General features: G+C 37.6%; 16 protein-coding genes, 3 long non-coding RNA genes and 2 pseudogenes across 41 annotated transcripts; 16 read left to right on the top strand and 5 right to left on the bottom strand.

Annotated features, from left to right (window-relative positions):
* Nucleotides 1-5,840: 5,840 nt before the first annotated feature.
* On the bottom strand, nucleotides 5,841-86,261 carry DIP2 (disco-interacting protein 2). Of its 5 annotated transcripts, XM_025303385.1 has the most exons (17): nucleotides 63,192-66,088; nucleotides 59,144-60,096; nucleotides 51,083-51,154; nucleotides 41,242-41,478; nucleotides 38,104-38,256; nucleotides 28,675-28,869; nucleotides 24,916-25,417; nucleotides 22,074-22,410; nucleotides 21,059-21,872; nucleotides 20,033-20,463; nucleotides 19,660-19,891; nucleotides 17,875-18,005; nucleotides 17,360-17,746; nucleotides 14,572-14,907; nucleotides 13,174-13,470; nucleotides 11,930-12,486; nucleotides 5,841-10,658 (listed from the first exon to the last, which is right to left on the bottom strand). In XM_025303385.1, exons 1-17 carry the CDS (start codon nucleotides 64,037-64,039, stop codon nucleotides 10,406-10,408), a joined length of 6,735 nt encoding a protein of 2,244 aa, XP_025159170.1. In that variant the 5' UTR covers nucleotides 64,040-66,088; the 3' UTR covers nucleotides 5,841-10,405. The 5 variants fall into 5 exon arrangements, with proteins under 5 accessions (XP_025159170.1, XP_025159171.1, XP_019699361.1 ...); XM_025303386.1 differs by lacking the exon at nucleotides 41,242-41,478 and having other exon boundaries at nucleotides 17,875-17,987; nucleotides 63,192-66,087; XM_019843802.2 differs by lacking the exon at nucleotides 41,242-41,478 and having other exon boundaries at nucleotides 63,192-66,086.
* Nucleotides 86,262-88,452: 2,191 nt separating this feature from the next.
* LOC105188508 (uncharacterized) lies at nucleotides 88,453-94,275 on the top strand. Of its 8 annotated transcripts, XR_003113632.1 has the most exons (8): nucleotides 88,453-88,662; nucleotides 88,796-88,983; nucleotides 90,250-90,802; nucleotides 91,465-91,551; nucleotides 91,663-91,793; nucleotides 92,003-92,206; nucleotides 92,289-92,462; nucleotides 94,044-94,275. XR_003113632.1 is itself a non-coding variant. In XM_011150022.2 (3 exons), exon 2 carries the CDS (start codon nucleotides 89,076-89,078, stop codon nucleotides 90,789-90,791), a length of 1,716 nt encoding a protein of 571 aa, XP_011148324.1. In that variant the 5' UTR covers nucleotides 88,453-88,662; nucleotides 88,796-89,075; the 3' UTR covers nucleotides 90,792-90,802; nucleotides 91,363-91,386. The 8 variants fall into 8 exon arrangements, 2 of the variants coding, with proteins under 2 accessions (XP_011148324.1, XP_011148323.1); XR_003113633.1 differs by lacking the exon at nucleotides 88,796-88,983; XR_003113629.1 differs by lacking the exon at nucleotides 94,044-94,275 and having other exon boundaries at nucleotides 88,796-90,802; nucleotides 92,289-92,321.
* A 2,560-nt stretch (nucleotides 94,276-96,835) lies between these two features.
* Nucleotides 96,836-98,341, top strand: LOC112589540 (uncharacterized). Its single transcript, XM_025303318.1, has 4 exons — nucleotides 96,836-96,934; nucleotides 97,079-97,191; nucleotides 97,364-98,054; nucleotides 98,153-98,341. Exons 1-4 carry the CDS (start codon nucleotides 96,836-96,838, stop codon nucleotides 98,339-98,341), a joined length of 1,092 nt encoding a protein of 363 aa, XP_025159103.1.
* A 6,756-nt stretch (nucleotides 98,342-105,097) lies between these two features.
* On the bottom strand, nucleotides 105,098-113,873 carry LOC112589548 (uncharacterized). Its single transcript, XR_003113624.1, has 2 exons — nucleotides 109,936-113,873; nucleotides 105,098-109,225 (listed from the first exon to the last, which is right to left on the bottom strand). It is a non-coding gene; the product is annotated as an uncharacterized LOC112589548 (long non-coding RNA).
* A 179-nt stretch (nucleotides 113,874-114,052) lies between these two features.
* Nucleotides 114,053-119,041, top strand: LOC112589541 (putative nuclease HARBI1; annotated as a pseudogene).
* A 41-nt stretch (nucleotides 119,042-119,082) lies between these two features.
* On the top strand, nucleotides 119,083-119,285 carry LOC112589556 (uncharacterized). The gene is made up of 2 exons (XR_003113634.1): nucleotides 119,083-119,171; nucleotides 119,246-119,285. It is a non-coding gene; the product is annotated as an uncharacterized LOC112589556 (long non-coding RNA).
* Nucleotides 119,286-119,312: 27 nt separating this feature from the next.
* LOC112589542 (uncharacterized) lies at nucleotides 119,313-120,558 on the top strand (the record flags this gene model as incomplete). Its single annotated transcript, XM_025303319.1, has 3 exons — nucleotides 119,313-119,468; nucleotides 119,978-120,163; nucleotides 120,280-120,558. Coding segments are annotated over 3 exons (561 nt in total), but the record flags the coding sequence as incomplete, so codon positions are not given.
* Nucleotides 120,559-120,937: 379 nt separating this feature from the next.
* Nucleotides 120,938-127,936, top strand: LOC105184581 (piggyBac transposable element-derived protein 4). Its single transcript, XM_025303320.1, has 3 exons — nucleotides 120,938-121,250; nucleotides 121,592-121,765; nucleotides 127,368-127,936. The coding sequence occupies exons 1-3, from the start codon at nucleotides 120,938-120,940 to the stop codon at nucleotides 127,934-127,936; spliced, it is 1,056 nt and encodes a 351-aa protein (XP_025159105.1).
* A 5,400-nt stretch (nucleotides 127,937-133,336) lies between these two features.
* LOC105185701 (uncharacterized) lies at nucleotides 133,337-135,955 on the top strand. 3 transcript variants are annotated; one of them, XR_003113640.1, is made up of 6 exons: nucleotides 133,337-133,788; nucleotides 133,903-134,129; nucleotides 134,220-134,414; nucleotides 134,522-134,665; nucleotides 135,364-135,432; nucleotides 135,534-135,601. XR_003113640.1 is itself a non-coding variant. In XM_025303400.1 (6 exons), the coding sequence occupies exons 1-6, from the start codon at nucleotides 133,631-133,633 to the stop codon at nucleotides 135,893-135,895; spliced, it is 804 nt and encodes a 267-aa protein (XP_025159185.1). In that variant the 5' UTR covers nucleotides 133,337-133,630; the 3' UTR covers nucleotides 135,896-135,955. The 3 variants fall into 3 exon arrangements, 2 of the variants coding, with proteins under 2 accessions (XP_025159185.1, XP_025159186.1); XM_025303400.1 differs by lacking the exon at nucleotides 134,522-134,665 and adding an exon at nucleotides 135,831-135,955 and having other exon boundaries at nucleotides 135,534-135,623; XM_025303401.1 differs by lacking the exon at nucleotides 135,534-135,601 and having other exon boundaries at nucleotides 134,522-135,426.
* Nucleotides 135,948-136,979, top strand: LOC105185700 (uncharacterized). Its single transcript, XM_019842601.1, has 3 exons — nucleotides 135,948-136,146; nucleotides 136,217-136,379; nucleotides 136,453-136,979. Exons 1-3 carry the CDS (start codon nucleotides 136,024-136,026, stop codon nucleotides 136,572-136,574), a joined length of 408 nt encoding a protein of 135 aa, XP_019698160.1. The 5' UTR covers nucleotides 135,948-136,023; the 3' UTR covers nucleotides 136,575-136,979.
* A 15,224-nt stretch (nucleotides 136,980-152,203) lies between these two features.
* LOC112589550 (uncharacterized) lies at nucleotides 152,204-153,639 on the top strand. The gene is made up of 4 exons (XM_025303372.1): nucleotides 152,204-152,343; nucleotides 152,541-152,766; nucleotides 152,866-153,040; nucleotides 153,271-153,639. The coding sequence occupies exons 1-4, from the start codon at nucleotides 152,266-152,268 to the stop codon at nucleotides 153,488-153,490; spliced, it is 699 nt and encodes a 232-aa protein (XP_025159157.1). The 5' UTR covers nucleotides 152,204-152,265; the 3' UTR covers nucleotides 153,491-153,639.
* Nucleotides 153,640-155,165: 1,526 nt separating this feature from the next.
* LOC112589562 (putative nuclease HARBI1) lies at nucleotides 155,166-156,854 on the top strand (annotated as a pseudogene).
* Nucleotides 156,855-157,602: 748 nt separating this feature from the next.
* On the bottom strand, nucleotides 157,603-160,777 carry LOC112589557 (uncharacterized). 3 transcript variants are annotated; one of them, XM_025303384.1, is made up of 6 exons: nucleotides 160,512-160,777; nucleotides 160,149-160,386; nucleotides 159,850-160,071; nucleotides 159,386-159,577; nucleotides 158,789-159,217; nucleotides 157,603-158,697 (listed from the first exon to the last, which is right to left on the bottom strand). In XM_025303384.1, exons 1-4 carry the CDS (start codon nucleotides 160,667-160,669, stop codon nucleotides 159,521-159,523), a joined length of 675 nt encoding a protein of 224 aa, XP_025159169.1. In that variant the 5' UTR covers nucleotides 160,670-160,777; the 3' UTR covers nucleotides 157,603-158,697; nucleotides 158,789-159,217; nucleotides 159,386-159,520. The 3 variants fall into 3 exon arrangements, with proteins under 3 accessions (XP_025159169.1, XP_025159168.1, XP_025159167.1); XM_025303383.1 differs by having other exon boundaries at nucleotides 157,603-159,190; XM_025303382.1 differs by having other exon boundaries at nucleotides 157,603-159,217.
* A 15,086-nt stretch (nucleotides 160,778-175,863) lies between these two features.
* On the bottom strand, nucleotides 175,864-177,601 carry LOC105184003 (protein ANTAGONIST OF LIKE HETEROCHROMATIN PROTEIN 1-like). Its single transcript, XM_025303381.1, has 3 exons — nucleotides 176,791-177,601; nucleotides 176,471-176,721; nucleotides 175,864-176,058 (listed from the first exon to the last, which is right to left on the bottom strand). The coding sequence occupies exons 1-3, from the start codon at nucleotides 176,916-176,918 to the stop codon at nucleotides 175,955-175,957; spliced, it is 483 nt and encodes a 160-aa protein (XP_025159166.1). The 5' UTR covers nucleotides 176,919-177,601; the 3' UTR covers nucleotides 175,864-175,954.
* Nucleotides 177,602-177,774: 173 nt separating this feature from the next.
* Nucleotides 177,775-179,564, top strand: LOC112589543 (uncharacterized). Its single transcript, XM_025303321.1, has 3 exons — nucleotides 177,775-178,921; nucleotides 179,238-179,460; nucleotides 179,551-179,564. Exons 1-3 carry the CDS (start codon nucleotides 178,394-178,396, stop codon nucleotides 179,562-179,564), a joined length of 765 nt encoding a protein of 254 aa, XP_025159106.1. The 5' UTR covers nucleotides 177,775-178,393.
* Nucleotides 179,565-183,896: 4,332 nt separating this feature from the next.
* Nucleotides 183,897-186,154, bottom strand: LOC112589555 (protein ANTAGONIST OF LIKE HETEROCHROMATIN PROTEIN 1-like). Its single transcript, XM_025303380.1, has 3 exons — nucleotides 185,344-186,154; nucleotides 185,024-185,274; nucleotides 183,897-184,611 (listed from the first exon to the last, which is right to left on the bottom strand). Exons 1-3 carry the CDS (start codon nucleotides 185,469-185,471, stop codon nucleotides 184,508-184,510), a joined length of 483 nt encoding a protein of 160 aa, XP_025159165.1. The 5' UTR covers nucleotides 185,472-186,154; the 3' UTR covers nucleotides 183,897-184,507.
* A 173-nt stretch (nucleotides 186,155-186,327) lies between these two features.
* LOC112589564 (uncharacterized) lies at nucleotides 186,328-189,618 on the top strand. Of its 7 annotated transcripts, XR_003113639.1 has the most exons (5): nucleotides 186,328-186,986; nucleotides 187,063-187,149; nucleotides 187,239-187,474; nucleotides 188,512-189,127; nucleotides 189,440-189,618. XR_003113639.1 is itself a non-coding variant. In XM_025303395.1 (3 exons), the coding sequence occupies exons 1-3, from the start codon at nucleotides 186,964-186,966 to the stop codon at nucleotides 188,031-188,033; spliced, it is 678 nt and encodes a 225-aa protein (XP_025159180.1). In that variant the 5' UTR covers nucleotides 186,328-186,963; the 3' UTR covers nucleotides 188,034-188,052. The 7 variants fall into 7 exon arrangements, 3 of the variants coding, with proteins under 3 accessions (XP_025159180.1, XP_025159179.1, XP_025159178.1); XR_003113637.1 differs by having other exon boundaries at nucleotides 186,328-187,474; nucleotides 188,512-188,677; nucleotides 188,973-189,127; XR_003113638.1 differs by having other exon boundaries at nucleotides 186,328-187,149.
* Nucleotides 189,619-212,180: 22,562 nt separating this feature from the next.
* On the top strand, nucleotides 212,181-212,612 carry LOC112589544 (rho-related protein racO-like). The gene has a single exon (XM_025303322.1). The coding sequence runs from the start codon at nucleotides 212,181-212,183 to the stop codon at nucleotides 212,610-212,612; it is 432 nt and encodes a 143-aa protein (XP_025159107.1).
* Nucleotides 212,613-221,476: 8,864 nt separating this feature from the next.
* On the top strand, nucleotides 221,477-224,126 carry LOC112589567 (uncharacterized). 2 transcript variants are annotated; one of them, XM_025303403.1, is made up of 4 exons: nucleotides 221,477-221,630; nucleotides 221,702-222,623; nucleotides 222,940-223,162; nucleotides 223,283-224,126. In XM_025303403.1, exons 2-4 carry the CDS (start codon nucleotides 222,096-222,098, stop codon nucleotides 223,432-223,434), a joined length of 903 nt encoding a protein of 300 aa, XP_025159188.1. In that variant the 5' UTR covers nucleotides 221,477-221,630; nucleotides 221,702-222,095; the 3' UTR covers nucleotides 223,435-224,126. The 2 variants fall into 2 exon arrangements, with proteins under 2 accessions (XP_025159188.1, XP_025159187.1); XM_025303402.1 differs by having other exon boundaries at nucleotides 221,477-222,623.
* Nucleotides 224,127-229,730: 5,604 nt separating this feature from the next.
* LOC112589545 (uncharacterized) lies at nucleotides 229,731-231,347 on the top strand. The gene is made up of 2 exons (XM_025303323.1): nucleotides 229,731-229,737; nucleotides 229,897-231,347. The coding sequence occupies exons 1-2, from the start codon at nucleotides 229,731-229,733 to the stop codon at nucleotides 230,421-230,423; spliced, it is 534 nt and encodes a 177-aa protein (XP_025159108.1). The 3' UTR covers nucleotides 230,424-231,347.
* Nucleotides 231,348-236,457: 5,110 nt separating this feature from the next.
* On the top strand, nucleotides 236,458-237,532 carry LOC112589558 (uncharacterized). Its single transcript, XR_003113635.1, has 3 exons — nucleotides 236,458-236,825; nucleotides 237,004-237,175; nucleotides 237,398-237,532. It is a non-coding gene; the product is annotated as an uncharacterized LOC112589558 (long non-coding RNA).
* The last annotated feature ends 5,182 nt before the right edge of the window (nucleotides 237,533-242,714 follow it).

Genomic DNA, 242,714 nt, shown 5'->3' on the forward strand with positions numbered 1-242,714 from the left:
AAAAAAAAAAAAAAAAAAACATTTTCTTGAAACCATAACTTATTTTAGTGAGAACGACTGTATCGTTCTGTTTAAGGCAAAGAATGTAGATCCAAGTAAATGTATTATCAAAATACCCACCGAATAGACATTTCTTACCTTTCAGATATATGTTTCAGTGTGCGAAATTTTCTCACCTTCGCGCAAGGTACGCGAAGATGCGGACTTCTCTTTTCACCTTTTAATCTTTACTCGATCGGTTCTATCTTATCTTACGAATTTTTGCCGCTCCCGCGCGAGATACGCGGCGCGGAGACTCGGATTTCCTCTGTGCTTCCTCTTCTGCCTCGTCGTTTCCAGACAACTCCCGGCACCGGAACGAGCAGGAGAGATCACGCATGAATCGCCGAGTGCAGGACCAAGGCTGTAAAACGCCGTTGTAAAATCGGGAATGGTACGAACGCACGACGCGAGTATTAATATGTCCGTTTAATGCGATACATGAGGCATGACGATACTATCAGCTTGGTAAAGACAGTGACCGTTATATTATTCCGTGGTATAATAATAATAATAATAATAATAATAATAATAATAATATATAATATGTATATATATATAATATATATATAGTTCAACGTACAAACTATATACCTTAATAAACTCTAACGCGGGGGTTGGGGGGGAGGGCGTGTTATACTATATTATATTATATATTATTATATTATATATACACAGCCTTAGACCAGGTGCTGGCCTAGGTACGCCGAGCGACGGGGCGGCCGGCGTGAGTAGACACGTTCTAAGATCTAGGAGAGCCTGGCGAGATATCGATGACGGATCCCGTCCTACGTAGCTGCGGATCCTCCCCTCGATTACAACTGCGCGATGCATGTCCTCACGTGTATTCCACACTCCTATTAACTAGTTATCAACATTTATACACGGTACAGCCAAGTTTCTCGCACGCACGCACGCACGCACACACACGCACGCACGCACGTGCACACACATGCTTCGACCCGCTGGTAGAGGACTGTGCAAGGACCCCTAATCGAGGACACGCGAGCTTCTTCGGGGATCCTCGAGGTGGCAATTCGCGATGCTCGCTATGACGTTGAAGAAGCTTGAGGAGAGGCTGACGTGCGCGCGCGGCATCAACTGCCTGCAACGCAAACGACTTGCTCCTGAGCGGATTAAACTGGCAAAGTATATGAAATGAAATGAAAACAACGTTCCTGCCGGGAGCCCGGCGCGTTGTGCTGCCTTGATACTTCCGCGAAAACGAGAGAGAAGCGCGCTGTCTCGCTTCGTCTGCTTTCTTCCTCGCGGTGGACACACGTCGCCCGTAAAAGCGCAATTTCGAGGACTGGCAGAATTTGGCTGATATCGAAAATACCGAGACGATATCCCGAGATGGTTTTCCCGAATTATTTATAATAGTACGCGCAGGTAATTATTAATTGGGACTGAGAGTTATCACCTATACAGCACCAAAGTTGCAGCAACATTGCTGCAATATTACAATGCTGCAGCAATATTGCTGCAACTTTTGTGCCGTATGGGCAAGTCGTAGCACATTTTCCGTCGTATTTCTCGTTAAAATTGGAATTGATATAATTTTGAAGAAAAAAAAAAAAACTCATTTCAGCGACAAGGCATCGGTCATTACAACTGGTCTGTATTTAACCGGCAGCTTGTCCATTTCGGATGTCAAAAGTTTTACAATACGTTGCGGATAAGCGCGCAAAATGCGAGCGAAATTATGCAACAACTTGATAGATTTGAAACTTCGGTTCTTCGAAGCGTTGTATTAATAATAATGTTAATAATATTATAATTATTATGTACCCAAATAATTACAGATTACAGATATTATATATTAATAACAAAATATTGGTCATTGTTACATTCAATAATTGTAATATTGCTTATAATGTAACGAAATATGTTCGAGCAACGAAATTTTCAAAATGCCAACATTCGAACGTCTAAATATTTGGAACTCCGAGAAAACTCAATCGTACAACTGGACAGACGCAAAATTACTTCTGCCAAGAGCGCTTTGATATTTCGAATCTCTGAGCGAACCCTGAAGATTCCAAGTTGAGTTACTCGAAAGGAAAGTCTCTACAGGATTCTCAAGAAACAATATTTTGTATTCTACTATACAATCATTAGGAATGTCAGAAATAACCATTGGGTGAGAAAAATAAAACTCGACCCATCTCATACAGCGTAAAAGTTGCAGCAACATTGCAATATTGCAGCAACGTTGCAGCAATGTTTCTGTAATTTTTATGTTGTATAGAATAAAGCCGAAATTAATTGTTAGTCTAGATTTTTGTTAGCGCACGACTAATTCACTTTAGCTCTATAGATCGAGTTTTCTGGCACCCGATGACTATCTTTCATGTTCCTAACCTAACTTACAATAAAAAAAAAAAAAAAAAAAAAGAATTTCTTGAAAATTCTGTGGGTGCAGAAAAAACAAATCTCCTCCTTTCAACCCCATACGGCATACAAAGTTGAAAAAACGTTGTTGCGACGTTGGAACAATGTAGCAATATTGTTGCAACTTCTGTGCTGTATGGGACGTGATACGTCGAATATGTCAAATAATACAACCTCCAATATTTTATCTAGCCATTTTGGCATAGTCCTGTTGCGTTCCGAGTGACTATTCACGCACTCGACCGTACAAGGAGACAATATCTTGGCAAGATTGTACCTCGGCGAATCGTCTCGGTATTCGAATCGCGGTATCGTCTCTTTGCAGAATCATCATAAATCGCCCCATATTGAAACTTCGATATATCCTTTTCCCGGGACGATGCATGTCCACCCCCTTCTCCCTTCTCTCCCCTCTCTCTCTCTCTCTCTCTGCAGCTCCGCGCGAGAGGATACGAGGATCCCCGACCTGTTCAAGCCCATCGGGATATACTGGTGATGCTCGTTCAACGAGAGATAAGAACATAGCGATTACATATAAAACCAACTAAAATTGTTATTGCGGTACTGTATAGAGTGGCACGTAACATTTTAATATAAAACTCCCCTCTCGTGATGCATAGTGATCGCGTATAGTGATTAATTGCAGTCGATTACTGTATACAATCGTAGTATAATGATTCGCCGCTTACATCGCTTTACATATACTTAACGATCTCCCCCTCTCTCTCTCTCTCTCTCTCTTTCTCCAGGCCAAGTTCAATCAACATCGTCTCCATCTTCCTGCCTTCCTTCCTTCTCTCTTATGCGAGTAACTTTACATTCTCTTTTGCGCAAGCGAACGCGCTTTCGAGCGGGACTAACAATAACTCGCGCAAGTCGTACGACGCTATTGATCCACCGACGCCCGCTTTCTCCGAGACAAAATCAAATATCGTTCGAGTCATTCTTCAACTGCGACACACCACCTCCTCGAGATCCAAGTCAGATCATCGCTCGCTCATCGAGTACGAATCGACGCGTCTCGGGCACCGATGGACCGCACGCAACACGCACGTGCCTCGATAAAAGTCCTTCATTCGGAGGATAACCCGAGGAGGCACCGCGAGGACTCACGAGGACCTGGCGGCTTTAACTCAAAATTCCACTTAACCTTCATCCAGATAGAAGAGCCTCAAAGAGGCTCTTTTATTAAAAATCAAATGCAATTAATGCGATATACACAGGATGTATAAAAAGTACTGGGATGGCGGAATATCTCGAAAAGTAAGCACTTTAGAAAAAAGTGTCTCAGACAAAAGTTTTATGGCTTCAAGAGGGGCATAAAACAATTATATCATTTTGTTTACAGATGGCGCCATTTTTGAGATATTCACCGATCATTACTTTTATTAAATGGAAATCCCAATTTTTTATTGCATCATCCTTTTCTACCAATTAATTCGGACAACTTTTGTCTGAAACATTTTTTTATTCGCCAGATTTTTTTTTGAGATATTTAAGGAAAACTTGGTAACTCTTTCAATATTTAACTTACGACATCTCGCTAACTATTTGTTGGGAGAAAAAGTGATACTAGATTTTTTTACTCTATTTAGTCTCAAAAATATATTGTGCACGATAGTGCTCTAATTTTTGTTAATTTATCAGATCTTTGGAAATCTCAAAATTATCAAATTAATAAAAGTCGAGGCGCTATTGTAACGATATATTCTTGAGAGCAAATAGAGTAAAAAAGTCTAGTACCACTTTTTCTTTCGACAAATAGCGAGATACCGTAAGCTAAAAAAGTTATCAAGTTACCTTAAATATCTTTACCTTAAATATCTCAAAAAATATTTGGCAAATAAAAAAATATTTCAGACAAAGGTTATTCAAATTAATTGGTAAAAAAAAGTGATAAGAGATTCGGATTTCCATTTAAGAAATGCGAGATGATATCTCGAATGTGGCGCCACCTGCAATAAAATGATATAGTTGTTTTATGTCTCGCTTGAAACCATACAACTTTTGTCTGAAATTTTTTCTTTTAAATGCTTAGTTTTCGAGATATTTCGCCTTTTTATACACCCTGTATAATAAGTAGCCTATCATATATAGCGTAACGATTTTTTAGATACTTCCGACGATTTAAAAAAAAAGGTTGCAATATAAATTTTCAACTGGTTCACATGTGGGCTACAACTCGCAATAAAAAGAAATTTGAAAAAAAAATTTGTTCCTAAGGAAGTAAAGAAGAAGTATCTTGAATTTTTTAAACGGCACCGTGCACTTTTTTGCACAAGTCGAATTCAACGCACTATCGCACTAAATGTGATACACTGTGTAAAAAAAATGCATAATACCATTAAACAAATTCCAGACGATCTTGATTTTCTTATAAAAAAAATATTTTCTTATCTTCTGCTATTGCAAGTTGTAGCCTACACGAAGCGGTCGGGAATTCATTTTACGATCTTCTCCTTGAACCGTCGGAAGTGTCTAAAGAATCTCGAACATTCCAGTATATTAACGTTGCTGTTTTACTAAATAAATAAATTATTATAATAAAATTAAAGGAAGCAAAATGTTTGAGAGCTATTAATTTTCTTGTCCGTTTTTCGTTGTATAAAATCATTCTCTATCCTGATAAAGCTCAAGTTCCTCTCGCTCTGAGTCTCCGTCGGTAGCCTAGTCAGCTGCCTCCCCTCTTCGTTCGTCCACGATTTATAGTTTTCAAGTACGTACTTGCAAAGTTCTTATAAAATATTTATTATCATAGAATCCATTACGCGCGCGCGACGGGGTTGGTGGCTCGGGATCGCTGTGACCGCATACGATTTCGTGGGATCGAGGGCCTCGAGGGGTCAAAGTGTCCTTGGACACCTTCGGACGATCCGCCTAATGACCTGTCGCCACAATCGACAATTACAACAACCGCCTGTCGTGCGTCGACGTAAAATCATCATCGTGTCATTGCACATTCCTGCTTTCCTCGGGGGAGGTTTGTGCTCTCTTCTCCTTTCACGCACGGGGAAGGATACGAGGGGACGCTTGCTGCGAGAGCTCGCCCCGAAATTCAGAACCACCGGGGGGACCGCGGAAGCGCCGGGGGACCGTCGTGTTCAATAAGAAGAAAAGAAAAGGAGCGGAATGAGAGAACGAAGTTTACGGTCTGCTTTCCTCCCGCAACATTTCGCTCAACTTCGACAACGCCCTGCCGTCGCTCAACGGCCAACTGCACCAACTTGTGTGCACCGATAGACTATGTGCTGCCAGTTGTCAATCTTAAGAGACTCGTCAAACAATTCGTCACTGACGAGGGGCATGCGTTATTATGTGCACCGAAAGCCCGTGGTTGCAGCGAAGAGAGAAAAAGAGAGAGAGAGAGAGAGAGAGAGAGAGAGAGAGAGAGAGAGGGAGAGAGAGAGAGAGAGAGAGGGAGAGAGAGAGAGGGGAGAGAAAGAGAGAGAGAGCGAAAGATGAGATCAGATGTAATTAAATAATTAATTGTGTGACAATAAATAACCGTGTGAATAACTTACATCATCCCTTCCCTGCGTTTACATTACAAACCTAACAGTGATACTCAGCTAGACGAGCAGTCGCGATTTCTCAAAGAGAAATGAGACGAACAGACAGACAGATAGACAGACAGACATAAAGAGAGACACGGCGCGGTCAAGTGTGATGGCACTCGACGAACTGGGATTATCGGTGCAACCAAGCCTGCGCGAACTCATCTCCGGCTACTCCTATCCACAACACGCGGGAAGTGCGGTGAAGTGAAGGTGAACAAGTGACATGGCACGATAGCTTAATAAGAAAACGCGGCCAAGAAGAAGAAGACCGAGAACAAGAGAAGGAGAAGAAGGAGGAGGTAGAGAAAGAGACAGAGGGACACGTAAACGAACGACCTCGCAAGAGGGAAAGTGGTCGGACGGGTCGTGAAGCTTGGGGTTGCAGCGCGTGGGAGGAAAGACGCCGGGAGCTTCGCCTCCTTTTCTCGCCGTTACGTATTTACAAATCTGTCAAGGCTCCGGTTACGATAATTCGTCGTCACACGCCGCGTGCGATTGCGAATCACACCAGGCGCCACGCGTGTATTGCACTGACCAAGTCGTCGTCGTCGCCGCGTCGAAGCCGCCGAAGTTCGTTCAGCGATCTTTCTCGCCCAGGCGGGGAAGTCCTCCGCGCTCTCCGCCTCCTCCCTCCTCGGTCACTCGCCTCTCTACTTTTGCTATTCGCATGCCCGCTGTAAGGAAAGAAAGCAGCCGACGAACTTCTGCGCTCCGCTATGGAGTCGCGATGATGACTCCGACGGTTTCGTTCTCTTTCCGTCTCGCTTCCTTTTGCTCTTCAATCCGCGGCGACGAGCCGGCTTCGGATTATTCTCTCTCTCTCTCTCTCTCTCTCTCTCTCTCTCTCTCTCTCTCTCTCTCTCTCGCACGCAAGCTAAACAACGCGGAATGTCATGAGGCAGACGCTCGCGGTAATCTACGGGAACATCGTCGAAGAGCGCACTCTTCGCGGTAATCACGCGACAAAGACGCCGGCCAACTCGTCCTGGCTCGCTGCCAATCGCTCGGCGCATGACGGATACACGTGTGGTCATTACAATCGCAGAGTCTCGCAGTGTAGTCGCAACGATACGCCATATACGCCGTATGTGGTCGTTACATTAAAATAAGAATATAAAATTAAAGATCTATCAACAATTGTACACATCCGTAGAAAAGGTCCGTGAGTAAAAAAAGGTCTCCTCTGGGGGGAATCTAACGCAATCGATCGACTTTCGGGCGTTTCGTTCTTTACGGCAGAGTCGACGAGTCTTCCTCGAGGAGGACCCTTCGTTCACACTAAAGTCGGACTGAAGTTTCGTCGAAAAAATTTTCTCGCTCCCATCGTGGACGCATTCGACGCACGGAGCATCTCCCGTTAAACTCGAATCGGTTCCCCTTCACCCCCCCCTCTCTCTCTCTCTCTCTCTCTCTCTCACTAAAAAGCCGCTTCAATTAATCTAACCTCGACGTCTCTAAACGTAGGCCAACGAAGGACGCTGATTTTTGACTCGCCGATAAACGCTCGGAGGAAAGGTCGACAGCCCTAAAGTCGATATCGCGTGATATACATTCTACCATTCCTATCCGCAAACTCGTGCTAGTCCCGTAATTGTACGTGATTTGTGCGGACGAGGTTGTGAGATAATTGAATGCCGGAGATCAAATCAAATCTTCCGAGTGGCGGTTAAGGCTTCTTCGCGCCGCGGCTCTCGATTGATCGCGTCAGAAGCGGGGAGATGCGACGCTTTTGCGGAACATGACGGCCAGCTGATGTGTCGCAAGCAGATCGAGCAGATTTCTGCGCACCAGTCCGGACACTTTCCTTTCGCTCTAACGGTCGAGGTGAGTAGAACCTCTTCACGATCTGCTTCTTCAACTCATCTCTCCTCGTGATCCTCTGCAGAAAGTTTCGCATTTAATCTCCCGTTAGACTCCAGTCGTGTCTCTTCTCGTCATGTCTGTCTCGTCCATTCGACCGTTATTCATTGATTGTTGCAGCGGAAAAGTGTTCAGACTACTTCGCAGGTCCGCCCAGTCGACAGCAGGTGTCATTTCATAAATATGTCTTCTCATCTCATCTGAAATATCTGACCCGCTTTAGCACGAGAAGAAGCGCATCAATCAGGTCTAAGATGCATCATCGAGGGTTAATTAGTCTATATAATATTTATGCAAATAAGCGCGTAAGTAAATCACTGGACTGTCTGAGGATCAGTCGCGACAGCACGCGATGAAGAAAAAAGAGAAGAAACTCACTTCATCATACTCTTGCGAGAGTTTTCGGGGCGCGTTTTCCCGCTTCCGACGTCGTGAGTCAACATGGCCGCGGCGACTTGGTGAGAATCGTAGAAATGTGCTTACGAGGGACCCGTCGTGAATCTGCGCGAGTCGTAGCCGCCATCGCAGGCGACGAAACTTTTCGTTGTTGCCGTCGATGAACTCCGCGCGCTGGAGATTACACTCGCCGACACGTGCGCGATGTATAAGGAGACTTCAGCTCAAAATGTGCGCAAAGCCGCAGGAGATACTCGTGTGCGTGTCGCAGCCTGACGCGATCCGGAACCGCCCGCAACTGGCCGTGCAAGACTCGAGACTAACGCGAAACTACGCCACCTTGTTTCTCTTCCTTCTTACGCGCGCAAATCAGTTCAACTCTCCGCACGCTTCGTCGCTTCGAGAACATCGCGCCGACGTCACGTGCGAACAGGATCTCTCTCTCTCTCTCTCTCTCTCTCTCTCTCTCTCTCTCTCTCTCTCTCTCTCTCTCTCTCTCTCCCCCTCTCTCTCCTTCTTCCTCACCCATCGTGATCCCACGGCTCGAGAGGAAACGGTCATATGTACAAAACGTAGAGCGCTCGTCCTTCAATCCTCTGAGCCGCAGGATAACGCGGCTGGTCGCGGTCCAGCCAAGCACTCTGTCGCGCGTCTTGCTTTCTCTCCGGAGAGAGTACTCTTCTACGCTGGGCTTCAACACGACTTCAGTATCCTTCCTTGAGTGAAAGGACTCGTTTCTGAAAAGTCCCCAGGTGTCCTTATTGGACAGCCGCTACTGCGTTGGGAAAAGGGCTCAACGAGAGAACTCGAACTCTGGCGATTTTCCACGAACAAGTTCTCTCATTGGACCATCAGAGTTGCGTTCTGAAACAAAAGGAGACTCCCAAACCGGATTTGAAACTCAGCGTACAGTCGCGGGCAGGAAGATAGTTCGCTGCACTTGACGAGTCTTGGGCGAGAAATCCTGCCATTGAACAAGATTGACGCGCCCTGAGACTCGCGTAGAAAACTTTCTTCTGCCTTTCTGTCCTCGGATATACACCGAGTTTCAAAACGGTCTGAAGAGCCTCTCGCTTCGAGATGCAACCGACGGTCCGACGAGAGAACCTGTTTCCCAGCGATTCCCAGAGGCGAAGTCCTCTCATTGGACACTCACTGCGCGCCGAAGGATCCAAAGCCGGGAGAAGGTTAGCCGTTTCGAAGCCAGTGTAGAGAGAAAATAGCCAACCTGTGCTAGCAGAAACCAAACGCTCGAGTGTGACTGTCGCGGAGAATGGCCGGTTGGTCGGTCGAGTTTTCCTTCGCCGCGCAAAAATGCAAAAGGATCAAATGCCGGGGTCTACGGTGCTCTACAGGCGCTTGGTCGATGCGTCGCAGAGTCGGACAGCCAGCCGCGAGCAAGCCGCGAAATTTCATCATCGACCTATCATCGACCTTGTGATTCGTCATCGGCTTTCTTATACGCCGACCGTTCTACCTCGTTTATGCGTCATACACGTACGTAATGTGATACTAATTCACGAATGTGATTTTTCCAAAAGAAGAGGCTTCGCTGGCAGTTGGGGGCTTCTCAGGCGCATGAGTGTATCGGGTTTGCTCATGCGTGAGCTCTCGCTAGCGGCAACACTCGCTGCGCCCTCTGTCGGAGCGCGTGAACATCCCTCGATACACACAGTAGAACTCCATCTCGTTCGGGATATACGTTCGTTCTCGACGTACTATCGTTGCTCTCCCGTCGCTTCGAATGATTCGCTCTAATAACGAGTCTCGCGTCCAGATAATTAGCTAATCAGCGTGTCTCTGTGCGAGGCTGGACGCGGCCGTAGAATGAAACAAGCCTGCGCGGCACCGCGGAGCCGTTCGGCAAATCCAGAAGCTGGATTCTGTTGTGGGAAAGGTAAGCGAAAAAGAACCCCGCGATGAGCGCAAGCGAGGTGAAACGAAAGGGTCCAATGAGACGTACGCGAGAGTCAAGGGAAACGAGGGACGAGGGAATGTTCCTATCGAGCTCTCTCCGAAGTCGCTCGTCCCATCATACTCGCTGCGATATCGTCCTCGCGAATGGAGTTCCACTGCAGCCTCAGCACGTCGTGCAAGGACTGTCGACGGGGAGTAGGAGGGCGGAGGGCGGAGGGAATGGCCTTGTCGCGCGCACCATTTCACATATTATACGCCACGTAGATCGGGTCGAGCTGGTCCGCCAGGAAGCCGTCGCGCAGATGCATTCGCTGCTTCTCGCCGCGCGAATTGATGGGTACCACACCGGGGTCCACTACCACCACCACGCCTACCACAAGATGATGCTCCTCGAGCACGGCGCTCGTCACCAGAGCCACCAAGTCGAGGGCCTCGCTCTCGCTGCCATCCAGTTCTACCACTACCACTAGGAGGTTGGTCCATGTGAATACAGCGCTGAAAGTACAACCAAATGTTCCGTCACTGAGACAACGAGATTTCAGTTCAACGAGAGAAATCATCGCATCTATCTAACTCTGAGGTACAAATCGCTTGAGAGTAAGAGGGAAAGAAGCCTTGAAGAAGCATGAGTCAAGTCGCTTTAAACAAATCTTGAAATTTCGGCGTTTTATTTTGGAAATTTTTGAGTCCTTCTAATAGAGAGATGTCAGATAGATGTAAATAGCGTATCGAGAGTTTGATTTAAAAAATTAGCTTTAGCAGGAAAGAATCAATAGATTTTGTTACGAAGCATTAGAAAATTGATGTCAAGTTGTTTTTATCTGAAGATTAAATTCATCAGCCGCATAAGATTATGATTGATCGACAGCAATATATTCTTCATTTATCATTAAGAGCAAGCAGATTAATTAAAAAAAGGAAACAATGTACAAAAATTGCAAAGATACACAAATTGCACATGTAAAGGGAAATATAACTGATTTAGTAGTTTTTATCAAGACGATTATTTGATTTTTCGAGAAAATTATTTCATAACTTTCTTTTCAAAATTATAACTAAATAAAGTCCAAAGCGTTCTATCGACATACGACATACATAACATAATGTAAACGACATACATAGGTTCATCAAAATTGTTTTATTTTTAATAATATGTCAGAGATGAGAGATAACACGCTGAAAATTTCTGCACGCGTGTCATTTCCAAATAAAACGACATCTACATGAAAGAATACTTTAGGTTATACTTGCAAAATGTTCCAAACACTATGCTTCTCTCTTGATGATCAATCAAGCAATGCGCATACGCAATCATGCGCTGATCATTGACTTTGGAATCTTTTACATGTTCTAGCATGTTCTAGCGACCTGAAGAATTATTTCATACAAGAGTTCCACGGCAAATGAATTCAGAAATTTTTAATATATGCCAAGCCTGAAGGGTTAATGAAATGAATTCGTCAGTGAGATGTCATTGAATGAAAAAATTCAACCAAATTTGAATTTAACTCTTAGAATCTTATCATCAAAGAAAATCACGTTAATGCTATCATGAATGAAATTTCACCCCAGTATATATTCTTTTTATTTTAAAAATCAAAAAAGTCAAACAAACGCGATTAAATGTTTTATTATCATTGAATATTAGATGAAAAGTAGGAAAGTTATTATTTGCAGCGGATAATTCAACATTCGACAAGACGATCAAAAGAAAATTCGCAGGGGGTGCAAATTTTACCCATGGTAGCCTTTAAGGATTAACTTACCACTCCGCGATTTTCTTGTGACACCGCATGACGCTGTTCTCGATGTCTATCGGATGGTAGCGCATACCCCGCAGCAATATGGCCTCATCGAGGGCGCCGACAACGAATACGGCGTCGTGCAGCTCCGGGTCGTTCGGCACGAGGTCCGCCTCGGCCGCGGACGTAGTGTCACCGGGTACGTCGCTGATGACCGATTGCTGAACGCTCTCGGTTCTCCTGAGGAAGCCGAGATAGCCGGTTCTCGCGTAGACCTCGTTCGTATTGCCGGTAACCAACCGTGCATTAAAGTGATCGGCGTAGTCGCTCTCGTCGCCGTAGATCGTGAAGTAGCCACTGGCGTTGTGCGACGACTGTACCCAGATCTCGCCCAGGTGTGAATCGCCGCACTGACCCTTGGTCTCGGGGTTCGCGATGATCACTTTCACGCCAGGTAGCAGTTTACCCGACTCCATCAGGCACAGGGAGTGCGGGCTGCCGCGCTCCACCAGAGACACCCGGTCGTTGCGTAACGCACGGAGATCCACGTACACCGTTGAAGGCTCCGGACTCGATGCACCCTGTCGAGAAATTCAAATTAGAGAATTTTTTACTTCTAATTCTGATTCTAATTCTCGAATGAGAAATTTCGAATTAGTTGTGCCGTGCGGTATGTTTCGACGTTTGAACTCGAGGCTCCGTCATTCTTCGAACTCTGTTCAAAGATTCGGGCTATCGATGCAGAACCAATTTCTCTCGATAGAACTAATCGCGAGGAGTACAAAAAATTCCGTGCAATTAATATCACTCGAGTGCTCGAATATTTATATATTTTCGACTTTCAAATAAAATGTCTCGCAGCTTGAGAAATTTAAAGCTTCGAAGATCTCAAAAAATATAAATCTACATATTTAACATTAGTTATCCTATAAATAATTTTGCACATTTCGAATTTTAAGTTAAGAAAGGTATAAAATTAATCCAGGATACATTTATATTTACCACCAGAATTGATCGCGCTTAAGCTTTACCATTTAGCGCTACCATTTTACCATAAATTTCTCAATTTTTGTAACTTCCAGCCTCGCTTCACTTCCATTTCTATAAAATTACACTTTAATAAATCTCTGTGATTTCGAAATTCTGTCAATTACTGTCACATGCATAAATGCTTGCGGCTAGTATCGGTCGCGATTCTATCTGACATAATTGAAAATAGAGATTCGTATACGAGATGTAACGACGAGCGCTCCAATTAACGTTATTACCTGTAAGCAAATGGCAGTGTTTACTCTGCAACCGAACGAGGTGGAGACGGCGCGTGGGCTCAGACCGAGGGCTGAGAACAGTTTGCTGAAGCTAGTCGTCAATGCTATCCGCGGCCTTTCCTCGGCGACGACGACGCACGTTCTTACGCAAGCCAGACTGACGCCTCGCGCTTTGAGCGTATGCACCGACGAGCCGAGCCCCTTCGTGCACAACTCCATTACACCGTACGAGCAAAACGTGTCTCGTACTCTGGACTGGCTCACCGCGGACAGCCAGAGCGCGGGATTGGCCTCCACCTGATATCAATAACGACAAAATAATAGTAAAACAGTTGCTTTAACAAGCCGACCACGTACATACACACGGGAAGAATTTTATAAGAAAAATTGTTAGAAGATTTCGCGACCAAGGAAGATTTCGACATTCTGCCTTAATTTATTGTCCACCTGTTTCATACGTGCTGTTTATATCTTAACACCTGAAAAAATTACTATCGAACTAAATATATATATTCAATATCAAGTATTAAACTGTAAAAAAATTTAATATACTCCTTCGCAACTCTACTGACAGTTTACTTCAACTAATTGTTAAAAAACACGATGAAACTGACAAAGAATCTGCATGAAAGAAGCTACCGTCACAGAAACAAAGTCACTCGAATCGACCGAAATATCCTCTTGCAAAGATTAAGAATCCACCAAAAGTTTAAATTAAACGTTCACTCTTGCGATTCCGATTGGCAATTTCGCGTCGACTGAATTTTCACTCGGCCTAGTGAGATTCTCTACGTCAAGAAATTTAAGACACACAATAATTTCCTATTGATAAAAACTCACCATTGGAAAAAAATTATTTTTTATTCCTACATTTCTATTAAAAGATGATAACTTAATGATTTTGAAATTTCACAAGACACTATTGTAACAGCATATTCTTGAGACTAAATAGAATAAAAAAAGTTTCTAGTATCACTTTTTCTCCCGATAAATAGTTGCCGAGATATCGTAAGCCAAAAGTCATCAAGTTTTCCTTAAATATCTCAAAAAATATCAGGCAAATAAAAAAATGTTTCAGACAAAAGTTGTCCAGATTAATTGATAGAAAAAGATGATGTGATAGAAAATTGGGGGCTTCCATTGAAGAAAAGTGACGATTAGTGAATATCTCGAAAGAGGCGCCATCTGCAAACGAAATGATATCGCTATTTTATGTTTCCTTTCAAAACAAACAACTTTTATCTAAAACATTTTTTCATCCGACTACTTTCTGCGATGTTAATCGTGGAGTACCATTAAAATAGAACATCTTGTATGAAAGAAGACACTATTTTCTTCTTGTGAAAGTAAGGATAAAGGTTCCTTTGTATTGAACAAAGGTTGCGAGGAATTTTTTACCTCGGAGGGTGGTATCAGTATGGAATGATGTCCGCTGTATATGCTGCTGAGACACCACAAGGCGAAGCCGAGCCCTGAATACGGATCCAGACAGAGAGCGATGTGTCTGGAGGGATAAAGTTCACACGCCAGCTTCATGGCGCGGCACAGCGAGGTGACAGCCGCGTGGGACATCTTGATGCCGGCAAGCATGCCCGTCGTAGAGACGCTGAAGTCCAAGTAGGCCAACATCTCCGCGGTGGGCGCTCGATACATTACCGGCAGCTTCTTCTTTGGCATGTCGTCCATATCCAGGATCATCGGCCAACTCTTTACGTCGACCACGTTATTCGCTTCCTGCACACACAGGGGAAAAGAACAATGACGTCAGTCGATGAACGACGTGCGCATTAACCAAGGTGAATGTTCCAATTAGCACACAGCGTCCCAATTTATAACGATTACACTCGTTTTATAAATCCTTCATAAATCTTAGGTCCATCTTCCTCCTAAACATGCATTCTTCCTCTAAAAATCTTACATATTATCAGTTTGTACATCAGTTTGGAATACAATTAAAAGCCATTAAATGCTGGAATGTTGCGATTACAAAATGGTTTGAACAGTTGCTCGCCGACATCTTAGAAGTTGATGGTCGACATTAGGGGCTTTGTTCTGGACGTACAGCGAGTGTGACTGATACACTTCAAAATCAGAAAGGTAAATATTCAGCGGTAGCTGTATGTATACCAGAATATGGATTCTGATATCTATTTGCTAGATTGTAGTTATGTCCCTTAACTTCTTTACCAAAGCCAAGTTGTCAGCGAAAAAATCAAAACTAAACTGTCATACTACCAAATGACTACTTCAACTATCTCTGAGAAAATATTTCAAGTAAATTATTGGGTGTACAAATTAGTTCGGTCCGTTTTCAAAAGATGGCTCCGGCTGTTATGAATGGTTCATAGTGACTGCCGATTTTGGCGGTTTCAGAGAGGTTAGACATCTGCCAATAATATTCAGTTTATGTCGCTTTGAGTTTCATACAAAAACCTTGCTTTTTACAGTGTTGAAAATGTCGAATTTTGTGTTAACCAAGCATCATTTGCGGGAGGTTTTAATTTTCTGCTTTAATTGAAAGAAAAGTGCAGCTGAAGCCCATCGAATGCTTGGAAGGCCCATCGAATGCTTTGGTAGGACTGATATCATGTAGGTGGTTTCGACGTTTCAGGGATGGAGATTTCAATGTCGAAGACAAGCCTCGCTCTGGACAGCCAAAAAGATTCGAGGACAAAGAATTAGAGGCATTACTCGAAGAAATTCAGAGTCAAACGTAAGAGGAGCTTGCAGAATCATTGGGAGTGACTCAACAAGCCGTTTCCGTATGATTGAGACATGGGAATTATTCAAAAACAAGGAAATTAGGTGCCTTATGAACTGAAACCGAGACACGTTGAAAGGCATTCTTCATGACAACGCTCGGCCTCATGTCGCAAAAGTCGTAAAAAAATATTTGGGAACGCTCAAATGGGATGTTTTACCGCACCCGCCGTATTCTTCGGACATTGCTCCTTCTGATTACTGGTTGTTCCGAAGGATGCAGCACGATTTGGCAGATCACCGGTTCACTTCTTTCGCAGATATCGAAAACTGGCTCCAAACTTGGATCGCCTCAAAAGACGAGTCATTTTTTCGAGATGGAATTCGAAAATTGCCTGAGAAATGGGAGAAAGTAGTAGCCAGCGATGGAAAATACTTTAATTGATCTGTTCATTCGTTTTGTTTTGAAATAAATACATCTTTTAACACAAAAAACGGACCGAACTAATTTGCACTCCCAATGAAATCTTTCTATAAATTATAAAAAGATATGAAAATTGGGTAAAACTTTAGAATAGGGCCTTTTCCGAATTTTGATATATTTTTGCTACTTGCTGGACAAAAATCTTTATTGTGACTACGACAATGATAATCAATGGGGGAAGCCCGAAAAAAACGTTACCGACCTAGTTTTTTCGGATCTTATAAAACTCTGAAGGAAAAATGCATCCAATTTAAACTATTGAGTAAAAGTATAAAAAACTCAATGAACTTTAATAAACCAAAGACATAAACTATTCTCCACTATAATTTTGACTTTATAATATAAATTTGTGCTTTTGATTAAAGCAGAGCATGATTGTGAATAATGCTCTGCTTTATTTTGCTTGTAATTTATGATACATCCTACCTTGCGTAGGGATCTTGCTAATCTTTTATCTATTTTCATCAGTATCCATTTTTAGTATATCGTAGACTCATCTGTTTAGTAAGGCAAAAGATTCGAGTAACAACTGCGAACGGTATTTAATCAATATAAAATCGATATTTAAAATTTTAAATATATGGAATAAAGTTTTTTCCTATAAAGATTTTAGTCCCCTCCCCCTTAATATATATGTAAAACTTTGTATACATGTTTTTTTACAGCTAGTTTTGTAAATTACTGAAAAAGAAAACGTAGTTTTTGGTATAATAGTACTTCTGAATATTTACCAAAAAAATTGTTCAAGAAATAAGTGGGTAACCCATTTTTCGGGCTCCCTCAATTGATTATCACTGTCGGAGTCACAACAAAGATTTTTACCATGAGAGTAGCAAATAAATATCAAAATTCGGAAAAGGCCTTATTCTAAAGTTTTATCGAAAATTGAAATATTCCAGTTTTTTCCGGCAAAACCAGCTTTATATACTTAGTTTAACACGTGTGCTGCCATTCGGAACATTCACCTTAGCTGAGTGATAAATCAATCGTCCTCGATTATACCTTCGTTTTCAACAGCTTCAAGATGTTCTGATTGGTCAGCACGAGAACGGACTTGCTGACGTCCACGATCATGCGAACGGTCGGCAAAGTCGTCTGCAGATTTTGCGGATGAGGCGGCCTGATGGTCACTGGCACAGCGCCGACATATAAACAGCCGTAAAATGCGCATATCAGATCGGTGCCGGGTGGGAAGATGAGAGCCACATGGTCCCCTGTATTGACTCTCCCACGATCGAGGAGCAGATTGCCGATCCTCTCGGCCTTCTTGTGCAATTGCGAGCAGGACAACGAGGTGGCCACGGCCCCTTTCGCGTTCAACGACGTAAATATCACATGGTCCGAGGTGCTGACGGCGCGCCACCGTAGGATTTCAGAGATAAACTGGTACTAAAACACAGTTGAACGATGAAGCGCTACGACGAGATCCTGCTTCCTTCTTTTAACACGAGTCAACGTGGACGGAGAGAAAAGGTGACTTTTCATAAAACGACAAGTCTTGTCGGACTGTCACGAACCTTTTTGGCATTGTCGCTGTCCTCGTCCAGGACACCCATGTCTCGTCCCTGCGCCGAGGCCAGTCTGTTACCCTGGACGATGTTCCCCACCATAACACTCGCCGGGCCAACGTCTGCAACAGAATCCCCCGCTACACGCCCCCGCACCACTCCGTTAGTAAACCAACACAAACACTCAACCCAATAATGAGTAGCTCACACACTCTCCCCTGACTGAGGCCGGAAAATCAAAGCTAGAGCAATCTGGTTCGCCAGACGGAGCCGACAATACAAGCGTTCCATCAACGGCGCTTTCTTACACACATGTTTGGAAAGCGTGGGCTCGTCGTGATCATATCGAGGTCCGAGGTTCCGGGAATCCTTAGACAGATACGTCAGTACGGTCTACGATTTTCTGGCGCCCTGGATTTCAAGAATCCCAAGCCACGACACGTGGATCTTTTCGGATTGTGCGAGTCATCGGGAGTCCGTGACACTCTCCTCGCCGCCCTCAAATCCTTGAATTCACGGGCCTTTCGCGCTGACGCGAATCTTTGGATCCACGGATGCTTGAATTCCCGAACGATAACTGGACTTGCGAATTATACAATACCGCTACAGTCCACAGATCCCAGAGTGGCTGCACGTTGCGTCAAAACGCTAACGTAAGGCAGACAAGAGAAATCATAGAGAAAAGCATCGAGCTCTGCGACAAGCTACGAAGCTGCGTGTCTTACCCGGCAAAACGAGAACGGCTAAAAGTGAAAAGCAGAACCTCTTGCTGATTGCTAAAATCAACGATGTTTGCGTAAAGTACTACGGGATGCTCGGGACTCAGCCAAAAGAAAGAGGGACAACCAAACGGTGTAACATGCTAAGCGTAATTAAACGTGGGAGGGACTTGTTAATACAATCCCGAGCATGCGGTAACGTTGTGTCTCATCCTCACGAATCAGACGAATCCTATTTTTCAGTCTCAACACCTCTCGAGAAATTGTGACACGACGTTACAGCTTTGCTCCATTTCTGGTGTCTCAAAAGTAAAATTTACTCAAAGTACCTGATTGACGTGAAGAGATGTGTATATTCGCGATACCTCGCGAATGCTTCATCGAAATAACGAATTATTATTATAAGGAAACGCATACGATGCGCACAGTCTAAATCCTACCGTTACGAATTTTAAACTTTTCTTTTTTTTGAGACACGCCGGATGGGTAAACATAACGCTAGACAAGTCTGAAGCCTATCAACAATTTCGTACAGATGCATGGACATTCAAGTTCCTTGGTGCTAATAAGGATTCTAAAGAGAGCGTAATTTGTGATTACCAGCGCTTTTTCCGCTACTCCTTCCCCTATCTCTTTCATTCTCACTCGCTTTCACTCCCTCACTCATTCTTTTCCTCCGTTTCTTCACTACTACTACCACTGCCTCTTCCGACAGTTCGTACGCAGCACAATCCAGAAAATTTGTTCATTCTTCCCAAATTGTATTCACTGCAATCACCCCGATCGTTCAAATATATCAGCTAATTATACTATTAATTAAATACATGATCAGCTAATTACCATATAGTTATTCCACATATAAGTTGAATACAATGTTGGTGCCAAACGTTAGGAGAAATCTTATGGATTGCTGCATATTTTTAATCACTAATTATATCGCTTATATTAAAGATTCTCTACCGCATATACTTGCTGGCGTTTGCACGATTCTCGTTACTTAGGTTTGCGTCGATACCTGTCAGTCATCCCAATAGATATCGACGCGATACCCATCAGTGAACTTTGCTTCAGTTACCTGAATGCACTTCGCGCGGTTTCGGTAGGTTGGTGACGCAAGTGTGCGGACAGAGCAGCACGTTAGCCGGGTGCAGGGCGCCTTCGAGGAAGCGACGTTTTGTCTCCGACAGATGAATACCGCCCAGCGGCGTCTTGGGCAGGTAGTTAGGTGGTACCAGGGCGAGACAGTATATTCCTACCGCGTGAATCGAGTCGACCGCTTGCAGCACTCGGGACATCCACTGGAAGCTCTGCGCGAACAGAGAACTTTTCTCAGGATATACGTCGAACGATTTGTCACAGTCGCACATTCATACCAAGGAAGTACTGGAAGAAAAATTGCGACCCTCTCTCTGTGAGACAAGACGACAATATTTAATTCCAAAACGTACCTCTTCCTCGCTACAATCCGGTCGTTGCTCGGCGACGACGCATATCCTCTCGTCTCTGAGAACCCTCACACTAAAAACGGCGATTCTGCCGCGGTAGATGAACTTCATCGGCTCGACCGCCAGCACAGTGGCGATGATGTCGTCAGCGTTGTGTTTCCTACCAGTCACCGTCATCAGACCGTCGCGCGAACCGCAGACGAAGACGAGTCCTCCGGGACCGAGGAAGCCCAGCAAGCCAGAGCGCGTGTACTCCACGTCGCCGAGGGGTGTACTGTCGGCCTGCAATGGCGATACTTTAAAGGTGTTGTTGGTGAGCCCTTGCAGGCCCCAATATTGGCTGCCGGTCGCCGCACTGTGCACGCAAATTTCCCCGACTTCGTCCGTCTTGCAGATGAACGGCTGGCCCTCCATCTTGATGACAACTACTATACCTGCAAAAAGTATAAGAACAGATCGTTTCATTAATCGGCTTATGGTTAGACCCGAGTCTGACTCGAGGTAAGATTTACTACTTTCAGGTCCGCCATTTTTGATCCACCATTTTGAATTTTGCAACAACCTCAAGTTTGAAATCAGAACGTTCGAAAACTATTATAAAACATGAAAGTAAATATTCTCCTCCACAGAAAAAATTTAACCATTTTGATGCTAATTTCTGTCAATAAATAAAACCGCAAGAAGGTTAAAGATATTAGAAATTACGAGATCATTAAGAAAACTGAGGATGGGGAAGGTAGTTTGAAAACTAACGCGTCAGTTACAGGTACTTATCGTAAAAGGTAACTTGTTACTCGCTATTGAGTCGAAAAAAATAACTCGTTACCGTCGTCGTTGCTCAAGAACTAACGAATCGTTGCGATGCACATATTTTATACGTACGAAATAAAATAATAACATAAATAAAAGTAACGACGATATTTATCACCGTTGTTCTAAGAGAAAAAAGCTTGTAATTTGTGCAACGACATGACAAGTAACGCGTTTCTTCCCAACCGCGAAAGAAACCACTCGACTCGCAGGACTCACTTCCAGGCATGACTTGTCCGCAATCTTGCAGCGTCAACGACGTCAAGGAGTTCTCCTGATCCACTCGGACGACTCCGTAACTCAAGCCCGACATGGAGAGGACTCCGCGACCGGTGGCGTTCACTCCTGCGCGTCCGGGCCTTCTCACCGAAACCGTCAGAGCCTCGCTGGAAGAGGCGCAAGGGCAGACGGCGTCCGGCCTGAGCCCCTTGGACTGAAATACCGAAAGAAACTGATCGCAGGACGAAAGGGACCAAGGGTTCGCGCCGTCCGCGACGAGCAGCAGCCTCAGCGACGACAGAGACACGTCCTTGTGGTCCTTGGTGGCCAGCAGACCCCAATGGAGGTCCCGCGACTTGACAACAGCCACGCTGGCGCGATGCTTGGTGATCATCTGCATCCAGCTGGCGGGATTGACTTTCATCAAGGCATAAGGGATGAAGATCACATGCATTCCGTTGAGGACGCTGGTCAAGGTGCTGTGCCAAAGGCCAACCTCTCGCTTAAAGTCCAACACGCAGACGGCGTTCTCGCCCTCGGTGTAGCCGCAGGCTTGTGTGAGTGCGCGGCAATGGGACATCATCGCCGCCCTCGTAATGGTCACACCCATCACAGAGCCGTCTTTGTCGGTGGTGTACTCGATGTACGCGGGCGTGTCGTCGGTGAGACGCGGTGGTGGCAGCCAGTCCTTGGGCGTTTTGCCTAGATGTTCGGTGACGAACCAATGCAGCTTCGGCCAGCCCTTGAAGGCTACCACCTCGCCGGCCGCGGTCTTCGGTAGACCCTTGAGACACGCCTCGCTGGTTAACGCCACCTGGAGAACATTGTAAGATGTTATCGCACGCCAAGGTCGCGGCGAGCCTCGCCGTCGCCGCGTTAGTTAGATGCGCGCAAGTGAACGCTTTCATGTAAATCGCCATGCAAATATGGAGACTGCACGGCTAATTGAGCATGCGAGCACAGGAGAAGGAATGCTATCGGACGGATAAGGCGCCCCGCCCGGTGCTCCGCTTACCTGGATTCCGCAGCTTCCCAGGAGGAAACCGATCTGCTGGGAGCCCGCGTCGCGACGGGTCAGAGGTACCTCGATGGGCACCGGCACGATACCGGCCTGCAAGCAGCCGTAAAAGGCGCACATGAAGCTGATCGGGTCGTTATTCGGGTAAACGAGGGCGATTCTGTCGCCGGGTTTCAGGCAGCAATCCCCACCGCGACTTAGAGCCTTGTTCAGAAGAGTATAGGCGATCTTATGGGAGCGGCTGAGCAGCTTCCCGTACGTGAGCGTTACGCAAAGCTTGCCGTTAGGGTCGAGAACGGTCGCCACTGGTGCCTTGTACGTCGCCGAGCCGTACCTGGAAGTAAAAAGCGAATTCTCTGCATGAGCCGCGAAGAGACTCCACGTAACCACCGAGATCCGCCGATCAGTCAGTTTAGGCGAGAAGGTTGTCCCAATTTTCGCCAAGAAAATCATTATGGCGTTTTGGGTCATTCGCTTGGACTCGCCATGATTCTCGCCGGTTCACATGTCAGCTAAAACGTCCAGTAGTAAATAAATTATGAGTTGTACGATTTGCGCTGATAAAGCAAGCAGGGTGAAACGTTCATAGCCACCTGGGTACTCTGTCGCTTCTCGACAATCTAGTGTGGATCAAATAGCAAGATGTATGAGTTGAAGAAATAAATGAATTAACCTTTACAATCTGGAGGCTTTTCTGGGTTTTGGCGACTTTTATTAGAATTTTGAACTAGTATGAATTTTTTCGTAGATATTAAAGGCTAGATTGGTAAAAAATATGCGACCTCCACAGCACTACCATATAGTCAGCTTGTCAGATTGCGAGGGTTGACAAATAATTAATAAAATCCCATAAATCTTAGTATTCGGTAACGTTTATCTCTGCTTCATTTTTATGCAAATCTTACAATATACTGAAGTGGCAAACCCTTCCAAAGACGTTACTTCATCCAAGACGTATCCGAAATTCAAGTCGAGCCAGACCGCAAAAGAAGTATCACATTCAATGATACTTCAGTTTGCATCATACGTCACAGTACCAGAATGAGCTGATATAAAGCTAAATGCACCTGAAGAAATCGCGATGAAGTTACCCGACGAGCTTTCCCCTTACCACCACAATTAGACCTTCTCCTCGTAGAACGCTTCTCACGGATATTCAAATGTCGATATATTGCAAACCCAAATGTATCATTTTTATACGCTGAAGCATGTGATTTGGCTGAAATCTCCCTTTACACATTTATTACCGTTTTAAATTACGTCATTTAACATATTTAAAATCCTCGATTATTTCGGCCGATTTACGATGTCAAAGTGAGAAAGTGTATGCAAAATTAAAAATTCTTGCAAAGTACATTTAAATAAGAAAAGAATATGTTCAGGATATGACACTAAATATATATTTTTATCTTGGTTTTTGGCAATAATAATCACCAATTTTGATAATTTCTGAATATTGATCGAAGAATCATTCATCGTGATGTTGGTACATTGTTACCACTAATTTTTACCATTAATTACGAGCGAAATTAAGAAAAAAACGTTCTTTTCCTCTTTGACATCATGGGTGGATGGCAGAAATTTTGAACAATCTTTACAATAGTATGTGTGTGTCTAGAGTCACTTATTCGTAAAACATGATTTAACAAATAAAATTAGTTTTCTGAAAATGACAGCAGCTGCATTTCAGCTGTATATCTACTATGACTTTTTTACTTTTTTTTCATATAAGAGTTTTTGCTGATAAAGTTCAGATATATAATCTATATGACCTATATGATCAAGAACCTTAACCTTTAAGTGGGTGCGCTAGAGCAAAATCACACAAGTAAGCGCATGATAAGTAGGCAGTTTGATAATTAAAATTTATTGCTTTAACCAAAAATATATAAAACAAATAAATTCTCTTTAAGTTAACAGAAGGGAACAGTAGAAATTTTCCTATACATACTGAGAAAATTACCTGCATGCTACTTATAATATTATACAGTGTGTCCTATTTTAAAGTTTTCACTACACATCTCTTTAGGAAAGCATTTAAGAAAAAAATGTTTATGACAAAAGTTGTTTGGTTTAAAAAGGGACATAAGACGGCGATATCAGTTTGTTTACAGACAGCACCACTTTCGAGATATTTCACTGATCATTACTTTTCTTGAATGAAAATCCCGATTTTTTATTACATAATCTTTTTCTACCAATTAATTTGAATAATTTTTGTCTGAAACATCTCTTAATTCGCCTAATATTTTTTGAGATATTTAAGGAAAACGTGGTAACTTTTTCAATATTTAGCTTACGACGTCTCGGTAATTATTGGTTACTAAGTTTTCCTTAAATATCTCAAAAAATATTAGGCAAGTAAAAAAATGTTTCAGATAAAAGTTGTCCAAATTAAGTAGTAGAAAAAGATGATATAATAAAAAATAGGAGTTTTCATTAAAAAAATTCAAGATAATTTAGCCTTGATGACGCTGTTCAAGATCACATTAATATCGCTATACGACGCGTTATATAAAACTCTACAACTTCTTTATTTAATATTCTTTTTCTGTCTTACATATTTTCAAAGTTATTCAGGTGACCTGTTTAAATGCCTCACCTTATATGCTACTTAAAGTCAACCTGCTCTGACCCCCTGCGCCTACTTAAGGTTTAAATGTGTTGAATTCTAATCTAATATATACACACGTACTAAATGATGTAATGGAAAACAGCGAGAGGAGAAACCTCGAGCCACAGTAACACACTCAGGATGCACATTCGGGGACTTTTGGGTCCACGATGCTGTCCACAGCATGATCTCCTCGACGTCCAAGCAATGACGACGACAACTCACCTCTGGATGGCAGCCTCGAGGGATCTCGGCAAGCCCGACGGCACCGACAAGGACTCGCCCACCGCCGACGTCATGGAGCCTCCCTCGGGCTTCGGGGCGTTGGGGTCCTTCGGATTAGCAGCGATCTCCAGCTCGATGTCGTCGTCCTCGTAGAACTCCGGCAGGGGCCGGCGCTTTGGCCGCTTGAGCGTGTTGAGCAGCTGCTGGATCTTGGCGGAGACCTTCCAACGGCCGGTGGTGCCGGTGTTGTTTTGGTCCTCGACCACGTGATAACGATTCACCCGGTCGGCGCCGGGCCGCCGCGTCGCCGACTGCTGCTGCACCGTCACCGGGGTGCTGCTCGTGTGGGTGACGTCCGGTGGCTGGATGTTGCAGTAGGCGTGCGGCGTGTACTCGGCGATGTCCGTGATGTCGGCTCCGGGCGGCCTCCTTGCCGGCGGCCTCGGCGGCGGCGGGGTGTCTCGGGCGGAACCGGTGCTGCTGGTGTCCGAGAGGCCGGTACCTGTCGAGGAGAACCAACGACCTTGAGCATCGCGCCGCATTATCGATGATGTTGGCTCACCCACTCCGACGGCTCTCGAGCGCGCGAAGGTGCGTGACTGGTTGCTTCACTTCACGTGCCAGTGCGCGCTGCGCGGCCCGGCGCGGCTGAGCACGCGTTTTTCGTTAAGCACAGAAAGGAAAAATTCATGCATATTGATTGTATCGGCGCGAGCCGTCCGGCGGAAATGGTCAAGGACAGGCGACGATTACGCCGGCATTTGCGGAGTCATACGGCGCGCGGCGCGCTTGAATTCTACGCAACGAGGCTTCTCTCTCTCGTTACGTGCGTCTTTCTTTCTTCCCTCCGTCCTCGCCCGCTTTCCACGTACGCAGGAGAGAACAGATGGCACGCATTAACGCACGCGACTTTAACCACCGCGTACATTGTGCTCCCGACTCGTCCACAACGTTGTGCTCAATTATACAAACCGCTCTGAAACCCGCGGACATTGCTTGGACTTGTATGAATGGTCGTCATCGCGTGAAAGTGAGACACTCGGGTCTTAATTGGAAGATGGATCTGAGTTTCTCAGCTGACGCATGTAGCAGCACCTCGCGATTTAACCGAAACAACTCACATTTCGCTCTCGGTTCGAGTCTCGGTATTTTATTCGAGACGTTTCAAAAGTTATGACTATCGACTTGAGTTTGTCTTGACTTTGGATGGATCGCTTTGTTCGCTACGAAGCATCTGATAAACTTGAGGCGATCTTCAATACAAGACCTGATGATGAACACCTTTAGTCGTTTTTTGAAATCTGTCTCAAGCACTCACACTTGAATTTAGAACCAGACGCAGGTCTTTTGCTTGAATCACCAATTTGAGTCATTTTATGACTCAATTGAAAAACTCAGACCTAATTTTTAATTCAGATCTCGTGAGGCTAGCTTCAAGTGGGACAATCGCATTTATATTTAACCCGGCGTCACTGTGGTGGTAAAATGTCACCATAGACATAGGAATATAGGGACAGAGCATAAGCCCATAAGATAGGCGAGGGGAGTTGTGCTGAAATGCGGGGGGATGACTGTGCCTAAGTTTCATTGGCTACAATAGTGCGCATGTTCAGAGCGTGTGATGCAATGACTTGGCTGTCACTGGCAAATAGTAAATGTAACAAAATGATAAGAACTATTTACACTGACAGTATTTTGCAGAGGTTATGCATGTGTCTTTTTTTTCATAATTTCACTCACACACAACTTCATACACATCTATGTATGTATCAAATACTTACACATGGCACAACCACCAATTAGATTTAGGCACAGTTTACCTCGTCGCACCGTTCCGCAATGGTTATCCCCCCGCAACTCTATGCTCTGTCCCTATCTATGTCTATGAATGTCACACGCACGTTGAGGTGGATCATGGAATGAAGGTGAACCCGAATATCTTTTCGTCCACCCTCGCGGTTTTTGTTTGAAAGCTTTTATGGAATAGTTACCTACTTAACATAGGTAACCTGATAGAATATTTAACGAGTTTAAGAAAACATCTCGAGGGTCATCATGACCCTCCCAGCCTGAATGTGACGCCTGAATGTGACGCCGGGTTAAAATTAGAAGTGAGTTTTCCAGTTGAATTGAGAAACCACTTGAATCATTATTACCGATACATGATGTCATCTTGTGCATGTATGATTCAACTGAAAAATTCAGATCTCACTCTAACTTCAAGTATTTCAAGCTTCAAGACTATTGATACGAGCCTTAAATCTCCATTAATTACCTTTGAAATTTTTCTCAAGCGAAATACATTCAAATCTGAAATTAGGAGTGAGTTTTTCCATATAGTTGAATTACAATTTTAAATATGATATTCTTTACACGAGGTGTTTAAAAAATTCAAATCGATCTCCATCTTCAAATTTGAGTATTTCACGTGAAGCAAGCTTCAAACACAAAGACTAATAATATCAGCCTTAAATCGGACATCAATAATCGTTATCTTTGAAATTGTTCTCAAGCGAAATACAATCAAATCTAAAATTAGGAGTGAGTTTTTCCACACAGTAGAATTACAATTATACGAGTTATCGACTTTTGGAAGTGTCAAAATCATCAAATTAACAAGTCAGGACGCTATTGTCTAATACTATTTTTTCTTCCGACGAAATAGCGAGATATCAAAAGTTACGTGTTGAAAAAGTTACCCAGCTTTTCTCAAATATCTAAAAAATATTGGGCAAATAAAAAAATATTATATATGCAAAAGTTGTTAAAGTTAATTGGTAAAAAAAAGAAAATATAATAAAAAATTAAAGTTTCCATTTGAAAAAAATTAAGTTGACTTTCATTTGACCTTAAATACACGTTTCAAGGTCAAACCAAGGGAACTATTGTACATCCCTCTTTAAACCATACAACTTTTATTTGAAATATTTTTTTGTAAAATTGCACATTTCCGACATATTTGCCTGCTAAGATCAAAAAGACTCACCCTGTAGATATATTCTTTACATGAGTTAAAAATTCAAATCAATCTCCATCTTCAAGTTCGAGTATCTAACGTAAACCAAGCTCCAAACACAAAAACTATTAATATGAGCCTTAAACTTATAATCGCTACTTTTGAGACTTGTCTCGAGTAAAATATATTCGAATCTGAAATTAGACGTAAATTTTTCAATCGAGTCACATTTAGATGTATAATCACCCCTTGTATGATTTCACTAAAATATTCGGATCAATCTCCGAACTTAAATCCCATGTGAATAATCGTCACTCTTTTGAAACTTTTCTCACGCAAGATGCATTTGAATCTACAAGTAGAATTTCTTTCGATTAGAATTTACGAATGCTTCAACTGAATCACGATTACAGATCAACCTCCAGAAATTGAAATCCCGCATAGATAGTCGTTACTTTTGAAACTTGTCTCGCACGAGATACATTTGAATCTAGAACCAATAAATCTTCCAGTCGAATCACAATTCCAGACACAATGTTATCCCTCTAAGATTTGACTTTGAAATTCAGATCGACCTGCAAACTGAAATCCGAGTGTCTGACTGGAATATTCCTCAGGAACAAGCTTCAGGACTGTTTAGCAATACGGGCCGTTCAGCAACGTCAGGACGAGAACCCGGCGAAAAATCCACGATATCACACAGCGCGCACATAACCCGGCCGACTCTGTCGTTTCTCTCCGCTCATCCTCGACATCCCAAAGGACCCGTCGCAAGAACGCGGACGATCGCGCAAACGATATACCGGTAGGTCCACCCGCGCCAGGACTCTCCTCGGTGACGACGCTGTCCTCGTCGCTGCTGGACTCGCCGCTATCGCGTCTTTCCCGATCGGGACTCCTGGCCATCACGGAGGTCCTCTTGGACGGCATCGGCAAGGATGGCTTCGGCCGCCCCTGCATCGCCGCCAGCGCCTGCTGCACCGCCTCCTGGCGCACCTCTAAGCACCGAGAATCGATTACACCAGGCGGACGGACGCGAGAGCGGATGACGCGCGCGCGGAGGGACACTTGGTCCTCCTCGCTTCCGCGTCGTCATCCGTTCATCATCCTCGCCATCGTCCTCTTCTGAGGAGCACGCTATTTTTACGCGCGCGCGCGCGCGCTCATCATGCACACTGCGCGCGTCGTGCACTTACGTCGTCATCGTCGCCGTAGTCGCCACCGATGGTCTAAGGTAACGCGCGACGGCTTTCATAATTGAGTATGTACACTTCGGGAAGGATCACAAGTCGCTCAGCGGACGCGGACTCGGGAAAGGTCGGACAGTCGAATCGGGGTCTCGATTCGACAGGCAGGCACATACTGGCAGCAGCCCCCGATGAGATCGCGACGGCACAAGCGAGCAAAGTCACGCTGTAGCTTTTTCTCTTCAGCTGCACATCGACGATGGATGGTTGGCCAAGGGAGGGGGGAGGAGACTCTCGCATGCCGAGTGAAACATTTGTTTCAAGATACTTACGCATTAGTTACAACCCTTTAAGCCATACATTTTTTATCTCTCGGTGGAACTTCTTGAGATGCGGTATCTAAGTACGTCACTGATTACGAATCTGAAGTCGGAATTTTTTAATTCAATATGGCGGTTCAAAAATTTTGATTTCTTCGTGGAATCTGTTCATATTTGGAATATAAGTTTTTAGAGATGTGGTATCTAAGTACGCCACTGATTACGAATCTAAAGTCGGAATTTTTTAATTCAATATGGTGGTTCGATATGGCAGTTCAAAAATCTTGATTTTTCGATAGAATCTTTTCATATTTGGAGTATAAATTTTTAAATTGTAAAGATTTAATTGAATTTGATTGAATTTTTAAATTTGCCAAAAAAATCAAAATGAAGATGAAAAAATCAAAATGAAGATAATACTAGTATTTCAATAATTTGTTATAAAAATAATTATTATAAAAAATAGAATCTACGAAAAATTTTAGAAAATGTATAAAATATTAATTAAGTGTCCTTAATATTGCGATGTGTCAAAAAAATTCCTCATAGTTTGTTCACGAATTAATTTTTCTGGGGAAAAAAAAATAATAAAAAAGAATGCCTTTTTTCATTTTCATTTGTTCCTAGCAAGTTAACAATTAAACATTTAGCTACAAGCTATTTACTATTAATTCTTTATGTTTCTCTGAGAATGTATAGCAGTAATAATAGTAATAATAGTAATAGTAATATAGCAGTTGAATATGACTGCTTAAAGGTTAGTTAAAATCACTAAAAATGAAGGAAATTTATGTGGATAATGTACGTATGTCCTACTATAGCTCAAAGGATTAAGAAACCATGTAACAGCAGTAAGACGGTAAAACGCGAACAGCGATCGACCAACCGCAGTCGATTATGCTCCTAATGGCCCAAGAGTATGATCGACTGCGATTAGTCGACTTTCTTAATGCTCGTGTTTTACCGCCGACCTTTTTCCACGTGCTCGCGGCCTAGCGGCACAAATGCGCGCTGCAAGAAGCGTCCTACAAGTGTCCCGTGTCACGTCCGGCGACGATTATAGCGGCTTCGAGAGCGAATGGTCGAGAATTGCGATCGATAAACAGCAATTGGAATTTCACGCGCGACAGCCGTCTCATTGAATTTTCTCCACTTCCGGAGCGTCGAGAGCGAGTATTTTTGCGCGAAATTCGACGATGAATCCGACGAATAAGGCAAGACTGAATTAATAAGGATAAATAAAGGATAAAGTTAATCTTTCAACTCTTAATACACCAAAGGGATCCTATGAGAACTGCAGAAGATAATTTTCTAATGCATCGTTGTAAATGTAACATTACAATTTGCCGTTAACAATGCTCGAGTCACTAAAGTACATGTTAAACAACCCGAAGAAACATAATCTGAGTCAGCTACAACACCAAACGATAACTCCCAACTGAACTGAATAAAACGATGGGACCCTGTGGAGACCCAATCGTGATAAACAACGTTGACTGAAGACCCTTGGTGAGGGTTGATGCTTGAAATGCATGTCGGATACTGTGAATGTTTCTCTGCTAAAGCATTGAGGAACTTTCTAACGGATGATTGACGGAACCCTGCTAGTTGCCGCCTAGACAAACAGCGAGAATCCAGCCTGAAACACCCAGGAGCCAGCACTGTGCCAATTTTCGACACGGATTTTATCAAATATATCAAGGTGTATAAGGATTTATCGGTTAGGTTATATTCGGTGAAACCGTTTTAATATAGAGAATCATCTTTAATGGTCTTAAGACATTATAGAAATCACCGTACTGTGCAGCCCTCAACAGATTTTAGGCCGTCATTTATTGTTTATTTAGAAGCTATTAACAATAAAGTTTCACAAATGGAGCATACTTCTCCGACACACTATACGTTAAAAAATGATAAAGAACCCACGTATATGCGCGGGGAGTGAAACGGAGCTTCCCTGCAGCCCTCGGCAACTAACCTAACCTAACACATTGTATGCATCCTTTTGTACATGGCGTCTCAATGCAAAATTTTAATGGGGCTTTTTCAACAGCGCTTAGCCGTGTACAAAGATGGATAAGTTAGCTTAGGTGTACTGTCTGCCATTTTTAATGTACAATGTATCGAGAAAGTACGCTCCATTTACGAAATTCTTTTTGTTAATATTTTTTCAATAAAAGTTACTTGATAAGCGGTGGCTGAGACCTGTTGAAAGCTACTCGGTACGGTGATTTCTATAATGTATCCTAAAATCAAGATCACTGCAGGTGGGTCCCTTAAACGGCAGATATTCATCTTATATTTATACTTATCAATTATACTTAGTTACATTTATTGCTCGTATTATTTTTAATCGCTATACGCCTTAATATTTGACGAAATCCGCGCCGGAAATTGCCGGGTTCACGCCGTTCCAGTATCATAGGAGCGAATACACCTGACTCGGTGAAAACACGTCTACGCTAGTTTAACCTTTTAACGCCCGACTTTTTTATAAGTGTTTTAAGAATAAAATTTGAATTTTTTTGAACTGAGACTATAAGTAGTGATAACCAAAAAAATATCAGAATTTTATATTGGTTTTTTTATCGTTCGTTCTTTTTTTTATTGGCAAATATGACTTTGATTCTAAAAGCATATACGAAATGAGCATATACAGAGAAAAATGAAGGGTAATCTACACGACATAACTCTGATAGTTAACTTGACATTTCTGAGCTGAAACTTTACTATATTTGTGAGTGAAGTTTATCATTCAGAGCGTCAAGCTTACTATTTCAGAAGAATATCTTATAGATCACCATTTAGATAGTCAATCGTCGCTTCATTTTTCGCCGCATAAAAAACTGTACGTCACTAGATTTCACGAAAATAGGTTGATTTCTTGATTTTCGTGTCCACCATATTGGATTCGCCATTTTGAATTTATGTATTCTTTTAATTTCACATTTTGCATCTGAGCAAGCTTCCAAATGTATAAAATTATAACAGATACCAATCTATTCATTTATAGTGCACTTCTAGATGTCAGTAACAATGCTAACTATGCCTACTTGGAAAGTAGCTAGAACATCTAGCTTTGACAAAGCATGTTATCATTAAAATTGAGCTAAAAACAGACTAAACCGAATCTACATACAATCTATATACCATTTTTTAGAAGAAGAATTCACCTTTACAGTGATGGAGAGAAAACGAAAATATCTCCTTTTTTGATTAAGTTATGGATTCTTAAATGCGTTTCTGGTAACTGTAGTTACCAGTAGGCGTTAAAGGGTTAAGTCAGAGTCCATTTCCTAAGCTTGACACTCATTCCCGTGATTCCGAGGGACATTTCCCTACAAGAGAGCCTCCAACGGCATTACGCAACGTAAAGCTGCGAGAGAACGATCCTGCGACACTCATGGGCGCGCTTTTTACGTCGCGACTTCGACTCGCAATTAAGGTCGAGCCTCGCACGCGCGCGTTCGCCGCCTGTGATACCGCGACGATAGGTGCATCCAATGCGCCGCGCGTAAACTGCAATATAATGCAGCTAACGTTCGGTCCTCGGAGTCGCCGTGCATTTCCGGGTGAGGCATAGCCGCGCGTATCGTTATTACGACATCATGCAACACCGGCGCACGCGGTTTGTTACCCGCTGCAGTGGCGCGCATACAGGGTGTCCCAATCGAACGTGTACGCTGTATTAGGAGCGTGATTTGGTTCTGAAGGTTTTGCAAGAGATGGCACTAGTGTCAGTTTTGTCGAAGACTCCCCACAGTCACAGTTATTGTTTCTTAATGCTTTAATATTAATCCATGATATTTAGTCACTTATTAATAATAGGCGCAGGTAAAAATACCACGTATAAAACGTGTCAATGACATCTTGAAAAAGGAGCTTCCTAAACAGCATTTTCGATACGCGTTGAATTTGTTTTTTAATCAAAAGAAAACAGCGGCTGAAAGTCATAGAATTCTGATAGAAACTCATGGTGATGTTGCTCCATCAATTGAGACGAGTGAATATTGGTTTAGACGATTCAAAAGTAGTGATTTCAATGTTAACGACAAAGATCGCTCGGGACAACGAAAAAAGCTCGAAAATGCAGATTTGCAAGCATTATTGGACGAAAATCCAGCACAATCCACTTCAGAACTTGCCAGGGCAGTAAATGTTGATCGTACAACAGTTACTAAACGTTTACATGACATGCGAAAGATTCACAAAGAAAAAAAATGGGTTCCACATCAATTATCGGAAAATGCCATTGCGAACCGGTTGAACATTTGCATTTCGCTTATGGCCAGACAAAAAATGGAAAGTTTTTGTATCGAATTGTTACTGGGGGGTGAAAAATGGATCTATTTCGGTAACACCAAATGAAAAAAATCATGGGTTAATCCAGGTCAACCAGCAACATTCACTTCGAGGCGCGATATTCATGGTTCAAAGGTGTTGCTATGTATCTGGTGAGATCAAGAAGGTATTACGTACCATGAATTGTTAAATTTGAATGAAGGTGTCATCGCTGATCGTTATAGACAACAATTATACAAATTGAAGCGAGTATTGGACCAAAAACGATCACCAGTTGCGAGTAAACGACGCAAAGTGATCCTTCTTCACGGCAATGCTCGACCTCATGTTGCATTATCAGCGAAGCAAATGCTATTAAAGCTGGAATGAGAAGTCTTACCGCACCCCGCGTATTCTCCATTCGATTATCACTTGCTGCGGTCGATGCAACATGCTCTAGAGCAAAGATTCCCAAGGGGTGCGAAGAAACATTCTTGGGGGTGCAAGGAAAAGTGATTATAATTAATAATGATTAAGATGAATTCTGAAATATCTGGCATTTTTACCATTAAATTAAAAAAAATGTTATTAAAATTATATATTTTTTTTGTACCTGTACGTTTATATTCATTATGTATCACTATACGAAGCTTGATACCATGGATAATAATTTTTTATAATATTAAAATGATAGTTAATTTCTGTAAAACAATACTATGTGATAATAAATTATTATAAATTAACTTTTTACCCTAAAACCCTAACAACTAATTTTTACCATAAAACATGTGAATAATTTTTTTTTTAGGGGGTACGAAGGTTCATTAATAAATTTTTAGAGGTGCGAAATATAATTAAGTTTTATCATCGCGGAATCCAAATCTCTTGCCAGAAAAATGGGAAGAAGTTGTAGGAAGCGAAGGAAAATATTGTGATCAAGGTATTCGTTCATTATCTCGTTTAAGTAAATCAATTTTTGAATTGATTGAAAAAAAAAAAAAACCTCACAACTAAATCGCACTCCTAATACAATTACAGCACACTTCGTTCGGTCGTTGGCAGTAAGTGTGACCGCGAGAAAATCTCACATACGGATATCATCAGCGTGTGATAGTCAACGTGCGACGAGAAATCGGGGAAGACTCGTTGAGACAAATATCACTATTGTTAATAGAACGAAGGGGAGGGGGCTTGTCATTATTTATCGGTTTTCAGTCTACCTACGTTTGTTTTGGAAATTCGTTTACTCGAGGGGAGAACCTCCTACGTGTTTCCTTTTGAGACGCCCTGTACGCTGCAGTCACAAGCGTCTATCAACGCGGACGCTCTCAGACCGACTTATCTCCTCTACGAGGTACTGCCCGTCGACATCGGCCGGTAACGGTGCACCAGGTGGAAGATTGCCTGCACTTTGCGTTAAGATAAATGAACTTCTGCCGATTGGCGCTTCCGAACCAGGCGGGTTTTTCTTCTCTCGGTCATGCGAGACGACATTTCACTCAGACGAGAGACGGGATATGATGAGGCGGGAGGGGGAGAACAAGGCGAGAAGCGCGAAGCTCTAATGAGGCCTGTTTCAAGGCTCAAACCAGCCCAAAGACAGCCCAAGACGAGAAAACTGGACAGATCCGCAATAAGGAACACCGTTCAACACACATCTTGCGGGAGTGGATATTTATCGTCTCTTGCCTGATCTCTGAAAATTACCTCGATAGTCGCCCGTCCCGTCTTTCGACTAAAGCCTCCCAAGCTTTCTGATATCTGACTATCCGGATATCCGAGATTGGTTCCGACTGGAAAACTCAAGATCGCGCTATTCATGTCCAAATTTCGAGAATTTGTATCCGCAAGAGGAAATCCCGATTCAAGTTTGCGGATCCGGATCAAATAAAAAGATTAAATGAACAGAAAACGAATCAATCTTTAACAACAAATTTATCCAAAATAATTATTATCCAAATAGATAAATTAAAGTTAAATTATAACTAAAAAATATTGAATTATAATTAAGGAACAATTAAATAAGGATCCATAAAAATAGGCATTATCGGAGTCTCGTTAAATTTCTATTTTTACAAAAAATATTTACTTGTTGTTGATTATTAAATTTTCGAGAGAGGTGTAGATTGTTGCGAACGCGTCTGTTTGGTCGATTTCAAATTGAGATCCAGATTCGATTTCGATGTTTCAACCGTTACTCGGATAAGCCGAATTTGAAGCGTTATTTATCCGCCATTCGAATAACTAGATATCCGGATAATGTCAGATCCGAACGAATACCGAAACTCCATTGTTTGACCGGTTCTGCTGCGAACTTAGATCCAGATGCGATGTTTCAGCTATTCAACTCGGATAAGCCGAATTTCATATTTATCCGCTATTCAAACAATCAAATGTCTTTCGACTTGTCTTTCCACGCGATCTCCGCGATTCTAATTTTTCTGTATCAGATGATTACAGAAACTATCAGAGCCAACAACAGGGTGAACTTTCGGAAACCACTCACGTCCTGAATTTAGATGAACATGCTTCAAACGGTCTCAAATGGATGCCCTTAAATTAATTCTCACCGACCAAAGTTTGATGCCCAAAAGGTTTAAGTAACGTTATCTATCGCTGATAATATACTATTTTTCCAGATAAGTCAACGCACTGATCATATCCCTGTTTGCTTAGAACGTTAGTCACCTAATTTTTCGTGTAAATATCTTAAATTAAAAGATGGAGCAACTACATCGCAGTGGGTTAGGTTAGGTTAGATTAGGTTTGGTTAGAATAAAGATTTATCTATTAGCATATAAATCACAGTGCATACATAAATCTGGAAAATACATAATACTATTAGCGATATATAACGTTATTTGAATATTCCTAGCTTCAAAAAAGAAAGATCGCGATAGATAGAGGCGTTTTTCTGCCCTCACTGTATTTTCAAGAAATAGTTTTTTTTTTATTGTACAGTCATCGGAAACGTCAGAAACAACCATTATGTGAGAAAAAGACCCAATCCATGAAACCAAAATTAATTATTAGTCTATAGGTATATCACTATGGTATTTAACCTCTTTTCATGACTTATTAGTGGACTGGTAAAATATTTTCGGCCATTATATTACACTTCTCTGCTATCATATATTAACGTCATTTTAAACTAGTATAGATAAGATATTGCCCATTATTTGTCCTACTGGACAGGTGAATATGAGGAAAAAGAAGAATAGTCGAATTCTGAGCAATCATCATCAAAAGATGCTTAATAATCACGATCGTGATGTTCAATATATAAAAAAGAAAAACCCAAGAAAGAAACAAAATAAAAAAATAAAAGGAAAAGAAATTAAGACTTTATAATAATCACAATTTTGACGCAATGTGGAGGCTTAAGTCTGCAGACGACTATATAGTTATCATTTATTATTTATCTATTTATCAGTATTTACAGTCTATTTATTATTGATATCTACATATCAAGAATAATAAAAAATTAAATTTTCCACCATGAATTATATTCACTTTCACTTTGTGGGAGATACATGTCGTAATCTGAAATGACGTTAATATAATGGCAGAGATAGAAGTAGAAGCAGAAATATTTTATTAGTCCACTTATTAGTTATGAAAAAAACTTACGTACCATAATGATATACCTAACTAATAATTATTATTAGACTAATAATTATTTGTTGCTTTATGGATCAATTTTCATCTAATGATTATTTTTGATACTCTCAATCATCATACAATAAAAAAGTAATTGCTTTTTGAAAATCCTATGAGAGCTGAAAAACTCCCTTATATCTGAGCCCTTTCCTTTATAGCAGGGGTTCCCAACTGAGGGTGCGAAAAAGCATTCTTGGGGGTGGGAGGAAAAATGACTGTAATTAATAATGAGTAAGATAAATTCTGGAATAATCCGGCATTTTTACCATAAAATTAAACAAAATGTTATTAAAATTATATTATATATAAAAATATATTTTATATTATTAAAAATTGAATATTTTTTTTGGTTTTTAATTCCTTACCTTAAAACCCTAACAGCTAACTTTTACCATAAAACAAATAATTTTTTTGTAGGGGGTGCAAAAGTTTATTAATAAATTTTTAGGGGTGCAAAATACAAAAAAGATTGGGAAACCCTGCTTTGTAGCAATTATTAGGCCTGTGGGTGACTTTCGGCAGTTCATCCTCGGCAATTTTCGATACTTTTGCCAAAAGTCAAAAGTAAGGAACGGAAGAGTTGAAGTCTACTCGCGATCGATTTGCTCGGTGGAATATTGAGAAAAAGAAAGAGAGATAGAGAGATAGAGAGAGAGAGAGAGAGAGAGAGAGAGTGAGTGAGAGAGAAAGAGTGTGACCCCTGGACGGGTGTGCCAGTCGCAGCAGGACAACTAGGATAGTACCTCAGCTATGCCCCAGCAACCCTCTGAACGTGTATACTCACCGGAATGGTATCGGCTCTCATTGCGCGTAAGTCTGCGATTGCCGCGTCTCGCGGCCGCCGCCGCCGCCGCAGCCGAGTTCGAGTTCCCGGTGTTCCCTGTGGAGCCGCCAGATCCCGGGGGACTGGCGATCCCGCCAGGCACTAGCCGGCCGCCTGCATGCAACACAACAACAACAACGGCACATAGACAAAGATGGGACGTGGCTGCTACGAGGGACAAGTAGCAAGGCGCGACGGGGGCGCGCGTTTCGCTTTTCGCGGCGGCGCGCATCCGGATAAACGACGGAGCGGCTTGATTGAAGCTGGCATTCGGGATTAGCGATGAGCGCGTTCCCAGTCCCTCTCTGACCGTCATCGATTATCGCAAACGCGATCCTCAGAGAGCTAAGGTCTTCCGAACGCGGCGGAAAGAGAGACGGCCACGCGAGAGCTGCGTTATGTTAATGATACCGAGAAGAGCCTCGCCGGAGGACCCAAGGACCCTCGAGGATCTCTGGCGAGCGTCGAGCACCCTCGCGAATCCTAGAGCGTATTACCGGGCTTCCATGCGATTAGTTGTGCCCTTGCACGCCCAACTCCCCGAAAGAGAGAGAAAGAAAGAGTGAGAGAGAGAGAGGAGGGGGAAGAGAGAGTGAAACAGAGATCCTTGAGTCGTTTCGGCTTGGCTCGCATGTCGCGCTCGCGTATTATTTATCCGGATGCGAGGTAATCGCCTAATTGCGACTACTGACGACTGGTCATTCCACCATCGGATGCTGCGTCGAATACGTGTGCGACTCGTATCGATCGTCCGTGGCTCGGCGCAAGAAGCACAGAGGAGGAGGAGGAGGACCGTGGCGGCGCGGTGTCGCGATTCATTCGGAACGGTCGCGGCGATTTCGGGATTTCGGCCGCACGTGTCGTCCTCATCGTCGTCGTCGTGTGAACTTGTCAGTCCATTTATAGTCCAACGTGTGCAGTGTGTCGAGCGACGACCGAGAGGCGATATCCTACCCCGAAAAGGATCTGCCAGCTCGCAGGTAGAATTTAGCACAGAAACGCGAAAGAAAAAATAAAAGTAGCAGAGGGACTGCCCGTTCAAGAGTCCACGGGAATGAGGCGCGTGGAGAACAAATAAGGAGTAAATCAGAATAAAAGAATCCTTCCGGGACTCCTTGTGCAGGAGCTATTAGTCCAGCGTCGCGCGCGCGAAAAGAAAAGAAATTAGAAAAATCCCTCCCCAGGCTCTTCCCAACCGAAGGACCAGCTGAAAGAGTCAAACCCGATCCGTGGCCCGTGGTTAGGGTCGCCAGATTTGCAAGTTGGCAAGGGAAGGGCGGCCGGAAATTTCGATGAGTGAAAAAAGAAAAAATCATCGGGTGGAATGTCAAATTTCCGAGTTTCAATCTTCAACCGCATATATTACACATTTCATGTATATATTACTGACAAAAGTAAGAGCGCGCCGAACACCCAACAGAACAGCGACAAAAATGTCACTAGCTAGTGACTATGATAAGTCACTATGACGAGCAAAAAAAAATTTCCTTCGAGGGAGGTAGTGGAGAAGGACAAACAGTGTCCCCGACAACGACGTGAACATTTGGGTTAAAGAGAAAGACAATCCTTCTCAAGGTAGGTCATCTTTAGCAACCCTAACCGTGGTCCATCAGGAGGCCTTATCAAAAGGACCCATGAGATCGCGGTTCCACGGCACGGAGGTCCCTTATTCGCGGGAACGAGAATCCCTATTGACGACGGTGGGCCACGTGAAAGATGGAGGTGTTGCGTAGCACGCTCGCGGATGCACGACGTAGTCGGCTGAGTAGCGAGAATGCCGATGGATGGCACAGGCAGGGCAGGCAGAGGCAGGTAGAGGCAGGCAGGCCAGGCAGAGGCAGGTAGATAGGTAGGTAGGTAGGTAGATAGGTAGGTAGGTAGGTAGATAGGTAGGTAGGTAGGTAGGTAGGTAGGTAGGTAGGTAGGTAGGTAGGTAGGTAGGTAGGTAGGTAGGTAGGTAGGTAGGTAGGTAGGTAGGTAGGTAGGTAGGTAAGTAGGTAGGTAGGTAGGTAGGTAGGTTGGTAGATAGGTAGGTAGGTAGGTAGGTAGGTAGGTAGGTAGGTAGGTAGGTAGGTAGGTAGGTAGGTAGGTAGGTAGGTAGGTAGGTAGGTAGGTAGGTAGGCAGGTAGGCAGGTAGGCAAGCCGGCCGGCCGGCTGGCTGGCTGGCAGCAATCTTGAGTCACCCGAAGGTGGAACAACCGGTCTCTCGGCTACCGCCTTGCTATGTCAAATTACAAAGGTATCTAAAGGTGCAAAAGCGTCTCGAGGCAACACACGCGAGACAGGGGCATAAAGCAGGCACACAGGCTACACGAAGAGAAAGAGAGAGAGAGAGAGAGAGAGTGATACAAGCGTACGTACGGACGGATGGAATTCATTCGCGAGGACTCCAGGCCGCTCTCGAACGAGTTTCCACGCTGTGTGTGTGTGTGTGTGTGTCGTGTGTGCAGAGAACGTGAAAAATAGAAAGAAAGAGTGGGAGAATAAAATCATTCCGGGATCCACATCTATCTCTCTACAAATGTGTGAACGTGGTTATGCAAATCGAAAAAAAAGGAGGGGGACAGGGGACCCGGACAATAAAATCGACATCTCGGCGGACCGATCAGACTGGAGTCGCCTCTCGGAGGCCTCTGCAAAGAGGATCTCTGCCTGCCAGAAGTACATACGGCCGATAACGGGCCGCGGAGAGAAAATCCCTAGGCTTATCTTACGCACCGCGAGAAGCGTTGCGATAATAACGCGTGTGAGCGCGCTAATACGCTGTGAGATAATAGCGTAAGATAACATCAGCGCGACGAGATGATGCCCCGTCGTATCGGCTCGACGAGAAGTGATCCTGTCTACCCCGGCAGGTCTATCGCGGGCGATACGTAAGTATCCTATTCTTCTCCGTCGCGTCGGAAAAGACGTTAACGTCCGGAACCAAAGCAAATTCAAAAAGCACACAGGGAGACAGAAAGAGAGAGAGGGAGTAAAAGAGAGAGAGAGAGAGAGAGAGAGAAACACACACACGCACACACACGCGCAAATCAATAATCGCCGCGTCGCGTCCGCGAGTCCGAGTCGCGTTCGCCGACGTGTAGTGCGTGGCGCTACCTGAGTGATAGCGCTTCTCGTTGTGCGTGACGCGCCGTTGCGTGCGCCGTGCACGTGGCTGCGGTCGGCCGCCGCCACCACCACTACCGTCGCCACAGTCTCCTCCTCCTCCGCCTCCTCCTCCTCCTCCTCCTCCTCCGCCGCCGCCGCCGCCAACGCCAACGCCAACGCCGCCACCTCCCCCGCTTCCGTAACCCGTTCTCTCCAGCCCTCCACCACCACCAGCATTTGCAGCCCCTACGATCCACACAGGCGCGTATGCACAGAGCTGGTGCGTCGTTTCGTTTCTCAGACACTCGCTCGCTCCCGTGTACTTTTCGCCATTACGTCATATCCGTCCCGCCGCACCGGGGACTGAGCGGATAGACTAATCGGGGCATCGGGCAATCGTTTTCCTTGATAAAATAGTCGGAAAACGGGAAACAAACGCGTGGACGCGGTATCGCGGCAATGGTGATACGGCGTGAATGTAAAACCCGTATCAGACTACGGATTGGGATTAAGTATTGGATTGAAATTTAACTAATCAGGGCTAAGTTTACTATATTTGAGATTATTTTCTTTTTTCTAATTGGTTAAATTTCAATTTAATCTCAATCCCAATCCATAGTCTGACCCGGACTTAAGGGTCCTCACACATGGAATGACATAGATGCATATGCATAACATAAGAGCTTATGGACCAATGAATATCTAGATAGCATCTAAATGCTATTGTGTAAATCAATATGGCGACTGTATGCTCGATGCTCATTAGTTCATAAGCTCTTATGTTATGCATATGCGTCTATGTCATTCCATATGTGGAGCCCTTAAGTTTTCGACGAGTGTTCATGGTGGACACATAGACGCACAATCATGGATAATCACGCGACACGCAAGAATGCCGGGTCGGCCGACAATGACTTGTGGCGCCGCTTCTACCGGTCAATTAAAGCTTAATCTGAGTTTAAGGTCGATATTCATAAACGAGTCTTGTAACATCATATTCATAACCGAGTTCATCCTGTAACATCAGATAGTATTAGATTTTCCCTCAGATCGTCTGAATGTTAAAGTGCTATGCAGCCAATGAATCGGACTTTAGGATGAACTAACAAGGAACATACGCGAAGTGTGTGTTTCCGATTTCGACGAAACTTAACATATTTGTAGAGTAGCTAAAAATAAGATACCCATATTTTTTTTATCGATAATGGCTCAAGTTTAAGGGATGAAACCGCTCCTCAATGTTTCATCCCCTTTATACTATCTCGATAATTATTGCAGATAGAAAAAAACTTTTTAAATAAAAATCATACGGCATAAAAAACTGTACAATTTTTGTTTAAAAAGTTTTTCCTATCTGCAATAATTATCGAGACATCATGAAGGACATAAAACTTTGAGGGGCAATTTCACCCCTTAAACCTAAGCAATTGCCGATAAAAAAATATATGAGTCTCTTGTTTTTGGTTACTCTATAAATATACCAAGTTTCGTCGAAATCGGAGACACACATTTCGCGGATGTTCCTTGTAAGATGATCTTAGGTCTGTTCTTTTTTAGGGCCGGTTTTTCGATAATACGTAGTTTAAACTTAAATCAAAGTTTAAACTCTGTTCAAAAGCATTAGACTGTTTTTCAATGGATAGATCAGAATAAAACATAGTTTAAAGTATAGTTTAACTAAACTGTGAATGATGACCGTTTAAACGTCATTTAATGGATTGATAAACGTCGTTACACACACAATACAGTGTCTCTATTATTGTATTTAAAATCAAATTGTCAAATATTTTTAAAAGTATAAAATATTTATTACGATGTTTGATGAAGAATATTACGAAGAGAGTAGTGAAAATAAGGATATTTTAGGATATATAAAACATATCAATATGAGAAAAAATCGTGTTGTAAAGCGAAAACCAAATCATTTTGAAATTTGGGATGAAAAAGAATTTCTTCAAAAATTTCGCTTATCCAAAGCTTCATATGTTAATAGAAAAAATTCAAGATGCTGCTCAATCACCAACTGAAAGGTATTAATATGTCATATAAATTAAATGACATATATAGAATATTTTTCTATTATATTAGTTTTAACTAATTAACTAGTTGCAAAATATGGTGTTTACTAATAATGAATATTATACGAATATAGTATAAAATTTATTTATATTGTATTTTTTTATTTTTTCCAAAAATCAGGCTCTTTCAGTGTGTACGAAATGATATTATTAACATCAAGATTTTATGCTAGTGGTTTTTTTTTACAAGCGTAAGTGATTTTGTTGGTTTACAAAAGTACAGCAAGTAAAGTAATTAATAAAGTTTCAAGGGTAATTGCTCAACTTAGACCTGCATATGCAAAATTTCCGAATACAGAAGAAAATAGTCAAAGACTTCATGAAAAGTTATGCAATATTGCAAGATTTCCATGTTGTGTGGGTACCCTCATATTAGAATTAAACATCCACGTGTCTAAAAGTGACCCGCACAGCGATGACTTTTTGTTGTCAACTTAAAAATGACAAAGGTTTATCTAAACTGTCTTCAGCATATACTTGAAAAACATACAAGATGTAAAACTAGTTTATGGATCAAATAATCAAAGAAGGATCAGATAATCTTTAGTCATAATCTTTAGTTTAAGCCACGATTGAAAAACCGGCCCTTAGCTGAACTGATTCAATAAGTTGGAGTGAGAAAAAATATAGTTGTCTCGCTCAAACTTATTGCAGTAGTTAGCCGCAGCAGTGCGGCTAAAAAGAACAGACCACTTATGTCGAAGACCGAACTATGAATGCCTATCAAGGAGAGACGAGAGGTATTCACAGCTGTTCTCTCATATTCAAGATTATCTCAAGTTCAGATGCTGTACGGGTCGTTTGATTGGTCGTAGCCAATTACGAAACATTAGAAGATAAGCTTAACTCTTAAGAGCTACCATCGAAAATCAACTCGAGCTAACTCTTCTTACTATATTTATAACAAAGTATATGCGAGAATTGACCTGTTTTATTATAATGTTATTACTATTGATAATATGAATAAATATCTATAAAATTAGCGTTGTCAGTGTGGTTACGTTTTTTAATAAGATCAAAAATTCGTATGGGAGTGAAATTTCACCCATGACAATGTTTAAGGGTTAAAACGGCCTAAAATATACACAGATGAATGCACTCAAATAAATATTTTTTTAAGACATCAAACACAGAATTTTTATTTTTATATCAACTCGATAAAATGAGAAATGAAAATTCCAGTGTAAAATAAAACCCAGAAAAATGATTAAAAAACGTTCCTACATAGAGAGTCGTGTGTTTATAAATATTATAATTTTACAACTGGATATATTGTATTCGAGTATTTTTTGTTTCAAATATTTCACGAATTAGTATATTCGCGAATTTATTAAAAATTCACCTTAAGATTTATTCAAAGAGATACATTCTGAATTTTATCAAGTTTCGATCAACAAAATGTTGCATGAAAACAAAAATTCGGCCTCCTACGCCTAGAGTATAATTTTTACAATATTCTCATACAAGGAGAATAAATTCTTTTCAGTGCATGATAATAAATTTCCTCAAAATATACGACGGATATGTTTGAAGACTGTTATAAAAAATATAGTATTTGTCGAGGATGACCGCCGCTTGGGAGGGGAAAAGTACTGAGCAATCGCTTCCCTCGGCGATAGAAGGACATTTTTCTCCAAGACCCGACTACGAATATCCGGAGATATCTGTAAGGATTCAGCAAATACATCTTTGTCGAGATAAAGTTCAAACTCAGATTAAAAGCTTTACTCGACGATAGTAGAAACGAGCATCGATGGGAAAAATGGGATAAAACGTCCAGTAACTGTTACTCCGCCAGTTTCCGACTCCATCGCGTGGGTTGTGTCGAATATCAAGGTGCACGGAGATGAAAAAACAGATAAACAATAAGTAAGAATAAATCCTCAGTCGAACACGCGACGAAATCCGCGCAAGAGTGCCGCACACTGGTTCTCCGGGAGATACGTTGTTTCAAAAGTCTCTACAAATCTCAAATCTCAATGAATCTTCAACTATTTTTTTTTAAACGTTCATCGGTGAATTTGTAACAAATTACACAAGCTCGATTTTCGATTAGACATTCGAGAAATTATTTGTCTAATTAACCCTTTAACTGCTGAGATATTAAATGACCAATATGACCCTCTTTGCTGAGTTATTTTTACAATTATAAAATATTTTATAATGATATAAGATCATGCAAAAATGTACACATATACCGGCTCTCTTTTCTTTTTCTTTGTGCCAATGTAGTATTTGAAAATACATGACAATGCCTAGTGCCATTGTAGCAAGGCCGCCATTTTTTTCCACACTCGAGTTATCTCGACCGTAACAGTTAAAGGGTTAAAAGTAAAAATTTCAATCGAACGATGAACAACCATGATACTGACTATTTCGGGAGATTTTCCACAGTTGAACAGACTGTCGCAGAGAAAAATGCTTTTCCAAATGAAAAATCAAAATGGCGGACTAAGATAGCGGACACAAAATATCAAAATTAGATACATTTGCAAAAAAATACGTATACGGGGATTTTTGGGGTCGCTGAGAACGAATATGCACTTAGGAGAAACAATTATACATAACAATTATATTTTTCAATAAATTGTCGAAATTGTACAGTTTTGTTATTTGACGATATATCTGTTTAAATTATAAGCTGATTGAGGATAAAATAGTATACTGCAGAAAACTGTAAAAAGAGAACGATTTACCAATACGGTAAGTGAAATTGATGGACCGATAAACATTAATGTCCATGCTTAAACGAATGCTATAAATGCTATGAATCTCGTAAGTGTAAAGAGAATATGGGTTAAAACATGAGAAAAGGATACACAAATATTATTTTTCAAATTTTTTTAAACAATGATTGTTCAGACAAATTATTTGAAAAAGTTTGTTTTCAAATCCTGGTCTGCCATTTTGATTTTTCACGTTGGAAAAGCATTTTTCTGCGACAGTCTGTCCAACTATGGAAGGTCTCTCGAAACAGTCAGTATCATGGAAGGTTCATTCATCATTTGGTTGAAATTTTTATTTTTGATTAGACAAACAATTTCTCGAATGTCTAGTTGAAAATCGAGCTCGTGTAATTTGTTACAAATTCGCTGATGAACGTTAAAAGAAAAAAATTGTTGAAGATTCATTGAGATTTGTAGAGACTTTTGAAACAACGTATCTCCCGGGGGGGACCAGTGTGCGCCGGCTACGGGACGTATCGTCCTATATATGCAGAATGCAAGTGCATTTCGCCTCGGTCGAATTGCCGGATTAATGTTAAGGAATTTGCCGTTACGCGGCCCGAGCGTGCCACGGCTAGAAAACTGTCGCTGGTGCCTTCGACTAGCGTTCACGACAATGGCAGATGCACGTAGCATATAACGAGCGGATAACGCGGAAGCGCTTCTTCCGCGTGCAGGTACAGTTAAACTGCGAGCCGATTGCAGCGGTTCTGCCGATCGCAGCTGCGGGCGCAAAGGCGAGGCGCGTCCGTGCAAAACAACTAACTAACGGGGTGGGCATCGTGCAAACGTACGATAGAGCACGGCCGGTGCCGATGCGCGATTATTCACCGGCTAATTCGAACGGCGATCGCTCTCGCCTCTCGACGTCGAGCGTTCCCGAATTACGGTAAATGCCGCCGCGCGCTCTCGCCCGATGCTCGCTCGCGCGGGCTTCGCGTTCGCATGCGGCCCGTTTGACGTCTCGCACGCTCGAAATCTGCCGGAGTGTGAAATTTCGCTCGGAAAGTGACCACCGAGTCTCGCTCGAGTCCGAGCGCCTTTTTCGGCTCGCGCGCGGCGCGTTCTTTTCACGCTGAATCACCGAGTGAGCGTTTTCAAGCGGAATTGCAGAGCGAATCTGCAGGACGTGTACAGTCGCCTGCGCGAAAGTTGCCACGCTTTTCTTAACTCCTTGTGCGTGGCGTAGTGGTGACTGTAGCTACTACCTTTTTCTCTTTCATTTTTACGACCATTTAATGAAAAAATAACTATGATCTCAAATTTTTCCTGATATATTAATACTTTACACGTTTCCCGTGGCTTTTATATCTGATTGTCCGTTTTTAATTACTTATAAATAAAGTTCGAAGAAAGCGATTCAAAGGAAAATTTATTTTTTCGAAAACGTTCAAAGTTTAAAGGCTGAAAATTTTACTGAATATTCTTCACATGTCAAAATATAATATGCATTTGTTCCAGAATTTTTTTATAAAAAAGAAATTAACATTTTTTATAGACGAATTTTTTATAAAAAAGTAAAAATTTTGTATAAACAAATAAAGTTAAGAGAAAACGATTTAACAAAATTCAAGTTCTTGGGAAGTATTTCTACTAGAGAGACTAGAAGCCGAAAGTTTTACTGAATATTCATATGTCAAAATATAACATACATAGTTTCCAGAATTTTCCATACACTGATAAAGTAGAGAAAGCGGTTTAAAAAATGTAATTTCTTGGGAAATATATGAGATTAAAGGCCGGAAGTTTTACTGAATATTCTTTACATGTCAAATATAATATAAATTTTTGCAGAATTTTTTTATAAACAAATAAAAATTCTTTAAAGAACTTTTTATAAACGAAGTTAAGAAAAAACGATTTAAAAAGATTTAATTTCTTGAGAAGTATTTGAAATTAAAAGCCGAAAGTTTTACTGAATATCCTTCACACGTCAAAATATATATATTTTTTCCAGAATTTTTCGCACGCCGAATTTTTTCATAAACAAATTACTTGAATGAATTTTGTTAATCCGAATTTTGTTAATCCTAATTGACTAACTGGGGAAACTTTCATAATGTACATCTGATTTACAGTCATTGAGACTTATAGTAATTTACCCTTATACGACGGCCATATTGAATCTGCCATTTTAAATCTTTGAAATCCGACTTGAGACTTATTAATTACAATTACAATAAGCGAGTCAAAAAATACAGAAATGTAAGATTTCACAGATTCACCTGTCAAATAAAAAAAATATGCCACACACAAAAAGTTAATACTTTACTGAAATTTCCACTTATAGATCAGTTCTTGTATGTTTGATCCTCACAGAAATTCGCGCCCTCGTAAACCTACGGCGTACATAAACTCGTGAAAACGAGCGTCGTTCGCGATGTTTACGCGAGCAACCACATTCCACCGTCAGCCGGTACACGTTCAACCGAATATCTCGAGTCGACTACAACGAATTCGCTCTAATGAACGAAACGCTCTTCGCGATTTCGAGTGGCGATATTTTCGTCACTGTCACACTCGAAGCGAGGACATCGCATTCGCTCGTCCCGGACGAGATTCCACTCCGAGGACTTTCAAGCGTTCTTTTTTTTTTGTTTTTTACCTGCACGCGTTATTATCCCGGCGACGTCGTTACATGACGAGGCCAGGATTCTAGCCGGAGGACTCGAGCCGCGGAAGTACATTCGGGCATCCGCGAAATCGCAAAGAACGGCCAGCCGAGCGTGCGTGAGGGGATTGAATCGATACGCTAACGGAGGCGAGATGCGTCCCAGGAATGCATTCTCGCGCGGACGCGCGCGCGCGCGCCGGCAAATGACGCGTGGAAATGTCCGGCCGGCGGTTCCGTCACCGGTAATTTGCAGCGATAAGACGGAGTCGCGTTCGCGGCGGCGACAGTTGCGGTAACGGTTAGCGACTCGGAAACGACTCGCATTACACTTTGCGCCCGCGATAAGCGATGCGGAAATCCAGCGCGATCGAGTGAGGCGCGTTCGCGGTCCGTCTCGTGGAAGAGGTTTCGCAACGACATTCGCGGAACGACCGATCGAGCCCGTTCGCGGAAGCGGCGGATCTCGCGAAAATCGGGGGAATCACTGGGAATCGGATCACCATCGCAGGATCACCATCCTGAGATCGCGATTTTCCCCGCGACACGACGAGAAGGGGGAAATGAAAGCGACGCGTGGCCCGACGCGTGCGAGGCGAAGGATCGCGCGCTTCGTCCTTCCTCCTGTGCGAGTTGCGTCCACCATTGTGCGCACAATGAGGCGCGGATATCCCTTGAGAATCGGGACACGCGATTGATACTGCGGGCCCGCCGCGTCCCCGCCGTGGCGCAACAATGCGCACGCCGGGACGGCGATGAAGGATAAGACCGGCGGCGCGCGAGCGTGCGCGAGCTGGAAACTGCAGGAACTGGCTTTTTCGCTCGGGAACACTTCGCCGGGACATTTCGCGTTTCATCGATCGCGCTCGGCTCTGCGCGCGAGATAGGAAAGTGCGATGCAAATACGTATACGGAGGGAAAGGCTCGCTTGAATTCGCGCGTGTCTCAGCAGAGAAGCCGCGGTTCTCGCGCGACAAATTCGCTTCTGGGAGCCGGCAGATCCTGTCCCTGCAAACGCCGACGGAAACGCCCCGGGCAAAAAATTGTTTTATTAGGGCCATCCTCATGAAGTATAAGGCCCCGGTAAGGCTGAAGGTAGGATGCCCTAAAAAGGGATGCCTCATTATTACAGCATCAGGCCCCGAGATGGGATACCTTAGATTTTACAATATAAAGCTCTGATAAGGAAAACTTGTAAGGGCCTTAGAAAGGTCTGTTAGGGATGCCTTAGATTTTACAAAATAAAGCTTTAACATGGAAAACGATCTTTTAAAGATGCTTTAGATATACAAAATCAAGTTTTAGAAAGCTATAGAAAATTAATAAGATCTGAAGCGTGTAATAAAATTGTCATAGTTTAGTATTCTTTTAATAAATATTTGGCTCTATTTAGTTCTTTAAAAAATTTGTTAATTATACCGCAATTAAAAACAAATTTTATTAGTTTTATTAATTGCCATATTCATTAGTCTCTTTCAAGGATTTTCCTAGCATTGTCTTCGTTTTGAAATGTAGCAAATTTTAACAAAACAATAGCAGGATTTTTATGCGTAAAGAATGCTGTATTTCATTGTAAAGTATGCTATATTTTTAAAATAAAAAATTCTTATCGTATACTAACAAGGTTATAAAGAAATAAAGAAATTACAGTTTAAATTCCTTGGAATGAAAAGAACGAATATTTTACTCAAGCAATAATAAAAATATTTCCTTGTAAGACCCTATTAATATTGCCTTATAAAACCTACAAAGTTATAAAGAAATAAAGAAATTACAGTCTAAAATTCTTGGAATGATAAGAACGAATGTTTTTACTCAAGCAATGATAAAAATATTCCCTTATAAGGCCCTATTGATATTGCCTTATAAGGCCTGTATTTATAATATTGCCTTATAAGGACCCATTAAACCATTTGTCACATATTTTGTAAGGCCCTTGTCTTTCTATCCCTACTAGAGCCCAATTAATGTTGGGAAAAAATAATCAGGCCCTTATAAGAGTCCTATTAATTTTTCTACTCGGGGCACGCTGCCGCTCTCGAAGTTGCGCTGGCCTCGCAGGAACCGCAGGTTCCCCAATCCGAGCAAATTTTTCGCCCCGCGTAGGCAATTTGCAGTCTCGGGACGGAGATGAAACGCGCGTTTTCGCGGACGGAGTTCCCCTTTTGCCGCTCGGATTTCGTCGATCTCGTCTGGAGATTGCGCAAAAAAAAAAGAAAAAAGACGAAACCGTGCGGGGCACGCGGTAGATCGAGAACGCGGGCACGCGAGCCGCGGTGGAAAACGCGCGCAGAAATGTGGCAATATTTTCGCAGCAGGCTGACTTCTCTCTCGCGCATGCGCGCACGCTTCGTGCCGCGCATAATGCGGCTGACGCGCGCGCGATGATATCTCTACGGGTATCTTAATGAATTCTGGAAAAGCGAGAGACTCACCTAACTGCTTCGAGGCGTACTGCTGCAGTAGACGCGTCCGTTTCTTCTCATAACCCTTCTGTGTGATATCCCCTGCAACAGCGAGAGACTAATTAATGGCCAGTCTGCGAGGCGCGATTTGCGTTCACGCTCGATCGAGCGGCTTCTACGCGCCGGGCGGGAATTCGAACGAAATTCCTCGTTGCGGGTTAATCTTCGCGAATTACCGAATCTTCGTGATGGCAAACTTCCCGTCGCAAACTCGCACAGAAAGAATGACAATGGCCGAGGCTCCGATAAAAATGCGCGCAGAGACGTTTTATTACAGTCTTACGACGCAAGTTTTATTATGCTCGTCAACGTTGACTTCAACGAAGGAGTATCGTTAAAGAATCTGCTTTAATTGGTATCCGAAAGTTTATACCCGCGTTTGTATCTTGAAGTGGGCGATAAAGTAAGTAGTAAGCATTTTTTCATCCTTAGAGCTGTTAGAGTCGCAACGTAACATTAGAGGCCGCAGGTGAGGGGGAGGAGACAAGGAAGTGGAAAGCGGAATTGATGGAATGATGGATTCGATCGGGATTTTTGCCTCGGGTCGGATGATAGACCGCTGGATAAAGGGGCAACGATCGAACGGGCGTTTTCCAGGATTGAATTTTAGATCGATGCACGCTCCGCTGCCGGCCGGCCGGCCGGCCGGCGGCCGCGCCGCGCTGCGCTGACACAGCTCGTTCATGTGCCCCGGCGCGATGTAAAACTGGTTGGTTAGCGTACTCGCCTCCCGTCACGCCTCGTAACTCGAGAAAACGCCGAAGAATCAATCTAACGGCCGAGACACGATTTTTCCGCCTTCGCCAGACAAAACCGGGCCAGCGCGATTACGTTAATCGAGAGACATACGCGGGATTTTTAAAAGTAGGTTCACGACTTTAAGGGCAGGTGGCACTCGCAAAACGGAGGAAAAAGTTCCAATAAACGTGGCTCGAAAAATCAATATTGTCGTAGTGACGAGCGATTGTTTGTTTTAACCCTTCGAGGTGCGTATTTTTCAGAAAATCCGAATCACATGAAAATTTATATACGGGGGTTTCTAGGGTCTGATGAGGAATCCGTTATCAGATTTTCGAAATTCAAGATAGCGGGTTCAAGATGACGGCGACAAGTATGAAAAATCGCGATAATCTGGAATCCGCTATCTTGGAAAATGAATTTTAGAATGTGGACCTCAGATTCGTAATCAGCGACTTCAAAAACTAACCAGAGTACAATTTTAACTAATTTAATAAAAATTCTATGATCCGCCATCTTGAACCCACTATCTTGAAAAATTAATTATGGAATTTGGATCTCAGATTCGTAATCAGCGACCCAAAAAACCCCCCAAATCTTGATTTTGAGCAAAAAATTCACTCATAATTCGTAGAAAATGATTTTTTCTGTAAAAATGTGTATTTTTCACACGTTTGTTTATTTATAATAAATGGAAAATTTATGCAAAACACTTTTCAACCTTTCATGTATGTTCCCATATCATATAAGAAGCTAAAAATTCGACAAGAATCCCTCAAATATGAAATATTTCATGAAAATGTGAGAATAAATAGGTGGTAAGTATACTTACCACTATGCCTCAAAGGGATAATCAAAGCAAATGACCCACTCGCCTCTGGCTTCTGCGTTTGCAAAGTTTCCGCAAAATTTTCTACATGTCTTCCTATAATTTTTCTACATATCTTCACATCTTCCTCACAGAACTGCAGTCTTTCCAAAATTTCCGGCTTTGTTCGAACTATTTGACAGGCATTTTGTATCCTCTGATGTGATTCATCTGTGTCACTTATCGATGAAGAATGCGCCATGCTTTTAGGGAATCCCCGTAAAAAAAATCCATGGGATTTAAATCAGCAGAGCGAGGGGGTCATGAGACTGATCCACCCTGTCCAATCTTTCACCGAAGGATCTATTTAAATGTTAGACGAATTACATCAGAGAGTACAAAATGCCTATCAAATAGTTAGAACAAAGTCAGGAATTTTGACCAGAAGCGAGTAAGTCATTTGTTTGAATTAAAATAAATAATTATATGTAACTCTGACAATATTAATTTTTCGACCCGTGTTTATTAAGTTATTAGGACTTTTTTCCTCCGTTTTATGAATGCCCTCTGCCTTTCCTGAATGAAAGTCCTGAATCCTTTTTAAACACTTTTTGTATATACAGAGCGTCCGGGACTTTTTAGAAGCGAAAAATTATGAAGATTAATCAGATCAAACTGAGAAGAAAAGTACTATTTTGCAAAAATCGCAATAGTTATTAAGTTACTAATGATTGAAAATCAATGAAAATGATGATGATGACCATATTTAGAGGCTCTTTTAATTGATAACTTGAAAATTTGTGTACTTATTTGCAAAATGGTAAAGGACTTTCTTGTCAGGATGACTTAACCTACAATTATATGACGGCTACTGTGTCTAGCGACAAGTTCAAAATTCAGGGTTCAAAATTCAATATACTCATATCTATCACTAGACATACCCGTCATATAAAGCTATGTGAAGTTAGCACCTGACTTTATCAAGAATATTTTTACATATATGCATCTGATTAAGCCCCGTTTGTACCCGTTTGTACCACTTTTTGTTTTGTTTGTACCTCAAAGGGGTGATAATTATAAGGGTTTGAAAAATCATCAGCACCCGACTTTGAAATACAGTAATCTCTCCAATGCCATTCGATTAAGCATCGTTTGTACCCGTTTGTACCGCTTTCCGTTTCGTTTGTACTCCTACGAGGATGGAAATATGGAATTTTCAAACTTCATATAAGACGAAACTTTGTAGTTTTTAAAGATATTTAAAATCCGAAAGCGGGTGCTGCTTCACAATCGTTTGTACCGCTTTCTGTTTCGTTTGTACCTGTAAACCGGGGTGGAAATATGGAATTTTAAAAACTCATATAAGAGGAAACTTGATGAATTTTCAAAATTCATATTTCCACTCCCGTAGGGGTACAAACGAAATAGAAAGCGGTATAAACGGGTACAAACGATTGCGAAGCAATATCCGCTTTCGGATTTTAAATATTTTAAAAAACGTCCAAGTTTCCTCTTATATGAGTTTTCAAAATTCCATATTTCCACCCCCGTACGGGTACAAACGAAACGGAAAGCGGTACAAACGGGTACAAACAATTGCGAAGCAGCACCCGCTTTCGGATTGCGAATATCTTTAAAAATGGCAAAATGTACCCCTTACACGAATTTTCAAAATTCCATATTTCTACCCCCGTAGGGGTACAAACGAAATGGAAAACGGTACAAACGATGCTTAATCGAATGGCATTGGAGAGATACTGTATTTCAAAGTGGGGTGCTGATGATTTTTCAAACCCTTATAATTATCATCCCTTTGAAGTATAAACAAAACAAAAGATGGTACAAACAGGTACAAACGGAACTTAATCGAATGCATATATGTAAAAATATTTTTGATAAAGTCGGGTGCTAACTTCACATAGCTATCATATAATTGTGGATTCGTTCTTGTGGGTTATTTTGAACAAAAACCTCCTTTATCATTTTGCAAGTAAGTCATTTTGCACGCAAATTTTCAAGTTATCAATTAAAAGAACCTGAACGTGGTCATTTTCTATCATTAATAACTTAATAACTGTTGCGATTTTTGCAAAATGATACTTGATTTTTCTTCTCGGTTTGATCTGATTAATCTTCACAATTTTTCGTTCCCAAAAGATCCCGGACACCCTGTATATATTCTCGAGCAATCGACATTGACGTGGAAACCATATTGATCTACGCGCTCACGATCCGGTTTATCGCGAAAAAGACGGTGACGTGGCGTAGCATGCAGCGTGCGAAGAAACAAGTCCATTAAACAAAAAATTTTAATCGAACGAGAATGGAACAATAAAAAATCAAATATGAGTTCACTTTCGGGCCTGTTCGAACGATTTCAAGAGTTTGAAAGGGACGCTGAAAAAGCGGAAGGTCACGCTAAATCGCAAATTGCGACATATGGCTCGAGTGAGAAACAATTTCCACGCACGTTGTGGATCATCGTGAGAAACAGCGTACAAAGAAATAAAAAACATTTTTTTTCTTTTTTAATTAAAACGAAGTAAAATAGAAAATCAAACATGGAATTCGCTTTCGAATATGGAACGTTTCCCTTCAGATTATTAACAGTGAAAGTTTAAAAAGAATTTAATCCTTTCACTGCTGAATTAACTTCCCTTGAGAAAATTATTAAAATGTTTGGTAGTCCTACGTTTTTTGGGTCGTTGATTACGATTCTAAAGCCAGATTTGGAAAATTCAAAATGGCGGACTCAATATGGTGATCATGATGTACAAAATTAATAAAAATTCCAATTATTATTAAATAATAACCAGGTCGTAATAAGAACATATAATTCTAGACGATGGAACTCGATCGAGCTGAAAAAAACTTATGTGGAAAAATGTTCAATACTGCATATTTATGCTTACTAGAGATTAAACATTCATTTTTGAGTAAAATAATATTGATAGTATGGATAAGAGACGGAGATACAGAATGAAAAAACTAGGAAAATAGAGCTAAAAAGTGCAAGAAAATCAAATTTCAGCCCTTTTTGTAGAAGTATTTGTTTATAAAAAATATCTAACTTGCAAAAAAATACTGAAAAAAATATATGTTTTTGTACATCAGAAAAATATTTAGTGAAAATTTCAGACCTCTACATTCAATAATCTTCGAGGAATCGATTTTTCCCTAAAAAAGCATTTTTTCAACTTTGATTATTGTAAATAATCACAAATGAATAATTGGGTACAAAAACCTATTGGAGTATGTTGAACAACTATTCAGTTATCTAGAAAACTCAAATCCCCGATTAGTTCTTCAAACTATGTAATTTACAACGCAAAATTGAATCAAGAAAATATATTTCCCACCAACAATGAAAGGGTTAAAAGGATTTCCGCTCGCCTTGTAGAGGCCTCATCAAGGTTTCCCAAAAGAAACGACGTATGAAGAAATAGAAACTCAATTCAAAAAGATAAAAAATGAAGATCAAACATAGAATTAGCTTTCAAGTTATGGAAAACGCGCCTTTCCGTGTGATTTCGAGGACTTAAAGGAAACTTAAAGAAACTTCCGCGCGGAAGGTCTTCCCAGAAAATTAAGAACGTATGGAGAAACAGAAATTCGATTAAAACATTTCTTCAAGTTAAAACTTGAGATAAGGAAAAATCGAGCATAAATTTCGCTTTCAAGCATAAAACGTGCCTCTTCGGGCGATTTCGAAAGCTTTAAGAGAACAGTGGAAAACTGAAAAGTGACGTTCCGTACTTGAAATTTGTTTTATCTTATTTCACGTCTTGATGAAACGAAATGTTTTAAACCGAGTTCTCGTTCCTCCGTATGCCGTTTCTCTCGAGAGGGCTCGACAACCCACAGGGTGGAAACGATGCCTTACTCGAGCTGGGAATCGCAATTTGCGGTTCAACGCGACTCTCCAGTTTTTCTCTTTCGAGCTCCTGAAACCGCTCTAATAGATGCGTTCCATGCTCGAGAGTGAACTCCATGTTCGATTTTCGATCGTTTCGTTTGCCACTTCTTTCTTAACGCCATATTTTTTTGAAGTCACATACCGATATACTCTTCACTTAAATTGCACATGCGTACACAGATATCGCACTCCATTGTGTAACTCCAAAGTTACAAACTTCTTTTCCGTTCTTTTCCCTCAGAATGAAATCTTTGAAAAACACAAATTAATTGTTAATTTATATCCATTAAAGCTGTTATACTATTGTACTTCCTGTTATACTATTGCTTGTTATACTATTTGTATGTTACTGATATAATATTAGAAGTGCGATCTAGTTTTGAAAGTTTTGCAAGAGATGGCACTAATGTCAGTTTTGTCAAAGACATTCCGATCACAGCTATTGTTTGTTAATGCTTTAATATTAACCCATGATATTTAATCATTTATTAATAATAGGCGCAATGAAAATTTTGTGTTAATACCATCTTGAAAAAGGGACTTCCTAAACAGCATTTTCGATACGCGTTGCTTTGGTTTTTTAATCAAAAGAAAACAGTGGCTGAAAGTCATAGAATTCTGATAGAAACTTATGATGATGTTGCTCCATCAATTAAGACTAGTGAATATTGGTTTAGACGATTCAAAAGTAGTGATTTCAATGTTAACGACAAAGATCGCTCGGGACAACGAAAAAAGCTTGAAAATGCAGATTTGCAAGCATTATTGGACGAAAATCCAGCGCAATCCACTTCAGAACTTGCCAGAGCATTAAATGTTGATCGTACAACAGTTACTAAACGTTTACATGACATGCGAAGAATTAACAAAGAAAAAAAATGGGTTCCACATCAATTATCGGAAAATGCCATTGCGAACCGGTTGAACATTTGCATTTCGCTTATGGCCAGACAAAAAATGGAAAGTTTTTGTATCGAATTGTTACTGGGGGTAAAAAATGGATCTATTTCGATAACTCCAACCGAAAAAAATCATGGGTTGATCCAAGCCAACCAGCAACATCCACTTCAAGGCGCGATATTCGTGGTTCAAAGGTGTTGCTATGTATCTGGTGAGATCAAGAAGGTGTTATGTACCATGAACTGTTAAATCCGAATAAAGGTATCATCGCTGATCGTTATGAACAACAATTATACAAACTGAAGCGAGCATTGGACCAAAAACGATCACCAATTGTGAGTAAACGACGCAAAGTGATCCTTCTTCACGGCAATGCTCGACCTCATGTTGCATTATCAGCGAAACAAATGCTATTAAAGCTGGAATGGGAAGTCTTACCGTACCCCGCGTATTCTCCAGACATTGCTCAATCCGATTATCACTTGTTCCGGTCGATGCAACATGCTCTAGAGCAGGGTTCCCATCCGGGGGTGCGAAAAAACATTCTCAGGGGTGCGAGGAAAGTGATTGTAATTAATAATGATTAAGATGAATTCTGGAATAATCCGGCATTTTTACCATCAAATTAAAAAAAATATTATTAAAATTATATATCTTTTAAGTATCTATACGTATATATTTATTACGTATCACTATGCGAAGCTTGATACCATAGTTAATAATTTTTTTATAATATTAAAATGATAGTTAATTTCTATAAAATAATACTATGTGATAATAAATTATTATAAATTAACTTTTTACCCTAAAACCCTAACAACTAATTTTTATCATAAAACATACGAATAATTTTTTTTGTAGGGGTGCGAAGGTTCATTAATAAATTTTTGGGGGTTGCGACATACAAGAAGGTTGGGAAACCCTGCTCTGGAGGATACATACTTTGATAACTTGGAAAAAGTGTGAAAATTTGTTGAAAATTGAATCAACTCCAAAGAGGAATCTTTTTATCGTCGCGGAATCATCCATCTCTTGCCAGAAAAACGGAGAGAAATTGTAGAAAGCGAAGGTAAATATTTTGATTAAGATATCCGTTCATTACCTTGTTTAAGGAAATCAGTTTTTGAGAAAAAAAAAACCCTCAAAACTGAATCGCACTGCCAACAAAAAAATAATAATTGTTGAGATTACTCGTTGGCTTCATATCCGCTGGTTAATATCCACCGCTCTCACGTTCCACAATTTCTTTTCACGAACGAAAAAATCGAGTCATAGAGAGTTAATTAGACAGGTCTCTTTTTAAAGGACTTGTTCCCTCGCACACCACCGAGGTGAAGAAGGCAAACAGTGTCTCGAGTCGCGACAGGGCGTCAATATACACGGGAACGCGGGCTTGATTGAGCGAAGAGAACCGGATCGAAAAGGCGATCTCGCGGGAAAATTGCTCGTTGCGCAATTAACACGCCGGCGGGCGTGGACTAATAATGGCCGGGCGGGGAATAGATGGGATACTCGGCGCATAGAATCGTCGGATGCGATCGAATCGGTTATTCGATGGTCATAGAGTGCAATTTGTAAATCCGCAGGAATCGAGCGGTCGCGTCGCAGAGGCCGTCGCGGCCGTTCTTCTTGCTATTCGCCCGGGTAGAGATGATGATTCGCATCTTACTAGGACGTTTCCTCAAGGACGAGCACTTGCGCACGAGGAACACCGGCTGGCCGGACGCTCTTTTCAGCTGCGACTTTCGGCGCAGCGGTCGCCTCCGGATGCCGGACTTCTGCCTCTTCAGGTGCTGACGCTGCTGCTGCTGAGGGAAACTGACGTTCCTCTTGCGCTCGTTGAAACGCTCGACGACATCGTCGTCGTCATCGTCGTCGTCGCTGTCCGTCGACGAGAGGCACCTGTAGCCCGTGTTGGAGCTCTCGCTCTTCGACCTTTCTTTGACAACGTCCTTCGCCAGGAAACTGAGGAACTGGCTGCTGGCGAAATAATTTCCAGAAGCAGCCGCCCCCGCCGTCGTCGTCGCGGTCATTGTCATTGTCGTCGTGGTTACCGTCGTCGTCGTCGTCGTCGTCGTAAGCGACGGCTTCCAGGTGGTCCCGCGCGCCAAGAGGCCGCTGATCCTCAACTCCTCGGAGAACAGCTTGTCCTCGTTGAAGTCGCTGATCTTGGGAGCCGGGCAGGCCGACGACGAGGACGACGTCGCCGAGAAGGAGCCCAGCGATGACGAGACCATCGAGTTGAGAGCGTCGTCGTGGACGCGCTCGTTGAAGTCACCCGACAGCAGCAGCTTCTGGTCGTCGAACTGGTCATCCGACACGTTCGACGACCAGTCGTTGATTCGTTCGAGGATCGGACCCTCGTCGTCGGGGAAGTAGCGGATCTCCCGCCAGACTCGCCGCTGGCGTCTCGAACGCCGCCTCTCCGGCGGGACGAACCACACCGGGCTGCTGGTGCGAGGAGGCTGCTGGCACTTCCTGGAGCGCTGCGACGTTCGCTTGCCGCGGCAGCGACGGGAACCCGAGCGCCTGGACGCGCTCGTGCGCTTGAAGTAGCCCTCGCTGCTCACGCTCGGCGACGGCTTCGGCGTCTTGCGGCGGAATAGGCCGTTTCGCGCCACCCTAGAGCCAAGCGGGGTATCGGTTTCGCTCGAGTGACAGCGATCGAGATCGCGCGATCGGCCGGTGAGAGACCAGTACCCTAGAAGACTCCGAAGCGATTCGATGAGGTCACCGAAATCGCACGCGGCTAAAGGCGGGTGTACACTGAACAACGAAGGCACGAGGTCGAAAACAGCTGGGCAAACAATGAACGCGAAGACGACCGCCCGAACACTCGCTGAACCTTTGTTGTTTATTCGTTCAATGTGTACATCTGCCTTAAGAACAGATTGCGATGCAAGCGATGCGACTTATAGTGATTTCGGTTGCTCGCACAAGCGAGCTGAAGCCATATTGGTAGTCCACTGTGCGATCACCTTAGGTACATCTTCAGCTACTGTACTAATTGTTTCATTAACTGCGAAGCATCTGAGAGAAGATGGACCTATAGACAGGGTGTTTAAAACAAGCGTTCAGGATTTTAAAGGCAGATAGTATTCACAAAATGGAGAAAAACAGTTTTAATAAACGTCGAGTCGAAAAATTAATATTGTTATGAACAATTATTTATTTTAATTAAAGCAGACCTAACGTTGAAATAGGTCCTTCGAATGAAAGATGGATTGGGTCAGTCTCATGGCCCCTTTGCTGTCCTGATTTAAATCCCTTGGACATTTTTATGGCTATTTCTTGAGAATATGACGTATTTTTCACTCATAAAAGACGAATTACATCAGAGAATACAAAATGCCTGTCAAATAGTTGGAACAAAGGGAATTTTCGAGAGACTTTGCAATTCTATGGTACAAAAATATGAAATGTGTATAGAAATAGGAGTAAAAAGATCTTGTGCAAACTCGATAGGCACCCGAAGCGAACAGGTCATTTGCTTTAATTAAAATAAATAATTGTTCATAACTCTAACAATATTAATTTATTGACACGTGACTGTTAGAACTTTTTCCTTTTATTTTGCGAATACCATCATTAAAGTCCTGCATCACTTTTTTTAAACGTTCTATATATAAGCAACCTTGAACATAAGAAAGGACTATAAATATGGCTTTGGTGCAAGTAACCTAACCAAATTCGCTATTAGATTGCAAACATTTGCGAATTCGAACCCACAGATCGAGTTATCTGCAGCGTTTTCTCAGGCTGCGTTTGAACACGGCGAAAGATTAACCCCTTGCGCTGCAATGCAGTTTTCAAAATCTCACACCGGGAAAAATATCTATTGCAATATTTTCAACACAAAAGTGCATCGATGAGAAAAAATGTTATCTATTATCTATCATCGCTATTATAATCTGACGATTATAATTACAGTCGTTTCCGGCACCAACTACATCTTCTGGTTGAGAAATCTTTTTCTGCAGCAAAAGAGGGAGAATAACATTATGCATATTATTATCGCTAGCGTTACAACAACCATTACTACACGAACGGTTCAATTTTCACTACGCGGTTATAATTATAAATATTACTTTTTTTTCAATGTATATAGAGGAGAAGGTGATATTATGGGGTCATTCTCAATATCTCCGTTATTAGCTAGCAAATTCCAGTTATTACTTGTGGAATCATTTGTTTAATAATTCGCCGTTAGCGCAGCAACGCTAATGTATCAATACACGATAGTTAGCACTTCTTACAACGTATTTTTACTCTCGAGCATCTCAAAATATTTTTCAAGGTAAATTTTAGCATTTAAGCAGATGTGTTTCCTCATTATTTTTAAACTTGAGCTTGTTATCACACACGAATATATATGTGTACACACGAATGTACAGTTGAGTATTTTGTTTGTCATTTGACACTTTATTCGGTTGCGCACCTTTCAAGTTGTGCAAAGTTAAATAAAAGAGCATGACATCTTGCTAATGTGGCCCCATAAGAGTGTTGATAAATACGGTCTCTCTTTCGAGGTTTTTATGCCAAAGTAATTATTCGATAAGTCGATTCTAATCTGTAGTACACTGTTGCATTTATGCTTGCATTACATTGCTGTCTTTCTGGCAGATTGTATTTCCTGACCAAGCAAATCAATATCCCCATTAAAAATCCGCAGTTATATTCATTATTATTTCTCTTCCAAGAGTTTAATTGGAATAAATATATAATTTCGTCAACTAAACGCTTTGTGTTATTTTGAACAAAATTAATTTTTTCTATCAGTTTTAGTGGAAGGCCACATTACCACCCCACTTTTTCGCTGGCTCATTATGCTGTGTCGCCACATTTTTATAAATAGCATCCTAAGTAATAAACATTACGTAAATTTGAGTCTAATCGATTAAATAACACTGTGGCAAATGTAATCATTCAATTCTCACTTTAAAATATTGATTACTGACAAAGTTATTGTACAAAACGTGAATGGAGGGCCGTAATAGCATCTTCTCTTCCACTCTTTTATAACGAAGGGCGGGCAGTCATAGCAGCCACAATGTTGATATCTCACCTTTTTTACTTGCGATAAAATTCAAATCAAATTTAAAATGCGTAATAGCAAACAAACATTTCTGAAAATCTAGTCGACAATTACGACGGTATTAATTTTATAAAAACCTAATAATCTAAACAATATTTGAACGAGAAGAGACAACTACTACTAGTTACTAATAGTGCAAAAATTCATCAAACATCTGCCAAGTTTACTTGTTTATTTGTTTATCGAATATAATTCGTTGTTTGTTTCAGAGAGAGCTGCCAGATTTGACGAATATTAAAAAATCCGAGCAGATTTTCAACACAAAAAGTCTAAAAATAGTTCATAAAAATAAAACATTTTGTTACAAATATATCAATGGAATACTTATTAACTTGTACATTTTCAACATTAGCTGGGGACAGCTGGATATTGACAATCAAGTCTGGAGGTCTGGCAACCCCAGTCTGTTTCGATCAAAGGAGTCACTCACGCGCGAGACTCGTCGCTTCAACGCAAGGGGTTAAAGGTTCCAAAGAATCCTCGATTACCTCGTCGCTCGGGCAAACCGCAGAAGCGAATACTTCGTGCGAACAAAAAAGACCGGAAAAAGGACTCGACGAGTAAAACAGTTTCACCGACCGATCGCTGAAAGTCGATATAAGTTCGCAAAAGTCCTAATCACCCTGGCCTGAAATCCGCGAGTTTGGCGATTCGAAGGGAGAAGCCGAAGGACGACGAGGTATCCTTGCTGACGGGCTTCTCCGGCGCCGAGACCGTCCTCGCGACGGTCGGCTGCGGTTTCCTCTCCTTCAGGGCGCTGTCCAACGAGTGATGGACCGCGGAATCCGATGCGGCAGGATACGCGACCGATGGCGGGACTGAGGCCGGCGGGACCGGCACCGCGTCCCTCCATATCCTGCCAAGACTGATACTGACGCTGGGCGGTCCTTCCACAGACGACTCCTGCGTCCAGAGAACGTCCTGCCCGTTGCTCTCGTCCCGAGCATGATCCTGCGCGGCGATCCTAAAGGGCTTGGGCCTCTTGGACGTGAGGACAGGCGAGGCGTCGAGCTCGAGGATCTTCAGGTCCTCGGCGATCGAATTCGCGTCGGCGCTGTTGTGCTTGGGCACGACCTTGGCGGTCTTGACGACCTTGGGCCGCTGAAGAGACTCCACGTGATCCTCGTGGAGCTTCTCGAGGGAGGAAGAACTGACCCCTTGGAGCCACTCGTCGTACGTGATGGAGTCACGGCCGAGCGAGTGCTCCTGACTCTTCTTCAGGTCTTGCTCGTTGACCTGCTGCTGCTGCTGCTGGATGACCTTGTCGTTCGCCAACGGTGCGGGCGGGGCAGGATTAGCCGCGGGCGTCTCTTGGTTCTTCTGGAGTCGGTTCCGGCGTTTGCCGCGGTCCAGGTAGCTCTTCCTGATGGAGATTCGCTTGAAGGACTCGCTGCGCTTGAAGGAAGGCTCGTTGCGGTCCTTCTTACGGCCCACGAGCCTCCTCAGGTTCTCGAAGGAGAGGGGCCTCATGGGGCAGCGCGACCAGCCGCGACTCGCGGAAGTACGCGATCGCTACGGATTTATGCTACCTCGAGGTGGCGTCGGCACGGTCGTGCGGCGAGTATCAACGAAGGCTCGTGCCCCGTGGGAGCAGGATCATGAATGCCAAGGAGGGTCCTGTGTGCAAGACTCCAGGAAGGCGGTCCACCGAGCTCGCTAGCTCTAAGTGATCAAGGATCCGCGAAAGACCCGGGCAGTCTGCGAAAGCATGAATTTATGGAAACGAGAGAATCTCTACGAGCGAATTCCTCCTCTCCCTCTCTCTCTCTCTCTCTCTCTCTCTCTCTCTCTCTCTCTCTCTCTCTCTCTCTCTCCCGTTCCACGTCTTTCGCTCTTCGGACCTTTCGGACCTTCCTCTTTCTCTCTCTCTCTCTCTCTCTGTCTCTCTCTCTCTCCCTCTCTCTCTCTCTCTCTCTCTCTTCTCCCCAGCCTCCTTGCCCTTTTGCTCAGCCCGTATCCTCGTCTTCTCCCTCTTCCCGCTCCTCCTCACCCTTTCCTGCTGCTCGTCCCTTCTCCCGCGGCGCGCTCGCTAAGGTGCAACGCCGAGGTCTTCCAGTCGCGGCTGATCAGCGTGGTTTTCCTTTTTCGACGCCGTGCTGCTGCTGCTGCGCCGCCGCCGCCGCTCCTCCTCCCTCCTCTTCATTGTCCACCTCTTCCCTTTTCTCCCGTGCCCTCGGCACGACCGGGACGATCATTCTACGCGGGGAACCACTCGCCGAGACCTGCGCCTGCTGCGTCGAGCGTCTCCGGGGAGCCGACGGAGGAGCGCGCGAGGACGTTCGTTCGTTCGTTCGGGTCTATCCGCAGCAATCGCTCGAGTTCGCGGCTGTCGTCATGATTTCCCTCCCCGGCGGAATTCAAAGAACTCGCTCGCTAGCCGGCCGGAGCTCGCGCGGGGACTGAGATGGCTCTCGCGTATCCTCAGACCGCTATCTCTCAAGACTGACCGCGAGGAGCGACTTCATTATCCCGCGCGTCTCGCATTATTTGTCACCAGCCGCTCCGCGAGCCCCTTTTCTCATCCTCTTCCGCTGCCACGATATCCCGGCGACGAGGATCGTCGGTCCGAGCACGGCTCATCGATCGCGACTTCTCACCGGGGTCTCTCGTCGACGAAAGTCGACCTGGAGAGCAGGCACTTTCTCCGCCCTCAGACCGTTGCGACAGCCGTTTCGCCCTTTGGCTCCGCCCGCCCCTTCCCTCCCCGGCGTCTTCCTCCACGCGGTCCTCCCGACGACGCTGCGGGTGTCGCGAGTTGCGGATTAACGGCCGACTCGTCCCTCCGTGATGAATGAACCATCCATCGGAAAGCGGGATTTCGTCAGTCGACCGCAACGAGCGACAAATCGAGTCTCTCTCTCTCTCTCTCTCTCTCTCTCTCTCTCTCTCTCTCTCTCTCTCTCTCTCTCTCTCTCTCTCTCTCTCTGGGCTCGACGACGTGGTCAGGCTCCTTGTCACTGGTCAAGGAGAAAATCCACCGTTCACGCTCGACGCGCACTCCGAAGAACGCCGCGAGTCGCTCTCTCGACCACGGCGGAACTGCATCCAGCACTCTCGTTGGCAACGGAGCACACTCCGCGGAGTTCGCTCCGCTGATCAGCACCGCTTCGAATCAGCAGCGGCGCATGCGGTGCCCACGTACCGCGCCGCACGTACACAACACGTGCACGCGACCGGCGCGCACGCGCACGCGCACACGCACGCACGCACACTCTCCGAAGCCTCGCCTCGTATTTTCGCCTTCGATCGCAAAGGCAAAGGCCTCTCACTCGTAGCGCGAAACACGCGACACACACGGAGCTCGCAAAGCCGACGGTGGCGACTGCTGGAAACACTCTACCTCCCGGGACACACACACTCGGGAACAGGACTCGCGCCTCGGCAGGATCTCGCGGAGCTTCTCTCCCTCCCGCGTCGCGTCTCGCCGCGCGTTCGAATTCGCGCGGCGCGCCGAGCCGACGAGCCGCGTACTTCAAGTCGCGTCGAATCACTGGCATTTTGCGCGCTCTCCGCGGCTCCGCCGGCTCTCCTCCCGCCGAGAGAGAGAGAGAGAGAGAGAGAGAGAGAGAGAGACAAAGAGAGGAGGAGGAGGAGGTGGAGGAAGACGAGAGAGAGAGAGAGAGAGAGAGGAGCGAGTGTACGGGTGGGAAGCCGGCTCGCGCGTGTAAAAGTCGTCGGACGGAGTAGGTGAGAGGAGATTAAACGCAGGAGCAAGCAAGCAGGAAGAAAAACCAGAGAGGGGGGGGGAGAGAAAGAGAGAGACACGGGAGTGGTGGTGGTGGTATGCCGTCCGTCCACTCTCGCCTGCCTTCTTCTCTCGCAGCATCCCACTCTCCCTCGCTCCGTCTCGCTCGACACCCTTGATCGCACCGGCACGTCGTCTCGCTCGTGCGGCTCCACTCGAGACCTCCGCTAACTCTCGGTGCCTCGCCTCCTTCCCCGAGAGCGAGAGCGAGAGAGCAAGAGAGAGAGAGAGAGAGAGAGAGAGAGAGAGAGAGAGAGAGAGAGAGAGAGAGAGAGAGAGAGAGAGAGGAATTCTTAAGGTGGGATTACGAGATTCGACCCTTCGCGGGATTGTTACAGTCCGCGGTTTTAGAACTGCGCGATACGGCGCGCGCGCGCGCGAGAGAGAGAGAAAGAGCGTCGATATAAATAATTATCTTCGTTTAACCGTGATTCTCCCCGAGTCGCCGCGATCTCCTCCTCGCGGCACTCCGCTTTCGCGGAGGCGCTCCGTGGCTCGGCCGACGCGACGTGAAGAATGCGGAGTAAACGCGCGGCGCCTGTCCGAAGGAAAAGCTTCGACTTATGGGTTGATTGCTCTTCGACCCTCGAGCGCCTCAAGACGCGCGCCGTACCCTCGAGATGCGGGCTCTTACTTTCCGCGAATGAGCCTCGAGACGCCCACGCTCTCGCAATCGTCTCGCCGACGACTTCTCTCGGACGCTTCGACTTCGGAGCGATTACCAGCCGGCGAGTGGGCGGCGCGGAATCGCCGGTGCTTTTCGAACTTTCTCATCAGCCGTCTTCTTCCTCCCCCCCTCCATCCTCCCCCTCTCCCTCTGTGCTGCTCCGACCGAGCGCGAAAACGAGTCCCGTGCGGCCGCGCAACGCTCGTCCGGGTTTTTCATTCCTCGGCGCGAATCGCTGGAGATCGCTGCAACCTACATCTCGACGAAGACGACGCTCGCTGATCGGCTTGATTGAGCGGCGATTACGTCGGCGATTAAACGACCGCGCGGCGCTTCGCCGGCGACGACGGCGGTGACGGTGTCGGCTATTAATTGACGGAAATTTCGCTCGACTGCAAATTGACATCGAGCGGAGCGTGATTCACACAGCGAGCCATCGATTACTTGGATTTCATTGTTTATATTCCGATTAATGGTCGGCCTCGTCGAGCGATTAACCCCGACGGTGGCGCGCCGTCACTTTACGCGCCTGAGGAACTCCGGTCCGCCCCTGTTGGACTATTTATTAATTAATTTATTTATTTACGGGGCGAATCCCTTCTCGAAAATTACAAAGAGAAAGGCAGTATCTATATGTACGCACAAAAATAAAATGCAAGTTTTAAATCGGAGGTAAGTCATAAAAACTTACACTCAACAGTGGTCGAATAGTATCTATATAACAAGATTACGAAATAAAAGAAAAAAGAAAAAGTATAAAAGAAAAGAAAACAGACCAATTTCCTAATTAATATTAGGTGCACAAAGGAATGATCCAAATTTTTCAGTTAAATTCAAGGTTTATTTTAAAAGAAAGTCAAACAAATTTGTCAATCAAAGTATTCGCCGTTGTTTTCTACAACTTTAAGCCATCTTTCTGGCAGCTGATGAATTCCATGTCGGAAAGATGTTGTGTCTTTCGGCACAATAAAGTCCTCAAGCCATTTTCGGATCTCACCCACTGATTTGAAGTGCGTATCGGACAAGGTATGTTGCATCGACCGGATCAAGTGGTAATCAGTATAAACACTGGCGGATTCTAAGGGGGGGTTTTGGGGTTAAAACCCTCCCCTTCCAAATTAAAAGAAATCAGTCTGACTAAATCCGTTTAAAAAATTTAGGTAAAATGATACAGGCCGAATCAAATTCTTATGTCTAGGATTCACTGCATCCAAACTGTCCGATTTCTGATATACTATGTCCACTGTTGTTTACTGAGAGTCTATTAATAATTATAAAAAACCTCAAAACTACAGTATTATTGTATTTACAATTTTATTAACCCCCCTCCCCCCTCTATTATCGACATCAGGATCCGATAGTGAGTAAGAGCGATGTCTAGTGAATACGCCGGGTGCTGCAAGACGTCCCAATCAAGACTCATTATGTCTTTTGTCGTAGAAGTAATGTGTGGCCTAGCGTAATCATGCAACGATTTCATAGGACATTCTCCTTTGCCACTGTACGGGCGTTTTCGTTCTAATTCTTGACTCAAACGGATTAATTAGTGTTGGTAGCGATCCGCAGTAATTGTTTCGTTCGATTTTAATAGCTCATAATAAATCGCGCCCTTCATATCCCACCAAATGCAAAGCAGAATCTCCTTTCCGAAATATTTTGGTTTTGCGACCGACGTTGATGGTTCGCCGGGATTTACCATGACTTTCTGCGTTTCGGATTGTCATATGATCTGTTCTTTTTAGCTATACTGCTGAACTAGTGTAATAAGTTAGAGTGAGATAACTAAATTTTTTCTCATTTTAACTTATTGCACTAGTTTAGCAGTGCAGCTAAAAGGAACAGATCCATAGAAAATCCACTTCTCATCGTCCGTGACAATTTTCCAGAAGAAAAACTTTCTACGCCGCTTACTGAGAAGAGAAAGACACACTAACACTCGTTGATTTTTGTTGGCTTCAGTGAGTTCGTGCGGAACCCATTTTCCTTCTTTCTGATTCTTCTCCATCTCGTGTAGGCGTTTGGAAATAGTTTGTTGCGTTACTCCTAACTGCTTTGCAAGTCTTTTTGTGTTTGTGCTGAATTCTCAGCGATCAGTTGCTCCAAATCATTGTTGCCGCACTTCTGAGGACCTCCGGGACGTTCTTTGTCATTTAGACTAAAATCGCTGCTTTTAAATCATCTAAACCAAAATGCACACACATTGTACGATACAATACTTTCGCCGAGGAAGGAACAAATCGTTTCGTATGCTCTTGCAATATTTTTTCCTTCTTGGAATTCGTCAAGAATATAGTGTCGGATACGCACTTTATCTGTTGCCATTTTTGACTGATATTGAACCAAGTAATTTTTGAGATTATGTTGAACCTCCCGCCATACTAAATGTGATTTTTAATAGCTAATTTCAATATGTCCACACTACATACCCGCAAAAGAGCGGGAAAATTTGATTACTTGAAACTTACCATGGTAATTTCGTAGCCACTTAAAAAAGCTTGGATTATTCATTTGTACACCTAATAATTGAAAGAGAAAAGTATGTCGGACAAATTTCCACCTGCAGAATCGCTCGATTCTAATAACAGGGTAAATTAAACTATCAAAAAATAAAGTTACTAGAAAATTGATTCCAAGTTACTCAACCACGTAGAGTGGCGGTCATCGTTCCTTTCCTTATCGCACTTTTAACGCACAGTTTTATGCATAATCTCGAATGGGGGGGGGGGAATTTACAGCAATAGCGGGGCGCTTGGTGTTACCGTCACGGTTGAATCGCTCGTAATCACACGTGTACGACGGCCGAGTTGGATTACTGATTTTCCGGCTACTTCGATCAACGAAGATCCTGGCAGGTCGATACCCACCGCCGCCGCCAACGACGATGACGGCGACGGCGACGGTGATGGCGATGGCGACGGTGACGGCAACGACGACGATGACTACCGAATGACTCCGGAGGTTCAGAGTCTCACGATACCGCCGTGATCTCCGGGACTCGGCGACGACGACAACAACAACGACGACGGACGCGGGCCATGACACCGTATATAGGTATATATCGTCAAGACGACGCGGAGGAGGGACCACAATAATGGCCGATAAGCGACGAGCCGTGTGGACGCGATGTGTGTGCAGCGCGGCACCATCGAGACTCACTCAAGGCGACTCGAGGACGTTTACCCACGAAACCGGCGGCCTTGATCTTACAAACGATCCGTGAAGGAGCGGCAGCGATCTGCTGCCGCAGCTGCACCTGCATCGCGTGCGACAAAATCACCGCTAATCGACCCTGTCCTCCCTTCCAACCCTCTATCCATCGCGCCCCGGCCGCCCTGCGCGAGGGAACAGACTCGCCTTCCTCGCGTGAAAAGCGTCCTGCGATTCGCACTTAACCCTCCAGGTACTGAGAAGCGCGATCGCGAGACAAGCGAAAAGCGCTCAGTAACGCGATGGCGCTTCTCAAGATCCTTTCATGTCCATCGCAGTCGCGGGGAAGGAAACATCATCTCGAAACATCGTTTATACAAAGTGTTGAGAGTGAAAAGAAGGCTCAGGATTTTGAAGACAGATAATACTCATAAAATGGAGGAAAAAAGTATTAATAGACGTGGATCGAAAAATTAATATTGTCCAAGTTATGAACAATTATTTATTTTAATTCCACCAACAGACTTTTTCGCTGCTGCTACTTTTATATTCTCTAATTTGTCTATGTCAATTATCGGTGGAGAGAATACCATGCCTTAAAGAATTCCTAAAAGAAATTCCTAAAAGAAATCTCTTCGCTCTCGCTCGGAATGTAAACAAACATTTCTTTTCCATTTATACAACGTTTCACCGAGCAATTGTTAGTCACATAACTTCGAGAATAAAACGAACAATTGCATAGAACTATCACAAAGCTTTCACAGTACGGTAAGAATGACATCGCACTTTAATCGAGAAACGGCAGAAATGCGTTTCATGTATAGCCGTGCAGCAGAAGCGAGTAAGTCACTTGCTTTAATTAAAATAAACAATTGTTCGTAATTGCGACAATATTCATTGTTCGACCTATGTTTATCAGGGCTTTCCTCCTCCATTCTGTGAATATTACCAGCTCTTAAAATTCTAAACCCTTTTTTTAAATACCCTGTATAAATAATAATATTATTATTTTTAGAAACAAAAAATTGTGAAAATTAATCAGATCAAACTAAGAAGAAAAGTCATGTACCATTTTGCAAAAATCGCAATAATTATGAAATTATTAATGATTGAAAATGACCACATTTAAAAACTTTTTTAATTAATAACTTGAAAATTTGTGTGACTTATTTGTAAAATGGTAAAGGACTTTTTTGCACAGAATAACCTAACCTTTTAAAATTTTATGACGGCTAGTGATAGATGCGTCTATTGAACTTTGAACCCTGAATCTTGAACCTGTCGCTAGGCACAATAGCCGTCATATAATTGTAGACTAGGTCATTCTGAACAAAAAAGTTCCTTACCATTTTGCAAATAAATACGCAAATTTTCAAGTTATCAACTAAAAAGGGCTCTAGATATAGTCATTTCTAATCATCAATGACTTAATAGCTATTGCGATTTTTGCAAAATGATACTTGACTTTCCTTCTGAGTTTGATCTCATTAATCTTCACAATTTTTCGTTTCTCAGACATCATGTATAATATATACGATATTCTTTAGTAATGCAAAGACTCTTTGGTACACCGAGTGTTTCAGATCATCCGGGTCACCCGATTTTTTCGTTAACGCGACATTTTAGAGAAAAATATTTCAGACAAAAGTTGTAGGGCTTCAAGGGATCTATTTACTGACGCTATAAATTTGATCTTGGGATAATTTTGAAAAGTCCAGTCAAGATCAACATAAAAATCTTAAATGGATACCCCAACTTTTTATTACGTCTTTTTCTAGCAATTAATTTCAACAACTTTTGTCCGAAACATTTTTTTATTTACCTAATATTGTTTGAGATATTTAAGGAAAACTTGATAACTTTTTCAATATTTAACTTACGATATCTCGCTAACTATTTGTCGGAAGAAAAAGTGGTACTAGACTTTTTTGCTTTATTTAGTCTCAAGAGTATGTTTTTATAATAGCGCCCTGACTTTTGTTAACTTGCTAACTTTTGAAAATTTTAATATCATCAAATTAGCCAAATTCAGGACGCTGTTGAAACGATATATTCTTAAGACTAAATAGAGCAAAAAAGTCTAGTATCACTTTTTCTTCTGACAAATAGTTAGCGAGATATCGTGAGTTAAATATTGAAAAAGTTATCAAATTTTCCCCAAAAAATATTAGGTAAATAAAAAAATGTTTCAGACGAAAGTTGTTCAAATTAATTGCTAGAAAAAGATGACCTAATAAAAAACTGGGGTATCCATTTAAGATTTTTATATTGATCTTGACTGGATTTTTCAAGGTTATCCCAAGGTCAAATTCATGTCGTCAGTAAATAGATCCTTTGAAGCCCTACAACTTTTGTCTGAAATATTTTTCTTTAAAATGTCGCGTTAATAAAAAAATCGGGTGACCCGGGTGGTCTGAAACACCCGGTATACGGAGAAAGAAAATTCGTTGAACTAACTTCGTAATGAACGGCCTGTAAACGTATTTTTCATTGTAGAAAGCAAAATTCCTCTGGTTCTTATGAATCAAATTCGGTTCTTTGAACAGAACTTCTGGTTCTTATAAGCTAAATTTGGTTCTAAGAAGCAGAAATTCCGTTTCCTTCAATCAAAACTCACTTGGTTCGTTCATTTAGTTACTGCATTAGTTCAAGCAATCTTTTTTCTCTCTATGTGTCAAGGTACAACAGGAAGTTGGATTCAATGTTAAAAGTAGAAAATAAAGAGCATAAAATAAATAAATAAGTGAATCAATATTTATAATAATATGTAGTACAATATATCTAAAATTGGATATTTGAGGATTTTTAGGGTTGCTCGATTCAATAGTGAATTGAACTCAAAGTTAAAAATTCAAGATGGCGAATGTAAACATGGCCAATTTAGAACTGAAAAAAACATAAGTGTTATAAAACTATAAAATATTGTATTTTGGGGTTACTCTCTTCGATGATGAATTCTGAAAATAAAAATTTAAAAGAACAATCCTCAAATCAATATAGATAACCAAAACGAAGTGTTATCCACACATATATTATATAGCTTTTCATTATAAATTAACATATGTTATATATACTCGTTATTTTTCGGTATTTTGTACTTGTATTTTGTTGTAACTTTATTTAGCTTGTGTGTGTAGCTTTTAGTTAAAAATTAGGTTTATTCCCGTTATTTAATTTTTTCCAGAACAGATGTCCACCGATATGAACCTGGCAAACTTAATAAAAAAAAATTCTCAATACGGTTCAACTGTACTTCGTTTATACCTGTTTGTACAACTTTTTGTTTCATTTGTACTTCAAAGAATAAAAAGATAGGGGGAGGGGGAAAATAGTCAGCAAGCAAGTATAAGATATTAAAAAACGGCCATTTGTACCTCAAAGGAACCGGAAGAAGAAAATATGTCAGAAGGTTACTTTCGTATTTCCGGTCCCTTTAAGGTACAAACGATTTGATAGGAGATACAAATAGGTACAAATGATTCTTTTTCGAATGGCGTTGGCCGTTTGCCTTATGCTTATTTGCTAGCTATTTTGCTCCCTCCCTCTATCTTTTTATCCTTCGAGGTACAAACAAAACAAAAAGTGGTATAAATAGGTACAAAGGAAATGCAATCGAACCGTATTACGAATTTTTTTTTTTTGTGAAATTGCTTGCCAGGTTCATATCGGTCAGATGTCTAGTGTTATTTTGATGAAATAAAATCGATTTTAGTTGCCATATCAGGTCTACTATTTTGAATTTAAAAAATTGTGACTTTATACTCGTAAGCGGTGGCCACAAAAATCCCTAGATAAAAAATTTTGATGACATTGTTTTACTTTTGAAAATGCATTTTTTGTCGGCTTAAACGCCTTTGCAAAGCTCAGCTTAAAAAAGTTGAAAGAAACAAGACGGTTTTCAAAGGATTAAGATCGGCAAAATTGGAGCGAGAAATTTTTGCGGTTGACACCTTAAAAAATACTCGCGAACACCTGCGAAACGCAGGGCGAGTTTTATGAACGTCGGTGTATAACGTCTGTCTAGAAGAGAGATCGTAAGCGATGCTTCTCTTCCCGTGTCGATTTCTCCCTCAGTATCGAAAGCGCGATGCATGTGAGTTTATGTAAAATCAACAATAATCTTCAGGGTTAGGCAACATCGCGACGCAACAACCGTCCGCGAATCTCCGGAAATCGTCGAGATAAACGCACGCGTTGCCTCTAATTGGTACCGCGTAATAACACGGCAATTATGAAATAGTAGGTTAAGATCGCTTTCTATTCTTTTTCTAGGTGAGCCAGTCGCCGGCGCGCGCACGCACGCACGCTCCTGTTTGCGTACATATTGAGAACTAATGACTTAATAACCTATCGCGAAGGTAAATATCTCGCGACAGGAATTCCGCGCGACAAAGACGCCGCGACGACAGACAAATCTCAGGACAATCAAATTCAGAAAATATTTGTTTTTTCTTCTTTAAAAAAATACACGCGTATAACTGGGGATGTAAAAAAATGTAAATATTAAATTAGAATAAAACTGGTAGTATACAGAGAGTATAAAAAGTACCAAGACGGCGAAGTATCTTGAAGATTAAACATTTGAAAAAAATATATATTTCAGACAAAAGTTATATGGTTTCAGGAGGGACATAAAACAAAACTATATCATTTTGTTTATAGATGGCGCCACTTTCGAGATATTCACTGATCATTACTTTTCTTGGAAACCTTGGAAACCCCAATTTTTTATTATATCATTCTTTTCTACTATCCAATAAATTTGAAAAAATGTTATCTGAATTTTTTATTCGCCTAATGTTTTCTGAGACATTTAAGAAAAACTTGGTAATTTTTTCAATATTTAACTTACGATATCTCGCTAACTATTTGTCGGAAGAAAATATAATACCAAACTGTTTTACTCCATTTACTAATTTAATTATTTTGAAATTTTCAAAAGTCGATAAGTTGACAAAAGTTAGGGCATTATTGTACAGCATATTCTTAACCCTTTAACTGCTACGGTCGAGATAACTCGAGTGTGGAAAAAAATGACGGTCTTGCTACGATCGAGTTTACTCGATTTGGACTTTCAATGTGTAATACCCATTTAATTTAGTTTGTAAAAAACATTTGAATTGAGTGGGCATATAGTGCCATCTCTTATCATTATAAAATATTTTATAATTGTAAAAATAACTCAGCGAAGAGGGTCATACTAGTCATTTAATATCTCAGCAGTTAAAGGGTTAAAACCAAAATAGAATAAAAAAGTCTAGTATCACTTTTTCCTCCAACAAATAGCGAGATGTCGTGAGCCAAATATTAAAAAAAATTATTAAATTCTTTCTAAATATCTCAAGAAATATTAGGCATATAAAAACATATTTCAGACAAAAGTTATTAAAATTAATTGGTAGAAAAAGGTGATATAATAAAAAATTGGTATTTCCATTGAAGAAAATAATCAGTGAATATCTCGAAAATGGCGCCATCTGTAAACAAAATGTTTTATATCTCTCTTGAGAAACTATACAACTTTTCTCTGAAACATCTTTTTCTTAAATGCTTAGTTTTCGAGATATTTCGCCGTCCCGGTACTTTTTACACGCCCTATATAACGCAGCTTGTATCTTGAATAGTGGCTTTTAATTTTTTTTCTCAAAATCAAGAAATTCATTAAACAATAAGACGATTAAATGTTCCACGAGCAAATCCTGTGAGACGTATGTTCCCAATTCGCCCGTAAGCATGAAGAACGCGAAACGGAACACTCGACTCGCTGGCAGCCTACTTTTCAGCATCGCAAGATCTAACATAAGTTCTATTTACACTCGCAATAAATCTAGAGGTGCCCTGATTGATTACAGCGGTAGTTCCATCGAGTTAGTAGAAAGTGCCAATTTGCTGTGCTATTTTAGTATTCCAAAAGTTACTTTAACTGTGGAAACCCGCGGTTCAAGGATAGGCAGTCGCTAATAACTTTTAATGCGCATTACGACCTTCAACTACCTTTAGGTAATTCTTTAACCTCGCCGCGCACAGTTTTTTTGTGTGATTATAACTGTTACAATTCACGACTGGCGGTTATTTTCTAGCGTTTCGCTTGTGTATTCCCGCCAGTCAAAACTGTAATTATTATTGAGGAAAATATGGATGCAAAGTCGGTCGACGTTGCCTCGTGAAATTCTCTTCCGTGCTCTTCTATTTGATTATGATTACTATAACTAGTTTACAGCGCTGTTGTTTTCTAACGTTTACCAGTCTACTCCCGCTTATCACAAGCTATAGCTAGGAACTATAAGATTCTATAATTTAAATGACTTTTTTTTCGAAGGTTAAGATGCCGTAGAAAGTTGACTCCGAATTTTCCAAGCGTCACTTTCCCGATCCTTTCAGTGCGGAGCATTTTAGAGCTAAATGGAACGATTTTAGAGCTGAACGCAGAATATTTTCAGCTGCGTTAAATCAATCAAGATGAATGAAATAGAAAAATCGGAAGCAATGAGATAGGTGAAGTCTCATTCATTAACATCGCTACGTCACACGCCCGTCGCGAAGATTGATCGCTGTTGTAAAAATACGAACCGAAGAAATTCAGACAAACGTATGCGACCATACGTCACAACGATGAATATTTGTCGGACATATACAGGGTGCCTCAGATCATCCGTATTTTTTCGTAACCGCGACATTTTAGAGAACAATGTTTCAGACAAAAGTTGTTTGACTTAAAGGGAAACATAAGACAGCGATAGCATTTTATTCACAGATGGCGACACTTTTGAGATAATCACTGATCAATTTTTTTTAAATGGAAATCCCAATTTTTTATTATATCATTTTTTTCTACCAATTGATTTTAACAACTTTTGTCTGAAACATTTTTTTATTTGTCTAATATTTCTTGATATATTTTGATGAAATTTAATAATTTCTTTCAATATTTGGCTTGCGATATCTCGCTATTTGTCGGAAGAAAAAGTAGTATTACACTTTTTTACTCTATTTGACGTCAAGAATATATTGTTACAATAGCGCCTTGACTTTTGTTAATTTGATAATTTTGATATTTCCCGAGATTGATAAGTTAACAAAAGTTAAGGCACTATTGTAGCGATATGTTCTTGAGACTAAATAAAGTAAAGAAGTCTAGATCTCTATTTAAGAAAATTGATGATCAGTAAATATCTTGAAAGTGGCGCCATCTGAAAACAAAATGCTATCGCTGTCTTATGTCTCCCTTCAAACCGAACAATTCTGAAACATTTTTCTCTAAAATGTCGCGTTTACAAAAAGATCGGGTGGTATGGGTGGTCTAGGACATCCTGTATACCGTCTATCACATTCAGGTTAACTAATTCGACAAAATTATCATTATAATCTATCGGGGACATTCTAGCAGCCTTTTACTTTTAACTGAACTAGCGCTACACTAGAAAGAAACTTGTTCTTTCCCCCTTCAACGTTGAGTTAGGTACTTGTTCCGCTCTAAAGGCAGAGTGTACAAGTTAGTTGAGCTGGGAAAAACAGAGGTTCGATCGTGAGCATGAGCTCGCGAGTAGCGAAAATTTCCTGAATAAAAGAGTGCGGCCAGGCAGCCGTAGACGCTTCGCCTGATTTTAGAGCCTTTACAAATGATAACCTTTTTGCACACAATTAAACGATTCACATAGAGTCGATTCGAGATCTTCAGGCTTTCTAATCATTCTCAAGAAGAATAGCTCAGAGACTCCCGATCTCAGCGCAGATGGAGCCTTGTAAACGAAGACAAGTGTCAGTTGGCAGCGGCTAATTCAACTGCGCATGACACGCGCCGCATGTTTATCGTTCGCGGCCAAACACTGACATGCAGAGCTTATCAATGAAATCTTAACTAATCAGTAAATGGCGATAATTGGTCAGACAGACAGCAGCACGTAGCAGGTCCAAGTCACGCTAAGTTTAAACCAGGTCTCTTGTGGCGCCATCTGCTCAAGTTGGGACCCTTTTGGACCATTTTTGGGCTCGAGAACTGTAAGAAGCTCAGAGATCAGAGGGGTACACGTTTCTGAAATCAACTCAACGTGAGCTTCAATAGTATGCAAAAGAAATTGTCACTCCCGAGGGTCCGAAAATCGGATCGAAACGAAACATGGGCGCATTTGTTCGCTTGAAAAGATTCATGAATATCCCCTTTGCAGCGTGAAATCGTGAAAGATAAAAACGTTCTTCTGCTTTGGGGGCATTTAGGAACGCTCACTTTTCATTTCGCACTGAAAAAAAAAAAAAAAAACAAAAATTCACCATCGCCAAAGGTTCGGTCGTGAATTCCCTCCTCTGGTGCGGACTCGTAAAAAGCGAGAACCTCCAACATTGAAGGCACTCGGGAGTGTTCGCTTTTCACGAGCTCACACCAGAGGACTCGAAAGATTCACGATCGCCTCGCGGGTCTGAGATCTATCGCGGGCGCAAATAGAACCCGCGTTAAATCTCGCGACGCTGGAAAGCGAAGGTGCCAACTCCGCGCGACGAGGTGGAGCGCCTACATTTCGTCCCGTGGCTCTATTATGCTCGCCGTCCGAGCCGGCATCCGCGGTGATTAATGCACGTTATCCGTCGGCTATGCTTTCGAAACAAATTAGTCACTTTCTCGCGGTAAGCGTAAAGCCCCAATTATGCGATACTTTTTGTGCTCTCCCGCGGCGGCCGGTAAAAAGTCCGGCCGCGCGATCTGGAATGTGGGCGAGCGCGTTGTCCGCTTGGGAATTGTGCATTGACAAAGGATCGTATGTGTATGAGAGAGAGAGAGAGAGAGAGAGAGAGAGAGAGAGGGAGAGAGGGAGAGAGAGAGAGAGAGAGAGAGAGAGGAAATTCACGTGAATTTTATCTACGAAACAAGACCGACCGCACACCATCGAAAGTGCCAGCTATTGCCCGTCCTCTCTTGCTGCCCCCCCCCCTCCTCGCTCTCTCATCGAGTCGATAGTCGAGGCATACAGCCGCCCTCGCCACGGGACGAAGAACGATGTCTTTAAAGCACGATAACGCTATCAGAGCACGCGAAGAGTGCCGATGAGAATCGTAGCTCGACGAGACGAGATGAGACGAGACGAGGCGAGTTTTAAACGACGACGTGCAACGAGCGTCCATGCGAGACGCAGCCGTCCTCCTCTTTATTAATGCGGATGCACGACTCGCCGCTGACGCAGACTTTTAAGTCTTATTTGCAGCTGGACGACGTAAGCCGCTTACGTTACGGCCGCCACGTGCACTGACCGACCGCGCGTAGTTGACGAAAAGAAGTTGCGCGTTTTCCCCGCGTTCGTTCAATCGGCCGCGGCCGGGACTGACTCGTGACCTCCAGGTGATGACCTTCCTCGTGATTAATTGGCACTCTCGTCCGCGACGCAGGATCCATGCCGGAGGATCCGTCCGTCGCCGGGATGCGCCGTATCGATCACGGCGACGCATGGAGAGCTTTTACGACGATTAGCAGGGCTGACCTCCTGCAAATTCTCAGCGAGCTCATTGACGATTCGCTAACTTAGCCTGCAAGGTCGCCAACATGGCGGTTTGAAAAACAGTTTGTTGTTAACACGGTGACCGTCCATTTACGCGTTGACTTCCACTCATTGTCTCGATGTTCAACTCTGGCCTGAGTCACTAAAGATACGATAAACGCATGCAATCCGCGATAAGTGTTTTTCTTTGGCTCGTTTTCGCTTCTTATTGGTTATGTATGTAACCCTTCAAGTATACTGGGTGTCTGGGATCTCTTGGAAACGAAAAATTGTGAAGATTAATCAGATCGAACTGAGAAGAGTCAAGTATCATTTTGCAGAAATCGCAAGATATTAAGTGGTTAATTATTAAAAATGACCGCATCTAGAAGTTCTTAATAACTTGAAAATCTGTCTACTTACTTGCAAAATGGTAAAAGACTTTTTTGTCGGAATGACCTATAATTATGACGACTATTGTGTCTAATGATAGATATGAGTACATTGAACTTTGAACCCTGAATCTTGAAGCCTATCGCTAGGCACAATATAACTATCATAGCCGATCATAGATTAAGTCATTCTGAACAAAAAAGTTCTTTTCTATTTTGCAAATAAATACAAACAAATAAATTTTCCAGTTATCAATTAAAAGAACTAGGATGTGGTCGTTTTTGTAAGTCATTAATAACTTAATAACTATCGCGATTTTAGCAAAATGGTACTTGATTTTCCTTCTCAGTTCGATCTGATTAATCTTCACAATTTTTCGTTTCCAAAAGATCTCGGACATCCTGTATATAGAGGAAAAAGTAATATTATGGCCTTTCATTCACATTTTGTACAATAATCTTGCCAATAATCAATATTTTAAAGTGAGAACAGACTTGCCACTTGCTTACACTTGCCACAGTTATTTAATCGATTAAACTCAAATTTATGTAATGTTTATTACTTAGAATGTTATTTATAAAAATGTAGCAACACAGCATAATGAGCCAGCGAAAAAATGGGGTGGTAATGTGGCCTCCCACTAAAACTGATAGAAAAAATTGATTTTGTTCAAAATAACATAAAGCGTTTTAGCTGACGAAATTATATATTTATTCAAATTAAACTCTTGGAAGAAAAATAATAATGAATATAACTGCGGATTTTTAATGCGGATATTGACTTGTTCGTTAGAAAATGCAATCTGCCAGAAAGACAACAGTGTAGTGCAAACATAAGTGCAACAGTGGACTACAGATTAGAATCGAATAAATACTTTGGTATAAAAACCTCGAAGAAGAGACAGTATTTATCAGCACTTTTATGGGGCCTCATTAGCGAGATATCATGTTTCATTTAACTGTTTCATTTAACTTTGCACAACTTGAAAGATGTGCAGCCGAATAAAGTGTCAAGTGACAAACAAAATACTCAACTGTACATATATTCGTGTGTGATAACACGCTCAAGTTTAAAAATAATGAGGAAACACGTCTGATTAAATGCTAAAATGTACCTTGAAAAACATTTCGAAGTGCTAGAAAGTAAAATTGCGTTATAAAAAGTGTTAGCTATCGTGTATCGATATATTAGCGTCGCTGCGCTAACGGCGAGCTATTAAACAAATGAATCCATAAGTAATAACTGAAATTCGTTATCTAATAACGGAGATATTGAGAGTGGCCATAATACTTGCAAGGGCCATAAGAACCCTGAGAACTCCAGAAGGTAATTTTTTCGTGCACTATCGTATTATAACCTATGTGAAGCTGGCTTCTCATTATCAAAATTTGAAAAAAATGATGAGAGTTCTAGTTACCCCCCGAAGAGTTCTAGAGTTCTCAATCAGTTTTAGAAATAGTTCTGGCGTTTTAAACAGTCAAAAAGGCAATTGAAAAAAGGGGGAGCCAACTTCACAAAACCTTCCACTTTAGCGAGCTAGAACTCTTTCATTTCCGCTCGAATCGATTCAAGTCATAAGGAAAATCGATAGAACTCTTCGGGGGGCCACCATAACTCTAAAGAAACTGACCGATTTTCGAAAAAAAATTTTTTCCTAATTGGACTTAGAAATTTTTTTAACTATTTCTAAAACCGATTGAGAACTCTAGAACTCTTCGGAAAGCAACTAGAACTCTCATCATTTTTTTCAAATTTTGATAATGAGGGGCCAGCTTCACATAGGTTAATTATAACATCCAAGTCTCTCGTGATTTTTCTATGTGTCCGGCTTGGAATTAATATCACGCAAGCAGACTTGCAAAATTCTTTGCAAGTCTGCTTGCGTGATATTAATAATATAACTCCTTGGGAATATCTCCCAAAAGCGATGGAGTCCTCTAAGGACTCCGGCTTGGTAAACAACGTTAATCGAAGACTCTTGGTATATTAAAAGTTAATTTGTTATTATTTGGTTATGTTCTATGCGCAAATTAATGTTACAACGTCAGTCACCGACACGAACTAGTCGAATCAAATGGCAAGACCCGGTTCGACCTTCATTCGTTGCTGTTTGAATTGCGGAAATTTCGATATAGATGCGCAAATTAATGTTACAACGTCAGTCACCGACACGAACTAGTCGAATCAAATGGCAAGACCCGATTCGACCTTCATTCGTTGCTGTTTGAATTGCGGAAATTTCAATATAGATGTCGCATATTGGCGAAGTGATTTCATCTCTGCGTGAATTAATTCCTTCCAAGAGCCGGCAAGCGCAGCGAGACCTGCGACAGAGGCGGCGTTTTTATAGAGGACTCTTAGAAGGAATCAATTAACGTAGAATCTAATAATGAAGAAGAGGCAGCGAAGTTCTAATATAAATGCGATTGGAATTCAAAACAGTTTGACGGAGAAGGCTGATTCGCCGTGTGCAAGTTTGGACAAATATTCCCGCAGCTAATAATTATTCCAATATTCCAAGGACTAACTCCGTAAGTCTCCATGTTATTAATTATGTTGTTAATTGGACAACTTTCGTTCAAGTTGGAAACGCTCACTTTTCACGAGTTTCCGCTAAGAAAAAAGCTTCGCCGTCGCCTTGAAGGTCGGTCATGAATCTTCTCCTCCGGCGTGAACTTGTGGAAAGCGAAAATGTTCTGCTTTGAAGGCACTTAAGAGAATATTTGCTCAAGAGGAGTTTATTATTAATTTTATTCAATTGATTATTTAATTTCGACTCCCAAGTCGCGCTTTCGCACTCGACTGGACGTAGGAAATGCTCGATCAAATGCGTCAAGATGAGAGAGCGAGAAACGGCCGCGTGTGTCCTCTTTCTGCAATTGGCGTCTCAAATTGCCGTCGCACAATCGAGTGAGCATTCACCGCCCTGCTCCGCCGACATACACAAAATTACGGAATGCCTGCTTATTATCAGGCGGTAAATCACACAGCTAGAAATTACCGGCCGGCAATCCCGCCGGCTGATCGTCGTCGACTGGATCTTAACCGAACTTTGGAGAAAGTCCAGCCCACAAGGAGAAGAAGAAGAGACCTCGCCGAGGCTCTCGGCCGCGTCACACTCGATATCTTCATAGCCGCGACGGAGCGCTGCTATAAAAGCGAGAGGGCTGCGGTTGCCAAATTGGCACTCCGCTGATGACTCGCGACTCGTTCGTTTTCGCAAGGACTGGTCCTCGCTTGCCGGCGACTTTCTGGAATGAGATTCGCGAATGAGCGAGCGAGAGCTGCTCCTGATCGACGCGAGGCGGCGGCTATTTCGACTTCCCGTTACGTCAGCGGATCGACGCGTGCGAAGGACGAAGGAGTAAATTTTCCGAGGTGGCACACCTGCCGGCAGAAGCGGCAGCGGCTGGAGAAACCGGTCGCCTTCTCGTTACAACAGTCCTAACTACGGATGCAAATAAACACATTCCCAAGTGCGTTAGCACAGCGCGCGCGCGCGCGCGCGCACGGCGGAAAAGCCGAAACGGATTCGTTCTGCGTCGTTCTGTGATCTTACACAACCGGCGAAAAGTCCGCGTCACAGCGCGAAGGAGCCGAGCACGACCTTGATCGCGAGCGAAAAGAAATGTCATCGGACGAAGACGAATCGCGCGAGCGAGCGAGTCGAGCACTCGGAGATGCCCGGCAAGTATGAAGTCCCGCGTAAAAATTCCTCCGGAAGCACAAAGGGCCTCTGTCTTCCTCTCAGGCTGAACACCTGCGCTGCGTTGCAAATTTTACAAGAAGCTTTTCTACAACGACATGCTCTTCCCTCCCCTTCCCCCTCGAAGAAGAATCCGCACACGGAACTTTGTTTCTCTTTTCTTCTCTTTGAAAATGAAGTTATACAGGACGTTTAAAGGAAAAGTTTCAGGACATCAAGAGCAGATAGTACTCGCAAAATCGAGGGAAAAAGTCCCAATAAACACGAGTCGAAAAATTAATATTAAATTAAGCTACGAACAATTATTTGTTTCAATCAAAGCAAGTGACTCGCTCGCTTCTGCTGCTTTTGTACTCTCTGATGTAACCTGTCCATGTGATTTACCGCTGAAGAGAGAGAGAGAGAGAGAGAGAGAAAGAGAACCGTGCTTTAAAGGAATCCCTAAAGAAACATCCTTCTATATTCAATAAATGAGAAGAAAAAGAGTTTCTTGCTCTTAAAATATAAATAAATATTTATCTTCTCCCCGTTTGTACAACGCTTCACCGAGCGTTGTTAATCACATAACCTCTTAAACAGAGCGAACGACTGCAGAGAGTTGTCACAAAGTTTTCATGGGCCCGGCAAGAATGATGTCGCATTGCTGCGATAAATTTCATTCGCTTCAATTGAAATAAATAATTACTCGTAACGCCGACGATATCAATGTGTCGACCCTGTTTATTTCAGGACCCCTATCCTCCATCTTGCGCGAGATACTCATACTGTTCGCCCTTAAAGTCCTCAGCCCTCTTTCTCAAACACCCCATATACCTGATGAAAATTAACTCAATTATCCTCGAGGTTAATATCGACTCAACTTCTCTTAAAAAAAAATTCAGCTACGCGCTCGGTTTATCATTATTAATTATTATTATTATTATTAATTTATTCACGGCTACCGGACGTATTTTACATACAAAGGTGAGATGCAACATTGATTTGCGTGAGACAAATTGCGCCGAGAAAAAAATGCAAAATTTGCTCTCCTCTCGCTCAAGCGCGAGTAGCGCAGGCCACTTCAGGAAGCGAGAACAGACCGAAGAGCTAATACGAAATCAATATAAACCCTGATATATCTGAGAATCAGGTGACACGCTCGTTTCACTCCGCAGGCGAGAAGCGCAACCTGCCTCAGCTGAGAAGAACAGAGCCCTTATTCTCGAAAATTTGTGAGAAATATCGTGCGATATTTCATCAATGGAGCAATTTAATTAGCCGAGAATCATGATAACTAGTGACATTCATGAAATATCGTATACATTTTTTTAAAATGCGAGCCCTTTATTCTGGAAAATTTGTAAAAGATATCATATATGATATTTCATCAATCAGACAATTTAACTGGCTGAGAATCGTGATAACTAGTGACATTCATGAAATATCGTATGCGACAATTGTCGAGAATCGGGACCGTCGCGACCCGAAAGCTCTGCGCGACGAGACTCGCCCGTTCGGCGACTCCTCGAGATCGGGCTAGAGATGCGGCGATTTCGAGCTGACGTTTCTCCGATGATCGGACGAACGGAGCCGAGACGACGCGACGTAACCTCATCAAGGGGATAAAACGTCTTGTGTTAACGCGCAACGAGCCGGGAGCGAGGCCGCATCGGTTGCATCGGAACGCGTCCGGCCGGTCTCGACGGTGCCGAAGGGGGTGGGCGGCCATTGCGATTGTTTAGGAATAGATAAGGAGAAATGGCAAACCCATGTCCTTCGTTATCGAGAAGTGCGCTGCGCGCACCGGCAACTCGAATCCGCCGTACTTTCTTGCGACTCTCTCTCTCTCTCTCTCTCTCTCTCTCTCTCTCTCTCTCTCTCTCTCTCTCTTTCTCTCTCTCTCGAGCTTCGCCCTCTCCTCGTGTCGTCTCCTCGCGCTCCCTCGCGTCCTCCTCCTGGTCGCCGCAGAGGGCTAACGATTTTCGCGACTAATGCGCACTTGCTCGCCGCTCGATTTATAAAAAGAACGGCGCCGGTCGCCGTTTGCAGCGACGAGTCGCGAGTCGGAGCATCCCTGAAAAATCGCGCGGCTCTCGCGCTCTCGCGCTCTCCTCGCATGGCGAACGGAGACGGCAACGGCCGCAAGGTGTTATCGATTTTATCAACAAACGAGGGCTTCTAGGGGATTCTGTCTCGGTGTTGCATGGGGTGAGTCAGAAGGAGCGAGACAGAGAGGAGCGGAGCAGAAAGAAAGGCCGAGTGAGAAAGAACGAGAGGGCCGGAGCGGGAGCAAGAGAGAGCGAGAGCGAGAGCGAGAGAGAAAGAAGGAGACAGAGAGAGACGGACGAGGGTTCGCACCGCGAGGGGCGGCGGATGATCGCATCGCTCGCCGATCGGTCAGAGGAAAAGTCACTCACCCTCGGACAGCTCGAGATCCAACTCGGCGAGTTTCTCCCGCACGTCCTCCGGGAGCTTGCCGATGTCGATGTTGTACTCGGCCATCGCTAGGCCATTCGCGCTGCACCGTGATCGCGAGTCCACCAGCCGTGCATACCACGACCCGTCACCACCGCTCGGCCATCTTGCCTGCCACTGAGTACTCAGTCGCGTCGCCCGGCGGCGCCACTATACGCACGCGCGTCCGCGCCCCAAGCGCGAACAGGTGATTCGCAAACGGCGGATATCGATAAGTATCGAGACGGAGAGAATCGAACGTGACGCTCGCGATTGCAAGTCGAGCGAGCTATGGCGGCAACGGCGAAGATACGCTGAAAAGAAACGGAGACATTCGAGTAAACGACGGGGAGAAAAATCTCCGTTTCTGACTTGCGTGCGATCACGCATCGCTGACTTTGGATCGCGGTGTTGATTACTGACGATATCTCATGATGCTCATGAATTTATCGTTGGGAGAAGAGAGATCGTTGGGAGAGAAAGAGAGAGACTCGTATCAAGTCGTTACTTGGAGATTGTCTCTCTTGAGATTATCAATCTTGAACTTAGAGTCACGTCAGCTTTCGGTTGAATCGTGTGATATATGTGACCGTTATATTTGTAACCGCGATTTCATGTGACAACAATATGTAGGAAGTTACAGAAATCATAGAAGATAATTCATTGCTGAATCACACTAATCGCATGAAAGGCCTTTCGACTTATCGCTCAAACGTGCTACATACCCTGGTAGCAAACTGACGTCAAATGACGTACTAATGACGTCTTAATGACGTTAGCTAATGTCATTAAGATGTCATTAGTACGTCATTTGACATCAGTCTGCTACTTGGATAGAGATAAGAGAGCTTTCGATTTACTGTTCAGTCACATCGCATGTCCTGACTTTTTATTAAGAATGATCCCAGACAGCACACGGATGTCCATTGGACGTCCATTATATGTCCATTTTTTTTTACATGAAACGTCCATAAGACGTACGTTTGTCATAACTTCGGACATAGGACGTCCGATGGACGTACATCGGACGTCCTACAGGTCCGATGTCCAATAAGGACATCCTTGTTACGTCCAATTCATGTCCACGGACATAAATCGGACATACGGACATAAATTGGACGTGAAACGTACATCCATTGGATGTCTGGTGCTGTCTGGGATGTCTCTTCTTCAATGGAAAAAAGCTTCGCTTTGGAGTGATGACCGACCGGCTAGACGCGTTGAAGCATGGCTGGTGGGTTACCTGGCGCCATCTAGTGTCGCGAAGCATTCAATAGGACTCAATGACTAGTTTTAAAGGACCTTTTACTCTCAAGTAGCATGTGACCACCGACGAGATATTAATAAAGACCGTCAGTTTTACGGGATTTAAAATATCAGAGAAATCTTTCTGAGCGCTAACGCCCTCTTAGGAATATCATGGCTGGAATATGAAGCTGTGACTCGAAATAAGCGTAAATGATAGCAGATATGGAATAATGGGAAAAAGACATCGGAAAGTATCAAATATCAATATCGACGAGGTAATGTTAAAGACTGTCAGAATTTTCGTAAGTGCTGGCAGTCTTTAACATAAATTTTCCTATTGGCAAAAGAGCTCTGAAAGACCTGGAGGTAATTTAAAAGTCATGACAATACCGATTGTTTCAGCTACACCGAAGATAATGCGAACATTTATATCCTTACTTCGTTCTATGTCTCTATGTTTCTATGTTCTATGTCTCGTAGAATTAAATTTCCAAGCAATAAGTTCGCAGTTAATTTGATGATTTTGAAATTTCCAAAAATCGATAAGTTAACAAAAGTTAGGGTACTATTACTTACAACAATATATTTTTTAGATTAAATAAAGTAAAATGTCTAGTACTACTTTTTCTTCCGACAAATAGTTAGCGAGATGTAAGTTAAATATTGAAAAAGTTATCAAATTTTCCTTAAATATCTCAAACAATATTAGACGAATAAAAAATATTTCAAACAAAAGTTGTTAAAATTAATTAGTAAAAGAAGATGATATAACAAAAAATTGGGGTTTTCATTTAAGAAAAGTAATAATCAATGAATATCTCAAAAGTGGCACTATCTATAAACAAAATGATATAGTTGTTTTATGAAACCATATAACTTTTATCTGAAACGTTTTCTAGCATCTTTCATATTTTTCGAGATTTTTGCTTTTTTAAAATGAGACATCCTATATAAGCGCGCGTGCATGGGTTTAAATATAGCGCGTATCCTTACTCTGCGTCACGTGACTTATTTTAGTTTGAACATATTCGAGTACGGACTATGGTGGCACTGACAAACTTGTCACTCGTTATCCAAGAAGGGAGTCTGTGTCTATATCCAATGACTGTATTCAAAGAACAAAGCGTTCACTAAGGGATTAGTGACTATTGGTCTTTACTGTTAGATTGTAACATTCAGATCAATAACGCAAATTACTCAACCGTTGTGTAACCGTTGTGTTTCCTGAATACAGCCTCTTGTTTTCTGACAAGGATTTGAAACGTGCGGTTGAGCTACTCGGGCGAGATGGTACGTTTGAGGTTATCTTTTCGTAATATTAAGAATAATATTACTTTCCTTGATATCACTCTTCCTTAAGGAAGGATTATGGATTCAAACTTTCAAAAACTCGAAAAAAAATTTTTTTTACATATTTTTATAGTACATCTTAAGAATATGTCGGTGTAGCGATTTTTCGAAATTCGAAATATTAACGAAGATATGAGCGGTTTAACGTCCGACCATTCGACGCTGTCAGATACGGGTCGGAGCAAGTGGAAATTATTTGTTGTCGAAGGAACAGAGCATCCAAATAAGCAGGATCTTCTCCATATACAGTGGCCTTTATATGTATGTACATCTTCAGCAAGATTATAATTTCTAATGGTCATTCAAACTTAGTTCCCTCTTGAATCTTGACTCGAGTAGACGTACTTATTATCATGGAGAAAAAGTACCCAAGAGGAAGTTCTGGTCGTCAAGACAGACATAAGAAAAGAAAATTTCAAGGCAATCAATTTACATTCGAACATGAAACTTCATTTACGAGTACAGCAGCGCAAAAATTGAAAGTGAACAATAACGAAGATATTCAAATAAATCCCAATCACGGATATCGTATTTTAGAATTTTATACAGTATTTTCCGCACTTTCTCAGCTTGTGATTTGTAAGAAATGTAAAGGACAAGTAAATTTTAGTGAATCAGGTACACACGCCCTGGGATTTAAAATCAGAATAAGCTGTACATGTGGAATGCAGTATGTGTCTTCGTGTCCACTTGTCGACAGAGCTTACGAAATTAACCGAAGAATAGTTCTTATTATGAGACTGCTAGGAATCGGTAGAGAAGGATTAAATTTATTTTGTGGCCTTATGGATATGGGCCAGGGCATATATATATCAACGTACTATGCGACTTTAAAAAATATACATACTGCAGCATTAGCTATGTTCAACATTTTTAGTAAAAAAGCTGTAAACGAAGAAAAAGAGCAAAACGTAGAAAATGGAAAACCTGCTGATGAATTAACTGTTTCTGGAAATGGTTCATGGAAAAAACAAGGTTTCAGCTCTTTATTTGGCATATCTACTCTTATAGGAAAATATACTGGCAAAGTAATAGATTTTGTAGTAAAATCAAGCTACTGTCAGGCATGTGCTTTTTGGAAAAATAAGGAAGGTACTGAAGATTACAAGATTTGGGCTGAAAATCACCAAGATATCTGCGATGTTAATAATTTTGATTCTGCTGGTAAAATGAAGGTTGATTCAATGAAAGAAATGTTCCTAAAATCAGAGGAAAAATTCGGAGTTAAATATACTACTTACATCAGTGATGGTGACTCTAAAACTTTTAAAGCACTTTTAGATTTCAATCCTTATGAAGAAAAGCCAATTAAAAAATGTGAGTGCATTGGGCACGTGCAGAAAAGAATGGGCTCGTGCCTTCGAAACAAAAAGAAGGTTGAGAAACTTGGAGGGAAAAGAAGATTAACCAATTCGTTAATAACAGATCTAACAGTAAACTATGGTTTAGCCATCCGAAGAAATTCGCATTCCGTTGAAGAAATGAAGAAGGCAATATGGGCTACATTCTATCATAAATGTTCTACAGATAAAAAACCGCAACATATGTATTGTCCCCCGGGACCGGACAGCTGGTGTGAGTGGCGTCGCGCTGAAGCCGTGAATAATCTTGCCGAATTTCACCACGATCCACCACTTCACAAAGATGTCCAAAGAGCAATAAAGTCTATTTATAAGGACTTATCATCTCTAGACTTGTTAGAACAATGCTTAGGCGGAAATATTCGAAATAATAACGAGAGTTTTAACGCAACGATCTGCCGTCTCGCACCGAAACATCTTCATTCTGGGTCAAAAGTTATTGAATCTTGTGCATATTTGGCTGCGGGAATGTTTAACGAGGGTTACATTACCATTCTAAAAGTTATGGAGACAATGGGAGTAATTATTGGTCAACAATGTAAGTTGTTTGTTGATTACGCGGATAAACAGCGACACACACATACGGAAATCAAGAGTGCTAATACTGCAAAAAAAGCTCGTATGGCCAGTCAAAGCAATATAAAGAAATTACACGATTTTTACGAAGAATCAGAAGGGTTATTTTACGGACCAGGAATAGCAGATTAGCCAAAAACATTGTAAGTATGAAGAAATAGTAACCAAAACTTTAAATGCGTTTTTCTCGAAACTACGTTTTACAAGTCGATTGACATTAAAACTCAAAAACTTATAATCGAATCGGCTTCAGTGCTTTTAGATAATTCAATATAACAGTTATATCTTTGCAGTAAATATATGAAACTAATAAAAGGTTAATAATAAACTATTTTCTTGGTGAAAAAGTGTTAAAAGGTTGAAGAAAAATCGAACTTTTTTTTAATTCAAGTTTTTTTCTTAAGGAAATCGTATATCTTTTTATCCGGATTGAGGTTCACGCTATAGAAGCATTGATATTTAAAAAAAATGCTTTACATTTATGCTTCAGATCACTCAAACAGACACTAGAATGTCAACGGCAAATCGTGACAACACGCGATGCCTCGTGCGAAACAGCACATAATTTAACCAAATCTAAATGAAATACTTTGTAAAAATTTATATTTTTTTATTAAATATGTGTAAAACTCCCCATAAAATTTTAATTTAATCACAGTTTTTTAGTTTCCTGAAAACAATTTCTAAATTTATCTTTTTTTAGAGCGATCTGAACCATAATTCTCCCTTAATATACATTCAATTATAATATATATAATATATATATATAACACATGTGTTATATAACAGTTATATTGTTGAGTAGGAAATTACAACTAACATGCACGTTACATGTAATATTGTGTTTGCTGGGTTGATTATATGATTCTCTAACAAAGGTATTATTTGTCAGGTAAATAGAATAATATATTTAGCTTTAATGTATTTTGCAATATTTTGTATTAAACTTGTATTGTAATTCGTATAAATAGTATATTATAACTAATTTATATTATATCATAAGATGGTATATTCAAGAATAAAAGAAGATCAAATTCTATGTGTTGCCTACAACCATGAACTTCCGAAATATGGAATAAAAGTAGGCCTTACTAATTATGGATCTGCATATTACACTGGCTTATTTTTTACAAGGTAAGTTATCTTTCCTAATTACTTTCCAAAATATACTTCAAAAACATATGAAGTGATCTTTAACATGATGATAACCTCAGCTCGCTTTGATGTTTAATTGAAGAAAATTGAAGTTCCCAATTATCATACTCTGACGATAAAATTGTCAAATATGTGTAGATTATATTGAGAAATTAGCCAATGTTAAAATCAATATTTTGTTTTCTTAGTTGCTGAAGAAATTAGCCCTGGATACTTTGTATATTGGTAACACGGAAATATCTGGTGACATACAATGTCGAGGAATCAAACGATGGTCCAGGTGTATTTGAATGTTACTTGGATACTGTGTCTAATATGTACTATACAACAGGCGCCCAAGTTTTTGAGGCTATGAAAGATGCAGTTGATGGTGACCTCAATATTTCCTAAAAGTAATAAATTTAGTTGCATGATTTTCAAAATATTGTATCCTATAATTCAGCTGTTTTAACGATTTTGTATCTTATTTTATAGCACTAAGAGATTTCTCAGTTATGATAACGAATCCAAAACATTCAATGCAGAGATCCACAAACAGCTATATTTGGTCATGTGGCCAACTATATGAGAACTCTTGAAGAGAAGGATGATAAAGCCTTCAAGAGATAATTTTTGCAATATATCAAATGTGAAATTTCTGCAAATGATGTAAGTAGTTAAAATATAACTTTGAATATATATACAAATTATCCTAATGTATAAAAATATACGTTCAACTTATAATTGCTATTTAAATTATAAATTTAAGCAGCGTCGCAATTGAACAATAATTTTTATTTGTTATTAAATATAAATGCATGTTTCAATATGCATTTATCAAAGTAAACTTATGTTACCATTAATCCATGTGTATGTATATACCAAGTTTTCCAAAAGTAACGGATCACCCTCCTATTTTAGAATCTATGCATTATAGGGAAAAATGATCCGAACAAAAGTTTTAGGATTCATAAAGTTCTGTTTCTTTGTGACCTCAAATTTCATCTTGACCACGACCTTGAAGGTCATTTGAAGGTCAACTTACGATTTTTAAATAGGAATCCCTATTTTTTATTACACTACTTTCTTCTACCAATTAATTTGAACAACTTTTGTCTAAAACATTTTTTATTTGCTTAATATTTTCTGAGATATTTGAGGAAAACTTAATGACTTTTTCAATATTTAATTTACGATATCTCGCTAACTATGTGTCGGAAGGAAAAGTGACATTAAACTTTCTTGCTTTATTTAGTCTCAAGAATATATTGTTACAATAGTGTCCTGATTTTTGTTAATTTTATGATTTTGAAATTTCCAAAAGTCAGTAAATTAACAAAAGTCAGGGCGCTATTATAACAATATATTCTTGAGGTTAAATAGAGCAGAAAAGTCTCGTACCACTTTGTCTTCCGATAAATAGTTAGGGAGATATCGTAAGTAATAATTGGAAAAGATCAAGTTTTCTTCAAATATCTCAAAAACTATTAAGCAAATAAAAAATTGTTTTAAACAAAAGTTATTTAAATTAATTGGTAGAAAAAAACAGTGTAATAAAAAATAGGGGTTCCTATTTAAAAAACGCAAGTTGACCTTCAAATGACCTTCAAGTTCGAGGTCAAGGTCAAATTTAAGGTCACAAAAAACAGAACTTTATGAACTCTGAAACTTTTGTACGAATCATTTTTCCCTATAATGCATAGATTCTGAGATAGGGGGTCCGTTACTTTTGGAAAACTTAGTATACAGGGTGTCTCAGAACTTTGGAACACGGGCTCCGTAGGGACATAGAGCTAAGTGAGAAGAACAAAAAAGCCCTGTACCATAATGTGAAAATCGTAATAGTTTTTTAGTAATAACCGCGTAAAGTTTGGCGTTTTCCACGCCCATCGCGGCCTATAGACACTCCGCGGCAAGCTGTATGCGTAGGGGCTGAGCGATAACGCGTCTCGCGCTGACCGTCGCGCGACGTCAAAGCACCAAGATGCCATCGCGATAGTCAGCACGAGACGCGTTATCGCTCAGCCTCTACGTATACAGCTTGCCGCGGAGCGTCTATAGGCCGCGATGGGCGTGGAAAACGCCAAATTTTACGCGGTTATTACTAAAGAATTATTACGATTTTCACATTATGGTAAAGGACTTTTTTGTTCCTCTCACTTAATTCTATATCCCTACGAAGCCCATGTCCCAAAGTTCTGAGATACCTTGTATATAGACATTAAACAAAAAAAAATATCGTTTATTTAGATCAAGAACATCTATAAGAAAGCTCACCGAAGCTATCCGAGCTAATCCACGAAGATCGTGAAAGATAAAGAACCAATCAGGAAGAAGTGGGATCGTGCTAAGTTAACATTAGCAGAAAAAAAGAATCGTGCAGCTCAAGAAAAGCTTCTTTTCTTCAGACAATAGAAGAAACAGAGACATGATGTATGAAAAAAGAATAAAGGCTATACAATAAATCTAGGTTTTAATTCCAATATACAGGATGGGGGGTTATAAGTTTACAACCCGAAGTATGAAGGTAGTTGGGTTAAGACAAACATAAAAGTCCCATACCGTTTTGCGAGATTCGCAATAATTATCGAGTTATTAATGACAGAACTGAGGAGTGGGAGCGCGCCGTGAATGAGAATCGATATCTGGGAGGTTTTCGGGTCGCTCATGAACATTCCGTAGTCAGGTGTCCAAAATTGAAAATGGCGGATCCAATATGGCAGTTGTAATGGATGAAGAATTGAGTGCAACGCTTAGATTCTTAATCGTGTGATCCGAAATTAATTTCTTTTCCTATGAAAATAGGTATGTGAGGGATTTTCCAGGGAGCATTTTTCGGCAAGATTCTGAAAAAAATGTACGAATAATTGGAAAATATATTCTTTCCGAGATCATGAATTTTCACGAATCTTTATTCCAAAAATATGAATTTTCGTAAAAATAATGATAGAAGAATAGTCTGTTATTGTCTGATATTGTTGAAAAATCATCTAGCACCCTGTTCCGTACAGCTCGGGCTGCCGTGCAGAAAGTCGACTAGCAGATCGGCACTGCGGGGCGAGCGGCCTAGCTCCCGGGGCGTTCTCGCAAGCGGCGAGGGACGCCGGTTTCTTGCGAGCGAGCGCGCGGGACTTCCGCTGGCGCCCCGCGCCTGACTGGTAGCTCCGACCGTGGCCGCTATGCAGCGCAGCCCATGATTCCACTACCCGCATGCAAGATTCAGCCGCCCGGCTATATAACCGGGCGCGCCTTGCCTTGCTTCATCTTGTCTTTTGCCATATCATTTGCTTGGCCGTTCTCAATGACAATCTGTGCTGCTTTTTTTAGTGCGGATTTATCGCACTGCTGGTTACCGACGCGCTTTCTAGGCTTTCCTAAAGCGGTCGTGCGCTTACGTTCTGGATTCGAACCACCGCTCTACACACTCTGCTGGGTTGAGGCTTAAATGGTTCGAATCTCGTCTTCTATTCTTGTGTTCACGGCGTTGCCGTAATTCAGGAGCGGCTCCGGCTGCCTTCGAGCTCTTTCTTCCAAGCATCCGTAGGAGAACTTGGTCTTCTCGCGGGAACGGCTTGGTCACTCCCTGCTCGCTAGAGTTCAGCGATCTTTTCCACACGTCCTCGGGATCCTGGCTGGCTGTAGGCCGTTGCGTCCGGAAGGGCAGGCCTTCCGAAACGACAGAGGTCGTTTCGCTTCCGCGTACTTTGGCGTGCTCCGGGTGCTGCTCCCCGTTGACGTCACTAACGTGTGTGTCCTCCGGGACTTTGCGCTGGCGAACGCCTTCGCCTTCGCCTTGTAAATAGCTGTGTTTCTACTGCGTTCCTTCTGCGTTGTTCTTCTGTGTTATTCCACTTGGGTTTCTACTGCATTTCTATTGCGTCCGTTGCGTTTTACATTTGAATACCTCTTTGCGTCGTCACGTGCGTGTCCTTTCTCTCTCTTGCTTTCGCCGCCGTCCCTGGGCACGGTGCTATTGGCACGCGGTGTTGCGCGTTTTTGCAAGGCTTTTGACAGCCTTACGACATAACTCAGACGTCGGCGAGGACGATCGGTCGGTTGTCCAATTGCTCGAGCGACATAGTTGCGGGCGGACATCGCTCTGCGATTCGAAATTCACCAACCAGCTCTCCGGAGCTATTTTATGTTCGGTCGCGTTCCGAACATAATTTTGGTCTTTCGAGCCGGATCGGGAGCGGTAGTCTCGAACCTGTGTCTTGCTATTTAGCTCGAGTTTCATTATGACGTCTGAGGAGGAAATTCACTGGCTCATTGAGCTGCAATACGACCAGCAGCACTGCATGGAGCGACTGCTGGAAAATGCGCGCAAGTCCAGTCAACTGAAATCAGTTGGCGGGCTGGCGTCTCGTATGCAGATTCTCGATACCTACTGATTAGTATCAAGACGATCATCGCATTATCCGAACGTCTCGCCTCAAGACTGTGCGGGACTCGGATTACGTGCGACAAGATGCCTGTGGTACGACACAGGAAGTATACATCGTGCAGGGCGCAGAAATCCAAAACCTGTTGGATAGGTTGAGGGCTCAGGAGGCTGAGTCGACTGCTCACGCAGTTCCCGCGCAAGCGGTCGTGCACGAGACTTCGTTGCCTCGCATTTCCATTCTGAAGTTTGAAGGGAAGTTTGGACGAATGGCGCAACTTTAAGGATCTCTTCGAGTCCTTAATCGTCGAAAACTCGTCCTTAGCATCGGTTCACCAAATGCATTATTTAAAACAGAGTGTGTCAGGGGAGCCCGAGCGTCTGATTCGACACTACGGCGTCGCCACTGGCTCGTTTGAGCAGGCGTGGGATGCGCTATGTGCACGGTATGATAACCGTCGTTTGCTGGTGGACCAACACCTTGACGCTTTCCGTGACATTGGCCCGAGTGGATGTGAGATTGTCGGACATCTCTGAGGGGCGCCCTTAGCGAGTACGTGCCAGCATATCGTTGCAGTTAAAGGCAACTACTGGCGTCCCGTTCTCCACGACGGTGGAGACCCTGATCCTACCGCGACTTACGGCGTACCACCCTCCCCAGATGACACAGCTGACGGGGAAGTGGGCGCATTTAAAGGACCTTCAATTGGCGGATGGTTCCGATAAGGCCGAGCGTACTGAGACGATACTTGGAGCGGAAGTATTTGCCGAGATATTGGTGCCTAGCATTCGCCGAGGACCATGAGGAGCTCCCATCGCACAACGTACCCGCTTGAGGTGGGTGTTGTTTGGGGCTCTTCCGTCGGTAGCCCGACCAGGCAACTCTCATTGCCATACTGTGCAGTGTGCACAGGACGATACGGCCAGCCTGTTACGGCATTTCTGGGAGGTGGAAGAGGTTCCAGTCGCCTCCATACTCTCAGAGGAGGAACGAGCTTGCGAGGAGTTCTTCACAACGTCCGTTTGACGTCTTTCGGACGGCCGTTATCAGGTGCGTTTGCCATTGAAGGCCTCCCTGACAGAGCTCTCTCTCGGCGATACTCGGCGGGTTGCCATTGCCTCACTTCACTACTTGGAGCGGCGCTTGCTCCAGCAGCCTTCCTTAAACGAAGCCTATCGCCTTTTTTAGCGACTATACACAGCAGGGGCATGTGGTCCGTCTGCCACTCGGTGTCGAGCAACCACGGCCATCGTACTTTATGCCGCATCACCCAATAATTAAACGAGCCCCCGATCCTAGAGTCCGCGTGGTCTTTAATGCCTCGCAGGTGTCCACCAACGGCCGGTCTCTCAACGACTTGGTGCACGTGGGGCTGCACCTGCAACTAGATCTTGGAAAAGTCCTGCTTGCTTGGCGTATGCATCGGGTGGCCTTTATTGCAGGCATCGAGCAGATGTTTCGACAGATACGCGTGGCTTGGGAGGATCAACACCTCCAACAGATCCTTTGGCGAGACAGCCAAACGCAATTAATGGGGGTATACCGCTTGGCCACGGTCACCTATGGCACGGCTTGTGCTCTTTACTTGGCGATCCGCATACTGCTCCAGCTTGCGCTGGATGAGGAGAAACGCTATCCCCGGGCGGCAGAGTTGCTGCGACGACAAACATATGTAGACGATATACTTGCGAGAGCTGATTCCCTTGAGGAGGCACGCCAGCGGCAGTGCGAACTGCGCAATCTGCTCATGGCGGGCAGATTCTGCCTCAGGAAGCGAGCGGCCTCTCAGTCGGGGCTTTTGTCCGATGTCCCGAAAGGAGACCAAGAACCACTAATATCGCTGCCGGACCCCGGGACCGTAGGGGTCTCAGTGCTTGAGGTCGGATTCCGAACGAGGATGCCTTCTGATTTTCGGTCAAGGTCAATGCCTCTTCTACCATTTCAAAACGCAGCATCTTATCCGTCGTTGCCCGATAGTACGACCCAATGGGCTGGCTGACGCCTATTGTAGTAGTGGCTAAGATCCTTCTACAAGATTTATGGTTAGCCGGACTCGACTGGGACGAGGCTCTTCCTCTTGCTTTAGCTCGGCGATGGGACTCCTTTAGGAGCGGGGTCACGGAGGTTTCCAGAGTCCGAGTCTCTCGTTGGACCGGATCCCACTGAAGTAGAAACTCAGTTTCACGGTTTCTTTGACGCTTCAGAAAGGGCGTATGCTGCCGTCATTTATCTAAAGGCTCGACGGTCCGATGGGACCACACCAGTCACTCTGTTGGCGGCCAAGACGAGGGTCGCCCCCAGAGGCGGGTGTCGTTGCCCCGTCTGGAGCTGTGTGGTGCGCAGCTGTTTTCACGCCTCATAGTAGATCACGATAAAGGTTATCGGTTGTGGCGAAGTGCCATTTTATTGTTGGACAGACACCTCTGTCACTCTCCACTGGATTGGCGGACACCCTTTTTTTTTAACGATGGGAAAAATCCCTAACAGATACCCTGGTTCCTTTATCAGGGAGAGCCGGGGTTATGTGGGGGTTGCACCCACTAAAAACCCCATCGGAATGCCTTCTCTAGGTTCTTGGGGAAACCGAGGGAACTAGTTACGCCATTACTTCCTCGACTTGGCGGACACCCTTCCAGATGGACTACTTTCGTCGCCAACCGCGTTTCGTTCATACACGAAGTCATCCCGGATGCCTCTTGGCGACATGTTCCGTCCGGTGACAATCCTGCGGATTGCGCCTCCCGGAGTTTGTTAGTCGGCGGACTGAAGGAACACGTCCTTTGGTGGCAAGGGCCTTCCTGGCTTATCGGGAACCCAGCGGATTGGCCTAGCTTACTCCGAGCAGAGCTGTCAGATTCGCTGCATTGCCACCAAACCCGCGCATATGGAGAGGGAACGTATGCACGTGTTAAGCCGTGTCCGTGTGCGCTCGGCGTTTGGCAAGCTTCAGGTAGTAGAGAAGGAAAGCGCGATCTGCGATTTCTTTCTTTCCTATAGTATAGCTATAGCTATAACACACCGCTAGCTTCAAGATACGCGTTGACTCGCCGATGATATTTTCGCATGGGCAAGAGAAAGAGTGAGAGAGAGAGTAATAATTTGAACAATCCACTCTTGGCCAACATGTACGTTTTTTTCGCAAAAGAATAATGTTATGTTACGGAAAAATAACTTATGTTAATTTAAGAGATAATTTATTATTAGCACACAAGAAATATAAAAATAAATCATGTAATTTAATGTTTAAATTGTTCTAACATTGCAATCTATAGTGTGCTAAACAAATAAATATAATGAAATAGAGCAAAATAATTTAGCGATTATATGCATTAACCTATTGCACATTTATTTTGTAAAGAATAACGTACATATTGTTGCTCAACGGAAATCGCGAGAAGGTGGTGGTCTCTTCCGTCAATAAGAAAATGTAAATGTCTGTTCCATCAATATAAATGAAAAAAATGTTTTCTCTATTATAACTATTTTATATATAGAATAATGTTGATATATATACACATATTAAAAAGGAACATACTTTTTTACATTTTCTAAGAATATAGATAGACAAGAGAATAGATAGAAAGGATGGACAAAATAAATACAAAAGGATAGACGTAAAATATAGAAAATTAAAGGACAGAGAACAAAAGGCAGAAGATAGAATAAAGAATAGAGAAACGAACATAGAAAAAGAAAAAGGCACTAGAAATACCAAATAATTTTTTACCGTTTCGATTTTTTAATTAATATTCTCCTTAATAGTAGGTTCTGTTAAAGGTGGAATAAATAGAATAAACTTTTTGTATCACAATAAAAAAACAGCACACACAAGTCGTGCGTTAACAACTCAGAAAATTTCAAAGTCATACTTTTACCATACAAAAACGGGAGATCGTTCCGGAAAACTCACCGGAGCAACGACAAACTCGCCGTTCGATCTCTAATCGCAAAGACGACATAATACCGGAAGATCGTTCCGGAAAACTCACCGGAGCAACGACAAACTCGCCGTTCGATCTCTAATCGCAAAGACAGAGTAATCGCGGTTGCCGACGACTGCGGCCTGGTAGATTACTTACGCTGTTTCGATTCTCTGGGGCTCTCTGCAGGTACTCCGTGATACTCCTGAGGAAGAACGATCCGAGAAGACTGAACTCCGAAGACTCTCCTTTGTCAAATTCTGCCGAGATTATATACCCGTGTTTTCTTGTGTTCGGTTTCCTTCGGATATGAATTGTCGATTATTCCGATTTTGATCGGAATTAATCGCGATTATACGGCGGTCGCCGATTATCCTTTCGGCGGTGCTGCGGGTTCGGCTTGATGGCCGATCGTTCCCGAGCGTGCCTGCCGGGTGTTCGGCTAGGCTCGTGAGCGCTTGTAAAAGCGCGGTGGTAGCATGGGTCGGGGGGCGTGCGCTCAGCTGATTGTCGCGTGATGTTTTGTGACAATCAGCGTAACGATTCAAGAAGTCGTATCGTTACATATACACACACACATAAAACAAACACATATATATATAAACTATAAGATATTGACAGAAATAGGCAGTCAGTAATGGATAGATATGTCATATTCCACAGAGTATAAAGATGAAGTCAATTCAAAGTCTAATGACTCAGGAAATGGTATTGTCAAATATATTTACATATTACCCATATTTATACTTGTTCAGATTTAATTCCAGTAAATAGCAAAATTACTCATATAACTGTGTTTATATTTGTAGTATGGAGCATATAGCATATATTCTTTTCATCACATAATTTCTATCACATAGTTAGAAAAATTATGATAAACTTCACTTAACGTTATATTCAATGTTACATTTAAAAATATTCTTATTTTTCATAATGAAGTAAAATTTGAAAGGAATAAATTGCTTGTATTTTTTACAATCACACGATTTTTTCTTATATATCTTTCTTTTATTAAAAAAAATAAGAATTAGTAAAAAATCCTTTAATAATAAACCAAATCATCATCTTTCTTTAATAAAAAAAATTAGGATATTTTAGAATTTAATGTCAGGTAATGTTAATTGCAAGTCTCTCTAACCCCATTTGTGTATATCTCTCTAACCCCAACGATCTTGAGACTGCTCTGGCTGTGTTCCAATTAGAGAGACCTGAGAGCGGCTACCGGGCTGATTACGCCGGGACGTTTTTTCCGACGCGCCCCCTGAGAAAATATGTGCATACTACGCCCATCCTGACAATAACGGCAAAGCATGCACGTTTCTTGTTCACTCTATTTTCTTAAGGAAGATAGTAATTTAGAAAAGCACAGACGATCAATCGCTCTCCATCTTTGTTTCACCATCGATGAGCGGACCTCGCGGCAGAAGTAGGCACGAGGAGAGTCAGCTATGATTTTATTGCGAAGCTAGAATCCTCACCCGTTTTGCCCCTTCGCCTTCTCATTTTTCACGTAACGCGCTACTTGTAATTCAGGAAGAAATATTTCGAGATCGCGCGGACAATTTCTAGCAATGACACAAAATGACGCTAATGCCATTTTTATAATTTTTATATTCAATTTTATGATTTTCTTATTCAATTATGCACATACACATGCATATGCGTTATAAATGTTAATATGCAATAATTATTCCATTTTAATTATTACTAATATTAAATAATCAAGAGACACGGTAGTGTCTTGCGCCAAGTGCATTTTACGACGTGGAAGATAGAGGACATGCTGAAAGTGGAGAAGACTTGAAGAGAATTTTTATATTGTAAATTCTTTATTGTTGATTTTATATATGTTATTGTTACGGAAGTTTTTGTGATATCTTTTTTGTTAACAATTCATACATTTATGTTTTAGATAAACATATGAGACACATCAGAAAAAACGCCGAAGAGAGTGGACGAGATTGTACGGAAGGCGACGTGAAAGAGCAAGGAGCCGCTGAAGGTGGAGGAGACTTAATTCACAAATATGGGTAAGTTAGTGCGCATTAGTGTGACAGCGCAGTGAGACGAATAGAACAATTTAAAAAAATTTAACAATTTAATAAAACAATTTTAATAAAACAATTTAAAAAAACATGTCTTCGACATATTAAGAATAACCTAGTAATGATTGCCTAGGAATATCGCCTGCTAATGAGAGGTAGAGTTGAACATCATCTGCGTGATCCCGAATTAAGTATTTTATGACGTGAAGATGGAGGACATGCTGGAAGTGGAGAATATTTGAGGAGAATTTTTATATTGTAAGTTCTATATTGTTGATTTTGTTATTGTTGTTATGTATGTATGTTATTGTTACGAATATTTTTTTAAGTCTAAATGGAACCAATAGGCCAAACGGAACAAGACGACGACAACGATGCCAAGAGCGAAGATGATGACGACAAAGAGGTCGGTTGCGCCACGTAACTGCTAAAGTAGCGCAGCTGCGTCCTTGCCGTGTCGGTGTAGCAATTAAAGACGTTTCGGAATGTCGCGCTCGCAAGACAAAGGCGTCATGTCGTTCTCTCCGTAGAAGTGCAACTGGAAGTCGTCGCGACAAGACTGATCTAAGATGACTCGAAATTGGAATGTGTCACGCGACGAATTCCAGCTCCGTCCAAGAATTTGAATATATTCGTCGATCTGAAACGGCCTATCACCTACAGAACCTTGCTGATTGATGTCGATGTCGGCCAGCAGTTCCACAAAGTTAGTCACCTACTTGCGCAGCTCGAAACCACCACGCGACAATAACTGCCGAAGATGATCGCGTGTTTGTCTAATACAAAGCAAGTCATGGTCACCGAATAAAACGTTATCAACATAAATTCGGTCATGCAAAACCAGGAAGACCAGCAAGAGGAAATTCATTTCCTTCATCGTCGACAAGTTGCTTGAGCATACGAAGCGCCAGGAACGGAGCAGCCGCCATGCCATATGTGGTGATTAATAGCTGATAAATCTGTGGAATCTCGGCCGGAGAGGCCATTAAGTATTGGTGTTACCATATGCGGAAAGCATTTCCTCGAATTCCTCCTCGGGGAGCGATCCAAGACAGTGAAGATGACTCGAAATATTGTTCGCACCTCGCTCTCTCCATGCCTAGCACTAGAGATGTCGCTTCCGAACGACATCTCTTAACGTTATCTAGGGAGAGGAGAATGTCGTGAGCGTGGAGCGTCAGGTAGCTCAGTGGTTTAGAGCAGTCGCCCGGCAAGCGAAAGACCCGGGTTCGATTCCCGGTCTTAGCGACTACCACCGCGCTCTCGATATTTTTCTCTCATCGGAAAATAGAAATGCACGAAAATAAGATGCAGGTCCCGCGAACGCACGGCGTCTCCTCCCGTCACCTTAGTACGCCCTCCTTCTTTCATGGTCTCTAATGCCTTGTATCCACGTCATGGTCGGAACAGCGATCACAAGCAGAATCGGTTATATAATTAACAATACAAAAGAAATAAAAATAAAACGAATAATCAATCGTGGCGCCGCGAACTAAACGAAATATGCAAACGGTATGCTGAGATGAAGCGATATGCGAAATTATATGGTGTCGACGAGCATCGAGCTGATTAGAAAAATCCGGCTGAACACCGGTCGGAATCGATCTGTCCAATTCTGAACTGAATTTAAATCTGTAATGACTTTTATGTGACAAACTTATACCGTTTTTCTACTGTCCTTGAGAGAGACGGCATATGTATCACGCAAAGTGAAGAAAGCACAAGGCAATTACATGAAGAAAGCATGCTCTACTCTCCGGTTCTCCGTGCAAGTAGAATAAACAATATATCTGCTGAACAAAAGAAGCTTCTAATAATCCGCTGAATTACGTAAACTTCTAAATTTATTCGACTCGCTGTCTCAACAATTGTCTCAAAAGCTTGAATTAATATATTCGCGTGACTTGAATGTTCTTTATTAATTTTAGACCGCATCCTTTTTTGTCGCGAATATACACTATACACTATGATAATTACCGTTCGTGTCAAAATAAAAAGAGGAAGGTATTAATTTAAATTCATGTAACACTATTGATTTTTATGGTCGTTCTTTCATTTAGAATAAAATATTTGATCATATTTCATACATATATATAAAAATATAATATATAGGAATATAATATATACATCACACGTTGACTGTTCACTCAATATGTTCTTATCTTTACACGATTAAAAAAAAACTAATCACAGATAAATACAAACATCTATATTACATTAGATTGCTAACTCCTGTGTTTCTAGAGGTAATTTTGAACCTCGAAAATTATATATTAGTGCAAGTAAACGTCTGCGCATGCACAGCGTAAATGGTAAAGAAGATGTAATATGGACGATATTCATCATATTTATGTGTATAAGAAGTTACATATGTGTACATATATTATTTTTTTCATTTCAATCGGATATCAGTATTTTCCACCTGCAGAATATGTGCACATGAGTTTAGTACATAGCTTTCAGAACCATGTATTTCATCCTAATTAGCAGACTAATAATAACATAGATGTCTGTGACTACAAAGTGTAATCAACACACGCGCGTGCGTGATCACTCAAACACGCACGGCAGTTCCGTGTCTGCCGGCATGTTTGTATACACGTCAACTTGCGCTTGATCTCCGAGCAGCTGATTTAAGGTTAGATGACACTGTCTCTGAGACGGAGTCACGCTTTAAAAATTGGCATTAAAATAAAATATTTTGATCGAAAAGCCTTCGTCTTCCAGAATATCCCGCTCGGACAAAGGACAAGGTCCACGTCATCACGAAGGCGACCGAGGTGACGCAGTGTGCGCCCTTAAAGGAGACTGAGCTGCGCGGAGACCTCACACACACTTACGTACGCGGCCTCGTACAGACGTGAGATCAATGAACCGGCGCACAACGCTTGTAAATATAATAAACAAACACAATAGGGAGTTTTTGCAATACCGTCTTTCAGATATGGTAAACGTTGATTGTGATTGCTATTGGTCGCGTACATGTCGACGTTATTTTTGAGCGAATAATGTTCACGATTTAACGTTTACCATATGTTACATCCTGCGGACTCCGCGTATTCTAGATCCTTTTATAAATAGAGCGTAATGATTTTATGTTGCTTACTACACTTTAAATGTTATATTCAACGAGCATGTTCCGCAACTTTTCGAGCACGATGACATCACATACCGATTTCCTTTTTTTATCTCCCCCTAGACCAAAGTCCTCTAGTTGTTTGTCAGGAAAAACCCACTGAGTCACTTTCCGGACTGACCAGTCGATATTTGATTTCGTTAATCCTCACGAACTCACAACTTTTCCACGTCCCGTCGTGACAATTATCTTAGAGATGTTACAATACAACTCCAAAATCCTACCTCCGAAAATGTTAACAACAAAGTTCTAATAGATAGACATGGACCTTAGATCCCTGACGCAATTTCCACAATCCCATCCTCTCAACCGAGGTGACGTTTTGAGTAAAATGAAAAAGCTAACACATTATTCGCCTGACCAGCACCCGAATTAGAACCACAAGTTCGACATCCAGATATCTTTTCTTTTGTCGCTTGACACTCAGGCATTCAGACGTGGAGTTGGTCTTGTACGTCTTTCACAGTTTAATTATTATCTGCTGCCTAAAAGAAAAACGTAGTTGCGTGTAATCTAACCTAACCGTTACCGAATTGGAAATCCGAGAGCGACAGAGCCAGCGTTGCACACCCACGCAGATCAGCAGCATTTTCTTTGGGTTGCTCTCGCTCTTCCTCTCTCTGCATTGGAACCAGCAATAAGTTTTACTTTCTTTATTATCACCCTTCCTTTCACCATTTTATTAATTCCCTTTATTATTGGAATCCGGTTTTAGTGGGTTATTGTTACAATACTGGGATAACCATCGACAGCATTTTCCAAACGCTCGAGTCGATTTTTGACATCAGAGATCCCGACCAACTAGCATTTCGAGTCCACTATCTCCGAGCGATAGTTAACATAGCGCTAGGAACCGATTACCACCCAGATCCTACGCTCCTACCCCCTTACCTTCTCTCTCATTTTCCCCCGGGTACTCCTTCCTCTTCTCCTACACGCGCGTCCACTCCTTCTACCCCTTCGATATCCCTTCGATATCCTATTCCCCTGTTTCTTTCTCTGAACTAACTTCATTCCTCTAAATTCACCTGATCGCTCTCGTTCCCCTTCACCCGACTAACTCTATTCGTATTCCTTCTCTTTCCTTGTTCTCTCTTCTTTTCTTTCTTCTCACACATACAGACATACATACGCATACAATCACTGTAAATCGCCACCTTCTAAATCGCGCTGTTGTACCATTCTGTTTGTTATCCTTATTTTAATAAATTTGTTAAATATCTAATTTTCCATTAATTAATTTCAAAATCGCCCCACCTTCCAACAGTCGACTCATGGTCCTATTCCCGGTAAAGGGATTCGCATCCCTGACCGAAAAACGGACCGCTCGTCGTATGTCAGCGAGCGAGTAAAGGGACCCGTCGGGTTCCTGACCCGTTCCCTGACACGCATGTACGAACGAGGTTCGCTTTTACCGTGAACGGAAAAGTTGCGCTCCTCCTCTAGGACGTAACACATATCTGAGTGTATTGCAAAAACTTCCTTATAAGTACATGGTAGACGAACGCTATAAGCGGAAACGCTATAAGAAAAAACCAAGTCAAATGCAAGTGTGAATAATGCGGCAAATGACGCGACGCAAAAGCTAACGCAAACGATAAAGTAAAAAAAAAAGATAAAACCGCCGAGAAAAGTAAAAGAAAGAAAAGTGATACGCAAAAGAGAAAATGCAATGAATAAAGCTCGACTGCACGATATCTCGCTAATTATTCCGATCGTTCGCAAATGAATGAGAAGAACCGAATTTTTTCATTCCAATACTGAACAGGTCGCGGGAAGCGGCACAATTTTCACGACCGATTTCGAGAAATGGGATACCGCCGTGCGTACCATTATCACCCGAGTTTGTCCTCCATATCCAGAGTGCAACTTGATGATTCGAGCGAGCGGCCATTTGTAGCGGCCGACCTTGAGTTTCTGCGCCTCGGTGTGCCACTTGCTGCTAGGGATCAAGCTGGTGACACACTCCTGCGATCAACGTTGCCAAAGGTGATCTCGCATCTGCTGTACCAATTGTTACTGGTCTAACTTTCCCGTCGGTACCTGCTCCAGCGAAGGCTCTGACAAAGCGCATAACGGCTCGTCGACCAAGAAATGGACGGGAGTGAACGCAGCGAAGTCGTCCGGATCAGCGCTTGCAGTGGTCATGAATTTAAGCATGCTTCGACTTGTGCCAAGAGCATCTCTTCTAGCAAGTTCTCCACGTTGTTCTCCACTATCATCCTCAGATAGAGCACCGCAGCGTATATGAGCTCTGAGGCGTCAGCGAAGCTATGGAGCTACGCTATGCAAGTCGATAGCTCGGCACCCATCCATTGTGGGATGTGAAGTTCGCGTAGGAGAGGAAGCCACGTCGTCTGGATGCACTTAGCCCTCACAATGACGGAATATACATCCTGGCGGATCAAAGAGTCGAGAAGTCTGCAATAAGATGATACGCTTCGTGATAACGCCTTACTCGAATGGTCGAATTACGAAGGAGAAGGGATCGTCGCTCGGCCTCCACTCCAAGTTCAAAGTGGAGTGACTCTCTGCAACTCGCGAGGCCCGAACACTGTATATCGCTCATCGTCCGCCGGAAAGTCCGCAATCAGCTGTTCGTGATTAGTTGTCCATTTTCGTGGCGGTAACCCGCTTGCCGTGCATACCGCTTCCAGCTGACAGCGCATCTTCAAGACTACGCGCATCGTAGAAGCCCCGATGAGAATGTCATCGACTTCGTCCCGCAAGGTGGCCGCTCCTAGAGGGGATCTGGGTTCTTCGTCGTCGGTCAGTCTCCACAGCGTCTGGATGGCCAATAATGGCGCGTAAGCTAGGCCACAGGTGACGGTGTTCAGGCGGTATGCCTGAATTTTTCCCTCCTTACGCTACAGAATCCTCTGAAGATCGCAGTCCTCCTCGTGTACCAAGATCTGCCAGTACATTTTCTCCATGTCGGCCACGAAGACATAGCGATAACGTCACATTAAGTGCATTAAGAGACCCGCCAAGCTTAGTCCCACCAAGAATCAATCGTTGAACAAATGTTCTTCACATATTTTCTGAGAGCCGTTGAAAACGATTCGCAACTTGATGGACGTGCCGGACTGCTTGAGCACGCCATGATGTAGCAGGAAGCATCCCGACTCCGACCGGAAAACATCAGCCGACATGTGACCGAGACCTCATATTCTGACAAGAAATCGTCGTAGAGTTGATGGAATGTCGGATCCTTCCGGAAACGTCCCTCCATCGTCTGGAGCATCCGCATCGCTGACCAATGTGTGTGGAGACGCAATCAGCTGTTCGTGGTTAATTGTCCATTTTCGTGGCGGTAACCCGCTTGCCGTGCATACCGCTTCCAGCTGACAGCGCATCTTCAAGACTACGCGCATCGTAGAAGCCCCGGTGAGAATGTCATCGACTTCGTCCCGCAAGGTGGCCGCTCCTAGAGGGGATCTGGGTTCTTCGTCGTCGGTCAGTCTCCACACACGCACGGTATATCTCCCATCCTCTCGTCAAGAATATATGGCAGCGAAGTACTTCTGACATCGCTGCTCCTCAGATGATATTGGCAGTGAACCACGAGGAGCCTCCTCCTGCTCCCCGGCAGACGATCACCGACAAATCCTCGTCGATCGAGCAGTGAAGCGAGTTCGTTACTCGCCTTTACTTCGATGTTCCGACGCTCCCAGACAGAATTCATCCCAGCGATGTCCTCTGTGCGATGGGTTCGTCCGAATCACCCCTCCTCAGGATGTCGTTGACGATGCGGACAAAAACCTTGATGTCAAGTAGTAGGTCCACCAGATCCCAGCCCGCGTATCCTGAGTCCGCGAGTTTAAGGCCACTGATGTATGGCCACGGAGTGCCCGAGACTGCAAGGCAGGACGTGAGGCGTGACAATATGAGCGTCGATAACTCCAACATCGGTCCTTCCAGACGAGAGCCGATCCGCTCGCGGACACAACTATATATATATATATATGTATGCAAATGCATTTTATTTGAGATACATCCTGTATATGCAATATATATTTCACGTATATAAACTGCATATACCAATGCATATTTATTGCACATTGACATGCATGTCTTATGCATATTTTTGGAATATACATAATGTATATTCATAAGATATACAAAAGATATACTGTGTACATGCAAATACCTTTCGTCGGTAATACATGTATATGCAATGTATATTTCATGTATATAAACTGCATATACCAATACATATCTATTGCATATTGACATGCATGTTTTATGTATATTTTGGGAATATACAGAATGTATTATATAAGTATATATTCATAAGATATATAGAGGATATACTATGTACATGCAAATATCTTTTGTCGGTAATATATCATGTATATTTCATGTATATAAACTGCATATACCAATGTATATTTATTGCATATTGATATATATGTCTTATGTATATTTTGGAAATATACAGAGTGTATGTACATAAGATATACAGAGAATATACACTGCATGTATATGCGTACATGTCTGAAACATTCTATGTGCTTTTTTTCGGTTATGTCTGTACAAACATTGCATAGACATACAACGTACCGTGTATCCTAAATGTATATGCATAGGATGTGCAATATACAGAGATGTATATACATGGAACATACTATGTATATTCAAATGTTTTGTGGATATTACCTTGCTCGCCGGGAAATCGCGAGTTTCGTCTCTGACTCCGCTCAGTATCCCTCGGCTCGAATTGTCATCCGCGGTGCTTCTCGCTCGATTGCTCGCTTTCGTTCGCAGATCGTCCGGGTTTCCCGATGTTCCGTGCGTTTGCTGGACGGACTCGCAGATTGTACTCGCTTGGCTCAGACAGCACCCGTCCCGGTGGAAGACGTTCGTCGCCAACCGCGTGGCCTTTGTACAAACACAGGTGCCCAATGTCTCATGGCGATACGTACTTACAAATGATAACCCCGCCGATTGTGCATCGCGAGGCCTCCTTGGGGACGAAATTCGCGATCACTCATTGTGGTGGCGGGGGCCGCGGTGGCTGTGCGATCCCTCGAAAGATTGGCCTCCCAATGAGTCAAGTCTTCCATCAAGCGCTCCTCTCGAAGAGAAAATTGCAGCGTGTCATTGTACTGCACCGCGCGCAACATCCGTTCGACATTGCTTTACGTTTCTCGTCGTGGCCGAAGCGTAACCGCCTATCTTTTTAGATTCTTCTCTCGATGTCGTTGCGATTTGAACGACGCTCCGAAGAATGACGCGTCCGGCCGCGCTCTCACAGCGGCTGAGTGTGATCGCGCTCGTCTGTTTTGGATCAAACAAATGCAGCTCGAACTATTTTCAAAGGAAATTTGCGCCCTTATATTCAAAAGTAATCTGTCGCCGAAAGGTCCTATTCTTTCTCTCTGTCTATTCTTGGACCGCGACAGCTTCGTGTCGGCGGGCGAATTAAGAACGCGCCGGTTCCTTATCAAATCCGCTTTCTGCTTAGCTCTGATTCTGCTTAGCTCGCACTCAGTGGTCGACCGCATCGTAGAGCACGCTCACCTGAGAGCCCTGCATGCAGGACCGTAGCTCACCTTGAGTACGTTGCACCGCGACTTTTGGATCGTCCGCGCCCGAAGTATCGTTAAAGCGGTCATTTATCGATGCGTCGCATGTACACGCGAATGGACAGCGATTCCGTCTCAACGAATGAGCGATCTTCCCGCCGTGCGAGTTTCCACTCCAACAAGATGTTTCTTGCACTGCGGAGTCGACTAGGCCCCATGCAGGTGCGCGCTTCCGCCGGTCGTGGGATCACCTCGCGGAAGGCGTATCTCGCGTTGTTTGTTTGCTTCGCCACCCAGGCGATTCATTTGGAGTTGGTTCCCGATTACTCAATTCCCGCTCTGATCGCGTTTAGTCGCTTTCGCTCGCGTCGTAGGCTTCCGCAGGCCCTCCATTCAGGCAATGGGACGACATTCGTCGGCGCCGATAAAGAACTCGCGGCCGCATATAAAGCAGTTATTCGCGACCCTCAATGTCATCGCGACCGACCGTATTGCATGGCACTTTATTCCGCCGGCCGCTCCACACTTTGCCGGCGTCCGCAGTGTCAAACATCATCTACATCGCACTCTCGGAACTCATACCCTTACTTTTGAAGAGCTTACCACGCTGCTCTGCAAAATCGAGGCGTGTCTCAATTCGCATCCTCTTGCGCCGATATCCGATACTCTCGATGATTGATACGAACTCTTGACTCCGGGTCATTTTTTAAGCGGGTCCGCGCTGACAACCGCCCCGGAGCCGAGTTTACTCGACGTAAACGAGCATCGACTTACTCGTTGGCAGCTCGTCCGCCAGATGACCGAGCGATTTTGGAAAGTTTGGCAGACCGATTATGTCAACACGCTACAACAGCGCGCGAAATGGCGAAACCTCGAGCCAGCTATAAAACTCGGACAGCTCGTCCTCCTCCGCACTCCGACTCGACCCCCGTGCAAGTGGGAGTTGGAACGATCCAGTGCTTCCCTCGGGCCAACGGCCTTACGTGCGTCGTCACCGTCAAGATGGCTCGCGCGGAATATAAGCGGCCCATCGTCCAGTTGTGCGCATTGCCAGTCGATTACGAGGAAGCGACCACTCTGAGAGCAGCGATCCGCCGGGACACATGCCTCGCACACCTCAACACAGGCCTCAGATTTATTAATCGATTATTCCTAACATCATGTGAGCCAACTTCGACCAATGCAGAGCCAAAGGAAAGCTGTATATTGCCATGGCGGGCAGCCTGGGTCCACCTCCGAACATGCGAGTCATTTTCATTGACGTGGTAGCCAAATCAGCTTCCCTTCGCACTACCACGGCGCTGCGCGAACAAAACCTATTTCGTCGCAACCCGTTATGCCGCATAAAGCGTTTCCTCAATTATGTTTGCGAAGCGGCTCCGTTATGTCGCCTTATACTTTACATCGATTATGTTATTATATCATCTTATGTAGCAGTACTGTGGAGATTTTTCCGCCTAAGTAATTTCTTATTTTGTAACTCGCCGTTGTTACGTCCTGCGGACTTCCCATATCCTAAATCCGTTATCAAATAGGGCGGATTGTATTTTATATTATACGACCAAATGTTCATGTTCCGCGACCCTTCGAAAACAGTGACATCACACACACGGATTTCTTTTTTTTCTCTTTGCTTTAATCACCGGATTCCCTATTTCCCTATTTCCGTCAGAAAGATCCGCCGAGTTATTTTAGTCATGTATCTCCTCTCCAAATAACCTTGAATAACTTCCTGTCCGGAGCAACAATTTTCTTTGAAGACGGACCGACCAGACAATCTTTTATGCTGTTATATGATATTACTAACCTTTGATCTTCGGAAACCCATGCGTTTCCACGTTATTCATAAATTTTTATTGCGCATAATCTCTCACTCACCCTAGCGGAACCTTGAAGTCTTTTACTGCCATAGATACCCGATCTTTTACCATATTTATCTCAGGCTTCCCTAAAACCCCACTTCCGAAAAGTTTTGTAACAAAATCCTATACCCATATTTGGACATAAACTTTGGAACTTCTAAAACCTCACCCTCTCGACCGAGGTGACGTTTTTAGTAAAATGAAAAGGCTATGCCACTTCTACTTCTCCTTTCGACCGACCCGCAGCCAGGACAGAGTCCTCTCTTCAACAGCCCTTCAGGGTCTCTTAATAACCAAACTTACTAGTGACTTAGGTAGATCAGAGTTCTTCAGTTGTTAATTATTTTGTGCAACGATCTCATGCGTTCTTGGGGCATTGCGAGCGATCCTGCCGAAACCAACTTCCTGTTCTTAGCGCAAAACTTGGGTCCTCACAGACACGCAGCAATTACACTTTTCATTGTCGACTAAGATCATAGAACCAGCAGTAAGTTATTTATATTTTATTTTGCCAGAGTGACCCCTTTCTTTTTATTTTTTTATCTTTTCTTCTCTCTCTTTTCTTTTCCTCCCTTTTTCTTTCTTTTCCCTATCCCCCTTGGCATCCCTCCTTAATTGTGAAATCCGATTTCAGTAGCTCAATCTTCTCAATCACAGTCAGAAATAACCACCACGGAAAATTGTGCAAACCGCGAGGATTTTGAGATCGCTTCTTTAGTATTTGTATTACAAGGTCCAGATTACGTTATCTGTCATATCGAATCAAACATTTTAAGATCGGCGCATTCTCCTCTCATGTTCCTTCCTGACTTTCCCCCAGTAACTCCTCCTATCTCGTACTCTCCAACATCCTTGAGTCCAGTAGATGACCGTTCTGCCACAAGCTTTCCTCTACCTTGGAGCCCATCCCCGATATCTTCTCCTCTAACCTCACCTCTATGAGGGGGCACGCGGCCTTACTCCGTGGCCTCATACCTATTCGTTCTCCCTCTCCTTCAGAAGTATCCTCATCGCAATCTTCCCCCTCACCTCGTGCCTTTCCGTCAATAGACCTTCCTCTATCAGAATATTGTTCTGAATAATCGAGAATCATTGTTCTGAGCGCGATTGTTAACCACACATGTATACGTACACATTATAAAAGCTTATAAATTTTATTTCATTGTGAACTTCCGTCTAATCACTAATAAAACAAGTTGTTTGTAATTGTAAGCCAATCACGTTTTCCAAAGAATTATTTTCAACCAAAAAATTTCTCTCTTTCCTCAACCGTCGCTCATGGTCCTATCCCAGGTAAAAGGATTCAGTTCCTTGACCTAAATAAAGGATCACTGATGTACGTCCGCGCCAGATAAAGGGGTCATTCCGATCCTTGATCTGCACCGCAGACTTGCGAATACGTTGGAGCTTGCGAAAGCAAGTGTCAAGTTTCGTTCCTCCTCCAGGTCGTAACACCGTGTTACAACAACGTTATGCAACAACGACATTGCACGCTTTCGAAATTCACCATTTCATTCAGGCAGGCGGTATGTTCGCGAGTCCGCTCGGAATCATGAGAACATTAAATGAAATTTCAGCGAATATTCTCGAATCTATCAAGCTTGACGATTACACTTTGAAATAACAGACAGTAGAAATCGCGATCAAGCGACACACGATTTCCAAAATAAACAACCGAATCATAACGTCCAAACTAACTCGCTCGTTCTATTGTAATTTGAACACTGTTTATCTCAGCTAAGTCACGACATGGCTGAATGTCCTGGAATTTCGACATCAAATATAGAGCCTAGACCGACGAGATATTGGCGGCGAGAAAGAGATGGTATATATATGGTTATGGAAGACCAAACTCACTTCGCGCTAGCAATCGATCTTTTCTCGTCGCCTGATCTCTCGCTCAGGTCCTTTCACGCTTCTGTCAGCGATTAGCGAACTCCTTTGCTCATGGAGCAAAGCCGATCAATGCGGTGTTCTTTTTGCGCGCGCGATAGTCATTGTCTTTTTTCTTTTTCTTTTTTGTGTAGAATTTTTGTTATTTTTTTGTGCTTTGAGTCAGCTCGCGACACCGATCCGAATAGTGTGGCTCGATTGTTGGCGAGTTTGGCCGTTAAATTAAATTAAGATAAATTCAATCTGACCAAGACGGCTGTGTGAACTCTTTTGCCCGTCCATTCAGCCTCCTCGGCACCGCTCAAGCGTCGATTCGATCGACCTCGTTGCCCAGCGCTGAGCGATACCGGGAAGTCGTGGGCACGGTCGACCTCGTGCTATTCGGCGACGAAACAGATCGCGTTCCGAACACATCCAACCTCGACTTCAACATTTTGCGAATTAATATTTTCCTTATTCTTGACTCTTTGTCCTTATAATATCGTTTAACGTTATCTTTCACATTCCGTTTGAATATTACATGCAGTACAATTTGATCCACTTCTCGTTTGTAGAGGTAGAAAGCTCTTTGCGTTTTAAAGGGTTGAGACTGTCTTCGAGATTGGCTTATGATTTTTCAACAATATCAGACAATAACAGACTGTTCTTCTATCATTATTTTAACGAAAACTCATATTTTTCGGAATAAAGATTCGTGAAAATTCATGATCTCAGGAAGAATGTATTTTCCAATTGTTCGTACATTTTTTCAAAATCCTGCCGAAAAATGCTCCCTGGAAAATCCCCACATACCTATTTTCATGGAAAAAGAAATTAATTTCGGATCACACGATTAAAAATCTAAGCGTTGCAGTCAATTCTTCATCTACTACAACCGCCATATTGGATCCGCCATTTCCAATTTCGGTCACTTGACTACAGAATGTTCATGAATGACCCGAAAACCCGCCAGATGCTGATTTTCATGGAAATCGAATGAATTTTGAACTATCTGACCAATAAATTAAATGTTCTCAATAAGTTTTTCATCTACTCAAGCCGCCATATTGATGCGGCCGTTTTTAATTTTTCAAAAGGCCACGTTTTTTTCTTAAACTACACATAAAAACGAAAAGTTTAAGCTCTCAAGCATCTTATTTTGACTTCATGAATTTTGCCCAGACACTTGTCCCACTTGACGTGGAACGTCCCATATATACCAGAGAAATATATACCAGAGAAATATATACCAGAGAAATATATACCAGAGAAATATATACAATTCATTTATAATTGGAATTGATGAAATTTCTGTACACGCACACACTCATATACACTCATATACACGTACAACTGTACTAGACGTCCTATGGCTCTGTCGACAATCTCTTTGCGTTGTCCTGAATTTGTCTTGAAGATATCCTAAAAGCGTTCCAAAAACATCCTCGTTCTTTCCTAAATATGACCTGTGGATGTTATAAAGGTGTCCTGTAAATCCGATCCACAAAACGTCCCCAGGATGTCCTTAGTACCTCACATTGAACATCTTTGTACTCTCCTGAATATTCGTCCTGTGGCTGTCCCGAAGACATCCTTGTGCTTTCCTGAATATGTCTTGAGAATGTCCCAAAAGCGTCCTGAATGGGACGTCCTTTGGACATCCTCAGAATGTCCCATAGATATAACAATGTCCCAACCTGGTTCTAGGACGTCCTAGAACATATTCAGGATAATCCTGAGGACGTCATGTGCTATTTGTGTATTGCACACGATTTATTAATTTATACTTGGTAACTCATCACTTTCGCATCAATCAATCTAGACATATCGGCTTCAAATTCTCCATAACGCGTAGGCGCACGTTATTGCAATTTGTGAGGATTTTAGTTATTTTGAACCCAGATTAAAATCTTATCACTTATATTTCGTTAATTAATATTTCGTAACCTGTCATTTCCGAACCTATCACTTTTCAATATTTCGTGGCCTCTAACTCCGAAACGCATAATGGCAGTTCGATGCGGTTTACGAGGATCATAGTTATTTTGGATCTGGATTAAAACCTTATCACCCATATTTCGATAATTAATATTTCGTGACAGGTCATTTCCGAGTCTGTCACTTTTTCATCTTTCGTGACCTGTAATTCCGAAACGCGTAATCGCATTTCGACACGGTTGACTCGGATCATCCTTATTTTGAACTTAGATTAATATTTTATCGCAAATAGTTTTGCAGCTTATACTCGGTGACTCGTCATTTTCATATCGGCCAATCTTGACCTATTGACTTCAATTTCTCGATAACGCGTAGGCGCACGTCATTGCAATTTATAAAGATCTTAGTTATTTTGGGTCTAGATTAAAACCTTATCACTCATATCTCATTAATTAATATTTGATGACTCATCCTGGGCTTATCACTTTTCAAATTTTCATGACTTCTAACTTCAAAACGTGCGATTACAACTCGATGCGATTTGCTCAGATCATCCTTATTTTGAATCGTTTTTTCTTAAACTACACATAAAAACGAAAAGTTTTAGCCCTCAAACGTCTTATATTAGGTTTGTTCGTGTTGCATGCACTTTTTGAACTTTTGCACTAAGTGTACACTAAGTTGTTTTTGATGCCGGACGTGATGTAATAATCGCTGTTCGTGTTACCCATTGAATTATATAACTAACTGGAAGGAGCGCTGGCCTGGTAGGGGCCGCGGCTAGAGACAGAGAGTATCCAAATAGTATCTCCGTTTTTGTCTGTCACGTATTACCTGAGCTAAAAACGTAAGCTCACATGTCACATCATGTCACTTGCACTGTGTTACATAGGCTGCGTTCCGAAATAGTGCTGACAGTACTGACAGTACTGATATTGAAACTAGCGTATTTGTCGTTCCAAAATCGGCAGTAACTGGCAGTAACGCAGGAAAACAGAACGCATTTGCAGTATCATGCAGTAGTTCATCGAATCATATAACCTATAAAAAGGTGAAAATTCCAAAGAAAAATTATAAGGTAGAATTATTTTAATTATGAATAAATTAACACCAATTTTAATTAGTGCACAAAGTATGGTGCATTTTTTAGAGTCAACTGTGGAAAGTTCATCATCAGACGAAGAAAATATTGTAGATATATTAAAATTAATAACAGAACGAGGAACACTAATATTAAAACCACGCGTAACAAATTACATTGAAAATGTAGTCACTTCCTTTTCAGATGAAGGATTTAAGGAACATTTTAGGTAAGATAAATATGTATAATGTAATTATGTATTATATGATTAAGGACATAATGTTTATCATTGTATAATTAAAAAAGAAAAAGATTAAATATCTTTTTTACAGAGTATCTAGAGATACATTTAATACTTTATTATTAATTTTGGGACCAAAATTAGAAAAGAAAAACAGGAACTGTATTTATGGTCAAAGATCAGGTCGAAATACTATTGATCCACAAAAGCAATTATTAATAGCAATGTGGACACTTGCAACACCAGATTCCTATCGGTAAAATTTAATTATTAACAAAATGTTATATAAATGCATAATTCATTAATATTACTACATTATTCATATTTTTGTTTATTATTATTTGTAATTACTTTTTTGTTAGATCTGTGTGTGATCGGTTTGATATTGGGAAAGCAACTGCTTGGAGATCAGTAAGAAGAGTCGTAAATGCTCTTCTTAATCTTCGACAACATTATATTAAATGGCCGACAGAACAGGAAGCATTAGAATCTATTACAGATTTTGAAGGAAAGAAGGGATTTCCAGGAATAATTGGTGTAATAGACGGGACTCATATAAAAATAGCAACTCCACAAGAAAATCAAGAAAGTTACATAAATCGGAAAGGATATCATTCCATTCAACTGCAGGTAAATTGTGAATAGCATTTACTCAATAAATAATTTAAATTAAATTGAAAATATTAAAGATATTTAAAAAACAATTTAAATTACAGGTGGTTTGCAACCAGAAAATGGAGTTTCTACATTGTTATGTGGGTTATCCAGGTTCGGTACACGATCAAAGGGTCTTTAGTGTATCAGGATTACAAGATTTTTGCAATGATGAAACAAAATTTCCGAATGATACTCATTTAATCGGTGATGCAGCTTATAAAAATTTAAAAACGTTACTCGTCCCATATAAAGATAACGGTCATTTAACAGAAAGAAAAAAAAATTACAATTACTGTTTATCTTCTACGAGAATGATTGTAGAGCGTAGCATTGCTCTTTTAAAAAGTCGATTTAGAATCTTACTTGACAAATTACCTATGAGAAGAATCTAATTCCCAAATACATTATGGCGTGTTGCGTTTTACATAATATATGTATAATGAGGAATGATATGATTCAAATACCCATAATAGCAGAAGATAGAATAGAAAATAATGTGGATAATATAAATTTCGACGCCTTATTATATAGACAAGGAATGGAAAAACGCGATAGAATTAAAGATACTCTTCGTTTAAGATTATAATAAAATTATAATCAACATATAACCTGTAATGTATTTTTGGATTCCAGACATTTTTGCAGTTTTTTATATTGCAATGTTTTACCATTATATATATATATATATATCCAAACGAAAGAATGACATTTCACAGGTAAATAGTCGAACTCCAGATAACCTAACCTGATATATTTCTAATGTACAAATGTATTAATTAATTTTATTTAGCTTTCCTGTGACGAATGAAGAACTCGCAACAAAATGGATGGAAAATATTCCTGAAGGGTTGCTGTAAAATCATACAAAATCGACATTTATTTGTAGTGAACATTTTGAGAAAGAATGTTATACAGTTGGTTCATTCTTTCGAAGAACATTAAAAAAGAATGCGGTACCAACTATTTTTCGAGAGACCGAAGAAAGTAAAGAAAATATTAACATTTGTCAAGTGGTGAGTTGCATAAATTTTATTTAAGTTTGTAGCATATTTCCATCATTTTGTAAAAATGTGTAATATGCTAAGAAAGAAATACGAAGGGTCCAAATGCAAGAAGTCAAGTGCAAAATATATATTCTATTAATAAATTCAACGCTAAATGTGTAAATGTAAGATATAAGCAAAGCAGTCGTATACCACAATCCTCCTTAATGCAATACAGTAGATTAACGTTATGTATAAAGCAAAGCAATATTGTACATACATATAAATTGCAGAAACTACTTTCTTCACATATTATGTTAATGTTTTGTATTGCACTGAGGACGGTTATGATCGAAATATTAGCTTATGTTGAATATTCACACACATACATTGAGCATTGAATTTATTAATAGAATATTTCATACACAACTTCTTACATCTGGCTTTTATTTATTTCTAAATTAACTTCTTGTTTCGACATTATCTGAATCATAAACTATTTCTATTTGTAAAATATCATATTGTTCGTTATGCCATAGATACAAACAAGTAGACTACATGCATCCCAACAACATAATAATGAACTCAGTATTGAGTATTGTCCCCAAATGATGCTAGTGGTAGTGCCTTACCTGATTCAAGAATGGTATTCACAATGGCGTTTATTACGGATAATAATTGTTATATACATACATATATATTGCGAGATATGTCGCAGTTGGAAATAATTGCTTGTAGATTATTTTAAAATTACTTATGTTGAAGGTCAATGAAAGCAGAATTACTACAATGAAGAATAACGCAGTACAAGTGGAAGATGTGTCTTTCCTGAAATCACCAAAAAAGAAAAAGAATGACGGATGTTGGAACACAAATAGAAGAGGTACAGTCTTGTAAAAAAATAAAGAAAGACGTTGCAGTTCAAGTAGAGAAACGACTGTTACCTCTATCTCCAAAGGAAACACAAACGAAGAGGAGACTTGTAATATTGCAAAAACGTTTAAGACGAAGAGACAAATCCATAGCATCCATGAAAGCATTAATAGCTCATCTAAAATAAAATGGTAAATGCACTGATGCATTAGAGCAAGCATTAGAAAATAATTTTACAGGATTAACCCTTAAATGACACATGGGGTCTATTAGACCCCAGACGTTTTTAACGGTGCAAATCTTTGTGATCCTAACGGAATTCAAACTTGTCTCTCTCTACCTGTAGCTGGATTCTTGGATTACCTATTCGTGCTATTACCGCAGGTCAGTCGCTCGACAGCTGCCGAAGAGAGACGACGGAAATTGGAGTGGGGTCCATTTGACCCCAGTGTGGCATATACGTGGTTTTTGGTGAAAAAAATAATGATTTTTTTTCCTTGTTTTTGTGCATAATTTATAAATTTAAATCGTAAGTAAAATTTTGTACGCTGTAAGAATTTTTTTGTGGCGTGTATTTGAATTGTTTCCTGTTTGATCAGATGGAGCGTCATTTGCGAAACCGGACTATGCGAATGGCGGTTATACAGGAAGAGGAAGAAAATCAGGCTATCGATGTCGCGTCTTCAGGTGAAGAAGATCATGTGTCTGAACACAGTGTCGACGAAGATTATGAGCCTTCTGACGATTTTGTTGAAAGTGCGATGGAGGAGGACGACGAAGATTATTTGAAGAACGCTAGTTTGGAACAACGACTTTTAGACGCGCAAGCGCGTCGAGTCGAGCTAGCAGCAGATAGCCGTAACCGGGGTCGACCAACAACAACGTTGAGAGGAAAGAATAGCTATAAATGGTCTACAAGAGCAGCTGGAAGGCTGTCAGGTAGGTTCCTTCGTCCTATTTATTAGCACGCCTCAGGTACACGCGCACCGCATCATTTGTAAGGAAAGACAGTTCCCTTTCTCGAATGGTAGATTGAGAGGAGAGAGAGCGAGAGATAGACAGATAGATAGAGAGATAGAGAGATAGAGAGGGAGGGGGGCAGAAAGAAAGAGAAAGATAGAGAGAGAGAGAGAGAGAGAGAGAGAGAGAGAGAAACTGAGCTAAGTTCCGCTTTGTTAGTAAACATTAGGCCAGATATATTTTGAAGCAATGAGTCATCGGTTTTACGTTTTGAATTTCAATGTTCCTGCACCGTTACAATGAAACTTTTTCTTTTACAGATCGAATAAACGAACCAGAGAAAGACGTTATTCCTGGCCCCATTGATCCAGCAGCCGGTTTGGGGACTATGGAGCAGTTTTGGGAGGCGTTAATCACCGACGAAATCTTCCAAAAAATTGTTGAGCATACCAATCAACAGATTGAGCACGTATGTGCTATAATGATGGCGAAAGGTTTGCTCATACAATCATATCATGAGCATACAAATATTGTAGAGATAAAAGCGGTTATCGGATTATTTTATTACGCTGGCGCAAGGAAGGATTCAAACGTTGATGTTCATGATATGTGGAACAAAAAGCACGGCTTAACAGTTTATCGTTGTACAATGTCAAGAAACAGATTCTCGTTTCTTTGCATGTGTATAAGATTCGATGACAAGAAAACGAGAAATAAGAATGATCGTTTTGCGCCGATAAGAGACATTTGGAATATTTTTATTGAGAATTGCCGCAACTGTTACAATATTGGTAAAAAAACAACAGTCGATGAACAGTTGTTAAGCTTTCGCGGACGGTGCGTTTTTCGTATGTATATAAAAGCGAAACCTGATAAATACGGTCTCAAAGTGATAACTCTGAATGATGCTTCGACATTCTATCTTTATCATGCAATCCCATATTTAGGAAAACAAACTTTGGAAGGATTATTGCCACGTGAGAAAATTCCAGAATATTTTTTTAGAAAAGTTACTGACAAGGGACATTCGGCAACGCGGAAATTCAAAAAAATCTGAAACTCTGCATAATTGTAGAGCAGATATACCTAATAACAAAACAATTTTTCGTTGGTGCCCAAAAACGGTTTTAAGGGTGGAAACAACCCCTTGAACAAAGTTGATTTTTGTCTTTCTAAGCGAATATTATCGAATATTATCGAAACTATTAAAGTGATATGAAAAAATGTTTTAGACAAAAGTTTTATGGTTTTAAAAGTACTTTATTATGCTATATTTAGATTTTTTAAAAATATAAAATTGTGTATAAAATACCCCCCCTCCTTCTCTTTTTTCAAATTGTTAAAATCAATTGTCCAACCAAAATAAAGCTTATTTTATGACAAATTCAACCATATATAATAACATTATGTTTGGAAAAGGCAATATTGAAAAAAAAATTAAACATGCTCTTATATGTATGCTACGCGTACCAAACTTAAGGCTTCGCTACTTGACGATGGCATTTCTTTCTTCCTCAAATCTTCCTCATAATTGCAAACTGTAAAAGATAAGGAAGGAAGAAAATAGAAAATCTAAAAAAGCAATAAAGTTGATGTTAAGAAGTAGGAGAAAAATAGCATGATAAGGATACAGTCACTAATATTTAAAAATGTTATAAATTATAAAATTTCACGTAATAGACGTTTATTTTACCAACATTGCGGCTACCTTTTTCATTAATTTAAACGACACGCGTAAATATAAATAAATATGTGTGTGTGTGTATGTGTGTTTTTGTACGTGCGCACGTGTGTGTACATCATGGCAACATGCAAAACACTTGTCACAAGTTTTATGACTGTGCGACCAAAATAGCACTCTTTATCAAGTACAGTGCAATCAAGGTTCATTATATTGACATATGTTATCTTCATTCATTTGCATATAAAAGCTGTCCATTTTGGAATACATTTCAGTGTTATTGAAGCAGTTATTGAAGCAGTACGTATATTATTATTGCTGTGAGAAATGTTTAATTAAAATATCCTTAAGATTTGTATCATAATGTCAGTAATAAATCCAGCTAATGTTATTAATTTGTTAATTGCGACATTTCATTTCACAAATATTGCAATAACTCCTGTTAATCATCAAGAGGTGGAACTCCATGATACAATTACTGATTTAATAAAGAGTGCTATACATCACGATATTACGATCGAACATGAGTGGGGACTTGATTTTGACGATCCATCAGAACCGCATGACGTACAATTTGTAGATGTGTACGATATTGATGCTGAAGAAGATAATTATGGAAATGAAGTTTGCACTGTGGATGATGAAGGTGGAAATGTAAACTTAAATTATAAGAAAAAGGCAATCGAATTTTGGAAGAGTGGAAAGAAAGGACATTTATCTCTTACTTCTGTACAACATCGTTTTAGAAAAGTAAAGTTTAATTAAAAAATAAGAAGAATAATATATAGTAAAATACTTGAGGCTTTTACGGTGTACAGTGACCGGCAGTGATTCGTTCCGCGACAGAGAGAACTCTATTTCCCCTCTCGCGGAACGCATCATTGTACATACAGCTTTGACTATAAGTATAAAGCATCCCAAAAAATTTATTTAAATTGTGTAACAAAAACATACTATATGAATATATGGAGAACATAATATAGTATACGAGTATATGGAAAAATAATATAATAAAAAAATATAATATAAGAATATGTGGAAAATAATATTTATTTTACAATATTTATTGTAATATAATATAATATTAATATAATATAAATTATAATATAAATATAATATACATAAATATAATATACACATTATATTATAAAATATTAATATAATATTTATTGTAAAGAGATTATATATTTACTATGAGTATATGCATTGATTTCTAGGAAAATACAATGAGTTAGAGATGCTTTATACTTATGACCAAAGCTGTAAATTATATAGTTAGAGTCGCGTTGTTTTTTATTTTAAGTTTTACAATTTGATGTTTCGTGAACATTTAATTCGTATATAACTTCTTTTATTTTTGAATTCGAATTGTTTAATATTGAGATTTGTTTTCTTCTAGGTAAAATCTATTCAACAATTGCACAGATGGCAAGAACATGTAATGCGTGGGGGTTCAAATACAGACAAACTTGTAGTTATTGCTGAATATGTTCTTATAAAATTCCAAGAAGCTGTTAATAGAGGACTTATTATTCATGATATAAATCTGCGAAAATGGGCACTAGAAGCAAAGGAACAAGTGGATTTTTCTTCATTTAAAGCAGGAAATTGGTGGATATGGAATTTTAAAAAGGCACATCGTATTACATCACGTAAAATAACTGCATTTAAAACGCGATCTTCTCATTTAACTGATCTAACTATACGTCAAAACGCTGAGGAATTTGTAAATACAGTAAAGCCACATATTAATGTAATCGGTGCTGAATCAACTTATAATGCGGACGAAAGTGGCTTTAATTTAGAAATACATGCAGGAAGAACATTAGCTAATGTAGGAGTGAAGACAGTTGGAGCTACTATCCAATCTTTATCTGCTATGACTCATAGCTACACCATTATGCCTATTATATCTGCAGATGGACATCTCCTGTCGCCTTTGTATATAGTATTAAAAGAATCTACTGGTGTTTTTGGACCACAAGTAGAACAAACTCTTTTTAGACCAGTGAATATTTACATTGCGGCTTCAAAATCAGGGAAATTGACAACTGAACATTTCAAAAATTGGTTCCAAGAAGTGTATCTACCAAACACTGGAGAGAAAAGTATACTACTGCTTGATTCATGGACAGGACATTGCCCGAACCAATTGGAAGAACTTGTACCAAAAGACAAACATGTAAATATTCTAACAATACCAAAAAAAACAACTGCTTTTATACAGCCATTAGATGTTTTTGGTTTCAGAATCTGGAAAAATTTTGTTCGAAGCTTTTCTGATAGTGTTATTATAAATAATTGTGACATAAATTTACATTTACATTTAAATAACATAATAAAATTGCAATCTTTAACACACAATCAACTGTCTTCTCCAAGATTTCGAAATTTATTTAGATATAGCTGGTATAAAAGTGGTTATTTATCAACACGGCCTGAAAAATTTCATAATCCAATCGATTATTGTTATTTTAAAGAAGAAAAACGTATACCAAAATGTAGCATTTGTGGTAAAATGGCTTTTATACGTTGTGCATGGTGCAAGCAATATTTTTGTTTTGAACATTTCTTTGAGCAATATCATTATTGTAATAATTATATAGAATAAATAATATTTTACTGTCCTCAATTCCTGTAAAATTTGTATATATTATAATCCATACCAAAATATAAGATATCTTTCACTCGAATATCTATATCGACTACTTAATTAATAAAACCTATATACTGAATGAAACAAAACACATACACACAAATGTACACTGAATAAATTTATAAATTATATTTTTCATTATTAAATCCGTGTGTGTTCTCCTTTTTTCTTCATATCATTCATTTCCTTATTTGTTCTTTACAATTGAATTTAAAAGATTATCTATATTAGGGTTATATACACTCTCTCTGCGTCCTCCTTATCATGCTGTTCTTCTTCTTAACTTACTTCTTAACATCAACTTTATTGCTTTTTTAGATTTTCTATTTTCTTCCTTCCTTATCTTTTACAGTTTGCAATTATGAGGAAGATTTGAGGAAGAAAGAAATGCCATCGTCAAGTAGCGAATCCTTAAGTTTGGTACGCGTAGCATACATATAAGAGCATGTTTAATTTTTTTTTCAATATTGCCTTTTCCAAACATAATGTTATTATATATGGTTGAATTTGTCATAAAATAAGCTTTATTTTGGTTGGACAATTGATTTTAACAATTTGAAAAAAGAGAAGGAGGGGGGATATTTTATACACAATTTTACATTTTTAAAAAATCTAAATATAGCATAATAAAGTACTTTTAAAACCATAAAACTTTTGTCTAAAACATTTTTTCATATCACTTTAATAGTTTCGATAATATTCGATAATATTCGCTTAGAAAGACAAAAATCAACTTTGTTCAAGAGGTTGTTTCCACCCTTAAAACCGTTTTTGGGCACCAACGAAAAATTGTTTTGTTATTAGGTATATCTGATCTACAATTATGCAGAGTTTCAGATTTTTTTGAATTTCCGCGTTGCCGAATGTCCCTTGTGAGCCGAGTCATAGTTCAAATCGTACAGTAACTTGTGACAACTGGTTTACGTCTATCCCTTTGATCGAACGTTTTGTTAACCCTTTGCGGTCGGAAGACGACTCTCAGTCGCCACGGCGTTTCGCGCGACAGGTCGGATGGCGAGTGAGAGGCGCCAATCGGTGTTTATGTTAGATTACGTTAGCTCCAAACGATAGGAATGCAGCATTGGTTCTTGGAAAGGTTCCTTAGCTGTTTATACTCTTTTGTATGAAGTATCAAATGACATATCTTAACGGAGATAAGATAAAATTGGTAAAAGGTTCTTCTAAGACTGTGGCTTTGAAAATGTCTCCGAAGTCAGTTGAGACTCGACGATCGTGGCAGAAGCATCAGGAAAATTTGTATAAAGTGATTTTGTTCGAACCCCGACAAAAATGGATATTAGGAGCGAAATCAGTTCTAGCGAAGATGAATTTTGTTTCGAAATACTCCGGGACGAAATCGATCGCATTGATCGAGAGGCTAATGATGAAGATGATGATGTGATCATGGGTGTAAGGAGATGAAAAATAAGGGTAATAGACAGCGAATCTGAAGATGACAATGATGCCTTACACACCTTTGATCAATCGGAATGGACACTTTGTGACGAGTCTACAGAAATACCACCCAGGATAAATTTCATTCCCGGCGAAAGACCTGCAGGGCCACAGGTACCCTCGAGTGTTGTAGAGCCTCTTGATTTTTTCAAGTTATTTTTTACCGACGAGCTAGTGGACCAGGTAGTAGCAGACACAAACCGCTATGCTGCAAGAAAGTTAGAGGAAACAGCGTTATCCTCGCGATCAATTTGGCACACGTGGTATAATGTCACGAATGCAGAATTTTTGGCATTTATCGCAGTTATAGTGAATATGGGGACAATAACAGCGGCCAATCTAAAGGAATATTGGGCAAAAGACTCTACAAGTCATATTCCATTTTTCCTGAATACATTCTCGAGAGAGCGGTTTACCCAAACTTTTTGGATGCTACATACAGAGATAGTTTCAGCGTCAAGTAGCAACACCAGAACACGTTTGCAACTGATAACTGGCTACCTTGACTACATAAACTCCAGACTTTTGAACCATTTCACACCGGACAAAGAAATTTGTGTTGATGAATCTGTCGTCAAATTCAAAGGACGGGTTTCATTTATTACGTACAACCCAAAAAAGCCGATTAAATGGGGCATCCGAATATATACATTGGCAGATTCCGGTACGGGATATGTTTGCGGAATTCTACCCTACTATGGCAGCCTTACAACACAAACATTGATCAGACCGGACCTACCAGTATCAACAAGAATTCCGTTGCATTTATATGCAATGCTGTTGAATAGAGAGATCCTGGTGCGCAGGGACATCACATGTTTACCGACCGGTATTACACCAGCTACATCTTGGCGATCGAATTACAGAAATTGAAGTGTCATTTGACTGGGACAATCATGCCCAATAGAAAACAGTTACCAGATTAGAAAAAAACAACTTCCAAAAGAAAAATCGATGGTAGCTTACCGCAAACTTGATAATTTTGTTGTAGAGTGGAAAGATAAGCGAATTGTTACGTTATTCACAAATTTTCATAATGCGGCGATGAGTAACGTAGAACGAACACTCCGCCATGGTGTTCAAACTGTTGTTAGAAAGCCCGATGTTGTCGTAAATTATATAAAATTCATGGGCGGCGTTGACTTGGCGGATCAGTATGCCTCGACCTTTATGCGTAAATCATTGAAGTGGTGGCGTAAATTATTTTTTTGGGGATTAGAAATTTCATTAATCAATTCCTATATTCTCTACAAATTAGTCAAAAAGCAGAGAAACGAGCGGCCACTTAACCACTTACAATTCCGGAAAATCTTAGTGAAGCAATTGAAAGGTGATTTTCGACAGGAGCGACGACCTTCAACATCGACCTCCAACTCGGATGAGATTCGGCTCAATGGAAAACTTCACGTAATGCTTTGTGGTACAAAAAGTGATTATAAAGTTTGTTCCATCCGAAACAAACCAGGTGGAAGACACGAGACCACTTACTACTGTGATACATGTCCAGGAAAACCAAGAATGCATCTTGGTCAATGTTTTTCAAATTACCATACCAAAGAAAAATACAGAAATTAAGTTTGGGAAATTACATTGTTAAGGTGTAAATATATATAAACTCTTAAAATATAACGTTTTTATAAGATAATTTATGTATAAGATCATTTTATTTGTACCTGTAAGGCGCGACACCTTCGCGAAAATCGCTCCGACCTGGCACCTCGCTCGGCCGAAAAAGCCGCCGACCGCAAAGGGTTAAAGAACCATATTACTTGACAATTACTGGTATAGTTCGTAAAAATAAACCAGAAATTCCTGCACAACTCAAACTTGCATCGAAAACTATTCCGGACACTAAGTTTTGTTTTTCGAAAGAAATTGTTTTGCTGTCGCACATACCAAAGAAAAATAAAATTGCGATTGTTGCTTCATCTTATTCTAAAACAACAGAAGTTACAAATGGAAAGCCTAACATTATTATACATTATAATAAAACAAAAGGTGGAACTGATTCGTTCGACCAACTGTGTCACGCATATACGGTAACGAAGCGAACTAACCGTTGGCCGATGCGCTATTTTTTCGACATATTAGACCAAGCTGCCCTTAATACACGCATTTTATTAAATTGTTTGAGACAAAATTTGGATCAGAACAAAATACGAGCGAAGTACTCTCTCGAAGACTTGAGCCTTCATTTGATTACGCCTTACTTGCGTTCTCGCATAAATAATCCGTCCTTATGTAGGGATTTGCGTATCGCAATTGGTGCAATTTTGGATATAGATGAGGTTGAAAGTAAAGGAGAAGAGAGGCCATATCTACCTGTAAAGACGAGATGTGGTCTCTGCGAACGAAAAACTGATCGCAAAACAAAAGAGCTATGCCCTTCATGCCGCCGACCGATGTGCAATACTCACCGCGTCTACATGTGCGTTGAGTGTGGTGGTATAGAATAAATTTGTGGTGGTTTCCCATCATCAATTAAGTGTTCTTTATAAATGTATGACTTTAAATAATTTTTCTACCTTGTTCATAATCAATAAATCGCTCTAAACAATCATTTACTGTGTTTGTAATTTCTCAAAAATTTTCCACTTCATTCTTCAGAATAAATATACTTTTTTGAAAATCCATTAATGGGAGTATTCTTATCTTAAAATATAACATCTTATACGTATAATCCTAAATCTGTAGCTCAAAATATTAGAAATTGAAAAAGTTATTAATATTTTTCTCAAAAAAGAGAAAATTCTGAAATTTTTTTTTTGCATATTTTTTCAATATGTTAAAATTGAAATTTTGATACCACTATTATAAAATCTTCTGGTAAAAGATTTCAAATATATGTAAAAAAATCATCGGACCAAAATATTAATAACTTTCGAAATTATTAAACTTTTTCATGCTGGGGTTCAAAGAACCCCATGTGTCAGTTATGTGATTTTTTTGACGTGTGTCATTTAAGGGTTAACCTTAGATTTAATAAAAATTGAATTAAAAAATGAAAAAGTTTCTCCTTCTCGCAGAAGGTATTCAGATGAGATAAAGCAGTTTGCATTAATGCTTTCATTTTACTCTCCAAAGGCATATTCATTTGTATAAAAAGAGTTGCATTTGCCACATTCAGCAACATTGCGAAAATGGATGAGTACCTATAAATGTGATGTTGGTTTTCTGACTGAAGTTATTCAATTTTTAAAACAAGAAGTTTGTGAGAAAACGTACCTAAAAAACGTTGCTTTAATTTTTGACTCAATGGCTATCCGTAGTCAAGTATTGTATGGCGCACAAAATGACAAATTCCGAGGATATATAGATTATGGCAATATTGCGGTAGAAAATAAGGAAGAGTTAGCCAAAGAAGCTCTAGTCTTTCAGATAGTATCATATACATGTAGATTTAAATGTCCAATTGCTTATTTTTACATTAATAAATTAAATGCTAATCTCTAAGCACAGTTATTAATCCATGCAATTAAAGTTCTACAGGAAATAGGAATAACCGTGCGATCAATAACATGTGATGGATGTGGGACTAACAAAAAAACTTTTGAAATACTTGGTTGCTATTTTTCCAAAGAACCATTTACAACAATGTTTCGACATCCAACACATAATAGTAATATACATTGCATACTCGACCCGTGTCACATAATTAAATTGAGTAGGAACACTTTTGCTGAAAGTAATATCAGTAGCCCACAAGGGAAAATAGATTTTAATTTTTTTTTTAAATTGCATTCATTACAAGAAGAAGATTTCAAGCTAGCAAATAAAATAAGTGGTGCACATATTTCATTTTTTAATAAAAAAATGAATGTTCGATTGGCCACACAAACTATAAGTAGCAGTGTTGCAGACGCTATCGATTTTCTAAGACATAGTGGTAATAAGGATTTTCAAGGTAGCGAAGCCACTTGCGAATTTTTGAGAATATTTGATAGATTATTCGATATGATGAATGCACGAAATTCGTTTAGAAAAAATTATAAAGCGCCCATAAGAAAAAATTTAAAACTGTTTAAGGAAATTTTTGATTCCAGTGTTTCGTATATCTCGTCATTAAAAGTTAATGACGTTCCTGTACTTCGTTGTAATAGGAAAACTTTTGCGCTAGGATTTATTTTAGATGCATCTAGTTTTGTTCATCTCGCAAATGATCTATTTTCAATGCCAACTTATAGTTTATATTATTTCCTACCTTACAAGTGTTCTCAAGATAATTTAGAACTCTACTTTTCGTGTATCAGAAATCAAGGTGGTTGGAATGACAATCCCAATTGCTTGCAATTTAAGTGGGCTTTACGTAAATTGCTTTTTAAAAATAAAATTTGTGCAAGCGTAAATGCAAACTGCATCATTGATACTTCTAATCTACCAGCAATATTCAAATTTCAAAATCAAAAACATGTTTCAAACGTTAAAGAAAATACTGAAGATATTAAACAGTTAAATAATTTAACTGAAATGTTAGACAACATCGAGCTTTCTATGTTTGTACAAAATATTTTGCATTACATAGGAGGATATGTAGTACATAAGCTAGCATCTCAAATTACATGCATGCACTGCATTAACATGATTTTAGCAAAAAGACATGATCATGCATATTGCGTTCAAACTAATACCTCAAGTGTATGGATGACACATTTTATGTGCCAGACTCAACGTATGAATTGTGTTACTCTTTTCTGTTTTCTTTCTTTTCGACACTTCTGTTCTATGTTAATTTGACACGTCGTTTTCTACAGCGCGCGTATGCTTTATCATTGCTTACGTAGTCTCAAGAATAACAGCCGGTTGCGCGAGGGCTTGGCTATTATTTCTTACTATTATTCCAAATTATTTTTATCATAGCGGACAGACTATGCAGCTTCCCCATCTCTTGCTTCTTAACAAGAAAAATAAGCACTAAGTGTGGGAAAGTTGTGTTATAACCGTTAACAACTTTTCTAATCGTTATCTTTGTAACTCTGCAGTATAAGCATTATGATTCTACGAATCTCATAACTGTTTTGCGTTAGCAGCACGGCCCAGCTTCGCTCTCAGGAATCTCGGATGGAAGACAAGGCATATCGCGTCGTAATTCTCCACCTTGTTTCTTTCATCCGACATCTCGCTAAACTTTACATATTACCCGGTTATTAGATCAAAGCGTTAGAAATGTAGTGTAAAGAAGTAAAAACCTATCATTATAAAATTGTACTACCCCCGTTTGCCACTCTCCGTTAAAATTATTAAACTTGTTGCGCCGAATTCGCCAGGAACGCTTCTTTGGCCTATCATTGTAAAGCGTCGTACCTAAATTCGCGATTGCCGCATTATTGTCCACCCGCGGTTGACTATAAAATTGTAAATTGTTTTCATTCTAAGATAACCGAACTGTTTAGGCGACACTTTGGTGGGGTTCTTATCGTTGTTGCATCCGGAGATCGAGTAACTCGCGTCTTGCTCCGACACAAAGAAGAAGGACTCCTCGGCCCGTCGGCGAACCGCCCGCTTCTTCACTCTCGTTGAGGCCGTCACACGTTTCGGATGCGTGCTCACAAGTCTCTCCTTAACTATTGTACTTAGAGAATCTTCAAGTTCCATCTCGTGACGGTCTCTCATATTCTCGTATATCTCGTTTTTTTTTCTTTCTAGTTCTTTCTCATTACAATTGTTGCAACCAAGTGTATTCGTGACTTCAACCAATTTCACGATCTTCTTAATTCATTCGTACAAGAAAAGACAGACGCGACTTTCGGAAGCCGGGAGTGCGATATCGCGAGCGTTCGACGTTCCGTCATCTCAGCTGGGAGGAACGCGGGCGCGTACGAGGGCTCCTTCTCCCGTTCCGTTCTCCCGTTCCGTCGGACGCCTAAACAATGACGTTCCAGCCATCCGATCACAGTAAGCCTTTCGATATCCAAGTTAATAAACAATATTTGTCTTCCTCTATGTCGTTCGATGTGTTTCGCAAACCGTGTATTGTTCTCCGTACAGGGGCGCTTTCCTCATAGTCATATCCACGTTATCAAATAAATTCTATTGAATCCAATAAAATTCCACGGGACGTAACAATATGTATATATAATAAATATTATTTTTTTATATATTTTGTGTTTATGTATATATTTTGATCCCTTTTAATATAGAGCATTTAGCATCAGTTTTTATTTATATATTTAATATTATTAAATATTATTATTATTATTTGATATTTATCATAAACAAGCCGGTAACTACATTTGATTATTATATATTTTGATATTTTTACTATTATAGGTCTTCTGATATATTTAATGACATATATTCTAATTTGCAAAGTCTTCATTTATCTACCGATACTAATGTTGCATTGCATCCCCTGAACAATAACGTTAAAAATACGGACAAAGCATTTGACGCCGGATTAGGTGAAATTATCAGTATTATAATTTCTTATGACATGGGATGGAGTAAGAGCCCAGCTGGCACACACTCGTCATTTTGACGTCGAAAACTGGTCATGTTCGGACGAATGACGTCAGGTGACCAAATAGGTCCGAAAATATGACGTCATTTGAATGACTACATAATCACGTCATGTCTACACGTCATAATAACGTCCAGTGGACGTCTCTAAAACGTATTTTGCAAACCATAATGATTCCGCGCATGCGGCAAATGGTTGAGCTGTGCGTTTCTGTATGGCAATTATCTCCGTGTAGTGCGTTGTATTTACTAGTACTGGTCACAATTACGTAAGTACTTCGCTGTGTGTTAAGCGGTATAAAATGTTACAGTCCGTATATCCACACAGTAATAAACTGATGCATTCTAATGATTGTAGCATGTTAGGTTCATACCTGTTATAGGTTATATGTTATGGCTTATTGTGGAATTGAATTTCACAACGACGATAACGATAACAGTGGCGAAATAGCCATTGTTCATGTAAAGTGGCTTACTCCACGCAAAAAGAATGTTCTATGGCCGCCCTATAAAACAATATCGCGTTTTAATAAAGTTCTTTTCTACGGAGAAGAACCGAATGAACATACCTGGCAACTGTATAATATAAAACGAAAATTTTTTGAATGTGGTATGTATTACAGTCAAAAACAGTAATTATGATGGTGATGGTTTATTTATGTCGTTTGCCATATACAGTAAGCATCATATTTGTTTGTAGATGATCTTCAAAAAGCTCACGCAAAGCTTAAAAAATGTGAAACGTCATCAGATGTACAATCTTATGTATCTGATATTGAACACGGCAGAAATAGAAAAAAGAACCGTAAATATTTTTCCAGTAGTGACGACGAAAATAACAATAGCAGTATAGAAATATCAGTTTTACCACGTCCACCAAAAATTATCAAAGAAGGTAATAACATGTTACATATGCTTATACGTTAAGCTAAGAAGTATAAGTTAAATATGATAAATAATGTTTGTTCAATTGAAATCCAACTTAATAATTGTATTTGGCAGAAAAAGCAATTGCAAAGCTGCTGCCAGCCCAGCACAAAATATTTACTAAGCAACTTTTTCTGTCGAACTTTGACATAGTTCGAATAATGCATATACTTTCGTTAATATAATATCTACTATTATACGAATCTACATTATTGTTCAGTAAGTGTTACATATATACGTATTGCAGTAATATTCCCAGTTAACAATCTGTTAGCAGATTGGCGACAGATGTGATCAGGATCTGTCGACAGATCTATAAACATCTGTGTCCGCCTTCAGATCGTGTTCTGTCGAAAGCGTTTGCTGACAGAATGTGACGGCAGATTACTACAGGCTCTGCTCGTTTTCTGCCAGCAGATCATGTCAAATTTTCTGTGCTCAGATTGCCTGCCAGCAGATCATGTCAAATTTTTGGCGGCAGCTTGGCAATATACTGAAATAGAACAGATCCTGTGTCAGATTTGTTGTCTTTCTGCCAACAAACATTTGTAACACATATTATTCGAAATCTGTTTGCGCATGTTTGGCTATCTGAGATTAATTCTCCTTTTCATTTTATAATTATCGTGTGTTGCAATTCCAATCTAATATTCTATATAAATAGCAAATAACTTTTTGTGCTTTTTATGCTTTGTGTATGACATTTACTGTTATAAACAATTTTACAATTGTAATATTATTCTTATTGAGACATAAAATATATTTATTTGTGCAAGTATATCCAGCTGGCACACCTTCGTCATTTTGACGTCATAGACGTCATTTTTACGTCATTTTTCACGTCTATAACGTCAAAATGACGAGAGTGTGCCGGCTGAGATAATATAAGATACATAATCGTTTCTTTGCAAATTTAGTGCAATTACATCGGCCTGAAGAACAGATATTGAAACTATCTACTGATTATACTAATGACAACCAAAGACGTGAGTAACTTATTGTATTTGTATTGTAAAACAGTTTATACATAGTAGTAATATACATTATTTAGTATTTTATATCGTTTTTATGTTATATTTATTTCTAGAGCATTCTAACGAAATAACAGATGCTGAAATATATACCTCATCTAGCAAGGCGGTAACTGTAAACCCATGTAATAGCTCAAATACTTTGAGTATGTTTTTATTTTCGTATGCATATACTATAAATTGAAATTAATTATACATGCTATATATTATTACAGTTTGAAGTTAATTTTCAAAAGCACAATGCGAATACGAGATTTAGAAGTTAATAAAGTAATGGGTTAATATAATGCAAATATATTTGTATAATTGTTATATTTATATTACATATATATATGTGATCATTTGATGTTTAGATGAATCCTCTTGCTCATCTTGTGGAGGGCAAATTTTAGGTGGTATAAGTATGTGCATTATTTAATACAGAATATGTTTACTTCATTATTGTTTTAACAGTCTTAATAACATTTATATATAGTTAAAGCTTTTAGTGAAATAAAAAAAGCTAGAGAAGAAATAAAAGAAGTACGAGGGCTTATTGAAAATTCAATGCTTTCTACTGACATACTTTCTTTACCACCGGACTTTCCTGTGCAATTTCCACTTAACACGCATGAGGACATACAAGTACTTGAACACTATTTGGATTCTAGCGAGAAGCAAAATCGTCTGGTAAAATGCACATGTAATATAATGAATACCATCGGTGATAATAGTTTACTGATTATTTAATTGTTTGCAGTCATCATACTTGTCGTCTTTAGGCGGTACTATTACTGCTTCACGAACAAATAGAATCCTGCGAAAAATGCTTAACAACGAATTAGCTAATGATTATAATTTTCTTGGACAAAGAAAAAATAAACGACCTTTTGGAACTCTGAAAATGAAAACAGTGGTACTATGTAAGTGTTTGTATATGTGCAATTAAACAATATGAACAAGTTGTACGTTGTACATTATATTGTATTATTGCAGGTGCAGTGCATAAACAATCATCGTCTAGTACTGATCATGATATAGAAAACGCGATTAAAATCTGGCTGAAACACGCTCACCAACGGTTGACGGTTGAAAAAAAGAGAAAACAACAACTATAAAATAGGAATTTGTTTCATTATAAATACGTTTAATATTAAGGTATATAAGAGCATTACATTCCCTGTATAAGTGTTTTCGTAATTATCTGTTTGTGATATTTTATATTATTGTTTAAACATACCAAAAACGAGGCGGAAACGAAAATATGTTATGCGACGACAGCAATATAGAAGAGTTGCAGAAGCTGTAAAGGATACATTTTTTAATACGATTCAGCATAATTCAAATGTTATTTCTCACAAACAATCGTTTAATTTATGTGATAATTCCGATGGAATATATGACACAGAAAAAACATTATTTGCTAACGAAATAAGTAATGATGAAACAAAGTAATATTGTTAATTTTAACGTGAATAATGCATGTTTGAATACAGAATGTTCTAGAATATATAATAGCAATACAGCTGAATCATCAACTAGCCACAATAATTTAGTTAATGAAAATACGACTAACATATATTTCAATAATTTAGATTTACAAAGTAATTATTCCCATGAATATAATATTTCAAGTATAAGTAGCGACAATTCAAGCTCAATTATATTACAAGATGAGAATGAGAATTGTATTTTGCAAGAATTAAGAACTTGGGCTTTGAAGTATAACGTTTCGCGATCATCTTTGAATAATCTGCTTCGAATATTAGCTCAATATCATCCTTCTTTACCGATTGATGGTCGCGTATTATTAAAAACACCAAGAACGACTCCAAATATTATTAAATTAGATACAGGAGATTTCTATTATTTTGGTTTGGAATATGCATTAATACACTGTTTAACATCTCAAAGTATAAATTTAAAAGTCGGCGAAACATTAAAAATTAGTTTTAATGTTGACGGAATTCCTTTATTCAAAAGCTCAAAGTTACAGTTATGGCCAATTTTAAGTATGATAAAAAATGTTACAGGTATACCGCCGTTTACTATTTCTGTTTTTTGTGGAACAGCCAAGCCAAAACCACTTGATCAGTTTTTGAATAAGTTTATCGTTGAACTTAATGCACTGCTCACACATGGGTTTACGTTTAAAGAACATATGTATTTCATTGAAATCCACAGTTTTATATGCGATGCGCCTGCCCGCGCTTTCTTAAAATGTACGAAACAACATACAGGCTATTCATCTTGTGATAAATGTACAGAGCCAGGTGAATATTATAAACATAAAATTGTGTTTCCAAATTTTACTGCAGCAAAACGAACTAACAATTCATTTAGAAGGAACATTGATGATGATCATCATTAGAGACCCTAAATATAAGAGACTGGTCAACGTTCTAGTTCTAATTCTAGTTGGATGAAAAATGGCGGACGCAGGTTGCATTCCATTTAACGCTCGCAATGGTCGCAGCGTTACTAACCAAACGACGAACGATGCGTAACATATCGCGATGCGTAACGTATATAAATATTATTGCAGTAATTATAAATAAATAATATGTAATATATAGAGGTAAGCATGAATTTAAACTAAAACTATGTGAATCAAAATAAGATATCATAATAAAAGCAATGGAAATAATACAACTGAAATATAATCTATAAATCTACAATCTATTAAAAATATCTTTTATAATTTATATATGTGAATCTGAAATACATAATCAAAACCGAAAATGTTTGCAGATAATGACGGGTTGTAGCATATTGGGGTGTAAAAACAGAACCGAAGGCGGATTTATGTTAATTAATTTTCCAACAGATCCGCAAAGAAAAATGTTATGGTTACAGTCCATTAGAAGAGAAAAGTGGCAACCAAATAAGTCATGTATTTGTGAAGTGAGCATATAATTATATGAAATACATAAATGGCCGTAGTTATGTAAGAAGCAACCAACCCACAAAATTAAAATTTTTGAATTTTTGTTACCAATGAGTAGTCCATTCGTCTTTCTATGTAATAGGAAAACGATCCAAGCCCCATGGGCGTCTAAAATTAATTAAAAAACAATTTTTATTTTCTATCAGTCGCACTATTTTTCCTAATTACGTCTTTTTTACTAAATTTATTTAAGAATTAAGCTTACCAATGTATACCTCTAAAGAGTAGAAACTTAACCATGCTTGATTTCTTGAACAATTATACAGAATTTCAATACTATCTGTAGTTTATAAATCATGCGTCAAATCTTTATCTTTATTTTTCTCGAAACGTAGTCCATGTGGGTTGGTTGTTTCTTGCATAACTACGGCCAAATAATAGGAAAAAAATGTGTATCTTGCGATTGTACATATAGATCCATTTTGCTCCAAATATGTGGGAGAAACCTCGACAAGATGGTACGAAAAAATTGAGAAGAGATGCCATACCAACTATTTTTTCTATTTATGAAAAACAGTTACCTGAAACAACTAATATATTTCTCGATGAACATGAATTACAAGTACAGAAATTACGAACTACTGAAGGCGACAATGAACACATTGAAAAATCCATAAGCATTGATACAGATAACAGTCAATTTGAAGATAATTCTGTATTGTTTTCTGGCAGTTTTCAATCATATGATCAACTGAATGATTCAGGTATTTATATCTTATTATCTTCTAGTAATAATGTGAATAGAAATGATGAGACAAATATTTGTGTAGCAACATCATCATGTAATACAACAGCGTTTACATTGGAGCATGCTGTTGAAGAAATACATTTGTTACAACAGAAACTAGAAGATAGAGGTATACAGGTAAAAGAAGCAAACGAAAAATTTACGAAATTACAAAAAGATCATGATAAGTTGAAACACTCGAACAAAATTCTCATGAATCGTGTTAAAAAATTCAGCACGCATAAACTGCGACTAGAAAAAACGATTCTACATAAAGTGTTTAACGATGATCAAATTCGATGGTTACAATCAGATTCTAGTAAGCGACGCATTAGTAGTTGGTCAAAGGAAACTATTAAGAAAGCTCTTCGCATAAAAGCTTGTTGTACCAGTAGTGGTTATGCGCAGTTGATTAAAGAAAATATTCCGTTACCTTCACTGCGTACCTTAAGAAGATCTGTTGAAGGTTTGGATTTTTCCTCTGGAATATTAGACGACGTTTTTGACGCTATGAAGGAAACAATTAGACAGTTTACAGACATTGCGATTGCATGCTTGGCTTTGATGAAGTAGCTATAACACCCGGTGAACAATTTGATTCTTGTACAAATTCACTTATAGGAAATTCTACTATTCCTAACAGTCGTGGTAATTCCTGCACAATTCAATTTGTAACAATATATAGGGTAAATGATAATTGATAATTGATAATTGATCATTTGGTTTCATTTGCTACTTCACACACTTTTAAGGAGAAAACACTACAGCTACGCATGGCTTGGTATTTATGCTTGCTGGCATATTTCATCGGTGGAAGCAAGTGGTAGCATATAAATATACTCCTGGTGGCTTTAATGGTGCACGTTTAAAACCTATTATAGAAACAATCATTAAAAAGGCTGAATCAATAGGTCTTCGAGTACACAGTATTACATCCGATATGGGAAGTACTAATCAAGCTATATGGAGAGCTTTCAATGTTGGTTTGCATAGACATTCTATAATACGAAATTCTGTACCTCATCCAATGGATAATACTCGAAAGTTATATTTTTTTGCTGATAGCCCACACCTTTTAAAAAATCTCAGAGCCGCTATTATTAATAATAAACTGATAGCATTGCCAGACAAATTTGTTCAAACTCATAAACTATCATCGTGCGTTGTTAAATTTTCACATTTGGAAGAGTTGGTACAAGAACAAGAAAATTTAGATATCAAATTAGCTTCTAAATTAAACAAAGAGGTCATTACTCTAACGCGATTTAACAAAATGAGAGTAAACAAAGCACATAATATGTTGAGTACACACGTAAGTAATGCTTTGGATTATCTAAGTGAAGAACGTCATAAAAATGAATATTTAACTACAGCGAGATTTATTGAAATTGTTTCCAAATGGTTTGCTCTGATTACTACGCACGATGAAATACTTGCTTTAAGAAAGAAACCTGGAAATGAGAAATCAGAAGAAACATATACACAAACCATAGCATTTTTGGAATCATGTATTGATTTATTTTGCGAAATGAAAGTAGGAAACCAAGGTATATTCAAACCTGTACAAACTGGCCTTATTATAACAACCAAATCTTATATCGAAGTAGCTGAGTATTTAATTAAAGAACGCCATTATTTATACGTAATAGGAGCTCGTTTTTCTAACGATTTTGTTGAAAATCTCTTTTCAAATATTAGGAAAAAATTTCCCACACCGAACGCACTGCAGTTTAAACAAAGTTTAAAAATATTCACTGTTTCTCAGTATTTGCAAAACCTATCAAACACTAATTATAAACAAGATAGTGGTGATTTGTTGGCTGACTTTTTAAAACGTCCTATGCGACAACATGTAAATAAAGAATGTACACAAATACTTGTAATTCCACCTGAAATTGAAACCAAAATAATGAAATTAGATAATCTGGAATTAAATTCATTATATTATGTATGTGGTTATATTATCACTAGTATATGTAAAACTTACAAAGTGTGCCCAGATTGTATTGATTCTGCTGGATCAAAGACGTATGATCCCAATATAACATATTCACGTTTAGTTAGTATAAAATGTTATCAAAAGAATACATTATTTTTTGTTAACAAAAATACCTTCTATTATTTTCTTGAAATGAATATTATTATTAAAAGATATTTGAATTATGTTAAAACGGTAAATTGTGATATTGTTCATTTTTTTATTACAAAAATGAATAATATTGTCTGCGATACCTTAAAAGATTGTCACGCATTAGGTTATAAAATAAAACTGCGTTTTATAAAATTTAAGGTGAAACAAAGTTGTCATGCGAAACGACTAGATAAACCTGTATTTAATAATAAAACCATGGCAATGTACAATATTGTAAAATAAATAACATTTCAATATAACTGTCAATAGTTCTCATATTTCCTTCCTTCCTTCTTGGTGTGGACAATATATTATGTATATTTGTTCCAAACAGTCAATCATCAGAGTTCTTATATTTATTTACTAAATATTATACAGATATACATGTGTTTTTACTATTGTTCTTCATATTTCTATCTTTCAAATATTCCGCCTGCTCGATCCTCACTGATTGGTGCCGCCATTTTCTTTCCAACCAATCAAACGTGCTAGTCGACATTGACCAGTCTCTTATTTTAAGGGTCTCTAATCATCATATAGGTACAACGCCTTTATTATCTTTACCAATCGATTTAGTAACATACTTTCCAATTGATTACATGCACAATATCTGTTTAGATGTTGTTAAAAAATTAATATTCATTTGGCTTGGAGTTCCATTAGGAGTATGTATATCACACAGAAAAGTAGATATTATTTCGAAGCATCTGATTAGTTTAAGAGAGTTTATTCCAATAGAATTTAACCGTAAGCCGCGTTCACTTGAAGAAATTCATCACTGGGAAGCGACAGAATTTCGATTTTTTTTGCTTCATGCAGGAATCGTAGTTTTGAAAGATGTAGTAGATACAGCTGTTTACGAAAATTTTCTTCTCCTACACTTTGCAGTTTCTGTGCTATTATTAAATACACATATAAAAAATATTACCCTATTATGTGTAAAACAGGTTTTACATACTTTTATTAATCACTGCAAAGACGCTTTATATGGTTTAGAGTTTATAGTCTATAATGTTCATTTATTAAGTCATATTTGTGATGATGTTGAAGTTTATGATAACTTAAATGAGTTTTCAGCTTTCCCGTTCGAAAACTATTTAGGCCAGCTAAAACAATTCGTCAAGTGTCCAACTAATCCACTACAACAAATATATCGTAGAATTACAGAAATTCATGTTGCATTACCTAAAAATAGGATAACTGAAAATAAATATTTACGTTTCCCCTGCAAACTAGAGCATAACTCGAGCCCTTTAATTTTTAATTCTTGTTCATGGGACAAACAATATATGAAATTATATTTTGAGAATTTTATTTTAACAATAAAACAATACAGTAAGGCAGACTGTTACTGTCTTATAGATGATGATACAGTTGTGGAAATATAAAACATTGTCATAACTAACAATGCGATTTTTATAATTGGAAAACAGTTTAAGGAGTATTCCTCTTTCTACGAATATCCATACCAACCATCGCAGCTTAATATAAAAACTATGAAGAACCTCTCAAACGATATTACAGCATGGCCTATATCTCATATATGTGGCAAATGTATTATTTTTCCTACTGACTGCAACTCTTTTATATCTCTCCCCATTATACATAGTATAGATGAGTAACTTAATTGTCTCATATTTTTTTTTGCGTTATGTATTATTCAGTAATTGTAGTGCCTTATATTAATTAAGTATATTAATATAAAACTTAATTGTTAATTAATATTGTATTTGTGTTGATATTACTGAGTGTAATAAATACTTCATAATCGATTCATTGTGTTCTGTTACTTATTAATGTATATTTTACGTTTAAATCACATTTAATAAAAGACGTCATAAAATGACGTCTTTATAACGTACATGTCATGACGTCAATAGTCTGTGACTTTAGTACGACAATTTTCGGTCATATATACGTCATTTAAGACGTCATTTTTGGTCAGTATATGACCAGAAAATGACGTCAAAATGACGAGTGTGTGCCAGCTGGGAAAGGTAATGGTAGAAGCTACGACAGCCTCAACGAATACGGAACAATCATTGGCTTTTTGAGTGGCAAGATTTTAGATTATAAAACTCGCAATCGCAAATGCACTTCATGTGATTTGGGACACAATAAGACGGATCATGATTGCCGAAAAAACTTTCAAGGCAGCGCGAAAGCCATGGAGGCAGATACCGGTGCTGATTTAATAAATAACAGCAAGATTCTGCATGATACAGGTTTAAATGTTCTTGTTGTTATTGGCGACGAAGACAGCAGCACTATTGCAGCTGTACGAAAAGGAAATCCATACAAAATTTATAAATTAGCTGATAAAAATCATTTAAAGAAAAACTTTGGAAAAGAATTATATGATTTAGCAAAATTTTACAAGGAGTTAAATAAAACAGGCGTAATTAAACATATAAAAAAATGTTTCTCATACGCAATAGCTCAGAATAAAGGTAAAAGTGTAGAACTGCAAGTGCAATACGCAATATTCCCGAACATTTATTTGGACAACATAAAAATTGTGGAAAATGGTGCAAACGTGAAAACAAAAATGAAAACCAAACTGAAAAGCTAAAGGACCAAATTTTATATAGAAAATTGGTTAACATGTTTAATAAATATGCTAATAATACATGTAAATTCTCCGTTGCAGCTTCCAGTCAAGCCAACGAAAGTGTCAACAATATAATAGCTCATAAAGCTCCGAAAAATGTTTGTTAAGTTTGTTAAGTAAGAGCGCAGCAGCTGATTTTCGCGTAGCCAGTGCTGTATGTTGTAAAAATGACGGCGAACGTTCTTTACTAAAAATAAAAGAAAAATTGAGTTTATCTCCAGGCACTCATACAGTTAATTATGCTGTTACATATGACAAATTAAGAGAGCAGAGACTGATAAAAACATCAACTAAAGAGAAAAATTGCGTAGAATAGAATTAGCGAACGATAGAGAAAAATTGAGAAAAAGAAAAGAGAATTTTGAAGGAATTACATACAAATCAAATTGTGGCATTACAATGAAACCAACTGACAATAAAACATCATTTGTAGATGCAAAATCTAAAAAGATAAGTTCTACAAAAGCGGCAGATTCCATAGTATACCTCGATCTCAAAACTAGTGGACTAAGTATGACTGATGAAATATTACAAATTGCGGCAAAATGTAATAATAATGAATTTAGCATTTATATCAAACCTGAGCAAGTGATTTCACCTAATGTTTCAAAAATTACAGGTTTAAATATAATTGCAGGTGAACTGTATTTAAATGATGAAAAAGTTGTTACAGTAAATATAAAAAACGCTCTTATTGCCTTTAACCAATTTTAAAGTTTTGTAAAAAAACTATTTTATTCGTGGCACATAATGCCAGATTTGATGTCCCAAGATTATTGAGAGCAATTATTGATAACGATTTGGGGAAATCTTTCAGTATTATATCTGGATTTAGTGACAGCTTAACAATTTTTAGACAAATTTTTCGTGACCGAAAGTGTCCTGGACAGTTCAAGTTATCAACATTAGCTCGAGATTATTCAGGAAATCAAGTCGGTGACAGTTTTCATGAAGCAATGTTTGATGTTCAAATTCTTGAAAAATTGATTTACTATACTAATAAAGAAGAATTACTTAAGTACAGCAAAACGTACGAACATTGCTTATTAGAACAATTAGAATCTGAGAAAGTAAAAGCTAATTTAGACAAATTAAATGAATTAAAAAATATATCCAGAGATTTACTTAAAAAAATAGCCAAAGAAAATATTACATATGATATGTTGAAAGAAACTTATGTTGAAAGAAATATGTTGAAAGAAACTTATAAAGTAAAAGGAGAAGAAGCTGTGTTAAATATATTTAATGAAAATTTAGAAATCGGAAAACCAAGAATAACCAAAAATAAAAAAGCTCTTGCTAAAATTATTTATCATTTAAAAAATAATGTGTAATTTTTACAAAGTATTATGATTTAGATTATTTGTATTAATTTTTATATTTTTATTAGTTTTTACATTGTTTGCATTACGGTATATATTTATTGTTTACTTGAATAGAAATAAATATACTTCGTAGTTTTTAAGTAAAACGTTCCAATAAAACATTATATTATTCTTATTCTTACATGATAAAAATATTATTCTTATGTGATAAAAATAGGTTAATAACTTGTTTTTACAATTATTTATAATATAAACAAACATGTTTGTTTTATAAAAGTTTAAAAAAAGCTAAGGGAATTAAAAAAAATTGGTGAATAGAAATAAGCTGTTGTTTTATCTATATACATTATTTTTTTCCTCAAAAAATGTCTATATTTCCTTCCTCAAAAAATATCTATGAGTTTATATATTCAATAATAAAGAAAAGCTCCTCAAAAAGTTCATTACTAACATATGGTTATACGCACGTATACATATATCTACAGCCTTGGCCATAAGTATAAAGCACTTTCAATTTATTATATTTTCTTAGAATACATACAGAATTAATACATATAGGGTGCTTACTTCTAGCAATCTGATTTGTAATCGAATTGGAAGCAGTGATATAAACTGACTTTAGAAAAAGTTCCCTAGACTAATCCGATTTATGAAACGTGTCCTCGGAGCAATCCGATAGATCCGATTAGCTCATGACGAGTAAAGGACGTGATTGCATCTTGATTTATTTGCATTTCGAAAAAACCATATTAAGATATCAAACCTAATTTTTTATAGTTGTGTATACATACATATCTTAGGTATATATCTTAGGTAACTTATAATTTTATTCATATTTTTGTTTAACAAAAATATTTTTATAAATATTCTTATAGAACACAAACATGGATTTATTACTTTTATGGAATATGTTTAATGATGACTAGGAAAATGAACCTGAATGGCAAATACGTAGAGTAAGAGAAGAACATATTAAAATTAATAACTTCTATGAAAACGTCGTTCTTTATTATTCATTGACAGGTAAGAAGGATATATACACACTACTGAGTTGAATATAACAATGTTAAACAGTGATTTCAATAATATGGGTTCAATACTTATAAACAAAAAAAGATTTATTTAAATATCGTTTAATATGCGTACACGTACATAGGTGTATAAAATAATATAAGCATATAAATTTTTTTAAATGTTTTATATAATGCATATATAATATTGTTTTGTCATGTTATATATGTATATGTTTTCTTTTAGATTTTAAAACACATTTTCGCATCAGAAGAGAAACTTTTGAAGTATTGATATAACATATTGGACCATACTTATTGCAACTAGACAATTGGCCTAAGATACTACCGGAGAAACAGATAGCTATAGCCTTGTGGATATTGGGCAATCAAGAAGTTTACATGTTGGCAATAATAAAATCCATTTCTTATATTACAATAAAAATTCACAGGTAACAGAGTGTTACCTATTTATGTTTATAAACCTGTGGAGTTTGTGTTTATACGTAACTCTGTTACGTATACTTTATATGTAACAAAGTTACATATAAACACAAATTGTCAATAACATAATATCAATATTATAATTTTCTACCCAACAATGTAACTGTTACATAACATACACTTTATACAGGATGTTTGATAGCTGATCATGCAGACGAAAGTTGGAGATAGATTGGGTGTAGCCGAGAAAAAAAGTCATGTACCATAATGTCAAATTGCCAATAGTTATCGAGTTATTAATTAAAACATGTGAGCCAACGAGCGCGTAGAGAGCGGATGGCGACTGCAGTAAGCACGTAGACATTTGATACAGGCGAAATCAGCAAGTGGCGATAGGCAAGCGCGCGCGGCGAGGGACAACGTAAGCGACAAGAGGCGAGCGCGCGCGATGAGGAGCGAGCGAGCGCGAACGACGAGGAGCAAGCGAGCGCAAGCGACAAAAGGCAAGCGAGCGCGACGAAGAGCAAGAGAGCGCGAACGACGAGGAGCGAGCGAGCTATAAGGAAAAAGCTATAAAGAAAAAGCTCGCTCGCTCCTCATCGCGCGCGATATTCAGTATTAAGTTTACAGTGTTTTGAGCTCTGAAAGCGTCAAGAAACGAAGAAAAAAGCTGACTGTTCCTGCAGGTAAAAGTGTTAGCACTGAAGATATAGAAGACAAAAACAACAATAAAGGTTTACACGCTGCTTCTGGAAGCAAAGTTAATGCTGAGCAGAATAAGAGAAGAAAGAAGAGGACACTTATCACAAAGACCAAAAAGTCAAAAGCTGAGTCTGAAGAAGAGGATCCAGATGATTTTTCCTGCCATGATGACAGTTCCACTCTAGAAACATTCAGTGATTTGGAAAATGACTTAAGCAACCGAGAGGAAGACAGTAAGAAATCTAACTCAAACAATTGAACACCAGTAAGAAGAGAAGAAAATGAATTCGTTGTCTTCACTTACGAAGGAGAACTTTTTCCTGGACAAATTACAAAGGTCAAGAAAAATGGCGCAGTCGTAAAATCAATGGTGAAAACTGGAAAAGCATGGAAGTGGCCCGACGGATGTGAAGATATATTATACTATGAATGGAATGATATTCTGTCTCATATCAAAGAACCCAAGAAAGTTAGCAAAACTAGAGAACTGTACAGAGTGCTTGAATTGGACTTCCAATGGGGCTAATGAACTATTTTCTTATTGTTCAGAAATATCTTTTTTCCATTTTTTTATTTTAATTTTAAGTTGATTTTTGTTTTTTTCACTGTGCCTCTATTACATGAACTAACATTTAGTTCATTACCTACCAACTTATTTTGTGTTGAATGATATGGATTTACCATAAGATTGCATTAAAAGTGTTAAATACGAAAAGTAGGTATGATATATTAATGATTATCCTTTCTACTTTAATGATTCTAGGTTTAAATTAATGGTAACCATTTACTGACAAAATAATGAGGTTACTTTGCACTGATCCAGACTAACTATAAGAATTGTATAGATTTTTCAATACGGTGCAAAGTAACCCCATGCCTGGGTAACTTTGCACAAATTTTCAAAAATCTGGAAAAATTACTTAGAAAATTTTTTTAAATATTTTTAAGATAAAAATCTGTTTCTTACATCCTTAAGCAATGATTACCATGTTTACATAAATTAAATGTTGATACAATGCTGATTTTTCACATAGGGAATTAGAAAAGGTCAAAATGTTGTGCAAAGTATCCCTGGTTTACGGTATTTTTACCTAGTTAACAAGACAAGGTCGAAATGACGTAAAAATTACGTAATTTTGATGACGAAGACGTCAGATGACTTAAATGGAACGTAATTTTGACGTGATTGTATATACCAAAGTAATACGTCATTTATACGTCGAAAAGACATATTTCTAACGACCAATAGAAAGTACCGTTTCCGAACGTACTCTGCTGTACAGTAGTGCAACTACAAAGAACAATCTCAAAATGGCTGTTCTCCTTACCCGCTAATATTGGCCTTCTCGTCCTTAATTATTCAGACGTCCGTGGTGCAAATAAATGTTTTACACTTTTTATATAAAAGTTTACAAGTTGCATGTATTTCAATACTAATGTAAGATAAGGTGAGGATATATTTCAATATTATCTTGATTAATCTTTAATTAGATTATTAGAGATGTGAGGTTATATTGTAATGTACACGTATGTAAAATATTTACTCATTATTTATTTACATAAATCTCGTACAATATTTTATATTGTTTATATATATATATATATATACATATATATAGATGGCATTCGTAGGAATCAAATTGGAAATCGAAGGAAATGACGATAATAGTTTAGCCATTATTCATTCGCAGTGGCTAACACCAAGAAAAGGCGAACTGTTGTGGCCACCTGTTAAAACACAGGATAATTTCAATAAATTATTGAGAAAGGGAGAACATCCTACAGAAAAATGGAATATACAAAGTGATTCAAAACAACCTTCCATATTAAAAGTATAAAACCTTATTAAAAGTATAAAATCCTGATAAAATTCTAAAACAACTTTTCCTCTTGCAAAATTTTGGCAAAAGTTTAGATTTTAAATTATTAACAAAAATAATAGACCTATTGCGGGTCGGGTACGGGAAGTAGACAGGTGCGGCGCAACTCACCGTCAGACGTGGGCGCTAACGCGGAGTACCTGCAGCAATCAGCTGATCACACTACACATATTATACACTAGCTACGTTCCAATATTCATTGCCAGCATAAAAATCTGTATTTTCTGTGACGTTAGGTGATTGTTATAACTGGCAAAAATTTTGAAAAACAGCCAGGATTGTACGCGCACACACACGCAAGCACGTTCTCGGTCTCTCCGAGTCTTTCTGTCTCTTTCTCACTCATTCACTCGTATTCATTGCACGACCAATGCGAAGCGGCGGTCGTGCGTGGTGGGGGATGGACCAATGGACATCCCGCGACGATCGTATAAATGCGTTGAAACAATCGATGCGTTAATCAATAATCCTGCGGTTATTGGAAGCGTTAACGTCAAGACGATATGGCAGCATACACGAACGAAGAATATTATGACATGCTATTGACACTCGGAGCCTGTCACGGCCAGGTCGCCGCTGCTGCTCGAAAATACGCCGAGCTGTACCCCAACCGAACAAGACATCCGTCACACCACGTTCCAGATACAAAATACAGATTTTTATGCTGGCAATGAATATTGGAACGTAGCTAGTGTATAACATGTGTAGTGTGATCAGCTGATTGCTGCGGGTACTCCGCGTTAGCGCCCACGTCTGACGGTGAGTTGCGCCGCACCTGTCTACTTCCCGTACCCGACCCGCAATAGGTCTACTATTTTTGTTAATAATTTAAAATCTAAGCTTTTGCCAAAATTTTGCAAGAGGAAAAGTTGTTTTAGAATTTTATCAGGATTTTATACTTTTAATAATGGAAGGTTGTTTTGAATCACCCTGTATATAAAATAAGAAAAATTCTCTTTATAACCGGTAAGTAGAACAATATAAATTTACATATAAACATTGTTTTTATTGCTGTCCTATGATTTTAGAGAATTTTGAAAAAGTACAAGAAAAAGTAGACAAATATCAATATACATCAGACATCGGGACGGATGAGAATGAAATTATTACAAAAAAAGAACAGTGAATAAACCAAAAAGATATATAACAGAATCTGAATCGTCTAATGAAGAACAAACAACTATCAGTAAAAAGATATCTCCTAGACCTCTTATAATTGTCAAGGACAATGTATGTAATAATATAACCAAAGTGGGTGCAAAGGATAAATTTGTACCTTCAACATCATCTTCCATAAGTCATAATCAGGAAGTGGCAGCAAATACGGGAGGAGAAGTCGGGGAGGAAGGGAGTACAGGTAATATTGACAATTTACTTCTACACTATGGTACTCATTATTTATAATATATACTCCTATAATATATATGTATATATATTTATATAATCCTATTTTAAAATATATGTACAGAGAATTCTTCAAATGCATTAAGCATAGTTCTTTTACGAACCGTTGTCTTTGTTAAACAACAATATCGACAAATAATACAACAAAACGAGGAAATTCTGCAGACAATAAAGGGAAAGGGATGTCTTGAAGGCCCAAACTTTCAAGAGCCAAACTTACCTGTACAACTTCCATTAAAGGATTTTGAAGACGTGACTCTGCTTGATACTTATTTAACAGATAACGGCAATTTTTCCGAATTGGTATGTTTGTACGTGCACACCAAGTGTTTAACAAAGCGTAATATCTAAATAATAATATATTTTAAGATATCATATTTATCCACATTGGGAGACCATAGCATTACTTCAACAAACGGCATTTTAAGAAAGATATTTACAAATGAACTTGCATCTCATTACAGTTTTTTTGGTAGCAAAAACAATAAAAAGGCATTTTCATCGACAAATTTAAACCGCGCAGTAATTAGTAAGTTTCTTTTAATTTCTTATTGTACTTTCTATTTATTTTTTATCACGGCATTTCATTATCTAATGGCGAATTCGGTTGGCGTGCTCTTACTCCGTGCCAGTGGCTAGTAACATTTTGTTACTAGGCGCACGTGCTCGGAGTGCGTATATGTTTGTACTGACCTGAGTGCGGTTACTTGCATTACACTGAGTGCGTTAACCTATACTGACCCAACTCAGTGGAGTTAGTAACTTCTTCAGTGCCTACATGTGCACGCGAAATAGAAACGTTCTTCTTTCTCCTTTGGTCTCAACAAAAGCCGAACTGTAATAACAACCACTATTTCACAGTTCTAACATTTCAGAATAAAAATATTATATTAACGACGTAAAGAAATATCTTTATAAAATGGAAAAAGTAGATATGTAAACGTGAGAAAAATGTAGAGAGGTAAAGATATGTTACATTGTTAAAACAAAATAAGTATATGTGTAATATTTCTATGTTCACATTATTTTATTTATAACATTTATTATATATGATATTTTTGTATAACTTTAGCTTTTTACAGTTATCTTGTAATTCTTTATATTATTACAGATTTGAAAATGGAGGCTACTAAAAGTAAAAACGAAGTAACTGCTTGGTGTGATGCAAGTACACGCTTGTTATTAGATAAATACGAGCAATATTTACCTTTAATTGGGCCTATGAAACAATTTAAATGTAAAAAATCAATGTGGATACAAATATCACAAGATATTCTAACAGAATTGAATATTGAACGAAACGCAGTGCAATGTGAAAATCGTTACAAGACTATTTTGAAACGTAAAGCTCAATCTACGAGAAATAATCAGCAGTCGGGTGCAAAAGGGGTAATGGCTCCTGCACACAGGACGCGGAAACGCTTGCCGCGCGGCGGAAGTCAGCACGGTAGCCAATCAATCTCTTACTTTTGCGGAAAGAGTGTATATATATCTTCCGCCGCGCGGAAAAAGTTAAAGTTGATTTAACTTTTCCCACGCGGTATAGCTATTTGTAATGTATCTTTTACATATCGTAAAGTAACCATAGAGATGTAAGATATTTCTATAGAAGTAACGTAAGTCAACGTATGTTCCGCCAACGAATATTTTATAACTCTGGAAAAGAAAATCTAATTATGGAGAATGAAATGGATAATATTGAAGTTGTAAGTAAAAAAAAAATATTTATATATTAATGAATATTCATAATTATAGTACAGTATATGATGAAAGAACTGATTTTATGATTGATGTTTTTTATAAGGTTATGTGAAACAGGTATAGGTTAATTATTATATTTATTGTAAAGGTAATTATTATATGTAATTTTGTTGCGTATGTATAACTTAATTTTTATTTTCAGTGGTGCAGGGATTGCAATAATATAATAGATATTACAGAGGAACATGATTGCCCTATTTATAACAGTAACAATAGTGATATTAACACAAAGAGCAAAAATGATTATATCGAAAAATTAATTACTGAAGTATTCGAAAGAGAACCTTTATGGAACTCGTCCCTGCCTTATAAGTTCAGAGGTCCATCAGATATAAAAGTATTATGGGCTGAAATAGATAATTGTTTAGGTAAGAATGAATATATATGCGTATGTTTATTCAACATATATTAATATGTAAAAATTGAAGAGTATATATTTCTAAAAATATATATGTATATCTATGTAGGTACAACTGCTGGTACAAGCCAGATAAAGTGGAAGAATATAAGGGACCGTTTCGTAAAAGAGCATGCTTTAGAATGTGCTTATATCCCAAGTGGTAGTGCAGCTGTAAAAAAGAAGAGTACTTGGTCATTTTATGAAAGTTTACGTTTTCTGACACCAACAATAAATTATAGAAGGTATTTATAGTGTGATTTTGATAAACTACAATATATAGATGTATATACAGATACATATATAAAATATGGAACTATTGATACTATATAAAATAACATATAATACATAATAAATCATTGGAATATTTCAATTTAATGATTATATTAATTATAATAATAATAATGACAGTATATCATCATATATAACGAAATAATATTAGTTAATTTTAATTTAATTGGAAACTGTATTTTAGGACAAAAAGTAACATTGAAAATATAGATCCAACTGTACCTTTAGCTTCAGCAAAAAAAGAATCAGATGAATCCATTATTTCACTTATTTCTGGACCAAGTACCAGTACAGAAAAAGAAGATAACATTTCGCACAAATCATTATTACATAATAGAACTTTATTAAAACCACAATTAATGTATCCGAAGAAGAATTACTGTAAGCAACTATACAACGATTAGTTATTTTTTTTATTCTCTGCATATTTTATTTAAAATTCTATTTTGATTTTTTTACACAGCTTTCACACTTTCATACACATTAGATTCAGATAGCTGTGATATAAAAAACAAAGCTTTTGAAGAATCAATGTGTAGAACAAAAGGCACCAGTACGTATATATAAATTATTAAATGTAATTATTTTGCGTGTTGTAAAACGTTCTGTTACGGTACAAAACAAGATTTGTTCTGGGTATTTTGCTTCATTCATTTTTATCTGCAAAACGTTTTTGTTGATATATAAGAAATATTTTCTTTATTGCATGTAATACAAAAAAAAACAATATTTATTTTAACAATTTTAACAGAAAAAACAAAGATAGTTAAAAAAAATGATACAAGTTCTCTTTGTGAAGAAGCTATTTTGATGGAATTAGTACGAACGAGACCAGCAGATAAACCTCATACAAAACCTGATGAAATTGAATGTTTCACAAAATATATTGAAGCATGTCTGCGAGGGATGAGTGCAGATAACTCAAAACGTATTAAAAATATAATATTAAAACTTATCGCAGAGGAAGATATGTAATATGTTTGATTTCAGTATTCTGTTTTATTTTAATATTCGATGTTTTATTTCAATATTCTATATATAGTTATGTTTTATTGTTTTCTTTTTAATATTTGTTTGTGTGTATATGTATAATTGTTAAATGTCACTAAATGACAGTTATGTTGTGCAATATATTATGCATTACACACACAAATACACGATATTACGTACTTAATACAAAATTAAGATTTGTCTGACATATAAAATAATATTCTTGTAAATCAGGATAATTTTTATTTTAGAAGTTACATTTTATGTAGATTGTGGTTACTAGTCTTAATAAAATACGAACATATATGTATATAAATGTATAATCTTTATTTTTGAATTAATACACAAACTTACAATATGATAACAATCTCTTGCCTACATAATATCTTCTTGCCAAGGGATTTTTCCCTCGTTCATAAAATACTCTGTAAAAATTGTCCGAATTTCACCAGCTTGTCTAGTGTAGTTATTATTACCAAAACTTTTATTCCTGTAATTATCACTATTGACGTGTTTTTGTCTCCATTCTCCTTCAATTATTTGGCCATTTGCTAATAATTGATCAGCATAATTTCCTCCACAGTAATTTGAAGTACTCATTAATAAATTATGCAAGCAGACTGTTGCTTTTATTATTGCATCACTTGTTACAAGACTGGTGTTTAAAGGTTTCTGATAAATACGCCATCGAGTAACTAATATTCCAAACGCATTCTCAATAACTCGTCGAGCTCTACTTAATCTATAGTTAAATATGCGTTGTTGTTTTGTTAAATTTTTCGATGGGTATGGTCGCATTGTAAATGAATTCAACTGAAATGCCTCGTCAGCTACAATAACATATGGAACATTATGGGTGCGTTCGGGGAGCACGCTATCACGCAACAAACGCTAACGCTGATAGATGCGTTCGGAGAGACTATAAGCAGCTTACGCTTTCGAGCTGCTCGAACGTCACTTGAGTGAATTTATCGTTACAATATGGCTGATGTTGGTGCAAATATGGATAACCAAAAAAGAAAAAAATTATTAAGTGTTTTAATTTAATTTTTTAATTTTTAATTTTAAATTTTAATTTAATTTTTTAATTTTTTAATTTAAAAGTAGGACGTCGGAAGAAACTGCCAAGATTACAAAATTATGTGGAAGAGGTGATACCTAGGTGGAAAGATCAAGAATTTTAGGTAATGATAAATTATCTTTAATTAATTTTCAAAGTTCTATACATATATCATAGAATGGTGAACATATTTCACATTATGTATTTATTTATGGTAGCTCAGTAAATATTGCAGCAAAGTAAATGCAATATGTATTTTATTACATTTACATTGTTACGTGAGAAATTATAACATAAATGTAATGTAATGTAATGTAATTTTTCAATAATGTCATTTGAAATTTCAACAAAAAGTGTTTAGTATAGTGATATTCGGTATTTATTGGAAAGAAATTAGCTAAATTTTTCTATTAGCATATTCGACTGGACTTGGGTTCACCCATGCTGGGTTAAATAAACCCAGCTTATTGATCGAATATGTACTATATAGTATAGTATAGTATACGTTCGACTAATAAGGCCCAGTTCCACAACTTACTTTAAACGAAGTTTAAAGCTAAACCGATGGTTAAAAGCAATAGTATATGCGCATATACTTTATGGTTAAAATTGCTTTTAACCATCGGATTAGCTTTAAACTCCGTTTAAAGCAAGTTGTGGAACTGGGCCTAAGTTGAGTTTATGTAACCCAGCATGGATTAACCCAGGTCTAGTCGAATACGCTGTATGTCTGTACTAATTTTAGTTCTACACACTTCTTATCTAGAATATCCAGAGACACTTTTGAGTTTGTACTCTTGATAATTGCCCCAAAACTTAAGAGAAAATATCCAGGGTTAGGAATGATCTCCCCAGAGAAACAGTTTTTTATTGCTATTTGGCGAATGGCTACACCAGATTCTTACAGGTTAGTACATTATATCTAATAATAAGACCTACTCAAGGTAATGTTGCATTTTTCATTCATAAGTTTTTTAATCCTAGATCAATATGTGAAAAGTTTGATGTGAGTCGATCAACAGCCTTATTAACAACACGTCGAGTTACCAAGATACTTGCAGATTTAGCACCAGTATTAATTAAATGGCCAACAGGCAATGCTATCCAAGACAGGATTTGAAGTAATTAGTTCCTTCCCTAAAGTCATAGGAGCTATCGATGGTATTCACATCAATATCCCATCTCCACATATACATCCAGAAGCCTATGTTAATCGGAAAGGTCACCATTCCATTCAGCTACAAGTTTGTAATATGTACTTAGTATATTAAATGGAAGAATTTATCCTCCTCACTATATTGTATATATTGAATATATCGTACTATTCTTCCAGGGGATCTGTGATCACAAAGCTCGTTTCACGCACTGCTATATTGGACATGCAGGTTCTGTGCATGATCAACGCGTTTTTCGTCAATCAGAAATTCAAGATGCATTGGGTAACCCAGAAAAATTTCCTGATGATTCCCATTTACTTGATGATGCTGCATATAAAATTCATGATAATTTAATGGTTCCATATCGTGATAATAGTCATTTGACTGAACGACAAAAAAATTATAATTTCTGCCATTCTTCAGCACGAATCGCCATTGAAAGAGCATTTGGTACCTTGAAAGGTCGATTTAGAAGTTTATTACACAACCATGAATCGGACTGACTTAGGCCAGTATTCATAGTCAGGTCTTATATTTAAGACCGTCTTAAGTTCATTTTCAGATACCCCATAGCCAATGAAATGATTTGTATAGCATCTGAAAATAAACTTAAGACGGTCTTAAATTTAAGATCCGATTATGAATACCGGCCTTAATTGCTCATTATATACTTGCTTGTTGTGTTATGCATAATATTTGTATACTAAGAAATGATGATTTTGACATTGTTTTATTAAATAATGAAGTAGATAATGATATTCCTCGTCAAGTTGCTGCAGATGATACAACAGGTGTTCTGAAAAGAGACTTAATTAGCCAAAGACTTCCAATAAGACTCATATAAATCTTAAAACAGTTCTAATTTTGCTAGGAATGCAATGTATTTTTTATTTTAAAGAAGTTTACAAGTTATTATCTTTTATACTTTTGTAACATAGATATAAACTAATATGTACATGTTTAATAAAATTAAAATAGTATAACATATAAAAGAATTCTTTATTTATTTTTACAATAGTATTATATTTAAAAATTGCCATTTCCGTGTTACTTCTAAAATAATAAGTACATCCTCTTCGTTATTAATGCATTTAGGACAAAAAGTAAAAGAATAAAATGAAAGATACATTTTGTTATTGATATTAGTTTTATAATAGTTTATAATTAATTTTTAACACATACAATTACTCCCCTCGACAGAATAAACATAAAATACTTTGTATTGTCTTGAAGAATAAAAATAAAAGCAAGTTATATATGTAATATTGTTGGTTACATATAAAGAACTAATATCACCAACCCTGCTTAACTTAATCGGTCGACCAAGCATTAATATTAATTAATCATTCCCTTCGACAAAATAAAAATGAAATACTTTGTATTGTCTTGAGGTACAATAAAAATAAAAACAAGTTACATATATGTAACACTGTATAAGTAATACTAAGTATAATGTAATACTTAGTTATACATAAAGAACTAATATCACTAACTCTGGTTAACTTTTTCGATCGACCAAGCAGCAAAATTAATGAACCAATTTATTTTTCTGATCAATATGATTGATTAATTTTGTTATAATAGACTAATTAAGTTAACTGAATGTAGTAATTCTGTTCCACATAACTTTCATCAGAAATATTTACCAAACATTTTAATTGTTCCAACATAGAAAGAAAAATCTTATTTTATATATCAGTGTTCTTAACATTAAGTATCACTTATACATTTAATCATTATTCAATTTATCACAGATGTACACAGGAAGTTATTAATCTCTTGCTATTATAACTGTTATTTGTACGATTTTCACAACTTTATGCGTTGCGTCTATGACTATGTTTACGTAAGAACTTTATCTAACTAATTAACTATATTATAAAAATATGTATCTATAGGCATAAAGTTGAAAATCGTCAAAATAATTCAAATTACAATGGGAAGACATTAGTGAATACTTATGTGTATAAACTTAATATTAATTATTAATATTAAAAAATAAAGCAAATTTTAAGAATATGTTTAAAATATTAAGGAAGACAGAACGCAGTATAATAGATGTACCAGCTACTATACTATATTTTACAAAACTAAATAAAATATTAATTGTACTAAAAGAAGTAAACAAGAAAATAAATGGTACATGTTTTATCAAAAACAAAGGAAACAATCTTATAATTTGTACTACAACTTCGTTTTATCTTTGTTGCATGTAAATTAAAATAAAAACATTTATAATTTGTCTAAAATTTTACCCATGAATTTTAGCATTTGCTTTTCAAAGTCCATGTTTTCTTTGTGCCTCTGATCACTATTGTTCTCAGCCAATTTCCGACTTTGTAAAATTGATTCAGCAATGTTTGATGTACTTTCTTGTGCCTTGCGCTTCTGACAATTTGAATAGCTTAAATTTTTATTACTTGAGTTTGCATTGTTACATATATTTGCATTTGATAAGTTAGATTCTCTATTAGATCTAGAATTAGAACACATACTGCTTGAAGAGGCTATTGCTGGAGACGACATAATAGGTCGTTCACCAAGCAAAGATTCCATGACTTCCATATAAGGCCATGTTCTAAGATTATTCCCTGATTTGCTATTGTGATCTTTTATAGATTTATAAGTTCGTTTCATTCCGTGAAATTTTGAAAGACATTGAGGTTCAGTGACATTATAGCCTTTAACAAATAATGCTGATGCAATATTATTCCATACTTTTTTCTGGGATATTTTACCCGATACAATGTTATTTTTTTGCAGCCGATACTTTTCTACCAGCAATAGAATTGCCGCATGAGACCATTTAAACATTGATTCATTATTATCCTCAGAATTGGAAGACTCCATTGACAGACTTGCTGCATCAAAATCTGAATCTTGTGATTTTGCTCTTTCTAGAAGATAAGTAGTAAATATCGTATCTAAAAGAATAACGAATAATATCTATATATTAAAGGAGACATAAATCAATCACACTCTTTTATTATAATCTAATTTATTAATTTCCATTATATCAACTGATCTATCTTCTATACTTGGATAATTATTAGCATATAGAATACTTATATAACCTCTGTCATCATAATTACCATTTTCTGCACGCGCTGCATCATTTGGCGATACTTTTATTGTGTATGTCACATCGTTTTCATCTAAAAGATGAATTTCGACATTTTCAGATATTTAACTAAGTGGTTGAGCCATTGTGAATAGTTTCTCACAGTTTAATAAATTGTCTTTATTTGACTTTTGACGCAATTGGTTTGTTCTTTCTGGTTGCACTGTTGTAATTGGTTGAAAGAACAGCAGTTAAAAAGAACAGATCATAGACTAACACTTTAAAGCACAATCGAACGTTCGAGGAAAGAATAAGCGCCAATTAGCGCTAATAGCATTTGCTGCCCTACCTCGAAAATGATAGCGAAAAATTGCGCGAATAATGACGTTACGCTGCTTTGAGAGTGATGTCATTATCGATTTTATAGCGCCACAAAGCGTCTCCTCGAACGGTCTTAGATACTTATTGTGCGAATAGCGTGCTCCCCGAACGCACCCTATGTCTGTTACTAATAGCAGAAGAATCAGGCAAATACATATTATTGTTATAAAATCGTTGTCCCATAGCTGAATTTTTAAAAATTCCTCCGTCACTATGCCTTCCTTGAGCGCCAATGTCCACAATTAAAAATTTGTACGTTGCACTCACTAACGCCAATAACACTATGCTGTGGAACCCTTTATAATTATAATAAGTGCTCCCTGCTTTCTTAGGACACTATGGAAATAATATTTATTAATATTTATGAGATATGTAATTAAAATTTTTACGTATATATTTTAATATAATCTTACAATTATAGATACGTGCTTCCCATCCAAAGCACCAATACAATTTGGAAAGTTCCATTTATTCTCAAATTCATGAGCTATTTCTTGCCACCCATTTGTTGTTGGCGTAAATAATTCTTCTTTATGTAGACAACTCCATATAGCAGCCTCGCAAGTTTCTCTTATAATACACATCGTAGTACTTCTTCCAATTCTATAGCTAAGTGAAATACTATGAAATCCATCTCCACTTGCCAAATAACTAAAAATAACAAAATTAATTTATTACATGTTATATAAGAATAAGAACATTTCTATCTATTATTTAATATAAATACAAGAGACAATAATATTTAGATTAAATAAAGTTATTATAAATCTACTTACCGTATAGTCATTGACAATCGTGCAGCTGGTGAGATAGGTTTTCTCCAATGTGTTTCCATTTTTGTTATCGTAGGTCCAACTTTTGATAATAAATATTCAAACATACTAGGTGTCATCCTCATATAAGTAAAATATGTATCATCATCTTGTAAAATCATTTCGCGGACTAAATTGTGCCAGTCTCCTTACTGTTGCTTCAGTTTGAGTATCGGGTGTACCCAATATTTTCGCTTACAAGGGACATTCGGCAATGCGGAAATTCAAAAAAATCTGAAACTCTGCATAATTGTAGAGCAGATATACCTAATAACAAAACAATTTTTCGTTGGTGCCCAAAAACGGTTTTAAGAGTGGAAACAACCCCTTGAACAAAGTTGATTTTTGTCTTTCTAAGCGAATATTATCGAAACTATTAAAGATATGAAAAAATGTTTTAGACAAAAGTTTTATGGTTTTAAAAGTACTTTATTATGCTATATTTAGATTTTTTAAAAATGTAAAATTGTGTATAAAATACCCCCCCTCCTTCTCTTTTTTCAAATTGTTAAAATCAATTGTCCAACCAAAATAAAGCTTATTTTATGACAAATTCAACCATATATAATAACATTATGTTTGGAAAAGGCAATATTGAAAAAAAAATTAAACATGCTCTTATATGTATGCTACGCGTACCAAACTTAAGGATTCGCTACTTGACGATGGCATTTCTTTCTTCCTCAAATCTTCCTCATAATTGCAAACTGTAAAAGATAAGGAAGGAAGAAAATAGAAAATCTAAAAAAGCAATAAAGTTGATGTTAAGAAGTAAGTTGAAGAAGAACAGCATGATAAGGAGGACGCAGAGAGAGTGTATATAACCCTAATATAGATAATCTTTTAAATTCAATATTTCAGTTTTGGAGGGTTCACTGGAAAGTTCCTACATTAAAATATTTGGAGACGAAGATCATTCTTCGATAATATTCCAACAGGATAATGCTCCATGTCATACATCTAAAACAACGAGAGATTGGTTGATAAAAAACAATATCCGAGTTTTGGATTGGCCTGCACAGTCCCCTGACTTAAATCCTATTGAACATTTGTGGTCAATATTAAAGAGAAGGATCAAGAGTATCATTGCTAGAGAATTTAAAGTTCGTTTTACGCCAAGAATGGGAGAACATTACTCCTGCTGAATGTAAAAAATTAGTGTATAGTATGCCAAAAAGAGTACAAGCAGTACTGAAAGCTAAAGGAGGAGTAACAAAATATTAAAACTGCTATGAAAATAAACATTATTTTTCTATAAAATTGTTTCTTATAATATATTGTTGTTTGTTAACAAGTTTAAATTATTTTTTCGGAGTGCTTTATATTTATGGCCAAGGCTGTATATATTTGAATTGCTTGCCGCTCTACGCTTGTTCAAACGCAGTACAACATTGTCAAGCGTTCGCTCTCTTTCTCCTCCATGTCCCCATCACGTATTTCACGCTCTGAAATTTCGTTAAATCCTAAACTTTACCCTTCAATATCTCGAAAACGGAGACTAAACTTTTTGATTTTTTAATATAATATTCTTAATAGCATTCTGAGTTATATATTAGTTTTTTGTACAAATCTGACAGAGTGTTTTTTTTACAATAACTCGAAACGTCACTTTCATGGCACCTCAGTATAGGGAATACGTGTTGAAAGTGACAACTTTAAAGATTTATATCTCGAGTTCTGTATGGCTAAGATGCCTGAAATTTTAACTGTTTGTAAATAATGATATAATGAATTTATAGTCAAAATTTCAAGACATTCTGACACAACTTGATTTTCTCGACAACTCCCTTAAATGTATATTTTATCATTAACCTTGAAAATCACGTCATGGACAGTGATGGGAATCATAGCCTTTTGACACATCTATGCACAGATACTTTTCAATCTGTGGGGAGGGAGAAGCTCGATTACATTCAGTTTATCGTAAAAATATTGCTATTTATATCGCACGATAAACTGATTGTAGGCTGAGCACACAGATAGAAAAGTCTCTGTGGCGTAGGTGTGCCAAAAGGTCAAACCCCACAAAAACATACGTGAATTCCATGTGGAATGCACGTTGTATTCACGTGAAATCCACAAAATCACATGGATTTCACGTAGACACAACGTTCCTGTTTCCGTGGGGAAGATTTCCATCACTGGTCATACCCAATGAGAAGGGGACTTGAAATCTAGGTAGATTTACGTTAATAGTTTACTTAGGTTAAATATGTTCAATGCAAGTTAAAATAAAATTAATCTGAAGTAATTTATTTGCAACTTTGTTAATATAGTTTCACAATGTCTTGTGGGTATTCAATTTGTCAGCAATACTCATGAAGAAGGTACAATTGCATTGATTCATCGATCATGGTTTACGCCTCTGAAAAGTCAAGTCTGGTGGCCTCCATACAAGACAAGTGTTCAATTTAAAAAAGCACTGTTTACTGAAGAATAAGTAAACGAAAATACATGGGTATTGTATGAGGTGAAACGTATATTTTTTACTTGTGGTATGTATTTTATGTATAACATTATACTCGTTTGTTATTTGTACAATAATATAAATATATTTCAAAGTATTGTTATTTATATACAGATGAATTTGATAAGGCCTTTAAAAAACTAAAAGAATGTGAAGAAGTGTCTGATTTACAATCTACTGAAGTAGAAGATGACGTACAAAGTAAGAAAAGAAAACGCAAACCAAATTTAAAATATATCATAAGTAGTGAAGACGAATACGATGAAAACTGTGATTCTCTACAGCCATCAGCAAAACCTGATAAATCAGGTGAGACAAACATAATTTACATTTATAAGGATAAGAATATTATCATTGTTCTTCCCTTCATTTATTCTTATACTATGTATGATAAAATATTATTCACGTTTCATGTTACATATGTTTATATATGTTACATATGTTATATATGTTAAAAACATATCCTTTTTTAAGTATTGAACTTCAAGTATTGAATAAACGCATAAAAATAACATGTCAAAATAACACACTCAGATTTGCGTTGTATCGCGATTATATCTAGGAATCAATTTTATGCCGAGTATCGTTGGTGCACCATTGACAACGATGGTCCTCTTTTCGCAATTGTACGACACAGAACTTTCAGTTCCTTCTGTCGTTAATATATCACTGACAAGAATTACGATATAAGACAACAATTTATGCATGATATATGGTAAAAATGTTTGGTCCATGATACAGCTTGCAAATGAAATATGAACGATACAGAGAAATATTAACTGAAAATATTAACACTGAATCTAATTCATCAAGGTTTATGGTTAACTTAAACAAAATTGTGCTATTCTCAATCAAAATTTCTTAATCGTTCTCTCTCTCTCTCTCTCTCTCTCTCTCTCTCTCTCTCTCTCTCTCTCTCTCTCTCTCTCTCTGTCTCTCTCTCTCTCTCTCTCTCTCTCTCTCTCTCTCTCTCTCTCTCTCTCTCTCTCTCTCTCTCTCTCTGTCTCTTTCTCTCTCTCATTTCGTCAGAAAATGGGTTCATTCAACCAAACATATTTTCCGTGTAGACTTGAATAAAACGATAAGACACGATGAGTCTCTACGCGAATTCTATCATACTCTAACAATTAAATATTCTCCTAACGATAGAGTACAATAGAGTACGATGAAAAGTGTTCATCGTATTCTATCTTTACGCGATATCATTTTTTTCGGATCCGATGCAGCAAAACGATAGATTGCGATAGAAAACGATGAGAATCTCTGTAGATCTCATCGCTCTCTATCGCTTTCTCCTTTTCGATGTTTTCCTTGATCAAAGAACTTTTGAATCTTGAACTTTACAATTTAATTTGAGCTATCTGTGGTACCTCATAACATAATCTCATAATTGTAATCGCGAATATTCAGCGGTCATATCGGCGCGAGCTTAGACGCGGTGCGGCGGGATGTAGGAGCGGCGAGGTAAGGACATAAATATTGGCGCGTCGTCCTTCCTCTCGCCGCGCGCCGGCAACAGTTCCTTTGTCGACTGGGCAGTGCTCTTTAGCCTGAGCGGCTAGATGCTCCTCCCATAACGTCTCGACGTGTACTCATTCCTCAGATTTCTGTCATTAATAAGTCGATAATTATTGCGAATCTCACAAAACGATATGGGACTTTTATATTTGTCTTAACCCGCCTTATGTCTCCACGAGCTCTGCCAGATTAGTTATAAGACACCCTGTATATGTGTGTGTGTGTGTGTGTGTGTGTTTGTGTGTGTGTGTGCGTGTTTGTGTGTGTGTGTGTGTGTGTGTGTGTGTGTGTGCGCGTGCGCGCGCGTGTGCGCGTGTGTGTGTGTGCGTGTGTGTGTGTGTGTGTGTGTGTGCGTGTGTGTGCGCGCATGCGTGCGTGCGTGTGTGTGTACAATTTGTAATAAATTTTGAAATTCGTTATGGCTAAAGTATTTAGAACTTTATTATGTCTTTATTTATATTACAGATATAGAGTTTGCAATAATATTATTAGAGCAAGCTAAAAGTAGCGGTAAAAAAATCAATATTACTATTATTAGAGAGTGCATTATAAATTATTTTTACAACCTCTTAAAACTAAATTAAAGCAATGGCGCATGATATGTTTTTATCTGCTAGATTGCTTGTGTGCTTCTGTATTGGGAATAACTTTTTGTTTTGCCAGAACTTACAAAGTTTACTGCAGAACAGTCATGAACATTTCCATCATAGGAGCACACAGGTAATCTAGCAAACAAAACTACATCATGTGCTGTTAGCTTTAGATTTTTAGATGTTCCATACAAATTATTTATATCAAAGTACATGAGGTATGAGGATGGCTTCGATGGGTCGTAAGATTGCATGTATTGGTTATTGGCTTTTGCGTATCTACCGGAACACTGACTCAGACCACCACGTATACCGCGTTCGATAAACATTACCATATCAATATCTGTGAGTAATTCAAAATTAATTTTTGTATGTTTTAACATCGCGTCCCACGTGAAACCTGGTAATGTGTAATAATGCGCGAAATCTAGACCGTAACTTTTGATACAACTATCGCGGAAATTTTCGAAAATATCAGCCAATAACAGCCAATAACAGCCAATAACAAAACATCAGTCTTCAGGTACAAATCACTATATTCGCCTAAGGTTTGAATATAAAACCGTTCCCATACGTTCACGGTGTGTATATAATCGCTCTCAGATACTGTATCATCTGTCAGCGAACTGTAGAATAACTCGCGTGATGGCAAACATTGATCCTGCAGCTTGTCATTGCAATCCACATATTCGTACGGAAAGACACCTTTTCGCGTTAATAAATCAAAATCTTTGTTGGATAAGTTTTTAAATTCGGATTGAAGAATTTTTAATTTGTCTCCAGTGAGAAACGATGCTAATTTATCGAGACTGGTACTGAGAAATTTGTACGAATCGATGAACCGCAATTTAATATGATTTCGCCAGTCTGATGTTTTACTTGTTGTATCATTAATATGTTTGGTAAATGAAATATATTTTTCTTTCGTTATTGGTAGTACATCGATGTGACCTTCGAACGCGGTGGCTACTTCCTTGATAATAAAATGAGCGTCATAACCTGATAAGTTATGAAAAATTATCGGAATATAATAGGAATCTGTATAATTTAAATTACAATTGGAATGTGCCGGACTCCTATATTGTCCGGTTAAATGACAGTGATCGCGTACGCATATATCCCCCACTGCGAATAATTTTCCGCACATATGACAACGCGTTGCACTATAAAATGCTGTGCACTATTCTTGTGATAAAATTTCCATAGGGACATTATTACGCAGAATAATTTTTATACGATGCGCCAATTGTTTAAGTTCCTCGACGAACCACGAAATGCAATTCGGATCGCGACGACACTGATATGCGGATAATGATTCATCGTAGGAACATCATACATAATAAGCTATACTATGTACTTTATGATGCTGATACACATACGATTTTTTTTCTTCGTTTGGCGTTTTCTCTAGAATGCATTCCAGGTCAGCGTACACCACGAATGGAATCCGTCCCCTTCTGCTGTAATTAGTAAAATTGAGCCACTTGTTGGCCTCTGTTGGCAGGATGACTGCACAGTCATTCAACTTGTTGCAATCTATGATATGATTCCCCAGTTTTTCGTTGGAATAAAAATAATGCAAGCAACTGAAAAGAAATGGATATTACGAGTTATTCTTTTATTTCATATTTGTTATATTGTATTTATGGTGAATATCTCCTTACCGATCGCATATATACTTCTTGCATTTTTTCTTACTTAGTTGCATGTCCACAAGACGTGACAAATTCTTGATCCACACGAAATGTCCCATGTTGCACTCTTGTGGATCTTGCACATATAATAAATTTACATGTTTTTCCTTCTTACTGGCGAGACGTATCGGAACGATCGTACATGCTTCTTCTTGCTTCTTTTTATCTTGAATGGTGTATACATTGATGGATATGTTGTTTAGCTGTTCAAACTTGGTAATTTGTTTAATCGTCATTGGAAATTCAATATCCTGAAGATTGAATATTTTGGTGTAATGTGGGTACGAAGATTCCCGATCTCCATTTCTTTCAGCTGGATATAATGCCGCGACCACAGACCATGCGTTGTCTTTAGTTCATACGTTTATCACGGCTTTCTTTAATTTTATTTCGCGAGGCAGCTCAATGTTGCACCCTGCATGCAGTGGATTGTATTTGTTCACATTGACTATGAGATCAAATATGCGTAACAGTGCCCACCCACTATCACGTTCTTGAAATTCTTCCAAAGATGCCAAGGTGGGCTCGATGACGCGTTGCTCGTACCATTTATCCAAATCTAAAGCAGAAAAGAGTTCACTGTTTCTCGTGTTAATGCTTTTGAATGCATGATTGTCGCTTGCGATAAACTCGCCATTGAACACAGTGTTCACCTTAAGATTGCCATGCCTTTCCATAGCACTTCGCACGTGCTCGAGCACTGTACTCTTCGCATCTTGGAGAAATCGAAGAAGTTCGATATGGTTCACGTTAATAACTGCGCCGGTTGATATTCGGCTTTCGAACGCTGTATCAATTTCTCTCCATACCAATTCTGCATCTCTTGATGCGTGTCCAGCACCCACGTGTATGAAGCGTTCTTGCACAGAAATTTTCAGTCCCTCAAGTCGTGCAATACGAGCCACCACTGATTGCGCGGCGCCAATCGACAATCGCGATCGTTTTGCTCGACTTTGTTCTTCCAAACATCTGATACACTTGTCAAACTTTTGCACCCACGCGTCGTAAGCCTCTCGCGAATTCAGACGAGTGGATTGCTCCAACAGTTCTCGTTCGGTTTGAGTGAAGTCTTCCATTTCTTTATTAACTACAGAGAATACTCGGCTCTTTGGAATCCTTTACTTTATATTCTTTCCGTTAGAAAACACGTTCGGATATGCACGAGTCAAATGACGACCGTGAAAGAAGGAGGGCGTACTAGGCGATGGGACCTGCTTCTTATTTCGTCCCGAAGAAAGAAAAAATATCGCGTAAGTGCGGTAGTCGCTAGACCGGGAATTGAACTCGGGTCTCCCGCTTGCAGGGCGACTGCTCTAAACCCACTGAGCTACCTGACGCTCCATGGTCAAGACACTCTCCTCGCCCCTGATATCGTTAAAAGATGTCGTTCGGAAGCGACATCTCTAATGCCATCCCGAGTCTAAACCAAAGATATCTACATCTCATTTACTTTCCTGTTTTGAGGAATATATCTGCGCATGCGCTACAACTCTGAAGAGTAAGAGGAGGGGATGCCCTATAGTAGCTTTAATATTAGGCTTCGGAAAAAAAACCTCTGTCTCTCAGTCGCTCTGTGAACACGAGATTCATCGGTTGTGTGTCTACATAGTAAAGTTTGGGTGTGTCTACATAGTAAAAAATGTATGCTGCCGGTGCTGAAGTGAACGCTAAACACGCAAATTATTACATGCCTGCTCAACATGAGGACGAGGCTCCACCGAGCAAGAAAATGTGCGAGTGGTGAGTGTCATAATGCTGTTTCTTTTAGTTTATCCGTAGTAATTTTTCCAAGATTCAGACATGTAAATTTTCTATATCTTTTCAGCGTTCCACGACCTCCTGCTATGCATATCTTAGGACGCCGATACACTTTGACTGCAACTGCTTATAAATATTTGAATATCGGAATCAGCGTAGGAGCTGAACCCGTCATAGACATAGTCATTGATGATAATCGTGGCAAACAACTGCTATTGCCGATCAAAACTTGGAATGCGGTAATGGGGCAACATGTTGAATCCAAAGATTTCTGCAGGCCAATTTTTATAAGTCATCGTCTCCCCCGATGCGTATAGAAGAATTAACAATAACGTCATATAAGATGTACAACTCACAAATTGTGAAACTCACAATTTTTAATAATTGCTTATATGTAACACCAAATACGTTAAATGTATTATTTACATTTGAAAATTGCATCAATCACATGTATGGATGGTTATCAGAAAATATCTGTATAGTTAGTGTAAAATTCAAAAGTTTTGTAAATATTCTTCGTGAAAAGAAGAATTATATTACTAATATACATACTGCAACAAAAACAATACAAGAAAGCAGCGACTTTGACCGCGAGTCGCTCATTGATTGTGAATTCTTAGCATGCGCTGTAAAAAATATAATGTATGAAGCCGTGAACAAATAAATGATATTCTGGAAAACATAAAATTATGTATAAATTAATTCTATATGTCTCCCATTTTACTTCCCTTCCCTCTCCTCAGAACGATGAGGATAGTGCCCGGCGCAAGTTGGCATGGTAAAATAATCTTTCGACGAACGTTTCGTATTCCCTTCCAACCTACCCTATGATGGTCTAAATGGTAGGACCATCGCACAGTAAACGAAGGGTCCGGGGTCCGAGTCTGGCCTAGTTTCGACTTTGTTTTTCTTTTGACGCATGCGTGACGCCATCATACACACTGTAAGAATCTTCACTAGGCGCCTACTAGCAATAGGTAACAATGGTCTAGGAGGTTCGAGAGATATCCGATAGACGTTCGAGAGATGTCCGAAAGACGTCCGAGAGACGTCCGATAGACGTTCGAGAGACGTTCGAGAGACGTCCGAGAGACGTTCGAGAGACGTCCTATCTTAACGTGACGTCTACTAGCAATATACGACGGTGGTCTAGAAGGTTCGAGCCAGGCTTGATAAACTCTTATGGGAAAATTCTGACCAGTGTTTTAACGCCATCTAAAAGATAGCCCCCAGGAAATGTGAACTACGATGCCAAAAATTCAATATGGCGTCTGTTATAAGACTGGTGCGTGTATATGTTATTTATGTTCGCTGAACGCAGCCAACTATATTTCTACAATAAATATTTGAACGTTGTTTAACACTTCTTGTAATTAAAGGAATTTTTTTTGTGTGGTCATCGTCGCTCGCTCCAAACTACCATATATACGGTGAAGGTAAAGACATATTAACACGCTTGTTATTTAGACATAAGTATTTGTTACGTTACTTTTTATTTGTAGCATCGAAAATGTTTTCAGCGTACGTTGCGTCATAGATTTTAAAAGAACGTCCCTCTAAGATATTTGAGCATAGATATGGGGAGGACATGTTGTGTTCCTGGATGCAAGTCTGGGAAAGAAGTGCCTTCACATCAATTTCCCAAAGATCCTGAAAGATGCTCAAAATGGGTACAAAGTTTGAAATTGAAACATTTAGAAAATTATCCAAGCAATGAGATACAAAAAATAAAGTGTGCCATAAACATTTTCGTCCAGAAGACTATAGTCCATGTTTGCATAAACGTGTTTTATTAAATGTTGCGGTTCCTGTATTGTTTATACATAATACAAGTATAGATGCTTGGTGTAACATATCAACAACATTTTATGTAAAAAGATAACAACAGATAGCGATAATTATATGTATAAAGCAGCAATGCGAATATCAACAAAATATGCAAAAAAAAACAGTGAAAAAAAATAAAATAAAGAATGAGTATACATTGTTTTAAATTGTTTATTTTTTTTTAAATTGCTTTTTAGTTATTCATTTTGTTCCAAATCCAATAAATTGGTTAAAATTTAAATATAAAATTAAATATACTAAAACGAATAAGAGCTCATCTTTATCGATCGGTAAGTTACTTTGCTACGTAGTTCATATATTATTGGCGGGGCTCATCTTTTAGATGGCGTTAAAACACTGGTCAGAAATTTTACATGGAAGTTTAACAACCCTGGTTCGAGCGCTCGATAGCAACCGCGGGACCCAGGTTCGAGCCTACACCGCCGCCATGTTTTTTCTTTTGACGTATGCGTGACGTCATCACACATACTGTAAGAACCTTCACTAGACATCTACTAGCAACAGGCAGCAATGGTCTAGGAGGTTCGAGCGTCCGATAGCAACCGCGAGGCCCAGGTTCGAGTCTACCTACATCCCAACGCGTTTTTCTCTCGTGACGTCACGGCTGCCATTTTGCTCATAGAATCAAAAATTCTGGGGAGGAGGAGGGTACCAATAAAGAGGGAGTATCAATTAAGAGGGGGGATCAATAAAGAGGGGGTATCAATAAAGAGGGGGTATCAATTAAGAGGGGGGATCAATTAAGAGGGGGGATCAATTAAGAGGGGATACCGATCAAGAGGGGGGATCAATTAAGAGGGGGTATCAATTAAGGGGGGATCAATTAGAGGGGGGGTATTAATTATAAAATATTAATTAATAAATGTCTTTTGCATAATTAATTAGCAATTTGAGTTAGAATCCCCCTATTTTATCTACTAGTATATGTACAAAAGTATCTGTTATGTATATGAACATATACATATACATAGAATATTCGACAAATATACATATGTATATTGTATGGATATCCAGTGAACATACATTGTGTTGCATTCGCACATACATACGATATACAATGTACGTCGTTTGTATATCATTACATATACATAGGATATGTCATATCCGCGGATGTATATGCAATGTATATACATTGCATGTCAAAATGCTATCTGGGTTCTGACAAGGGAACGGTCGGGGGCGTCCTTCACCGATTTGAATGGGCATTGGATATGTAGTAGAGGATCAAAAAATATTAGACACATATTTTTTTATATGTGTTTATCTCGAGGTTTAAGGGTTGAAATCACCCCTTGAAAAAATGGATTTTTTTCGTTTTTATCAAATATCTTCTAAAATATGAGAGATATGAAAACATAGTAAATGTAAGAGTTTTACAGTATTTCATGCTCTTTACACCTGTCAATTCAAATTTTTCAAAACATCAAATTTACCCTCCCTGCTCCCCCCTCCATTCATTATCTTCGCAAATTTCAAAAATTTTGTAAAAACAAAAATTAAAGAGCATTGAATTCCGAATCCAACCATATATAATAATGTTACTTTCCGAGCTACGGACTTTTCGAAAAATAGATGGAAATGTCCGTATATACCCGTAACACGATACATGAATTGCAAAATCAATCATGTTTATTAACGCGGCGTTTCCTTCGAATCTATGACACGTGAAAAACGCCGCATTCGTGAAATCATACGTGATTGCATAATTATATCTAATATGATATTGATAACGTAATTATTTTCACGCACACGCACCACATATACACATACACATCTACAATCGTGAAAGAGTTGTGCCGTCGTATTATTGTCATATCTTCTTTCCATCCTGTTTACTTTCGATTTTGTCATAGTTCTAATAATAGATGAATATTAAGTGTCGTAGACGTTAAGCCCATCGCACACAAAATGCATATGCATAGCATAGCTGCATATACATAACATAAGGCCATCTCGACCAATGAGCATCTAGCATAGAGTAGCCATATTGATTTACATAACATAAGCATGGACAGAACATGTGCATAATGAACGAAAAATTCCATAAGAACGAAATTTCTTTGCATATGGTCTATGTACAGCTAATCAAATGTCAGAAGCAAAATCCCGTCAAAACGACAAACTAGTCGCACCATATCGTCTAAAATGGAAGATCATAGAAAATATTATAGAAAAGGAAGAGAAAATGAAGAAAAAGAAAATGAAATACTAGATGGAATGAGTTCGAGAGAGGAAAACTCGCTATTAGTGGATCTTGTTAAAGGTTATCCGCATATTTATGACAAAGAATCAAAAGATTTTAAAGATATTATAAAAAGAAATAACTCATGGAAAGAAATAGGAAAAATTTTAAACACAACAGGTATAGGACACTTTATTTTATATCAGTATTGTATATAGTCGTATAGCACTTAATAAAATTTGTTGAAAATAGATTGTTGTCATATAAAAGGCGATAAATTACAGCAAATTGTGCTGGCATTATGTGTAATTACATACATTTTTTACAAAAAATTGTTTTTAACAAATTTTGATATCAGGTAAAATGTATTTCTTATTATGCATATAGAATTAATGAAATTAATTGTTTGTTATATCATTTAGCATCAGATTGTCAAACAAGGTGGATGAAACTGCGCGAACGATATTCTCGTAAAAAAAAATTACAACAGATGGAAACAAGAAGTGGCAGTGGCAGTACAACAAGAGTATCATTTCCTTTATACGAACAAATGAATTTTTTGTTTAAATTTGTCAAGAGTAGAAAGTAAGTTTTTTTGTCGAATTTTTAGTTATATTGTTTGTGCAGTCCTGTTTTCGAATTTTTAGTTATATTATTTGTACAGTTTGTACAACATTCTACAATGGTTGTAAATAAACGCTGTAAGATGCAAAATTAATTATTTTCATTCGTTGACAACTAACGTTATATCCAAACGTTATATCCACAAAGTGTAATTTTACATGTGTTGCATTGGAGTTATTTTTCACATCTTATTAATGCGTTCTAAGAAACTATTTTTAAGATATTTTGATTTGATTAATAATATAAATTTTGTTTTTCATTTTTTTAGAATAAGAAAACAGTCTTTGTCTGCTTCAATTATTTTACCAGACTCGTTTTCTTCATCAATGTTAGAGACATTGCAGAGACATTGCAGAGACATTGTTAGAGACAATGTTAGAGACGCAGCAAATATAGTTCAACCTATTCATAATGAAAAAGAAGAAATGGAATTTACATATATATATATATATATATTACAAATATATATATATATATATTTATATATATATTATCTTTTTAAATGTTTTATTTTCTCCAAAAAATAATAATGGAACTGCATCGTGTTGTGTTTACAGCTGTTGTAGAATGAGTTTAAAATGTTAATATAATTTTTTATTTAAATTATTCCATTTCTATCATTAAGATCTATAACCAATATACCAAAATTGACTTCTACACAATTGCATCCAATCGAAACGAACGAGCCAACAAAAAAATTTGGTGAGTTTATATTTATTAAACAGCTAATAATATATTATTACACTTATTTAGCAAAATATTATTTTAAATATAAGTTATTTTAAATAGAATTGTGATTGTAGGGTCCTCAAATATATCAAAGCATATCCGATCAAGTACTCAGGGTGATATAATTAAATCGCCTAATCCGATGTCAAAAACGGTCAATGCATCAGCGACAGCAGCTTCTACAAGTTCGTCAAAGCTTTCAGCATTCCATTCTCCTACTCACTCAGTTCTAACATCTGATAGTGATAATTATTCCCAGAAAAATACGGCTAAGAAACCATATAAGTATAATGCACAATGCAAACCATCTTCTATAAATCCTGAACCTGCAAAAATAACAAGTATAGCTCATTCCTTAGAATTATGCAAACCTTTATATATCAATACTGAAGATAAATTAATATTAACATATTCATTGTCTTCATTTTCTCCAGAATCAGTTGATAGCGATTATGATTTTCCTTTTCCGGACAGTCCAGATACACTAACAACTCCTAACAATGAAATATTTTCTTTATTGGAAAGTTCTAAAATATCAAACAACGATATAATTTCTCCAGCAACACATTCGAGGATTTTATCTAATAGATAAATTCTATCTCAATTTGATTGAGAATCTCCAGCATCATCTGTTGCTTCTTCGTCAGGCATATCATCTAATGCACCAAGAAGATTTACAAAAAAATTGAAACGCGCATCTTCATCGGATAAAATAGAAGAATCTTTTTTAAAATTAACATCAGCAGTATCGTCCCATTTAGAAAATAAACCTTAAAATGTAATGTCGTTTGATATAACATATGAAGACGACGTTTTTGCAAAATCAGTTGCATGTCAATTACGAAAAATCTCAGAACCTAAAAAATCTGGAATTAAGGGTAAGATAATGAAGATATTGTATGAACTATAATATACTGCATATGATAAACAATTGTATTACATAAAAATATTACAAGTTATAGAAGTATTGCAAGTTATAAAAGTATTACAAATATTGCATATATTATTTATTTTATGTTCTTTCATAAAATGAAAGTTATAAATATATTGTGTATATTTTTATTATATGTCTTTGTTATATCCCCTATGAATGTATTCCATTTGTCATGATAATTCACCTTGTGGTGATGATAAATATTTAGATAGAATATCTCTTTGAATATAAGCTTCTCTTGCTGCTCTATATATATTTGTAGGTCGTAAATTATTCGTATTATTTACATTAAGCCTCCATTCACCTAATATTACATTTCCTGTGTTGCCTTCTCTATCAACATAATTTAGAAGACAGTAAGTGGTTTCGCTTGGTATCTTGTTATTTTCTATCATTAGAAAATTATGCAAATTTATTGCAGCCATTATTATTGTATCTACATGCGCTTTCAGGTTAAGTGTCGAAACTTGTGTTCAATGCAATTCATTATCCCATCAATGATCATCACTATAATTTATTCTGTTGCATGACAACACAAATAGCCCGGAACATCTCATAAATCATTCCACCGCTGTATATATTAGCTTTCGTCACGCATTGTAAATAGTCGTCCATCATCATCAATGCGAAAAGATCATTGCGAAAAATTTAAATTAGAGATTGCGAATGTCTATTACTTGTGCTGTTTCGCAGAAAGTTGCGACACCGCGGAAAGTGTAGACTTTAGAACAGACTTTATAGAGAGAGCACGTGCAGGACTGAAATGTATTTGGTCCTCTTTCTTGTGTGCTGTCTAGATGAAAGACAGCACAAGGCACAGTGCGAATAACAACTACCTCTTATAGTCTGAATACCATGACATCCTCAATTACATATCAATTATACTAAGAACAACTATACTCAACTAAGAACAACTATACTCAACAACAACTCTGAGTTTAAACATATACTACGTTGAAAAATTCTCCACCTTGAAACCAGAATGCCGAACGTATTTTCAATAATACGTCTAGCTCTTGATAATCGATAATTAAAAATTAACTTTCTGTTAAGAAATGTATATTCAAGACGTTCTATGGCGACATCTATGTGTTCCAGATTCTACTAAAGCCCTCCTTCTTCTTTGTCTTATGTGTACCTCTTCTTGAGCCATGTTGTGTTCGCTCTCTAAAACCCGTCATAACGTTTTGTTCTATCGTTTCTTTTCTTGGATTGTAAACCTTATTGAATATACATAAAGGTGCAATGTATCTCTGTGTCATTACATTCATTTTAATCCTCAACATTTTCTCACTCAGAAAATGTTCAGGATAAGGCCGCATTAATCTTTTCGATAAAGGAAATGCCTCGTCGGCTACAAAATAATACGGCATTTCTACATTTGATAGAGGTAACTTGATATTTTCAGATATATCAAGTTCGTTATTTAAGCACTTTCCAAATTCTGACTGTGCAAATATTCCACCATCACTTGCGCTTCTATATGCACCACAGTCTACTACAGTAAAAACATATCGGTAATCGCATGCAGCTAATAAAACAATGCTAAAAGTTTTTTTATAATTAAAATATAAGCTACCAGAATTTGGAGGTGTTTTGATAACAAAATGTTTCCCGTCAATCGCTCCTAAACAATTAGGAAAATTCCAATGCTTCCAAAATCCAGCAGCGATTTTTTTCCAGTCTTCCTTTATAGGTAGCCTTAAATATTTGGGGCCTAAAACTCGTACTGTCACTGCACATGTCTCTTTAATAATTTTGTATATAGTTGATTCACCTATTCGATGTGCAAATGCAATTGAAGATATTTGATCTCCTGTTGCAAGAAATCTGAAAGAAAAAAATCATTAACTACAATATAAACTTGCAATAACTTACAATAAAAACATATATTAATACCTGAGCATAATAATAAGCCGTTGTTCTACTGGTAGTGCTCTCCAATTTCTTTTTTCCAGATGAGGCCGTAACATATCCAACAATTTATTAAAAGTAACAAGATTCATTCTTGTGTATTTAAAAAACATTTCACCATCTTCTTTTAATTCTTGAAAAGATATTGGAAGTCAACAAATAATGGTCTACGTACATAGATAGGTCGTACCCAAAATCGTTTTTTTTTATTTTGTTTGCGCTTTCGCAACACGATATAACTTGATATTAATGTCGTGTAAATATAATCATATGTGTCCATTTTATGTACTAGTTTGCACGTTTTTTATGTCTCCATCCTAATTTGACACGTAATCATATTTAGGTTTGGAATATGTTCTGAAATGCCACTTATTGGTCAAAACATACGTTCCAAAATGCCACTTATAGTCAAAACATACATCTATGTATGTTCGTGTAGGTTACATATCTTTCTTATGCTTATGCTATGTTATGCTTCTGTTCTATGCATTTTGTGTGCGATGGCCTTTACAGTTATGTGAGCTATTTAAAGTGCTGGAAAGCAGCCACATGCGACGCAAATCATGAGTAAGCGTAATATGTAGAGATACATTTCATATATAAGCAGTAGTACAAGCTAGTGTCGCAGTAAGTATCCATCGTTTCACGACGTATCATTTGTGAGCGCAAGTTTACAAGTACATATTGCTTTCTCTCTATGTGTGTTTAAAACTTCTTTTAATACATTCTTTGTTAAATACATAAGTATTTATTACTAACTGATATTATTATTTTATATTTATTATTACATATCTTGTCACTCTCTATTTTATATTATTGGAATTGCAATAGTTTGTCGAGTTATCAGTAATGTGATAATATACGAAAAAATGGAGCGAAATTGAGCAAGAGTTAAATTATAAATTATATATAATAATGATTAATAATCAAAGAAAATTTTTACTAATTTGAAGAAAAAATATGTGTAGTTTTTCAATTTCAGAATATCTACATACGTAAATATAGAGCTGTCTTTCCGTTTTCACGACATTAATTTATTCTGGATTCATTACATATATTTGATTGACAGAGAGAAGAAGCGGCATCAGGATTAACATAAGAAAATCACTGCATTAATTATAAAGTGTGTTTTATTTTATATATTATTTTATATATCATGGTTCGAGAAAAATATTTCATTTTAATATTTTTCAGAATGATGCAATTTAATCCCTTGAATGTTATAATGTTACTCTATACAACTTTCATTGCTCTTAACTTTCCACAAAGTCCGATAACTCCAAAAGAAGTAGAAGTGAAGGAGAAGATTGAATATTTGTTAAAAGAAATAGAAAATGAGGAATTTGAAATATAAGAGGAAGAAACTTTAGATTTTTACAATACATATGAAGTTCCAGAAGCGGAAAATATTGATTTATTAGAGAAAAATGAAAGAAAAGAATATCTCCCGGAAGAAGTTATTTGTAGCTCCGTTGAAGCAGGAATATCAAATGATTATAAAAGGCAAGCTGTGAAATACTGGAAGAGCGGTAAAACAGGAGCAAGATCGCTTGAAGGAGTTAAAAGAAGATACAGAAAAGTAACATCGATGCGACAATTACGACGATGGAAGGACCAAATCAGTGCAGGTAGCAGCAAAGATGAAAAATTAAAAAGAATTTCTGAATATATAACAAACCGTTTTAATGAAGCGCTTGAAAATAGGATAATTATTCATGACATTGACATTGCTCGATGGGCTTCTCGAGCACAAGAAGAGAAAAATGTGGTAGGATTCAAAGCTTCCGAAACGTGGGTAAAAAGATTCAAAACTTCATATGATATCGTCTCTCGAAAAATAACAAAATTTGTAACAAAAAAATCATTGTTATCGAAAACAGATTTAGAAGATAAGTGTAATACATTTATTGAAAATGTAAAATATTATATTGAACGATACGGCGTAGACAATGTTTATAATTCGGATCAGAGTGGATTCCAACTTGAATTTCACTCTGGTCGTACTTTATCCCAAAAAGGTCTAAAAAATATAGAAGCTGTAATACAATCTACATCAGCAACCATACACAGTTATACTATACAGCCGACTATTTCTGCAGATGGTAAAAAATCTAAGGTAACTATTCTTTCTATAAAAAATAACCTAGACAGCACAAACTTCCAAAAGACATCTAAAGACATACAGATGTCTTTACGTCTTTAGGACATTTCCAAGTTGTATTTAAAAACCTTACTCGAAGGATAGAGTAACATTTACTTGACTAATTGACAAAGATTTCTTTATCATTATTGATTAATAAACGTTACTCTATCCATTGAGTAGGGCTTTGGATAGTAGCCCAGGATATTCCCTTACAAATTTATGCTGTCTGGATAACTCTTCTCTATAATAAATACAAAATATTTAATATTTACAAAATTTTTTATTTTAGAAAATAAAGTTGTCTGATCCAACAATCAGTACCAAAGATGATACATCTAACAATAATGACTTTTTATCTAGTAAAAATATATGTCAATTCAGGCAGTTGGATAATTCCAATATAGAATCAGATGCAGATTCTGTTTCAGAAGTCTCGTCATTATCAATTAATTTAAATAAATGTCGACAACCACTAATTAACGAAAGTTTTTTGAAAATTAAATCAATTTCAGGTATATTTTTTAACTTGTAACAATTCATATTCATGTTGGACCTTGATATATTCAAAATTAAAATAAGAATATATAATTATTACATCCCAGACAGCACGCATTAATGAAAAATATTTATGAGAAAGATTCATAAATATTGTGAAAAAATATTTTGCATAAATATGTAGTAAATATTATATACATATTTCGGATAAAGATGTGATGAAGAATATAAAAGGAATAGAAAAAATATTTAGAATATATTTTGAAAATATTAAGAAAAATATTTATGATTATAAAAAAAATATATTTTTTGACATCTTTTAATAATATAATATAAATATATATCATAAATATTTTGATCAATAATAGAAAAACGTATATGATAAATATTAAATATAATTTTTTTTAATATTTGAAATTAATAGTTAGAATATTATATGCGAGCCTGCCATTTATGATTACATAATTTCCAATATTGTCCGTGCCGGTAAGAGCACCTGGTAACGTTTCCGAAGGTATCCTGAAAGTATAACGTTTGTGAACGCACCCAAAATCGGGACTACTGATAGGATCCACTAGATGCTTCGAAGCGCCGGATAAAGACCACTCTTTGTACGCAGAATACGCACAGATTCGACGGCTGGATAAAAAAGAGCGTGAAACGTAGGAAGAATAACAGCAGTAAGTTTTACGTAATTCACATTATCTTTGTAGTGTTCTTATATAGTATTCCTGCAACGGCTACGTAGCGTCAGATATACGAGATTTTGGAGCATTTCGTCCATAGACCTTATATATATGGACTGGTCATACATAGCAGATCGTGTCCGGAGGAGGTTAGACAGAGAAACGTACTTTTCGGGACTTCTCTGTCTTTTCATCTCCGGAAATATGTTTTGTGCATGCGTGGATTAAATAAACTATTCTGATTGGTTGTACGCAACATGATATAGTTTCTGCAAACATGGCGATGTAGGTATCTGTGTTGTGCCAGATATTGGATAGCGCTTGATGGGATAAATGATCTGATCTTTTAAAAAGATCTTAAAAAGAAGAAAACTTCACCATGGTTGAAACATGTGTCCTTTGCGGTGTGAAGTATTGTACGAAAAATAGTGTTTCTTTTCATTCGTAAGTATTAAGCAAATTTTAGTTATACAATGACATAGAAGTAAAGAAAAAGTCAGCTATCATCTCGATAGGAATGGGACGTGGAATCCACGTCGAATTCATGTGAAGCACAGATTGAAGCATAGATTCGACGTGGACTCCACGTGAATCCACGTAGATTCCATGCTTCCTATCGAGATGAAGCTTCCGCATAATCGCCTCGACGCTCATTCAACAACCTTTACTTGTTCTATGCCTCTAACGGGTCGATGTTGTAAGATACTCTATATTATTATTAACTAAATTATATTAACTAAACATTAACAATTTTAGTTTCCCAACAAATGAAAAATATAAAAAGTTATGGATGGAAGCGTACAATTTAAGTACAATAAAGAAAAAAAGTAAGATTTGTTCACGTCACTTCAGTTCTTTACAATTTAAAGCATGGAATGAAGGACGTAGATTATTGAAGAACGATGCAGTTCCATTATTATTTTTTGGAGAAAATAAAACATTTAAAAAGGTAATATATATATAAATATATATATATATATTTGTAATATATATATATATATATATATGTAAATTCCATTTCTTCTTTTTCATTATGAATAGGTTGAACTATATTTGCTGCGTCTCTAACATTGTCTCTAACAATGTCTCTGCAATGTCTCTGCAATGTCTCTAACATTGATGAAGAAAACGAGTCTGGTAAAATAATTGAAGCAGACAAAGACTGTTTTCTTATTCTAAAAAAATGAAAAACAAAATTTATATTATTAATCAAATCAAAATATCTTAAAAATAGTTTCTTAGAACGCATTAATAAGATGTGAAAAATAACTCCAATGCAACACATGTAAAATTACAAGTTAAATATTTTTCCTTTGGGTATATTTTATATTTTACCTATATATATATATAACACTATTACATCACTAAGGTATGATATTTTTGCTTTTAAGAAAATGTTAGTTATTTTTTAACGTTTAATTATTGATGATTAATGGAAAATTTACATGTATTTTGTAATTCGTTTGTTATAGAGCTGATGATTCAACTTTATCTGTATGTAAGATAACAAATACATCCACGTTAGAAGGAAAATCATCAAAAGACATTTTTTATGTTTGTACATGGGTAGAAAGAATTATTAGACAATATCAAAGTGATATTTTTAAAATAAATGTAAAACCTGTAATTATAAACCGTGTTGTACAATATGTATTACCTTGTGTCTTTTTAGACATGAGTGATCATATTCTATCTCAGGAACCATTCAATAATCATAAAAAGCAATTAATTGTAAGTATTATAGAATGTTATGTAAACATACGATGTCATCATTTAGGAAAAATGTATGACAAAGAAAAAAAGGAAAGACAGAAATTAACAAAATTAATTTTATTTCAGCATGAATAAAGATACTGAGTATAATTTTGTGTATTTTTATTTCCCTTCATGAAACCCTCTGAATGATTTATGTCAATGATATTAATTCTATTATTAAGTATCTTTCGATTCTATACAAAAATATATAAATAATGTTTCATATGCTAACATCTAGAAATAGTAAATGTAACATCAAGAGACACGACAATGGGTGCGGTCCAGCCCCCGCTACAAATGCCTCGAAGCGTTTCTCCTTCTTTTTCTACTTTCCGGATTCGAGTGAAGAGAGAGAGAAGGAAGTAAAAACGCTTCGAAGCATTTGTAGCGATTGCTGGGCTGCGTGTTAAATGTGTAATAAGTTAGAGTGAGATAAAAAATATATTTATCTCACTCTAACCTATATACCAGTCACGCATGCGCAAAGCATATTTCCGGAGACGAAACGACAGAGAAGTCCCGAAAAGTACGTTTCTCTGTCTAACCTCCTCCGGACATCACTTCTCAACAGAAACTATTGTCAATTGCCAGTCCATATACAGGGTGCACAATTTATCTGAAGACATTGAAATATCTCGAGAACTATGCATTGGATAAAAAAAGTAGTTAATGAAAGTTGTTAGTCTCGAAGGGGGACATCCAATGATACCAAACTCGACCTCCCACCCCACCCCCTGGGGGTGGGGGTTGAGGGCAACTTTGAAATCTTAAATGGAAACATGGAAACCCCCCATTTTTTATTGCAGATACGGATTCTACGCCACAAAATACGTAAATTTTGTCCGAAACTTTTTTTTTGATTCGTGATGGCGCTGTAATCGCAAAAAATTATATTTTCCGCAATTCTCCAGAAATGATCATTGATTGGATTGAGAAATAAAAAATACCTGTTCAATATTTTTAAAGAACATAATAAAAGTTATTCCCCCCCCATCCTCTCGGGGTAGGGTGGGTGGTAACGTTCAAATCTCAAATGGGAACCCGAATCGAAGAGGGAACTGCTCGACGTGCCACTGTGGGTGTATGGCGAACTACGGCTTATTATAAAAGGCAGTACAATGCTATCTATCACGAATGAAAAAAATTGTTTCAATAAAAATTTCACGTACAATCTAATTCTGCAATGAAAAATGTGGGTCCCCATTAAAAATGGGGGTTTCCATTTAAGATTTCAAAGTTGCCCCCAACCCCCACCCCCAGGGGGTGGGGTGGGAGATCGAGTTTGGTATCATTGGATGTTCCCTTTCGAGACTAACAACTTTCATTAACCACTTTTTTTATCCAATGCATAGTTCTCGAGATATTTCAATGTCTTCAGATAAATCGTGCACCCTGTATATAAGGTCTATGATTTCGTCCGATATACCTAACCAAATTTTTCCACCCGGGCGCGTTTTTCCGGTCAAATTCGACCGACCTTGTTATTAACTTTACTTTTTTCTCGATTAATTCTGTATTTTATTTTATTGATTTAGACAAAATATTTTTCATAAAATAACAATAATAATAATTCGTAATTCTCGTTTCGGTCGGATTCGACCAACCATGTGGTACGTCGTGTGATTCTTTGAAGTTGAAAAGTGGTGAACTACGGTGCTCTCTGTAATAATGTGATGTATATGAAAAAGTGGTTAAAATATTTGTTTTGTACTACCGCCATACATGGTGGAAAATATATCAGCTATTAAAGTGCCGGTTAAAATGTAATCTAAAACAATGTTATAAAAATATATATATACAAACAGCACAAAATGTGCAAGGGCTGTCGCAGAGATGTAATCTCCTTTGGAGATTTGTACTATTTTAGTAATTGTTAGTAAAGCAGTACTACTAATGCATACATAAATATTGTGCCTAATTGTAGAAGAAAGATTCAAGTAACTCCCTCAAATATGCCACAAGAAGGCAAAGTACATAAACATGTAAGCAAAAGACATTTGTAACGCTTTCAGGTTAAGTGTCGAAACTTGTGTTCAATGCAATTCATTATCCCATCAATGATCATCACTATAATTTATTCTGTTGCATGACAACACAAATAGCCCGGAACATCTCATAAATCATTCCACCGCTGTATATATTAGCTTTCGTCACGCATTGTAAATAGTCGTCCATCATCATCAATGCGAAAAGATCATTGCGAAAAATTTAAATTAGAGATTGCGAATGTCTATTACTTGTGCTGTTTCGCAGAAAGTTGCGACACCGCGGAAAGTGTAGACTTTAGAACAGACTTTATAGAGAGAGCACGTGCAGGACTGAAATGTATTTGGTCCTCTTTCTTGTGTGCTGTCTAGATGAAAGACAGCACAAGGCACAGTGCGAATAACAACTACCTCTTATAGTCTGAATACCATGACATCCTCAATTACATATCAATTATACTAAGAACAACTATACTCAACTAAGAACAACTATACTCAACAACAACTCTGAGTTTAAACATATACTACGTTGAAAAATTCTCCACCTTGAAACCAGAATGCCGAACGTATTTTCAATAATACGTCTAGCTCTTGATAATCGATAATTAAAAATTAACTTTCTGTTAAGAAATGTATATTCAAGACGTTCTATGGCGACATCTATGTGTTCCAGATTCTACTAAAGCCCTCCTTCTTCTTTGTCTTATGTGTACCTCTTCTTGAGCCATGTTGTGTTCGCTCTCTAAAACCCGTCATAACGTTTTGTTCTATCGTTTCTTTTCTTGGATTGTAAACCTTATTGAATATACATAAAGGTGCAATGTATCTCTGTGTCATTACATTCATTTTAATCCTCAACATTTTCTCACTCAGAAAATGTTCAGGATAAGGCCGCATTAATCTTTTCGATAAAGGAAATGCCTCGTCGGCTACAAAATAATACGGCATTTCTACATTTGATAGAGGTAACTTGATATTTTCAGATATATCAAGTTCGTTATTTAAGCACTTTCCAAATTCTGACTGTGCAAATATTCCACCATCACTTGCGCTTCTATATGCACCACAGTCTACTACAGTAAAAACATATCGGTAATCGCATGCAGCTAATAAAACAATGCTAAAAGTTTTTTTATAATTAAAATATAAGCTACCAGAATTTGGAGGTGTTTTGATAACAAAATGTTTCCCGTCAATCGCTCCTAAACAATTAGGAAAATTCCAATGCTTCCAAAATCCAGCAGCGATTTTTTTCCAGTCTTCCTTTATAGGTAGCCTTAAATATTTGGGGCCTAAAACTCGTACTGTCACTGCACATGTCTCTTTAATAATTTTGTATATAGTTGATTCACCTATTCGATGTGCAAATGCAATTGAAGATATTTGATCTCCTGTTGCAAGAAATCTGAAAGAAAAAAATCATTAACTACAATATAAACTTGCAATAACTTACAATAAAAACATATATTAATACCTGAGCATAATAATAAGCCGTTGTTCTACTGGTAGTGCTCTCCAATTTCTTTTTTCCAGATGAGGCCGTAACATATCCAACAATTTATTAAAAGTAACAAGATTCATTCTTGTGTATTTAAAAAACATTTCACCATCTTCTTTTAATTCTTGAAAAGATATTGGAAGTCAACAAATAATGGTCTACGTACATAGATAGGTCGTACCCAAAATCGTTTTTTTTTATTTTGTTTGCGCTTTCGCAACACGATATAACTTGATATTAATGTCGTGTAAATATAATCATATGTGTCCATTTTATGTACTAGTTTGCACGTTTTTTACGTCTCCATCCTAATTTGACACGTAATCATATTTAGGTTTGGAATATGTTCTGAAATGCCACTTATTGGTCAAAACATACGTTCCAAAATGCCACTTATAGTCAAAACATACATCTATGTATGTTCGTGTAGGTTACATATCTTTCTTATGCTTATGCTATGTTATGCTTCTGTTCTATGCATTTTGTGTGCGATGGCCTTTACAGTTATGTGAGCTATTTAAAGTGCTGGAAAGCAGCCACATGCGACGCAAATCATGAGTAAGCGTAATATGTAGAGATACATTTCATATATAAGCAGTAGTACAAGCTAGTGTCGCAGTAAGTATCCATCGTTTCACGACGTATCATTTGTGAGCGCAAGTTTACAAGTACATATTGCTTTCTCTCTATGTGTGTTTAAAACTTCTTTTAATACATTCTTTGTTAAATACATAAGTATTTATTACTAACTGATATTATTATTTTATATTTATTATTACATATCTTGTCACTCTCTATTTTATATTATTGGAATTGCAATAGTTTGTCGAGTTATCAGTAATGTGATAATATACGAAAAAATGGAGCGAAATTGAGCAAGAGTTAAATTATAAATTATATATAATAATGATTAATAATCAAAGAAAATTTTTACTAATTTGAAGAAAAAATATGTGTAGTTTTTCAATTTCAGAATATCTACATACGTAAATATAGAGCTGTCTTTCCGTTTTCACGACATTAATTTATTCTGGATTCATTACATATATTTGATTGACAGAGAGAAGAAGCGGCATCAGGATTAACATAAGAAAATCACTGCATTAATTATAAAGTGTGTTTTATTTTATATATTATTTTATATATCATGGTTCGAGAAAAATATTTCATTTTAATATTTTTCAGAATGATGCAATTTAATCCCTTGAATGTTATAATGTTACTCTATACAACTTTCATTGCTCTTAACTTTCCACAAAGTCCGATAACTCCAAAAGAAGTAGAAGTGAAGGAGAAGATTGAATATTTGTTAAAAGAAATAGAAAATGAGGAATTTGAAATATAAGAGGAAGAAACTTTAGATTTTTACAATACATATGAAGTTCCAGAAGCGGAAAATATTGATTTATTAGAGAAAAATGAAAGAAAAGAATATCTCCCGGAAGAAGTTATTTGTAGCTCCGTTGAAGCAGGAATATCAAATGATTATAAAAGGCAAGCTGTGAAATACTGGAAGAGCGGTAAAACAGGAGCAAGATCGCTTGAAGGAGTTAAAAGAAGATACAGAAAAGTAACATCGATGCGACAATTACGACGATGGAAGGACCAAATCAGTGCAGGTAGCAGCAAAGATGAAAAATTAAAAAGAATTTCTGAATATATAACAAACCGTTTTAATGAAGCGCTTGAAAATAGGATAATTATTCATGACATTGACATTGCTCGATGGGCTTCTCGAGCACAAGAAGAGAAAAATGTGGTAGGATTCAAAGCTTCCGAAACGTGGGTAAAAAGATTCAAAACTTCATATGATATCGTCTCTCGAAAAATAACAAAATTTGTAACAAAAAAATCATTGTTATCGAAAACAGATTTAGAAGATAAGTGTAATACATTTATTGAAAATGTAAAATATTATATTGAACGATACGGCGTAGACAATGTTTATAATTCGGATCAGAGTGGATTCCAACTTGAATTTCACTCTGGTCGTACTTTATCCCAAAAAGGTCTAAAAAATATAGAAGCTGTAATACAATCTACATCAGCAACCATACACAGTTATACTATACAGCCGACTATTTCTGCAGATGGTAAAAAATCTAAGGTAACTATTCTTTCTATAAAAAATAACCTAGACAGCACAAACTTCCAAAAGACATCTAAAGACATACAGATGTCTTTACGTCTTTAGGACATTTCCAAGTTGTATTTAAAAACCTTACTCGAAGGATAGAGTAACATTTACTTGACTAATTGACAAAGATTTCTTTATCATTATTGATTAATAAACGTTACTCTATCCATTGAGTAGGGTTTTGGATAGTAGCCCAGGATATTCCCTTACAAATTTATGCTGTCTGGATAACTCTTCTCTATAATAAATACAAAATATTTAATATTTACAAAATTTTTTATTTTAGAAAATAAAGTTGTCTGATCCAACAATCAGTACCAAAGATGATACATCTAACAATAATGACTTTTTATCTAGTAAAAATATATGTCAATTCAGGCAGTTGGATAATTCCAATATAGAATCAGATGCAGATTCTGTTTCAGAAGTCTCGTCATTATCAATTAATTTAAATAAATGTCGACAACCACTAATTAACGAAAGTTTTTCGAAAATTAAATCAATTTCAGGTATATTTTTTAACTTGTAACAATTCATATTCATGTTGGACCTTGATATATTCAAAATTAAAATAAGAATATATAATTATTACATCCCAGACAGCACGCATTAATGAAAAATATTTATGAGAAAGATTCATAAATATTGTGAAAAAATATTTTGCATAAATATGTAGTAAATATTATATACATATTTCGGATAAAGATGTGATGAAGAATATAAAAGGAATAGAAAAAATATTTAGAATATATTTTGAAAATATTAAGAAAAATATTTATGATTATAAAAAAAAATATATTTTTTGACATCTTTTAATAATATAATATAAATATATATCATAAATATTTTGATCAATAATAGAAAAACGTATATGATAAATATTAAATATAATTTTTTTTAATATTTGAAATTAATAGTTAGAATATTATATGCGAGCCTGCCATTTATGATTACATAATTTCCAATATTGTCCGTGCCGGTAAGAGCACCTGGTAACGTTTCCGAAGGTATCCTGAAAGTATAACGTTTGTGAACGCACCCAAAATCGGGACTACTGATAGGATCCACTAGATGCTTCGAAGCGCCGGATAAAGACCACTCTTTGTACGCAGAATACGCACAGATTCGACGGCTGGATAAAAAAGAGCGTGAAACGTAGGAAGAATAACAGCAGTAAGTTTTACGTAATTCACATTATCTTTGTAGTGTTCTTATATAGTATTCCTGCAACGGCTACGTAGCGTCAGATATACGAGATTTTGGAGCATTTCGTCCATAGACCTTATATATATGGACTGGTCATACATAGCAGATCGTGTCCGGAGGAGGTTAGACAGAGAAACGTACTTTTCGGGACTTCTCTGTCTTTTCATCTCCGGAAATATGTTTTGTGCATGCGTGGATTAAATAAACTATTCTGATTGGTTGTACGCAACATGATATAGTTTCTGCAAACATGGCGATGTAGGTATCTGTGTTGTGCCAGATATTGGATAGCGCTTGATGGGATAAATGATCTGATCTTTTAAAAAGATCTTAAAAAGAAGAAAACTTCACCATGGTTGAAACATGTGTCCTTTGCGGTGTGAAGTATTGTACGAAAAATAGTGTTTCTTTTCATTCGTAAGTATTAAGCAAATTTTAGTTATACAATGACATAGAAGTAAAGAAAAAGTCAGCTATCATCTCGATAGGAATGGGACGTGGAATCCACGTCGAATTCATGTGAAGCACAGATTGAAGCATAGATTCGACGTGGACTCCACGTGAATCCACGTAGATTCCATGCTTCCTATCGAGATGAAGCTTCCGCATAATCGCCTCGACGCTCATTCAACAACCTTTACTTGTTCTATGCCTCTAACGGGTCGATGTTGTAAGATACTCTATATTATTATTAACTAAATTATATTAACTAAACATTAACAATTTTAGTTTCCCAACAAATGAAAAATATAAAAAGTTATGGATGGAAGCGTACAATTTAAGTACAATAAAGAAAAAAAGTAAGATTTGTTCACGTCACTTCAGTTCTTTACAATTTAAAGCATGGAATGAAGGACGTAGATTATTGAAGAACGATGCAGTTCCATTATTATTTTTTGGAGAAAATAAAACATTTAAAAAGGTAATATATATATAAATATATATATATATATTTGTAATATATATATATATATATATATGTAAATTCCATTTCTTCTTTTTCATTATGAATAGGTTGAACTATATTTGCTGCGTCTCTAACATTGTCTCTAACAATGTCTCTGCAATGTCTCTGCAATGTCTCTAACATTGATGAAGAAAACGAGTCTGGTAAAATAATTGAAGCAGACAAAGACTGTTTTCTTATTCTAAAAAAATGAAAAACAAAATTTATATTATTAATCAAATCAAAATATCTTAAAAATAGTTTCTTAGAACGCATTAATAAGATGTGAAAAATAACTCCAATGCAACACATGTAAAATTACAAGTTAAATATTTTTCCTTTGGGTATATTTTATATTTTACCTATATATATATATAACACTATTACATCACTAAGGTATGATATTTTTGCTTTTAAGAAAATGTTAGTTATTTTTTAACGTTTAATTATTGATGATTAATGGAAAATTTACATGTATTTTGTAATTCGTTTGTTATAGAGCTGATGATTCAACTTTATCTGTATGTAAGATAACAAATACATCCACGTTAGAAGGAAAATCATCAAAAGACATTTTTTATGTTTGTACATGGGTAGAAAGAATTATTAGACAATATCAAAGTGATATTTTTAAAATAAATGTAAAACCTGTAATTATAAACCGTGTTGTACAATATGTATTACCTTGTGTCTTTTTAGACATGAGTGATCATATTCTATCTCAGGAACCATTCAATAATCATAAAAAGCAATTAATTGTAAGTATTATAGAATGTTATGTAAACATACGATGTCATCATTTAGGAAAAATGTATGACAAAGAAAAAAAGGAAAGACAGAAATTAACAAAATTAATTTTATTTCAGCATGAATAAAGATACTGAGTATAATTTTGTGTATTTTTATTTCCCTTCATGAAACCCTCTGAATGATTTATGTCAATGATATTAATTCTATTATTAAGTATCTTTCGATTCTATACAAAAATATATAAATAATGTTTCATATGCTAACATCTAGAAATAGTAAATGTAACATCAAGAGACACGACAATGGGTGCGGTCCAGCCCCCGCTACAAATGCCTCGAAGCGTTTCTCCTTCTTTTTCTACTTTCCGGATTCGAGTGAAGAGAGAGAGAAGGAAGTAAAAACGCTTCGAAGCATTTGTAGCGATTGCTGGGCTGCGTGTTAAATGTGTAATAAGTTAGAGTGAGATAAAAAATATATTTATCTCACTCTAACCTATATACCAGTCACGCATGCGCAAAGCATATTTCCGGAGACGAAACGACAGAGAAGTCCCGAAAAGTACGTTTCTCTGTCTAACCTCCTCCGGACATCACTTCTCAACAGAAACTATTGTCAATTGCCAGTCCATATACAGGGTGCACAATTTATCTGAAGACATTGAAATATCTCGAGAACTATGCATTGGATAAAAAAAGTAGTTAATGAAAGTTGTTAGTCTCGAAGGGGGACATCCAATGATACCAAACTCGACCTCCCACCCCACCCCCTGGGGGTGGGGGTTGAGGGCAACTTTGAAATCTTAAATGGAAACATGGAAACCCCCCATTTTTTATTGCAGATACGGATTCTACGCCACAAAATACGTAAATTTTGTCCGAAACTTTTTTTTTGATTCGTGATGGCGCTGTAATCGCAAAAAATTATATTTTCCGCAATTCTCCAGAAATGATCATTGATTGGATTGAGAAATAAAAAATACCTGTTCAATATTTTTAAAGAACATAATAAAAGTTATTCCCCCCCATCCTCTCGGGGTAGGGTGGGTGGTAACGTTCAAATCTCAAATGGGAACCCGAATCGAAGAGGGAACTGCTCGACGTGCCACTGTGGGTGTATGGCGAACTACGGCTTATTATAAAAGGCAGTACAATGCTATCTATCACGAATGAAAAAAATTGTTTCAATAAAAATTTCACGTACAATCTAATTCTGCAATGAAAAATGTGGGTCCCCATTAAAAATGGGGGTTTCCATTTAAGATTTCAAAGTTGCCCCCAACCCCCACCCCCAGGGGGTGGGGTGGGAGATCGAGTTTGGTATCATTGGATGTTCCCTTTCGAGACTAACAACTTTCATTAACCACTTTTTTTATCCAATGCATAGTTCTCGAGATATTTCAATGTCTTCAGATAAATCGTGCACCCTGTATATAAGGTCTATGATTTCGTCCGATATACCTAACCAAATTTTTCCACCCGGGCGCGTTTTTCCGGTCAAATTCGACCGACCTTGTTATTAACTTTACTTTTTTCTCGATTAATTCTGTATTTTATTTTATTGATTTAGACAAAATATTTTTCATAAAATAACAATAATAATAATTCGTAATTCTCGTTTCGGTCGGATTCGACCAACCATGTGGTACGTCGTGTGATTCTTTGAAGTTGAAAAGTGGTGAACTACGGTGCTCTCTGTAATAATGTGATGTATATGAAAAAGTGGTTAAAATATTTGTTTTGTACTACCGCCATACATGGTGGAAAATATATCAGCTATTAAAGTGCCGGTTAAAATGTAATCTAAAACAATGTTATAAAAATATATATATACAAACAGCACAAAATGTGCAAGGGCTGTCGCAGAGATGTAATCTCCTTTGGAGATTTGTACTATTTTAGTAATTGTTAGTAAAGCAGTACTACTAATGCATACATAAATATTGTGCCTAATTGTAGAAGAAAGATTCAAGTAACTCCCTCAAATATGCCACAAGAAGGCAAAGTACATAAACATGTAAGCAAAAGACATTTGTAACGTTGTGCTAAGGAACAAACAAAAATAGATATACAGTTGTTACTGACAAAAGTACAATCCAGTATCAAAGACACAAATGGACAGTGGGTACGGGATGTTGCAAATGATAATTTCCAAGGTAACGATAACTGTAAAACAAAGACCCATACATAGAACGCGTTTACAATCATGTCAGCTCACTGACAAGTTGAATATAGCCAATCAGAAGTGGCTTATAAGCCTTCTGATTGTCTATACTTGACTTGTCAGTGTTGTAACATTGTTGTAAGCGCGTTTTGAATATGGGCCAGAAAGTATATTAAAATAGTATAGAAAAGTATGTATGTGTGTGTAACAGTATAGGTAATAATATAATATTGCAGCAAGCACAAGTAATGTCATACACTTGCAATACCACAATGAGCCTGGTACAAACATTAGTGACAATGAAAACTCCATTGACAATAATGCATGTGATATTGAGGATGAATATTATTATACTGAAGCAGGTAACAATATGAATAATATGGTAATTATACAACATAACAGATGAATTTTAGTTGTGCTTGGTAAACGTGATTATTTGTGAATACAATATACATTACTTTTTCTGTTTATTTATTATGACATATTATAAATATATCACGTTCTATTTCAGTAACATGGTGTTCTTGAAGTAATGACAGTATATATTTGTCTTACAAATGGTGAAGATATATGCGAGTATAGATACAGTGACAGTGAGAATGACGACGAAGAATGTGTTGCATATGACAATATTGAAATGTCTCGTCAAACTGTACATTATCACAATTTTAATACTGATGATGAAAAATATGTAGAAGCTGAAAATTCGGAAGTTTGGCGTTCGAAACAGTTTAAATTAATGATAACTAATTGAGCTAAGACATTTAGAATACATAATAATGTATTAAATTTATTTTATTACGGATATTACGTGATTGTACACACATAAATTTTCCGAAAGATTCTCGTACACTTCTTGGGACTCCAAGAACAACTTGTATTAGTAATATGGACAATGGATATTACTATCATGCAGGATTTGCTAAAGCTGTACAACAGACAATAATACGAAGGTTGCCTTTTATATTTCGGGAATGGACGATCCAGGTGCTGCCATCTGACAACCGACGTCCCTAACGTAAAGTTCGATTTTTTGTCAGTATACTTACTCAGAATGTTTTGATGTTCATGCGCCATTTGTGTTGTTTACAGTGACATGAAAAATTGATGTCGGCCAAGAAATGGAATTAAGTCGTGAACATTTCCGTGCGATTATTTTTTACAATTTTCGACGTGGATTATCTCAACAATAGTGCATCGATGAACTTAATTCGACTTTTGGCGATGAAGCACCATCAAAAACCACTATATATCGATGGTATACGGAATTCAATCGTGGCCGTAGTTCGCTTAGTGATGAATTTTATGAAGGTCGTCCAAAATCGGTTGTTGTTCCAGAAAACATTGATGCTGTGCGTGAACTGATATTGCAAGATCGTCATGTGACTTATCGTGAGATTGAGGCATCCTTGGGCATTAGTGGGATCAGCATACATTCAATATTGCATGAACATTTAGCTGTCAAAAAAATTTGTTCGCGTTGGATCCCACATAATTTAACAATCGCTCAAAAAAAGGCTCGTGTCGATTGGTCGAAAGAAATGCTCCAGAAATACGATTGCGGTGCTTCAAAACATGTCTATGATATCGTAACAGGTGACGAATCATGGATCTATGCGTATGAGCCCGAAAGTAAACAGCAATCGACTGTATGGGTTTTTTAAGATGAGCCAAATCCAACAAAAGTTGTTCGCGCACGAAGCACTTCGAAGCAAATGGTCGCCTGTTTTTTCGGAAAAACCGGACATGTGGCAACTGTATCATTAATGCAATGTCGGACAGTCAATTCTGAATGGTACACAACCATTTGTTTGTCAGAAGTCTTCGGAAAAATAAGGAAAACCTACCGCCGAAGACGCATCATTCTCCACCAGGACAATGCGAGCTCTCACACATCGGCTCAAACAAGAGACTTTTTGAGAACTGAAAAAGTCGAATTGATGGGTCATCCGCCGTACAGCCCTGATTTGGCACCCAACGACTTCTTTTTATTCCCGCAAATCAAAAATAAATTACGAGGTCAACGTTTTTCGACGCCTGAAGAAGCGGTTGATGCGTTCAAAATACATGTTTTGGAGGTACCTCAATCGGAGTAGAAAAAGTGCTTCGAAAATTGGTTCAAGCGCATGCAAAAGTGTATTGATCTTCATGGAGAATATTTTGAAAAACAATAAACCCATGTACGATGATTAATTTCCTTTTTTTGTTCTCTATTTCCGAAATATAAAAGGCAACCTTCGTAGAACGACTAAACTTAAATCATACGTTTAATGATGTTAATGTTCTTATTAATATTGATGGTGCGCCTATAGGATTATTAACTGAAAAAGTATTATGGCCTATCCTGTGTATGGATGATAAATTAAGGCGAGTTAAAGTCGTTGGTATTTATTATGGAATTGGTAGACCTGACAATATCAACGAATATCTAAGTCCTCTTATTAATGAAATTGTACAACTTGTTCACAATGGATATAAATTACAGGACAAAGTATACAATATCAACATAAAAGCTTTCGTGTGCGATGCTCCAGCGAAAGCATTTCTCTTAAATGTAAAATATCATTCAGGATATAATAGTTGTTCTAAATGCACTATTGAAGGTACTAATACAGAAAATCGGATATGCTTTCCAACATATACATCTCATCCATTAAGGGAAGATACAAAATTTAGAAATCTGCAATACAAAGAATATCAAAAGGGAAACACTGTTTTGACTGAAATTCCTAATTTTAATATAATGTCAAATGTGGTATTGGATAGTATGCATCTTGTATATCTTGGTGTGGTGAAACGTCTTATAATGCTATGGATGGTTAAAGGACCACGTATCGTTCGATTATCCAGTTTACAAAAACAGAAAACTTCCACTAAACTTGAAAGTATTTTGAACATTTTACCAAATGATTTTGTAAAACGATCTAGATCATTAATACATTGGCATAAGTGGAAAGCAACGGAATTTCGGTATTTTTTACTATATAGTGGACCTGTAGTTTTGAAAGATATTGTAGCTGCAAATGTTTACGACCATTTCATTATGTTGCATGCAGCTATAACAATTTTTAATGATCCAATATTGATAAAAGACGAGAAAAATTTAGAATCAGCTCATTACCTTTTACGAACTTTTGTTACACAATTTGCAAACATATATGGTCCTGAAAACGTTACGTTTAATGTTCACAATCTCACTCATTTATGTGATGAAGTAAGATTTTTTAAAGCTACCTTGGATTCATTAAGTTCTTTTCCATTTGAAAGCTATATCTGTACTATAAAAAATATGCTACGTAAAGGAGAAACGCCTTTACAGCAAATTGCGCGAATATTTGAAGAACGTAGTGATACAAATTTCGAAACTCATCCCGTACAAGATCGCAACTCCATTAGATTAGAAAAACGTTATGTCAATATGATAACAAATACATACAATGCTGAATTTCATATATTAAAAACACGTATCTATTCACTTAATTGTACTGACAAGAAAAATGATTGTGTAATGCTTCGAGATGGAACTATTATTACTGTAACAAGTTTTGCAATTTCGGACACTGAAATAGTTGCAATAGGACGAAAATTAAAACCTCAGCAAGTCTTATATAATAATCCATTGCCGTCCGACTCGTTAGATATTACAATTGTTAAAGATAAGAATAACCCAGTATGCACGTGGAACTGTAATGCTATTTATAAAAATATATTTAAAATACCCTATAGAAATTGCATAGTAGTTTTACCTATACTGCATACGTAAAACAATATATGATCTGTATGTCTTAAGGCCTATCCAGACAAACTTGCATAACCGTAACCATAAACGTATCGTAAGAATTGACCAATCTTATGTCTTACATAAGGACGCCATGTTGTTGCACAGCTCGTAAACATAGCACATGCGTAGCGTTGAAAAATTGCACAACGTTGAAATTTCTATGGTTATGCTATATGCAGAGCCAATCAGGATAACAGGTACAGAATAAGATTCTTTTTCATATTTGTAGTCAATAGATTTTCGAGCTTATGACATCAGTGAGAACATTATAAAGGTTAAAAATATTTTAAAGTACGACAATGGAGTTCGAACCCATACAGCACAGAAGCTTGCAGCAACATTGCATATTGCAGTGCAATATTTTAGCTAAAGTAACATTGCACATACATTCGTGTGCAATGTTACTTTAGCAATGTGACAACAATATTGCAAAAGAGTGTTAATATAATGTCCTGTTTATGTTTATGTGCTCAAGTATATGTATTCCAGATAGCGCATACTATGTATATAATTATAGATTATAGATTATATAATGTTTGCTGTGTGGGACAGTCTGAAAATACTTATGGCTTTCACAGACTAAATAAACAACGCGACGCTCGACGCACGATGCGCTTGTTTCAATGCTACGATTTGATTGGTTAATTATGCCCTCCGGTCTCGTCCGGATGGATTAACTATGTAGTTATGCTTTCTTACCTACATCGTCAACAGAGTTCAAATAAAAAAAGGCGCCCCCGCGCCTTGTCGCATCCTGCCTGCCCCGTGGCGCTACGCGCGCTCTGTCGCGCCCTGCGCCGCCACGCGCGCTGTAACTTCATTGTGTTTTCTGTTTTTATAGAGTCAAGTGAGTTCATTTTTTTTTCCGCGCTTATTTTATACTTTTCCAATTTTCTCGACATGACGAAGCATCGAAAAGACCCCCACGTTCTTCACGAAAGAGCCGACGTAAGCACCGGGAGCGGTCCTCTAGCAAGCGATCAGGTTCTCGATCGCGCTCAAGATCGCGACTTAACCTCTCTCGCCAGTCGCCGCACCGACTTGAGAGAGAACTTTCAGTGACGCGTTCACCATCCTGTGACCGAATCCTATACGCACTAAGCGAGTTTATGGACTATTGGAAGCATCGTAGGTCCCCGGCACCCAGCGAGGTGTCGGAGGACAGGGAGAGACCAGTGAGTCTACTTCCGCCACTAGATCATACGTTGTCCTCGGAGAAGTCCGGTAAGGCTTCTGCCGAGATATACGTAGAGCAGAGGGCCTTCAGGGGCCAGGATGGCGATCCAGGTATGTCCCCGTATTGGCTTCTCGCCACGTATAGCGACACAAAAGAGGACATAAACATCTGCTCTCTTTCCACCGCATTTCCAGTGCATTCTCCTTTTCTTTTAGGACATGTCTCATCTCCACCTAATAACGTTTCCTTCTCTACACCAGTGATCACAGCAACGCTTGAAGAAAACCCGCCTGATATAGAGAAGACTGAGTCGAATGGTCTTGCTTCCGAATTATTCGGAGAACAATCTCGCCCACCTGTTGTAGCTACTTGGTCGCAAATTATTTTGAACACGACCAAGTCAGAGGTCCGCACAGGTCTTAAAGAAGAATTGCACAACACCCTCCTTACTAAATACGAGCTGAAAGAAGACCTGACATCCCTCGGCCCTCCTCGTGTAAATAAGGAGATTCTTCCTAACCTGAGTGAAACGGTTATTGCTCGCGACAGGCATCATATAAAGTTGCAGACTCAGGTGGGAGCTTCCCTCAACGCCTTTGGTGCTGGAATTTCCGAGCTCTCAAAGCTTGAGTATCTCCAGTCTTCACCGGAAGCTAGAGCTGCTGTTACTAAGATCGCTGAAGGAATACGCTTACTGGCAGACCACCAGTTTCGTTTATCCCAGATGAGACGGGCCTTCATCGTGTCATCTTTGAATTTTTTAGATAAAACCGTCTCCGACTCAGCTCCTATCGACGATTGCCTTTTTGGGAGCAACTTTGCCGAAGAGGTGAATACGGCTCAATCCGTTGAGAGAGTGGCTCGGAAAATGGTTCGGAAACTTCCTTCACCACTAGGGCCATCAACTCGACGACCGCTCAATCAAAATCAGCAACCTAAATCGCAACCCCCTCCTCCTCGTGAGAAACGCAGGCAGGGAAACGCGAAAACCCCTCTACGCAAGGTTCCTACGGCTCATCACTCGAGGAGGGGTTTTCTTCAAGCGAGCCGCTTCAGGAGATTATCCTCCCGATCGAGACATCGACCCAACCAATAACTCCAGCAACGTCAGCAGGCCGTCTAGTCTATTTTGCAGATCGTTGGCGAACAATTACGTCCGACTCCCAGGTACTTGCAGCAATAAAAGGTTACAGGATTCCCTTTACGAATCTACCTCCTGCCCGTTCTTTTTTGAAAGAGCCATCATTGACGCGGCAAGAGGCGGAATGTTGCACAGAGGAAATCAAACGTCAATGTCAAAAAGGGGCAGTAGTGTCTGTCAAACCGTCTGCAGACCAATTTCTGTCTTCCTTTTTCCTCGACAAGAAACCTTCCGGAGGGGCGCGATTTATTTTAAATCTCCGTGACTTAAATTCTCACGTCTCTCCTCCGCATTTCAAGATGGAAGATTGGCGAACGGTAATTCATCTTATGACCTTAAATTGCAGGTTGACATCAATTGATCTCGAAGATGCATATTTGTTAGTTCCAATGCACCCTTCGCATATAAAGTTTCTCCGTTTTCAATGGCAGGGCATCTGTTACGAATTTACATCGCTACCCTTCGGCCTGTCAACCGCACCTTATATTTTTACAAAAATTGTTCGTCCCGTGGTCAGAGTGCTACGAGAAAGAGGTTTGCACTCGGTTGTAGTTGGTATTTAGACGATTTTCTCTTATTAGGTGATTCCACCGAGGATTGCCAGAGAAACGTCGATGTTTCTCTAGCTTTCCTCACCTCTCTCGGTTTTCTGGTGAACTATAGGAAGTCCCAGCTTAGACCCTCACCTCGATGCCGATATTTAGGTTTCATTTTTGATTCAGCTCAACAATCAATCGCTATTCCGCCTGATAGACGAGAAAGGCTCCTTAGGCTGATACACAATATATTTCAGCGAACCCACTGCTCTATCAAAGAATTTGCGAGCATGATCGGATCACTTGTATCGGTTTGTCCGGCAGTTTCGTATGGTTTGTTATATACTAAAAGATTTGAACATGAAAAATATTTAGCTCTTGGTACTCACTCCGGAAATTATAAAGCACAAATGATACTGTCCGCATATTTAAAAGACGATTTTGATTGGTGGCTTCGTATCTTCTCCAACGTTCACCAGTTTAATGTTATTCATTCTAGCCCCTACGAATGCGAGATTTTCTCGGATGTATCTTTAACGGGCTGGGGAGCCTCTTGTGGAATGCAACGCACGCATGGCTGGTGGTCCATTGAGGATAGAGCGCTTCATATTAATGCACTTGAGTTAAAGGCCGCGTTCCATGCGTTAAAATGTTTTACCTCACATCTTCATGACTGCCAGATCCTACTTCGTATTGACAACACCACAGCTATTTCCTATATCAACAAATTTGGCTCAGTTCAGTACCCTCTCTTATCTGACTTAGCTCGAGATATGTGGAAATGGTGTGAGAAACGCCATATTCTTCTGTTTGCTTCATATATTGCTTCTATCGACAATGTTATTGCGGATGCTGAGTCGCGAATTTCGGATACGAACACTGAGTGGTCTTTGTCAGAGCAAGCGTTCCGAGCAGTTGAAGGTGTTTTTGGTCCTTTTGACATCGATTTATTTGCGTCTATTATTAACGCCAAGTTAGACCTTTACGTCTCCTGGTTCCCAGATCCAGGCTCATGGGCAATTGATGCCTTTACTCTATCGTGGCAACGCCTATATTTTTACGCATTTCCTCCATTCATCATTATTCCTCGGGTTTTACGAAAAATAATAGACGACGAGGTTACAGGTGTTCTAATTGTCCCTTAGTGGCCCTCACAATCATGGTTTCCTATGTTCACTTGTCTACTGCAACTCGATCCTCTCATTTTACCTCCTTCTGATTCTCTATTATCTTCTCCTTTTAGGAACAGACATCCGGAGTGGCGAACCCTTTCCCTGGCGGCAGGCATGTTATCAGGGAGGCCTTCAGGTCTCAAGCGGTCCCTTCAGCAGCGCTAGATATTGTCCTCGCCTCACTATCCCCAGCTACGATTAAACAATACGAGCGCTCACTGCGTAATTGGTGGATTTTTTGTCAAGAGTCCCAAATCTCTCCGTTTTCTCCGAGAGTTGACCAGGTTCTAGAATTTCTATTTCAGAAATTACAGCGTGTCGGGTCTTATTCGACTCCCAATACTGTTCGTTCCACGGTCTCGCTTATTTCTACGACGGGGATGGGTAACCATCCCTTAATTAAGCGTTTTTGTAAAGGTGTCAGTGTTCTAAAACCGCAAACACCCCGGTATGATTTTATATGGGACCCTGCTCCTGTGATTGCAAAGCTAGCTACAATATTTCCGCATGATTCTCTATCCCTAACGACCATCACTAAGAAACTAATCCTTTTGTTAGCGTTAGGTTCCGGTCAGCGTGCTCAGACCCTTGCGACCATTAAAATTTCACAAATTTTTCTATCCCCGGATAAACTCATCATCCGAATCCCGGGTCGCCTCAAAACGTCAGTTCCCGGTCGTGCGCAACCGGTACTTGTTTTCTCCCGTTTTCTTCATCGCAGCTCTGTATCGCGTCGTTGTTAGAACAATATATGCACTTAACCAAGAACCTGCGCTCGGTTGATAGCGATTCTTTATTTATTTCTTGTGTCAAACCGTACAAGGCAGTCAGCGTTCAAACGGTGTGCCGGTGGATTCGCGCGAGGCTCGAAGACTGTGGTGTACAAACTGATTTGTTTTCTGCCCACAGTACTCGTCATACAGCTACCTCGCTAGCCGCGCGAAAAGGTGTTGCTATCGACCTGATTAAACGGGCCGCAGGTTGGTCGGGCGAATCTCGCGTATTTGCGCAATTCTATAATCGTCCTATTATCAATGCAGAGGACTTTAGCAACTTTGTACTCTTAATGTAATTTTCTCTGGAACATTTTCCAGTTCTGCCTTATATGGTTTCTGTGTTTCTTGAGTAATTTCTCAGTTTTGCCTTTTTCCGCTGTACTGTATCAGCTCTGTACTCTTTGTTTATTTTCAGTTTATTCCATATATATTGATACAATGAATAAAACAAGTTTTTTGTTCATAACGGCAAATCGTATTTTAAACAACTACATAGTTACTCCATCTGGACGAGACCGGAGGGCATAATTGTAGGATTGAACGAACTTGTAGAGTGAAGTTCGATCTTGATTATGCCCCTGGTCTCGTCCGGATGGATTCCCGCACCTAAAGCTCCTTCAGCTTTTTACCCCCCCCCCCGCTATCCAGGAACTACCGATTTGCCTTAACACTTTGAATTTAATGAAGTTACAGCGCGCGTGGCGACGCAGGGCGCGACAGAGCGCGCGCAGCGCCACGGGGCAGGCAGGATGCGACAAGGCGCGGGGGCGCCGTTTTTGATTTGAACTCTGTTGACGGTGTAGGTAAGAAAGCATAACTACATAGTTAATCCATCCGGACGAGACCAGGGGCATAATCAAGATCGAACTTCACTTTACAAGTTCATTCAATCCTACAATTCGTGACGCAGACGGACGACGCGACGCATGACGCTCTCAGTGAGAACGCATCCTTAGCGCTCAATGAGCTGGTATAATACTGAACGCAACTGAACCCATTGTGTTGTAGATGCAGAACGCAAAACGTGACATTAGATAGCCCAGTTAGAAAACATCGCTTTTATTTGACAACTAAAAGGATATCCCCCATAGCAAAAAAAGTCACAGTGACATCACAAAAGTCTCACAAAAGAGTAACAATGTCACAGGAAAATTGTGATGTCACTGTGATATTACTAGAAGGTCACAGTTATGTTATTATTATTTTTATTATGTGATGTTTACGTTATGTTACAGTGATGTCGCAGTGAGATGATATTGTTCTCACAGCTGTAATATTGCAGTGACGTCATTATAATATGAAATTAAATGTCACAATTAAAGAAATTGTATATTGCAAAATGATGACATATATGTGATAGTGATACAAAAGAAAAATAATTGAAATTTAATGAAATTTGTTATTAGTACATTTTTATTAGCGTATTCTATTCTTGTTGTCTTTATCTAAGGAGCGATAACGATAGGATATTTTAGCGCTGATCTATGGTCTGCTCTTTAGAGCTGCATTAACAATCAGTAGTGCAACTAAGAAGAACATACTTTAGCGCGCTTTGCGCCATTCTTCTTGCCGCGTAGAGACATGTTTCGTGTGTGTAGAAGCCGTTACAGTACAGTGGAGTAAATACGATTGAACATACTTATACAAATACGAATTTGCCTAATACTCCTTCGTTTGAAACGGAAACTGTATTCGAGTTGGTGTACAACAAATACGTTAGCAAGCATAGTACGAATTAAGGTTAGTAAAATATTCTATGCACGTGCAACAGGTCAATATGTGTTACACGTTATGTGTTACACGTGCTTGTCACATTTTGCTATTTCTCTCTTCTTTTTACTTTCTCTTGCTCAAATTGGTCATTATGGCTGTTTTGTTTCAAATACATCCTACACAGCATAAATGTCCAAAATACAGCTCATAAAGGTGTTCTACAAATATCGTAACGTTGTTAGGTTATGTATTTTATGTATTTTTGCTGTGCTATGTAGAAAATTAATGACACGGATAAATCTATTTTACATAATGCATGAAAGTTTCTATAATTACACATTTCTATCGTTGCATTGAATGCTTAATATATAATATTAATATTTGTTCATGTCTGATATTTCAAAATTTATTAATTAATTTATTATAATAAGATTTTTTTCAACAGTGAAGTGAAATATCAGACATTTGTCGTAAGATATGAGTGACAAACGAAAACTGCCGATATTTTTTAGTACAAGGCATAAACGAAGATTGATTTTAGAAAATACAGGAGCAGATGTTGAAATAATAACTCATCGGACTGAGTATTCTACTTCAATAAATAGTAATGATAACCATTTAGATGTTGGTGAACATGATAATAGTGCTTTGTTGATTCGTGATCCACAAGTAGCCCAGTTAGAAATAAATAAAAAAAAAGTCAATTTGATATTGATCAAGATAATAATGCTCACTTTCTCATTGAAGATGATACATACATGGTGAATGCAAGTAGCAATGAAATTGTCGATGATATTGCTTTGAATAATGAAAATGTACTATATGTAAATGATGAAAGAGAAGCATTTAGGCATGACATAAATAAATGGGCTATTGATCATAATATATCACATAAATCACTTAATGCACTTATGCAGATATTGCTAAAACATACTAATTATATTTTACCAAAAGACTCACGTACATTATTACAGACTCCAACATCTACTGAGATTATACAAATTCAAGGTGGGGATTACTGTCATTTTGGCCTAAAAAGAGCTATATTAAAAATTGTTAAGGAACGTAAAAGATATAATTGTATTTTCGATGTTATTCAATTATTTATAAATATAGATGGTTTACCTATATATAAATCAACTGAAAAGAGTTTATGGCCAATATTATGCTCGGACAATGTTATACAGAATGTATATGTCATTGGTCTATTTTATGGAGAGGGAAAACCAAAAAATGTAAACGAATTTTTGAGAATATTTGTAGACGAAGCTGTTACTTTAATAAATAATGGAATTGATTATGAAAGACAAATTATAAAAATCGAAATTAGGGCAATAATATGTGACGCTCCTGCCAAAGCGTTTGTCCTTTGTGTAAAAGGACATAGTGGATATGATAGCTGTACTAAGTGTCTTATCGAAGGTAAAAATATTGAAGGACGAGTGTGTTTTCCATATACATCTAATACTATTAAATTACGCACTGATGAGGATTTTTCAGTTGGTTCTTATCGCCTTGATTATCAAACTGGTGATACGATTTTAAAAAGTATACCAAATCTTGGATTAGTAACAAAAGTGCCACTGGATTACATGCACTTGGTATGTTTAGGTGTTGTGCGTAAACTTATAATGTTATGGCTATCAGGACCTCTTAATATAAGATTATCAAATTCAGATAAAGAAGAAATATCTGAGAGATTAATAAATTTATGCAAAAGCATTCCTTCAGATTTTGCTCGAAGGCCAAGGTCATTAAAATATATCAAGCGTTGGAAAGCCACAGAGTAGCCATAGAGCAGTTTTTATTATATACGGGTCCTATCGTACTGAAAGGAATTCTACAAGATAATGTCTATGTGAACTTTTTAATATTACATGTTGCTATTACAATTCTTGCAAGTCCTGTTTTGGCATGCAAAATTGCTCTTATAGAATATGCAGAAAGTCTATTAAAACATTTTGTAAAGTCATTTCAAGTTATCTACGGTGCAAAATATGTTTCACATAATATTCATAATTTACTACACCTTGCTACGGATGTAAAGAAATTTGGTTCTCTGGATGAATTCAGTGCGTTTCGCAAATTCGAGAATCATATGTCTGCATTGAAAAGACTTATTCGTAAAACTAAACAACCATTGCAACAATTAACAAGAAGATTTGCAGAAATTGAGAAGATACAGAATCACAAAGTACTCAATACGTATTCAAATAATATAAATTTAAATGACACTGAAAAATATTTCAAGAAGTCCCATAATAATGGTCCTGTTATAAGAAGTCTAAATACTGTACAACAATACAAAATATTTAATGGTAATGGATATTATATTAACTGCAAAATCTGATCCCAAAAATAATTGTATTTCTTTGGAAAATGGAGAGAAAGTGACAATTTTAAATTTTATTAAATCTAACTGCAACACAATATATATTATTGGTAAACTGCTTGTACCAGTAAAAGATTTGTATTTGATTAGAGCCTTGTGCATCGTCAAGTCTGGATATTAGTATTATGCATGAGGATTCTCACCTTCAGGCATGGCAGTTTGATAAATCCAAAGCAAAAATGTGGAAAATACCTTATAAAGGAAACTATGTTATATTTCCTATATTATACACAAATGAATAATACATGTATGTTTTGTATTAATTTGTATATGTAATTACAGTTACATGTAATCTAATCATCTAATATTAATTGGAAATGTTATATAAACAATAGTTGTTATTGTTATTCATGCTTTTAACTTGATTGTAGACAAGTTGACATTTTGTTGCTAATAAATTTAAATTATGATTTGCAGTATACATAATGATATATCACATTGTGGAATTTGATGACGGTTTGCAAGTTGTTCCTTCTGAGTGGTTGACCAATAATAATAAAAAATGTCTATGGCCCTCATATACAAACCAAATTAAAATAAACCAAGCAATTTCTAAGAGAATATCTCCTTCATGCGATTGGCCGTTGTACAAGGTGAACCGTTTGTTTGGTAGTTGCGGTAAGTAATATATAAAATATTGTACATGTGTGTTTATGTATATTGTTCTTTTATGAAATTGTTGAAGTTTGAGTAGTTGCACTGTAATTGATATATCAAGGAATATCTGTTGTATGTGTGTGTGTGTATGTGTGTGTGCGTGTGCGTGTGCGTGCGTGCGTGTGTGTGTGTGTGTGTGTGTGTGTAATTGTGAAATTTTCTATTTTCAACTTTTTATACATTTTCAGAGACATACGATAAAGCAATAGAGAAGCTTAAATTAACTGAACATATTTCTGACATAGATGATATAGATGGAAATAGTAATGTTAAAAAGTCAAGACATCACCGTGCAAAAAAAATTTTAACTTCTGCTGAAAATTCAGATGATTCATGTGATACAAACATTGATAAATCGAAAGTTTATACAGCTCAGTTTCCTAAAGTACCAAATGAGTTAAGTAGGAAAGAAATAACAATTGGAGCACAGAAATCTCTGAAAAACAGTGAGAAGAAAATAACTAATATCATTCAACGCGAAAAAAATAAAATAGATGTATTTGTTTCGTCATGTAACAAATCTGTATATTGTTCACAAGAGCATACAGAATTAAATCAAGACTGTGTCATAAAAACTTCAAATACGACAGCTGCATCCACATCACACATCTGTAGTGTTAATGAGAGAGATTTGGGCAAGTATAATCTTTTATATCAACATATGTTTCAAAAAATGTTAATATAAAATATGTTTATATATATTTGATAATATTACATATTATCAAAAATTAACTTAATTTATATATTCGTATATATATATATAATAAAAAATTATATATATATATGCATTTTTAAATTTATTATATGCTATGTTCCGTATACATTGTAATTTTAATGTATAATTTTATTTTGCAGATTTCCATAATTTCATTCTTTGAAAACTGAATACGATATTGTTGAAACTGGATATAATTGATAAGCGATTAATAAGAGTGGAAGATTACAATTTAAACAGAAACAATGTTACAGATGCATCAGAAAACGTAAACTTTGATTTGCCAGCAAGTACAGTTGAGGAATTACAACTCATAGATCGTCAATTGCAAGACAAATCTGTTGCTACAGAAATGGTACAAGTGTACCCAAAATTTATTTCATATCTCATAATTTAGAAATGTATTATTGAAATATTGTTTTATTACAAGAATTACAGTTTTATTACAATTACAATATAGAGATATCTTAGATATGTTTATTTATATAACAATGTTCATATTTTTGCAATAGACACAGTATTAACTACAATAACGGTAAAAACTCTGTTATCAACTGGATATTCTTCAGCAAGAAATGACAGATCGATGTCAATTTGACATTCCAGGGAGAAATAGGAGATCGAATCGATTCGATGTCTATTCGAGTCTTATTTCTCTCTGGGATCATTTCGACTTCAATCGACGCAAGCCTCACTGTGTCATTATTTAAATTTTTATAATATTATAAGCTCGTATTAATTACAATATTTTATACTTCATATTTTGCAGACAAGACAATTGAGTCTTTTGGGAGGGAAAGACTATCATGATGTTATTTCATACATGATGAAACATATATTAACAAATACATTGGCAATACAATATAGTTGGGCTGGTACTAAAATGAAAGACCCATTTAAGAAGCTTCGCATTACAAAATGTATTATTGGTACGTATATAATCATAAACTGATATTCATTAACTGGTATTCATAGTTGAATCTTATATTCACGATTATATTAAGTAGAGACTCAAGATATCCTAAACTAATCACTAAGCAGTATTAACAACTAAAGACATTCTTGAAATAAGATCAGACTACAAATACCAGCCTCTCTCTATGGCTGGTTGTAGCTTTGGTTATAGCCAGATCTTTTATTTAAGAGCGTCTTAAATTTATCTGTAAATACTCTATAGCTAATGAAATGATTTATATAGTATGAACTTATGACGGTTTAAAATATAAGATCTGACTATAAGTAACGTCTTTAATTATTTTGTGTTCCACGTAATATATCGATTTAATATTAGAATTTCTACCACACTTTACATATGTTCTATCGAATTAAACAATTTTATTGACGAAAAGTCATTTATTTATTTAAATATAAATTGCAAGAAATAGTGGAATGAACTTTTCTATATTTCTTGCTCCTGAGATTATAAACCAAGAACTATCTAAAATTCTACAAACGTCGAGATAAGAAATACGTCTAATAAAACTTAATATTGTTAGATGCTACACGAACTCATAAAAACAATTTGATAGGACAAGGAGATAGAAGATTTGATTGCAAGATGGTTAATTTTAGCGAAACAGAAGTCTGAAAGAGAATTGTAAGTTATAATTCATATATCATTGACCATTTTTCCGCAAGAAACTCATATTACAACAACAATCATATTAGATATTACAAGGTGAATCTTAATGGATAAAGCAGCTTTTTATTTTATAGGATAGATTACCGACTAGACGTCCGTTCTAAAAACGAAATACTGTTTTGCAAAGGAATGTATTTTGCATGTGCAACATTACGATAAAAATAATTCTGTGAATGCAAAGTACGTGTACAGACATTTCCAAAACGAGTTTTAATTTTTTAATAGACATCCAGACGATAATGCAGCCCCAAGAATAAGTTGGTTCATCCATTAAGACTCAAGACCTTGTATGTCTAAAATGTATATATCCTCTAACATTATATATAGCCAATAAATCAGCTTTAAGTAATAGTGTTGTAACATAGCATCCTTTAATACAATATGGTCATAATTTTATTATCTATCTCTATTTTATTGTTTTTGCTATTCTTTATTTTTAAGTAAATATTTCTAGCATATTACCTTTAATTAAAATAAAAATAATGATATTTAAATCTAGACATTCTCATGATAATTTTTTTTAAATACGAGTATTTATACTTTCAACATACAGACAAAATACATGTATACATTCATGGTAAAAAATATTAATATTCATATTTAAATACTACAATAGAAAAGAATGTCCAGATTTAGGTATATTCTCAATATTGGTATTTTTAACTTATATATATGCATAAACATGTAACTTTTGAAATAAAACACTTAAGAATGTTTTGTACACATTTATAACACACTTATACTTTCTAATATAATATAAAAGTTACTTATATATACACATTTCTTTTTCTCAGACGAAAGGAAGAACGGAACAGACTTAAAGACAACGATTAACAACTTCCCAAAATGTATCAAAAGCTAAAATGTTCCTATTTTTCATATATTGGTTCTACCTATCTATTACGTTTTTTATTTTAATATTTTGTTAAAACTTGTGAGAAATAAGATAAAGAGAAATTTCGACGATAGGCAAAGGCAGCACTACTCACGCGGCGTAAGTGCACAAGTATTAAATTTATTTCATTTACACGTCGGATTTTTATTTTAATGTTTTTGAAGATTTATGAAAATTTACATTTTATGAGATTTGTGAAAATTTATATTTTATTACATGCGATTTAGATAGATATATTTAGCGTTCAAAGTATGCGGAATGATAATTTTAACTGTTAGTGACATTTTGTGTTATACCATTGTGATGCATACTAAAATCTTTAACAAACTGAACACTTGTGATAGTAAAACACTGTCAATATTATATCTGCCAAAGAATATTATAAGAAAGAGAAAATATTATAAGTATTTAAGGAGAGCATTATATTTACATCAGGAACTAAATTATTTCGTTGAAATTATTTCGTTTACAAAATTATTTGTTTTTGTTTAATAATTGATATAACAAATTTGTGTGTAATATGGTACATTTTATTATAATACTAATATTAGACGGGCAGAAACTATAATACGGAAATTATAAAATATCAATATTTACAACACCTCAATTAAAATAATTTCAATATTAAGTTCCTGATATATTATAAAAGTTTCTAATATATTGTAAAAGTTCCTGATATATTATAAAAGTATATTATAAAAATACATAAGTTCCTATATATTATTAGAGTATTATACAGGATCCCAGGGTGCGCAAGGCGTGTCTGGCGGTAGCCAGCCTCATGCGCACCCAGGGGGGTCTGGGTTGGATGGCACGTCGCCTGTATGTCACGGCCGTGCTCTCGGTTGCCCTATATGGGGCGCCCATATGGGCGCCCAGCCTCTTGGTCTGCCGGAGGGAAAAACGCTCCCTCCGACAGGCCTTGAGGCCGGTGTTAATAAGGACGATCCGGGGGTATCGGACCGTGTCATACATGGCGGCGATCACCCTGGCCGGTGTCCCGCCCGTGGAGCTCCTTGCCGATGAGAGGGCAATCCTCTATTGGCGGGTGAAGGAGCTCCGCGGGGAAGGGACGCTAACGGTCAGAGATTTGAAGGGCCTGAAACTCCAAGCCAGGGACCGGACCATTCGGAAATGGCAGGATGAACTGTCGGATCCGAAGGTGTCCGGTCCTGCAACGGCCGCGGCTGTCCGCCCCTGCCTGTCCGAATGGACGGGCAGGAGGGGACGTGGAACAACTTCCCACCTGGTGCAGATGCTGACCGGGCATGGTTGCTTCGGTCGGTATCTGCACCGGATCAGAAAGGAGCCCACCACTCGATGCCACCACTGCCCCATTCTCGAGGACACGGCGCATCACATCTTGTCCGCATGCTCGGCATGGGACGGGGAGCGCCGTGTCCTCGAAGGGATGGTGGGGTGCCGAAGGGGGGAGCTCTCGCTCCTGCGCATGGTTGCGGCCATGTGCGGGAGCGAGGAGGCGTGGGATGCAGCAGCCTCCTTCTGTAGAGAGGTCCTCTCGCAGAAGGAGGCCGCGGAGTGGGGACATCGACCGGGAGTGCGTCGCCTGAGGCGACGCACCGGTCGACGATCCCCCGGAGGAGGAGTCGGCAGCGGACCCGAGGTGGCGTCGGCCGAGGAGGATCCCGCCCGTCGGCAGCGACGGATCGGGGACTCCTCGGCCGCCTCGAGCCCGCCACCGTCCGCGCGGGGGGGGCTAGGGTTCACAAGAGGGTCCCCCTGGCCCCTCCCGCGCGGTTGGATAGGTAGGGCAAAGGGGAGCGGTGTCCCGGTTGAGGCCTGCTCCCCCAAAACCCTCCCCACTTGATAAAAATTAAGGAGGGAGGGTAAAGGAGGAGAGGTGGATGTCCCCTTCCTCCTAACAGGTGTGACCAGAAGGCCAACCGGTGGGGCAACCCACCGGGGACCGCGCCCTGGACTCCCTTGGTGTGACAGGGCGCGGTACGTTGATGGCGTGGGGCTCCCGGAGAGCCCTGGGGCAGGGAGGTTGAGGAGGGAATGCGGGAACAGTTCCTCTAACTCCCCACCCAACGGTCCGACAGGTAGACATCCCGCAGGGGTTTTAGTCAGTAAGAGTCCGACATAACCCCCTCCTCCCCCAAGGGGAGGGGGTATCTATGATGGATTTCCCCTGCGTTACCAAAAAAAAAAAAAAAAGTATTATACAGGATAAGCGATAATGAATGAATTAGTTTTTACCGTATGGGAAAAATTATCGACTGGATATCCATCCGAAAAACACAAAAACTGTTGAAAACGACTGTATATTTGTATGTGCAAAATTACAAAAATAATTTTGGACATTTCAAATACGTGTATAGTTATTTGCAAAGCGATTTTTCATTTTTCGAATAGACGTCCAGTTAGTAATCTGTCCCATAGGTTTAAATACTGGTTTGTCCATTATCGTTCATTCTATATAAATATATTTTGAAAAAAATATGTGAAAAAATATGTATATTTGATAAATAAAAAGATGTAAATTAAATATTGAAACTATACATTTATTTAAAGAAAACACCATTTTGTGATATCTATATTACATCACTGTGACATTTTTTTAATAACACAATGATATCATTTTGTGATATCCAAATTATATCATTGTGACATATATTGAATAATATAATGACATCATAGCGACGTTACATTTGTGACAAAGCGGATATTCACACATCAACATGACATCACTGATATATCATGTAAAATATCATTGTGATATCACTGTGACTTTTTTTGCTACGGGGGATATAAGACGAAAGTATGTAAGTACACTTATTATTCTTTTCATAAAAGTTAACTGTAGTTTAATACGATATGCAGTTTATTAAATCCAACTTAACCTCCAACTTAACTCACAACATTTTTTTGTCAGTTGCATTTAGAAATTCCATAATATCATTTCCCTAATTATTTTAAACATAAATATATATATATTCTGGTTTTCAGCGTGACACTTATGTAATTATTGCATAGTATATTATATTTTAAGAAAAATGTATAACGCACAAAACAAAAAACTTGTTTCGAAACGCCATGCTAGACGAATTATTGCGAATAATATTGCAATAGATATCGCAGGATCCTCTGGATTTGATTTAAATGAAAGTAGTGTCAACACGTCTAATGTGTCTGTTGATTTAGATTTACATGGTGATAAAAAAGATGTTGCGGAAGTTATTTGGAATGCATATGCTACTAATACAAATATTCCAACATCTTCAGTATATGATAGTAGATCTCAAGATAACAATATCCAAGTAAACAGTAATGAGTATCATAACTCTATTATAAAGAAAATAAACAATACTGATGATAATGATGATCATAATGATAATAATCACTTAAGAAACGCTTTAGCTACATGGGCTATATCGAATAATATTACTCATAATGCATGCAATGCATTGTTAAAACTGCATTGTTAAATGAATTGTTAAAACTGTTGCGTCAATATATTCCATATAACATACCTACAGATGTACGGACATTGTTACAGACTCCACGGAAAACAGATATTGTAAGCGCTTGTGGAGGACAGTACTTTTATTCAGGTTTATGTAATATTATTAAAAGTATGTTGTTGAAAGATAATGATAAATGTATTAATTTAATTATAAACATTGATGGTCTTCCGTTATCAAAATCGTCACAAGCTACCTTATGGACACTTTTATGTTCAAATACAGTTAATACGTCAGTATACCTTATTGGTGCATACTTTGGATACATAAAACCTACTGATTGTAATGTGTTTTTGCAACCTTTAGTTAATGACCTCATTAAGTTTATTAATAATGGCTACATTCATAGTGAAAATGTAATCAACATCAAATTATATGCTTTAATATGTGATATGCCAGCTAAATCGTTTGTATTATGCATAAAAGGTCATACCGGATTTAATAGTTGTACCAAATGTGTAGTCAAAGGAAAATACGTAAATGGTAGAATTTGCTTTCCATACAGAAAGAAATATTCTTTAAGGAAAGATGAATTATTTATGATTAATGCTTATCAAGATTTTCAGAATGGTGTTTCTATTTTAAATAATATTCTTCAATTTTTACCTCTTACCCACACTCCCTTAGATTATATGCATCTTATATGTTTAGGAGGAGTTGTTAAAAAACTAATAATGTTGTGGATGAAAGGTCCATTTTTTGTTTACATAGAAGATCTATTAATAAAATATCACATATCCTGATATTATTAAGAAATACTACATCGAACGAGTTTGTAAGAAGACCGAGATCGATAAAAGATGTTAAGCAATGGAAAGCCACAGAATTTCGACAATTTCTATTATATACAGGTCCTATTGTATTGAGATACATATTAAAAGAAGATATATATATTCATTTCCTTATATTACATGTTGCCATAACAATTCTCATATGTTCCGATTTATGCCAAGAATTAATTAATTATGCTGAAGCTTTACTTGATCACTTCGTCGCGTCATTTGAAATACTATATGGCAAACAGTATATATCACATAATGTACACAATCTTTTACATATATGTTCTGATGTAAGGACATATGGTCCACTGGATAATTTCGCTTTCTGCGAAAACTATTTGGCATCAATTAAAAGACGGCTACGGAAACATGACAAACCATTACAACAGTTAATTAAACGATATAAAGAAATTGAAAATTGTAATTTCTTACAGTCACAACAAAATAGTAGTAATAAAATATATTCATGTAAATATTTACATAGCAATGGTCCAGTACCTGACACTTTAGATGTTCAATCACAATATTGGATGCTGTCAAATGGACAATTTATTATAAATTGTAACAGTTATAACAATAATTGTTGTATATTAAAAAACGACATATATGCCTTAATTGTGAATATAGTGGAAAACAGAAATAAAGAACTCTTTATTATTGGTAAAAAATTTAAATTTATAAAAAATGTTTATGAATTACCATGTAAATCGAGCGATTTCGGTATTAAAGTAATGACAATCGATAGTGATATTATTTTTTTCTGGCACATTACAGATATATTATATAAAGCGTGGAAAATTCCTTATGGGAATAATCGAAACATGTTTGCAATATTTCCTCTTAACTATACAATATGATTTTGTGCGTTATGTAATTTGAACATATTTCCTTTGATATAATATAATATAATATAATGCAAAAATATACTATACGTTTTTGTGATGTCGATCATATTACAACATAGAGAAATGGACAACAGCAAATTTGTAATTGTGGAATTCAATGACGGACTGCAGTTAATACCTGCAGCATGGTATAATGATAATACATTCACCAGCATTTGGCCAAGTCATCTTAAAACTAAATTTAGAATTACTAAAGCTATCATAGCAAGAGAAATGCCACGGAACAAATCAGACTAGGAGGAATTAGAGGTGAAAAAATTCTTTTGTTTTGCAAGTAAGTGAATTATATGTATCTTAAATTTCTATTTATATGTATATATGTTTATAACTTTTTATTATGTCTTTTTATATTTTACTGTTAACATTTTAGATAGTTATGAAGACAGCATGGCAAAATTAGTTCAAGCTGAAGATATATCACATATAGATGATACTGGAATATCATCTAATGAAATGAGAGAACGAGAAGAACAGAGAAGACGCATTAAAGCAAAGAAACATATTCAATCTTCTCCTGAAGAGTCTGATTTCGAGTTCTACAACGATAAAGAAAATAATATTAAACACGATAAAATTTTGCCTACTCTTCCGCAGAAGGAACATTTCATATCAAACTGCAAACAATTATTGGGCACATCTATGCAAAATACTAAGCATGTAGTACGTGAAAACAGTATGTTAAATGCAGTGAGCAATAACGGTAAGTATTATAATTATAATTTGCCATATAATATTTATAAAATATCATATATTTCTTCTCCGTTGATATACATATAATAATAATCCTATTGTTACAGTTACGCCACGTATAGAACAATCTGGTATAGATGGTGAAAATGAAAACCTGTATTCTTGTGGTAGGTTTTACTTTGTTAATATTTTTTATATACTAAAAAATTGTACAATAACTATATATTGTATGACATTTTATAGTAAACAAATGCGCTATTTATTAATGTTAACTATATATTTATTTCAGAATTTAAAAAACAGATTTTCGGAAAATTAAATAAAATATTATACAAAGTGGAGACTATTGAAATAAAATTCAATATATTTCAAGAAAAGATAGATTCTTTTAATCAATCTTGCATTGATGAAGAATGTGATATTCAAATCCCAATATCGACATTGTCAGAATTAACTTTCTTTGAAGAACAATTACAAGAAAAGAGATTCAAGACCAAGTGGTATGATATATATATTTCTCACTATATATATTTTGTTATCTCATACATTTATTATATATTTCTATGATATATATTTTTTACATATTTATATGTATTTTATTTTTTATTTTTTAGTTTTTATTTTTTAGTTTTTAATGTTATTATAGAATGTGCTTTTTGATGCTTAGAATATTATTACAGTTACACGCAATTTTAATCTTTTTCATATTGTTTTTTCATTTGTTCGTGACAACTATAATATATTTCTGATACATTTATAATTACAATGCAGAATATATTTAGTTAGTTTTTACTGAAATTAGAATACACTATTATTTAAACAATTATTTTCTTTATTTAGCTCAATAATTTAAAACGCTTTGGTGGAAATAGTGCTCATATTATGATAAGAAATATAATGAAAAGAGCAATTACAGATAATTTAGCTCAAAATTTTAGTTGGGCAGGGAGAAAGAGTAAGCAAACATTTAAAGACTTAAGACTTGCAAATATTATTATACATAAGTATTATATATTGTTTATAATAATTTTCTTAATTTGAGTTCATTCCAGTTATAAATTTGATTATATATATAGGGTGTCCCAGATCTTTAACACACGGACTCTATAGGGACGTAAAGCTAAGTGAGAGGAACAAAAAAGTCCTCTACTATAATACGAAAATCGTAATAGTTTTTTAATTATAACAACGCAAGGTTTGGCGTTTTCTACGCCCAGCGCGGCCTACAGACGTTTTGCAGCTAGCTATGTGCGTGGGGGCTGAGCGGTAACGCAGCTCGCGCTGACTATCACAATAGCGGCGTCTTGGCGCCTTAACGCTGCCGGTGTGCGGTTAAAGTGCCAAGACGATGCTATCGCGACAGTCAGCGCGAGCCGCGTTACCGCTCAGCCCCCACGCACACAGCTAGCCGCAAAACGTCTGTAGGCCGCGCTGTGCGTGGGAAACGCCAAACTTTGTGTTATAATTAAAAAACTATTACGATTTTCGTATTATAGTAGAGGACTTTTTTGTTCCTCTCACTTAGCTCTACGTCCCTATGGAGCCCATGTGTTAAAGATCTGGGATACCCTGTATATACAATACGTATATATATTTTCATATTAACATTTGAAATTGAATATTGTAAATATTGCAGAAGCTGTTCGTATGTCGTTTAAAGAAGTGACAGATAACGACATTACAGAATATGCCTCAAAATGGCTTGCCCAAGCTGTTGTTAGACTTCAAAGAAGCAAGAGTTCAGGGTAATAAAAACGGAACATTTAATGAATAAGACTGCACGTGTGTGATATAACCAGAGATATATTTCTCCTTTACTTATTCGTTAGTCGTTTTGGTTTTTATATTAAATGTATACAATACGCTGCGTTGTTTAGTTTAGTTTACTTTGTTTAGTTGTAACAGTTCAGAGAAATATGAATAGAATATTTAATGAACACGTTTGCACATATATGATATAACTAAAGACGTATTTGTTTTTCACACATTCGCTAGTCGTTTTGTTTTTACATTAAATGTACACGATATGATGCATTGTTTAGTTTAGTTTATTTTAGTTGTAACAGTTCAGAGGAATATTAATAAAATATATAATGAACACGTTTGCAAATATGTGATATAACCAAAGACGTATTTTTTTTGTACTCATTCGTTAGTCGTTTTGGTTTTTGTTTAATTTATACGTTATATATTGTTTATTGTAGTTACACACACATATATATATATAAAATATGTAATAAAATATTTCATAGAAATTTCATAAGCGTTCTACAATGATTTCATCTAATATATTATAGCTATTAAGTTGACATATATAAAATACAAAAAAATTACTAGAAATATATATATATTTCAATTTTGCTATAATATTATATTACAATGTTGCTACAATATTATATTGCAATATTACTGAAAGCGGACATTTTGACATTACTGCGATCTTGCAGCAATCTTGCAGCAATATTTCGCAATGCTTCTGCAATGTTACAATCTTGCAGAAAAACTGATACACTTCTGATAGATATTATTAAAAATTACCCATATATTTTCGATAAAAGTATGGCAGATTTTAAAAATGTAAACAAGAAAGAACGTGCATGGATGGAAATTTCTTCTATTTTAAAATTATCAGGTAATATCTTATTATATAATGTATTTTATAATTATTAATATAGAATATTCTTATAGTTTCGTATCCTGTATTAATTAATTTTTTTTTTTAGTTGAAGATTGTAGGAACAGATGGCAAAGGTTGCGAGAGAAATTTTCTCGTGAAAAAAAAGCTAGACTGTCAGAAAAGCGAAGTGGCAGTGGAGCAGTAACAAATCGATGCAAATTCTTATTATATGAAAATATAAAATTCTTAGATACATTTGTTAAATCAAGAAAGTAAGTTAATTGATCTGTTTGCAGAATGGTATTAACTCAGATAGCCAAACCCGCAAAAGCAGAATCCCACAGCAGATCCACAGCCTACTGTGTCCGCATTAAGCTCGTGTTTTATGGACTGCTTTCGACCAGGCTTATTCTCTCTGGTCGGACACAGTTTCTGTCCACAGAACACGAGCTTAATGCGGACATAGTAAGCTATGGATCTGCTGTGAGATTCTGCTGTTGGCAAACTTGGCTATTAGAGTAAATAATAAATATGTTATTTTCATATAATTATTTTAATACTTTCAGGACTTATACGAATATAAAGTCAAAAGAAACACATTACAGTCCTTACATGTTTAAAAAAACACCTATTATGCAACGTGACATTGTTTTACCTATAAAAAGGTATATAAGTGCTACTTTTGTAATAAAGCTCTTTTCTGTCTATAAATTAATAAATAATTTTATTTACATTATGAATATTTATACAAATAATGATCTCAGCAAATATAAAATAACAGTTATATAACTGTTATAGTTATAATTTCCCACTCGAAAGTATAAATGCAATATAAGGCGTGTGTTATATAACAGTTATATTTTGCGTTACTTTGTATTTGCTAGAATATCTATTATAAAATGTTAATAATTTTTAAAATAATTTATATAATTTGGAAACTGAATTTTTTTGAATATCTATTGAAATAATATCTTCTCAGCATGGCTTCTTCTTCGTCCTGTGTAAACACTACCTCAATAATGCTTGAAAAGAATAACCTGACTATATTGGCAAAAGATGTAAATCCAATCCCAGAAGAGACTACGACACTTTATCCTAATGCTTTATCATCTATTCCAAGCAATAGTATTTTACTGCAACATACTCTACGTTCATCCAGTATAAGCATTCAAAATCTTTCAGAACTAACATCAAATCAATGTCAATCATTACCATCAACATTATTACCATCGACGTCCGCATCTTCATTTGTACCTATATGTTCAGCGCTATCCTTATCAAATACAAAAACAAGTGAAGCCTTATTACAGACTCAAAAGCCGTACGTGTCAAAGAATAAGAAGGAAAGCAAACCAAAAAATACAACGCAGAAAGTAGACAAAATCGAGAAATCATTTATAAATTTGTCCTCAATTATATCTGAACATTTTATAGAAAAGGAAAAAATGGACGAAAATGATACTTTTGGATGTACTGTTGCATATCAATTGCGAAAAATAAAGGAACCGCGGAAAACGGAAATAAAAGGAAAAATTATGAAAGTTCTGTATGACTACTAAAATATGTGTACTAAAGTACTAAAGTATATGTGTTTATATTTGAATATTTTATAAAAATGTTAACGTTTTATGTTTTATATAATAATATCAAATTATATTTTATCTAGATAATAATAAAAAGGAATAATTAATCATGTTAGTCTTTTTATGCGTATAAATACTCTTGTATATGTGTCATGAAATTTCGCCTGTAGGTGATAATAGATATTTAGTTAAAACATCTCGTTGCTCGTATGCTTCCCGAGTTGCTCTGTGTACAGTACAAGGCCTAAAATTTCTCATATTAGATGTTGCACTCCTCCATGTTCCAAGTATCATTCCTTCCATATTATCATGGTCAATAAAATTTGGTGGACAGTATGTTTGTTCGCATGGTGGTTTCTTTGCATTCTCTGTCATTAAGAAATTATGTAAAAGTATACATGCCATAACAAATCTATCAGCAGTTGATGGATGAGCACATATTGGACGAAGAAATATTCGCCATCTAGACGCTAATATACCAAACGCATTTTCTATTGTATGTCTTGCGCGCGACAAGCGATAATTAAACATACTTTTGTCATCACTTAAACATCGGCTAGAATATGGACGCATAACATTTTTATACAATTGAAAAGCTTCATCAGCAACTACAAAATAGGGCAATTCCACGTCACATCCTGGTAATTTCTTTACTTCGTGTGTTATATCAAGTGTGCGATCATATAATGCTCTTCCAAATAATGATTTGGATAAAACACCTGCATCACAATCACTACCAAAGGCACTAACCAAGGCACGTCTACCAAGGTAAACTTATATTCGTGATCACATACGGCCATAAGCACTATACTGAAGGTTTTCTTATAGTTAAAATATAAGGTGCCGGATTTTGGTGGTGCTTGTATTTGGATGTGTTTTCCATCCATCGCTCCAATTGTATTTGGAAAATTCCAATTTTCCCAGTATCCTGTGCTTATATTTTTTCATTCATTCAATGTCGGTGGGCTAAGATATTCAATATTAAGAATATCTGAAATTATTTCGCATGTTTCTGAAACAATATTGTGAGCAGTTGATATTACAATCCGATATGCTAGCGCTATAGATGTCATCTAGTCACCTGTTGCGAGATATCTATTTTCAACACAAAAAAATATTGTTTTATTTTGCTATTGTAATAGGAGAATTTATATTCAAATTTATATATTTATCTAAGTGTGATAATCAGACGTTGTTTTGGAGGTAAAGCTCGCCAATTAGATTTTTGTAAGTGTGGTCTTATCTTGCTTAATAATAAATTAAATATCTCTTCATTCATACACGTATATTTAAAAAACATATGTGTATCGTGTTTCAATTCTTGGAAAAGGTGGGCGAAATCTCCTTGATAATATCTCATATCATTAATCGGACGAACCCACCACTTTCTTTTACATTTCTTTGCGAAACGACGACGAAACGACCTGCGTAATACATAATACTCTACATACAAAAGAGCACATAACTCTTCATTTTCCATTTTCAAAGTTTAATGCGATTATAAAACACAATATATTATTAGAATATTTGCCAGGCTTAAAAAAATTCACAATATATGTATATAGGAATGTTTTTATGATCACATACTAAAGCGATATTCTTACAGACTAACGCATTTGAATGGCTGCATAAAATGGCATAATATTGCATGCAGATTGAGAAATTTATGGTTATGTTTATGCACATGCATATGTGGCTATGTAAATCCGTCTGGATAGGCCTTTACATATCTTTCTTATGCTTATGCTATGTTATGCTTCTGTTCTATGCATTTTGTGTGCGATGGCCTTTACAGTTATGTGAGCTATTTAAAGTGCTGGAAAGCAGCCACTTTATGCGACGCAAATCATGAGTAAGCGTAATATGTAGAGATACATTTCATATATAAGCAGTAGTACAAGCTAGTGTCGCAGTAAGTATCCATCGTTTCACGACGTATCATTTGTGAGCGCAAGTTTACAAGTACATATTGCTTTCTCTCTATGTGTGTTTAAAACTTCTTTTAATACATTCTTTGTTAAATACATAAGTATTTGTTACTAACTGATATTATTATTTTATATTTATTATTACATATCTTGTCACTCTCTATTTTATATTATTGGAATTGCAATAGTTTGTCGAGTTATCAGTAATGTGATAATATACGAAAAAATGGAGCGAAATTGAGCAAGAGTTAAATTATAAATTATATATAATAATGATTAATAATCAAAGAAAATTTTTACTAATTTGAAGAAAAAATATGTGTAGTTTTTCAATTTCAGAATATCTACATACGTAAATATAGAGCTGTCTTTCCGTTTTCACGACATTAATTTATTCTGGATTCATTACATATATTTGATTGACAGAGAGAAGAAGCGGCATCAGGATTAACATAAGAAAATCACTGCATTAATTATAAAGTGTGTTTTATTTTATATATTATTTTATATATCATGGTTCGAGAAAAATATTTCATTTTAATATTTTTCAGAATGATGCAATTTAATCCCTTGAATGTTATAATGTTACTCTATACAACTTTCATTGCTCTTAACTTTCCACAAAGTCCGATAACTCCAAAAGAAGTAGAAGTGAAGGAGAAGATTGAATATTTGTTAAAAGAAATAGAAAATGAGGAATTTGAAATATAAGAGGAAGAAACTTTAGATTTTTACAATACATATGAAGTTCCAGAAGCGGAAAATATTGATTTATTAGAGAAAAATGAAAGAAAAGAATATCTCCCGGAAGAAGTTATTTGTAGCTCCGTTGAAGCAGGAATATCAAATGATTATAAAAGGCAAGCTGTGAAATACTGGAAGAGCGGTAAAACAGGAGCAAGATCGCTTGAAGGAGTTAAAAGAAGATACAGAAAAGTAACATCGATGCGACAATTACGACGATGGAAGGACCAAATCAGTGCAGGTAGCAGCAAAGATGAAAAATTAAAAAGAATTTCTGAATATATAACAAACCGTTTTAATGAAGCGTTTGAAAATAGAATAATTATTCATGACATTGACATTGCTCGATGGGCTTCTCGAGCACAAGAAGAGAAAAATGTGGTAGGATTCAAAGCTTCCGAAACGTGGGTAAAAAGATTCAAAACTTTATATGATATCGTCTCTCGAAAAATAACCAAATTTGTAACAAAAAAATCATTGTTATCGAAAACAGATTTAGAAGATAAGTGTAATACATTTATTGAAAATGTAAAATATTATATTGAACGATACGGCGTAGACAATGTTTATAATTCGGATCAGAGTGGATTCCAACTTGAATTTCACTCTGGTCGTACTTTATCCCAAAAAGGTCTAAAAAATATAGAAGCTGTAATACAATCTACATCAGCAACCATACACAGTTATACTATACAGCCGACTATTTCTGCAGATGGTAAAAAATCTAAGGTAACTATTCTTTCTATAAAAAATAACCTAGACAGCACAAACTTCCAAAAGACATCTAAAGATATACAGATGTTTTTACATCTTTAGCACATTTCCAAGTTGTATTTAAAAATCTTACTCGAAGGATAGAGTAACATTTACTTGACTAATTGACAAAGATTTTTTTATCATTATTGATTAATAAACGTTACTCTATCCATTGAGTAGGGCTTTGGATAGTAGCCCAGGATGTTCCCTTACAAATTTATGCTGTCTGGATAACTCTTCTCTATTATAAATACAAAATATTTAATATTTACAAAATTTTTTATTTTAGAAAATAAAGTTGTCTGATCCAAGAATCAGTACCAAAGATGATACATCTAACAATAATGACTTTTTATCTAGTAAAAATATATGTCAATTCAGGCAGTTGGATAATTCCAATATAGAATCAGATGCAGATTCTGTTTCAGAAGTCTCGTCATTATCAATTAATTTAAATAAATGTCGACAACCACTAATTAACGAAAGTTTTTCGAAAATTAAATCAATTTCAGGTATATTTTTTAACTTGTAACAATTCATATTCATGTTGGACCTTGATATATTCAAAATTAAAATAAGAATATATAATTATTACATAATAATTATAGTAATAATTGGTGTCTTTATTTTAGATAGAGGAACAAAAACACATAAAGTAACCAATGAACTGTTATACATGATTTATAAAGACAATATGCCATTAAATACTACTGAAAAAGTAGGATACAGACATTTTGTACAAAGTATAGAGCCACTGTATAAAATTCCAGGAAGAAAGCAATAACGTCTATGATAGATGACAAATACAGTACCAGCCAAAAATTTATCACCTTCAGGGTTTTTGACCATAACTTCTTTCACAGTAAAGAAAATAAATTCAAATTTTTACAGCAGATAGCTGGTATCATGTACACTGTGTGTAATGTATGAGTAAATTTGACATCATATACTATGATTTTCAAAGTTATTTATTGATTGTCCCAAAATCATCCGTTGACAACCTTTGTGTACTCGTTATGTTTATGTATTCTATCGCTACTTCTACACCGCTGTAAACATTCGTTTAGTATCTTAGAAGATGGCGAAGAGTCGTGGTGTTCGAAATGTGGACGAACGACAACGGAAATGCGGGAGTTCCCCTAACTCCCCTCACAACGGTCCGAATGGTAGACATCCCGCAGGGGTTTTAGTCAGTAGGAGTCTGACATAGGAGGAGTCTGACATAGGAGGAGTCTGACCCTGGGGGGGTCGGGGGTATCCATGATGGATTTCCCCTGCGTTACCAAAAAAAAAAAAGAGGCATTAATAGACATAACTGCCATTATTATTCAGATGCTAATGCACATTGGCAGAGAAGCCAAGAGTTCCAACGGCAGTGGTCCATTAACGTTTGGGCAAGCATCCTGGGAGATATTATTGTTGGTCCATATTTTTTTGAAGAAAATCTCAATGCGACAATCTATCTAAGATTTCTTCAGGATGACCTGCCCAACCTCTCGAGACATGTCGACAATGATTTACTCAGACGAATGTGGTTCCAACAAGATGGAGCACCGACTCATAGATCTCGAGCTGTTACACAATATTTAAACAATAGATTCCCGAATAGGTGGATTGGTATGGGCAGCCGAGTTCAAGAATGGCCCCCAAGATCACCCGACTTGACACCCCTAGATTGTTATTTCTGGGGCTACATTAGAGATATAGTTTATTCGCAAAAGCCTACAACCGTTGAAAATATGAAAAACGGGATCAGACAGGCTTGCAGAAATATTAATGTAGGTGTTCTTGAAAAAGTTAGGGACGACTTTCACCATAGACTAGAGCTATGCATACAAGTAAATGGCCAAGTTTTTGAACACTTTAAGTAATTGTACACAAAAAAAGATCTTGCCTTGACTGGTTGGATCGTGCTCGGATCTTGCCTTGACTGGCTGAATCATGCTCGGATCTTGCCTTGACTGGCTGGATCATGCTCGGATCTTGCCTTGACTGGCTGGATCATGCTCGGATCTTGCCTTGACTGGCTGGATCATGCTTGGATCTTGCCTTGACTGGCTGGATCATGCTCGGATCTTGCCTTGACTGGCTGGATCATGCTCGGATCTTGCCTTGACTGGCTGGATCATGCTCGGATCTTGCCTTGACTGGCTGGATCATGCTCGGATCTTGCCTTGACTGGCTGGATCATGCTCGGATCTTGCCTTGACTGGCTGGATCATGCTCGGATCTTGCCTTGACTGGCTGGATCATGCTCGGATCTTGCCTTGACTGGCTGGATCATGCTCGGATCTTGCCTTGACTGGCTGGATCATGCTCGGATCTTGCCTTGACTGGCTGGATCATGCTCGGATCTTGCCTTGACTGATTGGATCATGCTCGGATCTTGCCTTGACTGGTTGGATCATGCTCGGATCTTGCCTTGACTGGTTGGATCATGTAAGATAAGACTATCGGAAAGTGAATGTTTTACGAAATATTTTGTATTTTTATCAAAATTTTGTAAATTTGGAGCTTTATAACTCGAAAAGTACTTCACCAAAAAACATTTGATTACAATGTTTTGGGAAGCTCTCGAGGTCAGCTACAGGAATATGTAATAAAAAATAGGGGGTGCCATCTAAAAAAATTGAGGTAACCTTCACGTGACCTTTAATGCCTGTTTCCTCCAAAGTGGTTCAATCCTGAGTTCCTGTGAACTGCGTTCAATTGTGAACGGAGTTTAACTTTCAGTCAACTTATTTTGCTTTCCATCAACTTTACCTTCGCTCCGATCAGCTGAACGTATATCTTATGTGTGCTAATTAAAATTATGTTTGTACCGAGTGATATGATTGGTGCATAGCACTAAGAAGTGTATAAGTAGTAGTGTGAATATTAGGGTGGTCCTTATTTACTATTAATCAAAAATTTTTTTCCGAATTTTTTCCGCGGCACCCTCCAAAAAGTTTCCATTTGACAAAAAAATTCCATTTGACAAAAAAATAATTCCTGCCAAATTTCAGTTTGATCAGATAACGGGAACCCGTGCCCCCGGATCGTTAAACATTGGAGGACCCTTGTATTAAGCTTTCTACGTTATCAGTGTTGGTTTTTAAAGCATATTCTCCACAAAAATCGGCCTAGAGGATTTTTCTTTTTTTCTTGCGTCGTTTGAAATCTTATAAGTTTTATTTAAACAATTACATAAATTGTTAATGAATTAAAAAAAATAATTATTGCATATTTGAGCTGAAAAAATTATATATGGGCTACAAAGTTGTAATAGTATATTTAGAGGATAAAATGAGTTTAAAACATGATAAATTTAATGTTTTCATTAATAAAGCGATTTTAAAAATTAAACGTTACATAATAATTAATAATCTGGAGGCTCCTAATCCCAAAAAAGAAATAGCATACTTTCGGTAAGAAGTCTTTCTTTCTATCGAAGGCTGTTTTATTCGTGGTTATGTGGTGGAAATAAAGCAGCCTTCGTTAGAAAGAGACAGACTTCTTATCTAACTCAGAGCTCAGCGTACAGAGCCTGCGTCAGGCGTAGTGATGCCTGTTTTGACATGCACAGTGCGGGGCATACACGTACACAGCTATTTACTTGTGTGCGTATTCTCTCTACACGTCTAGTCTACACGTAAAGTATCAAAACTGGCTTCACTGATCAGGCGTATGTTTACCATAATTCCTGTTTCGCTCTTGAAAAGTGAACAGTGTAATTTTTCCTGTTTGATATATGTAAGATTGACAATGACTTCGGGAAATAATTTGCGTGATAAGATATATATTATTGGAAATTATTCGCAGCAGATTATTGGGAGCAAATTGCCCTCTAACAAACAAGTTTTGAGTGTGTTATTTTACAATTTACGATTAGTAAAATTGAATTTACGAGATAGTGCGAGATTGGTGATACAAGAAGTGCAAATTTTCTGGGACAAAGCGCGAATCCCGACTAAAAAAATGAAGCATACTGTTATCATCAATGTGATATGTAATATTCATTATTATAATACTGTATATATTTCCAGAACAAATAAAAACCTATGAAGCATCCGACGATGTACAATCATACGATATACCTATAGTAATGGAAAGTAAGTACACATTGTTGAAATCAACAAAAATAAGTTTTAACAGTATAACATTAATATGTCTAAACATTGTAGGTTCTTCATTGTATGCTTCATCTGCAGAGGTACAAGAAGATCCAAATATAAAAAGAATGTATTAATGTACAGAGTGTTCCGTAACTCATCAAGCAGCCGCAGTGTACAGGTAGAACGGATAAAAATAATCAGAAAAGTTACATACCATGTTGTAATTTTATCAATATTTACTTTGTAATTAATTAAGATATATAAACGAATGAGCGCACGGGAAGCGGTAGAATGGGCTCTATGTGCACAAAAATTCGCTTACCTCTTAGTAACGATGAGTAACAGTTGATTTGGAGACGAAATGACATGCAGTATATAACACGGTCGCGCACCGAAAAATCAACTGTTACTTATCGTTGCTAAGAAATAAGCCATTTTTTTTTACACAGAGCTTATTCTACCGCTTCCTATGTACTCATTTGCTTATATATTTTCATTAATTACGGAGTAAATATTGAGAAAATTACAAAATGGTATATAATTTTTTTAATGATTTTGACCTATTTGTACACCGTTATTTGTTCTATCTGTACATCGCGACTGCTTCACAAGTTACTAGATACTCTGTACACACACACACACACACACACACGCGTGCGCGCGCGCGATGGTTAATAGTGAAATAGTAGCAACAAATAAAAAAATGCAATACTTTATTTTAATGATATTTAATATTAAATTTTTTTCCATATAATATCATGTTCCACAACTTGTTCAAAGTTTGTGGAAGTAAGTGCATTCCATCACCGCAGTATTTTTTTTTAATATCCGCGATGGAATGCCCTGTTGCTTTAAACATTTTTTGCATATTACAAAACTGTGCACTTATGATGAGTTCTTTAATTTTAGGAAATAAGTCTAAGTCCCTAAAAAAAGAGTCATTCCATTAATAAGAAAGATGTTTCAATATTTTTTATTGTCACTTTTGTCCAAACTTTTTGCCATTGCTGGTGCTATTGAAATTGAACCAAAAAGTAAACTACTTTTATTGATATATATCATAACATGTCTTCAATGCATTCTTATATTATGTCCTATGCTTCTTTAAAATTTTACAGGTCATCAGATCCTATTGTACTCGTATTAGATAATGTATCGATGATTGAGAATTGGATTGAACATTAGATTTCGACGAACTTCGATCATGGTTACTTTTATTCCAATTAATCTAATTTTAACCTTCAATTCACAGTCTTCAATCTCCAATCCCTAATCTAATTAGGCATTTAAGAGAATATTTGTAATTTATAAAAGATGTTTTGACAATTCACACACTCCGTCACTGATATCAATTGGAATAATTCTCCTAATGGAATCCGGTGCCTCGTAAAATTTTAAAAAGGCACAAAACAATATAAAGATACATTGAAGAAAAGTAATGATACATATCAGTAAAAGTAGTTTTGCTTTTGGCTACTACTTCAATAGCAGCTATTATATATGTGTGTGCGTATATAATTTGAATTACAAATATCTAACATTATTTTGTATTTTATCTATAACATACTTTATTACTTTAGTAATAGGTGTAACATTAGTTATTGTATTGCAGAATATTTAAAAGAAATGTTACGTATGCAAGCAACGTCGAATTTAATATTACAAGATTTGAAACAACGAGTAAGCATAATAGAAGAAGCAATGACGACTCGCACTCCCGTTTTAAGGAACAGCGATTAGAACAGTATAATCGCTGTTCCTTAAACAGTATAAAACTCTAGTAAAAAATTTTACTATTACAAACAATTGAAAGCATACGAGACTTTGAAGCGTTATTACACGATACTGATGAAGCAGTAATACAATTCGTAAGTTTTTACATTAATTTTACATTAATTCGTTCATATCACATAAATTTTCCTTGTGTATGTAGATATTAAATCCTGAAATTATTTCAATAGTAGTTTTATTTCGATACTGTATTATTGCTTCGCTGTTTGCAATTGCTCTTTTTTAGTGTACATTTTTAAAATTTGTTAGTATACATCATTACATATTGGTTTTTTTTCAGTGTTATTGAAATAAAGTGTTTCCATAATAAAATATTAAATTGTCTAATTTCTGTTTATAAAAAGACTTTCTATTCAAAATAGGAGGAATTAATCCTCGGGATAATATTCATCGCACTCTGTCAAAACTATTCACAAACGAGTGCGCTCTTAATTGTTCGTGGAAAGGCATTCGTAATAATTTTAAAGTCTCCGATTTATATTTCATTAAAATAATGAGAAGTATGTTTTACACGTTATTAAAAGCATCCGTTAACCAAAAATTATTCCAATATTTTATATATATTAACACATTAATTTTTTTCTAGGAGAAATTACTTTACAACATTCTAGCTTTACAACAGCTGCTGCAGAATATGGTATTAGTAAAAGAACTATTTGTTACAAACTGAAAGGAAAACACGAATTGAAGCCTGGTAAGCCGACTGTTTCTTCTGAATTAGAGGAGGCTGCCTTTGTGAAATGTACAATTCAAATGAGTCAATTTGAATTCCCTATCTGCGAAAAAGACTTACGTCACATCATGAAAGATTATCTTTTAAGAATCGGAAGAAATGTTAAGTAATTCAAAGACTCATCTTTATATTGTTTTGTGCCTTTTTAAAATTTTACGAGGCACCGGATCAGTCTATCCAGGTGCTGATTTAATCAAGGGTTTTTTACGGAGACACCCAGAGCTGACACAAAAATTTGTCGCCAATATCAAAAAAGTTCGTGCAGAAGTCAGTGAAGAATCCTTGAGAGAATATATTCACCATGTTTCTGTAACTCTCCAGAATGTACCCCCCGAAAATATTTATAATTATGATGAAACAAATCTAACGGACGACCCTGGCTCTAAAAAATGTCTGGTAAAGAGAGGCTGTAAGTACCCTACTAACATAAGAAACACTTCTAAGTCAAGTATTTCCATCATGATGTCAGGTAATGCAGTAGGTGAACTTCTCCCACCATTTGTTGTATATAAGGCCACTAACCTTTGGTCAACTTAGTGCGAAGGAGGTTCCAAAGGCACAAGATATTTCACCGCTGCAAGTGGATGGTTTGATGGAGTAGCATTTGAAGAGTGATTTTTTTCTGTAGTTTTACCTTCTTTACAAAAGAAGTCAGGTGGTAAAGTTCTTTTGGGTGATAACTCATCCTCTCATATTTCCCCAAAAGTTATTGAAGCTTGCGAAAAAAATGAAATCAAGTTTGTTTGCTTACCACCTCATAGCACCCACATAACTCAACCTCTCGATGTTGCTTTCTTTAAACCCCTTAAAACAGCTTGGCGTAAAATAATGAACGAGTACAAAAATTCTTCTGCTGGCCGTAACAAGACGTCCCTCGACAAACAACATTTTCCACAACTTTTAAAAAAGTTGGTAGCTGCTGTGGAGCCGAATCAAGCTGCCAATTTACAGTCAGTTTTCAGAAAGTGCAGCTTATCTCCAGTAGATGTCAACGAAGTCTTAGCACAATTTAGAGACAGAGAATCCTATGATACAGAGGCACTAGAAGACAGCTTCCAGATTTTCTTACAGGACAAAGTTTACAGTGTTTTGAGCTCTGAAAGCGTCAAGAAACGAAGAAAAAAGCTGACTGTTCCTGCAGGTAAAAGGTGTTAGCACTGAAGACATAGAAGACAAAAACAACAATAAAGGTTTACACGCTGCATCTGGAAGCAAAGTTAATGCTGAGCAGAATAAGAGAAAAAAGAAGAGGACACTTATCACAAAGACCAAAAAGTCAAAAGCTGAGTCTGAAGAGGATCCAGATGATTTTTCCTGCCATGATGACAGTTCCACTCTAGAAACATTCAGTGATTTGGAAAATGACTTAAGCAACCGAGAGGAAGACAGTAAGAAATCTAGCTCAAACAATTGAACACCAGTAAGAAGAGAAGAAAATGAATTCGTTGTCTTCACTTACGAAGGAGAACTTTTTCCTGGACAAATTACAAAGGTCAAGAAAAATGGCGCAATCGTAAAATCAATGGTGAAAACTGGAAAAGCATGGAAGTGGCCCGACGGATGTGAAGATATATTATACTATGAATGGAATGATATTCTGTCTCATATCAAGGAACCCAAGAAAGTTAGCAAAACTAGAAAACTGTACAGAGTGCTTGAATTGGACTTCCAATGGGGCTAATGAACTATTTTCTTATTGTTCAGAAATATCTTTTTTCCATTTTTTTATTTTAATTTTAAGTTGATTTTTAATTGTTTTTTTTACTGTGCCTCTATTACATGAACTAACATTTAGTTCATTACCTACCAACTTAAGAACTTATTTTGTGTTAAATGATATAGGTTTACCATAAGATTGCATTAAAAGTGTTAAATACGAAAAGTAGGTATGGTATATTAATGATTATCCTTTCTACTTTAATGATTCTAGGTTTAAATTAATGGTGAACCATTTACTGATAAAATAATGAGGTTACTTTGCACTGATCCAGACTAACCATAAGAATTGTATAGGTTTTTCAATACGGTGCAAAATAACCCCATGCCTGAGTATCTTTGCACAAATTTTCAAAAATCTGGAAAAATTACTTAGAAAATTTTTTAAAATATTTTTAAGATAAAAATCTGTTTCTTACATCCTTAAGCAATGATTACCATGTTTACATAAATTAAATGTTGATACAATGCTGATTTTTCACATAAGGAAAAAGGAATTAAAAAAGGTCAAAATGTTGTGCAAAGTATCCCCGGTTTACAGTAACGAAAAAAATACTACGCCACTGAGTAATATGAATATATATGCCACTGAACTTAATTGTATACCATCCACTAGTATATTTGTTAATAACAGCGTGCAACAAGGTCAAAATTTTCCAATTTGTGGACAAAAAGAAAGAAGTATAAATGAAGTTTATAAATACCCAAGAAGAATAAATTATACAAGCAATAACTCATCAGAACAAAATAATTCGAATAATCCGGCAGGCTGGCAGGAAGGAAAACCATCTGAATCTGAACATTTGTTTAATGACAACTATGTTGAACCTGCCAACAGCAACTTTTTGTCTTATGCAAACGTATTAGAACCTTCGCAAGGCGGTACATATTCAAGCTTTGTACAATCAATTGATGAAAAAAATGCAGATATAGTAAGGGCAATATATGTAGAAGATTTAACTCAAAATTGTAATACATACACGAAATTAGAAACTTATAATGTACAGCCATGTACTAATACTCATAGTAACAAAAAGAGAAAACAGGATATTAACAACGATAATTTAAATGAAGTAATTGATGCAAGAGAAGAGAGAGATAAGTCTGGTAATGACGAACCTCACAACTTACAAAATGACGATTATGTATTAGACCATCGCTCAAATATTGGAGAAGGAAATAGTGATGATGAAAACGAAAGCAAGCAATTAATAAGATATTTTACATGTAGTGATTTTTGTCATTCAAATATATTTTTATAAGTATGTTTTTGAAAAGGTTCATTATCGTCTAAAACGGAACATTATTACTGCTTCTATAGTACTTTTATTATATAATAATTTATAACAATTAGTATATTCTAATAAATATTATGGAATCAGCGTGTGAAAAATAATTCGTCGTTCGAGATCGTTTTGACGTCAATCGACAAATCATTTCTCACTGGGTTCCCAGACAGGACAATGTCCGAAACATAAGACGTCTTTAAGACGTCTTTTAGACATCTTAAAGACATCTTACGTCTAGACATCTTAAAGACGACTTAAAGACGACTGAAAGACGTCTTATCTCCCGGTTTTGGACATTAGTGCTGTCTTGGTTATACTATAGCAACAATTAGATTTATCTATTTTCAGATTGCTTATAGATAGAATGGAGAATATTCCAACAAAAGAGGAAATAAGGTATTATTTTTATTTCATATATAAAATATATATAATAGTTGCTGTTTGCCTGCGTTTGCTTTGCAACGCTCACGCGCTGTAAACGTCATCCTATTTTGTCACTCATTACACGCGAGAAAAGACAGAACGACGCTTAAAGCGCGTAAACGCCCAAAGCGAACGTAGCCTATGTGGCTGCCGAGTTAGTACCGCCAGGAAACAAATCCATGCAGGGTCCGTATTCTGTATACGCTTGTACAAGCGTGTAGATTTAGGGCAGAAAGAGCTCTAAGACGCGGCACTAATGTGAAAACCAGATTATCAGTTGTAATGCTCTTTGAGTAATAACTAATGTTTAAATTTTCAGAAATCTGTTCATATTAAAAAGTTACGGAAAACACTTGAACGTCAAAATAGACGAGATCGAATGACTCAAAAGCCAGACATATTCCCATTACAAACTATGGAAGCTATCAATAATTTTGAGAATATAAATGACATTTTGTACGATCAAATTGTAAGTAATATATAATTTAAAATGAAAAATATAAATATTTATGTTATTATAATTTGCGATGGGGGTAATAAATGAATATTTAAAATGTTACCTAAAATGTTATCTAAAATGTAGTTTGGTAATGACAAATATACCTTATACCTTATGCATTTCTGTTTAAAACAATTACATGATGGATTTATGTAGAGAGGAACTTTGCATTTATACCGTTCATAAACTAAAAAAAAAATATATATAGTATTTATTTTATATTAAATTATTAGTTATATTGAATTCTTCCTTGTCTCGACTGGAAGCCACGCAGAGACCAAATAGCAGTTGTGCCCGGTTATATTTCAAAATGCTAAGATTTTTATGTAGAGTGAAAATAGAAAATCTCATGGAATAAGCAATCGAATATGAATACACCGCGATCTCTTTATAGTAAATCTGATGTTTACATTGATTTTCATCAGTCTCATGACATGTACTATAAATGAAAATAATAAGCTAGTAAAATAAAAAATACTTTTGTGACATATACGAAAAATATTTGTTGCTATTCTTATCTTTCAACGATAAAGTATATATCTGCAATTTCTTGATTGGAAAGATGGTTATATCTAAAGTTTGATGTAAATACCTACAGGAATTAAACGCGAGTTGCATGCGCGTTCAATATCTTCTGATGGTAAAATATCTTCTGCTGTTATGTTTAATTTCAATATTCGTAAAACAAAATTTCTAAAATTTATGTAGTAAATATTCTTTGACGAACTTTTCAACATCCGTTATTTCCGTATATTCATTAATGTAGTAAGATAAAACATTTTCACTTTCAAATGGTTTACTTTTCGAATTTTCAAACTAAGTTCAAAGTGTTGATGACCCAAGATAAAAAGTGGAACACTCCTATTCACGTATGCTTGTATTAATTCTAGGTGGATTATTTCCAGCTTTTAGGTGGTACAAATCTAATAGAAGCAGTAAATTTTTGCATAAAAATCGGTCTATAACCGATAATGCATTAAAACATTATCCTGTTTGGGGAGAACAGAATAACCAAGTTTTTTATGAAAAAAAAATATGTAAAGCCATATACGGTAAATTATAAAAATATATTTTTTTTCTCGTTTTATTATATCATATCGGGTATCATACGATTCATAAAATTATATTAAAAATCCTACAGTTTAATAATAATCTTTTCCAGATGGTGTGCGTACTAACAGCAGTTTTGACCGTTCCACGGAACAACAGTTCCTCCATGCCATTGCCGAAGCAATACGCTACGCAAAACAGAGAATACGCAATAATATAAATTACCCACGACAAAATGCGCACAAAGGTCGACGTATTCGTCAAAGGCAAAATGCCACAAATATTTTCGAAGATGAAAACTTGGATAATGAAGACAATATTGATGATTATCTTGATGATAAATCCTGATACCAATGAATGAACAATGAATTTGTTAATGCGACAAATAAAAAGAAATATCCTAGACAGCATACAATATTTATAAAATGTTGTAGAAAAATATAGATATTAAATGTTTGATAAATATTGTAATGCCCGACAAAGTTTCAATGAAAAAGCTTAAAAAAAATGTGCAGAAAAATGTATAAAAAATATTTATCATACATCCTACTAAAATTATAATTCTCATAAATATTACAACATATTAATCATAACTTTTTTTATATCTGAAAACCTTGGGCATTGAAATGTATATAAAATACTTAATATCAAAATCTGGGTGTTCTTATTGTGATTTTTAAATACTAATATTTAAACTTTAAATATAATAAAGTCCTATATATGTTAAATATATATGTAAAAGTATATATTAATGTTCATAGCTTGAATATTCATATTTAAAGATCGAAATAATAAGAACGTCCAGATTTAGATATATATGCAAGTATTGATATTTAAATATTATATTGTTAATTGGTTTTTTAGATATATTTATTTATATTTCATTCTGAAAGCCTTACATTCTTACCCTTTTTCTTTTATATAGCTACAGACTATATGTCTAATGTAAATTTTTTTATTTTTATAACAAGAAAATTATAAGAGTTATTCTTACAGAAAAAAGTTTCTTTTTTAGTTTATAATAAGGTTTTTGTGTTAAATTTAACGAGCGGTATAGTATGACTATTATTTGTTAAGATATAGCGAATGCTATCATATGTAAATGAACGCATGCGTTGCATTACTATTAGTAATTATAAATGTAAAAAGTCTATATATTAATAAAAACGATAAAAACAATCAAATCTCCCACCTAAATTAATATTATATCAATGTATAAATTTTTAATTCAACAATGTAGATGTATAAGTAACGCATATCATTATATTTTTATTCTTGAGTACGAAATTATAACATTAATGTAACGTTAGTTGTAATATACTCAATATCTCCAATTTTATAAAAAAAACCCATGCTAACATTAACATTTATTTCAGAACTCAGAATTAAGTTCACAGTTTACGTGAAAATGAAGAGTTACTTCCCCCAGTGAGAAATGGCCAGTTGAATTGACGTCTATTAGACGCTACCGACGTCTGATAAACGTCGATTCGACTGCCATTTCTCACTGGGCTACTATATCCCCGCTATCACGTAATGCCCGGCAGCCAAATCAACGCACATACGACGGTCTGTCTTTGGAGCATTCCGATCACGAAATTCTTTTCAATCGGAATGCTCCAAAGACAGCGTCGCATGTGCGATCGTTGACTTGGCCGCCGGGTGTTACGCGGTATAGTGGAGATATAATAGGCGTAACTCTTCATTTTCACGTGAACTGTGCACTAAATTCCGAGCTCTGATTTAATTAAAAACGTTCTTCTTGCTGGCAAATACTTTGCAATTATTTTAACGCTCTTCATGTTTTCTTATTGCTAGCTATTTGACAACTCGCGATGATATAGCAAGACAAGTCAGCAAAAGAATAAGCATATGAGAACATTAAATTGTATATTCTTGACGCAAAAATTATGCAATTACTTGTTGCAAATTTGTCATCATACATTTGCCAGCATACTTGCTTGCAACTTATCCACATATTGAAGAATCACCTTGTTCCGTTTTTTACTCAATTAAATTGACTGATTTGTTTTTAAATGTAAGGTTACTTTTTATTTTTGGATTGTAACATTGATTTTATATTAATTCCATTCCTATATTATTATTTTAGTGATATTTTATTATAAAATTATGTTTCAGCTTCTTTGTCATCATTAAAGAAAAATATCGATATGCTATCAGGTAAATTGTGTTGCTTCTCATATATTTTTCTTATCTTTATGAAATATATTGTATTTTCCTTTATTGACTATATCGACGAATAATGTAATATGTACAAAAGTATTTTACTGAATCTCCTTTTCTGTTTTCCTGATTTTTATATGATTTTAATGTTATGTTGTAACTTATTTTTAGATCCTCATATTGCTGCTGTTTTTAAAACTTTACTCGACAGGCAAGAAGAATTAAATGGTAAAGTCGATCATATTATTTTGATGCTTTATAATCTATCGCAAGTTAGCTCCTGAAGAAGAAAAAACTATTAAACCGAGGAATTTCCCTGCACTTCCTTTAAACATTAAAGATTCTTTTCTAGAATTTGAAGCATATCTTAAATCTGATGATAATTTTTATCCTACAGTAAGTACTTGTACCACAAATTACAGATTATATCATAAATTGTTCTATGCATAACATTATTTCAAGTTCTTTACATTTGTTTGAATGTAAGGAAGAGATATGTTATCAGAAAAATATAATCAGATATATATGCAATTAGTATTATATATATAAATTTAAATTTTCTTTTTACTTTTAGGTAAATTATTTTGTTAAACTAATGAAAATAGATGAACAAACTGATGAGAAAACAGCTGTTGGCCGTTTGTTACCCAAAATTACGTCTAATTCGTTAGCACGCATGATGAATTATACAGGATCAAGTGTTAAGCTTAAATTGGAAAATACAAAAATTTATGAGGCAATCAACTGTAAGTTTAACCTCGGTTTGGTCTATTTAGTTACAAATTATATTTTTTGTATTTTGGGCAAATATAGAACTGTTCAGAATGAATTCCGATCAGAATCATTTAGTCATTTTCTATATTTTTTCTTATATTTTTGTAAGGAACCATTAAATGATTTTGATCATAATTCATCCCAAACAATTGCATAATTACCCACATAAGCAACGTATGAACTTTTTTTTATAGGTGCTGTTTTGAATACATTCCCAGAAAGCAACTTAACTAAAACAGAAAAAAAAATATCACGCTAGTTGTACACTAGCAATCAGCGGAAACTTTAATATAAAAGTTAATATTTAGTTTTGTTCTCTATAAAATATAGTTTTTATAGTAGTTTTGTTTTCTATGTATTCTTTTCTTTTGTTTTCTACATGTTCAAAGTTTATATTTATATTTTGAAAAAGAAAGAATTTTGAAAAAGAATTGTTCTTAAAAAGTAAAGTTCCTTTTAATTTTAACAATAATTATATAACATGCAACTTTTGTGATATACAATAACATTGTCTGTAAATATAAATAATTTTATTTTATGTCACAGCAATTTTATTTGTGATAAAAATTAAATTAATAACATTCAATTTTGTCTTTTTAATGTTTTGTTATACGTTTTACCATATATACATATATATGTATGCATATTTATAACCCATAAATAACCGAAAGATATTATAGAGATATCCAATGAATATTATCACAATATCTGTAAAATATTTTTTAGATATTTATGGATATAAACTGCATAAATATCTATTTTAAACAGATTATAATAAATTTAAAATGAGTAAATATACCCAGGCAGAAATGAAAGTCACGATAGTGTCAAAATGACGTCAAAGTGACGAAAAAATGACTAAAATTTTTGGTCAAAATGACGTCAGATTGACATTATTTTGACTATCTGTTCTACTTGGGTATATATAGTAGGGATTATAAAAACTCATTTTTTATTCAGTTACATTATTTTGACGTTATTTTAATATTACCGTGATTTTCTGCTTTTTAATGCATGGGTTAAAAGTCATTATAAAGTCATTGCAGTATCAAAAAATCATCACAAAACTATCACAAAAAGTATATTAAATGACATCATGATGAGGTTTCTTGAAATGACTTCTATATGATGTCATATTGATATTTTTATGATTTCATGTTCTACCTGGGTATATCCCCGCTATCGCGTAATGCCCGGCGGCCAAGTCAACGATCGCATATGCGATGGTCTGTCTTTGGAGCATTCCGATCACGAAATTCTTTTCAATCGTCCCAGGCCACCCAGGCCGGGTGTTACGCGGTATAGTGGAGATACAATAGGCGTAACTCTTCATTTTCACGTGAACTGTGCACTAAATTCCGAGCTCTGATTTAATTAAAGACGTTCTTCTTTCTGGCAAATACTTTGCAATTATTTTAACGCTCTTCATGTTCTCTTATTGTTAGCTATTTGACAACTCGCGATGATATAGCAAGACAAGTCAGCAAAAGAATAAGCATATGAGAATATTAAATTGTATATTGACGCAAAAATTACGCAATTATTTGTTGCAAATTTGTCATCATACATTTGCCAGCATATTTGCTCGCAACTTGTCCACGTATTGAGGAATCACCTTGTTTCGTTTTTTACTCAATTAAATTGATTGATTTGACAGCAAGTTGCCAGCAAGCTTACAGACATTTTGTTATCTGGGTCAATGGGAAAAAGCATTACAGAACGATTTTTTATTTGTCTTTAAGTAACTTCCCAGTAAGCAAAATGCTAGCAGAATGCGCGCATATTGACGTCAATTTCGATCAGATCCCCACATCAAAACCATAGCCATCTGTGTCCTCATTAGTCTCGTGTTTTGTCGACAAGACCTGCGTAACAAGCCGTGCGAGCAGATTGTCGGCAGAAACGGCGCAGGTCCTGTTGCCAAACTACGCGCAGAGTTTGCGCGCAGAGTTTGCTCGGTTTCTGCCGTCAATCTGCCGTCAAATTACTGCAAGTCTTGCGCGGTTTTTGCTACAAATCTGCCATCAAATATCCGACAGCAGGATTTGGTGCATATTTGACCGCAGATTAGTGGCATAATTTAATATAATAGATTCTGCGTTAAATTTGTTGCCTATTTGCCATCAAACTATGATAGCAGGCTTTGCTCGAAATCTGCTCGCACAAGTTTGAACCTATCTAGGTTCTTTATAAGAATTATATGTCTTGTGTATATAATAATATAAAAATTTATTTGTTGAGCCTTAAGGCTCGAATTTGATTTGTTGAGCTTCCTTTCTGAAATATCATTGATTTTCAACATGAGATAAATTTCATAAAATTTCTAGTAAACTGAATATTAATATTGGACATACTTGTACTGCGTCACTTTCTGTAGAACATGTTAGAAGTGATGAGTTTGATACATAGCTGCATGTTGATTGAGGTACTAACATTGGAGACTCATTGTCTTCAACTGTAATATTTTCACCTTGCATCTGTCTACCCTCTTCATTCTGTGCATCTGATGGCAGACTACTATATGTCCTATAAAAAAAACAGAATTTAATATCAAGTCAGATATTAACAAAGAATAATCAAGAACTTCAAAGGATTCCTTCTGTGTGAATAATAATTTCAATTCTTCTTTGTTGTTATTTGTTATTTACTTATTGTTCGTTATCAACTTTGTTATCTAGACCTCTTTGACGTGTGAAATTCTTTATATTAATATCCACGTAATAGGAATTCTTCACTAAGATACAATTGGCTATGAGCAGTTTGTAGAATATAAAATTCTTACAACTCTAACTTCAAATGACAAATGATTTAAAGTTTTCTCTGCAATACGATATAAAAGAATCATGAACTTTGTCACATACAAATTTTTAATAGTCGACTGCAGATAAGGAAAGAAATCTTAGACAAGGTAACATCCAGAGATGTTATTAATACATTATTTGACGTAATCCTGCTACCTAAGTTCTCACTGTATACATATTAATTTTAACAATTTAAAGTGAAAGAGAACTAAATAACAAAATCAAGTTTAAAGTGTTTCTCTAAATACAATGACTTTTTTAATATTACATATTATTAAACTTACGGAGATTTTTTTAAAACATCATCCAAAAACTTCATTTGTTCGTAGAATCTGAAGGAACTTTTTTTCGTACTTAATGCTTCAGCAGCAGACCCACTTGGAATATAAGTACGTTTTTTTCTTTTTTGTCTTTATGAAGCAATCACGAAGATATCGCCATCTTTTCTTAATTTCGACTACGCTCAATGTCCCTGTAAACACACATCATAACCTAAAAGATTTCATGGAACTTGTATAATCATCACGCATGCCAAAAAAGAAATAAACATACTAACCTCCTAGTGAATTGCATATTTCTTGCAACAGTGCATTTTTTTTTTAATGCTTCCTTCACTTGCTGGTATCCGATGGTCGAATAATGCTTGCTTCTGGGATACAAGATTTATTATCTGTTCATCGATGTCAACTGCTTCAAGAATGTCATTATTTTCTGCATTATTCAATTCATCAAACTGTTCTGGGCGAGACACTATAACATAAGAAAAACAATAATAACATTGGTAAACAAAACTCAGTCCACTAAGTACTATTAACAGACAATATAATTTATCAGTGAATAATCAATGACATGTTTTTCTTGCCAAAGAACATACTTCAATTACTAAAATTTTACTTACCGTAACAATAACTACTAAATTTTGATCTATTTTTAACTGATGAATGCCCTCACAAAATGAATGGAAACAAGAATGATTTAGTAATTCAAAGTTTTTTGGAAGGATATACCCGCAATATCCACATTTTTTGTCCTGCAACAACAATAATAAACAATCATAACATCAAATTCCTAATAGAAACTCATATTTTATAAAGTTGTTCGATAAAATATAGTATTAATATAAAATTCTTAATATAAAATTATATTTATTTAAAATTCAAATAGTTTTTAATAATATTCTTACGGATCTCTGCTGCATATTCGGCATTTTTCTTCCTTCTTTGTAACCACATATTCACTTCTTCTCCTTCTTTTGAATGACGGACCACACACAATGGCTCTGGCGAGAATTTTCTTGCGCATGCGTACTGGGCAACGCTTAGAATCGTCACAGACGTAAAAATATTAGGTATCGCTAGGGACCTGCTATATTATGTATTGTAATAGATATTGACAAAATATTATTATATTTTCGTTTCTTCTTTTCCTTGATGTTAGTTGATGTCGACGGCTGTGGATCATCCATCTCCATTGCTTTCACTGAATTCACTTTGAACACCGGTAAAAGTACAAGAAAAGGCCCCTTTAGCGGCTTTAGCTCCTACTGTTATACCCAACATACGACTGTGAACGCAGCTGATTTCTACCTCTGTCACGTTACGCATGCGCACGGAGGCTCCGCTGCGCGAAAAATCGTGCCAGAGCCCAACACTGACCATACATTCATGAATCTCCGTAATCCGCAGAGTTGTTGCGGATAAAATAAAAACTTGCGGAAAGAAATCGGCGGAACGTACGTAAAATAAATTCAACCAATCACGAGCGTTCCACCAATTCCGCAATCCGCATGTTCCGCCCCCATGGGACTGCACCATTAAGGCTCGTCTACATTAGCTGTAAGAATAAAGGCTCGTCTACAATAGTTGTAAGAGTGAGGCCAGTACCGCGATTCTGTAACTCGTTATTGGAGTTAACGACACTTTCGTTATCGTTGCGCAGCTTTTGTATACCGTAGAAAAGCTGCGCAACGATAACGAAAGTGTCGTTAACTCCAATAACGAGTTACAGAATCGCGGTACTGATCTACAATACGTGTCGTAAGTTATAAGCCGTAAAGGTCATTCTACAATGAGGTTGTAGTATTATGCAGTAGGCAAATTGACCAATCACGATCGATTGTTCTCTTTACGGTCGAAGAAAAATCGACTGTGATTGGTCAATTTGCCTACTGCATACTACTATAACCTTATTATAGAATGACCTTAAAGGTCATTCTATAATACATGTCGTAAGTTGTAAGTCGTAAGAATTGGCGAATCACAGTCGATTATTAGAAAAATAATCGGCTATAATTGGTCAGTTCTTACGACTTACGACATGTATTGTAGAATGACCTTAATACCTCGTCTACAATAGAAGTCGTAGAGTTGTAAGTCGTAGAAATTGACCAATCATAATCCGGTAAGAGAAAAATAATCGACCGCGATTGGTCAATTTGTACGACTTACGGCTCTTAAGGCTCGTCTACAATAGCTGTAAGAGTAAGGCTGTAAGGCTGTAACGTAAGCTGTCAGCGAATGAAAATATTTCATTTCGTGCCTTGCAACCTTACAGCCTTACTCTTACAGCTAATGTAGACGAGCCTTATGACTTCTATTGTACACGAGATATAAGAATTGGCGAATCACAGTCAATTATTATAAAAATAATCGGCTATAATTAGCCACTTCTTACGGCTTACAGCTTACAACACCTATTATAGACCAGGCCT

The sequence above is a fragment of the Harpegnathos saltator genome, unplaced genomic scaffold, assembly GCF_003227715.2.
Source record: "Harpegnathos saltator strain DR-91 unplaced genomic scaffold, Hsal_v8.6 scaffold54, whole genome shotgun sequence".
Classification (NCBI taxonomy): Eukaryota; Metazoa; Arthropoda; class Insecta; order Hymenoptera; family Formicidae; genus Harpegnathos; species Harpegnathos saltator.

What these genes read in the sequence shown, in the direction of transcription:
- LOC112589550 (XM_025303372.1), top strand. Translation starts at nt 152,266, where the DNA reads ATGTTCCGCCAACGAATATTTTATAACTCTGGAAAAGAAAATCTAATT. An exon ending in TGAAATAGATAATTGTTTAG is followed by an intron (nt 152,767 to 152,865) that starts GTAAGAATGAAT and finishes ATATCTATGTAG; the next exon opens with GTACAACTGCTGGTACAAGC. An exon ending in CCAACAATAAATTATAGAAG is followed by an intron (nt 153,041 to 153,270) that starts GTATTTATAGTG and finishes ACTGTATTTTAG; the next exon opens with GACAAAAAGTAACATTGAAA.
- LOC105184581 (XM_025303320.1), top strand. Translation starts at nt 120,938, where the DNA reads ATGCGAATGGCGGTTATACAGGAAGAGGAAGAAAATCAGGCTATCGAT. An exon ending in AGCAGCTGGAAGGCTGTCAG is followed by an intron (nt 121,251 to 121,591) that starts GTAGGTTCCTTC and finishes TTTCTTTTACAG; the next exon opens with ATCGAATAAACGAACCAGAG. An exon ending in TGCTATAATGATGGCGAAAG is followed by an intron (nt 121,766 to 127,367) that starts GTTTGCTCATAC and finishes CATTTATCGCAG; the next exon opens with TTATAGTGAATATGGGGACA.
- LOC105188508 (XM_011150022.2), top strand. Translation starts at nt 89,076, where the DNA reads ATGGAGAAAAAGTACCCAAGAGGAAGTTCTGGTCGTCAAGACAGACAT.
- LOC112589555 (XM_025303380.1), bottom strand. Translation starts at nt 185,471, where the DNA reads ATGTTTTTTAAATACACAAGAATGAATCTTGTTACTTTTAATAAATTG. An exon ending in CGGCTTATTATTATGCTCAG is followed by an intron (nt 185,275 to 185,343) that starts GTATTAATATAT and finishes TTTTTCTTTCAG; the next exon opens with ATTTCTTGCAACAGGAGATC. An exon ending in CAAAACACCTCCAAATTCTG is followed by an intron (nt 184,612 to 185,023) that starts GTAGCTTATATT and finishes GACGGGTTTTAG; the next exon opens with AGAGCGAACACAACATGGCT.
- DIP2 (XM_025303385.1), bottom strand. Translation starts at nt 64,039, where the DNA reads ATGAGGCCCCTCTCCTTCGAGAACCTGAGGAGGCTCGTGGGCCGTAAG. An exon ending in TGAGAGCCGATACCATTCCG is followed by an intron (nt 28,870 to 38,103) that starts GTGAGTATACAC and finishes CTCGGTGCTTAG; the next exon opens with AGGTGCGCCAGGAGGCGGTG. An exon ending in CTCGAGGCTGCCATCCAGAG is followed by an intron (nt 22,411 to 24,915) that starts GTGAGTTGTCGT and finishes TTTTACTTCCAG; the next exon opens with GTACGGCTCGGCGACGTACA.
- LOC105185700 (XM_019842601.1), top strand. Translation starts at nt 136,024, where the DNA reads ATGCTTTCTACTGACATACTTTCTTTACCACCGGACTTTCCTGTGCAA. An exon ending in GCGAGAAGCAAAATCGTCTG is followed by an intron (nt 136,147 to 136,216) that starts GTAAAATGCACA and finishes AATTGTTTGCAG; the next exon opens with TCATCATACTTGTCGTCTTT. An exon ending in AATGAAAACAGTGGTACTAT is followed by an intron (nt 136,380 to 136,452) that starts GTAAGTGTTTGT and finishes GTATTATTGCAG; the next exon opens with GTGCAGTGCATAAACAATCA.
- LOC112589557 (XM_025303383.1), bottom strand. Translation starts at nt 160,669, where the DNA reads ATGATTTTACAAGATGATGATACATATTTTACTTATATGAGGATGACA. An exon ending in CGATTGTCAATGACTATACG is followed by an intron (nt 160,387 to 160,511) that starts GTAAGTAGATTT and finishes TGTTATTTTTAG; the next exon opens with TTATTTGGCAAGTGGAGATG. An exon ending in GGAAGCACGTATCTATAATT is followed by an intron (nt 160,072 to 160,148) that starts GTAAGATTATAT and finishes TTATTTCCATAG; the next exon opens with TGTCCTAAGAAAGCAGGGAG.
- LOC112589567 (XM_025303402.1), top strand. Translation starts at nt 222,096, where the DNA reads ATGCGACAATTACGACGATGGAAGGACCAAATCAGTGCAGGTAGCAGC. An exon ending in CAGATGGTAAAAAATCTAAG is followed by an intron (nt 222,624 to 222,939) that starts GTAACTATTCTT and finishes TTTTTATTTTAG; the next exon opens with AAAATAAAGTTGTCTGATCC. An exon ending in GAAAATTAAATCAATTTCAG is followed by an intron (nt 223,163 to 223,282) that starts GTATATTTTTTA and finishes TCTTTATTTTAG; the next exon opens with ATAGAGGAACAAAAACACAT.
- LOC112589564 (XM_025303393.1), top strand. Translation starts at nt 186,947, where the DNA reads ATGCGACAATTACGACGATGGAAGGACCAAATCAGTGCAGGTAGCAGC. An exon ending in CAGATGGTAAAAAATCTAAG is followed by an intron (nt 187,475 to 187,790) that starts GTAACTATTCTT and finishes TTTTTATTTTAG; the next exon opens with AAAATAAAGTTGTCTGATCC.
- LOC112589543 (XM_025303321.1), top strand. Translation starts at nt 178,394, where the DNA reads ATGCGACAATTACGACGATGGAAGGACCAAATCAGTGCAGGTAGCAGC. An exon ending in CAGATGGTAAAAAATCTAAG is followed by an intron (nt 178,922 to 179,237) that starts GTAACTATTCTT and finishes TTTTTATTTTAG; the next exon opens with AAAATAAAGTTGTCTGATCC.
- LOC105184003 (XM_025303381.1), bottom strand. Translation starts at nt 176,918, where the DNA reads ATGTTTTTTAAATACACAAGAATGAATCTTGTTACTTTTAATAAATTG. An exon ending in CGGCTTATTATTATGCTCAG is followed by an intron (nt 176,722 to 176,790) that starts GTATTAATATAT and finishes TTTTTCTTTCAG; the next exon opens with ATTTCTTGCAACAGGAGATC. An exon ending in CAAAACACCTCCAAATTCTG is followed by an intron (nt 176,059 to 176,470) that starts GTAGCTTATATT and finishes GACGGGTTTTAG; the next exon opens with AGAGCGAACACAACATGGCT.
- LOC105185701 (XM_025303400.1), top strand. Translation starts at nt 133,631, where the DNA reads ATGTCTACACGTCATAATAACGTCCAGTGGACGTCTCTAAAACGTATT. An exon ending in ACGAAAATTTTTTGAATGTG is followed by an intron (nt 134,130 to 134,219) that starts GTATGTATTACA and finishes ATTTGTTTGTAG; the next exon opens with ATGATCTTCAAAAAGCTCAC. An exon ending in ACCAAAAATTATCAAAGAAG is followed by an intron (nt 134,415 to 135,363) that starts GTAATAACATGT and finishes TTGCAAATTTAG; the next exon opens with TGCAATTACATCGGCCTGAA.
- LOC112589540 (XM_025303318.1), top strand. Translation starts at nt 96,836, where the DNA reads ATGACACAGCTGACGGGGAAGTGGGCGCATTTAAAGGACCTTCAATTG. An exon ending in AGACGATACTTGGAGCGGAA is followed by an intron (nt 96,935 to 97,078) that starts GTATTTGCCGAG and finishes CATACTGTGCAG; the next exon opens with TGTGCACAGGACGATACGGC. An exon ending in TGCGAGGAGTTCTTCACAAC is followed by an intron (nt 97,192 to 97,363) that starts GTCCGTTTGACG and finishes CGCCTTTTTTAG; the next exon opens with CGACTATACACAGCAGGGGC.
- LOC112589544 (XM_025303322.1), top strand. Translation starts at nt 212,181, where the DNA reads ATGTATAACGCACAAAACAAAAAACTTGTTTCGAAACGCCATGCTAGA.